The sequence below is a fragment of the Macrosteles quadrilineatus genome, unplaced genomic scaffold, assembly GCF_028750875.1.
Source record: "Macrosteles quadrilineatus isolate MER2022 unplaced genomic scaffold, UCM_ALF_1.0 Scaffold_16__1_contigs__length_3527350, whole genome shotgun sequence".
Taxonomy (NCBI): domain Eukaryota; kingdom Metazoa; phylum Arthropoda; class Insecta; order Hemiptera; family Cicadellidae; genus Macrosteles; species Macrosteles quadrilineatus.
In genome coordinates, this window is record NW_026542609.1 from 2,323,765 (window position 1) to 2,588,724 (window position 264,960).

Sequence of the window (264,960 nt, forward strand, 5' to 3'; positions counted from 1 at the left end):
CTTGCTCCTGCCCAGATAATAATTCAGCACTTCAATCAGAAGTCAACAAACTCTTGCACTGCACTATCTGCACCTGCTCTGTTATCATTTTAGGGGGGGGAGAGGGGGGGGAGGACTAAACATAACCACCCACTTGTAACACACATGCCTCTTACTATAATACGGTATGTATTTAAGACGAATTTCGACATTTTAAAACTACATCCTGTCCATTTTTTTGTATATTAAAAATTTATTAATAAAAAAACTTTTAAAATATAAGTTACCACGTTTGTAAAACTACTACTAAAAAGAAGGAAATAGTTTATAAGTTTATGGAGAGAATAAATACTTGTAAGATATAAAACGAAAAACGCAGGGGGCAAGCAATAGATAATTGACAATTTTCTTCACCTATTGAATTACTATAGTTATTTTTAACCCCAATTAGGAAATATGGAAGTAAATCATACAAACAGGATGTACTTTGTGAATTTGTTTGTTTTCTATGACAACTATTATCTATTGCATGTGTCCCACGTTTTTGGTTTTAAATCATACAAGTATTCTCGTATTCTCTCTACATAATATTTATACATTTTTTCTACTTTTTTGAGCGTTTAAAAACGTGGTATTCTTTATTTATTAATTATTTAAGCACCGTATTTATTTATTAATTATTTTCTACTTGTTAGTCTTTAATGAGTAAATATGTTAAATCTATTATATGTGGTCTGTTAATGCATATCATACAAAACCTTTTTATCTGTAATCAAAAAAATTTTAATTTTCACCGTCATCTTTACCATTTTAAAGTACAGTCTGTTTTTTTTTAGAATCTCTCGGGAGCAGTACCTGTGCCTCTTAACCTCTGCTCTTTGAACAAACTGTCAAATTACAGCTAACTTCAATTTATATATTTGACTATTTACATTCTTCCAAAACATTGAAACTTTGGAAGCTCATGGGGCGTAGCCAAGGGAAATGTGAAAATAGAATGATTTAAATTGCATTGTCATCCATTTGTGAGATATATTTCAAGTTTCAAGTCATCAATGCAGTTTGCTAATCGGGAAGTTAGTTTAAAATCGATTGCAAAATTTGCAGCGAACAGACAAGAAAGCGAGCTAATAAAAACTTGTTAATAATAAGATAGTTTTCAATAAAGTTTTTGTAAAGAAATATTGCTTCCACTTATTTAAAAAAAGTAATGCTAGTGTTTTTTAACACAACCCAATTTAAAAGTACCACAAGATGCTGTTAAACAAAAACAAAAAAAAAAAACAAGCTTTTATTTTGGTATCTGTGTTTACTTTATTTCTGAGGTTTAGTGTTATTGAGGATAGATAAAAAATAGATTTGACTTAAATGTGGCGAAAATTTTGGTAATTGGGATGGACATAAATAAAACATAGATTGTGGCACTTATATTTAATGCATAAATGTTAAATAGCAACACAACTTAAACATCAATAACAAACTAATAATAAAGAAACTAAAATTCAACAATATTAATATTGACTAGAGAAAATATCATGAGTCTTAGCTCATACTGTATTTGGCAATAGTAAGAATAATATAAAGAATTATCCCAAGATTATATACCATAAAATAAATACATTTTACCGGGCAACATAGTCATAAATAATAATAATAATAATATTACTTAATACCAAAATCTAATTGCTTATCAAATATTTCGTAATATTTGCATGAGTAAATTTTAAGAACTGGTTATTTCCATTTTGTAGAAGATGAAATGGTGTATTGAATATATTATATTACTTATTAATCAAAATATCTCATAAAATCAATTCTCTTGAAAATTCTACTCATTTTTTATTTTTGTAGATTACAGTGATTGCTTTTACAATATTTGTGAACTTTAAATCCTTATATAAAATACAATACATTGGATACAATTTTAAATACATACTGTAAGTCTGGTGCAGCGTTTCGCATTTCTTTCAACGCTTCGATTTAACCTAACCTAAAAACGTTTTGTATAGTGTATGAAAGACTAATTATTTATATGCTTTATAGTAACCGTAGGAAAAATATAATGTGTAACGCAAGTGCAAAGTGCCTTTGCTGCACTCGAGAAACTTTCAACATTGCCTGCGGCTTGTTTGTGAATATTTCTCTCATGTGTAGTAAAGTGCCACTTCGCACACTAGTTACACAAAATAATAACTACTGTTACTTCAAGTCAAACTATAAATAAGCTTGGGAATATGACTTTGATGTTTTAGCTTATATAATATATTTTTTCTGTTCTAGGATGCTAGGCCCAAGCCCAGTATTGTTTTTCACATTACTTCAGGCTAGGCCTAGGGGCATTATCACTTTTAAAAATCACTGGAATAAAATCCAATTGATTTGGCGGGATTTGAACCTGTGACTTCAGGGACCAAAGTCCTGCACTCTACAACTAGACCAATCACTCCCCTGTATCAATCACATTAATGTTAACAGAAGCGATTTAAAACTTTGCAATCTGTTTGACCAACTTCACGTCGTCTTAATCGGTTTGATTCCCAGCTGTACTAACCGTAGAATTTGTAGCGACTTGAATAAACTTGATCACTTGAACTAGTGAGCAACTTTGAAACTAAAATTATTCCAAGCTAATGGAGGAAAAGCCACCATAATCGCTGCTAATGAGCTGATGCCACTTAAGTCCCTAGCACATTTGTATAGTAATTCATGATATAAAACAATACAGTACTTTCAATTGCCAGCATGGTCTTTGAATATTTTGATAGTTTGTACATCACTGGTATAAAATAAAAGCAAAAAATCCAAAATGTGTCAATAATCAAGTTTGAATAGAAACTGCTTCTAGGCTTACTATGGACGTTAATTAACCCTTTAAACCAAGAGGGTAATTTGATTAAGCCTATTTTAATGTTTCCAGCATCTTATGAATGCAATGATCGAACCTAACATTATTACTTCAAACCTAACATTCAACCTTATTGGTTCCAAATTGCCTCGTCAAGCACAGTTGTTGACCATTTTTTTAAACTATACTGCCATAAATGGATTAGTCGTGTTGTTTATGGTTTCTAATGACTATGAGGCTTAAAGGGTTGAAATATTAAAATTAATTCACCATCAAGGAAGTTATTCACAGTAAAACTTGTCTGATTTCTAAGTACAAATTTCACAAAATATCAAAAATAGGAAGTTCCTGAGAAACATGGGCACGCTCAATTGCACCCTGGACTACAGTAGACTCCCTCTTATCCGGACTACTCGGGACCAAGGGCAAGTCCGGATAATGGGTTTTCCGGCTAAACCGACATCCCTAAAAATTTGGAATAACACGAGAACTAATCAAAATATTTTACTTACAAGAACATTACATTTAGAAACGTGATCACTGGTCTGAAATCTTTCCCACAAGAACAGTTGTTTAAATATTTTCCACTTCTTGTCCAGTGTAGTCCGGTTAAAAGGTGTTCGGATAAGAGGGAATCTACTCTATTAATGGAACATCAGTATCCAAAAGTCAATGATTGCGGTCACAGAATTTGTTTTTGCAAAATCAGGAATTATATGCCTGAGTTTAGTTTTTAGTTTACTGACTCTAACTAGGCTCGATAGAAATACAAAAATTGAAATGATAAAAACTCTTTGACTGTCATTATTCATTGTGAACAAAAGTTATATTACTAAAATACAATAATCAGTATTCATTCCACAAAAATATTTTTTGACAATATACATAAGATATATTACAACAATAAATTCCCTTACTGTTAGTACATTAACTACAAACACTAAATTTATATATAGTATATACATTGGTATAGAGTAATTTATCAGTCATTAGTTTTACACAACGAATAGTTGCTTTGACTAGAATCTTTTACCTTACTCTCTTACTGTTGTTCTTCTGTATAAAACTAAAATATCAGTATTAGTAGCTCTAAATAAATAATCAACTAAATATAACTTTGAAGCTATGGACCTACATAAATTAAATGGTAAGCTAGCTTATGGAACAAAAAGAAAAAAAACAAGCTGATCCCAAATTATAAAAAAAGAAAGATAGCACACACTACTTTTCCTGTATAAAGTACATCTTCACTTAAGCCATTTACTTACTTTTGACACTCCAGCAAGCATTTAAACTACAATGAGAACCCTATGTTTCCATTTAGCTTATCAATATTATTTCATTCTGCGGCAACTTTCCTCTCAGGATTGATTTTCACCCGGAAGCATTCAACAACTGGTTTCTCTTCAACCATACTCTCTCTGACTTTGAAGCATTGCACCGATGGAACTATTTCTGTCTCGGGATTCATTCTGAGGTAATCTGGGATTCCGAGGTCTTGCATTGGCTTCATCCTAAAAATATCTTGTAACCTGATTTCTTCTGCATTGGTTCTCATTCTGAAAGAAAAAGAAATAGATTATTTCAATAGAAATGAAGGTTTTGGCCATACTTTCACCATATGCTTTACATTGAAGTCAAACAAAAAAAAAAACTTAACCCTTCCAGGGCTATGGACGGATATATCCGTCAATCTTTATTTACTTTCCGGGCTGAAAACTGATATATCTGCCCCGAGAAATTTCTTTTCTGGGATAAAGAATAAAGATGGATATATCCGTCCAAAAAACGAATTGATATACTATGTTTATAATAGGGTAAAAACATTGCATTATAAATGGGTTATTTTGTTTTTGTTGTTGGCAATAATAATTGCTGCAGCTGTTTCGGCTATTTTGCACCATAGAGTGTGCGTAAGTAAATATTGCTGTCACTTCACACATGGTTGTTAGTGAGTGATGTTTACATTTTGTGTTTTCTACTTTATTTTTATGTTATTGAGCTAAAGTTACTAATGCAAACGATCTGAAATTTGAAGATGTTATCGAGATGCTTAATAAAAGTATGTCTGAAGGGGGTTTTATACTTGACAGTGAAAATAATAGTATGTAATGTGATAGATATGATGTACCTGAAGAACGGTCTTTACGTAGTGGAAGTCTTGGCGGGGAAAGGGATTGAGGACATGGGAGCGGAACTGAATGGTTTAGATTTACTTCAGAATGATAGGTACATTTTTATGAAAAAAATGAAGGGAAGGAATAGCCTAAGGTTGACGGATATATCCGTCTGCCGCCCACAAGAATACTCAAGATTATTGGCAGTGTTCATATTTTGTAATTATCACTGAGGGCTGCAGACGGATATATCCGTCCACCTTATGTTTTTTGTGGGCCAAAGACGGATATATCCGTCAAATCAAATTTTATTTTCTTCATAACTTTAGTACAAAAATTAGTTCAGCCCTAAGGAAAATCCTTTTATGATCCATGAATTATTTCAAGTGAAATAAGTACAAAACACAACCACTTTAGCTTTTAATTTTTGGCAAAAAATAATTAAGCTCCAGCCCTCCATTTAATTTAGCCCTGGAAGGGTTTTAGAAGGTACCAGCAACCAGAGCATAACTTATAGGTTTTTATCAGATAAATCATAACAAATGCAATAACTTTTGAACTGTACTTTTTACAGCATTAGGGGTTGTGCCAATTTGTTCAAGGTTAAATGGACTATAACCCCCTAAATTTCAGTCAAAATCGTTCAAAAAGTTATGTCAAAATCATAAGTTTTCCATTATTTTTAAAACCACAATTTACATAAAGGGAAAAATTCCAGGGCTGACTATAGCGTTACAGAGACGTTCCCTATTAATTTGATTACCTCTCTCGTTTTTTGAACACTTTTTCTACATCCTAACACTTTACTCCACTCATATCAGTATACTGGTGATGGACATCAATAGCGGTTGATGTCTGAGACCACAGAACTCTCTTCACATTAAATACTTTGTGTGCGTGTTGATTTTTTTCACAAAATTTTTTTTTACTATGAAGAGAATAACCGTCCCAATTGGGTGGTAACCAACTAGAATTTTAGTGGATAAATTAAGGAAATAGAAATTGTTCTTAGTTTTGAACTAGCTTGACTGCCATGATAGCTTGATGGAGAACTTATCTTGCAGACAACCCTCATAGATATAAAGTGTAGCAATGTCGTACCTCATATCAAACCCGGCCATGTTGAGTTCCGCAGGTACAGCCATGGGTACGGCTCCGTCGCCGCGGTGCACCCTGTTGTGGTGACGGATGAGGTAGCTGTCCTTGGCGAAGGTGCGGCCGCAGACATTACAGCCGAACATGTGTCTGGCTGCGTGAGTCCGCATGTGTTCCGTGTAGTGAACCTGCACAGTACATCCAGATCATTGGTTAAAATACCAGCAGTAATGTCAAGTTATTCTGTTGTATGTTGAAAAATGGTTTTTACTTTCTAATTTAATTATCTTTGCAATGGTCTAATTTAATTTCCATAACTTGTTTCATCAACCAAATTGATAATATACACTGCTTTAGCCAACATACCAAAATGAATTTTGACTGAACATTTTAAATAAAAATTTTTTAATGACTTTAAATCGCCAAAAAATGATCAGACACTCTAGTAAATTTTCTCACCATTCATGACTTAAGGCTAATTGTCTCACCAACCACCTCGGGTCTGATTTGGACTTGATTTGAAGGGGTAGAGTGTTACACAATTTGATTGGATTGCAAGCAAGAAGTTTTTGAATGGGATGGTGTTCTCAAATGGGAGTTATTACGAATTAGTAAGTGGCTAATTTGTGAAAATGAGAAACACTTTACTTTACGAGAGTGCGTGCCTAGGGAATATGTACAAGGAAATGCAAGAATCATTGATGTTCAACACACATCCCTACATTTATATCTGTAAAATCAAATAAAATAATTTAAGTTTTTATTTTGTCAAATAGTACAACAACATTACAATATGTAACTGAAAAAATATCACATGCGTTCACAGCTCACAGGTTGTCTGTGAGTGATACGAGTTCTCGCTGGCTGTGTGATTGGTAGTTGCTATTTCCCAGCTGTGTGATTGGTAGTTGCTATTTTCCATTTTTTATTTGATGTTTTGTTTTCTTTATCCAACCTAATTTTAGACAGGACAAGGGGGCTACGGATAGTAGGGCTATAGATTAAGTAAGTAATCTAATAGACTCAGTTTCTATTGCCGACTGTTTGAGATATTTAAATATAGGCCTACTAGGCTATAGATGACTGTAAAATACGTGAATTTTTGAATTAACTAAAAAACCATAACATACTCCCTTAGCTTATTCATAAAATGCCCCTGCTTATTCATAATTTTGAAGCTTTTTTCTAACAAGCTTCAAAATTTACAATGCGATGAGGAATCTACTTGTGTTGCTTAGTCTATGCTATAACTGTGAGTGGGGAAAATTGTGCATTAATACTCTTTTCTTGCCCCTGCTATGTTTTTTTTTCTAACTTATTTTAAACACACTGCATTTATTGTATACACATTGCACCTGTTTTCATGTTTGCTCTAGTCTTTGCATACCTATGTTTTTTATAAACTTCAGTATTTTATTTTTAAGATGACTGTGATACTTTTTGCATGTACTCTGCACTTGTTTATATTTTATTGTCTATATTTATTTAGCCTTATTGCCTGTAAACTTTAGGCTACTATTATGACGTTCATCCATTGCATGTGTTGTACATAGCATTTATCGATGAATAAAAATTCTTGATTCTTGATTCTTGATTCTAGCAGATTTGTCATCCTTATGGAACAGCTGAAGCCAATTTTATTGTTAGTTCTGTACGTCCAACTGTAGAGATTGTGTTTTGTTTACAATTTGTTTCTTTTTATTTCAGTAATTTAAAACCTCATTTAACCAAATAAAATGATATAGGCCTAATCATAAACAATAACTGGTCTCCTAGTTATATATCCAAACAGTAAAGCACAAATCATGAAAATAACCCTAAAATAATAGAAACAAAATTTTGTCTACCCCAGCGATTAGTGAGTACGTACATGAACTAGACACAAAAAACAAGCTTCAAAATTTACAATGCGATGAGGAATCTACTTGTGTTGCTTAGTCTATGCTATAACTGTGAGTGGGGAAAATTGTGCATTAATCTAACAGCCTTTTACTGAATATGTGAAGGTAAGTTTACCTTAGAGGTGAAGACAACGCTACACCGGTCACACGCCAAAGGACGATCCCCCACATGGCTGAGGCGATGGGTGTTGACATAACTCTTCACAGCGAATCTGAGAAACAGTATGTTGTAGCATTGGATTACATTGTATTTATACAACATCGACTCACTAGAGTCTGTATTTTAACCCTTTGAATGCAGTTGGGGGGTGGGGGGGGATATAAATGGTATTATTAACTGTAGCTTTTTTGTTATTCTGTTTGTCGGACATTAGGCTGGGAGACGCAAGCTCTAGTAAAGGGTGATTTTTTTATTAATGCGTTTTTTAAAACTAAATAAAAAATGAAAAACAACCTGCATTGACATAAAAATGCATTAATTTGAACTACAGTGCCATGACATTAACGTTTAAAAATGATTTCTGGCATATGGGCTCCATTCCGTTCGCGTAGAAAGCCCAATCGAGAAGTCCAATTTTCGAATACTCTTTCCAGCAGCTGTGGTTGAATTCCGCCAATAACTCGACGAATGTTAGCTTCCAAGTCATTTAAAGTTTCAACACTATCGGGCAATGTTACGGGACTTTTTCGTTCCTCAGCTAAACGAACTTTAAGTGGATTTAGAAAATGTCTGGTTCCAACAAGACGGCGCGACGTGCCACACGGCAAACGACACAATTGGCCTCTTGGCAGAAACATTTGGTGAACGTATCATCTCATTTAGAGGTAGTGTCAACTGGCCCCCACGGTCGTTTGATATCACGCCAACAAGACTTCTTTCTGTGGGGATATGTTAAGTCTCAAGTATACGCTGACAAGCCACAAATTTTAAATGACTTGGAAGCTAACATTCGTCGAGTTATTGGCGGAATTCAACCACAGCTGCTGGAAAGAGTATTCGAAAATTGGACATCTCGATTGGGTTTCTACGCGAACGGAATGGAGCCCATATGCCAGAAATCATTTTTAAACGTTAATGTCATGACACTGTAGTTCAAATAAATGCATTTTTATGTCAATGCAGGTTGTTTTTCATTTTTTTATTTAGTTTTAAAAACCGCACCAATAAAAAAATCACCCTATATATCCAAGGCTTATAAAGTGTAAATTATACATCTCCCAAAAATAACACCTTAGCCTACATCATATTTACAAATCTGTTTATATTACCTTTTATTGCAAATATCGCAAGAGTATGGACGTTCACCAGTGTGTACACGTTTGTGCGTGTTGAGACTGCTCTTCTGGGTGAAGCGTTTCTGGCAGATCTCACATTGGTAAGGTCTCTCTCCTGTGTGCGTGCGCATGTGCACCTCCAAGTACGGCTTACGGCAGAAACTAGCCTCGCACATCTGAGGGGATGGAAATAAGTTTAGTTAAACAAGTAAAAAATGTTACAGTCTTGACTTACCTGATACAAATTGATGTGTCCATTCCAAATGTACTGGCTTATACTATATTTGTTAATTTACATATGTTCTGTTCAGTTGTTTTTGTTTATATGATGATTCAGTTATTGTGATTAAATAAAGTAAATTTGAGCTACTGCATTAAAATGTTACATTACTAAAATATCTATCAATGGCGACGAGAATAATGGAAGATTTAGAAAAAATAGCAGAAGATGTAAATAAAGTTAAGAAATTGAAATCATTGCGAAGAACAGTCAAGTTTCAGCTTGGAAATGTAAAGAAGTATGTGGACAAAGGATCATATTCTATCAATGAAATCCAAACTAGACTTGATTTGTTAGCTGAGATTAAATCAAAGTATGACCTAATTCAAGACAAGATCGACTTCTATACAGAAGAAGAAGATTTAGAAAACGAGCTAACTTACAGGGAAAGTATTGAAAACATGCTGATTGATACAAAAGCAAGATTATTGGATGCCCAATTACTTCATATGCCAAGTATTCAACATATTCCCAATCAAAATAGTTGCACCACTGAAAATCTACAAGCTAATACACCGATTCCAGTTCTTCCTACTTCAAATTTGAGCTTTACTCCTTACGATGAAAGGGAAAACTTTTCTAATTTTGCCAGAAGACTGGAGGTTTTTATGACTTTAAAAGGTATAAATGATCCTAAGTTAAAACTTTTACACTTTTACATGCCTTGACACCTCTTCTACATCAGAAACTATACGACCTGTGTACACCAGACAATCCTATAAATAAAGAGTATGGGGAGCTTGTGACCTTGCTTGACAACTTTCTAGATCCTAAAAAAAGTATTTTGGCTTTACAACACACATTTATTGGTCGAATACAGGAAGAAGGAGAATCTATTTCAAACTTTGCTACAGAACTAAAAAGGTTGTCAACTAATTGTAAATTCAATTGCGAAGCTTGTGGAAAATCTGTATTAGACATGCTTTTACGACTACAACTCATACGTGGACTTAATGACAAAGACATTAAAACTCAGCTTTTACAGAAATGTGACCACAAACGATTTGTAGAAATTCTTAACACAGCTACTACGATGGAACTTTCAAAATTTGAAAGTACTTTGATATGTCAAAAGAGTGGAAACGTAGACATAAATCAAGTAAAGTTTAAAGCTAAAAATAATATTACATCCAATGAAAAAATTCACAGACCTAGAACAAAATCATACAACACAGGATCTTATAAATCTTATAAATCGTACAGGTAATAAATTTCGTGTAACAGATTTTGAGACACTAAAAGGAAAATGCTACCGATGTGGGAATATATACCATAGAGCGAATGTTTGTCCAATGATTGATGAAACCTGTAACACCTGTGGAAAGATCGGACACATTTCAAGAGTATGCCTTAGTAAACATAAAAACAGTAAAGGGCAAGTTCATTACACTGAAAATAATGACATTTCTGAAGACAATATCCATGAAATTAATTTACTGTCTGACAAAAAGAGAGATGACAAATTTCACATTGATATAAAATTGGAAGGTAAAAACGTTACTTTTGAGTTGGATACTGGAGCATCACTTACATCGATTTCTTATGAAGACTACAAAAGACTAATTCCTTCCAAAAGACTTTACAAGACTGGTGTAGAGCTGCGCACCTACACAGGGGAGATCATAAAACCTAAGGGGGTAACATACGTAAAATGTGACTATAAGGGACAGTGTTTCATGGGAAAAATCTTTGTCATTAATCAACATGTCGATAGGATTTTTGGGCGTGAATGGATGAGAGAAATAAAACTAGACTGGGGAGAAATAAAATCTATACAAATCTATACACATGAATGAAACAAGGAAGCCGGAGCTGGATTCATTACTTGCAAAATATGAATGTTTATTTGACTAAAACATAGGGTGTATTCCAAACTTTGAAGCAAAACTTAACTTGAAGGACAACTCAAGACCTATATACATAAGGGCCAGACAGGTTCCATATGCCATAAGGACAAAAGTTGAAAATGAACTCAGCCGTCTGGAAACCCAAAAGATTATCACCAAGGTAGACAACTCGGAATGGGGAACGCCTATTGTACCTGTCATAAAACCCAATGGTGACATTCGTATCTGCGCTGATTTTAAAGTTACTTTGAACAAAGTCGTGAAAGACGAGAAATACCCAATTCCGAGGATTGAAGACATTTTTTCTACAATGAGTGGAGGCAAATACTTCTGTTCTCTTGATATAAGCAATGCTTATTTACATATGAAAATGGATGAAGAGAGTAGCAAAATGCAAACACTAAGTACTCATAAAGGGTTGTTCAAAGTAAATAGACTGATGTTTGGGGTTAAGGTTGCTCCTTCCCTGTGGCAAAAATTCATGGATTCCTTACTACAAGGTATGGATGGCGTACAATGTTTTTTCCACGACATTTTAGTCCAGGGGTCAACTTACGAAGAAACTCTTCTGAGATTAGAGAAGGTATTAGAAGTTCTACAGAAGCACAACTTACATTTGAATGGAGACAAATGTAAGTTTTTTGAAAAAAGTATCAAATACCTCGGGCACATTATTGATGAAAAAGGTCTACATTTACATTTACATTTGTTGTCATGAGAGCCGAAGCCCCCTGACTGCTTACCCGGTACCTATCCTTCAGGACATACCCGGGCCCCCTGATGTAGGCCGAAGCTTACGCATCAACCTTTAGCACATCATGGGCGGATGGCTTAAGGTCATCAGGCTCGCCGGCTGCCGAAGCAGACCCTTCGGAAAGAGGGTTGCCCCTCAATCCTAACCAGGGATTCCGGCTGCTTGTTTAAGCGTCACTCCACCTGGGTTCCACTAGGTCGGAACCTAGAGGTCCATAGTAGAGCGCCCCGACGCATTTAGTGCAAGCAACACTCGGGACCTATCTAATCCCTGACAGGCAGAACCCGCCATCAATAGCCAGGAGGAAGGGGACCATCAGCACGCTGACGGGGGGAACCCCAACCTCCCATTTACACCGCTGCCCGATCGAGGCCTGACCCATTGCTGGGAACCAGAGATATCCAGAGCGATAGATCCCCAGATACCCCTGGCGGGCTCGGACCCAGCACCCGATCTACTTCGTTTGCCCGTCAGACCCAACATCACTGCCAGGCCATCAGGGTTTCCCAAAAGGAGGCAGGTATAGAAGTGAGACCCACCCGGATGAACCTATCCACCAGAGGTGGCGACACCCTTGACTCAATTGAGGTTCCGGGAAGAACCCCCCACACTCAAGATAACCATACCGTCCGTGCTCAGAGACAGGGATAGGTTTGCATAAGTACCTACAAACCGTTGCCCTCACACTGCGGAAAGTTACGTTGCCCTTGAGTGTCCCCGTGAGCTGCGGGTACTTGCCCGTTTTCACCTCCAGGAAAGGTTACTTCCAAAGTCGAGGATTTGCCCACTGAATGCTGGTCGCACACAACAAGCAGGCCAAAGCCCAAAGAACCACAGACACAGGTAGGTTAGAGATTATGATGTACTTCCATCTCTCCTAGAGCTAAACACCCCTCCATCCTGGATAAAGGAATGTCACTGGGACCCGATGCCCAGTCGACCATGTCTGTGGCCAACTTGAAAATGCCGATACCAACACGGAGCATTTACCTCCCCTCTGGGGGCTAGGTATTTCACCTCCCAGGACGAGGCTACTTCCAAAGTCGAGGATATGCCTCACAAAATGTCAGTCGAACACAACAGGTAGGACTCAGTCACAACCACAGTTACAGGTAGATGAGGAGAGGCGGAATTAACGGCGTCACTGAGAGCTAAACACCCCCCACACCCTGAATGGAGGGAATGTCACTGGAGGCTCCCCCTAAGGGGCTGGCGCTTACCAGTCGTCCATAACTGTGGTCTACCTGAAGTGCCGGGTCTGACACCGGGCAGTTACCTCCCCTCTGGGAGAGCTAGGGTCCGCGTGGTCGCCCAGGCCACGAACCCACGCAAGCGTGAGCCCCCTGCGGTTCATGAAAAAGGTCTACACAAAAGTCCTGAGAAAACTGTAGGGATTCAAAATGCTAGAAGACCTACAAATGTAAGTGAATTGAAGACATTTTTAGGCTTGGCCACGTACTACAGCAAATTTATACAAAACTACTCAACTAAAGTATATCCTTTGACAAGATTACTTACAAAGAATGCTAAGTTCATCTGGAGCTCTGATTGTGAAAATAGCTTTCAAAAAGTCAAAGAAGAAATAACAAGTGAACAAATTTTAACTCATTTTGACCCCAATCTGACGGTTACTCTTGCAACAGATGCATCACCTGTAGGACTCGGAGCAGTTCTTTCTCACAGACTAGGAAATGGTACAGAAAAACCTATTGCATTTGCATCACGCACTCTGACAAAAAGTGAAGTAAAATACAGTCAGATTGATAAAGAAGCTGCAGCTATTTATTTTGGAATAAAAAAATTCTTTCCATACATATATGGACGAAAGTTTGTCTTGATAACCGATCATAAACCCCTTGTGTCCATATTCGATCCTCAAAAGACATTACCTACTATGGCAGCAACTAGAATCTTCAATTACGCTCATTTTCTTTCAGGGTTTGACTATACAGTTGAATTTAGAGGAACAGAAAAACACGGCAATGCAGACTTTTTGTCGAGATTTCCACATGAAAAGTCGCTACCAAACTCAATTGATGATTATTCTGTCTTTCAAATCAACCAATTAGAAACACTCCCAGTTACAAAACAACAGATTGCAGATGAATCACTGAAGGAAGAACACCTTAAAACCATCATTCAACATTTAGAAGAAGGAAAGAGCCTTGAGAATCTTGGATACAATGATTATGAATTTACATTACAAGACGGATGTTTATTTAAAGGTAATAGAGTTGTCGTTCCAAAAAATTTGAAATCAAAAGTACTTACAGAAATTCATTTTGGTCACTTGTGAATAGTTAAAATGAAGGCTTTAGCGAGAAGCTACTGCTATTGGCAAGGCATCGATCATGATATTGAAAATCTGGCTAAGACTTGTAAACAATGTTGTTTAAAACAAAACAAACCACCTCAAACGACTCCTCATCCATGGCAAACCCCTGATGGTCCCTGGCAAAGAATACATATAGATTTTGCTGGGCCTTGTTTTGGAAACAATTATTTTTTTATTGTCGTTGACGCTTACACAAAATGGGTCGAGGTATTTCAAACAAAAAATACTTCTTCTGATTGGTGTGTCACAAAATTAAGACGATTATTTTCTACATTTGGAATTCCACTTACTTTAGTGTCAGATAATGGCAGACAATTTTGTGGACATACTTTTGAAACATTTTTGAAAAACTACGGTGTGTTACACAAGACAAGTGCTCCATTCCACCCTTCTTCCAACGGTCAAGCGGAGAGATTTGTCCAAACTATAAAGAAAGGTCTACAAGCCATGAAAGATGAAGGAGGGAATATGGAAATTAAGTTACAGAGATTCTTGATGCAAATGAGACAATCAAGAAACTCCACTGGATCAAATTCTTACTTCCTAATGTTTCAGAGAAATGTGAGAACCAGACTAGATTTGATGATAACAAATAACACACCATCAAACAGTGACTTTAAATGCGCAAAGGGAATAAGAGACTTTAAAAAGGGGGAAAGAGTTCAAGCTTATGATTTCAGAGACAAGAAAAACAAGTGGATGTTTGGTAAAGTAAAGAGCAAGGATGGACAGTTAATTTACGTTCTTGAAATGGATGATGGATCTATATGGAGGCGGCATATCAACCACATGTTACCTTCTAAATTTAAGGGGGAGGATTGATGTGTCCATTCCAAATGTACTGGCTTCTACTATATTTGTTAATTTACATATGTTCTGTTCAGTTGTTTTTGTTTATATGATGATTCAGTTATTGTGATTAAATAAAGTAAATTTGAGCTACTGCATTAAAATGTTACATTACTAAAATATCTATCACAAATATTAGTATTGTTTTAAAAATAAAGTCTTATACAATAGGCCTATAGCTGGTTATAATACTAGGTCGGTGATTTGGTGGTTCATATGATAGCACAACAGGCAATGAATCAAAGGCAGCAATGTTGTGGGCTTGTATCCAGGAGACGCCACTATTTATCAGTAAAGTTCATCCTTGTATTGTATCAGCTAACTCTTTGCTTTCTTTGATAAGTTCTATGCACAGGCCGGAGGCCAATATAAACAGACATATGCAAGGATAAAATAGAACATCAACTTCTTTAACACACAAGAAACACACTGTGGGAGACTGCCTTTGTGACTGTAGTTTTGGAATAAATTTAGTTGGGCCAATTAAAAGACCCTACTTCCTAGTCAGACAGGCACTCCACTCCAACTGTTACAAAGCTTCCCAAAGATCAAGAAAATTTGGGTTTAGTAAAAATTAGCCACTTTGTATGTCACATTCATGAGTTGATACTTGCTTAAAACTTGCAGTATGAATTTACCAGACAAATTTTCTCCCATACGTTTTGTTTGTATTAATGGGTATGATAATCTTCTGAGATTAATAGTGTAATCAAGAATTTCTACCAAAGGCCTATGTAGGCCTATTAAAAAGTTTATCGAAATTTATAACATGAAATAAAATATTTGAACATGGAAAATAGTTCTTGGTTAGGCCTACTTACGGTGCAGGCAAACGGCTTGTTCTCTGAGTGCATTTTCATGTGGACATAATAGGACGATGGGGAAGACAGGATCTTGCCACACACGTTGCATATTTGTGTTTTCTTTGTACTGTTGGTATCAATGGAGGGCGGTTGTTCGTCGATTGTCAAGGCAGTGGGAGAGTTGCGGTCGGATTTGTCACTACTGCTTTCATCTTCACTCTCCTCGTTTTGGCAGTTGTAAAAACTCATCTGGAAATTTTGGGAATTGAATAAAATACATAGCCTAGGTGGAAAAAGCCCAGCTGTAATTGGAAAATTGTCTTATAATTAGTAGAAAAGTAACTAAGGACCTAAGAGTATTTTTTTTTGCTTTGGCTTAAATGTTTCAGTAGTGCCACAGAGAAGTAAGGTAAACAGGAAACATTCAACAGTACACATAAGTGGTGCATAACACTAGTCACTGAGTGTCTAGGGCAAAATCCAACACTGCCCTCCTTACCCTCATGTACTAAAACGCTCATGGTGGGGGAAGACCCACTATCTACACTATCTAAACTATCTTCACTGCTTCTAATTTTTATTGTTATTGTTATTCTTTGTCGCTTTTGTTATTTTTGTTATTGTTATTGTTATTTAAGATTGTTAATTATATAGCATCTATTTACTTATTACTTGTTAATTGTTATTTAGTATAGTACCTATGTTCTTGCTGTTACCACTCACTGTGCTACTTCATTGTACTGTATACCACTTCACTGCATGATTTTTGCCATCCACAACATTGTATCCATTCTTGTAAACTGGTGTAAACCGTGGGAAATAAATAAATAAATAAATAAGACCCTGTACAGTGCTCGCTGCTCGGGCTCTTCCTAGCTTATCACAAGTATAGCCATAAAATGTTCTATTAACATTTTAAGAAACCACCTTTACAACAATAATCATAATTAGGTTTAACAAGTTCGCTACTGAGCATCACATATATGCGACGCCGCAGTCATTGCCACAGACTGAGGTATACATTTGAATCTTACACATAGACCAGCTGTCACTTGGTTAACAGTACACACAGACCACGGGCGAAAACCTGTAAAACAGTGATCATTTACATTGTAATACGCTGCAATAGTGTTTGTAAATAATTTATTCTTGTTTTTTTGTATTTTTTATAACCTTTTGTAATGTCGCATATTTGCGACGCACGGTCTACAGGGAAGACAATAGTGAAAATTATCATAGTTTTCTTGAAATAGCCTAAACGCCGCATATATGCGACAGTTAATTTTTTTTGTGTTTTGAGGTGAAAGTAAGTAAAAAAAACAGATTATTCAAGAACAGTTTATAACTGAACAAATATAAAAGCAACATCTATGTAAGGATAATGCCAAGATAGACCAAGTGACGCAGTTGTACGTCAGAAATAGAAAAAAATTGTACTATTGCAGTAGCAAACGTGTTAAACAAACTTGTAAAATCTTTATGCCATATTATTCTTTGTTCTGCAGCAGACTAGAATGTGTAGTTTTTAAGATGACAATTTAAAAAAAATTTGAATTTATATATATCCGGCACAACATATTTAGAGCTGAAAGTGCAAGGTTGTACCAAACAAGTTTCCTCTGTACCTCACTTCTCTGGTGTCACCTAAGGTTACATTGGCAACAATATACTGTCCCCACCAGATTTTCCTGTAATACTTTAGCAACAATATTGGTTTCAAAGGGTTGCAATAGTTTTGTAGATAATTATCTCAAAAACTGAAAGATATTCTATTTCAAATACACTATAACAATAACTTAGAACATATACCTATGTGGTCGAACATTTTTTTTTTGTCCTAGGACGCTAGGCACGAGCCTGGGATCTTATCTTATCTTATCTAACAGGGGCAGGTCGAGACCTTAAAGCACTTCATCCTAAATCAAATTATTGCGCACCCCAGACAATTGCTTTCTTGTTGACCTACAAGTTAAGGCGCCCAATGAATGCCTGTAGCTTCCCAATTAGTTCATCCTCAGGAAGGTATCTACCTCTAGCCATATTTCCAAGAGTTATCAAACTAGCGTCAGAGAGCTCGTTACAATCAAAGAGTAAGTGATCAGCTGTCTCTTCTGACCTATCACAGTACCTACAGATCGGTTCACCATCATATAAGCCCATCCGTTGTAAATGTTTCCTGAATCTTCCATGACCAGTTATCACTGTTATCAGTTCAACAGTTAATTTAATTCTTCGTCTGTCTAGTCTCAAGAGGTCAGAGGCGACCTTTTTAGAAGGCCTAAACAGAGTAAGCTTGCTGACCCTAAGAAGGGGAACATCGACCCAGCGTTTGCGATGCTTTTCCTTGGCCCATGACGCAATCGAAGAACATGCACTGTTTCGTGAGATGCCACAGAAGGGTTGTGGGCCTATCATTGATGTCGCAGAGGCAGTATTTGCCAATCTGTCTGCAGCTTCATTACCTTTAATGCCTGAATGTCCTGGCACCCAGCAAAGCGTAAGGTCATTTCTCCTACTCAACTCAGACACAGAAGCAGGACAGTCCCACATGAGCCTGGAGTTGAATTCGTAAGAGTTTAATGCTTTTAAGGTCGCTTGACTATCAGTATAGATATTGATTGTTTTGTCTCTGATATCTTTGTTAAGATGTTCTCGAGCACAAACCAGAATGGCAGTGACCTCTGCTTGAAAAACAGTTGGGTACACCCCCATTGGAAGACAAATGCCAGTGCCTCCATTTGTCCAATGCACACCTGCTCCAGTGCCCCCATTATTGATCTTAGAACCATCAGTATAGCATTCTAAATCACCTGTGGGTATGGGTCCTTTTCCGCCAGACCAATCCTTCCTATCTGGTATTAGTACTTTGAAAGGCTTTCCAAAGGAGTATTTTTTGGACATGTGATCTGAAGGCAAGTCCAATTCATCATTATGTACCACCTGAACAATTTTGGAGTGCCCTTTATTGTTTCCTGAGGTTATCCATAAGTTTTCGCATCTAAGGCGTTGGGCTGTTTTACTTGCTACCACCTTGATGTAAATGTCGATAGGTAGCATATCAAGCAGACAGTCTAGAGCCGCTCCAGGACAGCTGCTTACTGCCCCAGTTATCATTATAAGAGCAAGCCTTTGAACTCCTGCTAAAGCTTTGACGTCTATAGTAGATTCCATCTTTGGCCACCACACAAGTGAACCATAAGTAAGGGCGGGTCGAACAACAGATACATACAGCCAGTGCAAAAGTTTAGGCTGTAACCCCCATGTGCCACTTTCACTTACCATCCGCCTGCATGCCATAAGGGACCATTTGCCACGCTCAGTGACTTTTTGAAGATGTGGTCCCCAGTGAAGTGATCTGTCCAAAATTACACCAAGATACTTCACCTGATTCTGCAGGTCTATTACAGTGCCCTGCAGTCTTAGTGGGCCGATCCCATCCAGTTTCCTCCTTCTTGTGAAGGGTACCATTACAACTTTCCTGGGATTTATAGAGAGCCCAACTTCCTGGCACCAACGGTCCACTACCCTTAAAGCTCTATTCATAAGGTCAGTTATGGTTTCGTGGAACTTTCCAACCACAAGGATTGCAACATCATCAGCGTAACCTAAGGCGAAAACCCCACTTTCATTGAGGGTCCTTATAAGGTCATCTGCTACCAGATTCCAAAGGAGGGGAGAGAGAACCCCCCCCTGAGGGCATCCTCGAGTAGTTCTTGCCTCGATAGTGTCATTATGGAGTGAGAGCCTAACCTTCCTACTGTGAAGCAAGGATTCAATCCATCTACATATTATACCGTGAAAACCTCTTGCTCTCACCGCATTAAGAATCGCTGGAGTACCAGTATTATCAAAAGCACCTTGAATATCGAGAAAGGCACCCAGGGCCACTTCATTGTTTTTCACATTACTTCAGGCTAGACCTAGGGGTTGCGGCATTATCACTTAGATAAAATCCATTGGTGACTTGGCGGGGATCGAACCCGGGACCTTAGCGACTGAAGTCCCGCGCTCTAACCACTACGCCAGCTCGCTCCCCATGTGGTCGAACATTGGCCTATCTAAGGAGAAGGGGTCAAAGAACTTTTTCTAGGGGCTTCTTATTTTGGGCTAGTTGTATACAATCATAGACAAATAGAATAGGTTAAGACTGACAGCAGTGCTGCAGTTAGAATATGTTCTGGCATCCACCGCTAGGTGTGCCGTGTAGTTACGGCGTACACCGCTGCAGCATCAAGCAGAATTGAATAGCGAGGAGCCGATGACGGCAGTGAATGATAGATGTGTCAGCTACGACAAAACCATGTCAACGGCCAAACACAACATCTAGGCTAGGTCTTTTAGTCACGATAACACTAATCTTTCTCCTCTCTATGACATTATATAGCCTACCATAGCACTACTGTGTTTTTTACCTCTGGCTCCACTTTAATCTGGTACTGTTTTTGCTGTTGAAGGAACTCCATGGCCCGGTACTGGTTCATGGCTAAATTGAAAGTGGCTTGGTTGAAAAACTGGTTCTCCGGCATCATACGAGGTGGAGGTACACATCTTACCTCTGCTTCTGCAACAAATAAAAAGCTCAGTTTAACTATTTAAACCTATTTGGCATTCATTCCAAATCTTTTTTTCTACACAAAAGTGGCATTTTTAATTGAAGTCAAAGTTAGTTACTGATAATTTAAACAATTTTATATGAAAAGCAGTTTGAACTTATTGAAGTTTCTGTTCTGATCTTTTCTACGTTAGGCCTACGGTATATTGACTTTTGGATTAGTGTCAGTTATAGACACAGGCTTCTAACTGAATTTCAAAAGCTCATGTACGAACTAAGAATCATAAGAGCGAGGCCAAACTAGTTAGCGTATTTTTATGTTTAAGGACGCAAAATAACAAAAAATGTAAAAAAGCACGAGAAAAGGCAGAAGGGAAGCAAATTTAATTAAGCTAAGTAATTATGTTATCATTTTACTTTTCACTCGCATTCATATATCACTTTACGTTCATCTATATTTTCAATCTTTCAACATTGTATCATAATGTCAGCATGTCAATCCTGTTTAAATGGTGTAACCATAGATAAATAAATAAGGTGTTTTTAAGTAGCCTGTGTAGTTAGTCTAAACTACGGAACATTTGAGCTAGCTTATATGACACCCTTATCTTTTGTTAGGCTAAGTTTTATTAAAAGTCAAGTCTACAGAAGAATCTCAAATAAAGGGGTTCTTAGCAGGGCAACGTCAAGGACTTGAGGGACGTCGGATCTTGATGAACTTAAACAAGGCAAAATAATTAATGTTAAAACAAACAGAAAATGAAATACTTAAACAGATGTTTGGCTCAGCAAAGAGGTAAATTAAAAGAGAAGTGTGGTCGACAACTACAATAAGATTAAGAAGCTCCTGTCAATACATCTTCCGGTAATGTATAGACAGAGTCCTAACTTACTGTAAGTTACCTAATAAAAAAATACCATAGCAATCAGGTGTGGTACTTTACTTATAGGACTAGGCTATATATATATTTATCATGATACTCACTAACTGTACCGTAAGCTTACTCACTGCAAAACACTGTCATTTATCCATATAACTGTCGGTAGCCAGAAATTAAAAGTAAGAGGGCATTTAAGATGAGTAGTGATGTGACTTAAGAAAATTATAATTAAACCTAGGGGTCATAAAATAAGGAAACCTCGACATTGCAAATCTAAGACCGGCAAGTAATTTGGTTGTTTCCAAACAAAAATGATACATAATAATTAATAAGTTATCCATCTAAGTTAACTTATACAGTATTATAAAATGATTTAGGTGTTAACCCGCACCATATTAAATAAACCTAAGCCCCACTTCATACTACAGTACCGGTACAGACAAATGGAGACACTCAAGTAACTCAAAGGCCTTAAAATTGCAGATAGGCCTAACCTACACAATTTAAAATAAAAAAATCCTTACAAATAAAAAAAAAAACTCGCAGCGAAGAGAATTACTCCAATTTTGATAAGCTAGGCCTGAGTAAGTCTAACTATGTAGGAAGACCTGCTATATAACTTTTGCTACCTATATAACATTTTTATATAACTTTTACTATATAACATTGCTATATAACTTTTGCTATAGGGTACAAAAAAGTTACAGACAATTTTAGTGATTCCGGTGCTCGTGCTATATGCTATATGTAGCACAACCTCATTCGTATTGCGTATTGAAATGCCGAAGAGACCTACTGCTCTATAGTAGCTATAGTAGCTATCACGGTGATCTTAGGATTTATTTAGGAAGTCAGAGGCGGAAGCGAAGGTTTTAGGTTTGACCCCTTCTTGCTTCAAGAAATAAAGTACAGTTTATCATATTTATTACGGGACCTTAATGATGACGATCATGCTGACGATCCATAATTAAAACGCAAAATAAGGCAATGGTAGCTTCAAAAACGTTTTACATTTGACAACAACGCCGGTTTTCCACGGAACAGTTCAATTAAAGTTTGTAATAGAATCCCGATCCCACGCACTGACACTTTTCATTACTTCCATTGTAAACAAAGATCGCTGAGCAAAACCGTCCACACCCAGGAGGCTACAACTGTGAACTGATGACACTAAATATGCTACATATAGCAGATGCTAGACGAAAAATATTTGTATAACATTGCTACATAAAGCAATGTTAGATGTAAGTTAGCACATTCTTTTGATCTTTACCGACTCCTGATGGATAGCAAAATTTTTTGATATATATAGCAGGATCTGCTACATAGGCCCTATAGCAGTGTTAACTTATATAGCACTTTTGAAAAGTAACATTTTCTACTTCTAGCAAATGTTATATAACAGGGTGTCCACAAAAAATTTGTCATTAATTTCCATGACTTTCCATGACTATCCATGACCATTTACCATTGATTTCCATGACTCACGAGCTTTACACGCAAATTATATAACATACACACACAAATATAACTGCCTGAACATGTTAGTTTGCAGAAAATACTGAAATATGTAATAACAGATAACAATGGAGTTCAATAGGTACAACAATGAACTAAAACAAACTGAAAACTCATAAAATAATACAACCGTAATAAATTGAATTGTCGAGCATTTGTGAAAAATCCTGAAAAATGCTACAACAGTCCGGGTTACAGCTGACTAGAGCATTGAATGGTCCCCTCAAATCCATCCATAATTGGAAATTTCCATGACTTTCCATGACTTCTTGCCTATTTCCCTGACTTTCAATGACCAAAATTTTTTTCCATGACTTTCCATGACTATCCCTGACTTTCCAGAATGTGGACACCCTGTATAACAATATATTGTTACATATTGTTATATATATATTGTTATATATACATATTGTTATATATTGTTACATATGTAACAAGTTTTCTTGCAGACAATGATATACACAACTGCGAATGTGTCGAACTGAATCCTACAAATCGTTCAAGTTGGGAATAGCAGAACTGTGTGTTGAAAGGGTGTTACGCTCTGATTTTTGGCCAAACAAAAATCTCCTTCCTTGTTAGAGAATTCCTTCCATCTCGACGTCCTTCGCCGATATCTTTTTTAGGCAGGACAGTCCAGCACTCAGGATTGCCAGACCACCAGAACGTGTCATGAGAAGACTTGAGGACCCAGAAAATTGCTCTCCTGTTGTAATTAGTGTTTTAAATGTACAAAGTATTCGAGGTAAGGAGAGCCTATTAACTGTGTTCATTGAGGAAGAAGGTATAAACATTCTTGGCGTTTGCGAACATTAGTTAGTACCAGAAGAGACTGAATTCTACAGTACAGTGGCAAATTTATCCCTTGCAAGTATTTACTGCAGAAAAAATTCCAAGTGTGGTGGAGCATCATTGTTCATTGACCCAAGCCTTGATTTTAGTGTCTTAAATGTGGAGCAATTCTGCTCAGACCTCGATTGTGAACTGGTAGCGATTTACATACCAAGCCTGAACGTGACGGCAATCTGTGTTTACCACTCACCTAGTGGGAATTTCAAAGTGTTTTGTAATCAATTGGAGAGCTGTCTGGCTTCCCTTGAGAGAAATTTCTCCAACTTGGTCTTGATGGGGGATTTCAACGTAAATTTCATTGGAGAAGGCACCGAGAGATCTGCCCTGCTCAATCTCCTGAAGTCCTTCGGACTTTTCATCACGACAACACAACCAACGAGGGGCCACTCCTGCATCGACAACATAGCTGTAAACCTGAACACCTGGGATTATGAGGCCAGTGTCGTCGAACACTTTGTCGCAGATCACTCCGCAGTGGTGATGAGATGGATGACTTCTTCAAATGTGGTGAGTCCTCCTTTGATTTCTTGGCATAATAGTTATCTTTTTAACATTAGAAAACTTGACCTAAGCATGATAGACCTATTTTTAGTAGCTCTAGGTCAGATTAAATGGTTTGACATCCTGATTGACGATGCCAATGACTTTGATGTGTTTTTTTCTGAAATAAGGAAGTTATTTGATGTTTTCTTCCCATATAAGTCTAAGGTATATAGGCCCAACAACAAAACTCGTGTGGCGAGGTCAAAATCCTTCCTCAAATGGTATACTCCTGAGTTGTTTAGGCTAAAGCAGGACATGCTCGCACTGAAGGACAGGTTTAGGGAGAACAACCAAGAGGTGGACAAAGCAGCCTACTTAGCCTCTAAAAATGCATACAAACAAAAGATTGTTGAGGCCAAGAAAGAGGCAAATGTAAATATGATTGTTTCTGCTAAAAATCAGTGCAAAGCAGCTTGGGATGTGGTCAAAACGGCCACAAGAAGCAGTCGGGTGACCCAATCATCACCACACAGCCCTGACCAATTTAATAGGTTCTTCATCGACTCCGTAGACAACATTGTAACCGGTCTGAAATCTTTAGACTCCAGTAAGATTTCTTTGAATGTTGATGTACACACCAACCTTTTTTCGTGGCAGCCTACTACTTCAACCGAGATAGAGAAAATTGTGGCTGGTTTCAAAAACTCAAACAGCCCTGACTTTTACAGAATGTCCACAACCTGGTTAAAACGTGTCATAGGACAAATCTCTCAACCGCTATCGCTAGTCCTGAACAACATTTTGAAGAGAGGGGTTTTTCCCCCAGCATGAAAATTGCCAGAACCGTCCCCATCTACAAGAAGGGTGAGCGAGATAGATTGAACAGCTATAGGCCCGTATCTATTCTACCAATCTTCGGTAAAGTCTTGGAGGCTCTAATGACCAGGCAGCTTTGTGAACACCTAGAGTCTAACAACCTACTGACGGAAGGTCAATTCGGATTCCGTAAAGGCCGGTCTACAACAGGAGCGGTCATGAGGCTTGCAGGTTTGGTTGGTGAGGCATTTGAGGCTTGCCACACAGTCACCCTCACATTGTGCGACCTAAGTCGTGCATTTGATTGCGTCGATCATGCCATACTGGTCAGGAAGTTGGAGAGTTATGGAGTGGGTGGCACTGTTCTCGGAACAATTGGATCATATCTCGCAGGTAGGCAACAGGTGGTCTCTATCGAGGGGGCAACTTCAGCACCTCTAGAAGTAGCATATGGAGTTCCACAAGGATCGGTAATTGGGCCGATTCTTTTCCTAGTTATGATAAACGACCTCGACAAGTCAGGAAATGTTGTATTATTTGCTGACGACACCACCCTTGTGTCACGAGGACTGCGGGTTGAACAATCTGTAGCGGGAGCTGAACAGCACTTAATTGAAGCTTCAAACTGGTTTGAGGCCAATGGCTTCCAGCTTAACCAATCCAAGACACAATCTCTTGTCTGCAGTCTGGCTAAACATGCTCCTCACAATGATCCGGTGAAGCTGCTAGGTTTTACCCTGGACCAGAAGCTAAACCTGGAATGACCATGCAAATCAGGTCTGCAATAAGCTGTCAAGGGTATGCTGCCTGCTCCTGAAACTTAGGTATCTGGTCACGGAGAAATACCTGATGAATGTCTATCACTCTATGTTTCATTGCCACGTGAGCTATGGTGTGCTGTTGTGGGGACACGCACCCACGACCGAAGACATCCTGGTCCAAAAGAGAGCTCTACGAATAATCACCTTCTCAGCGATCGTCTGGCTCACTGCAAGCCTATCTTTGCCAGGCTGGGAATTCTAACAGTGTTTGGTCACTACATCCTCGCCTGTATAAAGTATGTGATAGATAATATTGAGGAGTTTCCTTCCAGAGCTGCAAAACATCACCACCTTACTAGGCATCGCAACCAACTAGATAGATGTTCCTAGAGTTAGACTATCAAGGACTCAGAAGGCCTTTAGTAATGGAGCCCTAACAATATATAATAAGTTGCCAAACTCCATCGTACTTCTCGACAAAAGGGAACTCCTTAAGGTACTCACTACGTACTTTAAAGGAAAAGCCTACTACTCGCTGAAGGAGTATTTTGATGACCCTCTGTTAGGCCTGGGTTGACTTACGCCTGTCCACAGCCTCAGTGTTAAAAATATGTTTTTAAATTTGTAAATAATGTATATTTTAGTACAGTGTTTTCATGTTATTTAATGACGCCATCAATCCCCCATGGGGTAAAAGATGAAGAACCGGTAATAAGGTAATTGCTAGATGTTACACAAATCTGCTATATAGTTGCTACATAGTGCTACAAATCTGCACTATGCAGTTTTGCTACATAGTGTAAACCCGGCTTTAAGTTACCAAATAAGGGCGGGTAATAGGGATTAAGATCTAGGTTTTACAGTGGTCATGTTGGCTATTTCTTGTGTTTGAAATAAATAAATATTGCTAGCCTATAGGCTGCTAGGCCGATTCTTATAATTCACTAAAATGTTTCTTCAAGAGTTGAAAAAAGCTAAGATAAGTTAGTTTACCTTGTAGCTACCTAGCCTAGGCCTATTTATTTGAACAGACTAGCTAATTACCAATTGGATCTGATAGGCCTACTTTGTAAATACTTTAGAAATAACTAGGTTTATTCTCTTTTTTTTATTAATGACATAAGTTAGTTATCTTCAGTACTAGGCCATAGGTCTCCACTAACAATAACTTGTATAAAATTGAACCCTTAAACCCTAAGTGATAACTTATGTAGGCTAATTAGAATTCATTAAAATATTTGTAGTAAGAAAACATAATCATAACCTATAAATTGTTCCACCTGGAATTTTTTATTTAGAGAATCGAAATATAATTGAATCAATTTTTATCTTTTTAGGCGTTATAGCTTAAATAAAACAAAATGGCCAGGGATGCTAATTAGCATCGTTAATTGCCGGGTCAATACAAGGTGGCTTGCTCTAATTATCACTATACACACAGAAAAAATCACAGATAAACGTTACCTCTATCAGAACAAACAGAATCTGCCATCGAAACGATTATATATATATACGCTAATATTACAATTAGAGAGTAAAAATTATAAATACATCGAGAGAATTTTACATTTTAGTCTGAAAAAATTAGACACAAAGTGAGAACGATTCTTTTGTTTACTTTTTTCGGAGCAGACAGCTTTAAAAAAACATGACAGCCGCAAATTTCCCACTTTTAAAAATAAAATCACCGCTTTGTAAAAATGTAAAGTAATTGATATAGTCATGTAATTTTTAAGGAAAAATATTTGACGAATATTCGTTTACATTTTATCGTAATATGTCTTACTAAACTTGTAAATTAACTTCTATCAGTATTTAAACTCACTGAACTTCAGTGATAAGTGAAAATAAGGATTTATTTTAGTAGTTATACGAACCGATGAATTCTACAGAAATAGAACAAACAACTAATAGAAACAAACAATTAAGTACAGTACCTAGTACGCTAGTAGCATTCGAATTAGGAAAATTTAATGCATTGTTGAACATTCCAAAAAAGTTGTCTGGCTACAGAACAGTACCAACAATATCTTCGTTGTCATGACCATGATGCGGCGATGCGCGTGACTATCCTATACCTGCTGCCATAGATAAAACCATTGACTATATAACACTACTGTAGTGTTATATAGTCAATGATAAAACATACTCCCCTGCTGCTATCATTAGCTTTGAATAGTGCAAATAAACTAACCTTGCTACTAGGACATGTGGAGTTTGTAATTTCTCGCCCTATATTGTAACATCTGAAGCCTGCTTTCATTTTCATTTGTGTTACATATAGGCGATATATATTTGAGCCCGCCATCATCTCGATGTTGGGTTGTTTAAAAATAGCAATAAACAAATTAATAGCATGTATAAACATTCCCTAATTACCCGTGTTTTAGCATTACAACGAATTTCATCTGTGGCTACATGTGTTTGAATATAAATAGATATCATGACGTGTTTTTATCTATTCATAGCGTACATCTTTTCAGGAACAACTGGATAGCTGAGTGGGTAAGCTCACCGGTCCAATCCATTGTAAAGCCAGTAGCTTTTTGACATTTTAAAGTAAGGTTTTGCTCTGCAAAATTAAAAACACTAAAACACATAAGTTCTAACTCGGTTTGTTAGAGAATTGGCCGTACAAATGTAATGGCTGTTACAATGCTGTCGGGTTGATCTTGAGCAAAAGCAGCCTAATGCTGTCTTAGGATGATTCGAATCTCGACCTATAGCTGTCTCCTAACAACATTTGAGCTAAAAAATAACATCAGCACTGGTTGTAGTTGTAACGAAACTGCACAAGACATCACCATAGATAAAACAAACATACTTAGTAGCTCTTAGTAGATTTCTCATCCTTATGGTACCTGAAGCCATTTTTGTTGTCTGGTGCACTCATCGAAGAAAATAAATAATTATTGCACTGTTAAAATTTTTCACTCATAGTTTATTATATTTACTGTCATTGTTTTTTTAAGTCTTGTCTTGTCTTGTGTATTAATATATTTTGTTTTTTATTGTTATTATATTTTAATATTTATCAATTGTTATCTAGTTTTGGTAATCGTTATTTTTCTCTCAAAATTTGTGTGCATGTTATCTAAGTACCGGTACTTGAAATACGTAGTATCCAATGGTCAATGGTATGATCTAATCCTCACTAATCTTTTTCAATGCATTTTGGTACATTCCTGTATGGATGTCATTTTTCATGTTTAGCAATCTTTTTATCGTCCAGCAAGATGAATCTTTTTTTTACTTCATTTTATTTTACAATCTGTTCAGTATTGTGAACAATTAGTAAAAGGGATAATATAAATAAGTGTCTTGACCAAGAATCTCCCCAGTGAAAGCTCTTGCAAAATTAAATAGTCATGTCATAACTAAAACTATACAAAATCGGGGAGTTGGGAGTATACAAAGTATGGGAGTTCAAGAACTTTCACAATTTTCAGTCTGTTGGGAAAATCACTAATGAAATGAAATACTATTTTATTTCCCAACTGCTACAATGTGTGGTATTTACATAATTATCATACAATCCTTAACTTAAAAAAAATAATTACAAAAGTATACTATATCTAAATGGCACAAAGAGAGAAAAAAATACCTTATCAAATTATAAGGAAAAAAAAGGTCTACATAGGCAGGGGCCTGTGCTAGACATGAGTTGCGGGTTGTCCAGCAAATTAACGGCTATATTGTTCGGGTGGGTTTCGAGTTTTTCTTGATAGTTCTTGCTAATTCTTGTTATTTCTTCAATTACTGTAGGTATTCTGAAATCTTCATGGATTGTTCGATTCGAAACAAACCACGGGGCATCAACTATTCTTCGTAGCGCCTTTGACTGAAATCTTTGAATAATTGCTAAGTTGGATTTACTTGCCGTTCCCCAAAGCTGTATCCCGTACGTCCAAATAGGTTTGATCATAACTTTGTAAAGTGTGAGTTTATTGGTCAACGAAAGCTTTGATTTTTTGTCTAGAAGCCAGTTGAGTTTACGAACCTTCAAGTCCATTTGTTGTCTTTTACACCAAATATGTGTTTTCCAGGTTAATCTTTTATCCATGTGGAATCCTAAATACTTAACGCTGTCCACTTCTGTCAACGCTATGTTATTCAAAGTAACTGGAGGGCAGTTTTCTTGTCTCAGCGTGAATGTAATATGTAAAGATTTTGTTTCATTATTTAGTTCTCCATTTTTTTTAGCCACAGTTCGAAATCATTTAATGTAACTTGCAATTGATTTGAAGCATCTTGAGGATTTTCGGGAATGGAGAGAAATGCAGTATCATCCGCAAACGTAGCAACCGTAATATTTTGGCCCACGGGGATGTCGGAGGTATATAGTAAATATAAAACAGGTCCAAGAACACTGCCTTGGGGTACTCCGGATTGAATAGGCTAAGATGAATCTGAATCTGATTTAGTTATGTTTGTACTCGAACAGCTGAAAAGTGTTTTTTGTCGGTTTGTTCTATCCAAATATTTATCTTGTAACTTTCCACTCATGTATTTTTATTGGATGTTATTTTTATTTTTTTACAACATTTATTTCTGGTTCAATGATGACATTATTCATAGTAGTGTTAACAAAATAAACAAGAAATTAACAATAATAACATCGTGGGTTCGCCCAGACCTGAGACACCTTGTAACATAATTAATTTAGATAAATATATTAAACTTCTTTAGGCTTCATTCATCCAATAGATCTTGAGGGAGCCTTCGACGTAGCCTCCTGTACTCAGTTGCTTCACCAAGATGAAAAGTTAATGCACCAGGAACATAGTAAAAAGATTTCAGAAATTTTGAAGTGGTTTTTTCAATAAAGGCTGAGATGAACTCCACTCCTAGCTCTTCATGTGTATGCCTGTTTATAACAAACCAGGGAGCATTCACCGCTATTCTTAGAATTTTGTTTTGAATCACTTAAATTTTGAAGAGTTTTTTTTTTTATATAGCTAATCCCCAGATAGGAGATGCATAAAAAATTGTGTTTACCGTATGAATAAATAAATAAATAGGCCTAAATACAACAATAGTATTTAGTTGTATTTATGGATACTTCGATGGGTGCACTGCAGTGCAGATGTGTTTGCAATTAGTTGTTTTTGTTTTTTTTTTATTTAAAAAAACCTTGTTTTACCAGATAAAACGATCTAATCATAAACAATGTACTGACTTGTCCTACTTATAAAACCAAATGGTAAAGTATATATCATTAAATTAACCCTAAACTACTGTAATAGAAACAAAATTTCGTCGACAATAGCAATCCGTGCCAGCGGACATGAACTAGACAGGAAAAACGAGCTTCAAAGTTTGCAATGGGACGAGAGATCTACTTGTTTTGGTTACTATTAAAGTGTTGTTATTATATGATGACATCACACTCCGCCCTACTAATAACCCTTTCATACATATCGTTCCAATCTTTATGTACCTACAAAAAAAGAGTACTCACCTATATGTTTTTAAAATAATAAATGAATAAATTATTAACCGGCTGTACGGTTTCATTTATGGTGGTTTGGTGTATGGATTTGTGTATTTCAACTGTAGTATTACGACACAAATGTTCTAAAATTACCTCAAATTTTCTTTTGCCCTTCCTCTTTCAACGGTTGTCCCCATTAATTGAAATGTCCAAAGGAATTCTTTTACAGAATTTTTATCACATATTCTTGATGTTCATGGGAGGAAGTCTCACAATCCTTCATTGACTATAAAAATCTACAACTAAAAATGCTAGTGCAGTGTTACCAGTGTATGAAAATACTGTTTAGCATAAGATGAGGACCGATGAGGACAACCTAAACTATACTTACAAATCACAGAAGCGATGAAAAGGTAACGCCTGGTTAATTTTTAATTACCAATAAATCAGCTATCAGTTTTTTTAGGCAGTGATGCACAATTTTGGGCGTATTTGAAGTTGAATAAAGGCCAGGGCTTGAGGGCAAGATAAGTGAGTAGCACGATAACAGAAAACAGAAACGGTAAAAATGATAAACATAAAAAAATGGTGCCACTGGTCCGAATTTAAACATTATTTAACTTTACTGTACTTTAATGGAACTGTAAGAAATGTACAAACCAGATGCCATGGTTCGCAGTTATTAGTAGGATTCGGTCAAGAGACGTAATTTGTTTATGTTTATGATCCTTGTTATCCTGTTGTGTTCTAATATCTGTGGCGTGTAACATGGAGTGAGATGATCTGGTCAGCTTGTTAAGTCTTGGTTGTTGTGAAGATCTTTGCTCGTGTCCGGCGACGGGTCAAGAAGTTCACCGCATCCTGCACTTAGTGCGACCTTACCTTGGTACGAACCACTTAATATCTACATTTACGCAAAGAATAAAGAGGAGAGACTTTATTCCGCGGTTTTCCCAAAAAAAGAGTGTTTGTCAATAAGGTATACAGCTTGTTCATATAGAAAACGTTATAAATAACCTAAAATTGAATGTTTTTAAGGACGCATTTTAAATTATTTAGAACTTATGTTATTAGGACGACTGGCTATCAATCATATCCTAAACACTATATTTAAAAGACTTTAAAAAAGACATTTTGGCAAACGAGTAAACTCTGTAGTGGTTGTGTACTAAAATACATGGCACATCTAATATGTAAGGACACTCACGCAAAACATAAAATAGGTCTCTATGCGTACTACCTATATGAAATGATGATGGAATTCAGGGATTTTCTGAAAAAAAGAATTACTCGTTATACTTTACCAAATACATTAATCTCTGGGTTAACTGAAAACAATTTCAAAATAATAACATTAACAAAAAACTCTCCTTAAGCTAACGATTCCATGTTACAGTATTACCTTTATGTTATGTATATTATGTCCCTTACCTTTATTTCGGCTTAAAAAATACTTAGCGTAGCAATAAATTCAAAAGTAAACACAGCGTACTAATCTCACATTTAGGCTAATTAGATAGTTAAACTGCGTCTATGAAAGCACTTCCGACCCGCCAAGGCCTCTTAGATCTCGCGGATGTTCACAACAATGCCTCTGTAATCGTGGTGACTTTGGCCATCTTCATTAGTGCTCGGTGTAGGTTGAAGTTTGTAGGTTGCACCGAGCTATCAAAACCGAAAGAGCTCAGCGGGAGGTGATTAATTAAACTATCTGGAGGTGAATTTGGGACGTTGGTTACACACACGTGGCGGGGTCATTGATAGTTAAGAAGAAAGTGACGTTTTGAGGATGTGAGATGAAGAAGCTTGGGTAAGTTGATAACTTAGTTAGAATATCGTTATTACTTGTACCAATGTATATATTGTTTGTATTTGTATACGTCTCTGTTATGTTTTTAGAATTTGTTTGCAGTTTGGTGAATAATAATATATTTTCCAATTGAAATTTTCTGTAGTGTGTTCTTGGAATGTTGAGCTAAATTTTAAAGTTCAACAAAAGAATTATTTCGTCTGAAAACTTATTAAGAAGAGAATTGGCTGAGATTACCTTTGAGTGCTATTTGAGGAATACAATTTTTTGGGTCCAATACATTGAAATCTTAGGACGCTGGGCTCTAGTTCGGACCCGTTACATTATTTTAAGGCCTATAGACGAGGTCGGCTGTACCATGTATCATTGGTAATTGGCGGGATTTCAACCCCAGATCTCAGAGACCGAAGCCCCACACTCTACTATTATAGGTTCCTAAAAAGAATACCCTATAGATTGCTTAGATAATGTTCATTTATTAACCATATTAACCATTGGATTGCAAGGATTCAAATATGTTGTAAATCTATTTTGTTGTTAAGATTAAAATCGAAACTATTATTTTGGTGGATTTTCCAATAGGCAAGCATGAAAGCTATAATATAAGTAGTGGTCGTATCAAGACTTAAGTTTGTGAAAAATTAAGTTTTTTTCCAATTTAGTGTCTCCTAAAACGGAAAACACCCAGTTAAATGAAACGTGCCTTATAAACAATGTCAAATTGTTGCTCAAATAATGTAAATGTCTTGGCAAATCGACAAACATACAAATGTTTAACTATCTAAAACACGTTAAACAACGAACTGCTAACGAATGCCGTTATACTGTACAGTTAATTTTTTTTATATTCATTAAGTAGCATCATTTAAATCATTCACTAAATAATTCAAATAGTCATAACTTAAATATATTGGACAATATGATTTATATGACTAGAACAACGGATAGTTTTGCAAACAAAGATAAATTTGATGTTTTATGTTCTAATAAGGTGTAGATAGTTCAGAACTACAATGTATTGGTAAAGTTAGCCACGTTAGCACATATTAGCAAGCTCTAAACTCTAAACCCTATCGGGTAAAAAAAAACCAGTTTAAAGTCGTAACCTCAAACTGCCTAACAAATCAAAACAACACTTTCTTATCGGATGAGAAATCAGCTGTTACACACGTGATCAGGATCAGTGGGCCAGTCAGCTGTTTTAATGACAGAGCCTGCAAAGAGGAAAGTGAGAACGAAAGTGTCAGCAAGGTTGAGGTTAGGTTCGGGCGCAGGAGTCAGTGGAACATCTGCCGCCATGTAAGTACCAACCACGGCACCGGCCGGCTACTTATTATCTTACGGTCTACTATATGAAATGCACATAAAAAATATATAACACCAAATGGATGTATTTCCTTGTATAGGAATATAAATCTAATGGATCAGCTGAAAACAACTTTATGGCTATTTTCGTACAGTTTTATGTAGAGTTGTGTTGTTTACTACTTGTTAATTTTTTTATAGCTTTGTACTTTATTTAAACAAAATGAAAGATTCAACTATAAAACATATCTTGTATCTACAATAGTAAAATCTACCCTAAAAAGATAAAAATTCAGTCAATATTAGTGTGCTCCAAACCTCACCAACATTTAACACATAAACACTTTCAATTTCACAATATTGTTAGAAATTTACTTGCACTAGTCAAAGCCAATGATAACACAGTAATTGCAAAGAAAAAATTAAAAAAAGTTACCGTAATCTAAATTCAAGGGGAGTCTAACTAAAAAAAAATATTTTTTTAAATTTTATTTTTGTTGTTTTTGTAAATTTGGAATTTTCTGAACATTTTGATACCAAAATTATAAAGGTTTGTCATGTTTAAACATAATTATTAATGTTTAATCTTCAGACACATTTTTGCAGTTGCCCATCAAATAACAGGACTCCTGGTGCCCTGCGATTTCTGACAATAACAGGTTTTCTGCGATTTCTGAAAAGCCATGTTTTTTCACTTAGGTACGCATATTTCTAAAACCGTTTGAGATTTCATCATGGAATTTTCAAAGCCTCTTTGTCATTACATAATACAGCTTTGGACCTAAAATTATTAAGAATAGGCAAAATTTGTGTTAAAAATAACAAATAAATCAATAAATCTGAAAGAGAAAAAATGTTGTTTACATTTTTTTTTTTATTATTGTCTGTACGAGTATAATTATAGTTTTACCTTCAGTTGTTAAATATACCATTATAAACAAGCATGTAAAGTTTCATTGTGATAAGTCAAGTATTCTGAGTTATAGGTACCTAACGGACTACGTTGAACTCCCATAAACGGTTATAATGTATTAAAAATATTTTTAAATAAGAACTATTTATAGAATGAGGTATAATATTTGGCTACATACTTAACTAGAAACACAGACTTGTACAATAAATAATTACAAAATACAATTGGCTATCACAAAAAGTAAAAAAATCTACAAACTGTAAGATTGTACTGGTTCAAATGTAAGGGAAGGGTCGAGTTGAGTAGTAGCTCCCATTTTTATTCATAAGATTAAATAAGATTAAAATTTTTATATATTTTTTAAGTTATCATTGTAATGCAAATATTTTCCATCAAATTATTCGCAATAATTTTCAAAAAAATATATCTCACCATTAAAAGTTCTACGTCGACGGATATTTTTCTTCTTTATTTTTTGTTAGAACACGGTAAAATTGCAAAATGCAAATTTATGAATTGGTTAGGGGTTCTACCGTAATTACAAAGTTTCTTAATAGAATAACATCTGAATTCGATTGACATTATCCCGCTGCCATAAAGTTTATTTTAGAAGCAATACATTTGTGTGGGATAAAAATAGGAACATTTTTTAAGATATACATTACCAACACTATAGAAATGTATTGCAACTAAGCACAAATAGGGAGAACAATTCATATCTTTATATTTGCTTATTATTATTATTGACGTGAAATGTAAAAGGTTTGAAACATGTCGGACGATAAGTGCATTAGATACATACGAAATAAAACCAATATCTAAACATCATCGTAATGATAAATATTATGATTCTGGGGAAGGACAAGCTGTTAAGAATAAAATTTAATTAATGTAGCTATGTGAAGTTGTATAAAGCATATAAGTCAGTAGTAACCTTCCTTGTTCACAAAATGTATTGATGTACTTAGGTCCTAGTAGGCTTAACAGATTAAAGAGGGAACCTTCGTTAAATTAAACCTTTATTAGTAGTCTAGTCTCCATACAAGTATACAAGTCTAGATTAAAATACTTTTCTAATTTATTAAACTTTTAGATCAGTTGAAAACATCTTTATATTTATGTAAGGTATTGATTGACTCCTCCGTCGATGTCTTCTCTTTATTTATAGGTACTTCAATACTCGTATTATTACGACCAAATAAAACGATATACAGAATTAATATTAAAATTAACTTTTTAATTTATGTAACTGGGTAGCAAACACTTTGATTGCTGGCAATATTAACACACACAGCTGAAAACACACACACACACACACACACACACACATACAACAGAACAACTTAAGAAAACTATGCACCTGTACCGAATATATCTGTAAGGTAAGTTCGAATTTGAAAATTGCAGTATGTTTTGTGATGTAGCTTTTTAGCATTTAAACATTTGGACCAGCCGTAAAAAAGGCATAAAAAGGTGACATGGCCTGCTTTGGCCTGCATATTTCACACACACGTGACATAAAGTTACTGTACATCACATTCTTCACTCAACTCCGGATTCTAACAATCACACAACCGCAAGCGCATTTCCGGTCCGTGGCCGCGACCTTCAGGTGTTACTCAACAACAATCATTCCTCCCTCACTTCCGCCTCAGCAAGTCTCTGCCTTCTTGATCGCATCAGCTGATCGCCTGGCTGCGGATGGAACATGTTTATTAGTGTAACATGATGTGTCATGATATCAGTAAAGTAGCATACACTGTAACAGCTGGGGTTCAACATTACTTTGACACGCATTAATTTGAGTTTCTGAGTCTTTGAGTAGTGAGTTCATGAATTTCTTCACTGTCTTTAATCACTTTACTGGGACGTTTATTTACCTTACCGATAGTAAACATGTTTGTATAATTATAACGGGAGTGTTTAAAAACGTTGTTATGGACCAACTGTCGCAAATTCTTCATACAACATAGGACATATTTGTGTGAGCCAGTCACAGAATGCGCTAGTGCCTAAAATTCTATCTTCTACATTACCTTTTGTTGATGTCCGAGTTGATGAGTCATAACAGTTGCTATAGTTCACAATTAGTCATTCCATTAGTTAGTTTGAATTCATAAAAAAGTTAATGTATTCGACAGATATCATTAATATACATAAACACAATCTGTCGTACGCTCACACCAACTAAGACAATTTTGATTTAAAAACTGGCAATAATTTTAACATGGTGATGGAATGTCTAGTTGTATCAATAGTCAATGGTATGATATTCGGGCCAGTGACGTAATGTTTTATGTTTATGATCCACTCATTTATGTTCTAATATCCGTGCTATGACGTACTTAGTGCATTCTGAATATGAATGCGGGTAAGAAAGTAATGGAGTGAGATGATTTGGCCTTGGTACTGACGAAGCTGAGCTGATTCTTTAGTCACATATTAAAAGCTAATAAGGGTAGGTCTACGTATGAACACTCAACACGGTTTCAGGAGGAGCACAAGTGTTTAGTCTCAAATTGAACCTGACCTTATTGCATAATAAGTACGATACGCCAACAAATTCCCAACAGAAAAATCAAAACGAATGTATACCGTGTATTCCAAAAAGAATGGATAAAAATTAAACTGGCATAAACACTTTTCATTTAAGATAAAACTGTAAATATCCATTATCTTACTTTACTTCCTAAGTTTTTTCTACATGGTTTTACCACCTAACCTCTCCATGTTCTCCGTTATTTTATTGAAGAAATTCAAGTCGGTGTTCCAGCTCTGACCACACATTGTGGCGAATGTCATTAGCTTTTTTCCCAAAGGCTTAAAATTATCGCTTATCATTGCTTTAAGTTTATCTTTGTTTAAGATTGGCGTGGGATGGAAAAACTTGATCTTTCACAAACCCCAGAAAAAAAAAAACACACCACAAATTTCGTCTCTATAAACCATCAAATAAAGTGTCCTTTAAACTGCACTTCCAAATTGAAACTGTTTGTTTTGAAAATTCAAACGCGCTAACAACAATGGAACAGCTGATTACTGTTGAAGAGTCCTAAACAAAACTTAATGATGCAAGCTTTAAAATTAGTCATAGTTAACTTACGATCCTTGGTAACTCGTATATTAAGCTGTAGGTTTTATCGATTATTTTTTGGCCAAGGTGTATAAAAAAAAACACTTCCAATATTATCATTTAGACATTTTGCATGTTTTCCTTGTGAATTGAGTGATATAAACGGTAGAATGAAAGTGATCAGTGTTAAATGTATAATTTGACAGCTTTCTCCTCGTGATGTGGGCCCGACCTAGGGTCATCTAAGTGAACGTGTCCCCCATCTGACATAAGGGTATCATCAAGTAGTCAGGGACGTCAGGGTACGGGCCAGGGAAAGTGTAACGTCCAGATACAGTTCGGATTTTAAAATTTATTTTAGTACTAGCTGTTACCCGTGGGCTTCGTCCCGTTTGACTTCATGAGTATTAACATAGACTAAGGAGATTCTCCTTAGTCTATGGTATTAAAGCTATTGATTTCCGTAGTGCCGGTTTGGGTGGAATTTCGAAAGGCATTTCATGGTTACTTTGAAAAACAACATTGGTTTTAATAAGCTGTCAGGGCGGAGCGCTAGTAGAGTATTAAAATAAAAGATGACTATGTCCTTTAAGCCTGTGGTTATATTGGCTCTACTAATGGAAACGATCAGCTCAATTAATTGGACAAGTAGTTTTCATGCTATAGACATACTCCAAACATATCTATAATATTTTAATAGTTTCTTCCATCCAAGGCATTGACTTGATCAGTAATACACTAAAACTAATAACACGCTAATCCGTTCCCAGAAATTTCGTTGAGAGAAAACAAATACAATACTTTTTATTAAAACTGTGGAAAAATAAATGCACTTAAAACTTAAAACCATTCTATTCGCACAATACCACAAATAATTTATCAAATTAAAAACATATAACTTAAACAATCTTAATTTGATAGTTTTCATTGTGTTTCTCATTTCTTTCAACGCTTTGATTTAACCTAACCTAACAACGTGTTGTATAGTGTTTGAAAGACTAATTATTTCTATGTTTTATAGTAACTGTAGGAAAAATATACAGTAATGAGTAACACGAGCGCAAACTGTCTTTGCACTCGAAAAACTGTCTACACTGTACTGCGGCTCGTGCGTAAACTTTTCTCTAATGTGCAACAAAGTGCCACCAACCACACACCAGTTACACACAATCGTGTGCAGTGGTGCACACCAGTTACACAAATAACTATTTTGCTACTTTCAAGAATATTCTTTATTTCTTGAGATACTTTCTTACGCAATGCCTACGTGTGAGACGCTTTTTGACTTCAAAACCATTGGTTCAATTCTTCAGTCAATCCATAAAACTATCTATGTACTCTATACAAAGAGAGTTTCTTTGTAAGATCGCCGTCATACTTAAACTTATTTTTAGGTTTTATGTGTCGTTTTAAGGCTAGTGATCTAGTGGAGGGACGAATGGTAAATAAAAAGGGTAATTTCATTTAGGACCCTCAAGTTTGATTTATTTCTTAGTATGATCTTTGACTATTAATTCAATGGTATGATTCAATGATGCTTATCAACTTTCTTCATGGCGGTTTGAAACGTGAGTTGTAATTAACAGCTGATCCTTCAGATGAATGTTTAACTACAGTCAGAATGTAAATAAGTGACTAAACAGTTTATGGAAATGTATTTTCAATAGGCTACTCTTTTATGATTACAACCTAATTGAGGTAGGTAAACAATTATTTATGGCGTAGATCTACAAATTATATCAAAACATTTAATTTATTGTATTCGAGTTTAATTTATTGCAGTAGTTTTTCACCTAATAACTGTCTTAAAACATAATCTTTTAAAGACAACAGGACATTACTATGGATTCGTTTTAGCCATGGAAAAAGTGTTGAAACCTAATAAAATGCACAGTTTCGCACGGGTCTACTCGTAAATATTTATTTTTCCGATGTTAGCCCTAAAGTTGATTACCAATCAACTATATATACAGTGTGTAAATTAAGTATGGAAACAAATCTGTATTTTTAAAACCGAAATAGATAGAAATATTCTATTTGTGGCAATAATAGTTAACAAAGATTCCGCAATTTTTCACATGAAAAATATTTTTTTACCCCCCTAACAGGGTAGGTGGTAGGGGGTGACTTATTTTTTTCAAATAGCAACCCCTATGGAGTGACCCCTCATTTTGAAGGGTTTGTCAAAAGAAACACAATGACGCAAATCCGAGGTGAATATCTCACTCCTAGCTAACATGGCGGATATTCCAAAATGGGCTTTTTTTTACAAAAATTAAATTTTTCATTACCCACCATTTAGGCTAGGGGTGAAATATCTACCTCGGGTTTGCGTCATTCTTTTTCTTTTAACAAACCCTTCAAAATGAGGGGTCACTCAATAGGGATTGTTGTTGAAAAAAATAAGTCACTCCCACCCCCTAGGTACCCTGTTAAAGGGGTTGAAAAAATATTGTTGATTAAAAAAATTGCGGAACCTATGTCAACAATCAATTCCACAAACAGAATATTTCTATCTATTTCGGTTTTAAAAATACAGATTTCTTTCCATTATTTGTGAAATTGGTGCTTTTCACGTACAATAAATCAAATTTTGGAATATCCGCCATTTGGGCTAGGAGTGAGATATTCACCTCGGATTTGCGTCATTGTGTTTCTTTTGACAAACTCTTCAAAATGAGGGGTCACTCAATAGGGGTTGCTATTTGAAAAAAATAAGTCACCCCCTACCACCTACCCTGTTAGGGGGGTAAAAAAATATTTTTCATGTGAAAAATTGCGGAATCTTTGTTAACTATTATTGCCACAAATAGAATATTTCTATATATTTCGGTTTTAAAAATACAGATTTGTTTCCATACTTATTTACACACTGTATTTGTAACGCTAGCTATTGTTGTCTAGCTGTATGTTTTCATTGGCCTTTTGACAAATAACTATCTCAGTAACAAAAATAAGGCAGATAATAGAATTTTAGACACTACCACACTCACAGAACTGTTCAAATAGCCTATAGTACAGAACAGACAGTATACAGTAACAAACAACAGATGTTCCTTATAGATGGATTGGATGTCTACATCGGTACACGAATAATGGACCATAAACATAAACAAATTACGTCACTGGCCCGATTCCTACCCTATACTAATACCATTTATATGATTTCAGCAATTCCATTTAAGCAATGTTAAATAATGTTTATTTTTGTGCCAGCAACGTCATTTGTTTATGTTTATGGTCAATACTGGTTCTGTTCCAGTATTCGTGCTTCGGAATCACAAAGTCAATGCTCATACCAAAAGGTAAAGGCGACCTTAGAAATATTACAATATCGCATTCTGCAAGTAACTCAACCAACTATCTTCTTGAATAAAGTCTTGCTAAAGCTGGCCCATACAGATGAGATGTCAACTTCAGTATCCTAAAATTCATTTTTTTCACTAGGATGTAGGCACGAGCCAAGATTTTTTTCACATTACTTCAGGCTAGACCTACAGTATGCGTTGCGGCATTATCACTTTGATAAAATCCCTTGGTGATTTGGCGAGATTTGGACCGGGGACCTCAGGGACCGAAGTCCCGCGCTCTACCAGCTCGCTCCCCTCAATGGTAAACATTCAATGCTATAAGGTTCTGATTCACGGCGAGACATCAGTTACCTTGATCCTGACAGAGACTACGGTGGTTCATTAAACCATTTAACAATAACAGGGAACCTTCCCGCCATTGGGAACAATAGGCTTATCACTGCAACCACAAGATGTATTGCTCAAGGATCGCTCACAAGAAACTGTGGACATTACGTACGTTGATAAGAGAATAGTTTATTACAAATGTAGTACGCTGTAAAACCCAGTGTACTTTGCTATATGATATTTTGAGGTGACGTGAGATTTTTATCCTTGAATACTCTAGTTACATTTGAAATAACTTGGGTGAATTTGTTTCTTACTTTGCCTACGAGTATGTGTTTGTTGAGTCAAAAAAGATTTCTTTCATGTATAGTGTAGGACCACATAAATGGAGAGATGTTTAAATTTTTTTAAGTTTTCGTTCGCAAAGTTATGCATTTCAAGTAGGCCCTACTGTACTTTTAGTTTTCAATAAGGAAATGTATAATAATTTTTACAAAATACAGAGTGTTTTTCTTAAACGCAACCCAAATAATTACAAGTATACTTGTACATGGTATATCATGAGACACTTTCGACAAAACTAGCTTATTTTATGTTGGTATTCCTGGTTTCTTAACTTTTACCGATCAGCTTATATGCATTGTTTAGGTTGCATTGTTTGCAAGGTTTGGTGTTATTAGCTGATTGGCAATGGAGTAAAGATAACAGGGATACAAACGTATAAGCTTAAAACGTGTCTTACGGTACTTGTAATTTGGGTTGCGTTAATAAAACTCATTGTTTCCGTTGAGATTAGAATTACAGAAGTGTTATGTCGAAGAGAAGACAAGAATTTTCCATATACAGTATTTAGATACATCCATAAGATTAGGGATATTGATCTACGGTAAACAGCTGACTATGGTAAAATGTGCTACTAGAGAAAAGTCTCATAATCATCATCAACGACTGAAATGGAACATGCTAATTCGCCCATAGACTTTACTGATGAAATGAGCATACTTGTATTTCTGAAATATCCCTAATTATATAAAATTATCACCGTTGTTACTGTTTAGGTGGTGTTTGGGTGTGTTGAGCCTGTTGTTCTGTTGGGACCGAGTGGTCAGCCAGAATTCTGAGTGTGCCGTCACGCTTGAAGCCACGGGCCGCATAGAGTAAGTATCTGATGCATAGAGTATTTTATACAGTATTGAATTCGGTTTATTGGTTCTCAGACTTCCGAATGTGTGGACAGAATTGAAACGCCAAGAGTAAGTATAGAGTAGTATCTAATGTTAGGGTTAGGATAGTGTACCTTTTACATTATTAAATACTCGTCTAAATTCCAAATGTGTCGTCAGAAACTAAGCCATGGGCCGCATAAAGTAAGTACTGAGAATTCAACTTAGCATAGAGTATTTTGTCTTATATGACATTCTGTTCTATTGAAGCCATGTGAACTTGTAAAGTCAATCAAAAATAAATCACATTGCTAATTTATAAAATGTTGTATCCAGTCACACCTTAATCGCAGCATACTACACTTTAAGGAGTACCATACTAGTATGGACGTCCATGGAACTATTTGGGAAAACATTAGTTAAAACAGTTTTACCTAACCCGCCATGTTAAACTTCCCTATCCCAAGCGTGATGTATATAACTTCGTTACTTCTCGAGTGATGTAAAGTTGGAAAAAACTCACTCGGTGATGTAATGAAACCCATTTAAATAACATTGAGTGCTTAACTTAAAAAATATACCTCTATGGAGCCAACGACGTTCAACGCTAGAAATCAGCTGCGCGCTTGAATTTTATTGTTATGTTTTGAAGAATTATCCTAACCTAGCTTTTGTTTGTAAATGAACGTTACTGTTAGAAGATGAGTGAAATGGATAATGAAAAATATTGTTCGTAACCTCCTGTATATTGTCGGGTCAGGTAAAATCTTGTACGTTACACGTTACGCAAGAGCGTGTTTACATCACTTCGGTAAATTATGCAACTCGCTTCCGCTCGTTGCACAACATTCGCCTGCGTGATGTAAAAACTCTCTTACTACACTTGTAAGGTAAATAGCTATTACTACATTTACAACTATAACGATAGAACATATGTAGGAAAGCGTCCTTATGTGGTGTATTTCTTTTAAGATACCGTTCTAACATTTATAGAAAAAAATAATGTGACAGTATTTAGTTAAATTCATAATCGTGCATATTCCCTCCTTGACCATAAATCGTAACATAATAAATGTATTTCAAAAGCCAAAAACGTCACAACTCAATTTTCTTACACTTTTAGTTATTGACTTACGATTTTAAAATTCTAAATTTAAATTCAATACCGATCTAATTACCAAAGCTATAAGCCTGAAAGTTTGGTAATTAGATTGAAATACGATGTAAACACGACGGCGGAAAGACACTCGCCCCGGGCTTACTGAACTATGCAAGACGGCAACTTGGCAAGTTCTGAGTCAAGTTCCGACGGAACAATTCGCAGCGAATGAATTAATGATCTGAAAGTTGCAAACATTGAAAGGAGTGAGTTCGGTGCTATGTCAACAATGAGGCGGCGAACTGGAAGAAACCGGAGTAGGTTCTTGATTTACGAATCTGGCTGTATTTTGCTCATGGATGTATGGTTTGGACAATTTTGAAATATATGTAACGATATAAAAGATGAAGTTCCAATTTTTGTTCTAGTGTAGGATTTTGGACCCTATAAGATCCTCGGGTTTAACTACCAAATAACCAATGGATTTCATCTGATTTTAAGTGATTATATCGCAACCTATAAGTCATGACTAAATTAATGTGAAATACTATCTCGTGCTAAAGCATAGCGTCTAGGCGTCTAGGACAAACAATAATTATTGTATTTCTATTACGCGAAACCAATGAATCATTTTAACCATACATTTCATACTCATACTAAGGAGGATTTGAAGGACCTGTGAATGAGGGTGCACAATAAGCTGTTTCAGCTGCGATGCAATTCCATGGTCTACTTAAAAGCCCCTCTTTTAAAAATCCCAGATTTCCCTACTACTGAAAATACTACTTGATAAGGTTAGGAACTTCTCTACGTACATAAGAAGCTATCAGTAGCTTAGGTCTATAATCATAGACGAGTAGAGGAGATAGAATACGAAATTTTAAATGGTTAAGTGCCACCTTCCATATTATGATGCATTTTAATTTTAGTTTATGATTATGATTGTTACTTGTTGTTGAACTCCACCCACTCAACCAACATAAATCTCAACCTTTAGATTATCAATACAGTAGGCCTAAATTATACTAGGGACTAAAATACATAATACGTGACAGACTATTGGGACAGAATATTAAATCAAGAGAAAATATGTATGTAATTCTCATGTATACACTATAAGGATGAGCTTTACTCTGAATACGGTCTTGAGGACATACTTACGTGATCTTCAAGTTGCGCATGCACAGATTGTGTCAGTCCATTGTTGTAGACCGGATGTACAACCCTATGAGATCATACACCCTATGAGATACCCTTGGCCTTCTGCACGGCCTGGCTTAAGTATCCTTGCCCCTTGGCCTCTGTTAGGGCCAAAATATGGCCTCCCAGCTTCCTCGGATCTTATCAGGAGGAACCGCTGTCGGAACTGAGTGATTTGTTTTAATTTTGGCTACTGTGTTATTGTCTAACATAAGATTTGCTGTTTGGAGATTTCATCTGTGTTTAATAAGTGGTTGTACCTGTGAACAAAATGGAAGTTCCTTGAGGATGTTTATTTATCTTGCATTAGCAAGATTGCATTCTTACTTTTGTTCAACTCAATGTTGTAATTTGGCGTTAAAACGATGTTTCACATTCATTATCATTATCATTACAGTACTTTTCTGACAACATTTTTACCTAGCGCATTTTGTGCTGAAAAATTCAAGATGAGTGTAGAATTAAGTGAGATGACCTGTGTAGCTTTGTCCTGACTAAGATCAGCTGTTTCTTTAGTCAGGTTAAAAGCCAAACGATCAAGGACTATCAAAAAGCTACTGACTTTTCTCAGGACAAAACCGGGCATTTAGGCAAACACTTTAACTTATCAGTTCCCAATTAATGACTGTTAAACGAAATAAAAACAATTATACGTTATAACATAGTGTTTGAATGGTTTAAATTTGTAAAATGTCATCATTATTAACTCAATTAGCATTTCTGTTTATGGTGTTAAATCAATAAATTCCTGCTAATTTACATGTATAATATTAAAAAAAGTGGTTAAATGGTTGGTTTTGGCAAATTTTAACATTTTGAAGAAATTATTCAATGTTTAGTAAATCAGTCAATTCTTTTGTTGTATATTAAGATTTATATATATATTTACTCGATGATACCGACCTGTTACTTAACTGTGGTTTTAAAATATTTATAAATATTCTAAATGCAAATACTGTTAAACAGGTAATAAGTTATAGAAAACCAGATTTTGCAAGGAATAAACCAATTTAATTTCAAAGTTGACACATAACTAAAGATAACTTTGGGCTTTGTTCGTTTTTCATAATTGAAGAATGCTTTCCACCTCCAACCCTCTTCCGATCGAAAAATTACTTTGCACTCATAAAACTGCTACTGGTTTAATTAGCAAAATGAATTCCAACTGTCCGACGGTGATTAATAAAACAAAGGCGCTGATAAATCAAAGAGCTACTAATACAAGGGAAAAATGTTCTCAGCACTTTCTCGGGAAATATGGCAGCCAACGGTGGAAATGTTTGATTAAATTCGGTTTAAATAATGTCCCCCATTGTAATTGTTACAAGATAGTTCTACTGTTAACGTGTATTTACAGAAGTCAAAACCCTTTAAAGATAAGTGTGGTTAATTTAAAATTCAAATAGCACATAGTTGATTGAACCACTTTCGGAGTTTCCTACTGTTTAAATGAATTATACTTCATTCATTCATAAGTAGCTATAGTTATATATGGCATACAAGTTGCTATACTTTAACAATAAAGTGTCCTTGTAGGTAAGCCTAAGTCATGTTTTAAAGCCCGTGCATAAGTCATAACAGCATAATGACCATAGCACACTATATCGGTGGCAGAACTACGTTATATTCATTATAAAGCCGGTATAACCACTTAATCTATACTACTGTAAAACTATAATATACAATGGGATAATTCTGCACTTTGAAGAGTTGTTTCTACACTATTCTGTGCTACTATCCGTGTTATAGCCCAGTCACTTTAGGTAAGAACCTAGACATGAAAGATGTAAAGCTGATTTTTTGCATGGTGATAGTATATAATAGGAAAGGTGTTTTCTGAAAGTTCCCTGAATTTCCCCCCCTTGCTTCCCCTTAAAACCCCCCCTCCCCCGAAACACCAGGTTGAAAGTGTAGTGTTTAACTAAATCACCTATATCTTTTGATGTAAACGAGCTATCAGCATAATTATTTTTTCTTTGAACTCCCCGTAAAATTTACTTTAATAAAATAACCTTACATGTAGCATTATCTCTATTGGGTGGGTTTATATCTGTGATATAACAAAAAATATTAATTTTTTTTACATAAAATTGTAGATTAGGTCAAACCCTGGTTTTTACAGTAAGTCGTACGTCAATGTGTTTGAAACAAAACTTTTTACCTATTTTATGAGCTTTCCAAAAATGTATAACAATATATATTTTAATTTAAGTTGTTACCGAATGAAGCTATTTAAATCCATGCTTCACTTAGCACATCATTCCAAATTGTTCAGTAGTGCCCAGTTCATTTTTTCTAGTATGGGCCGTTAAAAAAATAACAGGGGGTCTCCACACTTTTTACTAACCCTGTATAATTCAGTTTTAAAAATATTTGTACAACTAAATCTAGAGTTCTACTGGACCGATTTTATACAGGGTGTCCATAAAAAACGTTTCAGGACTTTGGGAAATGGATCCCCATACTAGAAGGAAGAAAAAAGTTTATGGGAAGGTATGTCCGAAAATGCATATTTACCCAGATATCCGCCATTTTGTTTTTTATACAAAAATATTTTTATCTGTGAAGTTTTTTATTTGATGATTATGAAACTTGGTAAACATGTTACCATACACAAGACCTATTATAGAAAAAATAATAAAGTTGTTCCGATTGTAAATTTCAAAATGGCGGCAGTTTGAATTTTTCTAACTTTATTAACTCGAAAACGGTTAATTCTACGAAAAAATGTCAAGAATTTTTTTTTAGCATTTTTAATGCCTATCAAACAATACCAAGATCTAAAAGATCGGACAAAAGATAACTGAAATATTACGTTTTTTCTGTAAAAATAAGGCAAAAATTAGGGGTTCCCCGACTAACTTTGCCTTATTTTTACAGAAAAAACTTAATATTTCAGTTATCTTTTGTCCGATCTTTTTGATCTTGGTATTGTTTGACAGGGAATTAAAAATTCTAAAAAGAAGTATTCATGACATTTTTTCATAGAATTAACCGTTTTCGAGTTAATAAAGTTAGAAAAATTCAAACGGCCGCCATTTTGAAATTTACAATCGGAACAACTTTATTATTTTTTCTATAATAGGTCTTGTGTATGGTAACATGTTTACCAAGTTTCATAATCATCGAATAAAAAACTTCACAGATAAAAATATTTTTGTATAAAAAACAAAATGGCGGATATCTGGGTAAATATGCATTTTCGGACATACCTTCCCATAAACTTTTTTCTTCCTTCTAGTACGGGGATCCATTTCCCAAAGTCCTGAAACGTTTTTTATGGACACCCTGTATATATTGTGTCGTTGGAAAGCTTAATTCATGTAAATTTGCAAATAATTATGAAAGTTTGTTTTTGTTATGATTTATGTTGAAAAAAAAAAATGTTTTCCAAAAGAAATACATTGAAAACTGTGTTTTTCACACGTTTTATTTGGGTGCGACTTTTGGCTACTTATTTTGAGTATTTCCAAAAAGTGCATGGTACCAATTTGTAGGAAATGTTATTCTCTTTCAGAATATCACCTTCCACTCTGGTGGATTTCCTCACCATTTAAAAGTTATTTGCTAAAAGGCTGAGCAACCTCTGAATTTATAGTAATGATAAAATACTGAGTAAGGGATATTTTCGTTAAACTTTGTACAACTAAATCTAGACTTCTACTAGACTGATTTTGTTAATTAATGGGTCATTGGAAAGCCTAATTCATGTAGATTTGCAAATAATTATGAAAGTGTGAGTTTATCAAATATTTGTGGTGAAAGTTTCTTTTTTCAAGTTTCTGTTTTCAAGTTTCTATTTGTAGCCAGCTTTTGCCTGCCTTTATTAAGAATTTTCAAAAAATGCATGGTAGTTATTTGTAGTAAATTGTATTCTCTTTCAGAATATCACATCCACTTTGGTAGATTTTCCCTCCATTTAAAAGTTATTGGTAATAAGCTAAGTGATCTACAAATTTTAAGTGGCGAGAAAATACTAAATTGTTTTTTTTTTAAACTTTGTACAACTAAATTGATTGTATAAATGATTGTATAAAGCATTGATTGTATAAATTCACTCCCACCCTTCATTGACGAAGGAACTGACGATGATGAGGGAAAAGAAAGTTGATATGTACTGTATTGTTTATGCCTTACTTAAGTGCTTTTTAACTGTAGGCTAATTAAACCTGTTGAGCATATATTTGCCTTTTCTTATAACTACCGATTACTTAATTTTTAATCCTTGTGAGTACTTATTTTCTTACTATTTTTGTAATTCAGTGTTCTTATTTTGCTTGTTAAACATTCACACAGGGTGTGTAAACAATAAATAAATAAAAAGTAATCATTTAGTAATATTTACTGAACAATTTGGAATGATGTGCTAAGTGAAGCATGGATTTAAATAGCTTCATTCGGTAACAACTTAAATTAAAATATATATTGTTATACATTTTTGGAAAGCTCATAAAATAGGTAAAAAGTTTTGTTTCAAACACATTGACGTACGACTTACTGTAAAAACCAGGGTTTGACCTAATCTACAATTTTATGTAAAAAAAATTAATATTTTTTGTTATATCACAGATATAAACCCACCCAATAGAGATAATGCTACATGTAAGGTTATTTTATTAAAGTAAATTTTACGGGGAGTTCAAAGAAAAAATAATTATGCTGATAGCTCGTTTACATCAAAAGATATAGGTGATTTAGTAAAACACTACACTTTCAACCTGGTGTTTTGGGGGAGGGGGGGTTTTAAGGGGAAGCAAGGGGGGGAAATTCGGGGAACTTTCAGAAAACACCCTTCCTATCATACACTATCACCATGCAAAAAATCAGCCTTACATCTTTCATGTCTTTGTTGGCCTTGATTTTTAACTTAAGTTACTGGGCTATTAATAAATAATACAATTTACTATTGGATACTGAAGTAGACATCCCATCTATACGGACCAGCTGTCATACATTTTTGACTAAAAGAACATAGTTGTGTGAGCCAGTCACAGATTTCGCTACATATTGTAATCTTTAACCATGGTAATGGATTATATGTTTTCCCTTTTCACTTCTGTATTTAATACTTGTTGTGGTGTCTAGGGGCCGAGCTCTATGTTTGAGATACGCCGACATCAACAACGCCTTCGCCAAGGCGCGGGCAAGGGTAGGTCTCGCCGCCCCAGCCAGGGAACCTATATCAGACCCGGCCCTGGGACAGCTTGGGACAGCCCTGCAGGAGACTACCAGGATACTGGCTAGCAGGTCGGTCATGTAAACTATAGTCTGTATGATGGGACCTGTCTCTGGACTGGCCAATGGTTTAAGGGGGATAGCGGGCTGGTCTTATAGTAGAGCGCGGGGCTTCGGTGCCCGAGGTCCCGGGTTCAAATCTCTCTATCAACAATGGATTTTATCTATGTGATAAAACTAGCGCTGGGCTAGAGCTAGCGTCCAAAGATGAGGTGGAGGGGCATAAAAAATGGTTTAAGTCCCAGGTAGAGAGATTATCAGGAGATAGATTCCATCATACAGACCATAACACATACTGGCTAGCAGGTTGGTCAAGTAAACTATACTTTGTACGATGGAATCTGTCTCCTGCCCAACCGTCTACCTGGGGATCGGGTGATGGGTAAAGGTCCGGACCAGTCACAGGTACACAACGGGTCAGGAGACATGTTCTGTCATACAGACTATAACAGATTTTGGACTAGAATTTTGTTCAAGTAAATTTTACTTTGCATGGTGGAACCTGTCTCCTGGCCCTTCGTCTACCTAGGGATCGGGTGATGGGTAAAGGTCCGGACCAGTCACAGGTAGACAACGGGTCAGGAGACATGTTCTGTAATACAGACTATAACAGATTTTTGACTAGAATTTTGTTCAAGTAAATTTTACTTTGCATGGTGGAACCTGACTCCTGGCCCTTCGTCTACCTGGGGACTGGTCAATGATTTAATACCGAGACTAGTCCAGGTAGACATAGGGTCAGGAGATAGATTCCATCATACAGACCGTAACACATACTGGCTAGCAGAGCGGTCAAGCAAACTAACAAATTACAAGTCTAGAATATAAGAGTATTTGTAGAGCATAATTAATTTTCTAGGTAGCCAAAAAAGTTATTGTGATTCATATCTGAACATTTTTGTCGATTCTTGAATCTTGAGTGGTATTAGTTCTGATCCTAGAAGTACTTTAATTGGTATATTAGTTTATGCGTTCTGACAAAAGTTTGACGTTATATTGCAACCACACCAGACCATGTTTGGAGCGTTCTCTTACAAGAAAGAAACACCTAGAATTTGACTAATGGCATAGAAAACACAAACCTCATGAAATAGTAATCAAGTGAAATATTTTAAATGAAAACTGTGAAAATGAGGATTTACTGGTTAAAGATAATATTTAAGGGTCGTGAAAACATCTACGGTTAAAAAAAATGTATACTGAGGTGTAAATGTTTTTTTTTAACAACACTACGAATTTTATGAGTTTGGGGACATATAATCTTGGAATAATATAGGCCTAGTTAATTATTTAAGGAAATATGTGTTAAATTTATTGTAATGATGTGGTTAAATTAACAAACTCAATAACACCAATTTCCCTTATTGCATCCTTGTGCAAAACTATCTTGGAAAATTCAGATATTTACCCAGTCCTATACCTAACTTTGACGGAGTTGTCGTTGTGTTAAACATAACAATAAACTCAGTTACATAACGATAAACATAACATTTATCGTTATCTATTTATGAACACCGGTTTGTTGGCACTGTAAATAGTTTCCGATCACAGTTTATTTAATAAAGGCATTTTCAGGAAAAAGGTTTTTTAAGTGTAGATTTTTGTTAAGTTTCGCCTAAAAATTGTCATCCTAAGTCAAATTACAACTACTTACAAAGCAAAGTAAACTAATTAGAAAACTAAAAATATTTCGTAGCCATTTCCGTTCAAAAACACGATGTCTGCATTCGCATTTTGGAATGTTCATACAGGCGTATTCTTAAAATGTAATACTGTCTGCAATAAGACTATTAACATTCATAGCGTCCCGAAAATAATTTGATTTAAAAACCAGTGTTAAGCTGCTTCTCACGAACGGTGCGTCCGGTCGCGGATTTGCATTTCTTGGTTTTAATGAGATTTGAGTATCGACTGTAATCAGCATCTGCACCTTAGGGGGAAGTTCTCTGTTGAAAATCTCCAAGTAGAATCTTGTCACAAAGTACTTTTGTTCTTGTTATGTTTTAACATTTGCCATAATTGGTTACAGAAAACAAAATGGACAGTCGTTAAGGATATTGAAGCTGATTCGCTTGGTTTTATCTCTGAGTTTTGTATACTATAGCAGATAGTCTATCAAAATAGACTAGTTGTCGTTAATTATTATTTTAATAGAACCTTTGACTAATATCTAACAGTAAATGATAGAACTTACTTTTTATGAATCGGTTTTTAATCAATTAAAAAGTTCATACATTTTGACATTTCAACTTAGCACACGTCTAAATTGCACAAAATCATTGGCCAATGATGGTCTACTTGGTTGGACTGTACAAATGTATTTATCTATGCGTTAAGTTATAAGGATCACGAACTTTTGAGAAAGCCGCACACATGTCAACCACATTCTTGAATAAAATGTCTTGAGGAGAAACTTACCCAAAATTTTAGCTTTAAACGTTTAAATAACCCTCTTCCCAAGTAAACCTCAATTAAAGGGTTGTATTTAATTACATTGAAGATGAGTCATCATTTACATTTGTTTGTTTACTTTTTCTGAGTGAAAAATTTAGATTCTAATTACAGATTTCCCGTGTTTAAATTAAGATAAAGTTATTAGTTTTGATTCTGCCACAGTTTGTTGCAAGTACATAAGTGATTTTCATTAGAATAATCAATGAGTACGATTCAGCTTTGCCTCTATAATCCATGGTAAGTTGATAATATTTTGTACACAGTCCATTCAAAGACCCATATTATTCTCTTCTGTATTCGCATCTTCTTTGCGAAACACGGGCATCCCAACTTGAAATAAATAATAATTAATTTTTAACTAAGTCTCCTTTTACAATTGTTTATATTCTTTAAAATGGGCTTGGTATCTTTAGTTCTTGGTGGAGTATCAATTTAAAGATGGTAACAGAAAAACTGCGTCGTTATTTTATTTTTAAATTTAATCGAAACAATAAGTGTAATGAAATAGTTTCTCAAATTACACGTCCTGTAGTTTGTTCATAGCTTAGGATCTTAGAGATATCATAGAAAAGAAATTAACTAAAAGCATATACAAGTTAACAGTTTCATAGCTAATAGATTTCATTGATAAACAAATTTAACTTACGTTAAAATATATATATCAGAGAGATGTCTATCTTAATGAAACTTGACATGTGTTTTTTCGAAAAATTTATGATCTCAGTCATAAATTAGTTTGGTATATTTAGATAACCTTTTTATAGAATTGACACATTTTTCTCAGTAGTAAAAATTTTTTGATAGTGCATTTCAATATGATGAGCTAGATAAGAACTTATTAGAGAGAAAATTTAATGTCATTTTCGCGAAAATTCATCTTTGTAAACATTTTTATTAGGTTCAAAAACATTTTTTTACCAAAATTAACCGCGTTATTACTGGCGATAATTTAGACCCAAACTAAACTAAAACACATCTACAGTATACAGTAGCAATTATTTCTAACCTCTACTTCCAAATAAAATTTCTATAAGAGAATTTGATCACAAACAAGATTACGAAAGTAACAATCTGTCGACGTTTTATCTCGATTTGTGCCGTAAAGGCCGGCAAGTCGCCGGACCCTGTTATCGTAGCTGACGGGGCCCATTACCTCCCAAACCTCACATTTTTCATTCGTTTTTCAAGGGGACGAGGTGCTGACGCGAGGGAAACTGTTTTATTAAAAACATTTGCCAATTCAATATGTGACGGACAAATGGTAAATGGCGCGGTGATCTGGTGCATACGGTGCCAGTGGACCTTTACACCTAACGGGTGTTTTATGTTAGAAGATATTGAGAGTTTAAAGGTGTCTATTGAGTATTTATTGAATTTTTAGTAGGAAAGAAGTACGGTTGTATATACTCTGGTAAGTCCCTACGCGGACTGAAGAGGCTTAAGGGGATAGGACATCATAATTATTATCTACAAAACCATACTATAAGTCTTACAAACGCTTGCCTAACCAACATTTATAGCTGTTGCCGTTGGTTTGCAGCAATGTATGTTTTTCAGGGTCTATCCAATTGTTGTATAATTTAATAGGTCAAATCCTTTTATATTACACTTTTTATTATTAATAATATTACTTTGCAACAAAATTTCACTAAGAAATTAAATATCTTATCAAAGTGTAACTTATATTATCAAGTATACTTATATGCTGGTTTGATGGCCATAACGAGTTTAACACGAATTAAACAGTCCTTATCGCAATGTTATGACAAGGAATATTGTTTCACTCGAGAAGAGAGGTATAATAAAGTGAAGCAGCAAGTCCCGCCTCTTGCACCGCCCCCGCCGCCTCCGTGCCACCCCCACTCATGTACCATGTTGCAGGTCCAATCTTAACGGCATCGAGGTGGAAGCGGCACTGCCTAGGATAGACAACAGCTAAACCAGCGAGCAAGGAATACCAGCTAAACCGACATATGGGACTACTGCCCCCGGTATCTCCGCCGCCTCCGTGCCACCCACGCTCATGTTTCGTTTTGCAGGTTCAATCTTAACGGCATCGAGGTGGAAGCGGCGTTGCCTAGGATAGACACCAGCTACACCGACATCTGGGACTACTGCCCCCGGTACCTACGCCGCCCCCAGGCCTGCCGCCCCCAGAGATACAGACGTCACGACGCCCTCTGCAACAACCTAGAGAACCCGACCTGGGGTGCCGCCCGCACACCGTTCCGACGTATTGTGCCTCCGGAGTATGGGGATGGTGAGTGTCAGAGTTACAGAATAGAGTCACCATAGGTTATACAGTCATAGCTTTCTCAAATGAAAGGCACCAAAAAATGTGGCAAGGCCGCAATCCGCTCCACTATAATATATAATAACGACCGTAACAACAAACTAGTAAACATTCGCAGTACTCATACGCTCTATGTGTAGACCGGGACTGCGGCGTTGCCACATTTCCCCAATCGCGTTGTTGTATTACCTAGTTCTCCACTAGTCCGACACTATCCTACACGACACCTTCCTACAAGTCTCCGACACATTCCGATGCCTTCCGTACTTTTTAAGGCAATAATCCATTGGTGCGATGGGCTCCGTCAGTAACCGACGAGATATTCGATATTTTAAGCTTTTTCGTAATTTTTTTTGGCTGCTAGAGCAGTAAAAGAGGTCTTTATTTGTCCATCCGATGTTTCTTTGTTCGTATAATCTTTTTTTATAATAGTTGGTCCACCATTTAAGAACCAATCACCACTCAAATCCATAGAACTTGCATCATTGAAAGCATCAGAATATGTACAGGCAGCTTTTATAACGTACTGTATAACGAAAGGGATGTTCCCAAAACAGTTTCGATCAAACGTTCGTCAATACTCATGTCAATGTCAGATCCGACATCCGACAACAATGCCCCAGAGAGCAATTTTGTCGGAACGTGTCGGATCGGAAAGTGTCATGTCGGACTAGTGGGTCCATTTAAAGTCATGCAAAATAATTTTGTCGGAAGTTGTTGGAGACTTGTCGGAAGGTGTCGGACCAGTTGGTTTCCTGATTTAGAAGACCCTATACTAGTAGTATAGATCGTCTTAATTAGGATGGCGTGTGGGGAGGGATGATGTAGAGGCTCCTAAAAACCTTGAAAGTTCCTATTTTACAAACCACTTGTGATATTAAATCAATCTGATTAAAAGTAGGCCTAACTGTTAAGAAAACTGTATGAAATAACAAATGCGACGGTATAGGGGGAGAGTTGTACGCAAGCGCATCCCACTCACCACTTCAATTGACACAATCTGTTTAAAATAATGGATTAAATCTCAACGGCGCATTTCAGTAGGAAAATGCATTTTAAAACTACTTTCAAAAATATAATATGTTAGGATTCCTGAAGTAGTGAATGATTTTAGATATGCAGAAAAATTGCAAAAATAAACACTACCCTAACAACATTTTTATTTTTTTCTACACCATACCAATGATCTTTGGATATGGATTAGTAAATCTATAATCCATTTTTTGTTTATTTCACCTCATTTCACCTTTTCATTTATCATATATTTTTGTCATTCTTAATTTTGTGGTAACTACAAGTTTTTGTTTAACGCTTACCTTACCTACAGTACAAGTCTTAGAAATGCTTTAATGTATATTTTACATTCTGATCCAAACAATGTCCGCAATGACAAAAATGCAACAATGTAAACAGCTGATCTTTTATTTAGCCGTTTATCTCTGGTTATTAGAATACAACTACCTTTTCATACAGAGTGTTTAGAGTATGATTTTGATGTTTGATTATCATTCAACATTTAAACACCTTTTAATCGGAAAATTCAAATCATTAAATGTTGTCACAATAGCTTGTTTATGCGACAGTACAACAAATAGTACTACAATATCATGTGAAGCGAGTGGGAGGAGGCATCCGATCTCACAATTATTCACGTTTTAGTATTTTACTAATTTAGACCATTCACAAGTACTATTTTCAGCTATTGCACCCTGTAGTTGAAAAATTGTTAGTTCAAAAGCCCTAAATCACCCTCCTTGACTTTAAGATAATGCTTTAAAAATACAAAAGTGTGTAAATCTGTAATAACTAATTTGCGCAGCGGTTGTTCTAAACACAATGCAGCGCTCATAACACATTCAGGCTCACCGACTGACGCCGTTCAACTTTTAAAAGAAGAATCCGCGGGAGAAAACGCGTTTTAATAACACGGAACAATAGCTGATTGTAAAACCGAGGGTTGAAAGTTACAAAATATTTACGAAGACCGTCAAGACCGGGTCTCGACTTTAGGATTTAAAAGTTACAAAATATTTGTCACTCTGCGTTATAGGCCTAGTAATTTAATTTTAATTTGTGTTTTGTAAATTAACATTAAATTATTTGGCCTACCATGATTAATTCGTCTTTGTACAATAGAGGGGATTTTTGAAACTAACTTTTCGAAAGTTCCGGGATCATCAGAACTTTTTTTACAAAGAAAAATTATTGTGTAATTTTGGTTAAGTCATAACACTTACATTTTTTGAATATTTTGTATGCTTAACGAACCATTATAAATATTTACTTTAGAGGTAAATGTTGCCTGAAACTTGGCTTCCTTCTGCGTGCGACTGTAAATCTGGAGCATTAAAGTAGACTTTTGATTACCAAATTTAAGTTAGGCCTAGTAGAAATAAAATTAGAAATAAAAAATTTAAAAAATCGTAGCTAATTGGTGCCTCCAAAAAGTGCATATCTGCCAAAATTGCATTCCAATGTAATTCTGTAACGTAACGTAATGTAATGTAATATATTCTGGAAAGTTCTTACATTCACTGGGTCACTTGCTTGTAAAACGTATATTGAACATTTTTTCAATAGACAGAATCAATTTACAAAAATTCCAGAGTCACAAAATCCCGAATAGGACTGTGATAAATTGTAAACCAGTTGTTAAGACAGTTTTACAGACGACAGTTTATATTTTTTATTTCAATTCTAGTAAAAATGTCGAAAACTGTGTAAGATTCATAAGAATTATCCTCACGTGCTATACCAATGTTAACATACATTACCTATATTGGCTGAAAACTGAATGCTGTGGGGACCCCCTAGAGGGAACGCTACACCCTTAAAAACTGGAACTGTTACTGTTATGGGAAAATAGGGGAGGGACAGATGTCTTGATACAAATTGATATTTTGACACTTGACAGACTACTTACAAACTATTTACTATGTTCTTTGGTGAATTTTAGTAGAAAATGAAGTATTCGTTTGCCTCTCAGTATATTGTTTCCGATTTATCACCTCAGAGAATGATAGAAAGAGATATTGAATATCCATATCAAACCTTGTAAATTTATTAGATTTTTATTGTATACCCAAAAGATTTATTACGGTTAATTAGTTTATGTATTTCTCTCCCATGGTTTTATCTATTGATAATCTCTTAAATTAGTACAAAGTGTACGGCTCATATAAGAATTAGCAGGACTATTCTGATAATGTTCATCAGTACTAGTGAACAAACTGCAGGCAATTGAGTTGCGATGAGAAAAAAATGTTATTTTTCCCCATTGTGGTAACATGTACAGTATACGAATATTTTGAACACAATTACATGAATTGCAGCGGTCTATGGCTATCTAGACGTTAAAATATTTTATTCACAGAAATGGTTCATAAGAAAGCAGTATTCTTATAGGGAAAGTAAGCTTAAACCCCCTAATAGTATGAAACATTATATTATAAATCTAAAATAAAAATTTAAAATTATAGAGGACCGATGTTTAACTATCTTGGCCCAATTACCCTTAATCATAAAATTAACTGACTTGCTTACTTAATTAAAATGCTTACTGACTAGTAGTGTTCCGAAATTTTTCGCAACAAAGGAGCATCTTATATCTTATTATTCGCAACAGAGGTAATTCTCTCATTAACAAAAGTTCAAGGAGTTTTAGCAGTTATAAACCCGCCACTTAAAGGCAATACCATTACGAAGGGTTGCGGTTATAATACAACGAACAGCCGTGTAATGGGCATTAAACATCAACTAAGGGCAGTTAGCGCCCTTGAGCATCTGGGCATACTTTGTGCAAGGCAGAAGTTCTTTAAAAATGAGATTACTTTAGTAATTTTTCTAAACATTGATAGTCTCAGAATTTTCTGTGTCTTACCTCTTTTAGTAACGAAATCATCGTTATACTTTTACCAGGCATGTAGAACCACTCAGGTACAATATTAGTCATTGATAAACCCACTGACAAAGTGACAGAGCGGAGAAAAAATTATGAAAGTAGGAAGAGAATCAAAACGTCAGACAAATGAGAGGGGCGCGCATCATCGCCCTAATGTCCTGTCAAATGGGCCGTGGCAATATTTTTCGAACTTGATTTATTTTGAAATCTTCTTTGTAATCTCAAGAAGATTCCTGCAATCAAAGTGTTAAGTATCAAATAATGGAAGGTTTGGTATAACTTTTTTCGTTGAAGTTAAATTTAGTTAAAAAAACATAAGGACTAAACAAACTTTGTATAGACAGTCTTCTTATTTATCTAGTTTGGAAAAATTAATCTATGGTGATATCTAAGTTAGCTTTTTACATGAAAAACAGGAGTTACAATATAACAGCAACGCTGTAAAAGTAAAATCAACATAATAAAAAACATTCGGACACTTGGTTGATCAAACTTAGGTGATTTGGCTTTCAGATGGGTTTCAGCGGCTTGATTTAGTTTACAACAGAACAAACCTTTGAGCGGATGGAAACAAATTGATTTATATACGTATTTTCACTTAAAATTAAAAATTGTAACGGAATTAAAAACATAAATGTGAATCAATTGTTTTTAGAACCACCATTGACAATGAACAATTGGTTAACTTGAACACACATTATTAATTAACAAATTTACAGCAACTAATAGTGTTAAGTAGGTTTAACTGAATCAATCTTTAAGTTAATTTAGCAAAGATATTCTCCCTCACCGACGTCGTATAACTTGTAGTGTGCCAAGACAAGCCTCAAATTAGGGCTGTTACGTTTGGTTTAATCAAGAGGGTTAAGTCACAATTTACAGTATGGGGACTGATGTCCTTTGAGTCCTTATGTTGACATAAACTGACTTCGTTCTTTAACGTGTTTTGTTTACATCTTTACCGTACGCATCAACCAAGGTGAGAATATGTAGACAATGTTAACAATTTAATCGACATTGAACCACCTAATAACTATTAGATTTAATTAGTTAATAATAAAACATACTTTCACCATACACTCACTATTCACCACTACTTCAAAGTTTTTTAGTAATCTCTCTAATATCCTACATATTACATTTTTCCGAGGATCTGGAAAATAAGATTTAAAAGTGAAAATCAAATAAAAATATAGCTGTTTTATCATTTAGCCTATTTTTACAACATTATTTAAAAACAATAAATTCTCTTCCGATTCAGATTTAATATTCTGAAAATACAACTGGTTAACTACATAGCTCTTTATTCTTCAACATTCTGTTAAAATATTAATTTATCTTTTAAACTTCATTCAACACTATGATTAATCTTTCTAAGGGATAAATTAAGGATAAATTAATATGCTCTACCATTTTTCTTTATGGGACACAATGTTGTAACATGAATTTAAGACATCATATCTTTATGTCTAGTGTATTTCAAGGTAACTAGACTTTTTTAAAAGCTTTTTTTTATAACCAAGCAATAAATATTCCCATTTATTTATTTGTGATCTGAACTATGGTGTTTTTTAGATTGTTGGATGATTTTAATACACGCATACCTCTGACATAATGGGACCCGAAATGAAATTTAAATTCGTTACTTTATTGACGCAATTAATCAGAGAATCAGTCGTTTAGCTTAAGACAGACATGAGCTCAGTTTAACGACACCAACAGCTGTCACAGAACACATCTTAGACGAGCAGTCTCCTGGTTGGAGGGGTGGAGAATGGAGAAACTCACATAAGAATCGCTACATTTGCAAAGACACAAAGATCATTTCACCACTTTTTGCAGTTTAAAATTGCTAGCTCACTACCTCGTTTGTGAAAGGCTGAAGTTGTGTGAAACCTTGGTCTTGTGTGTTTTGTTAGCCAGTTTTGGGGCACGTGTTCAATTCCCACCATACGATCCACAAAATGTAAAGGGTTTGGACTAAAAGCGTTTGGGTTACATTCGTACACGACTCAAAAACACTTTGCTATTTGAACTGTGCATAGAAGAGGGATGAACAATTCTTCCAACATTAACTGTTTGGAGTAACAAAAAAAAAACTTTATCAAACAACATAGAAAATATGTTTTGCAGGGATATTATAACGCTATGTATAAAAAACAATATTTATGGAAGTAATATACAGTATATGTACTAAAAGAATATATTATGAATGAAGTTTGAAGTGTATGCTATAACATAATATGTACAATATAACGTTAATATTTGGGTATTTTCTACGAAAGCGAAGTTTGTTTTCAACGATTAAGTTAATTTGTTGGTTACCTTTTACTTTGTACAAAAAATGGTTCTTTCAAAATAGCTATTTGAAACCAACTAAGAAGTGATAAAGGTAAATAATATAAACATACTCTATGTATGTAGTCTTATGAAATATAACTCTCCTTCCATAATAGATGACGCTTGAACATCATTTGAATCCGTTTTGTATTGCATTGAAAGATAAATGTAAATTAAATGCTTAGTCATTTATAGCATATCTTCAATTTGAAGCAGTGTTGCCAGTTAATTGTCTAAAAACAAGGTGTATAATCAGCAGGAACCGTTGCCAACCTAACGGTGCTAAAACGTGACGTCGGGTATCGGGCCCCTGGGTGCTGTTAACCCCTTGACAATATTGCCGCCAAATCTGCCACACCCTCCCGCCAATTCCCTCCCCTCAAGTCTCTACTTGTCTAATTATACCTTGTCTTGAGATGTTTGTACGATTATTTGACTACAAGTGCAGACCGCTTCTTATTTACTTCAATCCAATCAAATAAATCGATTAATTATTAATTATTAAACCCCCAAATGTTTTAAAATGTTAATACCATTCGTATACATAAGGTAGCGAATTGCTAATAGGTAAAAATGTAATTTGCTTGCAAATTAATTTTAGACGAGAGACTTAGTTTCACATTTATGTAAGTAAACACAGTTCTGGCATATTTGTCTAATACTGTCTCAAATAGAAAAATCATGCCTACTTTTAACTGTATCTTAAAGGATTATATACAGGGTGTTGAAAATGTCTGGAACCAACATTATATCTGGTGAGTGGTTAAAGAAAAACAACTGATATTTTGTGTACGGATATACTATGGTTTTACCTATCTTTTGGTGCCTTATGAAATTTTTTACCACTTAAAGGGAACGTCCTGTGGAGGATGCAGTAAAAAGTTTTAATGGAAGCATATGGTAAATGATGCATCATTTGAAAGGCCATTTTTTTCTGAGTAAGGAGCCACAAGTTTCATCTCAAAAGGACCACCCTAGCAAAAATGGCGACTGTTTGAAATTTAAAAACATTGCTATTTAAATGGTCCGTATTTGTTTCCTTTAAATGCTATTACAAGCCAGTTACGAAGTACAGTAGTTTATAACGTGGTGAACTGAAAAGTGTCTAAAAAAAACATTTAACTAAATTATTTGTGTTGTTTTACTAAACTTATTTTTAACATAAATACCAATTAAGCTTTCAATTATTTTCAAAAACTTCAAACAGTCGCCATTTTCGCTAGGGTGGTTCTTTTGAGATGAAACTTGTGGCTCCTTACTTAGAAAACAATTACCTTTAAAATGATGTATCATTTACCATAGGCTTCCATTAAAACCTTTTACTGCATCCTCCACAGGACGTTCCCTATGAGTGGGTTTTTAAATTTCAAACAGTCGCCATTTTTGCTAGGGTGGTCCTTTTGAGATGAAACTTGCGGCTCCTTACTCAGAAAAAAATGGCCTTTAAAATTATGTATCATTTACCATAGGCTTCCGTTAAAACTTTTTACTGCATCCTCCACAGGACGTTCCCCATAAGTGGTAAAAAATTTCATAAGGCACCAAAAGATAGGTAAAACCATAGTATATCCGTACACAAAATATCAGTTGTTTTTCTTTAACCACTCACCAGATATAATGTTGGTTCCAGACATTTTCAACACCCTGTATAATGCCACTTTTCATACTCCTTTCAACTTTGGTTATAGGAGTACATGTACAAGCAGAAATATGTGTTCAGAATCCCGTCAGGATCATTTTATTCTTTGGGAGAGCGTAGATCCTTTCATCTCTATCATCTACTTAATCATTGAATCTTTTAATCATTGAATCTTTGGGGTCTTTTACGCTTGTAAACAGTAACCCATAACTTTTCAGCTAAAATCACACAGATTTTGAAACTTGTCATGACATCTTTTTTAACAAGCACTGACAACATTTGTAACAATTACATCAACCTATTCAACTAACTCTCTTTTAACCTAAAGTCATAGTTATACTTAGGAAATAAAAAAAACTGCTAAAATATTTAATCAGTCATTTGAATTGTTAAGACATCCATACATTATAAAATAAAATTGACAAAAGTTAAACTAGGATTTAAAGTTCAATACAACACATACATCGTTAGTGAAAACATTGTTGCAAATTTACAATGCTTAAAATCCGGATACGGACAAATCTCCTCAGACTCAGTGACTCCCCTGTAAGGATTTGCAAAGCCAGTACATTTTTGACACAAGGTCTACCCTTCCTTCTGTTGACCGATGGGGTAGAATCGCGGAACATTTTTAAACTTGCTGAAGGCATTAATCAAGCGTAATTCATTAAGAGAGAAAAATCAGGGGAACATTTTGTTCCTGCAGTAATGAATAAAAGGGGATTTTTTCATTAGCACATTTGTTTGAAGATAAACGTTTGCAGAATGAATGCGGACGAGAAATCTGGAGTCAAATATCCTAGGGTATTAATCTTCATGAAAGTTTAAGTGATGGATTTGCTCTGGTAGTTTGTTATAAATATTGTGGGATAGTTCAAATTAAAATGAAGGTTTAAATAAAATATGTGCACATAACCGAATGACCTCTCTCATTACTAGTGTAAAACATTCATGTCATTTAAGTGTACTTCACATACAAATTATAGAAAATAAGATATTTGGAAATCAAGTAAAACTAAAAGAAGTTTTTAAAGTTTGGAAATATACATTTCATACCAACTATGCATGTTCGATTGCGATTTTAATGCTGACTTAATTATTAGTAGATATATTCTGATAGTAACATTTTAATAATAACATATTGTAAAACTCTTACCTAACACGCTAGTGAACTATTCACTAAACAATTCAATAAATCCAGATCAATTCAGTATATTTAACAACAGAAAAATAATACTAATTTTACTACTTAAGAAAACATTTCAAATATCTTAAAAAAACAACACAATTGTATAAATGACAATTACAAACAATCATTTGCTAATTATTATCAACATCAAAATAATTTTTAAACCACTTATTAAATAAAATAGCACCTACGATATTTCGTGAAAATTGTCTCATTCATAAAAACCTAGGAAAGCGTTAAACGGCCATTACCGGTGCCAATTTAAAAGCAATCATATTATGCAGAGTGGGGTTGTTATAACATGACATACAGCCCCAAAGGGCCCATTTAAGTCGTGAAATAAAGACCCCAAAACACCTTTGGCGTCTGATGATGCCTTTCGTTCACAAGTTATTCTTTGAGTTTCGAAGTATTTATTAGCTATGAGGTATGTAGGCTTTTCAGGTATGACAAAATTTGAAACAGTGGGCTTTGATGAAGATTACCCAAATCAGGAATATGTTTACTTTGTAATAAAATGTATTTAATAATAATACTTTGAAAATCCAGATTCCGTTTTTGATACAAGTTGTTATTTGGGTGGAATTTGTAAGGTATATAAGGAATAGTGTACTAAGGTGAACTTACTGATAGTTTTCATTGGAGCTAGCATAGTAGCATTTTTTGGTAAAATCACGAATATTTGAATATAGAAAATAATTGGCCACTCGCACAGTGTGTTACAACTAGAACTCGTTGTCTTAGTTTTTGTCACCGTGATAGCTGGTTAAGAAATGACCCGCTACCATTTATTAACAACTGCGTTGTGCACACGACGAAATATGCTATAGATTACAATAAGCCGTCCCATCAGTTTACCTCGGAAAAAAAGTCCACACATTCGACAGAAATCATTCGTTTCAGCGCGGCATGTCAGTGGTGTAATTTAACGTCGTGCATTTTGATAACATGTATGTATGTATTCCCACTTCGAATTCCCTATCTTCAAACCTATCAATTTTCAATATTCAATATTCTATCAATATTCAAAGGTTACATTCAATTAATTTTAATAGATTTTCTTATACTCCAGAGTTATTCCCTCCTCTGTCTGCCCCCAGGCATCAGTTCTCCAAGGGTCGGCTCCGACGACTTCCCACTGCCGCCTCCTCGCCGTGTGTCTGCCAGAGTACACAAGGACGTCTCCCAACGTCACGAGCACGGAGTGTCCTTCATGTTCGTCGCCTGGGGACAGCTGGTGGACCATGATCTCACACTTACCGCGGAGACTAAAGGTGAAGTATTTGGCTGAGCAATGTTAGACGAATTAACAATGCAAAAAGATTCAAAAACTTAAAGATAAAAATGTATAATTACTTTACTAAGACAGTTGTATACAATGTGTACTTCAAGCTGAATTTGAATACAGGGTAAGTGCGAAATGGAGTCAGTGATATGTGTAGGTTTGTTACGGAATAAGATCATATGTTCATTTACGCATTTCCTATAAGCTTCGGTTGACGCCACTCATATAAGATCATACGTTCCCTTTGACTTTTACTAGGCTAATTTGTTCTTAATAACGAAGAAGATCCGGATAAAGCTTTGGACAATCAAAAAGTTACCGACTTGTGAGGTATAACGTATAAAAGCACCAACCGGCTGTATACATTTTTCATTTAAAAAGGACATAGTTGAACAGGCCTTTTACACTGCTCTACGTCTACAACTCTATTTCTCCATAATTATGTAAGTGTGAGAAATAATTAAATATTTTTTTGTGCTCAAATAAAAAATAAAATAAAAATGCGATATCAATATTTTTTGTGAATTTTTGGAAACAATATGATTTGGGCAGATATTTTTTGAAAATCGTACATGAAACATTAGAGGTTCATTTACTATAATGAGATATCATTTATATGGCAAACATTAAAATTAATTAGTCTTATAGCTGTTATAATAATTCCATATTTTAAGTGTATGTTTTTCTGTGTCATTGGCAACCTTATTGTTTAAGGCAATCGTTTTTATTTTTACAAATGAATTCTTTTTTCTCTAAAGTAACTAAAAAGATGCTATAGTGCAGTAAGTTTTCCTTTTAGTTTTGATTGACTAAACTCTTCGTATTTGACATAAATCAGTAATAACTCAATGGCTCAATTCAACCTATGTTGCTTTCTTATAAAAATGACAGAGAATCTAATGTCTACTCGTAGGAACAGACAAACGAACAATATTGTGAAGATGTGGCTAAGATTCATTATTGTAGACCTTTTTCTCACTACTCCCTGTAAGTTTACTCATATGTTCTATTTTCATTAATCATGTTCCTCCTTCTCACTCTAAACAGCTGATAGCACGACAGGTAACAATTTCTAGACTAGAATTGTTTATTATTTCGGGCAATATAAAAATTCCGTCACGCCAAACATAACATTCAGGATTTAAGTGTAGGATCAAACAGTTTCTGAAGTTGCAGAAAAGCTGTAAAAATCAGACTCCTTATCACCTTAACGATCGCGGATTTACATGATCAGGATTCAAATGTAAATAAGAGACGCGCTGAATTGAAACGACTGTTTTGGGGATTCAAGTCTACCTTGTGCTGCAAACTTTAAAATTTATGTCACCTTGGCATTCGGTTAGACATTTTCGTCCTGAGCCCGGAGTCAAGAGGGGAACAACTTTAACTTTCTGATTTATGCATCTTAATGTGAGTTTATCGAATGAACACGTTTTAAATATTTAAACTCGAAGCGTGATCGAACATTTCTCGCTAGAGTGGGAATTCGGGCGGCTTTTGATTGTTGATTAATAGTAGTAGCAAAATAAATGGTGTCAACAATCTGACCCGTACTTTCTCCCATTTGCGTGGTGACAACATTTATCATGGATAATCGGTGGGAGTTACTATTATGTTTATGGGAAAATAGAAAAAGTTTCAAAAGCTTTTGAACCATATTTTGTACACCAATGGGGGTCGTTCAGTTTTGTTTATAATCATAGAGACCATAACAAATTGAATTTGAATCAAAATTGGTCTGGCAGTTTTTCCTTAAATCCGAATTTTCCGTTATTTTATGGGAAAACCCCATACGTTACAATGCCTTTTGAACCTCAACGTACATCAATAAGGATTGTACCATTTTGTCAAGATTTATAATGAAAACATAATAAATTTTAATGGAATTCGTCCCGAACGTTATCCAGAAAATTCTTATTTTCCGTTGGTTATAGGGTGTTTTAAGCTGACGTTAAAAAATAATAAATTACGCTGGAGGTGCGATAACTACATAAAAAATTTAATACAAATCTACCATAGTTGTGGTCTGTAATTTGATCACACGCACACGCAGATATCACTTTAAAAACCACTTTTTGGGGAGCTGAGGAAACACGGATATTTAAAACGGATATATCCACGCAAAACTTATACTAAAAATGGCAAACGAAAACAATACCTTCTCCATATTATAACCTTTACACCACACATTTAATCGTAGTGCACCTTCACACTAAGTAGCACTAGGCTTGTGCACAATTTCCCCAAAAATAACATTCAGATCCCTCGTGAACCTGGTGACAAAACGTGCCGTAAAACAAATTAGACATTCCAATAAGAAAGGCTATTCTGGATATGAAACCAAATCCGGAAATCCATTGGATCAGCTTGGTTCGCATCCATTTCGCTTAATCGAATCCTGTCACCTTCTATCTGCCAGGTTGGCACTATCGATTCAACATGGCTTTGTTCAATATTAGGGTGGCATCCCTGCAAATAAATCAGCTGGTCGAGAAGACGTTTCAAATTATTACCTTCGGCCCGTCTGTAGGGCGGGCTAAGCCGCCGGTCGCGCACATTTATTGTCTCTTAAACCAGCCAAATGACGTCATCTTTCATGTTCTCACCCCACGTATCAGTTTTTTACCTTTTTGTAAAAAGTCAGAAAGCTGATATTGATAAGCAGCTTTACAGGTGAAGGGGGTTCATACATGAGTAAAGTAAATCTTATGTAAATTAAATAGGTAACGGAAATATTGATTGCTATTTAAATAAATTTTCATATAAATACTTTTGAATTGATAAGTTTGATCCCATGTATCTAAAAAATAACTTTTAAATATGCAAATTCCTGAACAAAATATGCAATTTGAGAAGTTATTGTTAAAATCAATGAAAAAATAATTTACCCAAAATACCGACAGTAAATATTTTTACATGAAACGAGTATGGATCTAATAGCATTTTATGCTCTGATTGTTAAAATTGTCTTAAAACAATTTTCAAAATCTAATTAAATATTTTGGTCGTCAAAACTGATTTTTAGAAAGTGTATCCGATTTGAAAAACCCTTAAAAGTTCACAATGAAAATATAAAATATAAAAAAAACATTCATGTATAATTTAAAAGTAGTTAGTAAATTGGTTGAGTAATATGGGTAACTGATTTGGTAAAATAAACAAGAATACACCATGAAACAACAAAATAACATGTTTAAATGATTAAAATGATTATAACCTTTTTGCGTTTATTGCTAAATCCTACCAACATTTATCGATATATTTGCACACAATACTGTAAACATTTATAAAACGATAATCTACTACAGTGGGAATTCAATCAGTCACTCTGTCCATACCCAATCGGACTTAGTAGCGCCAAACACGTGTGAAGTGCTACTAAAGAAGTAATATACTAAATCATAATCCAACTTTTATTTTTTACTATAAACTTTTGGAACTTACTTTTGCATTGACCAAATGCAGTTTCACCATACATGTATGTAAAAGAATCACACGCAAATCTCCCGCCAAATGTCAGCGAAGACAGCTGACGACGTCCACATTCACAGTTAATGGCGACGTTCGAGGGAGTAAAAGAACTCAATTAAGCCAAGTGGTGATCCGCTGACTGGGCAGTGGTCGCCCCTGCACCCTTCCCGCCAAAACCTTCCCTCCAAAAACCCAACCTTCAGCCAATCTGCCGCCCTAACCTTATCTTGATACACACTTACAAATCGACCGCCATATATTCTTGCCTGCGAAAGACAAGGCTTAGCGACTGGATCTGGGGTTTCTTGCTAAAGGTTTAAACGGTTTTATCAACACGTGAGGATAATTATGGAGGCTTTTATTTGTCGATTGTGGTAAAAACTAAATGTTTATTTGAAGTATATTATAGTTGCGTTTAAAATTTAGAACTGATAAAGATATTGCGTTATAGCCTATAATGGATTTATCTGTTTATTTTACAGTATGGGTAAAAATAATTACAGTATTCTGAAAACTTGGACTTAGGTATGGGTGAACATTTTAATTTTATATATGAATAAAAATTATAATTCATGCTAAAAGTTGTGTGATTTTTCGGTTGACGATCTAATATGAACTATACGATTTGATGTCTTATGGTAGAAATACACTGGTGAATCACTATCAGGGTATTTTCATTTGGCTTTGGTCTATGAAGCATCAAAGTTAAAATCGTAAGGTTTTCTTTGAAAGTTCAATCCAGACAGAAGGGTAATAATTATTACAAATAATCAGTAAGTAATTAGTAAGAAGATATGTGTTTAAATCCAAAATATACTTTTGATAGGTTAACAAACTATGCGAATCAAATAGGATTACTAGTAAAGTTGCTAGATTGCAGCTTCGACTTTTTCCCTCTAGGTTCTACCTCGAAATAGTGTAGCACAATAATTCAGACTAGGTCTTAACACATTGGCGATTAAAGGGATTTGAACCCAGGACCCACAGCTCTGACTTAACCGAAGGCTAACGATCACCTCACATCCAGGACATAAGCAGAAGGCGAAGACAAATTTATTCAATTAAACATTCGCTGTATCAAACGTGAAGGGAGGATACGGTCCATTAAACCTGAGAAATGTGGAGCTTATCCCGCAATATATGTGTGGTTAGAGAAACCTCCCGGTCGCAGCAATATCTCAACAAATGGCTGGGTAATCATTTGATACGTCTTGCCGAATCAGCTGATTTAGAACAGGTGATCTTTTTGTCACATTGTTGTGGTGATGGATCTTATTTAGTTCTTTAGTTTTGGTTGCATAATCCTGTAAAATTACTGTGTATTTTAAATTGTTGTGGATATGTATGACTGTTTCCTAGATTACGCTTTCTGGACGAGTTATAGGAGAAAGTGCGCTAAAGTTATTTATACCTAGGAATTCATGTGTGTCTTTCAAAAGCTAGATTTAAAAAATCTTGAATGTAAATCCAATGAATTTTATCTTTCACACGTTGTATTTCTCATATATATATATATTATACGATAATACACGACTAAAATACTCTTTACAGGAATTCTTTGTTACTGGAACGAGTATTTTGAACCTAATGTTACGAAGTAAGTTGGAAATTGAGTGCAACGGTAACGTTTTTGAAAGTAAAATAAAAAAAAAATACTTATGCGTATGTCCAAAAGGAAAATCTACGAAGGATTAAAAATATTCTTTTCGTTTAAAGCAAAACAATCTAAAATCCTTGGATATAGGGATAAAATAAATGGTCCTGTCTTTAGTCACAGCTGGCGTTAGTCTGTAACAAAGCTACACAAGGCATCTCACTGTAAATTGCACTAATGCCCAATAATGCATATTTGGGTTGAAACCTCAATTGGGGTTTCACTAGTAATAATAATTAACTGAATGCCATACTGTTGTTGAATGCTCTCTTTTTGCGTTAATAGAATACACTCTTTGTTACTTTTAAACTGTACTACATAGTAAACTAGTATATTCACTGAGCAAGAAAATTCAACTGAAGGTAGTACTGGCTTGATAATTTTGTTAGCAAATCGAGACGCTGTAAAATTTTGGTATGTTGGTACCAAATAAAGGAATCAACCAGCTCATCGGCTCGTGGCATTCTCACAATCATACAATCCCTAATTCCCTTGGTTCCGGGGAGCAAGCTGGTCTAGTGGTAGTGCGCGGGACTTCGTTTCCTGAGGTCCCAGGTTCAAATCCCGCCAAATTACCAATAATCTTTATCCATGTGATGATGCCACAACCCTAGGTCTAGCCTGAAGTAATGGGAAACTCTATTTCTACCTAGAGCCTAGTGTCAAAGGACAAAGAATTCTCTAGTTCTAATGCACTAAGAATTACAGTGCAACTTGGTATATTAGGATGGTAGCCAACGTCTCGCAATTCTCTCATTCAGTGCTGCCTCCAGTTGTATCTCTAGCTCAGTGAGTTTGTTAACACACTATTACCAACATTACTGCATATTTATCCACCCTCTTCTGACCGTATCTTTCTCCAGACCCGGTGACCCGGCGGGACCCTGACTGCTGCCACGGGGGTGACGTTGACCCCAACTGTATGCCTCTGGAGGTTCCTCCCCACGACCCCTTCTACAGCCATTACCATCAGAGGTGTCTCAACATGCTGAGGTCCGTGGCGGGGGTGCGGCCCGGCTGTCGTCTTGGTAAGTCAAATTGTAGTATTTTGTTGTAAGTTTAACGTTTTATACAGATTTTTGTGGAATGAGGTTGTCTAGAGGAGCGTGGAGACTTGGTCCATCAGAATCCGGGTTCGGACCCTACTAATCAATGGATTTAGCTGTTTATTTGTAAGCAAATTCAACATTTTAGAGCTAAAAGTACAGGTTTCGTGTTTGACAACTAACTAGTAGAGTATACTAGTGGTACAAAACTATAGAACACAACAAGAGTAACAAGAACAATACATGAGAAAGTAGCTCAAAATAACGAATTACACTCACCTCCATTAATACTTGGCTTAAAATACCTTCGTATGGTCGCCATTTCAAATCAAATTATTAACCAACAGGATATTAGCAATAAAATATGCTCTAAGCCACAAGAAAAAATAACAACAGGATAACTCAAGTAAACAGGAATAATATGAATAAATGCAGTAAAAACAATGTTGAGGACATACCAATACAACTGATAAACTAATTAACATGTTTTATGTGGAAAAACGGGACCCCCTAGGCCTGGCAAGAAGTGAGGTGTAAAACAGCCTAGTGACCTGGAAAAAATGTTTTTTACAACAGATAAAAAAAAATTCAAGTCAAGACACTTCTGCACGTTCTTATTTGTCTCCAGCGTTCAAAATATGTTCTTAGAGATTATCAGTAACTAAGGAACATAGTTCTGACATTTATCTGGTTTTATTGTCTTGGTTTGAGTGAAAGAAACCCCTATAATGGTCATTACATGTAATATCATTTATGGTGATTTCATAAAGAGTTGTCAATTTAGTATAATAAATAACCCGAGTGAAATCATATTAATACATTTAAAAACATTAAATTATAAGGCACTTTGGGCCACCCCAGAGATATTTTTGAACACCTTTGAAAGCTACAAAGCCGTTGTTCGAAAACTAAATAGCTAAGGGGTTCTTTATTTCTAAAACAAACCAAGCCACAAAGAGTACAAATTAATTTCTCCCTCTGTTTCTCATCGCTTCATGTTTTCTTAGCGCGAACCACTCTCAATCGCCGCCCATTCTACTGAAATGAGAACGTTTAGTACTTGTGTTGTCATGTTAAATTAAACTCTTCACCTATAGTTTATGTAGATATTTAAATATATTTTCAATGTATTCCTAATGGTCATTTGGTCAATAGATTTAAATTAGTACGCATAAGAATAGAAAGGAACACATTTTAGTGCAACGTTGACAGGAAAAATGAACATTATATCAGGATTTTTCATATTTTTCAGATTTTTCATATTTCCACAATGTCAAAGAGCTTACGTCAAAGTATTTCTTTCGAGTGGAATTTGCAACAAATTTGTAAAACGAATATACGTCAAAGATGGGTCTGCTGTGTTGCATAACAATAGAAAAACGACGGTAGCATTAGTAAAATACATTAGTTTTACGAATATTTTTCATACTGTTGATGAGTTTAAAAGAAACTCATACTATAAAGTATACATCCCCCATACACTGACATACCCCACAAGTCATTGTTATTTTGCGATCTTAATGCTATCTAACATCATGAGTATTATTAAACTTAGTTTGGTATTATACAAGTCCAGGTAGGAAAGAATTGAAGAAATACTGGCCAGCTATTCTGTATTTACTAATAATACAGGATTATAAAAGAACATTGGAGCTATATCCATTATACTACTATATACAGCAACTTACTCCCACAATTCGTGTTATCTGCGAAATAAGTAACTTTTTTTACCTACAATCAAAGCTATCTTTCTGTCCTTTCAATTTCCATAGTTCGCCTTTTCACCCGTAATGACTTATTTATAACCTCCCCTCTTTAGCAGCCCTCCAAGTCGAAGTTTATCGACTGGAATATTAAGTTTCTTTTTCCACACTCGACTGATTTTTTTCATTTCCCCGCCGTCGCGAAGGTTTTATCCTGTAATTAAGAATGGTAATAAGTCGGATCAGGCGCGGGCACAATCTTATCTGACTGCAGTCTTCGCGACATGAAACAATTCGATCAGGAGTATTGGATTATTATTCTATCATTGAACTTCTTCGAGACTACTGTGTTTGGATTGGTTTGGTTAGAACTTTGCCCTAAAATAGCACAACATAATTAATAAAAAACGCGTATGAAAGTTTCTTAATATTCTGTAAATTTGTATTAGTAAGTTTTAGGATTAAAACATTGACGAATGTTACTAAAATGCCAGGTTACTTTTTAATTCGGCAATAACTGGTTAGCATTGACAAATGAGGATATTCTAAATTATTGTCTATAACCAGCATAGGCAATTCTAGAAGGCTAGAAACACCAACATCCTTTATTTAAACTATTTAACACGTCATTATTTTGCTTAGATGAATTATATCTATATCTTTGACAATGCCTAGCTGTCATTGATTTGTAAGCTTTTAATAAATACTAGTGTACATGTTGCTCGAATTCGAGCAATTGCAAAGTATTACAGGAGTTATTTCAAAACGAATAACAGTCATATTTACAATGAGTTTAAAAGAGACAACTCAAAGAATACTGGTGTGTAACTCAGACCATATTTATCTTCGTTATTGATAAACCTAAAGCATTTCGGCCGGTTTTCTCCTTCTCAAAATGCCTCGCTGTACAGGCAACACAGGTCATTGATAGAGGGCCAATTGTGAACGAAAAGTCGTTTTGGAGTAGTGTTAAGGCGCATTTGTAACCTAATAGTTGAGATTGTCCAGGGTCAGGTGCTGACTTGATGAGTTAAGCCTATTACGCGCCACTGTTCTGTAGCTGCGGTCGTTATCACGATTACGCCTCCTGTCTATGTTTCGTTGTCGTCGCGTCGGAGGCATTTAAAAGAAAGAAACAAAAAATACACAAATTATCGCTACACAAAACAACGGTAAAAATGCACAAATTTAAGTTACAATCATGCTAACACGATCCGTCATAGCAACACAAAACGACGATAAATACACAAATTTAAGATACAACCATACTAACACGATCCGTCTTGGGGGTTATGTTTACACAACCTCAAATAGTAAATAAATGTATTTAATGCGTTTCATTGAATTTAAAAATAAATAACAGCAATTTAATTATACAGCTGATCAAAATGTAAACAACTAAGTTCTCCATAAGGATAACATGGGAACTTTCAAAGCCACTGGGGCAGAGCCCAAGTTACTATTTCAAAAATGTAAGGCCAGTTTGCAAATCTACGCGACACGCTCTTTCCAATGAGACGTCAATGGATAAAATCGGTTAAGAAATGGCGGAGGAGTTCAACCGACAAAGTTTCATGTAGCGTATTAATTATATAGATTCCTAGTTAAAAATATCTGGCCTACATATTTGTAAAAATGTCCCCTTCCCGCACTCGATCCCATCATAAACTTACTTATCCTTCATTAGTATGGTCGTCATTTCATAAACACCTTCTTATGAAAGTACTAAAGTATCATAATATTTGAGTTGAAATACTCATACTGCAGTTATTAGGCTACCTTAATAATTAAATATTTACTCTATACGAGCGTTGAAATAGTTAACATAAAAAATAAACGAATAAAACTCAAGCAGTAAAATTAATTGCTTAATATTGTTTCGTTGCTCCAAAAATACTTCAAACTTAACTTGGGTAGGGACAACTTCTTAAATTCGAAGTCAAACACTATATTTTCCTGAGCGACAGAAATGTATTTACAGTGCAATACTTTTTTCCCTGGGGTAATTAATTACTCTAAAGAGAGCGAGCTGTGGCAGTGGTGGTGTCTATAGTGGTAGAGCACGGGGCTTCCTAGCCCGAGGTGCCGGGTTCAAATCCTGCCGATCACCAATGGATTTTATCCAAATTGTGATAATTCCGCGGAAGTAAGGTGGTAACAGTTCGGGGTTAGAACCTAACATCCTAGTTTGTGAAGGTGGGGCATAAAATTAAAGTAAACATCTTATACACCTAAGGGGGTCAAGTTCTCCAACATTATATAGAAGAGAATAAACACCAAATTTTCTCAAGGATAAATTAAATCCAACTGGCTTACCTCTTGAAGCTTCTAATATAGGCCTACAGGTTTATCAGAGGTTTGCGAATATCAAAAGTAACGGCAAGACATCCATCGCGAGGCTTCACTAACCCTTCCCTCTCGTAATGAATACTTAAGCTGTTAATTGGACTGCTTCAATGAGACTCTTGCAACAATACCCTAGACACCCCTTTGTAAAACGGCGGCAAATGTTGTATGTTCATGTTCTTGGTAGCTGCTTGAATGCACGATTTATTCCACCACAGACAATCTGTTTAGATTTTTTATATGAAGTGCAATAAGGGTGAAAAACTGTCAATTTGTATAGCCTCAGGACAGTGTGTTATGAAAAATAGCTCAAATATACCTCATCAGACAACCATCAATGTCAAAATACATGTATACATGGAATGACACTTATCTTTTAGTGGTTCTAGCATTGTCTTTTGAGGTGTGCTTTCCATTATTCGTAAACATTTCTATATCAAACATAAAATAAACATTGCAGTTCATTTATTTGAAACAAAAAAATCACGAATGTTTCATGTATTACAATATTCTTTCTATGGTAACAAGAGATACAAGCCTGATTAGAGATATATAAATATAACTATGAACACAATATTATATATTAAAAAACTTTTGGTAAACTTATGACAGCTAGCCTGACCATACTACTGGCCCGAATTACATGCAGGTTGTACTAAAACAAAGGTTATCGGTCGTGTATGTGCAGGTTTTATTTTTATTTTGAAAATATTTATGTTAATTGGGTCAAAAATGCAAATTCAACTTTTCTTGTGGAGATTAAACATGGGGCTAACTCTATATATTTATAGACAAGCATGTTTATTGAAACCTTTTTTTCTCAGCTGATGTGCTTCGCATGAAAAATCCACACATACTGTTAGAACGATATTTGTCTGTAGATATGCAGAATACTTTTATAAATTAAAATAGGGTAAAAAATAAGCACAACAAATTAATTTAAAATATAAAAAAAAAACATGGGCCTTATAGGTTGCCATGTTGGTGACGAAATAACAACAAAAATCAAAACAAATGGAAGAAATTCCAATCACATGTTTTATTTACAGCGTGGGGTGAAAATAGAGAAGTTTGCACAGTACATACTTTTGGTCTAGTTTTCGACCACGGGGCGAGCTCTAGTTTATGGTATAAAAGTAGCCCAAAGTTGTTTGATAGGCAGCATGATAAATTGTTACAAGTGGCTTATAACTTTTTTGTTGGCTGAACGAAAGGGGAATGTATACAGTAACGTAGGCTCAGCTGGTGTGATTTTTTACTTAAATAGAATACTAGGATCACATGCATACTATATGTATCAGAAACATCACTTACCAGTCACCTAACAATGTATTTATAAATATTTAGTGAACTAACCATTAAGAAAATGATCGTATGATAGAAGAACAAGATAACCTTACAATATAATACTTCTTAGACCATGACACACACAAATTCGCTTCAAACTGAGTGTTTGTTTTATTAATGAAGAGCCTTAGCTCATCAATGGTGCTTGTATTGAGCTTGTCTTGTTAACATTGCTGTTATTATTCTCACCAGCCTCATCTTGAAAGTAAAAACTGCAAAAAAAACTTTTGTTTTAAAGCCTTTTGAAGTAACATTTGACGGGAAAAAGTGTTGAATATGGCAATTTTTATAATTAACCTAATTTTATTTCAAGTTACTGCGGTACTTTATAAAATAGTACAATACGTCATAGACGTTGATTCAAGGACACTATAATGACTATTGTGGGTTCTTTTAAAACTTAATTTGTTTATACTGTACTGATATCCTAGCAAATAAATATCATAGTTTTTACCCTAATAAGTCTTCAAAACTCTTAACTGAGTGATCTACATAGGCAGAAAATGTTTAGGTAGATAAGTATAATTTCGTAATATGAATATTAAGGTGTTATGTTGTTATATAGAATTTTAGAATAATGGAATTTTAGACACCAGCCCATTCTGAGACTGATGCACTCAATTACTGTATGTTCTTTTTAAATAAAACAAATTGGTGACAGCTGGTCCATATAAATGTGATGCTTACTTCAGTATCCAATAGTCAACGATTTTACCCGATCGATCTCTATTATTACTATAGAGATCGATGTTTTACCCTCACCCTTCACTAATATTTGTGTTAAACTACGCACTTAGATGGTCCCCATTTCAATTAATTGGCAATAATAAAGTTGTTTTGTAATCCCTGTAAAAAATTCACAGAGTTATTTGAACACCTTCATATCCTTTCTTGAGTTGGCCATTTTGCTCGCAATTCATGTCTCAAAGACAATATAACAAAGATAACTGCATACTCGCCCAGTAGGTAAGTGGACTATTATTATTCAAGACGGTTGTAGACACTGGATGGCAGTTTTGTGCCTGTGGAATAAAAATCCACGTTTAACACGACGATGAAGACCGTTTGACGTGTCTGTATATTTGGCCCCTCACTTGCTTCAGTTAGCTTTAATAGTATATTTCGTACCTAGGGCCGAAAATTAGGTTTTGCCGGCTCGAGATAGTTTTTAAGTTCGAGACGAAGTCGAGAACTTAAATCGATCGAGAGCTGCAAAACCATTTCGGTCCGTGGTACGAACGCTATTTTTCACCACACTATACCCTATTACCACTATTCACGACTATAATATAGTCAACACAACTACAACTTTAAGGTTATGTGAAGAAATAATTTGAGGAATCAGCAAAAATAAAAATAAATAGTTGCTAGGCAACGGTGATTATAACACAATTCTATTGCAATGCTATGGATTTTGATTGTGTATTTAAAATGCATTTATGTGTTAAGTAAGTAAGCGGACAGCTGATTTTGCGGCCCCGGCCTGTAAAAACCTGCTCGGTCCCCAAATTACGATGACAGCTGGCATGGCCAGCAAAACGTAACTTTCAGCCACCAATTAACATATGTAATACAGCCAAAAACATCATAGTGTGGTGAAAAATACATAAAATTGTTATGCATGATGATGATCGGGTAGCTTCAAATTCTTATAAACAATTGCAAGGTGATTTTGTGATTTCATATTGATATCTTATATTTTAAACAACTACCGTTCAAAATCTAAGTTTTTCAAAAATATAAAATATCCCAAGATGATACAATGGTTTAGTACCCACGTACCAAACGCCATCAAAATCAGACCACAAATGTAGTCTGTACACATGCAAAGAATGAGAAAGAAAACTTACATTGGTTTAGGTTTTATGGTTTTTATTTTCGATAAAACATTGGTAATTTTACGGCGTCATAACTTTTGTTTAAATACAGTATGTGCAGACACGACAAAATTTACATTACTATATTGAGATTCAAAAATCAACTTATACATTGGTATAAAATTCTGTTGTTCAGTATTGCTTTCAATAAAATCTTTTCACCACACTATGATGTTTTTGGCTGTATACGTTAATTGGTGGCTGAAAGTTGCGTTTTGCTGGCCATGCCAGCTGTCATCGTAATTTGGGGGACCGAGCAGGTTTTTACGGCCCGGGGCCGCAAAATCAGCTGTCCGATTACTTACTTAAAACATGAACGCGTTTTAAATACACAATCAAAATCTATAGCATTGCAATAGAATTGTGTTATTGTGACCGTTGCCTAGCAACTATTTAGTTTTATTTTTGTTATTTTAGACCAATAGGACCAATTGGTCTTTAGTGCTCGCTGTTCGTACCACGGGCCGAAATGGTTTTGCAGCTCTTGATCTGCTCTCGACTTCGTCTCGAACTTAAAAAAAAAAAAACTATCTCGAGCCGGCAAAACCTCATTTTCGGCCCTAGGTGCGAAATATACTATTACAATGCATTAGTAACTTTACAGATTCTGATCTTTTTAAAAGGTTTCAAATATGACAACAATTAAGGAACAACATATAAGAGACAAAAACTTCACAGCCTGACGATTTAGCCTGGCGTTGGTATACTTACTGAAAAACCTTAAAACGTTTTTCGTTGAAATACAGGTACGTTGGGAGTGAAATTCAACTTAGGATACTTAAAAAAATGTGTTTATTAATATCCCCATACAACTCCCAATAAATGGATAAACGACTCCCAAGTCAAGTTTGCAGTCGAACGCTCACAGTCTCAATAAACACGGCTTAGGTGCGATATCTGGGATCTCTCCTTAGACTCCGCTCGGGATCCTTGAATACCAATATAAAGTTCAAATCCACATACTGCACCTAACACTCGACATATTGCTTTAAAGTTTAATATAAAATATTAAAAACTTTATTGTTAATAGAAAAAGGATAACAATTTATTTTATTTATAATTCAGGATGGGCTGAGTGGTTATAGTGCTCACCTAACAATCTAATGGTTACCGGATCGATCCTGGGAAAAGTTAGTCGTTTTTTTTATGGTTCGAAACTGGACCCAGCTGTTCCTGATAATGGGGTTTAAATGATCGTGGTTAAAACAGCTGATCTTAGTCAGTTACAAAGCTACATATCATCTCACTCCATTCTAAATCAATTCCGTTTCTATCTTTCTCTCATATTTTGGTTAAAGTACGCACATACTTCCCAATTCAATGACTGTTAATTGATATTATCCTTTATAATGTATTACATATCATTTGTGGTAATTCGGTTCAACTTTGCACACCCTCAAACAAAAGTTGGTCCACTAAATTAATGGCCACTTTAAGTTTATTATTTTAGTTACTTTGAACCTTAAGAAGCAAAAGAATTGACAACAACGTGACGTTAATTAAAATTAATCTTGAATTTTAATTCAAGCGTTGTAGTTTGTTAGAACATTTAATATTTAATGAAACACATGCTACATCACTCTAAAAATTGTTCTTACCTATAAATATAAAAAAAAAACATGAAGGTGTAGTCAAGTTACAAGCTTTGTAGAAAATGGTGGATGAACCTGATTAATTTCACCTTCAAACCCAGCGTTAAATTAGTATCATTATTTTTTATTACTTGTCTCAACGATCAATAATAGTTGCCAAAATGAAGAATAAAAAAACATTATTGTACACAAAATATACGAGTACTTCATAAAACTAAATATTAGAAGGGGTTTTGAAGTTTTAGAATATTATTTTTAAGTCGGAACAACTATTGTGCACACTACATTCCATCGACCTAAATTACATACTAATCCCAATCTGAGGGCCTTATGTAACCAAAATGATAAACCGGGCTGGCCGGATCCCCCTCAAACAATTATGAAACAAATACTTCAAAATCAATAATTATTTGTTCAATATTGTTATTTAGCTCTTAGATACCTGTTGAAATGTTTAACGACAAAAAAATTCAGAAAAAAACAACATCAACGTTTGAACAGCTCAACAAACACAATGAAGTTCTTTATGATTTCTGTACCCCAAATCACACACAAAAATTCAGACAAATGCAAATATAAAGATAAGTTTGATATATAACTGAGTAACAACTTTCTGAAAGAATCTCCCAGTAACAGTTCTGCAGATGATTGCAGACTACGATAAAAAGCCCTGATTTCCATACTGAGTGCCGATACTGGTAATCGAATATTTATAGCTGTTAAGTTTTACCCCCAAGCCTTTTATATCCTTAGCGAATTGATCGTCTTGAATTTTAAACTTGGCTGTTCTTTCTTTGACTTCTTTGTCTGTGTTTTATCTCCTGTAAAACATTTCGTGCATTTGAAACTAGTTTGAATAAAGTTAAATTCTTTAATAGAAAAAATGTACTTGATGGGGTTTATTACAAAGTTCATACACCATTGTTGTATTTGTACAGTTTACAACAGTTGGTTTTTGTAACTGTATGGAAATTAAGTAAATAGCACAAATTGTCTACGAGAAGTTTATCAACGCCTCGTGTTTTGATATGCAATGTCCAGTATCCACCACTCGTGCTACATGATTTGTCATTGAATAAAATATCTTGTGAAATCAACTGTGAAAAACAACTAATAAATGTGATTCTATCAAGAAATTGAATTAGAAATACCAAATTCCACATCAATGTTTGATTATTCTGTACGAGCTGAGCACTGAGCAGTGCTGTAAGGGTGTCTTGTACAAACAGAATCAAACGGCGGTTTTGGTGCAGAGCCCGAACCCTTCGATTGGCCTATCAGAAACATTTACCATCACAACTTCCTTTAATGTTAAGAACAAATTTAACAAGCCAGATGGATTCAATTTAAATTATAATCACATTCTACAAGAGAAACAATAACAAAGTAAGGATCATTTACAGAGTACCAACTTAAGTTTTGTTAAGATTGACCATACGAGGATATTTTACAGTATAATTCTAGTGCAGGAAAATTGTCTATGTAAAATTTTAAAACATTATAAACCAATGAAAGCTAACAACTTTTCATAAGAGTTTTCAGTACATTTTCATAACAACACTATTTACGCGATTTGTGTACACTACTTTACCTACGACAGTGTTTTAATTACTAAAAATCACTACTCATAACTTCTAAAAAAGGTTAGGTTTTAGTTTATAACGTCTCATTGCCACTGACAGTGATGCAACGAAACTTTGTACCAAACACTAATTACACCACTCAACAATTAAATTGGCCTGAACAGCTGATAAGTTCAAGTTCGAATCATTACAATATTACTTCTTCTCTCTCAATCCTTGAACCTCATTGGTCCGTTACTCGTGTCGTTTTGAAAAAAGCTATGCTGTTATGAGAAACTTTTTAATTCTAAGAACTAAACTAAAACGGTCGTAGGTTATTGTTAATGTAAATATTTTTATTTATTAACGTTTCTATTAGGTCGTATGCCCCTCCACGTTGCTCTTGCACATGGGACTGACTTGATGAAGCCGGTACATTACAATATTGAACTACATTGTGCATACAGCTGGATACTAAAGTAGACATCCATATATATGGACCAGCTGTCACAAATGTTTAATCAGGAAAAAAGATAATTCTGTTTGTCAACCACAGTAAGTGCTAGTGTCTCTACCTTATTTATGGTTGCCGACATAGTTGACGGGTCATAATAGTTGCTATGGCTCGCCATAAGTTGTTCCATTATTTTGACGTGGTAAAATGATCATGTTGACAGAAACCAGTTATTTGAATCAGCCCAATCTGTTAGCTGCTCACATAAACTACGGCAATTTTGATTAAAGAACTGGCGATAAATTTAACATGGGGATGCTGCCTTGGATTTGTAGTCCGTATAGCTACTAACTTACTGACATCACTGTTTTTTCCCATTTTTCCAAACATGACAAGACAAAACAATCGATAATTACTCTATAGCTCTATATTTCAGCCATATTGAATTCACCTAGGTACCTGCCTTTTTGGCGCTAAGTATCAAACTATTTAACGACATACCTCCTAATATTGTTAAAAGTGACATACTATCTCACGGAGACAGTTATATGAACCATGCACCTCGGTTATATGATAATGTTATACTTCGCATCACCTCTAGAATGGCGGGAACCGTGTGATTTATTCCCGCGTTATTTCTACCCTGTTAAAAACTCGCGTAGGGCGCCATTGCTATAACGAATGTCTTGGAAAATGTATTTATAGGGGGCAGTTTGGAGTAATGTTCCGCAATAGAAATATTCTTGGCACTTTAATAGCATTAATAACATGAAGAATAAACTTCGGATGAACAAAATAGTATATAAATTATGTAGATTTATTTTTATAGCGCGTATTTATTTAGTTTAGTGTTGTTGTTGAAGGAAACATTTTTTGTTTGTGGAACAATTATCTTTACAGTTGGTTACGCACAAGTTGCGAACACTTCTTTACCTACGACAGTTTTTTAATGAATAACAATCACTACTCAGAACGTCAAAGAGAGGTTGTTTTCGTTTATAATTTATAACCTCTCATTGCCACTGATTGTGATGCAACGACTCATTGTCCCAACCACTCACTCATTGTATAATCAATTAAATTGTCCTTAACAGCTGATAAGTTGACTTTCGAAGTATTACAATTTTACTTATTTTCTCTCAATACTTGAACCTCTTTGGTCCAAACTTGTACTGTAAAGTAACAAAACAATGCTGTTAAGAATGTAAACAAAGTGTTAAATGAATCTTTTCAATTTTATGAACTGAATTGAAAAGGTTAGTTTAAAAAACGGTCGTAGATAAAAAATATTATCCTTACTCAAGTTAACATTTTCGGCTTTCAAATTTTTAAATATAATTACAGAAAATCTCTTTAAATATGACATTTGTATTACAAAATATCTTACACTAAAATTCCTTATACTTTTCTAATAAAATGTCATTTGACAAGATGAAAAGGTCATAAAACAATCAATTTATTATTATAAGTGAAAAAAATAAAAACAGATTCTCATTGAAACTATCCAACATCTCCATGCCACCTTGAAACACATTCTATATCTCTCTATTCTGACGGAGAGCTAGCTATTTCAGAAGCCTTTTCATAGTTAGTTCTCTGTATAGTATTACGTGCCTTGAACCCCCGCGTTCTATCGCGTGGTTTCTTCTTGTATCAAGTGCTATTACAATTACATTTCGATAATGATTGCTATAAAATATACTACATTTACCATATTCAAATGAAATTACGTCAGCGGCCTTAACTTATAAAGAAAAACTAGCCCAGTGGAAAAACTTTGATTATATTGCAAAATGGGTAAATACTACGATAAGTAACGACCAAAAGTTTCATAGGTTAGCTTCAATGAAACAGAGAGTAAGAATCACGTTTAGAGGCTGTAAATTTAGATTATTTACCTAATAATGGTTGTTACATGTATTTATTGGTTTATTTTTTTGAATAAATCCTAAAGGTTATCCAACTAACAGAAATAACATCAAATCAACATTGCGTTGTTTAGAACACAAAAATAGGTAGATTTCATGTTATTTTATATTTCTATATACAGGGTGTTGAAAATGTCTGGAACCAACATTATATCTGGTGAGTGGTTAAAGAAAAACAACTCATATTTTGTGTACGGATATACTATGGTTTTACCTATCTTTTGGTGCCTTATGAAAATTTTTACCACTTATAGGGAACGTCCTGTGGAGGATGCAGTAAAAAGTTTTAATTGAAGTCTATAGTAAATGATACATCATTTTAAAGGCCATTTTTTTCTGAGTAAGGAGCCACAAGTTTCATCTCAAAAGGACCACCCTAGCAAAAATGGCGACTGTTTGAAACTTAAAAAAAAAACACTTATAGGGAACGTCCTGTGGAGGATGCAGTAAAAAGTTTTAATGGAAGTCTATGGTAAATGATACATCATTTTAAAGGCCATTTTTTTCTGAGTAAGGAGCCACAAGTTTCATCTCAAAAGGACCACCCTAGCAAAAATGGCGACTGTTTGAAATTAAAAAAAACACTTATAGGGAACGTCCAGTGGAGGATGCGGTAAAAAGTTTTAATGGAAGGAAGCCTATGGTAAATGATACATCATTTTTAAAGGCCACTTTTTTCTGAGTAAGGAGCCACAAGTTTCATCTCAAAAGGACTACCCTAGCAAAAATGGCGACTGTTTGAAATTTAAAAAACCACTTACAGGGAACGGAATTTTTAAATTTCAAACAGTCGCCATTTTCGCTAGGGTGGTCCTTTTGAGATGAAACTTGTGGCTCCTTACTCATAAAAAAATGGCCTTTAAAATGATGTATCATTTACTATAGGCTTCTATTAAAACTTTTTACTGCATCCTCCACAGGACGTTCCCTATAAGTGGTAAAAATTTTCATAAGGCACCAAAAGATAGGTAAACCCATAGTATATCCGTACACAAAATATCAGTTGTTTTTCTTTAACCACTCACGAGATATAATGTTGGTTCCAGACATTTTCAACACCCTGTATACTATAAAAATAAAAATAAACTATAAATTAGGGAGATGGTTGGTCTAGCAGTAGAGAGCGGCTTTTCTGTCCCAACGGTCCCGTAATCCCTGTAACAACAAAATTTGTTTTATTTTGTATCACGAAATTTTGTTTAGATAATGTTAACTAACCGATCATATAGCCTACCTTGAATTAATTAAATTGAATTAAGTAAAACGAATCTTTGCTACAGCATAGAATCCTTGTTAAAGTATTTCAACACTTATCTAAGCTAAAAGCACTAGTAAAGTTGAATTAAAAATTTGGCCGACAAGTAATTTGATCAATTTGTCAAACGCAAAACAGAAGATTTGCAAGTGACAAATCAATAGGTGGATTGTGCTCATTATCCCCTCATCAGCTCGGACTGTCAGTGCCGCCACCCTCCCGGCGCAAACTTACCCTTCTTTGTCCCTCTGATTAGATTTTTAGATTTATAACAAGTAATAATTAATTGTTGAAGAAAGCTATTTCTGATAAAACTAGAGGAGCTTCGAGTTTTTAGGTAGTTTCGGTAACTTAATTTGAAACTCTATACATTTTAGCGAATTTCCCTATAGGGAAGTAGCTATTACCGTAGGTCTCATGGTAAGACCTAAGCCCGGGACCGATTTGTTATTTCATTTTGATGTCCCCAGAGGCCAAAAACACCATTCGTTCAAATTTTTATATATCTATATATATATATATATATATATATATATATATATATGTCCATCCGCACGATAACTTGAGTAATTTTTGTCCGATTTTGATCAAATTTGGTTTGAAGGTGTAAGGCGGGATTAACTTGAATGAGTTCGCGAACCAGCATGATCGGACTATGGGAACGGGGGTTTATGGGGGGTTTTATGGGGTAAAAATAGGTTTTTCCCATTTTTGACCCTAAAAACACAAAATTTCACAATTTCTTTTTAAACCATTTTGTAGAGCTTAAAAAACAAATAATTTAGTATATTGAAGCGTTATTATGCGCCTAATTGTTACGGAGAAAATTCCAAAAAATTGTAATTTTAAAATTCCCATGTTATTCTTATGAAGAATAAGTCAACTGTTGTTGTTTGCTTGTTTGTGAACATATTTTGATCAAATTTGGAAAATTCATTAATTTCTTACTAAACCACAGTACCTTTTAATATTTTACATAAAAAAAAAACTTTTTACCCCCCCCCTGTTGCAGCAAACCTAAGTACTCATTAAACTAATTCTGTTTAAATTGGGAATAAATGTGATATTTTTAAGGAGACATTTTAGTTTAAATCCAATCAGGCAAATGGAAATTCGCTAAGTCTGCAGGTCTGCTGCGGCGGGGGTATTTACACTTAAAGTCATACTATTGTTTAGCTATTGTAACCCTTATTGTATACCAATTTTAAAAAAATATTTCCTTTTCAAACTTAATACTGCTACTTTGCTGTAAACACGAATAAATTAATCCATGGATAGTGATGTTTTTCCATAGAATGTTGGTTCAAATCAATCAAATTAAATCAAATATTTTTATTGCCACCAACATTAAATAGGACTGTTGTCAACAATTACGAAAATTTATTGATGAACTTCACAATAAAATTAAAACATGTACAATTTTTTAACTCGAGCTATTAAAGTTACATATGGGTGACCCGGGGGGGAGATGAGCTGTTCTAGTGGTTCGAGTGCGGGACTACGGTCCCCGAGGTACCGGGTTAAAATCACGCTAAATCACCAATGGATTCTATCCAAGTAATAATGCCACAACCCTAGCCTAAAGTAATGTGAAAACTATCCCGGACTCTCGCCTAGCGTCATAGGAGAAAAAAGTTAAAAAGTTAAAAAAGTGGAGTAAGCAATCAATGCTTATTTTAAGCGTTCTTTCTCATATCATTTGCCGGAGATAGTCAATCTAAACATCATCGAACGTCCGCAATCACACTGTTAAGTTACATAAATTATTTTGTGTGTGTTTACACGAGAGTAACGTTTACGTTTTATAAGGGGACGGCTCAATGCTCAAACCCTGTCATGTATCTATTCAATTTATTTGAACTCAATCCGTACAAGACGCTCTTTAATCCAACATGGTATCTAATATCGTAGATCTTTAATAAACAGACATAATTAAATGATAGCCCTATGTTGACATCTGGGTCCAGCACTGAGCTCATTTATGGTTGAACCAACCACATCCACATTTGAAGTGGAACATTATAACCACATGGACACCTGGTCAGTTATGAACACTTCTTTGCTGTACCCGTGCTTCGTTCTCTCTACTGTAAAACTTTTGAAATACACCCCTCATTGATTATAGGAAGCATATCTCCACTGTACCATACTGCTATTTTTTATGATTCATTCCATGCTGTAAATAAAAAATGTGATTGGAATTTTATCCATATGTTTCGTTGTTATTTCGTCACCAGCATGGGAACCCATTTTAATTATTTTTTTTAGTTTTAAATTAATTTTTGGTGTTTATTTTTGAGTTTTTTTGATTTATTAAGGGATTCTGCACATCTATAGGCAAATATATTTCTAACAGTATGCGTAGATTTTCCCTGTGATGCACAAAAAATGAGAAAAAAGGTTTTCAAGAAACATGCTTGCCTATTAATATATAGGATTAATCCTAAAATGCAGTAAATGTAGCAACTAGATCTATACGCTTCGAAACATTAAATAATCCTGTAACGTTTGGGCAGTTTAAAAGGTGAATGCACATAAGAGACTTGTGCGATCTCAAGTGATAATCTCATGGTCCAGTTAATTGAACTGCAGACAATAGGGCGAAGGAATCTGAGGTCCCTGGCTTGTTTGAACACAGACTACTGTTTAATTCAGACACACGCCCTGAGATTAAACGGGTCCATTGTCGTAACATTACAAGATCAGCGAATGGTTCTGTCGTCTTGTTAGAGGGGTACACTTGATTGTGGGTGTGGCGGTGGTTGAAACTGTTTAACATTGTTAAAAAGGTGTGGAGACTATTTTGTAAATACTTGTGGTAAATATTTGCTGGTCTATGACATAGAGCTAAGGAAGACCACCCAATCCTAAATAACAAGAGAATACCCATGCGCTAATTGCACATTTTACTTGAGTTCAAAACTTTTTCAGCGCAAAACGAATAATGCAATACACTTTTACATGTCAAAGATTATGTTTGTGTAAGACAGTTATTAGTTGACAGCTAGTAATTTATACTAAATCAAATTTGATTATTGTTTATGCCATATGTTTATACCATTAAAAGTAATTTACCCACCTAACACAGGTTAATTTTATCACTAAAACTATCTTAGGCTATTTAAAATTAACTTTTTTCATTAACTATTTTATCTCGTGGTTAATCTTCGATTGTGGTTAGAACATTCATCTGAAGGATCAGCTATAGTTAAATTGCAACTGTCATTTAAAACCGATATAAATAAATGGTCAGGATCACTGGAAAACTAGGGAGGCGAATCCCTAAATGGTTTTACCACCTTACCACCTTTTTACCTAGTATTTGTCCACATACTGGATCATTAGTTTTCAAATCATAAATACGTCGTAAAAGTCGCCTAAGTAGGATGGTTGACAAAGGAATGTTACAGAGAAAACACTTTAAGTATTTAGCATATAGCTATAAGATATTATGAATATGTGCAGTAAATTATGTTATGATGCGTAAATATTTAAAATGCATCCTAAAATATACATGCTTATTGGAAACGATTCCAACGAAAATTATTCGTTAACAAAACAGCAAGAGCGAAACAGTAAAAAAATTCATTTTTCACTACAGGACAAAAATATTATTAAAAATATTCATATTCATGTTAACATAATAAACAATGAATAAACAATGATTATATGAAATGATGAATAAACAAAATTGGATTCAGTATATACCTTCCAATTCTACACTTAAGAACTACTTCTAATTTCCATTTTACCTTTCATGACTGCTCATCTACTGGTCCCCATACACATTTCACCTTTATTACTTTTGATAGTATTTGACTCCAGTAAATCAACAATATTCCCTCTACAGCCCCGAAATGCAGTTAAGTGCGTGTAGCTTCACCACTCCTGAATAACAACTACCTGCTTTGCATCGTAAAGCCAATACTTCATAAAGAATATTCGCTTTATTCGCCGTCGCAAACTATCCTCACGTACTCGCCTTCGATGTCATAATAAATGTTTAATCTTCTGTTAACATTGTTGTGTGGCGTTCAACGAGGGGATTTGAGTTTGTGACTAGCTGGCCTGGTTGGTCAAAATGGTTGAAAGAATAAACATAATTGGTGTTAGTTTTAAAGTCAGCATTTAGAATTATATAGACTTAGTATTCCGTTAATCACAGAGAAGCCATCTAGAGGTAAAGCACGGGACTTCGTACCTCAAGGTCCCGGGTTCAAATAGCGCCAATCACCAATGGATCACAAGTGTCAATGCCGTGATTCTATAGGATAGGATCACATTTAGCTTAAAGTTAAATGTATAAAACAGTTCCCAGCTGGAGCCTAGTGTCCCTGGACGTGAAGGTGGGGCATAAAAAGCATTCGGTAAGTATAGTAGTCATTTCATTAATATAAAACTAGTTAACCGCCCGTGCTCCGCCACGGGAATATTGTCAGCAATAAAAGAAATAATAATTACAAATACTGTTTATCTTTGTATTTTATTTAGGGGTTGTTTAATTTTTTACATGAAATAGAACTGATAGTTTGCCTGTATAAACTATTTTATGTTAATCAAACCCATATATTATTTTAACCAAATGAATGTTTAATATTAATTCGAGTTTCATTTGAAAAATAAATAGTATACGAACTGGGCAATGCTGATAACCTAATAAGCAGCTATTTATGATATTTAGATAATTTGCTCAAAGTATATTCCTATATTCGTCGTTTTTTTTCATTACATTTGTTGTATGGAATAAAGATAGTCACTTAGCCTACATGTAAATCACGCATCAGCAGTTGGTCGCATTTCACGAATCTTTGACCCATACTGTGAGTAAAAGCTGTGTTTACGTCGTATAGTTGGGCATACTTTGTTCAATGTTAGAGGGTATTAACGGTTCAATTTGATGGAAAAGGAGTCGTGGATTTTAAAACTATGTAGACTACCCCTACCAGAAAGATGTTGATTCAAGTGAGACTTAGAACTGGCCATTTCAAATGCTGATTTGTATTATATTTTACTCAAATAGTTTTTTGTCTCTTTTGACCATTAATACTTTTTTTATAGTCGCTGTTGATAAGATTTGCCATTAACTCAAAATGTTGATAAGGAGTTCATTTTACCTTCCCCTTGTGACAACATAAGGAAAAAATATGTGTGTCCCAGTTAGTCTGTTCTGACTCAAAATTCATAGATTTGCAGTAGCCTACTGACAAATCCAATCTAACGACCCCAATTCAAAAAAATTGGTATTTTTTAGAAGGGACTTCCAGAGCACATTTAACACCATCACTGCTCTTTACCTTTTTAGTTCGATGGTTCTCTACATGTTTTTTCGTTCTGTATGTCTCTTTACGCCCGGTTAATGATTACCTTTTCTTTTTCTTTTTGTACTTTTCACATCATGGGGTTAATGATAAAGTTTTGTAACGCTATAATGACCCGAGTCAACATTGCCATTAAACATCAAGTCAGATACTCTTCGCCAGAACCGAAATCTTAAGTCACAGTTTCTCAAGCAACTTCCCTGTGTAGGCCTACTCGAACAAATATAGTTAGGGTATAGTTCACTGATAAATTGTAGTTCCAAATATCCCAGCGTACTCGCCATCTCGAGAAGGTAAAATTTGCACGTTGAACACTGATCTTGAGTAAGATTAATCACTTACGATACAATGTTTGTATGTTTACCAATCATTAGCAATTATCTGTACAACTTGCAAGCGGATTTCCTATGATTGTTCTGGTGGCTATAGAGAATAAATTATATTGATCAAAACAATAAGTTTCACATTCCATGGTCAAACTTAAACTCACTTACCACATTCCTTCAGATCACTTTGCAGGAAAACTAAAACATTTCTGTGTCCCAGTTAGTCTGTTCTGACTCGAAATTCATAGATTTGAAGTAGTGACAGATCCAATCTAACGACCCCAATTCAAAAGAGTTGGTATTTTTTTGTAGGGACTTCCAGAGCACATTTAACACCAACACTGCTCTTTACCTTTTTAGTTCGATGGTTCTCTACATTTTTTTTCGTTCGGTATGTCTCTTTACGCCCGGTTAATGATTACCTTTTCTTTTTCTTTTTGTACTTTTCACACCCTGGGGTTATTTACAGTATAAAGTTTTATAACGCTATAATGACCCGAGTCAACATTGCCATTAAACATCAAGTCACATACTTCTTCGCCAGAACCGAATGGTAAGTCACAGTTTCTCAAGCAACTTCCCTGTGTACTTGAAAAAAAATTCACTGATATATTGTAGTTCCACGTATCCCAGCGTACTCGCCATCTCGAGAAGGTAAAGTTTGGTACCACTGAACGTCTAACACTGATCTTGAGTAAGATTCGTCACCAACTATAAAATGTTTGTATGTTTCCCACTCATTAGCAATTATATGTACAACTTGCAAGCGGATTTCCCCATGATTATTCTGGTGGCCGTAGAGAATAAATTATATCGATCAAAACAATAAGTTTCCGTTCCCTATTACGGGTATTATTTCACATTCCATACTCAAACTTAAACTCAATTACCACTTTCCTTCAGATACTTTGCAGGAAAACTAAAACATTTAAAAAATAAGTTAACAAATACGCTTTCCTTGATCAAAATTGTGTGTTTATAAACAGAAACTCCAAGTTTAATAATTGCATACTGAAAGTGAGGTTATAAAAATAATTACAAATGTCTGACAAACATTAAACAGCTGACGAATAATTTATAAACTGTGTATTATATTCTTCAATAAGAATTGTATTGACTCGAACTTTAAAGGGCTGTAGGTCGTAGCCCTTAGAAAAAACGTAAATTCCAAGGAAGTTCGGCAAATCTACACACTATCCCCTTTAATTTGAGACATAAATCTTGTAGATCGGTCCAGTAATTACTGAGAAAACAGTGTTACAACTGTGTATTAAATATATAGATAAATCTAATTGCCCAAAGAACTGATCGATATTAGTGTAAATTTAATAAATCAGTCATGTCGTTTAAGTTTTAAGTTATGTCACATGCAAACAAAATCAGAAATCAAATATTTGTTAGTCTATATTTAATTCCGTAAGCGAATCGGTCCCCACGAAATATCTCGAGCTAGGAAAGAGGACATTGCTGGTTGAGGATTCAGGTCCAAGGACGGTGGAAAAATCAGAAGTGTCAAAAATTACCCCTGTTCTGCCCCACAGGCCGTCAAAGATCCAGTCATTTTCTAATGGAAGTACTGCTACAGTGTTTCTAGAAGCTGTTTTACATAGCCTATTTGCTTGCTTATTATTTTTAGGTTGGGATGCTAATGTAGATTTGAAATGTATCGTATTAGGGGAAGACCGCGACTACAAAGGATCTAGTAGTTATGAATGGTGCACAGCATATGGAATGATGGTTAAGGACAAATTACAACGGAGGGGTAGGACAGCAATTGCTGGTATGGTCCCCTAGTATTATTTAAAAAAGGTCTATTAAGGTTCTATATACTTTTAAAACAGTTCAGTGTTTTGATATGTAAATGTTTTTGTTTTGGGCCCTGAAAAAGTGGCTTATTGTCTAAAAAAAAACAAAAACTATTATATACAGGAAAATCTAATCCTTCTTGTCTTAAGAAAAGGGCCAATAAGGAATGTGCTAATAAGGAGAAAATCTGTTATCCCTACAACACAAGCAATATTCAATTTTGCTACTCGTCCATTTATATTTTAATCCTACAATCAGTCTTTACTTCTGATGTGGTGTTGGATTTAACAAGCTCCAATCAGCTTTTAGCCACCTCAGCGTCAGCACATGGACAGCTGATTATCTCTTTGAGATTAATTTACCCCTTTTATTCCTATTTAAGTCCATACAGATAGAAAAACTGTAAAACGTTTTGTTCAACTCATAAACATTTGTAAAGTTGTAGAAGCTCAGTATTAAAAGTATGTTAAAGAGAATCTCTTTGTAAAAGGGTTGAGATTTCTTTCGATGATAAACATTAAGTTACGTTGACGTTTTTAACTTATTTTATTCATTGGAACTTTCTTATTTATTCACATTTCTTTATAAAATCGTAAAATTAATAATGTTTATATGATATGGGTGATTTTTTACAAAAGTAAAGTGAAACACTTTAAACAATGAATCGCTAAGATTTCATGAGAAGTATTTGTTTTTCAGTATTGAAATTCACATTATGTTTCACATTTTGTTTTTGTTACATTGATAAAAATTGCGCCAAACCTTTAGTTAGGTACCGGTACATATTTAGTGGCCAAAAATATTATAATACAACTTTGCATTATAATGGTGCATTATTGTAGTAAGTTACAATTAAAAATATACGATGGCTTAAACACATTTTTGTTCGACATTTAAAATACAGGTGTTGTTTGTCTAACAATACAACGGCGCTAGGACGTCATTTAGCTACACCAGTGTACTGCGGTGTTTGCCTAACAATACAACGGCGCTAGAACGCCATTTAGCTACACCAGTGTACTGCGGTGTTTGTCTAACAATACAACGGCGCTAGAACGTCATTTAGCTACACCAGTGTACTGCGGTGATTGCCTAACAATACAACGGTGCTAGAACGTCATTTAGCTACACCAGTGTACTGCGGTGATTGCCTAACAATACAACGGCGCTAGAACGTCATTTAGCTACACCAGTGAACTGCGATGTTTGCCTAACAATACAACGGCGCTAGAACGTCATTTAGCTACACCAGTGTACTGCGGTGTTTGCCTAACAATACAACGGTGCTAGAACACCATTTAGCTACACCAGTGTACTGCGTTGTTTGCCTAACAATACAACGGTGCTAGAACACCATTTAGCTACACCAGTGTACTGCGGTGTTTGCTAACAATACAATGGCGCTAGAACGTCATTTAACTACACCAGTGTACTGCGGTGTTTGCCTAACAATACAACGGCGCTAGAACGTCATTTAGCTACACCAGTGTACTGCGGTGTTTGCCTAACAATACAACGGCGCTAGAACGTCATTTAGCTACTCCAGTGTACTGTGGTGTTTGTCTAACAATACAATGGCGCTAGAACGTCATTTAACTACACCAGTGTACTGCGATGTTTGCCTAACAATACAACGGCGCTAGAACGTCATTTAGCTACTCCAGTGTACTGTGGTGTTTGTCTAACAATACAACGGCGCTAGAACGTCATTTAGCGACTCCAGTGTACTGCGGTGTTTGCCTATACGCAGGCACACGCCGCTTCATTATATATTTCATGTACAGTATATGTTTTCATATACCAGAAAACTTTGCTTCTTAACTGTATCGATATTAAGAAACAATTTGTCACAGTGTTTCAAGAATTATTCCATAGACTAAGTACAAGTAGACTTCCTATTGTAAATTTTGAAGCTGTTTTTTGAGTTGTTTTATCTATGGTTATTCTAACCGATAATACTCAAAGTATTTTTAATACCTCGGACTTTTAGTACTGATTCTTAATACCTTCAAGACAGTTGTTATCAGAACTGTCCACCAACTTCAATAGTTTCTAGCTTAAAACTTTACGACTTCCAAAATAAATAATAAGCTTTGAAAGAACGTTAAAATGAGTCTGGAGTTATGGTGGACCCAAACTGAATAAGAATGGTCTACTTTGCATCAACACTAACGTGGCAAAGAATCACCTTCGCTGATTTATATCACCATTATTTCCACGGGGTGAGACTGTAGAGAGAGTTCCATAACACCCCGGTATCACTGTGGGAATTGGAATCATACATGTCAGTGAACTGAAGAAAAATAATGCTATATGTCATCTTTTATGATTTTCAGAGATAAAGCTTTGTGTGGTTAGTCCTGGATGAGTCGTAAATGAGGTTCTGTAATGATAAGTTGAGGTTTTTTTTTAGTTTAGACTTTAAATTAATAGTGTTCAAGTCTTGGTATGTTGTCATATAAAATATCAAGTTAGTTTGAGTAAATCAAACAACATAGTAAAACTGTTATTTAAAACTTCTTATTCGATTACTAAAATCAAATATATTTTACAATAATGCGTATAATACTGATACCAAAATATCTACAGCTAAAATAGTTTTATCATATTGTTTTAGCATGATTAGATGGTTACAAATATTGTGAGTAATATTTAAAAAGGTGACATTTTTTTATCGTGACAAATATTACAAAAATGTCATTGGCAAGTGAAATACTATTTCATAGAAAAGGGGATATTAATATTTAAATGATCAATGGGCGGAAACTTTGATAAAAGAAAAAGAAAAAAATCAGTTTAATATTAGTTGGAGTTTAGTTGACATTAGACAACCTACCCACAAAACACCTGGTAGGCCTATTTTAGATAGTCCCCACCCTAGCAATTTTTTAACATTCAACGATTCACAATTGTTGGTAAAAATGTATTATCCCTTTCTGTGAACATTACAACAATGTTCAATGCAAAGACCGACTGTTTAAACAGGGACTCAAGTAATTGGACCGGCTGCCGCTAAGAAAACATTAGAGAAACAGAAAACTGGAGAAATTAATTTGCTATTTGTTTGCTTTAGAAAATTAACTGTTTCGCGTCCCCGCTTTGCGCCTTTGTAGTCCTCGTCTTTGTCGTATTGAGGAAACCATTGTTAGTCCTGTTATTGAGTAATCTCCATTCATATTTCTCTGCCGGAAGGCTAGACATCGGTGCAATAATCAATGGTGTATTGAAATATTTATTTTTAATTTTTTCCTAAAGTTGTATCGTGTACCGTACACAACTTGATAGAAAACCCACCCGACAAAAGTTGAATCAACCTACATGCTAAATAATCATAATAGGCCAACTAAAATTGCAAATTATATTTGTCATCGACAAAATTATTGTATACTATTGTCAAAAATTGCATCACATATCCATTGTTATAAACATTATTCCTTTGCCAGTTAATTCAGTTGACTTTCTTGATCTTCGTCTTATACTTATTTTTTTAATCCACAAAGATATTAGCCTAAAAGACAGTATATTATACTTTTACATTTTCTATTAATTTAATTTAGTATCATCAAAGATACAATTTACGGTTAACTATATTCCAGTCTTGAATCACTTAACATATAGAAAAGAGGTTAATTTACCTTAACTTCGTCTTGTAACTCATAGCCTCTAAGAGTGGATGACGGCGGATTCGGAGGCTAAGTCGCCTTTTTCTGATCCTTGCCAAGAACATCAGATTTCACTCATATTGAGGTCGTTAAAAAATTATATACACAGACACAAACATTTAGACACAACATAAATATGTAATATTCTACTACTACTGTGGCCGCTGGTCCACAATGCACGGTTGACATGTCCGAACTTTTTTGAACTGATTTTACAAATTTTGCATTATAATAGTGCTTTATGGGATTGAGTTACAATTTAAAAATATACAACAACCTAAAATATGTTGTTGAAATAAGAAAAACGAGTTCTTTTACTCCAAGCTTACAACAATTAACAATACAACGGCGTCGCACGTGATTTAGCTACAGTAGTGTACTGCAGAGTTTGCCTACCCACAGGCGCACACTCACGCCGAACTACAGTAATTTTACTATCCTTTATACGGGATTTGAACACTAAAAAACTGATAATTTTATAAGAAACTAGCTGCTGTACCCGTGCTTCGCAATGGGATGAAAATACAGTTACGATGAACGGTTGTCCCCTTAATATGACCCCCTCCCCTTAATATGAAGTTAATACTATATCATAAAATGTCATCCTTTCAATGATTACATTTAATTCAATCTTAGATTATATAATGAAGAAAAATAAACATTTAACATGAAATTCCAGGAAAATCTACCAATAACATTATTTTCATAACTTAGACACATAAAAATCTAAAGCAGAGCCTTGATACAGCACCGATTATAGAATCCTTTTTGTTCATTTCCATAACCAACCACATAGCTTTAGGATAAATACATTTGTATGCATAACGTTTAAAAGAAATAGCAAAGTTAAACTTTCAAACCGTAAAACAAGGGATGACACGTACATCAGGATATAAATTTGAAACCATTTTTATGGAACAATAATATCCCGATTGCAGAGTTTATTCACTAAGTCATTAGAAAGTCTTATTCTTCAATCGCGACGGAAGACAAAGACCGAAGAATAAATCAAAAGTTGAAAGGCGCGACTATTGAAGCCGAATGTTTGCGCAAGGAACCGCTCCCAAAACTCAGCGTCTGCTGTTTTCATAAGACTGTGTATTTTCTCCTTGGGTAAACGTATGAGAATCTGAAATATACGCGGGTCTTACTTACTTTTGCGAGGTTTCCACATTTGAGAGTCGATATTGAAATGTTCTCAAATTGAACTGGTGAAGTAAAATGTTTATAAGCCATCAGTCTGTAAAATTGTTGGATATTTTTTGGCGTAGGGAGTTCAAAATGAGTTTAGTTTTGTCTTCTAGCTGTACATGAAGACAAGGATCTATTTGTATTTGTGTACAACCAATGACTATTGTATACTGAATTTGTATCAATAGACGACTACAAATTAAGAAGTATTCATACTTTCAAGAAAATAAATGTTCAACCCTCGATGAGCTTGTTTACATAACCATCATTGTGTTATTAGGTGACCACATTTAGTAATAAACTTAAGTAATAATTCAAAAAATTTAATCAAAATATTAATAGTGTTATTTTTTCGAATACAGGATTAGTATCAGCACTTTCTAGCTTAAAATATTAAGTGGAAACTGTCCTATAAAAGTGTTTTGGAGTACATTGATGCCAATTGAAGTACACTTACACACATTCATGCTAGTTCTGAAAATTTAAGCACACCTTTTTACACCCCAATTGCCTTTATTATCCATAAATAAATAAAGTCAACAAGTGGCAATAATATTTTGTAAACTTAAAACGAATCGGTAACAAAAATAAACTTTAGAGTCGCTTTTACTCTAAAAGGTTTCCTAATTAACCTAGCATAACCTAATTTTCCTGGCTTTTAACTGGGTAAATCCCGACTCAAAATACAATATAATCATAACATGTTGTCTTACCAATCTCCTCTATAAAAATTGTTCCAAACTTTCATATAAATTTACAAAAGATGCATACATTGTTTTACCTAGGCCTATGGTTTTCTACATTAAGCAGCAGAACTGCAGAATCTAAAATTTTAACAGTTTTTGTACAGTCAAATTGTATTATTGTTTTACCCATTGAAACGTAGCCCTACGTAAATGAGAAGTTCCTATTTAATCCTCATTACTCTTTGAGACTATCTTTGACCCTTCAAGTAGAGGAGACCGCAGTGAATGGCCCTTAGGTCTGAATTGATCCTCAACATTCACATTTACTGATGTCCAATCACAATTACACCTTGAATCACCCTTCTAGCATAGCGTCAGCTGTTTAAGTCATTACAAATCTGGTCATTAAAAATAATGATGAAGTAATGAAGAGTTGAGTAAATTTACAGTATTAGAAATTTGAGACGGAATAGTTTTTCTGGCTAAAATATTTGATTAGGGTTTGTAAATATACTTGAAGATGATTGCTATATTTTGTGATGTTTTTAACTGAAGTTCCTTTTGGACTTTTCAAGATTAGGCATTTAATTTACTATTTTCATCTATCTATACTATTATAAAAAAGAGGTGGTTGCTGTATGTGTGTATGTGTGTATGGGAAAAGTAAACTCGAAAAATACTGGTCGGATTGGGCTGAAATTTGGCATGATGATAGCTCACATTCCCGATTAACATATAGGGATATTCTTATTTCAAAAATCCTTTCGGGCTCCGCCCCAGTGGCTCTGGAGTTTCCCATGTTAACCTTATGAGAAATGGAATTATTGAATCTTAACAGCTGTTTCAATTAAACAAGTTGGTTCTGTTCTATGATGTTCAATAGCATTAAAGTTACAAGGATTACCAACAGGGTGCAGCACTATTATTTCTTTTACATTTATGACAACAGCTAATTTGCAACCAAAAGGTGAGTGAGCGTAGCGAACGAACTTCAACCTGGAGGCTAGTTAGCGTAGCGAACGAGCTAACCTGAAGGCAAGTGAGCGCAGCGAACGAGCTCCAACCTAAAGGTGAGTGAGCGTAGCGAACAAACTTCAACCAGGACGTGATTGAGCCATGCGAACGAGATAATCTTGAAAATTAAGAAGTTAAACGGGGCAAAGCCCGCGGGTTACAGCTAGTATCTTATAAATATTCATCGAAAATGTATAATACGATTAAAATGTGATCAATGGAAAAGCAATATAATCGAAGTACAAAATTAGAATGGATTTGCACGAAGTTGTTAAATGGTATGTTTAATGAGATGATTTTTATTAAGTTTTAGAATAAATAATTTAAATAGTCATATTCAGGGTTAGTACTGGATGATTTTTGTTTCAATTTAAGGAAGTCTCCATGAAGACCTCCAAAAGAAACGGCAAGATATCCAGTAAACCACATTGAAACTAACTCATCAGGAAAATAAAGATGAATATTTTTTAAAATCAAAACTATTGCTAAAGAAACTAATCAAACCAGCAAAAAACTTGTAATTCTCAGATTACATGGTGGCTTCTTTTATTAATGGCTTTTACATATTTGAGCTTCTGAATCTGATTGTAAAATTTTTTCTATTAGTAATCTAACATTTTATAAGAAACTCAATATGCTATATTTTAAAACCTAATAATTTCAAACAGCATGTATACTTTAGTGCTTATTGGATATCTCTAAATATTAAAAACTAAATGAAATTATCTGAAGTACTGCACTGCACTCCCTCAAGCGAATTTGATGACACTGAAGTACATTAAATGGTATTTGTAATACTTTCATCTCAGAATGTATTGAATTTATAAATATTAGATTAGTAATACATTTATCGTTTGAAAGGATGTCCTTAACATTTCAACGATTGAGAGCCCAATAGGTTCAATTACATATTTCAGGTTTAAAATTTACTCTGTCGGCTTTAGTGTCAAGTTTTAAAAGTAGAAAACTCCAACGAAACATTTCATTTATATGAAAATCACAATGTGCATGATCTAGCATCTTTTTACAGCAGGCTTGCAAAAGGTGCTTTTACGAGAAAGTACAGTTTTTAATTCAACTGTTTTTAATCAATTCTGTAAGTTTTAATATCTTTGAAGCAAGGACACCGAACCAGTTACTTTAAAAATCCAATCTAACATTTTATAACCTTAGTGGTACATTGCAACTCCTGAGCCGACGCTAAACAACACAAATACAACTGAAGGGTTTAGGTTATTATTATTTCCAGGGACTACAAGAAAGACTTTATTGGGAAGGCTGGTTAATTTTCCAAAGCAAACAAGTCCCAAATTAATATCTCCAGTTTTCGGTTTCTCCATTGTTTCCTTAGCGGCTACAGAGACCAATTACTTGAGCCACTGTGCAAACAGTTTGTTGGTTGGTGAACCTTTTTTTCCAATTCTTACAATATTCGGATGAATGGAGGCAAACAGAGGTAAATCTGTTCCAAAACCATAAATAATTATGTGGGGAAACAGGCTTGGCTTATGCCAGTAACAAATCAACTATTCTGAACAAAAACTGTAGAAATGTATATATATATATATATAGGCCTTTATTTTATACTAGCTGTAACCCGCGGGCTTTGCCCCGTTTAACTTCTTAATGTTCAAGATGATCTCGTTCGCATGGCTCAATCACGTCCTGGTTGAAGTTCGTTCGCTACGCTCACTCACCTTTAGGTTGGAGCTCGTATTGATTTAAAATTACCTTATGATCTACTCTGTTTGATTTCGAGATTCTTCTTATTACAGGTGCTTTGAACGATTTTCAACTTCAAACTGTTATCTTCTGGCATTATGCTAAAATAACATAACAATCGTATTCTGAGTGTATTCTACGGACTTCAGGAAAAATATTAAAGCCATTCGATGTATTAAAACAAATATTGAAATAAATGCATACGAAACAAATACTAGACGAGATTCGTATATTGATTGGCTTTGTACTAGAACACTAATCTATAAACCAAAATTCATGCGTCACTCACTAACACATTTTAAAATGTAATTTTGTTGAGTCCTAAATTATAAAACTACAGGTAAGAAACAAACAGGCAAGGGCGATTTCTCCTTTTTGGTTTTACTTTGTCTAATCATAATAAGTAAAGATTAGTCCCACTCCAAAATTAGTTTTAATGACGAGGGTTTTTGAGGATCAGCCAACGCCGTCCTTCGTAAACAACCCTTCATGTTTGTTATCATCCCTTACACTCAGGGTCCATCCCTTGATTACGACCCTGGCAAAGGCAAGGATGCGGGCGTTGTTTAAATATTCTTTCTGAATCGCAAGGTTTTTAGTAAGTAATTGATTTCGTCTGTAATTTCATTGAAGTGGATTTTGGTTGAACATGTTGAAAACAGTCTACATTTATTTAAATCAGTATTGTAGTATTTCATATAGTTCTATAGTATTTTAAATAGTTTCATTAGGTAAATGCACTGCAGGAAGTGAGTATTCCGTTAGTCTTCAAGTCAATACCAAGGTTCAGTATCACTGTAGGTACTTATTCGTTTTATGTTTTCTAGAAGATAAAATCATTGTCCGTTCAAATAGTTTTGTTTCTATAAGTTTTATCTTCACATTATGTTTGCATTCGTCGGTACCGATGAATATATACCATATTTTGCTAGAAAAAAAGGCTTTTGTACTAGAAAATTGGGATTTTGAATTGTTTTGAAATGAAATGAAAAATCCTTTATTTTTTCAGGCAAAGTTTTGGTAAAAAATAAAAATATACATGTTACAGTTCCTTACCTGAATCTCCCAAACATGCAAATTGTTAAAGAAAAGGTAAAATGTGAATGATCTCTCTATTTTTTACGTTCACAAATTTGTTGTTATAACATGAAGACAATTGCACTGGTACGATATACTAGTAAACCATTGAATACAAATCCAACAATGATTAATTATTTTATCATTTGATCTAGTTTAGTTTCACGTGTGTATGACAAAGAATAACAAAAAACGTAAACAGTAAGTTATACTACTAAAACAAATTATCCATACTTTATAAAGGATTAACTGTGTGATGAAAATCTGTTACTCAACAATAACAAATAGACAGAAACGTCTGGCATTCCAGAGTAACAATCGGCAGAATATTAAAAAGAGCAACTCCGCGTCCAAATTAAAGAACAACCCTCTTTTAAAAGTCCCAAATGTAAACACCTCTGGCAAACTTAATTTATCCGTCGCAAATCATCGATTGTATTCGCCCAAGTATCAACGCCCGCTTTTATTTCTCCCTTCTTCGACTTTGTTTTGTCGGTCTGAAAACTCACTGTGGTAGCGGGCTTTTTAGAATGCGAAGCACAGGCGTCAAACAAGATGTGGGGGTTTTAGAAAATCTCGCTGTTATAGTGGAAGACTAGTGGTTTCCTTGGAGAGAACCCCCTAATTTAATTATAATATTTAGGGTTTTAAGGGTAAGGGCTCAAACACCCTTCTATTAATATTCTTTATATTATTAGTATTCTTGTTAATAAATATTGTTTTCTAAACATTAAATTGCCTTCATTTTAGAGATGAAGGTAGAGTCTATATCTACACTCTGAACCCGCAGCCGCGCCGTGGTCATTAGTTAGGCCATACAGAACTATTTCTTGGTAAACATTGTTGTTTGTGTTCGTGTCTCGTTTCGTGTTACTGTATGTACACTTTCTGAACACCTCCTAAGATCTACACCACGTCTTAGGCCTGACAATGACGCCTTAGGTACGTGTCGAAACCGTTCCCCATTAAGACGACCAAAGTTTACGTTGGCAACGAGGTATTTAACCTCTAGAATCTGTATATTAATATAGGCAAGCATGTTTCTTTAAAACCTTTTTTCTCAGCTCGTGTGCATCGAAGGGAAAATCTACGCATACTGTTGGAAAGATATTTTTCTGTATATGTGCAGAACCCCTTTATAAATTAAAATAGACTCAAAAATAAACACCAAAAATTAACTTTAAATTTTGAAAACAAATTTACATGGTCCTTATGGGTTGCCATGCTAGTGACGAAATGACAACGAAATATAATCGGAAAATAAGAACAAATGAAAAATCCAATCACATGTTTTATTTACAGTTTAGGGTGAAAATAGAGAAGTCTGTACATTAAATATTTTTGGTCAAGTTTTCGACCACTGGACGACCTCTAGTAATAATTAAAATGCCTCTGTGCTGGTACTTTAAATCCTGGTTTTCTCATGCAATAGCATAAGTAGTCATTCACCTTACCTCACACTGTGAAGACTATATTATCCTAAAAGTGTAAATGGATTTATAACAACATTTATAATTATTGTAAAATATAGATTATTTTTGGTAACTGAAGTTGTTTTGAATCTAAATTATTATATCTAGTAAGATTATTGGTGTAAGAGTAGTTAAGTGGAAAATTCTATATTAAGAGCTATATTACAGCTTTCTCATACATTTCTTGCCACTCATTTGATTATCGTTTATTTATAGTTCGCTGTTATTTGAAAACAATGTTTTTACACGAAGCTAGCAAATAGTTTGCTTTGCCTGCGAATTTGCGCACATTAGTAGAGTTTGCATTACACTTCAGTAGGGTCATTAAAAGGAATTCCCTCGCTAGCTTCCAATCATACATTGCTTATCAGGCCACATAGAAATTCTTTTGATAATTTAACTTTAGCAACTATGAAACTAATTTACTAAACGTCACCTTTCACCGGACAACTATCCAGGTTACTATGGACAAATACATTCAGAACACACAAACTCTACCAACGCCATGAAAATAAATTGAGAACTCACAATATCAAACGATAAATTATATTCCACCTTCATACACTTAAGCTGTGAAAGCTGTTTAATATCATGGAGCTATTCAATAAGACACTGAGACAATCCAATAAGCCATTCTGCCCCGGCCCCTAATTTGAATCTATAAGCCACAGACAATAGGTGGCCCTCCGATATCTCCTTGAGTCAGCTGAACCTTCGCTTAATTCCGACCCGCACTTGGAACGTGTTCATGACACTGCTTGAGAGTGATCTTATCTCTTTGTCAACATCAGATGTAATGTGAAGCCGTAAAAGATAGGAACTACATGAATTTCTTGTATTTTATGTGTGTTCATGTGACTACTTGAGAATGATCTTATCTCTTTGTCAACATAATATGTAATGTGAGGTCGTAAAAGATAAGAACTACATGAATTACTTGTATGTTACGCGTGTTCATGACACTGCTTGAGAGTGATCTTATCTCTTTGTCAACATAATATGTAATGTGAAGTCGTAAAAGATAAGAACTACATGAATTACTTGTATGTTACTCGTGTTCATGACACTGTTTGAGAGTGATCTTATCTCTTTGTCAACATAATATGTAATGTGAAGTCGTAAAAGATAAGAACTACATGAATTACTTGTATGTTACGCGTGTTCATGACACTGCTTGAGAGTGATCTTATCTCTTTGTCAATATCATGTAATGTGAAGTCGTAAAAGATAAGAACTACATGAATTACTTGTATGTTACGGGTGTTCATGACACTGCTTGAGAGTGATCTTATCTCTTTGTCAACATAATATGTAATGTGAAGTCGTAAAAGATAAGAACTACATGAATTACTTGTATGTTACGCGTGTTCATGACACTGCTTGAGAGTGATCTTATCTCTTTGTCAATATCATGTAATGTGAAGTCGTAAAAGATAAGAACTACATGAATTTCTTGTATTTTCCGCGTGTTCATGACACTACATGAGAGTGATCTTATCTCTTTGTCAACATCATATGTAATGTGAAGTCGTAAAAGATAAGAACCACATGAATTTCTTGTATGTTACGCGTGTTCATGACACTACTTGAGAGTGATCTTATCTCGTTGTCAACATCATATTAATGTGAGGTCGTAAAAGATAAGAACTACATGAATTTCTTGTATTTTACGGGTGTTCATGACACTGCTTGAGAGTGATCTTATCTCTTTGTCAACATCATATGTAATGTGAAGTCGTAAAAGATAAGAACTACTTGAATTTCTTGTATTTTACGCGGGTTCATGACACTACTTGAGAGTGATCTTATCTCTTTGTCAACATCATTTGTAATGTGAAGTCGTAAAAGATAAGAACTACATGAATTTCTTGTATTATACACGTGTTCTTGACACTACTTGAGAGTGGTCTTTGCCTAGATCAAATGTAATGTGAAGTTAGATAATATAAGAACTACATACATTACTTAGAAAGTGTTAATGACACTGTCTATTTGGGAGTAATGTAATCTCTACGCTAACATCTACTACTTATTATACATAATTAAGTTTTTTTTTAATCTTTGTGCAACTAAATCTAGAGTTCTACTGGACCGATTTAATGAATTAATGGGTCGTTGGGAAGCTTAATTCATACAGATTTGCAAATAATTATGAAAGTTTTTTCTGGTTTTTGGTGAAAATTAAAAGAAAACATGATTTCCATTAGAAATACATTGAAAACGGGGGTTTTAAACGTTTTATTTGCATACAACCTTTGACTTTCTTTCAGAATATCACCTTCCACTTTGTTCAATTTCCTCACTATTAAAAAGTTCTTTGCATAAAAGCTAAGCAACATCCAAATTTATAGTAGTGAGAAAATACTGAGTTGGTGATATTTTTGTTAAACTTTGTACAACTAAATGTAGACATCTACTGGACCGATTTTGTTAATTAATGGGTCATTGGAAAATCTTAACTCATATAGATTTGAAAATAATTATAAATGTGTGATTTTATTTTCGGGAGAAAGCTTTATTTTTGCCATAGAATAGTTTTTTTTTTATTAGTTTAGTTACTAATATTTGTGGTTAAAAAGTAAAAATAACATAAATACATTTAATGACTGCTTTCCAGGTTTCTGTTTTCAAGATTTAATTTGTAGCAAACTTTGGTCTGCCTTTATTAAGTATTTCCAAAAAATACATAGTATTAATTTGTAGCAAATTTTTTTCTCTTTAAAAATGTTACATGCACTTTGGTCGATTTTCCGACAATTTAAAAGTTATTGGCAAATAAGCCAAGCAATTCCAAATTTATAGCTGTTAGAAAATATTGAATTAGAGATATTTTTGTCAAACTTGTACAACTAGATCTAGACTTCTGCTCAACCGATTTGGTTGATCAATGGGGCTTTGGAAAGCCCAATTTGTGTAGATTTGCAAATAGTTATGAAAGTTTTATTTTATTTTATATTTGAGGTAGAATATACAAAAAGACCGAGAAAACAATAAATATTGTTTTTAAGTTAATATTTCCAAGTTTCTATTTGTAGACAACTTAAGGCTGCCTTTATTAATTATTTTCAAGAAATGTATGATAGTAATTCGTAGGAAATGTTATTGCCTTTCAGAATATCACCTTCCACTTTGGTCCATTTCCTCACCGTTTAAAAGTTATTTGCAAATAAAAGCTAATTAACCTCCAAATTTATAGTAGGTAGTGAGAAAATACTGAATTAGAGATATTGTTGTTAAACTTTGTGCAACTAAATCTGCAGTTTACTGGACCTATTTTATTCATTATTGGGTGGTTGGAAAGTTTATTTCATGTCGATTTGCAAATAATTGTGAACAGGTGATAATCTAATCTTGAAACGTGTTGACAGCTGATATTGTATTGTTGTATTGTTTTTCATAAGTTTTTCGTTGCTTGCATGTTGTTGTTAACAATTTGCATTTGTGGTTAAAGTGTAATTCTTATGTTATGTGTGTGTTTCTAAAGTTATATGCTTAATCTGTACCATTAATATTAATAAGTAAAGTGGTACAGTATATCGATTTCATAACTGTTATTTTTCTAGAGACTGTTGTATTTAACCACAACGGACTCTGTTGCTAGTCAGATATAATGTGAATTCGACTAAGATAGTAAGTTAATACATTGCTCGAACTTTTAACGTGTTTACGGTAATGCATATTTGACAGCTTATCCATCTATTAGCATAGTTTATGATGTTATGTTAGATCAAACAAGTCCAGCATATATCACTCATTATTGTAATCACCATGCAAAACAAGTCAGATAAGAAAAGGAATACATATAATACTCAAACCGGAAGAGTAATATAAAATTGTATTAGGCTTGCACTAGAGAAAATATCAGTTTATATACAAAAGGAGAGTCTTGAACGCAATTTCAAACATATTCCTGACATGTCCGTCTTAAAAATAAAATGTTATGAGTCATATCTAATATATGTCCTCTTATATATGTTATGAGCAGTCGAATGCTAGAAATACGAACTCTAAAGACAAGATCAATTTTCAAGGAAGTTTTATGGGACTCATGAAACAATTCTATAATATAATCTTACTAATATTATAAATTTGAAAGTTTGTGTGTTTGTTTGTTTGTTTGTTTGTTTGTTTGTTTGTGTGTTTGAAGTTCAATCACGCATAAACCACTGGACGGGTTGGGCTGAAATTGGCATGATGATAGCTTTCATTCCCGATTAACATACAGGCATATTCTTATCTCAAAAGTCCTTTAGGGCTCCGCCCCAGTGGCTCTGTAATTCCCCATGTTAACCTTATGAGTATTCATATTTAAAGGGAATTAAAGAATTTAGTCAGCTGTTTCATCTAAAACAATTGGTTCTATGATTATGGAAAAGCATTAAAAAGTTATAAGATTTACCAACAGGGTGCAGCACTATATTTTTTGCATTTATGAAAACAGCTAATTTGAACTAAGCAGCAACAAAAAACTGTGATTCACAATGAGAACTGTCAAAGTAGGATTGTTTACAGTTATGTTTATGTTTTTCATTTCATAAATAATTTGGGATATTTTGCGAATTGTTGATAATTTATTTTTCTCTATTGTTTAGGTGAAGTGGTAGAACATTATGGCTATGGTAGATGTTACGATAGAATACTGTAAATTTAAAAAAGCAAATTTTATCAAACTGTGTCCTCCCTTATTGCAAACGCAAAGCTTGAGTATAACTGCAATAAGCATTTTATACTTATATTCCAACCCCGTACGAAGGACGGGTACTCTGCTAGTAATGTTATATGCAGAACCGCTTTATATAAAAGCTTTATAAAAATAAAACTAATAGTTCCACATAGCAATCTGAATAATGAGAATCTCTGAATTATTTTTTATCAAATGACAAAGTATCAGACAGAATCAATGGTAAATTATGGAAATTCTCCAACATCTTTTCTCCAGTCTCCACGCTGATGCCCGCCCCCGATGGTCACCTGGTCACCGCCCCCGGGGGTGGGGCAGGTTGAAGGCGGCACATTGGGGGCGGCGCTATGCTGATACGTCGCTCTGCCGCTTAGTTCTTCGTCAGCATCCGTCGCTGCTGCACGCCGATGACGTCATCAGCTCTCGATATGCGGACGATCACCTGGCTGGAAATTAGGTATGAGTTGGTCGATTAAAATTAAATATAAGTAAAATTACAGGTCTAAATGCAATAAAAATAATTTCGAAAATGTTGAGTGAACGAAATTGGTTTATACAATGTTTTAGAAAAGTTTTGAATAAAAAGATATGTTTTTATGTGCATTGATATTTTTATTTATAAGTTATAAAAATTCTTGTGGGACACTTTTAAAATCATTTGTAGCTGACACATTTATTGAAATAATCGTTTTAACTGTTTTAAAACTCGTATTAACAAAATAAATATTTTGAAAATTTTAGTAACTGTACTATTTTTATTTTTATTAATTGGTTTAAGTTAGTTCATAATTTTCATTTTAATATTAAGTAGAAACAATTTTTATGTGAAATATTTATTTGGGAGTTGGAACTGTTAAAAAGATACGCGTTTATTCCTTGCAAAATATTCCAATAAATTAATTGGTTCATAACACCAATTCCTAAAACTCTACTTAGAGTTTATCAACTAATTATTGGTGAATATAATAACAATTTTGAATATAATTTAAATGTGTAATTTTTTAAGCCTCAAATACTTGCTTTTAAAGCTCATACATTATGCTTTAACTTTGTAATAATACCTTAAAAATATTAAGTACTTGTTTTAATCTCAATACGAATCAAATTATAGAGTGAAATACAATTTTGTGAAAACTATAAAACTAAAATGTTGTTTATACATTCACTAGATTGTACACAATACTTCCAGTATTTCAGTAGTTTTTATTGATCAAAGCTTTAATTGGTTGATTTAAGATATGAAAGTAAGTTAATGGCTATAAAAATAATATAACAAGTGTCTAAATAATACGACTTTTGAAAAATATTGTGACAATTCAATGTTACCAAGGGCCATTTTTTTATTCTTGTGTTGGTAGATTTGGATTCATGCAACTATCCATAGTGGGTATTTTGCAATTATCTATAATTTCTTTTCACATGTTATAGCATTTCTTCACATGCTGAGATGTTTGAGGTTTACAACCAATCTGTTTTATAATATTTTCCATTTTATTATTATGTATAAACTGTCCGCCTATTTTTTAGGATACGAACTGCAGTAATTATTATTATATTATGTTATTATTGGCATAGTTAAGTTTAATATCATATAATGTTTATCTATAGTTAAGATGATAAATTTTGCTTATAAGATCAACTAATACAGTACAAGTCCAAAAATTATATCATAAAACAATTTATGAATAACATTAATCGTGGCTTTTTACAGATTGATGGTGACGTAAGTTTTTTTTCTTGACATAAACCGTAAAAAACCGTATAATAGTTACTGAAAATGGGTGTTTTATTTTACTGGTTTATTTTTATAACAGGTGTAATGAAGATCCATTAAATGTCGATTAAGGTAGAGCACTACTTTATTTATAAATCATCCTTTTATATATAAAAATAAATAGTAATTATTATATTATTAGTATTCAGATCGCCGTTAAGAGCCTTTAACCATTCTCAAGCTTAAAGATTTTCCTAAGGAAATTGTTTATACGGTACTTAATACCTATCAAATTCCTAACATCATATTTTATACTTCCATTTTATTGTCATTGTTTTTCTATGAGAAACGCGTGGTTATTTTTATTTCAATTTTGTGAAGAGAAGAGCTTTTTCTAATAATAAAATTCAAGTCTTCGTCAAAATATATTCGACAAAAATCCTCATAATATAAAGTGGATATAAAACAGGTATTTACAATCATTTATTTGATTAAATTGTTATTCACCATGCAATATTAATAAATTTGAACCCTTTGGTATCCAAACTGTGAACCAAACTTGCAATAATTTGTTTAGGATTCAATTTGTAGTCAAACTATAAACAAATAGTCTTAGAAAGATATTGTTTTGTATTTAACTATTTCATTTCTACAACATTAAATTTATCAAACGTATTTAATTTAAATTTGTTCTCTTAGATATTATGCCATTTTACAATAATGTACAAAGCGTACCTAATAATAATAATAAAATCCTTGAGTTAATATACTATAGGTTTTCAATTAAAAAATTTACATGCATTTATCAAGTATCGTACTATGTTTAGACTTACTACAGAAACTGTTTCGATTGGCTAATTACATATTATTGCAGAGACCAAACCAAACCTAACCTAACCAAATAAAATCCAGACTAACTCTGTATACGAAACATGTTTCATCTTACCAAAAAATATTTTACCAAGCTTGTATTAGGATATTTAATGTCTTGAAAATATAAACACATTAAAGCCTTGAATGTCCCTACAATCAAACCTGAAAGCTCAACGAGAATATCATGATTCAGAAATGAACATTAACACAAAAGCTAAGACTAATATTATGACAGCATCTGCTTATGACACACTCATGAAGTTGAAGGGTGAAATGAACACACAAACGAAAGGCATAATCAAATACTTTAACCTCACTTCCACATTCACATCTCTTGAAGCACTTTGTAAAGGAATATCGACCAGTATCACAAAGGGTTTGTAGCCCCTAGGCTCCGCGAGCTTGTGTATGTATATTTGTGTGTGTGTGTGTGTGTGTGAATGACCATCTGTACGTGTGTAAATATTGTCACAGGCAAAGTCGCGAGTCTTGTCCAAACAAAGTTGTTTACCCTCTACGCGCACCAGACGCTCACTGTTGTATTGTGTTGTTGTTGTGTACTTGGACTTGCGCAGTCCGGACCCCCTGATCGATCTACCACTCGTTGTGTCGCCTGGAGCATCATGAGCTCCCAATACCCAGTAAACAAGACCGTCGGATTTTTCATCTAGATGGATTCTAGTAATGAGCATAGAACAAACAAAATCCGCTGTGCGCTCATGTTTGCCTAGGACCGGGTAAACACGCTGGGCGGTGCTGGGGATAATTGTAAACAAGAGGAGCAAACAACAATTCTGACAAGGTTCTGACAAGTTCTGCGCGCCTAATCGCCTGTAAACAGCCAGGGCCACCGACAAGGCCGTGGCGAACACAACAAACAAAAAACAGGTTGCGGGACTCAATGGTTGCTGACGCCTTCTGCGCTCCTAGTCGCCCGTAAACAGCTACTGAAGCTGGTAGTAAACAGGGTTGTTGTGGACAACAAACATCCACCACTCCACCCACTGCAAAACCTCCTCCTCGCTTATGGTGGCCGTGGATAAGATAAACAACTCGAGGCCGTCTGAACAAAACAAGTTGTTGTGTCTCCCGCCACCCCCACAGCTTATCAAATAAACATGTCGCGTCCAGCGGGACAAGATGGCTGATTTAGTAATTAAGACATTAAGTCCTCCAGAGACGTACAAAGTGAAGCCGCAACTTTATGCGCCTTTGTCTCTCATTTTCAAAGTTCCATTGTTTCTCGAGTGTCATTATTTACAAAGTTCAAAGATTGTTTGGATTAAGTTTTTCTACCCGGGGGATTTTTAGGATTTTTCATTGTTTGAGCGTACACAGTCTATTTTTACTTTAAAATGTTAACGCTATGAATAATTATGAATTTGAACGGATGGTGTTTTTGGCCTCTAAGGACCTCAAAACGAAAAAGTAAATCGGTCCCGGGTCCAGGTCTTACCATTAGTAATACGGTAATAGCTTATTCCCCATATGGGAAAAACATTTCAAGTTGATCGCGGGGCCGAGATCCGATTTTTTATTAACTTTATTAAGGATTGACGTATTCCATTTCAAGTGTCGATTATCAATATTTAATCTTAAAGTTATTATGAAGCAATAAATTTCAATAACTAACGTTGAGTAGAGTTAAATAGATTAGGGCGACAAATTGCTTAACCACTATACCATTTTCTTAACCATTACTCCTAGTTCTGTATCATTTATATTTTTATAGAAACAATTTTACATCTATTAGCATAAACCCCTATTACGGGCAAATACAGCCAGGAAATCATCTAAGTTGCAGTACAGTACCGCCAAAATTAACAGCACTGAAAAACATTCAACTGATTTAGTTCTAGTAGGGTTAATTTTGGCGGATACTGTACTTGACATAATATGCTCTCATAACCGTGCATATTGTATCAAGCGTTTTGATAATACATATACAGTAACGACCAATTAATATATTTAATTTTATAATTTCGCTTCCACTACACAAAGTTATTTTCTATTTTTTAACATTCAATTTCAGTTTTTGGTTTTACAATCTAGATCGGTTGGTAATTAATTTTTAAAATATTTTTTTATACTTTATTGTTATTAAAACGTTTTTATTAGCTCGCTTTCTTGTCTGGTACAAATTTTGAAATCAATTGTATACTAACTTCCTGACGAGCTAGAGACTTGAAACTTGAAACATGGCTCACAAATGAAAGACAATGCAATATTATATCATTTAATTTTCATATTTCCCTTGGGCTACGCCCCATGGGCTTGTTTTTATTAAATCGCTTTCTTGCAAATTTGATACTTCCCGATGAGCTAGAGACTTGAAATTTGAAACATAGCTCATAAATTGATGACAATACAATATTATATAATTTAATTTTCATATTTCCCTAGGACTACGCCCCAAGGGCTTGTTTTTATTAGCTCGCTTTCCTACAAATCTTGATATCAATTTTAAACGAAGTTTCCGATGAGCTAGAGACTTGAAACTTGAAACATAGCTCACAAATGGACGACAATGCAATATTATATAATTTAATTTTCATATTTCCCTTGGGCTACGCCCCTTTGGCTTCCCATTTTTTTATGTTTACATTTTAAAAGAATGTAAACATATAAATTAATTAAGTCAGCTGTAAATACTTAAATTTGACAGTTAGAAGAGCAGAGGTTAAGAGGTACAGGTTCTGCTCCCGAGATATTCTAAAAATATAAAACAATCATTTCAAAGTAAAGATAAAACATCTGATTACAGATAATAAGGTTTTGGGTTTTGGTTATGCATTAAGAGGCTATATAAAATAGATTTAACATATTTACACATTAAAGACTAAAAACTAGATAATAATTTATAAATAAAAATACTTTTTAAAAATAACACGTTTTTAAACGCACTAAAAAGTATAAAATAATTTATAAAATGTTGAGAGAATAAATATACTTGTAAGATTTAAAACGAAAAACGTGGGGCGCATGCAATAGATCACAATAGTTCAATAGGTGAAGTTAATTGTAAATCAGCATGCGCCCCACGTTTTTCGTTTTAAATCTTACAAGTATTTATTCTCTCAACATTTTATAAATTATTTTATACTTTTTAGTGCGTTCAAAAACGTGTTATTTTTAAAAAGTATTTTTATTTATAAATTATTTTATAATGAAGCGTCTTAATTATTCAGACACAGCTGTCGAGAAACCTTTACAAAATACACTAAAGACATTTTTGTTTTTATTAATATGTTCGCAATTTGTTATATGATGCTAAGCAGTGTAAGGAGCTTTGCACAGTTTTACATTCCTACAACATGCATAAACAATTAATTACATAACCAAGGAACAACTTCTTTTAGAACTTAAGCTAAGTTTGAAGAAATCCTAATGGCCAATTAAGTACCAGGTTTCTCAGACCACCTTATATTTAAACAATATAAGCATTAGTTTCCCCTTGATTCCTTGGAGATTTGTTTACGGTAAAAATATTTTTTTAATAATAGAGTTTAATATTGAAAAATCAGAAGCGAACTAAAAATTACAGTATCATGAGATCTATGTCGACTCACGTGTTGTTAGACTGCTTTTAATTATTAAGAGTTGACTTGGTTTTAATATCAAAAAAGTATTTACTTAGTTGTTATAGAATGGTTCTATAACATGTATTATTGTCTTTTTCACTCTTCGTCGGTTGTACAAAAAATAATATACGTAATTACAGCTGATTCAATGTTGAAACACTTAATAAATAGCTAATAAAATTTTATTAATAAAGATAACTACTAATAGTTAAAGCCTGGACCAATAAAGGTTTATGAAATGAAAAATTTGCTCCGTTTCTAGCTTTTTCCCGCCTCAAACAAACCAAGTATTAAGCATTGTGATAAAAACACTCTTATCATAACTCAATTAATGCGTTTCAAAAACAAAAACAATTAAATTTTGCAACAAACAAGGCTATTTCATTAACTAAAGTAAACATGTTTGTTTTCAGCGGAGGATTCCAATCAGAAAATCACCACAGTCCCGAGGAGGAATTAACGGGAAGGAAGCTTATTTGGAGTGTTGTTTATTCAGGCTTGTTTACTTAGGACGGAACAAGAGGGTAAACAAGAGGCGTCGGTCGGTAAACAATGTTGTTTGTTTGTCTGATGATCGCCGCCGCAACATTTGTTTACCTTCCATTGTGTTTATTCCCATTCATCATCTTTGTTGGACACCACAATGGCGTCTCCGTTCTTCTTGGTAAACTGTAATATGTAAATTTTCTTTGTACGTTTCAGCGAAAATCCGTTTTTAGTTTATTTGCGAATTCTACGTAAATACATGTTTTCGGTAAACCTTTCGCAGGTGATTATTTTCTACAAATCTTATTGTATTTTATTTGTATTGTATTTGAATATTTCTAGTGGTCGTACATTGTTTATATTTTCAAAGTCCCGCCAGCGCCTGTCGGGTGGCGGGGGGTGGTAAAGCCACAACAAAACACAACAAGCGGCGCCTAAAGCCTGCTGGCAGCCGGATAAACAATAAACAGATATTTCGGTATTTCGTAAACAACTTGTTTACGGGTTGCTGTTTCGCAACAACAATATCTCACACGATTGCTACCCTAAAATAGTAAATAAACACATTTGTCTCAACTCTTCCATCATCGTCATCATCATGGTTGTGTGCTGTATTGATCTGTTTATCCGGAGAATACACAACAACTGCCAGGGTTGCTGAGCTGTTCTGGCGTCCTGATAAAACATAAACATCCAGACCACCGCCACGTAAACAACTTGTTTACCTAAACAGGTTTTAATCGTTTATTAACTCAGTTTGTTGCGAGTTTTAACAAATGCGATACAGTTGCAGGCACCACCCCCCGGTGTTCGCCCGCTCACTACTACCGCCCTCTGGCACCCTGATACCTCGTAAACAGCTGGGATGCCATGCGGTAAACAATTTGTTGTCTCGGTTGCATTCCGCCCACCACCTACTCCCCTGGCACATTGGGGTGTAGTTTGCCGGTAGTTTGCGCCGCCGTAGGTCGATTACATGGGAAAATAGCGTATAATAATAAAGAATGGCTCAAAAACATAAATAAAGTACGTAACTAACCCGAAATAAATATGCTTTTTACTAATATTTAAATGAAACTGTAAAAAAAACGTCTGAAATGAACCAACTGTTGAAGATAGTATAGTCATCCAGGCCGGTGACGTCACTAGATTATGTATGTGATCAAGGCAACACTAAACAAACTTTGGCTTCATGTGATCCATACCGTTTCTGTTCATTCGTGAATAATCTGTATATTAATAGGCAAGCATGTTTCTTTAAAACCTTTTTTCTCAGCTCGTGTGCATCGCAGGGAAAATCTACGCATACTTTTAGAAAGATATTTTCCTCTAGATGTGCAGAATCCCTTTAAATTAAAATACTGTAGACTAAAAAATAAGTACAAAAAATGAATTTGACTAAATAACAACTAAATATAAACAGAAAATCTAAACAAATGTAAGAAATTACTATCACATGTTGTATTTACAGCGTGGGGTGAAAATATAGAAGCCTGTACATTACAACTAGACATTCCATCCTCATGTTAAAGTTTTCGCCAGTTTTTAAAATTAAATTCGTTGTAGTTGATGTGAGCCACCAACAGATTGCTCTGCTCTAAATTAATAATTTCTGTCGAATACACGATGCGTTTTACCAAGTAAAACTTTTGGAATGACTTATTATGAGCTATAGCATCTGTTATGTCCCATTTTCTTTGTCAGCAGCAAAAAATAAGATTAGAAAATAGAGTTTTAGACAGACATTCTGTGACTATAGTTCGGCCGCTTAGAAAGCGACCTGCTCCAGCATTGGTTTAGCATTAGCGCGCAGGTCGTTTTCTAAGCGGCCGAACTATAGCTCACACAACTACAGGTTTTTAATAAAAAGGAAAAAAATGTGACAGCTGGTCCATATAGATGGGATGTCTACTTCAGTATCCAATAGTCAATGCGTGTACATTACACATTTTTGGTCGAGTTTTCGACCACTGGACGACCACTAGTCTCTATATATTAACACGTTGGGTGCTGATGACGGGAATTCCCGCAATTGCTTAACATTGAAATAAATGCAACTTTTATGTTCAAACATGTCGACAGCACAAATAGTGTTAATAGGCAAGCTAGAAAGATATTTTCCTGTAGATGTGCAGAATCCCTTTATAAATTAAAATAGGCTAAAAAATAAGCTCAAAAAATGAATTTAAAAATTAAGAAAATTTTGATTTCATAGTTTTATTTACCTTGGTCAAAAGGTGTTTCTCTTTATGTTTGGTCTGTGTATTCATTTAATATGAAAAGGCTAAAAAAACAAGGACATAACATATTATGGGAAGCAGTTAGCCCAAAACTTGTAAAGCCAATCTAAAATTGTTAAACTGGCATTTTAATACTGGTAAAACTTATCATTATAAACACGTTATTTCGTCGTTACCAGTATGGATCAGCTACGTTCATAGTAGACATTTTCTCGATTTATAATCACATATTCCTAATTATTCTATGCTAAGATAGCTCGTCGACGATCACGCATAATTAATTGGAAGAAAACTGCAGCTGATGTAAGGGTTAGACCAGGTTAGACGGACATTTTAAATAATATCCATATATTATCATATGCAGCCAACGAGTTTTCTGTTTCACTGTTTTGCTTCTGATCTACTCTGCTCAACACATACGTTATAACATTGACTGTTTTGTGAATAGTCAATGGTTATAATCTATATTATTAAAAGAATTTGTTGTATTTTCGTGTGCAGCACATCAACCCCTAAATATTTATTTGTATAGGCATATTGGTATCAATTTTAAGCTCTTATCCTCTAGATGTGCCTTTGTTAACAATTATTGTCACAAACAGAATAATACTATCTATTTCGGTTTAAAAAAATACGGATTTGTTTCAATATTTAATTTACACACTGTATACCTAACAAAGCTAGGATTTCATTTAACTTCAGATCCTTTATCATGATGAATTAAGAATATAGTAATAATAGCAATAATAATAATAGTAATATAGCATTCTTTAGGTGATATATCCTATACAGGCCACATTGACCACAACCTCTTACTATATATAAAGTAAACTATGCGTTTTGCAATTTCCTCGAATTTTCAAGATAAAAAAGATTCCCTAAAGCCAGCAAATTTAAGAGCATTTTAAATAACGAAAACCAAATTGAATTCAAGTTTTCACTATAGTTCCACACAATACTTTCTAAATTGACACAGCCTCTGTACTAAGGAAACAGGGGTGAGGTTCATAATGTCCAAATTTCACAAACTCCAACGTCTAAAATATTAAATAAACAGTGCGTTTCATAACCTCCAAACTTCATAAACTCCAAAACTATAACTTCCAAATAAGCACAGTTTCACAATGTCCAAATTTCACAAACTCCAACGATAATATATTAAATAAACAGTGCGTTTCATAACCTCCAAATTTCATAAAATCCAAAACTATAATTTTCAAATAATCACCGATTCACAATGTCCAAATTTCACAAACTCCAACTTTTAAATATCAAATAAACAGAGCGGTTCATAACCTCCAAGTTTCATAAGCTCCAACGGTACAGTCTCTGCCATAAGTCAATCGGGATACCGAGGCGGACGGGCCGAATGAACCTCTCTGTTTTACACAAACATACATTCACTCAACCTGCTCTGCTGCACTTATTTGTTAACATAAAAATTTCAAATTGATATATTATTTTTCTGGAAAAACCAGTGCTCATTACTATGTAGCTAGTTTTTACCTTAACATAATTGTTATAATTTATTTAGGCAAATTAAAACAGATGATTGTTTTTTAACACCATAAAAAACATGAAAAATGTAGTAAGCGAGGAACTTTTTTATTTTTTGGTCAGGAAAAAAAATCCTGCTGCAAAGTTTTAGATCAAAGAATGAATTTTATTTTTTATTTGAAGCTTTTTTTGATACGGAGCCTGCTTGTATCATTTTTAAGCGATTAAAAATAGGCCTAAAATCGCTTGGCGCGGCATTGGCGCTAGGAGTTTGGCCGGCTCAGCATCAGTTTGCGGGATATAGAAACTGAGTTTCTAGCATTTAATCATCATTATATTACATCAAATATGTCATTACATTACGAAGAATGGTAACTTAATTTACAGGCGTATGTTTGTGCATTTTAATGCTTACCGGTAGTCTATAGTTAACAAAATTTTTTGATATAAATGCTTTCCCGATTGTAATTTCGGAAATTGTCTTCGTGAAATGTGGAGATAATTTAAGTTCTTGGTAAAACCCACTGAATTAGCGACCTGGCCCAGTTATTATTTCTACTTTTATTCTCCTTTCGTTAAGGTAAACTAAATTAGTGTAAATGCATCCCTTTGACTAAACTTTACCCTAGATTTGGTTCTGGTCCAAATAATAGAAACAAAAATAGAAACTACTCTTATTCTAAGTTTATGTGGTGGAATTCCTGCTAAAAGTGCGATTGACTTTACATTCTATCGAAATAGGCCTATTTAAAACGTTCAGCGGGTTCATAGTTGAGACCATGGTTGAGACCACATTACAATACCTATTTATTTGTTTCTTCATCCTCTTTAGCCATTTAGTTGTTAGATAGTATTACATGTTATATTCAATTGATATATTATAATTTTATTTTAAAACATTTAACGAGTTTATATTCATTTATATTTGAAAAAGCTAATCAACGGCTCACGACTAACATTTTTGCCACTGCAGTGCATGGTTAGGGTTTGATTACCCATTTGTCGAAACCAATCACGAAATTACGTTTCTCCAGCATTGACATGCATATAAAGAAAAGGAAACTACCTCAAAATATTATTGTTATAGGTTTTGCCCTGTACTTTATTCATACTATGCATGCTAGTCTATATGATCTTAACCCCTTTTCCTTTTTGAAACAGAATGTACCTAGTTAAAACCTTCTCCAAACAAAATTAATAAATCCCGCTCACTGGAACTTGTCATAGTAATTGCTTTAGAGAAAAAATATATTGTCTCTACGAACTTTTTTAGTTTAATTCTCAGGTTAGTTCCAGAGTAGCCGTTGAGGTCATTCCACTTTAAACAAAATATTGATTAAACACTAAAGTAAGCGTCAAATGTTCATGTCTATGCTTCAACTGTATTTTGTATTTTAACTGTATTTTAACTGTATTTTGTGTAACAGAAACGTTTAGAATATATCATCTCATTATAATGTTTTTGAAATAAAAACAAAGCAGGAGTTTTCCATTTAATATTGAATCCATAATTAATTAGTGAAAGTGGCTATTGATTGTTAAACATTCCTTCAACACAATAATACGCTTGAAATATGAAGACATGTAAACAAAGTAAAATAATTTTGTAGACTTCGTAAACATATGTTTTAAAATGAAAATACCCCCGCCGCAGCAAACCTGCAGTTGCGTTACATACATTACATACACTCCAGCCAGCTGTTATCTTATTCTTAATGTATTGTTATTGCCTATTCGTGGTTCAGGAAATAAAACATGACATTTGTAGTTTATTTTATTTATCGATATTACTTTTATATAATCAGGTATATTGACAGTATGACCTATCACCTAACTGTCCTGTTCACCTGTTTGGTCCTGTTAGGAATCAAAGAAGTCTGGAGTTAACAAAATACTGTACTAAGGCAGAATTTTGTGGAGTGAATTAAAATATCAGTAACTAGTCAAGCGGATGTACTATAAATCCGTTATGGACGGGCGTGAGAAAAAAATAATGAAGGTCAACAAGGCACATTCTGGCGCCAAATATGAAGCACCCGAAAAGTCGCAAATGTACACAACATACTTAAAACAGTGCGCGCGCGTGAGCTTTTTACTATTCTCTTGGATACAGGTTCTTTTCCTGATTATCGTATGATATTATATCAAAACTTAAATATAATTTTTCAAGTCCTCTGCTCATAGATACTACGCACTATGTTCAAGTTGAGATAATCTTCGTCCTCTACTGTTAGACTCACACAATCAACAACAATTTTATCATGAATTATTTCGCTTATTTTTTTTTATAAATAAAATCGATATTCAATCCTTTAACTCGTATTTCAGTAGATCAAGACCAGAGATAATGTTCTCCATCTCTAAGTAGTTGTTTTTTCAATTGGTAAATTTAATTTAAGAATTACTAGCTCTTATGTTTGCTGTTGTTTTACTAAATGCGATGCATTTTTTCATTGTAAATTAGGCACAGTTTATCTGAAATCACCAAACACAATACAGGAATCCCACCAAAGATTGATATCTCAAACTCTTGGTGTCTTAATAATTAAACCTGTCAATGTTCAACAGTTCAATAATACACCAGCTACTCATTCACTAGGATGGACTTTCATTAAACTGTGTGACACTTCACAATAAAAAACACGGAAGTAAAATAATTCGGGAAAAAACTCCTTTGCAATGTGTATCCTTAAATTCGTGATATTACTGTTTAACCTAGCAAAATAAATGGAATAAAATACAAATAAAAATGAAATAAATGTTGATTTACGTATCATTGATTGCAGATAAGTATTAAAACGATTATAATTATTGTTGAATCGTGAGTCAGCAGTGTGCTTTAGGTAAATAATGAATAGCTCAAACGAAAGCTGGTATTTCACTAAAGGTTTTTAGTCCAAAACATATAGGTTAATGTAATTAGAACTGCTGTAATACATCTTTAACTGAAAACATAGTGTTCGCAATGTACAAATTCATTGATAGAGCATTGAAGTTTTGTTATTAATTGTTGTAAGCAATTTAAGCTGGTTGGTATTACTAAAATATGTTTTATAAATAATAAAAACTAGCGAACCTGGCACACGTAACCGTGCACCAATTTACACAGTTTACAAATTTAAATATAACGGTCTCAACCCCTACGTCAAATAATGCTGATTCACAGTGGTTATTACAAATATGATCAATAATGTAGCTATAAGGTAAATAAAAATTAGTACGTTGAGCGCGATATTATAGTCGAGAACACTATTTTTAGAGATAGCATGGTAATGAAAACTCAGACAAATCCCGTCGATAGACTTAACTTATGAAACTCACTAATCAGAGGGGAGCCAATCCATCACCCGATGTCTTCTAACGAACAAGAATGGTCAATTCAGCTTGGATGCTTATTAAAAGGGAATCGTGTGGTGATTCCCAAACAACTTCGTGCAAGAATTAATTTTTGAAAGAACTTCATGAGGCTCATGTGGGTATAGTTCGCATGAAGGGACTAGCTCGTTCGTATGTTTGGTGGCCTAAAATTGATGCAGACATTGAGAATATGACTTTAAATTGTTTGGGATGTCAACGAGTACAGCATGAATCACCCAAAGCACCAGTTCACCATTGGGAATATCCTTCAAGGCCTATGCAAAGAATTCATGTTGATTTTGCTGGACCAAATGGTTAAAATTATGGCCATTTACTGTAGGCATCCACAATTAGTAGAAAATAATGGCCATAAAATGGTCCAGCAAAATCAACATGAATTCTTTGCATAGGCCTTGAAGGATATTCCCAATGGTGAACTGGTGCTTTGGGTGATTCATGCTGTACTCGATAACTCACTCCATATAGGAGTAAAGAGCCAGTTTGCGAATTTTGAATAACGAAATATTTGCCAAATATACATGTTTTGTACGATACATACCAGCTTTTAACAAGATTTTTGTGACAACTTTCAACGATAGCCAACGGTACAAATCTTAATATATGTTTCCCTTATTTGTATACAGTAGTACAAATTACAGTTGACTAAGTATAATCATGCATACATCTTAAATGCTTCCAAACACGTTTTTGTTTATCGTTTTTTTAATTTGCCCAAGATTTCTGTACGTTAATCATACTATTTCCCTCCCTTCCCATAGCACATTAGGATTGCAGATACATAAATCTAACTGCCACAAACGGTTCCCTCATTCTGCTCTGCCACATTAACTACTTCCTTCACTACTTTCTACGTCGTGGTCCTGTTTAACCCTATCTTCCCCTATCTTCCCCTATCTTCCCATAGCATTTTAGGATTGCAGATACATTAATCTAATTGTCACAACAGTTCCCACACTCCGCACTGCTAGCTTGGTTGGGCGAGTCATCAGTCCCAACCCTAGTCCATCGGGAGAACGCGTCTCGTTGTACCGCCGTCTACTTGTACCTCGATACCTAGGGACAACTAGTCGTAGGTACAACCAACGCAACTAGACGTAGGTACAACTAGACATGTATGCCCTCTCGTTGTACCGCCGTCTACTTGTACCTCGATTCCTAGGGACAACAACCTAGTTGTACCTACGCGTATTTGGCGTCCTTATACTGTAGTATAGTTGTACCTATCCTTCAATTCGTTACCCTGTTTATTTGATTACTGTACGAGTAATTTTTAACTATACCCTTAATATAAAATTAGAAACTGCAGTGGTTCGAACGTTTTTATTTTAACGTTGCTTTCTCAGACACTATTAGATTTAGAGAAAACATTTAGGAAGCATGAACTATTTTCTTTTAACAAATACAAATCCGCTGTTTTAAATATCCCCAATATTTTCCCTTATTAAAATTAACTTTAGTATTTTCTATCTGACAACTTGTATTTTATTGTGATTTCAGCATGTAATTGCAAATTAAAACTTTTTTTAAGTTGATTTTTTTTATAAAGCTACTTCCTTGTTTATGAGTAACAGTGTGTTACATTTGGAAAATATTGGATTTTTGTGAACATTTCACATGATGTAGTTCATATAAGAATATATTGTGAAATTCGTATTCTCTTTAACATGAATCTTTATATACGGGCTTTCTATCATTGAAAATCAATACTTCTAGTATTGTTTATGTTTTTTTTTTCTATGTTTTAAACTCAAAATAATCAGTAAATTATAGGCTTTAATTTGAGCCATTGAACGTTTGAAGCCTTAAGTCAAGATAATGGATTACTCAATCAATATCATGGATTTGAACATTTCTTGGATATTATAATTATTTTAACGCTGCAAGAGTAGTATGGTTCCTCTCAGGGCATACAATAACATGTTAACTGGGCGACACAAGTGTCACCCAGTCCTGAGATTTTGTCGCCCAGTGACTATGGGTGGTGCCGGCATATTTTTTTAATGGTCCACATTTTAAATTTATCGGAATTTAAAAAGTAACATTAGGTAAATATTTTAGAGTAGGGTATTTAGAGTAGGAAACTTATCAGCATTTAATTATTGCAATTGTTCTACGCATCATCGACTGTTTTTACTTATCCTACATTCATTTGAAATTAATCACTAAACGGAGTTAATAACGGCAATGTTAAAAACTAAGAGTAGTTTTGTCTGGTAGATGACGTGGATTTTATCATTTGCACTTTGGAATTTTATATATCATTTAACCAGTTGCATTATGAGAATTTTAAATTAAAACAATTGAAACGATTGGTTAATAATACAGTAGTAAGTTTTGGGAAATTGTATGTTATATCATTCACTATTGGATACAGAAGAACTATTGTATTAATAGTCAAAGGTCATATGCGTGTTATAATAACGAGACAAAGTCCGTACATAATGGAAATTGTATAAATGAACGTAAAACTTCACAAAACGTGTGGCGTGACGAAGTGGCGCGGAGGGGGGACGGCAGGTAGTGATATCACTGAATCTAAATATCAAGTAGCATTATCCATCCGTACATCGTTATTTATATACATATATAAAAATTTTAACGAATGGTGTTTTTGGCCTCTGGGGACATCAATAAATGAAAAAGTAAATCGGTCCCGGGTCTAGGTCTTACCATGCCACCTACGGTAATAGCTTACTTCGCTATAGGGAAATTCGCTAAAATTGACACCAAAAATGATTGAAGCAAGAATTATCAGTGGTAAGTTTAAAGGAGAAATAGTTTTAATCACATGAATACTGATGATTTCATCCGAATTACCCTCTGAATTTAAGAAACTAAAATTTCCTTTGTGTCTTGCTTTCGCAATAACCATTTTAAGACACCAGGGCAATCCCTGACTGTCGTCGGTTTAAATTTAGAATATGCATGCTTTCACACGGACAGCTGTATGTTGCGTGCTGACGTGGTGGTAGGTACGCCTGAAAACTTATATATTTATACACCTAATGAAAAAACAAAAAACATTGTTCATCCACTAGCAATTAAGTAAAATATGTTTTTTTTGTATACACTTTTATTATTCGTCTTAATGAACTAATTGCCATTTAAAATAATATTTGTTAAGTGCAGCAAAGCGCGCCGGGTAACTGCTAGTATATATATATATATATATATATATATATATATAAATCTATCTATCTATCTTACTAATAACCTAATTATAAATCTGAAAGTTTGTGAGTTTGTGTGTGTGTTTGTGTGTGTGTTGCTCAATCACGCATAAACTACTGGACGGATTGGGCTGAAATTTGGCATGATGATAGCTCACATTCCCGATTAACATTAAAGCATATTCTTATCTCAAAAATCCTTTCGGGCTCCGCCCCAGTGGCTCTTTAGTTAACTTTTATGTTAACTTTATAATTTTTCATATTTAAAAGGAATTAATGAATCTTAACAGCTGTTTCAATTAAACAAGTTGGTTCTGTCGTTATGTTCTATGATGTTCAATAGCATAAAAGTTACAAGGATTACCAACAGGGTGCAGCACTATTCTTTTTTTTAAATTTATGACAACAGCTAATTTCCAACTAAAAGGCGAGTTAGCGTAGCGAACGAGCTAACCTGAAGGCAAGTGAGCGCAGCGAACGAGCTCGAACCCGAAGGCAAGTGAGCGCAGCGAACGAGCTCGAACCTGAAGGCAAGTGAGCGCAGCGAACGAGCTCCAACCTAAAGGTGAGTGAGCGTAGCGAACGAACTTCAACCAGGACGTGAATGAGCCATGCGAATACTTATGAAGTTAAACGGGGCAAAGCCCGCGGGTACAGCTAGTATATACATATATAACAATTTTAACGAATGGTGTTTTTGGCCTCTGGGGACATCAAAATCAAAAAGTAAATCGGTCCCGGGCGTAGGTCTTACCATGCCATCTACGGTAATAGCTACTGTACTTCCTTATAGGGAAATTTGCTAAATAGAAACTAAAAACTATAAAAGGTACCTATCTAATAACTTGTTGAATTATTTACATTGAACATTATTTTTAAATAGAATATGCAATAATCGTTACAACAACAACTTCATACCTTAATATTTTATACGACAGTCAAAGACTCCACTGTTTGTGATTACGCATTTTTTTGGTAAATAAAAGGTATACAATGCCTAACTCTCCACTGAAAAGGCAAATCCAAATATAAATTATCACCTTGTCAAAACTTTAACATTATTGAACTACCCACATTAAGTTGCAAGGAGAAAACGAGACTGCTGTCGAGTAAAAAAGTGTAAATACTCGAGTATGAACTTTTATTGAAACTTGACCAGTATACCTACAATATGATGAATAAGTTAAATCCTATTTATAAAAATGTATTTCTGCGTTTATGTATTTTAGTTTCTACCTTTTTATGTTGTTTTAACTCTCGTCCTTTTAGTGGGTAGAATAAATAAAGTACAAGGTTTTCGGCACTTTTCTAACAAAGGGCTATTTTTACACATAACAAAAAAAAACTACTGATGTAATCATCATGAAATTTTAACAGCTAATAGAAAATATACTTATAAAACAAATTTATATGTTTTAAAATTTTTCATCGGTAAAAAAAATCTCTTACTATATTTGTAATGGCTTTTAATTGAGAGACGGAACAGTTAAGAAACTCAGCTGAAAGCTTGAATTAAAGCTATTAAAAATATAAATATGTAATTTGATTTGCAAATTATGTGCTAACACATATTTGAGTCACACAGCTGAGTGTGACTCGTAATCCGTGTTTTTCTAATTAGTTTAGTAACTTTCCTGTATAGCTCCAAATTTGAGTATCTAAACTGTATTACAAGTGACGTTGTAGGCAGAATCTGCCCGCATGACGCCACGCGGCGCGGCGGGTAGCCCCTATATTACAATTTAAATTACAACCAAACTACGCCAGCTAAAAATTTTAAAAAATATGATCCAAAAGGTTCAACTCTTTAGCTACAAAATCCACCGTTTTTTAACTTACCTGACCAAAAAATAAAAAAATTAGCAGCCGACGAACTTTTTCATGTCATATTTTAAAACTCATTTAAAAGTACCGACTTTATTTGAAGATTTAAAATAGAAAATACTAACTTTTAAGCTTTTAATTAAAACCAATAGTGTCATAGACTTATTGACTTCACTCATACGAAGTTTCAACCATATAACTTAAGTCTAAGTAGGCTAAATGTCGAGTTATTTTGAAGCGGAACATTGAGTTTTGGGGCCGTTTAATAAGCTGTGGCAACCACTGTAGAGACTTCTGGCTCAGACTGTACCGTTGGAGGTTATGAAATTTGGACATTATGAACCGCACTGTTTATTTGGTATCTTCACGTTGGAGTTTGTGAAATTTGGACATTGTGAAACAGTGATTATTTGAATGTTATAGATTTGGAGCTTATGAAATTTGGAGGTTATGAACCGCTCTGTTTATTTAATATTTAAACGTTGGAGTTTGTGAAACTTGGACATTGTGAACCAGTGATTATTTGAATGTTATAGATTTGGAGCTTATGAAATTTGGAGGTTATGAACCGCTCTGTTCATTTAATATTTTAAGCGTTGGAGTTTGTGAAATTTGGAGTTTATGAAACGCTCCCGGAAACAGCCTTCACCGGATTGTTTAAGAAAACAAGTAAACTCGATAAACAAACAAATGCTAATGCAGGAGCGCCGGAGGGTTTAATTGGCTTATGTTGTTTGTTGTGTACGGTAAACATTTGTTTAGTGCTGTATCGACCATGGAGGGGATGTGGGGGAGGTCAGTACCATGGGGGGTGGGGAAATGGGGGAAAATGGAGGGAAAGTGGGTGGTAAGTGGGTGGTGTGTCGCTGACTTCTTCTGACCTCCTGATATCTGAGCTGCCAGTCGAAGCTGACGTAGGAATTTGTCACCCGCACCACCCCCGACGCCACCCCTACTGCTGATGCAGCGGGGCCAGTGCGTCAGGATACCCGCCAAAATTTACCCGCCAATTTGGTCACCAAAAGTTACCCTTATCGGTTCTGACTCTTAAGACTGCTTGGATTTCCTTTTCAAAAACTCTAAACATGATGATAATGACTAAACCTTAGTGTGGTCTTTCTTACTAATGGTTACCAATGGTACAAAAGTTACTCCTCTGATTTCTGGCTCCAAAAATATTATCAGGCTGAATTTAGAGATAGATGAATGTACATTTTCTTTGCATAAACACTGTTATATATATAATTATTATACTGTAAAACCTAATTTTCTATATAGTAAATGAATGTTTTGTTGTGGCAGTAGTATGTAGTTAATAGTAACTTACATTCAACTTCATAACATGTCCGATTGAATTACTAACTGTTCATTTCATTTCACATATGTTTTCGACGGTCTTGTATTGAGATTGTGAAATCTGAAACTTATTTTAATGTAAATATAACATTAAAATGTTTTAAAAACTATGATACTGTATGTTTGATTTTGTCTGAAATTTTAATTAACCTAATTGCATATTGGGAATTGTGTTTCGAGGACGCCACTCATTACAGTCACTAATCACTGTTTCACTAACACCATTCTGCTGATGTATAATAATGTATATTAATGATATACATTCATATATATAAATATAATCATCTTTTAAATACTGTAAAATCATGTAGTAGTGTAGTATGATTTCACGTTAAACAATGTATGATACATGTCCACACATTTCAGAAGAAAGAAAGGGAAATTATAGTATAATCAACAACAGTTACGATTACTATTGTATTAACCAGACGAAACATCCGACAAAAACAATAGTAAGCCTAAAAATTAGAAATGTTACAAATTAAAAAATGAACTACGTTGAACCCTTGCATGACTCCTAGCATATAAATATAATAATATGCAACTATAAAGTTATGTACTTAAACATTATTTAATACTATCTTGAAGCCTTTGGTTTTATTTTTAATTTTCACCTTCTTAAAACATTTAAATTAAATGTTTTATATATATCACCACTCACACAAAGCAAGCTATTTGTTTATTCTTGACCAACAAAAGAATTACGCCAGGTGAATATGAACAAAAGAAGTTTGAATCAAGCAGGCAATGGTTGCAAGGGGCGGCAGCATTTCAGCGACGGATATCCGGAAGGCAGTGGAGAGCAGGAGTTTTGTTGTTTGTTGTAGGTAAATACAACAGGCAGTGGTTGGGAGCTGTGTTGTTTACGCCGTACCAGGGGGGCAGAGGGGTTAGGGAGTGTTGGTTTTGTTGTGGCAATCGTGTTAGGGGGTGGCTGGGATGCAAACATAACCTAACTGTTTCTTACTTACTTTCGCTTCAATTAAGTCTACTTTAATCACTATAATACGGACTAAACATATGTTTTGTTTCATAAGTATTTTCAGAGTAAAATATCAAAGTTGAAATTTTTCCGTATTTTGGTGCTTTAAAGATGTGATAAGTCTTAAAAAAGCTGATTTTAAAGTTAAGTTACACCAGATATATTACAATAAAACTTTTTTTAAATTGAAAAGAATCAATAATTGAAAGAATATCTAAATATAAATTGAGGAACCCTTTGTCCGTGTTATTGTTTCATATTATGGTAGTATTTCATGGCGTCTAACCATTTAAAGAGAATAAACTTTGATATACCACTCATTTCTTATCACTCTCCAAAGTGAAAAGAGGCAATTAAAAATATTTTTACCCAAACTTTGGAAGTAGGTTTGATTGGTTAATTCGGTATTTAGGTTCTCATTGCTAATTACCAATATTGTGAAGAAGACGTACATGATTAAAATTATTTAAATTTTATTGTTGTAACTTATTTTACACAAAATATATTCAAATTAACGAAAACGTCTGTAAATAAAAAATGGCCTTTTTAAAAAGGTACTTTAAAAATGGCCTTATTTAAAAAGGCACTTTAAAAATGGCCTTATTTTAGAAGGTACTTTAAAAATGGCCACCATTTGGTAACGGCGCAAGGAAAAATTAATTTTCTTAAACACCGTTATGAACTTTTCATTTATTAAAAATTAAAACGATAACAGATAAAGGTCCAACAACAAATTTACATTTCATTGGACCAGTTTAGATGGATTGACTCAAATCTGTTAATGGTTGTTAAAAAAACCCCGCAGTGTTTGTAGATGTATAAAAGATGTAAATGTATATAAAATCACAACAGAAATCATAAATACTATTATGAGTTAGTTCATGACCAGAAACGTGAACAGAATTCAGACCTAATTACCTACTACCTACAGAAAAAAATATTAGGTCAAGTAATACAACAAATATAACCCCTAGATGTATTGTAATTTCTATACCAACGTCTTACATGACAAAGATATAAATTCACTAATTCTACCAATAATGAGTATACATAAATTGTTACACAAGCTGTAATAATTTTCTCAAATAAAATATCCAAAGATCATTGTCAGTGAAATAATTCAAATAATAATTTTCAAATAAGTGAACACAATTTAAATTCACAGTTTCAAAGGTGAGATAGAATTTAGACAGTATATTTACTGCAAACCAAAAAAGGCAAGGCGTTCTGCCGTGATTTGGCTACTCGCCTGTGATGCGGGTATTGCCTAGTTGTAGGCGCGGTCTACCCATAGATCTCTATATTCAGAGATCTATGGCTCTACTGCGAAAAAAGTATTTACAGTCCAATTAATTAATTACACTACTAAAACTAGTCGTGTATCACCTTATTTAGGTTTGTAAAAGCTTTTTCAAACAGAAATACGTTTACTACCTGTGCTTCGATTCAAGCGGAAAATTTGCCACAAAGGTTAACAAGTTAGGCCAAGTTGTAAAACAGAAGAAGTTTAAAATGTTTAGTTGAAGTAAGTTACATTTACTCTTCTACTTATTCAAAATTTATATGCACGACAAAAACTAAGAATTCAAATGTACTTACATGATAAAACACGAACTTGGTGACACGTTGGATAAGCTACACACGTAAAGACATGTAGTAAAAACTCTGTTAAAGATTTTTACTTTTTATAAAATAAATAATAATGCATCAAAATATGACATTTATAAGGTAAACCTGTCAAGACACATAGGGTAAAATATGAACAATGTCATCCCGCTGAGAGTTGCTTACCTTATAGGCCCTACACGGAATAGACAGACATACTTAGTCACTTGCAAAAACATATTAATATTGTATTTTTTTAAATAAACCGTCCATCTAAACACATCTATTAAATCAAACAACTTAAGAATTCAAGACGAACAATAAATTGGTTGATATATCTTTGTATGCAAAACACTATTTTTGATCGAGAACACATAAAAAACAGAAAAAAAAAAGAATAAACATAAAAACTTTGCGATTCCAAACGAGCTTCGCAAATCCTCGGGATCGTCGGATCCCTCCGGCAGAAGTTTAGTTGTTTACAACATCAAGTAAACAAAACAGTCTTGTTGTGAGCGGAGTTGTTTACCCTACAGGATAGCGGGTGGGGGGGGGGGGTTAAGGGTTGTTGTTTGCTCCGAGTGTACACAACAAACAATCCCCCCCTCCAGTCCGGCGAGCTTCTTCAATCTAACGGTCAAGACCATCGCTTGCCCGAATACAAATACTGTACTAAACTTTGTTTTTATACTCGCGTATTTACCGATAATGTGGCCTTACTTCATTTATATGCTGTGCGTTTCGTAACTTTTACTATCAATATTTACAAATGTAATAATAAATATAATTGGAAAAAAGTCTGAATACCGTTGGTAGACGAGAAGTTGAAGTCCTCGCCTTCAAATCTGAAGGTTGATGGTTTGATGCGAGGTAGGTTTAGACCTAGAGCTGTTTGTAATTGTAAAAAACCAACTTAAGATGTTGACCAGACAAACGTTTATACCGTTTCTGAATTCTTGTGAAAAATGCCATCGACGGAGGAAAACACAAATAACAAATGTAAACGAAACATAATTTTGTTGACAATTTTGTTTCTGTTTGTTTCTGTAGGCTATAAAAACATCTACAACATCTAGTTCGCTTTGATGGAGCTGATATTGCGATACAATACAACCTTCTAGGGCTGTTTCAACTTTGTAAGTTAGTGATAAAAATACACTCTAACGAGTCATGTAAAACATGATCCATCTTGACCAGAGACGGACTGAGCCTCTGACCGAGTAGAACTTCTTAAGATTATATGTGACGCCTTCGGGTATTATTATTGAGAATTGGGTAAATATTGTTTTGTTTTTTTAATACAAACCCTTAAAAATGTTTGTACAATTTAAACGTGAGTTCATTTTTAAATTCCCAACCAAAACGTGCCAAGTTTTTGAATAGGTTAAAATAAGTTCTGCACTAGTGTTCCATATACTGGTATCTTGATAAGGAAGTGACCGGTGAATCAATGCTCCGAAATGCAATACTCCGGATGGTACCACTCCAGAATACTGTGAAAGATACTGCTCCGAAATATAAACACTGCAAACGACACTGTTTTAAAATACAATACAGTGAAAAGCACTGCTCCGAAATTAAATGCTGTGAAAGGTACTGGTCCAAAATAAAATACTGTGAAATGAATTGCTCCATAATACAATACTGCGAAATCACGCTCCAAAAAATGAAAGGGTTAGGCACTGCTTCGAAAGGCCCTTCTCCGAAAATATGTTTTGGAGCAATGCATCTCGAACTACCAACACACGAACCCACGCTGCCTCGAGTTTCGAAGTCTTTTTTGCCACCGAATGAGTCACCGACTCAACCAAAAGCACAATTTTGTTAGCTCACCAATCGATTGTTTCCAGGCAGCAGAGTTCAGGTCAACTCCCTCACCTCCTTCATAGACGCCAACTTCGTGTACGGCTCGAGCTACAAGGTCGCCGACTCCTTAAGGTCTCTCCAGGGCGGCCTCCTTAGGACCGTCCCTGTCTTCGACGACCTTGGACTCCAGCCTCTGCTGCCTCCCAAGACCCATCAGCCTGATGACGGGTGCATCCGCCCCACACCGGACGACTATTGCTTCTTGGCTGGTAAGTGTGGGTTGTTGGATCTCTTTAAGACATTTGCCTGGTGATTTGTCTTTAGCATGCGTTTCCTAGAGCCAATATTCTTGATGTGTTTAAGTATATTCCTAAGTCCAAATTACCTTGTCAGTACTTTACTGACAAGTTCATATTCCAAGTTTGTTTTTTTAACTTCTGCATGTTTACAAAAGAGATCCTCAGTTGATTACCTGTAGTTGACATTTTATGTAGTTTTTCAAGGAAACGCATCAGGGTTGGATTTTGATTTGTAGAATGAAGGGATAGCAGCTAGCTTACCTTATAAGAAGTAAAGGTAGGCCATAGAATAGATTATAGAACATAGTGGGCCTAAGTAGATTACAGTACATAGGAAGTATAGAAAAACTATCCTAGATGTAACTAATATAGATGTAATAAGTATGTTCTACTGCCTACTTTTACTTCTTCTGAGGTAACTGTTACCTTGTCTATGAAGTAGTTCACGTATGTATAAATTATTCTGCTTGTCGTCTATCGTAAAAACTGTAAATAGTTTTGTCTCTGTGAACAAATAAAATACTCTTATCACAGTATTTGAGAAACATCTTTACTCTTCTGTGACCTAGAGGTTCTAGAAGCCCACACGTGTAATCTCTATTTTTATAACGTCCGAACCCCTAATAAAAACGTGTTTCAGGCGATAAAGAAGGTGCGGGGAAATTATAATTGTTTATAGAAACGGCCCAACCGAGTGAGATATCAGCTCGGGGCTAAACCTCCCCTCCCTCTCTTATCATACCACGTGACTTATACCAGCCAACAGGCCAGCAACTTTCGTGAAATAAGGGGCTCAGAAATAAAGGATAAATTATCGCTTGTTAAACGGACCTTTTTACCTCGCCGTTTATCCGGTGGAAGAAATCTCTTTATGGTTTAATCCTCTCAAGTGTGCGTTACAATGGAGAGGTTACTGAGTATTTAATTAAACCCAATTGAATTTAGATAGTGAGCTTTGTTTAAGATGTTTTACGTATTGCAGTGTTTTAAAGCTTGAATTAACTATATTTTACAAGCTTTTAGGGTTGACTGAAGGATACTGATGTTCAATTCATGGTCTCAACATTCTGGAACTAAACATTTTTAATTATTTGCATAACAATAACAATTTTAGAAGACCCATATACACAGAATTGAAATATTTGATCACTAAAAGTAAATACCCTCTCACATCAATCACATCAAAAGACTAACATTATATTGAAATTTTATTGTAACAATCCAAAGTTCCAAACTCAGGAAAAAAGTTAACAAACAATTAAAAAATGTATCATCTGTATTCAATACTTCAATCGTTATTAAATACATCCCTTTAATTATAAGCTGTTCCCTTGAGATAGAGTTTATGGAAAAATTTGGGAAGTTTCTAATCAACACAATTCATTCAAGTATGCAGTTGATTGGTGTAGCTTACGGTTTTTTATGTATTGAGAGGAGCGAAGCAAAGCTCTTTGGGATCGAATTCTCTAACACATCAACTCAATAACGGCTAAACATATTTTAGCCAAACTTACCAAGGTTGTTATGTCAAATGTTGAAAGGTTTAGACGAAACCAATTTAAATTTTTGATATAATTTAAAAGTAACTCAAAGTTTTTTTTTATTTCAACGTTGATTTTACGGGTTACCTTTAAGGTTACAGAATAACGACGTAAATGTAAACAATCATAGCATTAAAATCAAGCCACAACCAAAACACAGTACAAAGGATAAAACGGATGATGACCACTGATCATACAGAGAGAGTCTTAAGTTTACATTTTTGTCACAAATTGGAAACGACCACAAAAAAGGCTATTATGAACATGCTGTATTATTAATTACTTTGAAATATTTTTAATGATATCAGCGTGTTGGCAACACACTTGTTGTGTTGGCAATGACTTGAGGTATATTATTGCCCAAGAGAGTATTTTTTGCGTTTTCGTTTTCAAAGAAAATACAGTACAGTACCTAATTCGCCTGATATTTGTAGAAAATGAAGACGAGCAATAAACGCCCGAACAACTACTTTTGGCAATGTTTTGAGATAGTTGAATGTAGAACACTTGCTTGAAAACAATGCTTTTCATAATCATGTTAAATGCACAAAATTTAATAAAACAAACCTCATAAGGTATGGTGACAACTATTTGTGCAGTTCTCTCAAAGCAGGCGAGTCTTTAAAAAAATTACATCTGCTAATCGTATGGATCCATGCACGATTATTTCTACCTGAATTGCAAAATCTGGCCAAGATAGAGAAAATGTCGATTGGTTTAGGTTCAAGGTCGGGTTCAACAAGAACTGTGGGTTCACCAGATGACATTAGCAAGCAAACACAGGAAAAATACCGATACAAAGGATAAGTATGTAATGTCCACATATTTACTTATGCAACTTGTTATAGATGTTGATAGTTCTGAGCGAATCTGATAAGTTAGAATAAATTTATTTTGCATTATATCTATAATTTTTGTATGTATTGCTTTATTAAAAACTATGAAACGTGATCGCTCCGCTCAACTGGCTTTCACTGCTATGAAATCCATCCTAGTAAATTTATTCATCGGAACCTCCCCTTATGACTCTTCAGGTGACAACAGAGTAAACGAACAGCTGGCCTTGGGTGTGCTACACACAATGTTTGTGAGGGAACACAACCGCATTGCCAAGCAACTGTCAAAGATCAACCCCCACTGGGACGACGAGACTTTGTACCAGGTAAGACGTTCTCATAGCATCGAATCTCATAGTACCGAACTGTATTTTACTGTCATAGCTTTGAAAAATATGTTTGGGTCACAGCAACAAAAAAAGGTTTAAAACCTTCCCCGGACTGTAGGCGGATATATCCGCTAGCATTTTGTGCATAGCGGACGGAAGGCGGATATATCCGCCGATTGTTACGATGGTTATGTTTATAGTTGATTGTCTATAGCATTATTAATCAACGTACAAATGCCCTATTATTCAATTATATCACACATTAAAAAATAATAATAAAACAAAATATTTAAAAAATAATTTTGGACAGAATTGCTTTATCGATTCGTAGGCGAGGCGATTGTCGCCCGGAAATCTGTAACGTACAGGTTGTTATCAGTCCGCGCACACGGTCGACTAAAAAATCGGCCAGTCGCTTGTTGTTCTCCACAGGAGTCTGTGAACTTTAGTGTGAGTTGTGTTGTTATCTTTGCTAAAAAAAAGGCCCCAGCTGTTATAATAAAAAAATGAAACTTTCAACAGACATACAGAACTTTTTACTGTCAATGTGTAAAGTGTTTAGTTTATAAAACTGTTGATTTAAAAGTCTCTGACTTACTATCGAATGAACCCAATATTTAAGTTGTCTTTTTTTTATGTAATTAGAAGAGCACAATTCAACGAAATCCATTTAAGGATAGCTTAAACGCACTCGAAAAAATTCATTTCTCGACTAAAAAATCGCCACGTGTGCGCCTAGACATAAATCAAGGGCAATTTATTTTTGGCCGATTTTTTTATCGGCCGATCGAAAAATCGACCGTGTGCGCCAGGCCTTAGGGTACAAACACACAGTACGCGGCACGGTGCAAAAACAAATACATACTTTGTAATGCGAAGGAACACACAGAGGGCTTCAAGTGTGTTTGTACTCGATAGTTTTGGTTATACGGGTGTCACATGTATAAACTTAAATAATTCAGAAACTTTAAGCTACAAAAACATAGATTTATGATGAAAATCCTAAATTAGGTTTTTGTGTTTTGGATTTCAAAAACTCGATGGTGATTAAATATAATTTACTTAGGCCACCAATAGACTCCCTATTTTACTTACATCACCAAATAAAATTATATACAGTAGTTCAATATGTTTACAACAGGATACTTTTTCAAATGGATTCAGTAAAAACAACTGTTTATCGGCTAGGGCTCTTTGTGTGGGAGAAATATGAAAAATTCATATTTTAATTCATCAATAAGGAATTGGAAATAAAAATCTAGTTTTAAATATTCAAATGTTGCGATTTCCTCAGAATGTTTTCGAAATCTCGAGCCGGAAAGGTGCAAACATTTATCAGGAACATATTTCCTTGGCTCGTCGCCTGAGGCATGTGGATTCAAGAAATTACCCCCTCCCCCCAGAAGCGGCTATTGAGAGCAGGGAGACGTATTAATTGCCAAGGGGGGAAGGGTTATTGTTCCTTACTAATAACAGCCGATCGCGCTCTCAGAATATGTTCTGTTCTCATCAGTGGAAACTTGGCCGATTTTCTTCGCCAACACAATTAGTTTTTACTGCTGTTCCGCGGCGGGTAATTGCTGTTCGCTCTCTCTGTCGCACTTTAATAGTCTTTCATTTGCGGATCGCCTGAAGGCTGTTTAACAATGCGTCCGCCATCTTGAAACAGCTTGACAAGAAATGATCGGTTACTTTAAAACCAACTTGGTTAATGCTACTCTTGCTCCTCTTAATTTCCCTTGTGCTCTTTCCGCAAACTAATTAATGACATTTTCGAAAAGGGTATAAAAGGGGTACGCTATTGAGTTTTCGTAATAGTTCCTGTCTTAAAATATGGTCTTAAGTTTGGAAGTACAAAATAATCTTTCTGATTCGTAGCGTCTTGTCAATTTTATTCACATTACATGGAAGCTATATTCGACCTCTAATTCTTCATCGTTCTGTTATTCAAATGCCATTCATTTTGTTTTGTATGCACTTATACAGTTTTCCTTTCAACCAAACATTGTTATCATTTTCAGGTCAACTGTTAGCAAAACTCACACAACGAAACGTGGTACAAGATACCTACGTACAATTACTATAAATATAATATGTATTACTGATAATACGGCTAATACTGTTCAATGAAATGGCGACCATACATAGTAGGTATTTTAAGCCAAGTATGAATGAAGATGAGTGTAGGATGAGTCTTGTAGTCTTGTTAGTGACTAAGGCCGACATTCGTTAGACACAGCTGTTGATTAATAGCCCATTACAGCTAATGGCAACTAAGGGACCTACAGTTTATAGTGGAATCCGAACCACATTTTTCCTTGGTATATACGAATTGGTCTAATTATCAGGATAGTACTGTGGATATTGTTATTTGTATTGGTGGTTTTAGTGGTTTGGTTTCAGTCCAGTTTGTGATTGATCGTAATTTTGTTCCAATAGCGTGTTTTACTAAAGTAACTTTGCTCTGGTCATGTAGAACTTAAACAATAATATTTAAAGAACGCTAATAATCAATCAACATCTTTAGTAACTTGTATATTAAAAAATGTTTATGTCGTTGGTATTAGCGTTAGCATAGTTTGTTTCATTATTCATGTCAACACTACTGAAGTTGGCCTTGTTGATTAAAATTGATATTGTTGGTGTTGATGTTCTTGAGGCCATGGCAGTCACTATTGAGTCCAACAATTCACTTTCTCCTGTGTCTTCGCTGCAGATTCCATTACACGAATATTTACCATATTATTGGTCAGTATTAACTTTATTAACGTTGATATCCAGGAGGCCAGACATATTGTTGCCGCTATGGTGCAACACATCACCTTCTCAGAGTTCCTACCCTTGCTGCTGGGGGAGTCCACCATTAGGAGGTACGGCCTGACACTTAGACAACAGGTGAGAAATATACTGTAGTTGATAAAAATATTTGAATGCTATCAGCAATCTGACACATACTTTCTCCCATTAGATTGTCAACAACTTTTATCAAGGGGTAAGCGATGAGAGTAACTAAAATATTTTAGGGGAAATCAGAGAAGTAGCAATAACTTTTGAACCGTAATTTTTACAGCAATGAGGGATTGTACTATTTTTTAGAATGAATCATGAAGACAACACTAATTTAATCAAAACCGGGTTTTTTTCTAAAATCAGACTTTTTGTTATTTTATGGTGTTTTTAATAGGAAAATAAGATAAGTTACATTAATTTTGAATCGTAATTTTTACATAAATGGGATTTGTACTATTTTGCTCAGAATGTAAAGGTCCATAAAATACTAAATGTTTGCCAAAATGGCTCGGGCCTTTTTCGAGAAGATACAATTTTCCCGTTATTTTATGGGTTTTATGAGAAAATGACCATTAAAAATCAAAACTTCAAAAAAAAATTAAAAGATCGCTTGGAGATACCACGGATGGCTTGGCCTACACACCAAATTTCATCTGTATGTGTACACATCCACACACAGACAGACACACGAACGGACAGACACCACATCGAAACCACTTGTTTGGGTTCAGGGGGGCCCAAAACGCATATATCCATTCAAAACTCAAACTCGAAAATGTTGACGAAAACAATACTTTCTCAAAATACTATGTATAGGGGTAGAAAGTATAAATCCAGCTTGTTGATAGATAATGAAAGCGTAACCAAGAGGCAAACTGTTATCAAATCAAACTAAGAATTAACCAACATTTAAAAATATTGTTGTCTCCATGTGAAATGAACCGCGATAATTGGAATGAAATAAAGAGGTCCAACCAAATATAATTTTGGACATTTAAGTTTCGTTCAAATATGACGGTTAATAATCATCTAGAGAGTAAAAAAAATAACATTGGAAATTAAATTTTAAACTGTTTACTCAAGTACTTAACTCTGAGAGGTTACTCTAAGAAATAATCTCAAAAACATAGTGATTGATACAGTTTCATATAATATTCAAAATTGGGTGATTTTAGTTGATGATTTTTAACTCAGGACTGAACTTAATGGGTCATCCTCGTTCCCTCGTGTAGTAACATAGTATAAGAGACTATGCCTAGTAGTACTATTCGAACAGTTTAAAACGCAATACAAAACTAAAACTCGACAAATTCAGCTCATAATGAAAATGCACACCAATATGACTGCAAAATGAATACTCAGACTCAGTTTCTAAGGATTATCTGTGTTACAGATGAAAGCAATAAAAACTAATTCAAATGACATTCGACCAATTTTGATTTTAATTGAATTTTAAACCCTTACCCGTTGCTCAATAATACCCAGCAATTATGTAGAAGAGACAATAATTTGGATCAGGTCAACCCAAAATTTCAAAAATGACACGTTTCATAACCTAACCCGTTTATCACACGACTCTCACTTTTCTACAATTCAAATATTGTTTCTCCACAAACAAAGACAATTACACGACTGAAAAGCGATCCAAGGAAACTTCATAAGCTTGTGTTTAATCTAGACTAAGCACTCAAAGAGATGAAAAATCCAAGATGGCGGCCGGTTATGTTTGTTTTACAGGGCGCGCACACTTCGTTGTTTGCGCTGTCCTTGATTCCTTGGCGCCTGAATAAACAGACGTTGGTGGAATATCTCAATATCACAGTTGTCGCCAGCTGTCTTGGCAATGACGTGGTATATTTTATGACTGTAATTCATATTGGTGGAAGTTGTAATGGTGCATTGTCCAATTTGAATGTCCTCGTTTCTGTAACTGTAGTAAAACGTGTAGGCTTATTGCTTATTGTATGATATGCGTAAGGATACTTTAAGATAGTATCCTTTGGGAATCTAGTAGTTCTTCAGAAATCAATATTGAATTATTTTTAAATAACTAAGATTTATTTCGTACTAGCTGTTACCCACGGGCTTCACCCCGTTTGGCTTCATAAGTATTAATAAAACTATTGATTGGTTAAGTTAAGATAATAATAATAAAAAAACAGAATTCTCGTCATGACGATCATTTTAAGTATATGGTTTATGGGGGTGTGAGTTGTAGTTTTCTCAAAAGTGCATGGGTACTTTGGAATTTATACAGGTGTCCCACGTAAGGTGTCTCAAATTGATTACGGAAGAACGTCTTAACGTACAGCGATGAAATAAAATTGTTTCCCGCTAAATCGACTCCAAAGAATAACGTAAAAATATTTTCAACTTTTTTACGATACAGGGTGTGCCAATAACTAAAGGTTACTAGTTCGAATCTCGGAATTTTCAAATGTAAATATATGTCATGTTATACATAATTTTAAAGGTATCTAAAATACAAACATTTTGGCAAAAACAGAAATGAATGATCTTTTTCCGTTTCCAAATGGCGGCTGCTTATTTTGGAAAAATCAATATGTTTTTAATACTCTGTGTTTCCTATACCAATGCACTTAGCCCTTCTCCGGTTGAATTTTCTTACTCGTTATGAAATTAGCTTTACTGTGATATGCTACAAGTAACGGTTTTTTTATAATAAAAATAATAAAAAAATGATTTTTGAACATTTGCAAATAAATATTGTTCAACATTTTCAAATAGCAACAACATATGTCAAGTGGCACATCATTTTATAGGTTTTTTTTTATTTCTTAACAACTTTGTAAACTACACTTACTTTGTATCTCTTTTAGTTTTTGTTTAATAGACAAAAAACCTAATTTTCCTATCCATGTTATTTGGATTTAACCACGTTTAACACTAAAGGCCCCATTTAATTTAGGGTGACAGTTTTTCTTTTAAATAGTTTAATTAAGAATTGCAATTCTTGTGATTCTTATAAACTTAATCCTCCTGTTCCTCATTGTTAGAGTAATAGATCGTTTCGTTTAGAGAGGCGAGCAGGATGTGTAGCATTAGAATCCTTCCCCCACAACCATCGCTTTTAGCGAATTTCCCATATAGGGAATAAGCTATTACCGTAGGTCTCATGGTAACACCTAGACCCGGGACCGATTTACTTTTTCGTTTTGAGGTCCCCAGAGACCAAAAACACCATCCGTTCAAATTCATATATATATATATATATTTATATATATTTATATATATATATATTTATATATATATATATTTATATATGTGTCCGTTTAGCGCGATAACTTGAGCAAAAATGATCCGATTTCGATGAAATTTGGTACAAACGTGTAAACCTACGTTTATTCGAACGAGTTCGCGAACCAGCATAATCGCACCATGGGAACAGTGGTTTATGGGGGGTTTTATGAGGTAAAAATGGGTTTTTCCCATTTTTTACCCTAAAAACAAAAAATTTTGCAATTTCTTTCCTAACCATTTTGTAGAGCTTAAAAAAATAAATAATTTAGTATACTGAAGCGCTGTTGTATGCCTAACAGTTACAGAGAAAATTAAAAAAAAGTGTAATTTAAAATTCCTATGTTATTCTTATGGAGAAAATGAAAACTGTTGTAGTTTACTTGTTTATGGATATATATTGATAAAATTTGGCAAATTTATTTATTTCATCCTAAACTATTGACATCTGATAAAAAAACACTTTTTACCTTCCCCGTAGCAGCAAACCTAAGCACTTGTTGAATCTAATGTCATTTAAATTGGGAATAAATAATATATCTTATTTATAGAAATATTTTAGTAAAAATGTAATCAGACAAGTTGAAATTCGCTTAGTCTGCAGGTTTGCTGCGGCGAGGGTATTATCATCCTTCACAGTCATTTTAAAAATTAGTTCACAAGCTAGGGGCACTATCTCAGTGTTCTTGGAGCCTTTGCGTCTTCCTTACCACACGCCAAGCTAATTGACACAATCTTTACCACTTTTCAGGGCTACTCGGACGACTACAGTCCCCAGGTAGATGCCTCAGTTCCTGCAGCGTTTGCAACGGCCGCCTTCCGCTTCGGTCACTCCCTGCTGCCCCGTGCCCTGGAGCGGTGGAGCCCCTCGCACCAGTATGTCGGTCAGTAATGCTACCTTTGAAGGACACCATAGTTACTTTTGGAGACATATTAATGGAATTAAGTTCAGAACTCTCGTAGAAATAAGCATTCCTGTCACTGAGGTTAACACATATGTTATAACATATGTTCACTAAGAATAACTAAATGTAAATATATATGGGACTAAATGTAATATATGTTAAGATAGCTTATAATCTCCCTCCCATGAAAAATACTAAACGGATCTCTTGAGTTCTTTGTCATCTCATTGTAGTATATTTTACTGACTCAAGCAATTGTTTCTGTTGTTTGAAAATGAAAAAATGAAAGCATGTACGAGACATAATTAGAAAACTGTAAAAAAGACTTTGGTTACTTTCTTCAAACTTATAATAGAGTGTCCCATGAGTAAACAGCCAAACTTTGGGAAGTGGTTTTATGGGTCAAAGCAAAATGAAAATCAAGCGTTTTATCATATCCATTCACTCACTCATCCTTTACTAATATTTGCACCGTGTATTACGCTATGTGTAGAAAAATTCTAATCTAATTTTTAGTGTATTGGTTTTCTTGCAGGAGCCCGTCGCCTCAGTGCCATGTTACAGCAACCCTGGGATCTCTACAAGCCGGGAGCGTACGACCAATACATCCTTGGTATGACCAATCAACTAGCGCAGGCCATGGACGACTCTATCACTGAAGAGGTGATAATCCTTTGACTTTGAATGCAGGCATACCATTCTTTGAAATATGCTTTCAAGTTTCAAGGCCAATTCCTAAAGTTGATGAATCCTGGTCTTTGGGTGTTGGCCGCATGGATCCACATGACAATGAAGTATTTGCTGACATTCTGGAGCAGTCCATTCTTAAGGCACTAAAGGAAGAAGAGACTGTGAAACTTCAATGAAACGTCAAGAGCTACTTCTTTGTCATCTGCATCCACACAGTTGTTACCCAAAGACAAAGACTCATCCCATTCGCCCACAAAGGTCGATAGTACTTTGTAGTTTGAGGCACTAACTTGTAGAACAAATACGAGTAACATCTAATGTTGGAATACAGCGTGTCCCAAACTATACACTTTTGGGTATATTTCCTGAACTGTTGACTTTGGAGAAACTCTGTATCTCCTAAACACTGATTAGATTTAGTCCTACCAACTTCACTTTACAGGTGACAAACCACTTGTTCCAAGAGCCAGCCCAGGGTTGGGGCCGTGACCTGGCAGCTATCAACGTGGCGCGAGCCAGAGAGCACGGCGTCCCAGGGTTTAACCGGTTCCGGCGTCTTTGTCGTCTGCCAGACATGTTCTCATGGTCGGATATGATACATCATATGTCCAACGTTACCGTCACTCACTACCACGAGATGTTCAGGTAGGCTTATGTCTTTGAATTTTGATACTATTATCTTTTGCAAAAATATTGTAATAAGAAACAATTGATTATACTCTCGAAAACCTATTTAACCAAATTTTAAGTACCTTTAAGCTTCAACTTAACCAGGAAAAATATGACTCCAAAACCAATGTTGGGTCGGTATTGTATAAAGAACGCCTTCAAATCTGAAGGTTTTATTCCAAGCAAGATTGATACTAAGCAACAGCTGAGCGAGTAAAAGATATTGTCTACTGTCTAAATGATTTGTGAGTATGAACACATTTCTCTGTTATTGTTGCAGCCATCCAGATGACGTAGATCTGTGGTCGGCCGGTGTCGCAGAGAAGCCGCAGCGAGGCAGCATGGTTGGACCAACGTTCAACTGTCTGATTGCTATGACATTCCGAGATCTCAAACGAGGTGATCGCTTTTGGTACGAGAATGGGGGAGGCCCAAGCTCTTTTACCCTGGGTAAGTTGGGTTAGAGTAGCTGTGTTGGTAGGAATGGTAGCACATGTGTTTAAGCTCACTAAGAAATTGAATATTTTTGCAGAAAGCTAAGTGGCTAATTTGGAAGTTTTTATAAAGGAGTTAAAATAGCTTACAGTACTGTAAAAAAATTCCAAGAGCTAAACAAAAACTAGAATATTGCATTATGATAAATAGTCCTATTACAGTATGTGACTTCTTAGAGAGAACGTTGAAAAGAATTTTTTCCACGAGGGGAGGATCAGCTGAAGTCATTTCATTTCATTTCATTCATGTATACTATACTCCTTTCAAACTAAAAAGTTATTTGTCTTTATAGAACAACTGGACGAGATCAGGAGAGTGAGTTTGTCCCGTTTGGTTTGTGACAACAGCGACACTGTAGAAACTATCCAGCTGAAGGCCATGGAGATCCCAGACTTTGACAGGTAAGCTACCCTTACTTGAAAATAGATGAAAATGCATAAATAAACATATATAAACACATACAATTTTGTAGTGTCTTTGTAAGCCAACTATTAACCTTACCCATTACAAAATCCTCAAAAACCCTGGCCTCAAGACATCTTTACAAAAAAATGTTATCTCAGAGTATCTTTTCAGAAATCCCAGAGTGCCATGCAACAGCAAAGCTTTACCTCGCATCAACTTGTGGCTGTGGAGGGATCCCCAACTTGAGGAAGACTTTGAGCCCTCAAACAACAAGGTATTGTTAAGTTCATTTTTAACTTGAATCATTGACTTTTATATACCGTACTGAAGTAGACATCTCATAATTACATTGACTAGCTTTAGCCAATTTTGTATTTAAAAATAACGTAGACCAACTTGTATGACTTCTCCATAACAAACAGTATGATATAGGAATAATGAATAAAGATGATTTGATTGAAGTAAACATTTGTCTTTGGGTAATTTACTTCCACCATAGACTAACCAACACAAGTAGACTTCTCATCGGATAAATTTTGAAGCTTGTTTTTTGTGTCTAGTTCATGTCCGGTGACTCAGGTTGCTATTGCTAGTGTCGATAACATTTTGTATCTATTATAGTGTTAATTTCATGATTTGTGCTTTACTGTTTGGTTATATAACTAGGGTATGAATTATCTATCTATATATTAATAGGCAAGCATGTTTCTTTAAAACCTTTTTTCTCAGCTCGTGTGCATCGTAGGTGAAATCTACGCATACCGTTAGAAAGCTATTTTCCTCTAGGTGTGCAGAATCCCTTTATAAATTTAAATAGGCTCAAAGATAAGCACGAAAAATGAGTTTAAAAATTTGAAAAAAATTAACATGGATCTTATGCGTTGCCATGGTGACGAAATAACAACGAAATATAAACAGAAAATCAAAACAAATGGAGGAAACTCCAATCACATGTTTTATTTACAGTGTGGGGTGAAAATAGTTAAGTGAGTACATTACATATTTTTGGTCGAGTTTCGACCACTGGACGACCTCTCGTTGTTTATGATTAGATAGTTTTATTTTGTTTTATAGGAGGTTTTAAATGGCTGAAATAACAAGAAACAAATTGTAAACAAAACACGACCTCTATAGTGCACCAGACAGAACCAACAATAAGATTGGCATAAGTCGTTCCACAGGGATGAGAAATCTACAAAGGGAGTATATGTTTTATATATGCTTCCACTTAGTCCATTAACTTTGTTCTATTATTCTAGGAGACTGTTATAATAGAAGAGACCCACAATTTAGAATCTCCTGAAGACAATGAAGAAGAGTCAAATAGATTAACAACAACGACAGAGAAACTTCCAGAAGAAGAGGAGGAAATTAAAGTAGACTATCACGTAATAAAAGTTGACAACAAACCTGTCCTGCTAGAAAGTATTGATAAACTTATCCACAATCTTAAAAATACTAATAAATCCAGTCAGCTAACTCCCCCACTACAAGAGGAAGAAACAATATTGAACATAAGCTAGTTTCTCGAATTTCTTTGTTTAGGAGACAAATTTTGTGATTATTAATGTACCAAAAATGTTAAATTTACAGGATATATTTATTTATTTTAGCTGTATATATTGTTGAATATCTTAAGATCTTGTTTAGGATTAAATAATGCAACAACGATGGAAGTATTATTTATATTACCTTTGACTCTTCAAAACTTTTAGTAAACTACTTGATAGTGAACTGTCAATAATATTACAATCCTAATAGATCAAACTAATATGTAGTATGGATGTTATTTTAAATCACTAGAGTGTTTTACTTCTCCCTAACAAATCTTTTTGATTACAGAATCGGATTCTACGTTGAAAAATACATAACTTTTACCAGTTACCTAACAATGTACATGTTCTCTCACTGATTTGAGAAAGCAAAGTGGCCAATTCGCTCATCAGTGAGACAATGTTAACATTGTCTCACTCTAATTACTTTGTCTCACTCCAGATTTGCAACGTGAAGGCACGAAATAGTGAGCATGCACGCGAAATACGTTGGCAGCACTGGCTGTAAATCAGCTGGTCAGCTGTTGTACTGTTGTATTTGTCACTTCACATTAAATGTTATATTAAAAGTTCACTTCTGTGTAAAAATAGGTTATGTTTCTTCACCAATTTATTTGTTTTATGGTAACTGTAGGAAAAGTATAATGTGCAACTCGAGTTCAAAGTACAATTGCCTCACTCGAGAAACCATTCCTCACTCGCCTACGGCTCGTGAGTAAGGATTTCTCTCGAGTGAGTCAATTGCTCACTTTTCTCACTAGTTGCACAAATAACTATTGTCTAAAACATTTTTTGAAAAACTTGTTTTCTACCTCTAATCTCCCATTAAAGTCAATAACTTTTGGTCATTGTGTCAAAGTTACTTGAAACAATAATAGAGAAAAACAAATAACAAAGATTACATAAAGACATATGATGAATAGAATCAGCTGTTTATTTTAAACACCTTAGCAATTGAGTAACAGCTGGGGCCCATTTCATAATAAAGTACAAACTAATATTACTAGTAAATCAGCTGATCGCACAATGCAAATCTTATGGAAATTACAAGTTACAAGTTGTAACTTGTAACTTGTAGTTTATTATGAAATGGGCCCCTGGTCTACACATTGCTAAGTTTAATTTTTTTTTATAATTTATTTTTACATTTGACCCCTTAATGTAAAAACAAATGATTTATTTTTAAAATAAAATGAAATTAAGCAATGTGTAGACCAGATTACTTTGCTATGGTGTTCACAATGAACAGCTGATTCTATTTATCACATGTCTTTATGTAATCTTTGTTATTTGTTTTTCTCTATTATTGTTTCGAGTAACTTTGACAGATGAATGACCAAAAATTATTGACTTTAATGGGGCATTAGAGGTAGAAAACAAGTTTTTTCAAAAAATGTTTTAGACAAAAGTTATGTATTTTTCAACGTAGAATCCGATTCTGTAATCAAAGTTGGTAGCTTACATTTAAAAAAGTCAACTTCCGGTCTGAAAAAGCCACTTCCGGTGTGATTTTGGATTTGAAATTATCACCATTTGGTAGACCGTGCCCAATTTAGCTAGTTCTGTATTATTTTTTATTTGTAAGAAATGGTTTCCATCGTTTTGAAAGGGGTGTACGGGTGGTTTAGGACACCCGGTATAAATTGGTCTATTTATCAGTATAGTACTGCGGATAGTTAAAGTACTCACTCCTGCAGACGTTAATCCACACCAGGGAGCATCGCATCCACAGTGCATGCCTATAAATATCCACAATTCGTGACCTCCTAGTAGCTGGATTACAGGACGACACCACCCGTCCCAGTCATTGATTCAATCATACATTCAAATTACGTGATTGATCCGTCTCCTTGTAGTCCTGAGGATGGTTCATGAACTGAAACTAGTTGCCACTACACCAACCAAGGATTACTGTATGCAGGTATCTAAATCAAGCACCAAAGAGCCTGAAAAACAAATATGACCTTTTCCAAGGACAATTTCAATATTTTAATGTCATTTTACTCAACTTAAATTTTGATAATAAAATTGGTACCTGAATTAAGGTTATGTTGCTTGACTGTATAAATTTCTTTCTACTTCCCTTTCATCAATTATTTTTAAATAAATATTGATATGTAGAATGTAGGCGGCAGTTCTTTTTTAATAAAAGGTGGATTTTGGATGGTTTGTATATAAGGCTAATCAATTTTTTATTAACTAGGAAATACTTTCCTTTTTTTACTTAAAATTTTAAAATGGCGACCATACAAAGGTAGGTATTTTAAGCCAAGTATGAATGGAAATCAGTGTAGGATGTGTGGCGCGATCTTGTAGTCTTGTTAGTGAATAAGGCAGACTTGTTCCTCAGACAAGACTGTTAATTAATAGCCCATACAGCCAATGGCAACTAAGGGACCTACAGTTTATAGTGGAATCTGAACCACTTTAGCCTTTTAATTTACAAATTGATCTAGTTGTCAGGATACTGCAGATTTTTGTAGTGCTGACTAGTTTGGACATTAATCCACACCAGGGAGTATCGCATCCACAGATCAATACAACGATCCAATAAGATAACAGTAAGAATCCAAATCTGTTAGTACGTTTGATTCTTAGTTTATGTAAAAGCTCGAGAAATATCCAAATGTCCTTTAGGAGCCTGATGAATTATAAAAATGCTCTTTGTGGTTTTTTTGTTGTTTTGTATCAAGCTGTAGTTTAAGTTAATTGGCCTTTAAAGTTAGTCACGAATACTAGAAAAGACCCGGTATGGATCATTAACATAAACAAATGACGTTTTTGGCCTGAAAGTAAACAAAGCCCCTATATACTAATAGCATTAATTAACATGGTTTTGTTTACTTTCCGGCCAAAAACGTCATTTGTTTATGTGTATGATCCATACCGGGTTTTTTCTACTATTCTTGGTTAAAGTTGATTGTAACGCAAAATGCAAATTTTATTTTTGTACAAATTAAATATTAATAAAAAAAAGTTATTGACTAAACAGTATATACAACTATAATTGCTCTACAAAAGCTTATTTCTGCTTATATACTTGTGGAAGCTTACTTTTGTGTTATTTTTTTGTTATAAATAACTAGGAGTGAGCAATAATAAATCAAAACAATCCTCTATTAATTCAATTGAAAGGAGTTCCTAAAAAAATCTTTCATAAAGAAACACAATTGGAGTACCGGTACACAAATAATTTATTTTATAACAAATACAAATTCATTGGCTACCCTTTTCTTTGACTGCATATTTTTCCTTGGTCCCTGTAACAATTCACATTTGAACTAATAATATTTAAAAAAAAAAAAAAACATTAAATTATTTTTTAATTATATTTCTAAAACTTAGGCCTAGTTAGTTGTGCTAAGTTGCAATTTTATAGAATAACTCACTTAAAACAGTGTGTAAGTTTTTAATATGAACTCTTATTAGTTAAATTTGTATGAATGTAAATGTTTATATACATATTATTCAAATTTGAACTTATTTAACCAACACATTGTTTAGTGCTGGTAAGAAACAAATTAAAAAAGAAACAAATCAGGCACTGGGAAAAGCCAAAACAAAGTTCAATAATGTTAGATAAAACAATTGTTACCTATTGACATTCAAATCTCATAAATATATGTTTAAAAATCAAATATTATAGTCCTGTATTCAAGGGAACTTATCCCTTTCTTACCTACCATGTTTTGGCAATCACTAAATTGATACTTAAGTAAAATTTGTTTAATCACTAACAAAATTGATAATTTATTATTTACCCCCCCCCTCCCCTCCCAAAATGTAAATTTTAGACCCTGATAAACATATCATGTTCTTCAGAAAAAATTTAATTAATTATACAAAATAGTAGTGACTAGGGCTAGAGTTATGTGATTTGACAGATTATACACGAGTCCAGTGGGGGTTTCAAGTGGGGGGGGGGGTTTCAAGTGGGGGGGGGGGTTTCAAGCCTTCCCCCTATTGAACCCTGGAAATTGAATACTAAACTAAATTTTAAAATTAAAAATTTTTGGATACAGTTCTAGATGTTGAAAATGGCTTTTTAGAGTCAAGAAACAGGTTTGAAATGCCAAATCTTTCGGGAAGAACCCCAGACCCCTTTCCTTTCTTTCAAATGCCCGGTAGCCCCCCCCCCCACCCTAACAAGGTCCTAGAACCACCACTGCATTAGTCTAAAAGAGTTGACATCTATCTACACACATTTGACTTATGGATATTAAAACAGAAACAGCATGGATCATAAACATAAACAAATAACCTAACTTACCCGAATCCTTTACAAATAAATAAGGTTTGGAATTTGTTTCACTGTTCCTGTTAAGAAAGAATACAAACATGTTATTAAAATCATTGTGTCAGTTCTGAAATGTTAATATTATTATTTGTTTGGACTTTTACAACAATCTTAACATATTCTTGGAAAAGTCCAGACAAATAATAATAGTAACACAAACATGTTTACGTTTGGGCCAGTGATAGCATTTATTTCTTACTCCAGTGGCATTTTAAATTTAAGTCGAAGTTAGTTCTTAAACGCTGTCAAGGGAAAGTGGTCCAAACCCGTTTGTATATGTTTACGGTCCATACCGTTTCTGTTTCTAATATTTATTTGTGATTTGACCAATATCTTACACCAGATTGAAGCCGGTTACTTACGTTTAACAAAGCTGTTAAGTCCTCGGCTGATTGTGAGAAAGACAATAGTCAAGGGGTAGCTGATAGTGAGTAGGAACATTCTTTGTGAGGGGTTGAGATTGTTGAACAGAAGATAAACCCAGTTACCCTTCAGAACCGATGCACCAAAACTTCCAACAGAACATATTAATCTTCAATATCTAAATATGGAGTATTTAGTAAAATATGATGACAGACTGTCTAAGTGGTATTCCCAGGGAGGGGATGGGAAGGATATATCCCCACAAAATATATTTTTTTATCTAACTAACGTATACTATTAGCTTGAGCATATTTTAGAGCTCAAATAAGTATGAAAATATGTTTTTAGGCTTTAAATTCCACATTTTTCCAGGGGGGACCCCTAAATTTCCTTTTTTCACAACCCCCCGTTGGTCATCCCCCCTGAAATGAAATCCTGGGACCGCCACTTTACTGTCAGGAAATACTGATAATATTAATGTAATTTTGTAATCTTTACTTTTACAGAACCATAGGCTATGTGTGTTACTTCAGATTATGCAAAATGATTCCCTCTTTGATATTTGTCATATAAAAGGTTCCCATAACACCACTGGCATGACCCAAAAAATAGAAAATAAATCTTTGGTAGATTTGTCATCCTTATGGATAAGATGAAGATAATTTTAATATTAGTTCAGTCTGTCTCTAGGGACTTTTATACAATTTGTTTCTTGTTATTTTATTAGGCCTACTATTTAGTTTTAATCAAATAGAATAATCTAATTATAAACAATAGTCCGTCCTCTGATTTTATAACCAAAAAGTAAAGTACAAGTCATGAAATCAACTCTAAAATAGATAAACATTTCTAACGCTCAGTGTTACAAACATCAAACATGCTTCAGATTTTACAACGATAAGAAGTCTACACTTCTGTTATACTTTGTTCACAAAATTTAGGCAGTTTGAGGGAAAACTATTCAATCCCATCCACCTCTCCATAACTTTGAAACAACAGCCAACAGCTGATATATACATTAAGGTAGAAAAAGTGGTGCTGGGACCCAGGAAACCTTCCACTTAAACCACCTTTATCTTTGTGACAGGACTATAGTTGGTCCATGCCCGAACTCAAGACTCAAAACTGTTTCCACAGATATCAAATAACATCAAAGCACTCTAATCCAATACACATTTAAAATTATGGCGATTCACTATTCAGTTAGTTAACCATTTATGGGCCTACTCATAATCACAATAAGGAAATAGATACGGTATTAGAGAAATCATCAGTTCTGATGTAGTTTTGATATCAGGGAATAAATCTTGAAGAAAAAAATATATAATGTTGAGATAAATTTCAAAGATGATTGAAATAGTTATTTGTGTAACTAGTGGGCAAAGTGGCACTTTGGCGGCTCGTGCGGAATGATCTCGAGTGCAGCAAAGGCACTCGTGTTACACATTATATTTTTCCTAGAGACACTATAAAGCATACAAATAATTAGTCTTTCAAACACTATACAACACGTTTTTAGGTTCAGCTGGCAACACAAATGGTGCCCTAGAGAAAGTAGTACCCGGTCCGTATCACTCCGCTATTTTTCCTCGGCAAGAAATGTGCTCCGCGACTTGAGAATATAGTTCCGTTTATGTTTTTGTAATTTGAAGTGGTTTCCGCGCCTAAAAAAAAGCTTTAAAGGTATTTTCTTGTTTATTAAGATCGTAGGAATGTTTTAAAAACGTTTAAAAGAAAAGTCCAGAAAGTTCAGAAATATCGAAATTATAAACACGAAATGACAGGTTAAATCGTAGTTATAATAGTCGATCAGCTGCTCATAGTATTATTATCTTTAAGTGTTGCCAACCTATTTCCAAGCGTACACGGATTACGTGCATAATAGAACCACGCTGTTTTGTTTTGTTTCGTTGGAATCCTAATGTGCGCCAAAGTATAAACCGTACGACAAAGTATAAACCGTACGACAAAGTATAAACTGTACGACAAAGTATAAACCGTTCGACAAAGTATAAATATGCAGCAATTAGCTGCTTTCTGTACTATAAACCGTACAAGGAAGCCAACTTTGTCGGGTGACTGTAGGAAAACTAATTTTTACTTACACAACTCCATAAACCACAAACAGCAGCGACAGTCCCACGAGGGCGGATGTCCTAGAAGGGTTGTGATTGGGTCCGAGGATCAGATGAACCAACAGAATGGGGACGGGAAGAGAATGCATCGCATGATTCAACCAAGGAGGAATAAACCGATCAAATAGCTCTGGGTAGATCACCTCCCGATCGTACAAGTAGAACGTCCAGAACACAGTGAATATGTACTGGAACATGAAAACATTTGTTCATAAGACAGCAGGGTTTAAGGTTTTTCAACGTAACAAGAAACATTCCAGTTAAACGTTTTACGTCAATTTACTAATTCAAAGGTTGTAACTGGTTTGATGCAATTTCTTCCAATTATCAATTACTTTTAGGTATTATACTGCACCATGATGGTTTGAATAGTCATAATCTGTACATCTACCTATTTGGAAAACAAATACCCCCGCCGCAGCAAACCTGCTGTCTTAGCGAATTTCCATTTGGCTGAATTGATTTTCAATTGATCTATTTAAATAACATTAGGTTTAACGAGTACCTAGGTTTGCTGCTACAAGGAAACTAATAAAGTGTGTGTTTTAAGTAAAATAATTATTGCTTAGTATAAAATTAATATATTTGCCAAGTTTGATCAAAAGATATCCATAAACAAGCAAACTACAACATTTTACAATATTCTCCATAAGAATAACATGGACATTTTAAATTGACCATTTTTTTAGTTTTCTCCGTAACCAATAACCGAACAAAAACACTTTGATATACTGAATTGTTTGTTTTTTAAGCTCTATAAGAAGGTTTAGAGGAAAATTGGGAAATTTTGTGTTTTGAGGGTCAAAAGTGAGAAAAACCAATTTGTACCCCATAAAACCCTGTTCCCATGGTCCGATCATGCTGGATCACGAACTCATTCAAGTTTATCCCGCCTTACACCTTTAAACCAAATTTCATCAAAATCGGATAAAAATTACTCAAGTTATCGTGTTCACGGACACATATATATTTAAAGGGTACTTAGTTTTAATAATGCATTTACATATATATATATATAAGTTATATATATATATATATATATATATACATATATAAAAATTTGAACGAATGGTGTTTTTGGCCTCTGGGGACATCAAAATGAAAAAGTAAATCGGTCCCGGGCCTAAGTGTTACCATGAGACCTACGGTAATAGCTACTTCCCTATAGGGAAATTCGCTAAAAAGGATTAGTTCCACTGGCGAGGAAATATTTTTGGTATTCCCCACCAATCTCTCTCCACCCACGGATAATTAACATACTAAGGAAATGTTGAACAGTAAACTTAAGTGGTGTCTAGCACTAGTCGCTGGTGTCTAGCGCAAAATCCAACACCGCCCCCTCACCTTCATGTTCTACAGTGAAGGAAGGCCCTGTGCCCTGTGCAATAGGAATTATGGCACAGTACACTCTGCAAGGGCTTTCCTTGCTTGTCACAAGTATGTTTCCTGCACATCATACTAGAGCTTAAAGTGCATTGATGTCCTATAAGCAAGTTTCCTCTGAGCTTTACTTTTCTGTGCTCCACCAACAACCATACAGTTTTAAATGTACTAGTCTTGGTGCAGGTACCAAGTTGACATACCGTGGTATGAAGCTCAACATAAGAAGTTGCAGTTGGCTAAGCCCTGACATATGTATCTTTTGTGCTCAAACCAGAGCTGTCTAAAAAGGTACCCGCTGCAGTTAAATCAAGCCACACAGCAAAAACACATAACTTATTGGTATTCTATTGCAAACAGGGAGAGTTGAATAACACAGAAGTATGGTAGTACATCTCTGTTTACTAAAATGTAAAACTAGAAATAGTCTACATGCACAGTTCAAGTAGGGCGACTTACCAGCGTTAGAGGCAGAACAAGGGAAGTGAGCAGATAATGTCTTGCATTGGTAGAGTACTGGGACCATCGAGGACAGACAAACACGGAGGGCAAGCAGTTGACAATGTCGGAAAACGAAACAATAACAAAGTATAGTGTTTGTAGAAACTGAAACAATTATAAATTACTGAAGAACTCTGCTTGTCTGAGTTCCCATCATCCACATCCCCAATTATCCAGATCACCCCAAGAAGAAATAAGGAGTAAAAGGCTGTAATTATTTTTTTACCACACTCCGAGAGTAAGCAGAGGTGTTCAGGTTTTCTTGTCCTTGAAGACAGTGATGTAGGCCTAGTTTTAAAATATCCAGTATGGGAACACTTACTATTGTTGTATTAATAGTCAAAGCTATTGTCTAAGAACTGACTAACATTTAGGATTAATATACTATGTACTATGTAGGACTATTGGAATAAACACTGTGGGAACACCGTTCCCGCTCCACTACACTACTGTTTGTAGACTAGAAAGTTGTTTACAGTAAGAGCTCGTTAAAATCAGCTGAATGAGGTAAGTCAGCTGGAGCGTGGTAAATAGTTTACTGCATTCGTTCAAAACTGTGTATGAGTTTCCTCAGTAAGCTCTACACCTAAACAAAGCCGTGAAGCAAATATTAGGCTTAGACATGTTTGGACCGTAAATTTACACTTTTATAATAAACTAGCTGTGTACCCGTTCTACGCACGGGGATCTTATAATATTCAGTTGAAACCTTCTTATATAAAGAACAGCAGTTGGTTTGCATATTTTAAGATATGCTGGCCAAACTATTATACATAGCTTCATTTTATGTTGTTTTTTGTTGTTCCGGATCGGTATGACAATCAATAAAAGGTTAAATTACCTCTGTGTCTGCCGGTCGATCCTATAACGGTAGGCTTACTTTTATTTTTACTATCTGATCTCGTTTGCATGGCTCAATCACGTCCTGGTTGAAGTTCGTTCGCTACGCTCACTCACCTGTATGTTGGAGCTCGTTCGCTGCGCTCACTTTCCTTCAGGTTAGCTCGTTCGCTACGCTCACTTGCCTTCAGGTTAGCTCGTTCGCTACGCTCACTCGCCTCCAGGTTGCAAATTAGCTGTTGTCATAAATGTAAAAGAAATAATAGTGCTAGTGCTGCACCCTGTTGGTAATCCTTGTAACTTTAATGCTATTGAACATCACAGAACAGAACCAACTTGTTTAATTGAAACAGCTGTTAAGATTCAATAATTTCATTTCTCATAAGGTTAACATGGGCTTCCAGAAATTCCACGTCAAAAATCGACAAAAACTTGATTTTCAAGGGTTTACTGTTAAATATCTAACTGTCTCATATTCGATGAAATACGTCTAAAACCATCTCATATATGTATAGTATTTGGAAAATAAGTTTCAGGCGGGACAGTGCTATAGTTATTGAGGAGTAGTTGTAATAAAGTGCGTATTTTAGCGTTACCAAGAGAATGACAGATAGACAGACAGACAGACAGACAGACAGACAGACAGAAATTGAGATAAGGTTTGATTCGGTTTCTCTGACCTATGAAATGTAAAAATAACCAAAAAGTTCATTATTCTAAGCAATGTACAGACAAAACTCTAATTTTATTTATATAGATATTAATTTTGCCAAAAGGCTTGAAAACTTAACTTACCTTTTAACTTTTAAAATATCACACTAGGGTGGCTATTGCCATGATAATAACAAGAATAACAAACTTGTAAATATAAACATTGCACACATGCTTATAAACTAGCATGTTCCATTATCGTGCAACAGCTGTTTATGTTTGCGGAACTGCGGTGTTGTCCTTTTCATCTCACTGTATCGCCTTGTATTAGAGGAGGCTATGTCAATACTATAATTCATTTAATAATTTTCACAACTGAAATGGTGAAACAATATTTTTAATGAATAGTCATCTCAAACATTTATCGTCTTAAATATCTAAAAATAGCTTATTTCCTATATAGAAAAATGCTAAAACTTAATATAATAATCTTCTGTTCTTATAAACATAGGTATTCCACGCAAAGTTCCTCTACAACTTTATATACTGCATACATAATTGTTAAAAGTAAACAAACACTTATAAATACTTACTGATACCCAAATGCTCAAATATTTGTGCTTATTCTCTAACCCATACTGATAAATTATACTTTTGTACTTGTGTTCATCACATTCTAAAAATATCAGACTGATTCCTCGGTAAGTTAGGTAGAAATAGAATATTGTAGTGAGCCAGTTGAAAACCTTAGAAACCATCTTGACAACTGAATGTCTCAAGATGAGTAGGGCTTCATGTAATCCTTTTTGACACTCAAGACAGCAAGGTTTCATTACTTCGCTTAATTGCTTAGCATTACTTCTAAAATTTATTTATGCATGTGTAAATTTGCTATTTAACATCAATTTTTTGTTAGATATGATCAATAGTGATAGCCCAATGACAATAATTTGTACCTCGGTCCAGAATCGAATTTTGTTTCAATCAAACAAGTTACTTTCAGATTTAAAGGCGAGACTCAGCTACAGTTTTCATATGTAGCTATACTGGTTAGTTGGTATGGAATATAAGTGATATTTTATTTAAGGGAATCATATACAATACAGCCGGTATAGTTGTGAAGAAAGTTTATGCAGAGTATAAAAATATATGCACATATAACAATTACCATAACAATACAATCAATACAATAAAATATGGTACATTAATGATTTAACAAAAACTGTAACAATTCTTTAAATTAATGAGGTAAAAATAATAACGGGGTTACATGTGAGCAAGTGTTCATCACATATTTAAAATCACAGATATGATTATGGTTTAGTAACAAAAACTATGCACTTATTAATTCTTGTCTCCCTGACATATAAATACTGGTGTTGGAAATATATAATTTTTGTTCTAACTTTATTAATACATATTCATAAACAAATGAGCTAATAACCTGTAGGCCTAATGTATTTAGTCAGGTCATTAAATGCCTTAAAAAATTAAAAAAAAATCTTTTAGTCCCAGAAATTGCTTTAAAATGTCCTCCTAGGTGTCTATCTTAACACACCAAAAAGCCTGGAGGGTGGGGGGTCAGGAAATGGCCACCATCTTGGATTTAAGGTGTCATTTTTATGGGTTGTGTATACTATATTGAATTAGGAAATTAATAAAGAAGATTAAATTTCCTAGAAGAAAAGTATGTAACTATTTCGGTTCAACCATTTACAAGATATAATAAATTAGTAGGATATCTTATCAATTAACTCCCTCAATTAGGAATATATGTAAATTATTTTGTATGTAAAATAAATGCTAAACAAAGCAAAGCGTATTCACATAAGGTCAATATAACGGATATTCATAAAATCTTGACCAAATTTCCAGCAATTTGATTTGACACTTCGATCATCAAAATTCGGCCAAAATTAAGGCGTTGCCGAGCTCACAATAACCGCATTATTTGTAAATAGTTTCTTAAGGGCGCGCTTTACCCCTGACGTGCAACCGAATGCAAGGGTTTGCAAGATTTCTGCTTCACCTGCTACATTGAAGGTAGAATCAAAGTTAAGGTCTCATATTAAAGAGGATGAAATTTTCTATAGTTCTTTGTTTCTATATTTCAATTATTTTAAATACACACCTTATAAACTTGAGTTGTAGTACAAGAAAAAAGGGTCTTTTCGACTAGCCTTAACTTAAAACAGAAAAACGTTTTTTTAACATTTGAAAAACGCAGAACTATGGATTGGTCTTTGTACTACTATAAGCTGTTTAGAGTGCGTAGCTATCATTATTAGTTAATTCTAAAACAGTAATCTTGGAAACGTCTGCAAGTGCTTCTCGCAGCGCTGTCCAATGGTGAAACATAGCTACTGAAGCCCGAGCTCAGATTTCCGAGCTGAGGTAAAGCGCACCCTTAAATTACAACTTTTTTGTGTGTTCACCCTTGCCTTAATCTTGGAAAAAATTTTATGATTATTAAATTAAATTATTGATTATTAAATTTTATGTCAAATTACTGGAAATGTTTTCAAAATTTCATGAATATTGGTTATTTGACCTTAGGCTCTTATTAGACGAGGCAGCCAAGTTGCGCAACCAGCCGGGCAGCCAGTCGCCTGTCTGGCTGCCTAGCGTAGCAACCAGTAGAGCAGCCAGTAGAGCAGCCACAGGGCAGCCACAAAATTACCAACTAGGCCAGTCTCTTGTTGACACTGGAACAGTGTTGGTGGAACAGTTTTGTTGGGGAGAGACGCTGTCAGAATGCGAGATGAATATTTGCTTCTTCTGCTACTCATGAAAAAGAGAAGACGAAGGAAGAGAAGAATGCATATACATCATATTCTTTCATCAAGAACAGAAAAAGGATTATATTACACCAATTACACAATTATATTACAAGAATACTGAGGAAAACAACACATAATGATGTGACCGGCAGATATAAACGCACTTCCACGAGTGATTATCTACTACTGATGTGTGTGGCAGAGGGCGACTGGCTGCCCAGTGTAATAAGATCCGTAAGCCACACAGGAGCGCGACCAGACCGAGCAGCCAGTGGTTGCCTGTGCGGTCGCCGGGCTCGGCAACCAGCCGGCAGCCAAACAGTGGCTGCGCAACTGGCTGCCCTCGTGTAATAAGCTCCATAAGAACCAATGCCCAGTGACTAGCTGGCCGACTGGCTGCCCGGCTGGCTGCGCAACTTGGCTGCCTCGTCTAATAAGGGCCTTAGGTGGATAGGCTTTGCCACGTTTAGCATTTATTTTACATACAAATTTACATGTATTCCTAATTGAAGGAGTAAATGAATAAGATATCCTACAAATTTATTATATCTTGTAAATGAATGAAACAAAATAGTTACATCATAAACTTTTCTTGTAGGGAATTTAATCTTCTTTAATTCCCTAATTTTAAATGGCATAAAAAAGTTGATAGTTTTCGAGATATTTAGGAAAACCCTAAAAATGACACCTAAATCTAAAATCCAAGATGGCGGTCACTTCCCAACCCCCCACCTTCGGGGCTTTTTGGTGTGTTAATAGATACCTAGGAGGACATATTAAAGAAATTTCTGGAACTATAATATTTTTTTCATTTTTCAAGCATATTTTAAATATAAAATGACTGGGCTAATTGCCCTTAAGACTCAAAGTAACTTTTAAATTGTGTTTAATGTACCGGTAGTACATTTGTTTTATATATTGTATATTTTCATTAGAAAACATAGGTATTACAATATACAAGAATTGTCAGTATTTTTCTGAAACAAATTATTTTATCTAAATGTATTTTATTTATTTAAATTTATCTAAATATATACATTTTACTATCTAAATTTATCTATTTGATTTAAATATTTGTAATCTCAACAAAATAAATGTATTAAATTTTGTATTTATTAAAAAAATTATGTGAGTAGGCTATAAACTATAAAGTTATAATACTGAACATAATTGAAATTCAAATTTTTTTTACCAGTATACTGGTATAACAAAAGTTAGATTACTTAATTTCATTTACAGTATCACTTTGCTTACACCACAAATAAATATGATTCTTTATTTTGTAAACATTTCAAATGATCTGTAAGTAAGTATTAACACAGAGGATACGCGTCCGGTAACCAGACGTGGATTAGGCGTCCGGTAACCAGACGTGGATTAGGCGTCCGGTAGGGGGTCCCGGAACGCCATTACCACAATGATACGATGTTCAGTCATCAGTGTTCGTGGTGTAGTGGATAGAGTGCTTGACTGATATGCCAGAGGTCACCGGTTCGAAACCTAATGGTAACTTTGACTTTTTGTCACAGATTTTGCTTTGAATGTAATTTCTTCTTAACTGTACATCTTTTGTTAGAATTTTGGGCATTTATAATTTTATGTTATGAAGAGAATTGAACCTTCATTTGATTTTTTTCACTATCAGCAAGTTTGGTTGGTTAGGTTAGGTTATGACAGTAACTGCCGGACGCCTAATCCACGTCCGGTTACCGGACGCGTATCTGCGAAGTATTAAATGTAAGTACAAATATTCTTTCAATCTAGACTATTTTTATACAAGTTATAGCTCAATTAACTATTTTTAAATTTAGGTAACTAATTAGCATGGAATGAGAATGTAATGGAATGACTGTGTCTTGTAGTTAAAACAAATAGGTATCAATCAATTAGTGTTTTTTGTGTTTCTTCTTGGGTGCTTTCTTAGTGGCAGCTTTCTCATCTGAAACATTTTAAAACGACTCTTTAGTCCTTAAACTTAAGAACAACACTTTAGTTTCAGTGTACAAGTTGTTTAGCAAACTGTTGGTGACTTATACATCATTGCTCATTTTCAAAACAATAAGTGCATTTGAATTAACCCTTCCCGGACGGGTGACTTTAATGGCCTGGGAAGGGCAAAAATTATATAAATACAAAAAATTATTTTCATTATTTCTGTGTTTTTTTATACCTGTATACATCAAATAACATAATGGAACATTTCGTACTATCTAAATAATCTTTTACTTGTTTTATGAATTTAAAAAATAGTGCGGATATATCCGCCGCCCGTCTATATCCGCTGGTCTTTGAAAATATGGCTGTGACAAGGATAGGCAATGAATAAAGAACAATATGTTATCCCTATTTCATGCTGCTAGACAGACAACCACTGTAGCTTTTAGCACCAACAGAGTCAAACTCGTTGGTAAAGGTGAGGTTCGAGTCAGAAATATTTTTACAGCATCAGGAAAAAGAAATGTTTAAGAATTTAAGAAAGAATCATGATGTAAAACTGTATGTTAATTATGTACTATTTTACTAAGAATTAAGTGAATGCACTGTTTTATGTCATAACTCAAACTCAACTAACTTTATTTACCTTTTTTCAAACATAGAATAACAAATAAACATATGATAATAATTAATAGAAATTAACAGGTGTTATGAAATAAACTGTTCTCACAACATCCTCCCTTTTAAGTTTGAAAGTTCTTCAACCAGCTTGGTTTGTGTATATTTCTCTTTGGACGGTTGTATGGTTCTGTTTGATGTGTATTTGCTGACAAATTTTGTTCACTGTTTTCCTCTCTTAAATAAGGGGCAAGTTTGAGGTGGAATCGATTTCTTCTCACATTCCTCTTATCAGTTTCAACAATATATGAACGAGGGCTGTCCAGGATTTTCACAATTTTGCCATGTCTTCTAAGGTCCACAATCCAAACTGGGTCTCCTATATGAAGAGGATTGAGAGTTTGCACTTTGTGCCTTCTATCATAGTTGTGTTTGTACTTCTCACGATATGTTTCTTCTCTCCCTTTTAGATCCTTTAGATCTGGTTTTCCACTAAGCAAATGTTCTGTCTGAGGCAATGTGCTCCGTAATCGCCTGTTCATAAGAAGCTGAGAGGGACTAAACCCATTCCAGAGGGGTGTCGTTCGATAGGCTAGAAGCGCTAAATAAGGGTCTTCCACATTTTTCTTTAGAATCATTTTGGCGATTTTCACTGCCGCTTCAGCCTCTCCATTGCTTTGGGAAAATTTTGGGCTACTTGTTACATGCTTGAAGCCATAAACTTTGGAAAATGTCTTGAAATCTGAATGTTCAAGGACTTGAAATTGAGACCCACAGTCAGACCTAATTTCTTCTGGAATGCCGTGTCGACAGAAAAAGGCTTTGCATCTCATTATTACTTCTCGTGATGTTAATGACTCTAATTCAGCTATCTCAAAATATCTGGAGTAATAATCTGTCACAGTCAAAAACCAAACGCCTTCAAGTTTGAACAAATCCATCGCAAGTGTTTTCCATGGCCTGTCAGGGAACTGTGTGGGAAGCAATGGTTCATGACTGTTCCTTGAATGTTTAATACAAGTAGGACATGATTTCACCATACTTTCAATGGCTGAAGAAATTCCTGGCCACCAGACTGACTCTTTTGCACGTAAACGACACTTAGTGATTCCAAAATGACCTTCATGTACTCTTTGAAGTGCCCAAGACTGCAGAGCTGGCGGAATTACAAGTCTTGAACCTCGTAGTATCATCTCATTATCAACACTTAGCTCATCCTTAACTGAATTATACGGTTTTAGGTCATCTCGTAATGATGTCTTAGAAGGCCAACCTTGGATGATTATTTTTTTCAGTTCACGTAAAGTCGGATCTTTATTTTGTTCCTCCAATACTTTAGCAACTATGCAGTCGTTTATATCAATGGACGACAAAACCATTTGAACAAACGCTTGAGTTTCTTCTTCTAACTCACGGTCATCAGTACCTGAAAATGGGAGAGGTGCTCTTGAAAGAGCATCAGGAACTAGAAGCTGCTTTCCAGGAATATAAGTAATTGAAAAATCATATCTCATGAGACGCAATCGAATTCTTTGAATTCTTGGAGACAATTCATCAAGATGTTTGGATTTCAAAATTTGAAGTAGTGGTTTGTGATCTGTTTGTATTGTTATTCTCTTGCCAATAATAAATTCTTGAAACTTTTCACATGCCCAGGCAACAGCTGTAGCCTCCCTCTCGATGTTTGCATAGTTTTTTTCAGAAGGAAGAAGGCTTCGGGATGCAAATGATACTGGTCGTATAGAACCATCATCTTGAACTTGAGAAAGAGTTGATCCTAGTCCTTGAAGCGAGGCATCACAGGAGATAATTGTTTCCCGATTTACATCGTAAATGGCTAGGCAAGGAGAGTTAGTCAAAATGAGTTTTATTTCATCAAATGCCTTCGCCTGCTCTGGACCCCATATCCATGGAACGTTGGCTTGAAGTAGTGAATTCATTGGGGCCAAAATCTTAGCTTTGTCAGGAATAAACTTACCAAGAAAGTTTACCATCCCATTGAACCTTTGAAGTTCTTTTACGTTTTTTGGGCAGTCCATTTTGAGAATGGCGGAAACCTTTTCCTTATCAACAGAAATTCCATCGGATGAGAGGAAATGCCCGAGGAATTTAATACTTGACTTCCCAAACTCAGTTTTGTCTTTGTTAAGTGTCATTCCTACATTTTTAAGCTTTTCAAGTACTTGCCGAACAACTGTATCATGTTCTTCTTTCGTTTTGCCCCAAATCAGAATATCGTCCATATGGACTGCGACATTTGACTGGTTGTCTAAGATTTTGTTCATGCATTTCTGAAAATGTTCAGGTGCTGATGTGATTCCAAATGGAAGTTTGAGAAATTTAAAACGTCCAAAAGGGGTAAGGAAAGTAGTTAGATCCTGGGAATTTACATTTAAGGGGACTTGCCAAAAACCACTGTTTGCATCAAGTTTTGAAAACCATTTTGCTCCTGAGATTGAGCTGAGAGACGTTTCAATTTTGGGAATCGGATGATAAGACCGCTGGATGGATTCATTCAACTTTGTTAAGTCAACACATATGCGGACATCTCCATTAGATTTAGGCACTACTACCATTGCTGAGCACCATTCAGTAGCATGCTCAACTGGTGTGATTACATTATTTTGTACCATACTTTCTAGTTCTTTTTTCACTTGACACATTAGGGGTAAAGGTACTGTCCTAGGAGTGGTTATTGCGTATGGCTTTGCGCCATCCTTAAGTGCTATTGTGTAGGGATCAGGAATGATGCCTAGACCACTAAACATTTCATGGTATTCGGTAAAAAAGTCACTGTCTACCTCTGCAACTGAATTAACAAAAGTTAAAATTTTCAAGTCCTGTATTGCTGGACGACCAAGCAAGGGTGTTATGAGTCCCTTCACTACGTATACCATGTGATTTATTTTAACATCTCTGTATTGAATATTAGCTTTAACACAACCTACAGTTTCTAATTTTGTTCTACCAGCCCCAAACAACTCAACTAGAGTCGGCTGGATCCTACTTGGATCAACTATGCCAGGGGGAATTACTGTTACATCTGCCCCTGAATCAATTTTAAATGTTTGTGGTTTTCCCTCAAATACTAATTCTAGTTTCCAGGGCTTACATTTTGACCCATCCCCAAGTGTACCTATGAATACTTTATTATTTGAAGGTTCAAGTTCACTTACTTCATTTTCGTCAGTTACTTCCTGTGCTTTAGATCTGCAGACCTTCGAAAAGTGACCAATCTTTTTGCATAAGTTACATGTTGCGCTTTTTGCTGGACACGTGCTTCTTGGATGGGACGGTTTATAACCACACCAGATACATTGCGCTGGGTATTCTTGTTTCTTTTGACGAAACCTATATCCTTGATTTTGGTTTGAACTCGATGACGTAGTTGCTTCAATTTGAACTCTTTTCTCATCACATAAATCTGCCTTCTCTTTCTTTACGTTATCTGCATGTCTTATTACTGTAATGGCCTTGTCTAAATTCATCTCGGGATCTAGCAACAAGCGATCACTAAGTTTCTCATCATTTAAACCCAGTATTAGCACCATCAACACCATTTCATCATTAAGTGAACCCCAGTCACAGGTTCTAGCCAAGGAATGGAGACTAACTATAAACTCTTCAACTGTTTCATTAATTTTTTGTTGTCTCTTCAAAAACTTTGCTCTTTCAAAAATTAAGTTCCTCCGTGGAATAAAATGTTTGTCAAATAAATCTAAGACTTCTTCAAATGTTAGCGTTGATTCCGTTGCTAAATTAAAAGATGCAAAAATCTCATCAGCTTTCTCACCTAATGTGTATATAAGAGTGTTGATTTGTTTTTTTAGACTCTTCAGATAGCCCAGATGCTGACCGATATCTTTGAAATCGTGTTTTCCATCTTGGCCAATCTGCTGGTACAAAGGAGAAACTAGCTGGAGGTTGAATAACTGAATGAGTGTTTGATACAATGATTGACTTCTTAGTTGAATTGTTGTATTCATTTTCTCTGCTTCTTTCATTTTCATTATCTTCATAGTCAGATTGTTTCGTTCTTGGATTTCTCTTCTGAGGCATAGCTCTAAACCGCTGCCACCATGTACTATTTTACTAAGAATTAAGTGAATGCACTGTTTTATGTCATAACTCAAACTCAACTAACTTTATTTACCTTTTTTCAAACATAGAATAACAAATAAACATATGATAATAATTAATAGAAATTAACAGGTGTTATGAAATAAACTGTTCTCACAACAAATTATGTAGACAACATTCTCGTTATCTTCAGACAAGCCCAGGAGCAAGAGCACGAAACGATGATGCAGACACTAAACAGCCACCACTCGAACCTCACCTTTACCAACGAGTTTGAAGAAAACAAAAAGATCAACTTCCTGGACCTCACATTAGAGAGAAAAGACAGCAAGATAGAGTTTGACATCTACAGGAAACCTACGCAAACGGACACTACAATCAACAGCAAGTCTATCCATCCAACAATCCACAAGACCGCAGCCTTTAGATCTATGCTGTACCGAGCCTATAAGATCCCACTTAGCCAAGCCAATAGGAAGAAAGAACTGGACACCATTAAGAAGATCACTCAAGTTAATGGATTTCGAACCAAGACGATAGAGGACATCGCAAGGAAGACGAGGAGGAAAATCGATAGGCAGAATACACTACACAGCAGAACAACATTAGAAGAAATAACAGAGGAAAACACCAGATATATCACATTTAGCTACACGGGGACTACAACACAAAGGACTGCTAACAAATTCAAGAAATACGGAGTTTCAATAGCCTACAGGACTCAGAACACCATGAGTAAAATACTGCATCCGAAAATAGAAGATTTCAACAAATTCGACGCTTCGGGCATGTATAAAATCAATTGTAACGATTGTGATAGCTTCTACATTGGACAGACTGTGAACTTCGTTAACCGCTTCAAAAACCACATATCTGCGTGGAGGAACAACAAACCGGAAAGATCAAATGTCGCACAACACCTGTTACAAAATGGCCACTCACTAGGAAAAATGGAGGATAGTCTAGATATTTTAAAGAATTGTAAGAAAGGATATGTAATGAATGCTTGGGAAGAATTGTATATTTATAAGGAAAAATGTAAAATAAGTTGATTAATGAACAAATACATTTTGATTCCAGTTGCACTTATAAATACCCCCGCCGCAGCAAACCTGCAGACTAAGCAAATTTCCATTTGCTTGATTGGATTTACACAAAAATGTCTCCTTAAAAATATCACATTTATTCCCTATTTAAATAACATTAATTTAACGAGTACTTAGGTTTGCTGCAACAGGGAGGGTAAAATGTGTTTTTTTTTGTAAAATGTTAATAGTTTAGAATGAAATGAATGCATTTTCCAAATTTGATCAAAATATGTTCATAAACAAGCAAACTACAACAGTTTACTTATTCTCCATAAGAATAACATGGTAATTTTAAATTTACAGTTTTTTGGAATTTTCTCCGTAACCATTAGGCGCATAACAACGCTTCAATATACTAAATTATTTGTTTTTTTAAGCTCTACAAAATGGTTTGGAAAGAAAGTGTTAAATTTTAAGTTTTTAGGGTTAAAAATGGGAAAAAACAATTTTTACCCCATAAAACCCCCCATAAACACCTGTTCCCATAGTCCGATCATGCTGGTTCGCGAACTCGTTCGAATAAACGTGGGTTTACATGTTTGTACCAAATTTCATCAAAATCGGATGAGTTTTGCTCGAGTTATCGCGCTAACGGACACATATATAAATATATGTGTCTACGGAAATATAAATATAAATATATGTGTTTGAACGGATGGTGTTTTTGGCCTCTAGGGACCTCAAAACGAAAAAGTAAATCGGTCCCGGGTCCAGGTCTTACCATGAGTACTACGGTAATAGCTTATTCCCTATATGGGAAATTCGCTAAAAAATGTACTGGCCGGTGCTTCCGGTAGCCAATAGGGTATAAGTAGGGACGCCATTAAGATTCTTGTCATTCACCTATTGGGTCTGATGATGATTGGAGTGTCCAATCGAAATCGATACATTCAAAAGTCAACAGCTGATCATATGCCTTTGTTTATGTGTCAAATACTGCTTCTATAAGGATTCCATTGAAACTTTGAGGCCCTGTGGGGCAGATTCATGAGAGACTTTTTAAACACCATATAACTTAGATGTTGGCACTCACCGATATAGTCTTTATCACCATGCAAAATTTGAAAACGATTGATTCAGCCGTCTAGGAGGAGTTTGCGTATTACGAAATGCATACGAGTCGACATATAAGAGCTTCACTCCCTCCGCTCAATTATACTAGAGATTTTAAAACATGAGCATGCTAGACCCTTTTAGCTCTAATGAAGTTTTTTTTTTTTTTTTTTTTTATTGCTACACACAGGAAAGCTTTCCATATGTCTATTTATTATTGTTGGCTGGCTTTTTAAGAGATTTACAAATTTCCTTTGGCTGTTAGCCCACATCTAATTCTATATATCTAATTCCGTAAGCCCAAAATTTTACAATGAAATTGTGAGCGAACGGGAGGCCGTAGAAAGCTGGTAGAGGTCTCATTTTAAAGGTCTGGGCATGAAATTTTGGGGAAAATTATTAATTTTTCTTAATTATGCACCAAAATGTAGTTATCGAATAAAATAATTCACATTTAAATAGCATGGGAATCTATATCATGTCTGCTTTCCTGATCAACCCCTTAGGGGGGCGCTCTTTTGCTGAAGTCTTGGGTCGACTCAAGTCTAAGGCCAAGCCAGAGGAGACGGATACGATTGTTAAGTCAATCAGGTGTACCCAGAATGGGAAAGTTCTCCTCGAGCTGGGGAAATCTGGTGACCGAGTGGCTTTTGCTGCAAAGGTCAGAGAGGCTCTGGGGGACCACGGTACTGTTCGGGAACTCGAGCCTAGGACCTCGGTGGAGATCCGGGACCTTGACGGTCTTTCGACTGAGGCTGAAGTCAGGGAGGCTATCAACAAGGCCATCCCTGATATCCGAAATGCCGACTCCCTTAAAGTATGGCTTACGCGGCCCAACCGCAGCGAGCAACGCATAGCTATCGCTGAAATGCGAAACCAAGATGCCAGCAAGCTGCTTAATCTCACACACCTGAGAATTGGATGGGTCAATTGCAGGCTCAGACGGAGGGTGGTTGTACCGCGATGCTTTCGCTGCCTCGGGTTTGGTCACTCTTCCCGAAACTGTAAAGGACCCGACCTATCCAAGAATTGTTTCAGGTGTGGCGGCTCGGGCCACAACAGGAAGAACTGTACCGCAGCAGAGCGTTGTTTTCTCTGCGCAGAGAAAGGCCAAAAGGACGCCTCATTAGGTCACATTCCAGGGGCTGGGCGATGCAGTGTTTTCAAGGCTGCACTCGACCTTGAGAAGGCTAGGTCTGGGAAGTGAGGATTCTCCAGGGTAACCTTGAGAGGTCCAGAACGGCTGACTCCCTCTTAGATCAGCTGGCCCAAGAGATCGGTGCGGACACCCTTCTGATCAGCGAGCAGTACCGTGACAGGGACCCACACTTCTGGTTCCCAGATTCTCTTGGTACTGCCGCTTGTTGGGTTCGAAACAGCACGGAAGCACCAGTGCGAGATCACGGACGCGGCCGAGGCTTCGTTTGGGTCAGGTGTAGGGACGTCACGTTTTTTAGTGTCTACCTTACCCCCAACGAGCCAATTCGGGAATTCCGTCTGAAGATTGACCGCTTAGAAGACAGTGTACGGGGTACCGTTGGGCATGTCGTTGTTGCTGGTGATTTTAATGCGAGGGCTGTGGAGTGGGGTATGACCTCTACAAACTCCCGGGGGAAATACATCCTGGACTTTGCCGCCAGGGCCGGACTTGTCGTCTTAAACGAGGGCGACACGCCTACTTTCCGGCGCCCCGGCATGAGAGGTACGATCCCCGATATCTCCTTCTCGTCGGAATCACTACTAGCACGGATCTCCAACTGGAGAGTCATCGAAGACCTCACGGCAAGTGATCATCAGTACATCGTTTTTGATATACTGGATGAACATCATAATCAGGCGCCTGTATCACGATCTGGACCACGCCGATGGAATACGGACAAGCTGGATGTTGAGAAGTTCACTGACGTAATCTCACGGGGAGCGCTGGTGAATTCTGCTGCACCTGTTGACGCCGAGGCATTGGTAACGTCCACGATGGAACTGATTGTCTCGGCTTGTGACCAGGCCATGCCACGCAGGGGACGCCGTCGCCCGTTGGAGTCCCACACTACAGGCTAGCAACCTGTGTGCATAAATGCATTTTCCCACCTCTCCCTAAAAAAAAAAAAAAAAAAAAAAAAAAATATCATGTCTGCTTTGTTTACTTTAAAACAAGTGGTTTAACTTTATTTAAAGCATATGGTTAATGGTAATATGTAATATATACTAATATAAAGCTGAAATAGACTTTTTCCCATTTTTAAGGGTCTGGATTAGTTAATGGAGTACGATTGGTTGTGTTAGGTATGTCTGAAAAAGGGTAAAGTTTGAAGTAATTACTGGAGTAGGCAAAGGGCATATTATTCATGCCAAGAATTAAACTAATATCTACAGATCCTAATATTTTGTTTAAATTTACAAGGATTCAATTCCCATTGCGATTAGCTTTTGCTATTACTATAAATAAAGCGCAAGGCCAAACCTTCACAAAAGTTGGCATTTATTTGGCGGAAAAAAAACAGTGTTTACCCATGGTTAACTTTATGTTGCTTTTAGCCGGGTTAAAGCGGCCAGATGATGTTAAAATAGTAATAGAGCCAAATAAAGACCAAGGAATTGACCAAAATGGATACTATACAACAAATGTTGTTTTCAGAGAGATTTTGTTATAGAATTAGCAATTTACAATTTGGATGATGACATTATCTCTATGTGTTTTATCTAAAGTCGGGACCACGTAAGTTTGCAGTTGGTGGCAGCCAATCACAAGGCAAGGCTAGTGCGACGTTGCCACATCGCCCATTGACAACACTAATTAAAATATACTAAACAATATTTTCAAATCAGCTGGTATTATTCAATTTGGCACCAACGCACAGTTCTCATTGGTTCATTCAAAACCATATGGTAAATAGGCTCCTCCCTCAACTGCAAACTTACGTGGTCCCGACAATAAGTGAATTTATATATATTTAAAGAAATTTATATACAGTAGAGTCCCGCAAACTCGGCCCTCGATAACCCGGCAGTCTGGATAACTCCGGCCATCACCTGGCTCAGAAAATTAGTAATATTTTGAGTCCGAGTTAAGCATGGACTCAAGCCAGCTCAAGTAAAAATCATTTACAACTCGTACCAAGGATTTTTTGTACTATATATGATGACTTAATGCTGACTTGTAATATAAAAAAGGAGGTTAAAAAGCTTTGAAATGATATTGTCCTTATTTTTAACCCTAGTTCCTGATAACCTGGCATTTCACAAACTCGGCACCCTTCCAGTCCACATTACCGTTTGAATGGTATATTAGGCTTTAACTTAAAAATACAGATAATTTAATTGTTGCTCTGAAATAGGCTAAGTTTATTATGATTAATATGTAAATGTCCAAAGAAAGATGCCAAATGATTTCACTGAATTTAATGTAATAAAATAAGATTTGAGGATTAAATTTAGAATAACGGTTCAATTTGAAGTACCGTAGATCTTGATGAACTTAAGTTATATTTAGGCCTATTAGGCTACGCTGATTTAAAATGTCCAATGAATATTTGTCCTTAGTTATAACAAAATGGATGGTGGTTACCAATTTGGAGTCTCTGTCTTCACCTTTGTACAAAAGCAATAAAATAAAATAGGGTTTAGTTTAACTTTGGTATTTTTCTAGGCAATTGTCCCTAATTCTTTTGGTACTAAGCAATTTAAAACTTAGACAGCACTTTGGAATTAATTTAATTTAGGCACAAATTTCCTATAAAGTGATGTTAACAGTAACACTGTAAAGAGCTGGCAGGATCTGGGGAGAGGCAATGGTTGAAGCTCTGGAAGTCACATGTCCATTGTTGAAAGATACAGCTGGTGAATTCACGTAAATAACACTTACCAAAGTAACTTTGATTTTCTCTGGACTAATTTTGAAAAATAATACTACAGGGTGGGGCAGGAAAGTATCCTTAATTTTGAAGGTACTTTAAAAGACAACCAAAAATGTTATAACCAAACTTTATATTGGTATTTAAAGGGGAAATCTGGGAGTTTATTGTAATATAACTTAACTTGGTTTTAAACAGCATATCCTGCGAGTGGTGTACCTAATCGTAAATGCTGTATTCTGGTTCTGGAGTTCATCATATCACTGTAAAGCATTTGTTGTGGAATGTGGCCAACTTCAAGGAGAATTGCATACTTCAAGGCATCTAGGGTCCTCTCGTGAACTACCCTAGGCTTAGCATCATTCCAATAGAGCATATTCTGATTAATTACTGCGCCAGAAAATGGAAGTGTGCCTCGCCACTAAACAAAACCCGAGCAACATTAGGCAGTCCCGCAATTAAGATTTCACATGCCTACATTCGTTGTTGCCAGCCTCGTTGTGTGAGATCATGAGCAACTACCATCTTGTATAGATGGAGGTGTAGGTCCTCATGGAAAATACGAGGCACAGTACGATTATACAACGCCAGCGCGGATGCATGCTTACAAGCAGAACGTTGAGGAGACTGCCAAATCGATCTTCTGACAAGGTCAATGTTTTCAGGAGTTCGGACGGTCTTTGAGCTTCAAATATCCTTCGCAATACACCACTACTTGCACGGAAGTCCTTTGCCCACACTAAAATGTAACAGATTTGCTGCAGGCCATCCGATAACAAGTTTGCAGCGCACACTAGCTGCACAGCAACAATAGACTTAAAAAAAAAATACATCCCGAGTGCAAAAGCATCACTCACTCGAACAAACCATGTCTGCAACTGAGGTATTCTTAAAAAAATCCCAAAGCAACAGCCTCATTTGAGCCTACCCCATTCCTCCAACACACTCCCACTACTCACAGTGCAATCTTAAAAGTAGGGATATTTCCCTGCCCCACACTATATATTTAAGATTTTATTAGATTGCAATTTTCTTACAAGGATATACTATTTTATAAGTAGGAATTGACATAGAAATTTTATATTGTAACTAGCGGTTTGCCCGTTCTACGTACGGGAATCTTATAAGTTGAATCCTTATATTCAGAACCGGAGTTGGTTTGCATATTTAGTGTGCATTTTTTCCAGATATGCTGGAAAAACTATTACTGTATATGAATACATATAAACCTTCGAAAATACAATATCTGACAGTTTCAAAGCCAAAACGAATGCTTCGCAATTAAAAGTCACCCGATCGTGTTAGTCCATATTTTATATCTAATGATAAAAGGAATTGCTTTATGGATATATGAGACATAGCCTTAAGGTAGGCCTGTAATTGAAAGTTACTTTTCACATTGGTTAAAAGTACTTAAAATACTACCTCAACCGCACTACTGCACACTTTATTCGGGTTGAAATTTTCATTAACAAAGGTGCTCTTGTCTTTTCCACATGACACTGAGAAATTAGGAGATTAATTTGTTACCAACAGACATACACACACAAATACAGAATTGAATTAGGGGATTTGCTACCTTTAACCAAAGCAAATTACAAACAAAATAATTATTTGAAAATTTTGATAGTGTCATCAAATTTTATGAAAATCGTTTTTAGGCCTAATCAAACTGAAAATTTTCTGTAAATCTGTTGGCAAATATATAAATAAGTAAATAAATACACAGTCCACAAAACATTTATACGTTAACAACGCCAAGCTTTAAAAATTCATGATGGTTTCCTAAAAAAAATCTTTCACTAATGTTTTATCATTTTCATAGCACAAACTAACATTTTGGAGTCCAGACAGAAAACGCAAAAATTATACAATAAGACATCAATTAAATTTAATAAGAAATAAGGTGCAGCACTAACCATAACTATAGTTGTAAATAGTAATGTGTTTGTACGTAAAAATGGTTCTTACTGCTATCAACGGTTCTAAGGAAAAGTAGCAGTACCAAAAACCAACGTTTACATTTAAGAAAATAACTATAGTACTTACGACCAATTCTAACTGTCCCTCTAATCAAACTGCATTATGGGTGTTAATCCGTTGGAAAATATATAAATTAATAAACACACAGGCCACAAAACATGTAACATGTAACGTTAACAACGTAAAGCTTTAAAAAACTCACTATGGTTTGCTCAAAAAAAACTTTCACTTGATGTGGTGCAGTACCGAAGTTATTAATCTCCCTTGGTTTTAATTTTTTTTAAGTTTTTGAAAATCAAAGTTATTTCCCATTAATAGCAATATTTGTAAGCAACTTTTAATGTTAACATATCAATGACAGTTTGAAGAAACCACCTTTATACAAACAAAGGTTTCTTATTTAAAATATTACGTAATCTCTAAACGATACATATATCTAGCAAACATTCGGAGGAAATGTGACAAAAACGCACAAATCTGGGGTTTTGGATGTTTGTAGTTTTACTCACAGAGCATAGAATACATAGATGGCGACAGTGACGTAGCCAGAGGGGGGGTCCTGGGGGTCCGGACCCTCCCTGCCGGTCTTAAATATAATATTTTTTTGTTAAATTAAATGTCAAATTATATAATCATTCTGTATTGTCATGGGGGTTGATTATTTCAATGCCAAGAGAAATAAAAAAAGACCGTTTAAGGGCCTATATTTTTAAAATTTTCCCCAAAACCCACTTTTAACTGGGGGTATGGAATACCCCCCAGACACCCCGGTCGGTCGACCCCCCCCCCCATTTTGAAATCCTGGCTACGTCACTGATGGCGAAAATTGGCTTCACTACTGGTATAGCTGTAGGTATAGGATTGGCGACTCTATATTTATTCTATGCTCTGTTTTACTTCCTAAGTAGTAAAAGAACCGATATCATTGTCGAAATAACGAACTAAGTAACAAAGTAAAAAAAGAAATAAAAAAAAAGAAATAAAAAAAGAAATAAAAAAGAAATAAAAAAAGTAAAAAAAGAAAAAAGTAAAAAGTAGTAAAAGAAATAAAAAAGAAATAACGAAGTAAGTAGAAACCAAAAGTGACACATTGGAAAAGCGAGCTACATCTGTAAGTTAAACCTCTGTTACGATCACAGCGAAATCAGAAAGATCTTCCAAGATCGCAGCAACATCCACGATCACAGTTGTGATTTTTTACTTTGTTTGCACTTTACACAAATGTCCTTGAAGCGCCGTCAATGAGAACTTTTTGTAAGCTATTGGTGGCGATGGTAAAAAAAAATATAAGTTTCCCAGCACTAATACAACACTGATTCACGTTATTTTCCCCGGTTATCAAAACTCAAGAACAATAGTTGCACTTGCGACTAATTAAACCGGTTAAGTAAGGCACAACGTTTTTAATCTCACTTGGTTTGGATGTGCTAACAAAACTTGATCGGAAATGGTTGCGGTATTTGTAAACAACTTTTAATGTAAACATATCAGTGACAGCTAGAAGTGAGAACTAATCCAAACAGCTGATAGTTATTTCATAAAATGTAATAGTAAACATTGAAAGAAAATTTGACAAAAATAAAACAAAAATGGGTATTTGATCGTTCGTTATTTTGTTTTCAATGAAGCGAGGCAATGTTTTTATAGCCAAAGACACTCTCACTAATTCAGTAAATACAGAAAAATGATTTGAACCTTGATCGGTACTCTAGTTTTCTAGGAGTAGGCCGCGTAAAGTGACATTTTGGCGTCACAGACGAAACCACAGAATGGACAAACAGACAGAAATTGAGATAAGACTCGTTTCGGCTTTCTTAGACTATGAAACGTAAAAATAACCAAAAACTGCATGATTCTAAGCAATGTACAGACAAAACTGTAATTTTATTTATCTATAAGTATAAAAGAGGATTTTTGTATATATATATATTTGGCAGTGATAAACTCAGACACCGCTGAACCGATTGCCACGAAACTTGGTACATACATGTAGAATTTCATGGAATAGGTTTATATACACCATCAATTTCGTGATCCGTCCAATCGGCTCCGCCCCAGTGGCTCTGGAGTTTCCCATGTTAACCTTATGAGAAATGGAATTACCAACAGGGTGTAGCACTATTATTTCTTTTACATTTATGACAACAGCTAATTTGCAACCAATAGGTGAGTGAGCGTAGCGAACGAACTTCAACCTGGAGGCGAGTTAGCGTAGTGAACGAGCTAACCTGAAGGCAAGTGAGTGTAGCGAACGAGCTAACCTGAAGGCAAGTGAGCGCAGCGAATGAGCTCCAACCTAAAGGTGAGTGAGCGTAGCGAACAAGCTCCAACCTAAAGGTGAGTGAGCGTAGCGAACGAACTTCAACCAGGACGTTATTGAGTCATGCGAACGAGATCATCTTGAAAATTAAGAAGTTAAACGGGGCAAAGCCCGCGGGTTACAGCTAGTATAGATATAAAATATAATGATATTTCTGTGGGGTGATGGGATATTATATACCGGTAGCATTGAACAAATGGATGAAATAATATACATTAACAAGGAGAAACATTTTAAATAACTGATAGCACATAACACATTATTAGGCGCATTAACAAACATTGTTGGATAAAACACACAAAATAATGGAGAAATCAGAATTAATGATGAATTAATGACATGTAATATTGCAAAATGTAGATTTAGATCGCATAAACACTGTTTAAGCATTCAGATGTGTTATATCACAAAATTAAATTAGTATACAGTATTTCTCATGCTGATGAATTGTATCTCCTTCAGGAGCCAATTAAATCTACCTTCGTCAAGTCCAGTGCTTAAATATACCCTCCCTGTTAATCATCACAACATATTTAGTCAATGACAAAACCACTGTTTTGAAACAAAGCACAGCATTCAATTGAGTTTTTGGACATAAATACCTCAGAAGAATACCATCTGGCATTAAGAGCTTGTCATCATTTCCTAGAGTATAAATTTTTGTCAGTAACAATAAAATACGTAATTCGTTCAGGCTATTTAGAATATTTGGGGTGATTTAGACCAAATTAGGTCAGGTTAAATTTGTTTAGGATGAGTTTCACTGTTTTCTGTCATTTATTTCATAGACCAACCATTCTTATATATAATACGTGAAGGCGATTTCTACAAAACACTACTCCTCCGTTAATAATGGACAGATTTTTACAAACAATGTGCAAAAATTAAGTATTTTATGTGTAGACACCCCCTTTCACCAATTCCTGTAATAAAAGGCCTCGGGCATTGCTCCACATGCCATCAAAATCCCAGTGTATTTCTTATGAAGAAAATATTTTGTTTACTTAAGCAGACAAATAATTTGTAATAATTGTATACTAAAACAGCTGTTCATAGTAAACACATGATACACACAAGAGCGTTCGTTTTCAGTGTCAATAACTGGAGTGGAGTGATTGGTTACATTATCTTTGAGTTAAAACTTTTAAGTCGTCGGAAATTATGACTGTTATTCGTTTTGAAATAACGCCTATAATACTTTGCAATTGCTCGAATTCGAGCAACAGGTGCAACAGTAATTTATATTAGCCTAAGTGCAAGCTTTGACAATTCCAAAGTACAATGGCGTAAGTCAGAGGAAATGAATGGTGTTGGTGTTTAAAGTACATTATAAAGGTTTTCTGTAAATATGTGCACAATGGAGACGTTAATTTACAAACAAACCTCATATTATAATTTTCTTTACCTTTTTTATAAATTCAACCAGTTGAGTGTTAAAACTTGATAGAATATATATTATATTTGTTAACATTTTCAGATACTAATTCAACAAATCTATCTAAGAACCCCCAGATCAAATTAGAAACTTTATAGTGCTATGTTTTAAGAGTAAATAGTACATTATTTTTAAACTTAAAAAACAAAATAGATAGTTGTTTTTTATTAGCTCCAGGTGGATGGTAAATATACATATTGAGAATTGTGCCTCAGATATGTGAACTACAATTTACTAACCAAAACTAACAATAAAGCCAATCTTGAACTCTTCAGGTTCTATTCGCTGGTTGGGAAAACTTTAAATTTTATAAATCTGCAGGACTACAGAGAAGTAAGGTACAGAGGAAACAGGCTTATGGGACAACCGTGTGCTTTCAACTCTGGTATGTTGTGTGGGAAATATACTTGTGACAAGCAAGGAAGAGCCCAAGCGGAGAGCACTTAGCGGAAATTCCTATCGCACAGGGCACAGGGTCTTCCTCAACCATGAGCGTTGTAGTACATGAGGGCGTGTGAGAACGGTGTTGGACTTAACCCTAGACACCAGCACTGGTGCTAGACAACATTTAAGTGTACCATGGACTGTATCCTCTGTTCCTTATACTTCTCTATGACAGGACCTAAAAAGACTTTGCATAACACTCAAGGACAGGTTTGGACTTCATTGAGCAACAAAACGTGTATAAGTTTGCTTGTTCAATTGGTTGATTATGGTGATTAATAGTTTGGTCATGATTAGTTAATTAGGCCTATTGGTTAACTAAGTATCACATCAAAATATACAGTACACTCACCCCAAAAAACTTTGTTGAGGAAGTATTGAGCTCCGTAGAGAGCGATTGCTAGAACGTATGTTGCTAAACAGAATGTTATCCTTAGGGTCCAGTTAAGGGTTTTAAACACAGGGTAGAGCCAAGCACCGCTCTGGTAATAGGTCAGCATCAGACTGAAAAATTACAAAAAAGTGTTTACAATTGAAATAAATAGTCAATCTGACATATACAAGGTGAGTTTTAAATGAGTTCCCCCCCTACTTTTTTCTACATTTCTTAAGATATCAACCCCGGACCACGTCAGATCATTGTAGAGTAGTAAGTACTTCATTTTAACTGGGTATACATCTTTGGCCGCCATCTTGGATCCGCCATCTTGGATCCGCCATATTGGATACAAAGTTTTTTTTTAAGTTACCAGGGTTGTGACCCATCATTTCAAATTAGAATTTAACGCTGAGTACAATGCCGTAATTAGTTTTTAAAATCTGGATCCATTCTAAAGTTATGATGACTTTTTATAACTTTATTTTTAGCCCATTTTAACATTATGCATTTACAAACTAAGACCATAATCTCAAAATAAAGCTAGATAAAGATAAGTATACACCACTATTCATTGTCAAACTATTTTCATTTGGTTATGATGGATGTATTTTTTTCAGGCGCCAACTTGGATCCGCCATTTTGAAATGTGACAAATTAATTTAAATACAAGGGTGGTGTTGTGACCCATAATTTTAAACTACTTTATTATGCTGAACTCAATGCCGCAATGCGTTTTTGGTTATCAAGGTTTCTTGGTGAAATATTAAAATTATCTTATTTAAAATGTCAATATTTCAAAAACCAAATATGAAAATGAAAAACTGATTGCGGCATTGAGTTCAGCATAAAAAGGTAGTTCAAAATTATGGGTACTATTTTGAGATTATGGTCTTAGTTTGTAAATGTACAATGTTAATAGGGCTAAAAATAAAATAAAGTTATAAAAAGTACTTTAGAACGGATCTAGATTCTTAAAAACTAATTGCGGCATTGTACTCAGCGTTAATTTTAATTTGAAATGATGGGTCACAACCCTACCTTTACATTTGAAAAAAAAAACTTTGTATCCAATATGGCGGATCCAAGATGGCGGCCAAAAATGTATAGGCTACCCAGTTAAAATGAAGTACTTACTACTCTACATTGATCTGATGTGGTCCGGAGCTGATATCCTAAGAAATGTAGAAAAAAGTAGGGGGGGGGGAACTCATTTAAAACTCACCCTGTATACTTTCTCCCATTAGCTTATCAACAACCCCAATAACGGACAAGCGGTGGCAGTATCTATGATATTTTATGGGGGAAATCGCAAAATTATTACAAAAGTTGCATTAACTTTTGAATTGTAATTGTTACAGCATTGGGGGTTGTAACAATATGTAGGTTAACGTGTTCGCGGCATACCTTCAAACAGGTGCTCGCCAATGGCAGCGAGGCCCAGGCAAAGCCCCAGCGTGCGACCGAATCGGCGAACGCAATTGGCATTCAAATATTTCAGTCTGACGAATGAAAAAAGAGCAGTGGTGATTGTGCTGCGTTACCCGAGAGTGGACGTAGTTCACTGAAACACCCAAAGGTAGCAGCACTGCTAGGATCCGTAGCCAGTGTCTTTGTATAGTGGCTCAAAGAGAGAAAATCCTCGGAACCGGGAAAAAAGCATTGCCAGACAGGATTTTACTGGAAGTTTTAGTACCAACCTACACCAGAATAAAGCTCGCATTTTAAGCTACAGTCTGGCAATGAATATAGAGTGAAAATTTAAAAACGTACGTTTTCATGTCCCTGGCCTTTTACTTCGTAGCTACTGGATTTGTAGTTTATTATTATGTGTTTTAATATTTTTTGGGATGGGGGCAACATGTTACACACATTTTTGGTTTTAAATAGGATCTAGGTATTTTTTCCGTATTTTTAAAGTCTCGAAATTCACGACCATGACGTGTCCCTAGGGTACATTTTCCAACTTTCACGCTGTTTTTAGACTAATTATTCATGCCGAAATATATAAAGCCATATTTTTATGTCATCAATGGTTATTAAACTTACAAAAAAGGAGCATATTATAATTTTATTGTCATTGCAAACTGACTACCATGACATAATAAGTCTGTCCCTCGATTTGGCGTCACGACCATTTGGGAAAATTTTTCAACTTTGGAGCACGACAGTGGCAAGCCTGGCGTTGATGGAGTCAGTTGGTTTTAGAGACTAGTTCGGGGTGTACGTCAGTATTGTAGTGCCGGTCGTTTTGAGTTGAAAGGAGGAATTACAAGATTAATACAGGAAAGGTTGTGTTATTTGTAATTTTGGTGTGTCCATGACCGTACATAGTCATTCGATGAAGTAGACATGGTGTTAATTTTTGTTTATAAGATATTTCAATTGCTAGATTAACCTAGAAGTCCACTTTGTATCCTCGAACATGAGGTGCAGAGCTACCGCCAGAACAGAGCCAAATAACACGTAATTTCACGACCAAAGTTTCACGACCATCGCGGGTTTTTTCACGACCTATCCAGCCTTATGGATTATAGTGTGTTTGGTCGTGACAATAACTTTAATATAATTGTAATTTGAACAGTTTAGTTCAATTGAAACACATATTTTTATTATAACTAACAGTATAATTAAAGGATTGTTTAGAAAGATTTAGATTTTTTTATAAAATTCACGACCGTACCGCTTGTCCCTGACCATCACGTTTATGATTTCTGTCATAAAAATTTCAAAAATTAAAATATCGTCATATTTCAATGTTTTATACACAAAAGAAGCACGCCTCTATGCAAACATAACGATTTTTCGGGTCTCAGGTAAGTTTTTTCGGAGTTATACAAACTTAAAAAGATATTATTGGCTTTTTTCAATTTTTTTGAGTTTTTTATTTTTTTCTAGAAAGACCAAATATACTAAAAGCTCAGTGACCTTTTTAATGTATAATGGTCATAAAAGTAAATTAGGTAGTTTATAGCAAAACATAGTTATAAAAATAATATTAACTATTTTTAATATTCATTTAAACGTCTGTTATGGTCGTGACAGGATATTGTGTTTTTCCACTAAAGATGCTCTTTTAAAAAAAAACTACCAAAGATATTGCGTTACCATGGACATTTTATGAAACTTCAAATGTTAATGAAATCAAAAAAATAATAAAAGTTTTGAAAAAAGGGGAAAAAAATTTGCAAAGTGTGTTTCCTGAAAGCGTACGTTTTTAAATTTTCACTCTATAACGTTCCCCGGCAATGGCTGAGCTCACATTGAAGCAAGGTTGTTGGCATTGGTGAAGGACGACATTTCCCGCACAGCACCAGTGGTGCCGGTACCACAGGGCGAGAATTCCCGCCCCTCGCACTGAATGTGTTAAAGGACCATAACAACATTTTAAATCAAAATCAATCGAGCCGTTTTTGTGGAAACCCAATTTTCCTGTTGTTTTATGGGTTTTTTTTTAGATAAATCACCACTAAAAATAAAAATTTCTTCCTAAATAACCAAAAGACACCTAGGATTAGTACCCACAAACCAAATTTCATCAAAATCCATAGGTGTAGTCTGTAGCTCAGTACACATCCACAAACTCACACACAAACACACAGTGATCACTACAAAAACCACTTTTTGGTTTTCAGGGGGACCCAAAACAAATATTCCCACCTAAAACTCGAAACTAAAAAATTGAAATTGTTGACAAAAACAATACCGTACTTTCTCCATATCCTATGTAGAGGGGGAGAAAGTAAAAGGGTCATTAGACGTATAGCCAATTAAGATACACACTACAAATAGTATTTTTATATTCTCCCTTTAGACAGTGTTTATTAATATATAAACCTTCTACAATGGTTAAAAGTGATTTGGATACATGAGGAGAGCTAATCCTCTAACAATCCGCATACAAAACACTGGAATTTAATAAAACCAATAAGCAGTGCCGGATTTAGGGTACTTGCGGCCCTAGGCCAAATTACTTGAGCGGCCCTCCCCCTGTGGTGGAAATTCCTTGCGATCGCGGAAGTAATCGTGAATACCTCCTATGCATCAAGAGGACATCATCATCAACCCCCGTGATCGTGGATGAAATCGTCATCATAACCCTAGTGAGCTAGTGAGTGTGTGTGTGGTGTGGTGAGCTGTGACCTTGAGGACATCATCACCGTCACCCACGACCGCAGTAAAATCGTGAACATCCCGCGGGCCGCAATCACGGGGACATCATCATCGACGTAAACATCTCCTGCGAAGCAACAATCACGGGGAAATTTACATAGACACTTGCGATCGCATAGTTGAATTTATTTTATTAAACTGTGGACTGCGATCATGAGGACATCATCATTGTCACCTGCGTCCGTGCCGAAATCGTCAACACCCCCCTCGGGAAGCCATCACGGGGACTTCCTCATTGACACCTTTAGCCGCGGCTTGAACATCTCCCGTGAGCCGCAATCACGGGAACGCCATCATCAACACTTGCAGCCGCGTTGAAATCATGAATATCTGCCGCAGTCCACAATTACGGGGACATCATCATCGACACTTTGTGACCGCGGCGAAATCGTGAACATCTCCCACGGGCCGCAATCATGGGGACATCATCATCGACACTTGTGATAGCGGCTAATTCTTGAACGTCTCCCGCGGGCTTCGATCATGAAGATACATCACTGTCACCTGCGGCCGCGGCAAAATCGTGAATATCTCCCTCGGTCCGCGGGGACATCATTATAGTCACCTGTGATTGTAGCAAACTGGTGGCTTAATATATTTTTTTTTATCTTAAAAAAAGTTTTTCTCAATCCTCTGCCCCCCTTTGTTTGCAGCCCTAGGCCGCGGCCTAATCGGCCTAGTGGTAAATCCGACACTGCCAGTAAGTAGTGCAACACAGATTTAAACTAGTTCATTTATCATCACAATTCGTGGGATATAGCATTTATAATCAACTGCTCCCAACAATGAAGGACATTTCAAATTTAATAAATAAACATTTTTGTCAAAAATACATAGTAAAATCTCTTACCAGAGTGAGTAGCAGAGCAAGTACAGTGTAATTCCAAGCAGCGCAGGTTTGAATGAAGGATATTTATGAAAACAGAGATACATCTCCAGCAAGACTACAACTGAGGTGGTAGTGTGGAGAGAATGGTTGATCCAAGGAGGCAGGTACTTGTCCAATACTGTGGGGAATATGAGGTTGCGGTCTACGGACCAAATACCCCAGAAAACTATTGAGACCAACTGCAAAAAGATTAAATAATTAGACAAAGTGAAATATTAAGTTATACATCAAATATGGGTAAAACTATACATTTCAATACCGTGTTGTCGGAGTTTGTTGCAAAAATAAAACAATTAGAATTGAGACACCGACAATAGGCGTAGTGAAGCTCAAATACAGTGTATGCTTTGTACTGTAGGTTTAAGTTTTTTTTTGTTTACTACAGATTCAATTTCCTTAAATTTGTACATGTCAATACTTGATTTATTAGGTACTGCAATCACACCTTGAAGCTTGATTAGAACCATTCTTGGCATAAAAACCATGATTTACTTTTAACTTATTCTTTTAACCTTTCGAGCTTGGGAAAACACCCTCTGTTGAGTCTTATTTACATTTACAATAAATTCCCAATTACACTAAGCCTCATAGAAATCTATGCAACATGTATATCAGCTGATCGGAAACTAAGTAAGGAAAACAGGGATACCAACAGGTAAGCTGGTTTTTTTTTCATTAAAATCTGTCCCAGAGTACTTTTTATTTGGGTTGCTTCGAAAAAAAAACCTGGTTTTCAGCTACGCTGCGTAGCCTACGCATGAAATTTGTACTATATAACGCTAAAAAAGTTTGATCTAAAATAATTTATAAAACAAACATAGGCTATTTACAAAAAATTTGACAGTCACACTATCTGAGGGTTTATTTATGTCAGAAATTGTCTGAATGAACTAGATTCCATTTTATCAGCATTAATCTTTGACCAATTTCCTCGGTTTATCATGAGTTTTCGTTAATTAATTTTCAATTCAACTTCAGATAATAAATCATAGTAAACAAATAAATATTCTTTAGAGTTCACAATCTTTTTATATCGAGTGTAGGCCTACATGTTGCTCTTATGTATTGCTTTGCAGGTAATTTGATTTCATGGACCAAAAAGGTACAGAAGGTTTACTTGTTACAAAGGAGAAGTTTGTTCTTAATTCAGCCATTTGCACTGCCAAAAATACTAAGTCAACTATTTTAAAACCTTATAGTTGGATATTAGTTTATAGAAAAACTGTAATTACCATGGGTACCCTTATAACTTTTCGAGAAGGGGGGATAGGATACGGAATAAGCCCCAGTAAAAAGGGGGGGTTCAGGGATCCTCGCCCAGAATATGTTTAGAATTTGGGTACAAATGTTTAATGATATTCTTACCAAAGCCATTGGTGCCACCAGTACTGTGAAGAAGTAGTTCTTAAACTTATTTACTTTATCCTTTAATCTTTCTTGTCCTTTGAAAACACTCAACACATCTTCTACGAGAGCCACGAGAAAGTATATAGTTTGCAGAGTCTGGAAACATTAGCAGTAAATATAGCAATGATCATAAAATATTTATTCTTATTATTCATTTAAAATTAATAATAAGACTTAACCTTATTCTTGATCAGCAGAATAGGTGTTATTAAATTTGCGGAAAGTAAATAAAATTATGTCTATAATAACACTTGAAACATATTTACACCTTTGACTCACAAAACAGTAAGAGTAAATACATATAAGAATGGTAAGTGGTGATCCCTAATTATTGTATATTCATAAGGAAGGACAAAGTAAAAATAAAATAAGCTAATAAATGAACAAGTAAATTTTATACTACAGTTGTACTTAGAAACGTCTTGCCCTGAACTTCCGGTAGCCAATAGGATATAAGTAGGGATGCCATCGAGGTTCTTGTCACTCACCTATTGGTCTGATGATGATTTGACTGTCCAATCAAAATCGATCACCATTTACCATTTTTAAATATATATATTTATATATATATATGCAAAGGGTGATACAAACATGTTAGGTACCTAATCAAGAACAAAAGGCTACAAAAACAAGGATAATATTATGTAAATTAAATATATAGCCTATATGTTTCAAAATTTAATAGACATATTTTTATTTACTTTCAGTAAATCTCATTGCATCATGTTATAGGGCCTACATATACTGTGTTAACAAGATTGTGAATAATAATATTTTACCATGTAACATTGAATAGCATTGATTGAGAAAGGTTGTATTACCTTGGCACAGAAGTGGGTTTATGAGCCAAGGATGAATCAGACAGATCATAGACTGTGTTACTATTTTTTTTGTCCTAGGACACTAAGCTCTAGAACAGGACCGTTTTTCACTTCAGGTTAGACCAGGGGTTGCGGTATAATCACATTAATAAAATCCATTGGTGATTTTCCGGGATTTGAACCTGTGACCTCAAAGATCAAAATCCTGCACTCTACCACTGGATCAGCTCATTCCCCCTGTTTTACAGATCAGCCAAAATTTCTGTGTGCACGATCAGAACTGGTAGAATCTTGGCAAGGGTTTTTTTCCTAGGATGCTAGGCAAGAGCCCGGGGTATTTTCACAGTACTTCAGACTAGAACTAGGGGTTGTTGCACTATCACTTAGATAAAATCCATTGGCGGGATTTGAACCCGGGACCTCAGGGACCAAAGTCCTGCACTCAGCACTCTAACCATTAGAACAGCTCGCTCCCCTGGCAAGGGGGTTGGCAGAGGTTCTTTGGTAAAAACATCTGTGTCTTGCTACTCAGTGTGACTCACTCACCCCTATCGCCAGCACTGCCAATAACCGGCACACATGTTTTTAGTGTAGCTAGAAGCTAAAACAGACATTTTGGCCGATCTGTAATGATTAAGATGAGCCGGTTCTTAAGTGATAAAATATGTATAAGCTTAAAAATCTTGTACTGTATCATATTTTGTGAGGAAGTTTCCTCCAGAGCACTAGGCCTTATCAAGGGTGGTAAGGGTCGATAAGTGAAAGACTCTTGGTATCTCAACCTTCCATTTTTATTCCCTAAAATCCTTATCCTAACACATATGTTTATATATACAATATTATATACAGTCTTGATCCTGGGTCCGTAGTCCTCCTACCAGGCAGTGTCTCCGGGCTCGTATTCAGGGGTTGGGCAGAGGTTGGATCAAGTCTTGCTTGTTCCCTTACTGGCCCGGTGGTCTACGACACTCCTAAAAGATATCCGTGTGGGTCCGCGGTCTAGATCCTTGGCACCTTCACCCCGGAATCCTCGGTCCCCTAGCTGCTGCTCTCCACTGGAGACGGTTCTGGCTTTCCAAGCACAGAAGTCAAGCTGGGCCGGTTTAATGTGCTACTGCTCTCCACTGGAGACGGTTCTGGCGTCACTTGCTCAGAAGTTAGCACTCTCTAGGCAGTCTACTCGGTCTGCAGTCCGACGTAAACTCCTTCAACACTTAGCGTATACCTATGTATATGCTTTAAAGGTGGTGGGCGACCCCAAAGTCCACCCCTCCACCTACGACTACGGACACGCGGGCTCAACACGCCCATGCGAAGGTGTCGGTGGCTCAACACGCCCGTCCGACAGTGCTGGTGGCTCAACACGCCCGTCCAGCGGTACCCGTGGCTCAACACGCCCATCAGGTGTCCCGCGGGCTCAACACGCCCATGCGGGGTGTCGGGCGCTCAACACGCCCATCCGACGGTGCTGGTGGCTCAACACGCCCATCCAGCAGTACCCGTGGCTCAACACGCCCATCAGGTAACTCGCGGGCTCAACACGCCCATGCGAGGGTGCCGGGGGCTCAACACGCCCGTCCGACAGGCCGGGGGCTCAACACGCCCGTTCAGCGTACCCGTGGCTCAACACGCCCATCAGGTAACTCGCAGGCTCAACACGCCCATGCGAGGGTGCCGGGAGCTCAACACGCCCGTCCGACGGTGCCGGGGGCTCAACACGCCCGCCCAGCGTACCCGTGGCTCAACACGCCCATCAGGTAACTCGCGGGCTCAACACGCCCATGCGAGGGTGCCGGGGGCTCAACACGCCCGTCCGACGGTGCCGGGGGCTCAACACGCCCGTCCAGCGTACCCGTGGCTCAACACGCCCATCAGGTAACTCGCGGGCTCAACACGCCCATGCGAGGGTGCCGGGGGCTCAACACGCCCGTCTGACGGTGCCGGGGGCTCAACACGCCCGTCCAGCGTACCCGGGGCTCAACACGCCCGTCCAGCGTACCCGTGGCTCAACACGCCCATCAGGTAACTCGCAGGCTCAACACGCCCATGCGAGGGTGCCGGGGGCTCAACACGCCCGTCCAACGGTGCCGGGGGCTCAACACGCCCGCCCAGCGTACCCGTGGCTCAACACGCCCATCAGGTAACTCGCTGGCTCAACACGCCCATCAGGTAACTCGCGGGCTCAACACGCCCATGCGAGGGTGCCGGGGGCTCAACACGCCCGTCCGACGGTGCCGGGGGCTCAACACGCCCGTCCAGCGTACCCGTGGCTCAACACGCCCATCAGGTAACTCGCGGGCTCAACACGCCCATGCGAGGGTGCTGGGGGCTCAACACGCCCGTCTGACGGTGCCGGGGGCTCAACACGCCCGTCCAGCGTACCCGGGGCTCAGCACGCCCATCAGGTAACTCGCGGGCTCAACACGCCCATGCGAGGGTGCCGGGGGCTCAACACGCCCGTCCAGCGTACCCGGGGCTCAGCACGCCCATCAGGTAACTCGCGGGCTCAACACGCCCATGCGAGGGTGCCGGGGGCTCAACACGCCCGTCCAGCGTACCTGTGGCTCAGCACGCCCATCAGGTGTCTCGCGGGCTCAACACGCCCATGCGAGGGTGCCGGGGGCTCAACACGCCCGTCCGACGGTGCCAGGGGCTCAACACGCCCATCCGGCGGGGTCGGGCCCGGAGGCCCAACTGACTTCTCGGTGCCAAACAACCTGGTTAAGTACCCGCCGAATGGTACCCAAGTGGTGGGGGGTGAGTACCTTACCTCCCCTTCGGAGCATCTTTCCCCTCCTTAGGAGTCATTTTCATGTCTCCGAGTACTTTTGTACCTTTAACCTCAAAATTCTCTAGGGAGTCAAAAACACTTCTTTACAATTTCATCGGTATGCCTTTTTCTGGCTTTTGGGAGTCTTTGAATGAACGGAAAATCATCCAATATACTGCCTTCTATATATAATTTTAACTTTTTTCTACTAAATAGTGAATTCACTGTATGATTACTGTATGTACTCTGGATGACTGAAGTTTGAGTACGTGAAACTGTTATGTAACAAACTGAAACTGTAAATACAAACTTTGATGAGACATTTTCCATCACAGTTATTAAATATTATTCACAACATTTTGGTATTATCATCACTATCAACTGAAATAGGGACACCACCTAGATGCGTATTTTAATCCAAATATGAGTAAAGGATAAGTGTAGAATGGAATGAGATGATCTGTGTAGCTTTCTTACTGAATAAGATCAGCTTTTTAATCAGTCAGGACCATTTGATTTACAGCCCAATGATCAGGAACAGCTATGGGTACTGTTTCAACCTATCAAAAAGCAAGTGACTTTTCTCAGGATTGATCAGGCAAAACCTCTAGGCATAGCCCCTGGGATCCTACAATGATAATGTAAAGTTAGGACTCAAGCGATCAGAGAGTTGATTTGGTACTTACAAAAGTCCAGTTGGTAAGATATCGCAGCGAAAACCTTTTGACATGACGTACCACTGGATCATTTATCTCCTCAGGTTTGAACTCCAGCATGTTCTCTTTCATCCAGTGAGTGACCACCATGAAGTAGCCGACAACAGTTACATGATAAAGTAGACTTGTGACTGCCATCTGAGGAAACAAACATGCAAGGATAAACATGAAGGCACATCTCATTACAGTCGGGACCACGTAAGTTTGCAGTTGAGGGAGGAGCCTATTTACCACATGGTTTTGAATGAACCAATGAGAACCGTGCGGTGATGCCAAATCTAATAAATACCAGCTGATTTGAAAATATTGCTTAGTATATTTTAATTAGTGTTGTCAACGGGTGATGTGGCAACGTCGCACTAGCCTTGTCTTGTGATTGGCTGCCACCAACTGCAAACTTACAAGGTCGAGACTCTAGTTATTTACTGACCATGAAATATTGTGAAGGGCGGAATAGAGAATCTATCTGCCCCTTCTACTTTTTTTTAGTAGCACAGAGAAGTAAGATACAGAGGAAACTTGCTTATGGGTACGACCGTACGCTTTCAGCTCTAGTTTGTTGTACAGGAAAATATACTTATTAGCAAGCAAGAGCGTAAGCGACGAGCATTGTGTGAAAATTCCTATCGCACAGGGTTTTCGTCCCACAACCCACCATGAGCGTTGTGGTAGCCTACATGAGGGCGAAGGGGCAGTGTTAGACTTTGCACTAGACACTAGTAACAGTGATTCCTGGACACCAGCACTTATATGTTACATATGGTTAATGGTTATATGTTATATGGCCAGGCATACCTCCAAAGGGTTATGAAAGCATTTTTTCTTGTTATTTATCATAAGGTAAAATGAATTCATGTTAAAATCAATACCAAAGAACAAACAAATCAATAAATTGATTCAGACTAACATTTTCTCATGATAAGTCATGTGATAATGTTTTACAGAGTTGTAATTGGTTGAAGTCTGTGTGGTCTATTATTGGACTAAAAACAAAAAGTTATTTGTACATGGCATAAGTGACATGATTATGAAGTTGAAGTGGACAACTAAAAGAAACTGTGAAGTGGACTTAACCACATAGGAAGTGTGTCTAATATTTTTTATAAATTACAAGAAACAAAGTTTGGTTTAGAGTCAGTTTATACATAATTTTATGTAGGCCCACATTTTAAAATTTACTTTAAAACTTAAATGATTTTTCATCATAATAATAATTATATTCTCTCCATTAAAAGAATAAATCCAGCCAATTAAAATATATACTGCATTTCCATTTTGCAAAATTTATTTTTATATATGCCTCAGTATGGTATTTAAGTTTATTTTATCAATTGAGAATTTTTTACTGTTTGTATTAAACTCTTTATTTGAATTAGGTGCGTGTCTTAAAATAAACCAGTAACTTTGACTGTGTAAAAATTAGAAAACAAAAATCAATGTCCCCAATATATGTACTTATAACACCTTTGTTTTAAAATGTCATATGTACAAAAACTAATAAACAAAGACATATTGAAGGAATATTGGCCTAATTAAAATCAACAAAGGTTCTTTTATAACAGTAGTACATCTATTGGTCACAACTCATTATTGATGTGGTTGAATTAGAACAATAATGAAGTAAATTTTACCATTTGAAAAGACTTGTTCCAATCAAGATCTAAAACACTGCTAAATATATTTACCTGACTACGTTTGTAGATTTGCTCAGAAATTAACAGCACAGGTACTAGTTTATTGTAATTTTCCTTATCCTCCTACTAACCTTCGCCTGGAACTAACCTCGAAGCGACAGCAGTTCTGTTTCCGTGGTCAGGTTATGGTGTGGCTGGCTGGTCTTGGTCGTGGCAAAGTAGGTTATTGACGTGCCACTGCACTGCACTATCTGCTAATACTGTAGTGTAGTATAGTGTATAGTAGGCGAGTCTGAGTAGGCCAGTAGGCCTATCGATCGATCTACAAACTGCTTCTCTTCCTCCCCTCCACCCTCTCAACACGTTCCATCGTTCCATGGCCTGGGGGGGGGGGTAATTGTTATCAGGGGGGATAATGATAAGGTGACTCGCAAACCGGAAACTAGTCACGTGACTCGATTACTCAACCATTGTTTTTGTGGAATTCCGCTTACACTGATGGAAGTAATTTCTTTTCGTGTATTTAAATTGTCACGTCGAAGAAGTAGTTAACCCGAGTTGTTGTTTTCAAAAAGTTCTTTAAACTGGAGAATTTGTCTGATTGATTAACTCAATGCCAATTGCATTTAAGACTTTTGAGGGTAAAAAAGGGGAAAACTAATTTTCACCCCATAAAAGCCATTTTCAATAGTCTGATCATGATTGCAAAACTTGTTTAAATGTATGTGATGTAAGTTTACAAGTCTTGTACAAAAGTATAAAATCTTCAAAATCGTATGATTTATTTTACTCGAGTTATCGTGTATATTATGAACCTTACATTAAACAACCATTTTCCCCCTTTTTCATTCAACCTCCGTTTAAATATCCATATCAACAAATTATGGTCATTAAAAGAAAGCAGACCAGAAGACACACACAGGCAGAGTTTATCCATGTCTGCTGATTCCATAAATCAATTAAAAATTATTACTATCTACAAAATTAAAAATTTACTCTTGATTACTTTATGTTTGTAAAACTAGTTATTTTAAACAAACATGTGTACTACTGTATATCAATTTTAGTGGTATAATTAAAATTTTGTTACATCATTCATTCGCTTTTAAAACTGATGTTTGTTGAGGTCTCTGGAGGACGTACAAACGAAAAAGTAAGTCAGTCCCGGGAAAAGGTCTCACCATTAGACCTTCAGTAAAGCTTATTCCCTATGATAAATTCGCTAAAATTAACTTAATCCGTATAGAAATTATTAAGCTAGCGAGTATTCTATTCTATTTTTGTGGACGATTTAAGGGGAGTTTACATAACTGGTTAAGCGAGTGAGGGCAAAAGTTATATTTATACAGAGAAACGGGAGCGAGTGAAAGTAAACACAGATATCTCTGATTCTCTGGACAAAACTTTCCCTGAACTCGGGGAAAACCTCCAATCCTCATTCTTGTTGTCAACCAACGAGTAGTCAAGCTCGACTTGATCCTATACCCTTACCCTTACTATAATGAGCAATGTATATGCTTGTATGTGAGCTATGTATGTTATGCTTCTCGTTGGTATGCTTGCACAAAGATCTCGTTTATTTCGTATTTTATTACATCATAATATTATATCTAACTAGCTGTTAACCTGTCCAACGTACGGGAATGAAGTAGTCTATTAAAAATGAAACAATGCAGAACTGCTAGTTTATACACGCATATAGAAAAATTCTGGCAGTTTTAATAGGTAAAATCACCTAGAAAATAGTTACTTTCGTTACGGAGTGATGAAAAAGTATATTCAATAAGAAAACTGTCCTTAAATTGTCATTTTTTAAGTAAAAAAGATCAGTATATCTAACAGTCCACTCCTTAACGACTTTATTATTGTTATTGTGTTGTATTTATTATTATTGTTATTTCGGTAAATCGGTCTACACGGGGTTATTGAGCGTAATTAATAATTTTGTAATTAATGGTTGAATATGGGTAACTCATATGTTTACCCTAGGGACAGTCAGATATTGAAAATGAATGGGAACTACAAACTCATGAAAGACGTGATGGCAATTAAAGAGGAAGACAAAAAATATGCTGAAACTGACATCACAAAAGGGGCTATTACGTTTGACCTAGAGGCAATTCTAAATATCCCCTCGGGCGGAGATTCTTAAATTTATTATAATTTACAATTTATGATACAAACAGAGATTGTCATAGTATCTTGTTTGACGAAATAAATGGCAGGAAAAGTTCAGCTGAAGCACATAATTTTTTATATGGGATGACACATTATTACGGGTCGCCGGAATTTTATCCCCGTGGAATTTTACCCCCTAGGCAAAGTTGACGTCACTATGACGTAGTAACCTGAGTGGCCAAAAGTTTGTTCGCGGCCGGAATTTTACCCCCGCGGATTTGGAAGTCTGATGAAAATAGCCAGAGCGTGATTAATTAGATTAGCGATAAAACCCAGAATTTTACTCCCTGTCCATTTAACTAGCGTCGAAGATTTGGTCAGTTTTTCTCATATCAGCCTACACAAGATTTAAAATTAATAAAAACCAAAATGGTGGTATCCACTTCTTACCAGATTTAAAAGTCATAACTTCAAACGTTTCTATTAAGGCTAAAAAAGTTTAATTTTGTTTCTAAAAGCGTTGGCGGATGTGTAACTATTATATGCAAGAGATAAATATTAAAATGTTTCTATTTTGTGTCCTCTTCCCGTTGCAAAGCACGGGTACAACAGCTAGTCTCAACTAAGTAAACAGAATTAGCTTTTTAATTTTGATGTTCGGGATTTAAGTTTGGGGCCAACTATTGGTTAATAAGTATGTAAAATAAACTGAGTAGCTCATTTAAATGATAATTGGGTGAACATTTCTGAACGTATTAAAGAAACAATAAAGCATATTTTGTTATTGTTACAATACAAACGAAAAACATTGTTTTACCACGGTTGTATAATAAATCGTTAAAGAAATCTAAAAATAAATACCCCCGCCGCAGCAAACCTGCAGACTTAGCAAATTTCCATTTGCCTGATTGGATTTAAACTAAAATGTCTCCTTAAAAATATCACATTTATTCCCTATTTAAACAGAATTAGTTTAATGAGTACCTACTTAGGTTTGCTGCAACAGGGAGGGTAAAAAAGTTTTTTTTATGTAAAATATTAAAAGGTACTGCGGTTTAGTAAGAAATTCATGTATTTTCCAAATTTGATCAAAATATGTTCATAAACAAGCAAACTACAACAGTTGACTCCATAAGACTAACATGGGAATTTTAAAATTACAATTTTTTGGAATTTTCTCCGTAACAATTAGGCGCATAATAACGCTTCAATATACTAAATTATTTGTTTTTTTAAGCTCTACAAAATGGTTTAAAAAGAAATTGTGAAATTTTGTGTTTTTAGGGTCAAAAATGGGAAAAACCTATTTTTACCCCATAAAACCCCCCATAAACCCCCGTTCCCATAGTCCGATCATGCTGGTTCGCGAACTCATTCAAGTTTATCCCGCCTTACACCTTCAAACCAAATTTTACCAAAATCGGACAAAAATTACTCAAGTTATCGTGCGGATGGACACATATATATATAAAAATTTGAACGAATGGTGTTTTTGGCCTCTGGGGACATCAAAATGAAAAAGTAAATCGGTCCCGGGCTTAGGTCTTACCATGAGACCTACGGTAATAGCTACTTCCCTATAGGGAAATTCGCTAAAATCCACCGGGCCGTACACTTTAGGTTTTTATAATTTGATATGTGTTCTGATTAAATTCACAACCGTGAAAATATATGTTTAATTCCGCATATAATCCATCGAGCTGATGTGGCGAAACTCAAAAGTTCGCGGCCGGAATTTTACCCCTGGTTTGTGACGTCACGTTTGCCCAGGGGGTAAAATTCCAGGGGGATAAAAATCCGCTACCCCATTATTACATCATATGTTAGGTTGATGAGTAATAATTTTTTGAGGTACTTGTTTGTATAAGTACCTCAAATAAGTGCTATAAATGTAAAATACGTCTACTAATCCTTTTTGGATACTCGTGGCGAGCAAAAAAATAACAAATTCATCAAAACAGCAAGGAAAAAGTATAGATCTTATAACACTAATGTATTATCCCACATGGATATCCTAGACCTACAACATTTGGCTGATCAGAATCATGTTAAACACCACTTTGAGCACTGAAGTGACAACTGTTAGAGTGGATGAAAATAAATAGTTAATGTTTCAGAAAGAAACACCACACACTGTCAAATTCAAATACAAAATCTTAACTGAATTTCAAGAGATTGATGTTCGGGGGCAAGTAGTTATCGAAAAAAGGAGAAGAAAATAAACAAACTACAAGATCGTGGAGCAGATAAAAAACTGTCTAGGAGTTCCAAACATACTAGACATGCTAAGTATTCTTAATTTATGGATAATACCTCAAGAGCATAACACTTTCACCAAATCCCTTCCGAGTGATAAACATTCTAAGGCCATTGTTCCGTAGTAAGGAAGTGATTCACATGCTACATAAAAGACATGCCAAAATTACATAATAATTATAGCTTATGTCTTTATGCTGATGACGCCAATCTTCAAATAAATGGGCTCTCTATTGAGGAGGTTGAGTTGTCATCATTTTCAAACCTGGCTCTTTTAAATCAGTTTTTCCAAAATAATAGTTTAGTACTAAACTCTGCTAAAATAAATTTCATTGAATTCAAAACTTATCAAAATAATAAAAATATGCTGTCACCTACCATCATTATAAATGAAACTGAATTAGAGAAGGTGTATGAATCTAAATTTTTAGGATTAACTATAGACAGCAACTTGTCTTGGAACAGCCATGTCAATAATCTAGTTTCTAAATTAAACTCTGGGGTATATGCACTAAGGAGGCTCTCAAAAATTTGTTCAACAGAGACTCTGAAAATAGTGTATTTCGCCTATATTCATTCAAATATCGCCTTTGGTCTTTCATTATATGGGGCAACTTCCATTCAAAATTTGAACAAAATACTAAAAATTCAGGAACAATCAATTCAGATTATATTAAAATTAAATTATAATGAATCGGTAAAACTCTTTTTTTCTAAAATTGGTATCATGACTGTATATGCAATGTACATTTATGAAACTATAATTTCTGTGAAAAACCGTCAGGACCAACTTCATTTTGTTGGAGATACTCATAATTATAATACAAGATTCAGGAATAGAATTGGCATTGACAAACATAAACTTGGATTTTATGAAAAAAAGCCAATGTATATGGGGTCAAAATTTTATAATATGTTACCAAAAGCCATTAAATCTGAGAAAAATATTAATAAATTCAAAAATCAACTAAAAAAATATCTTATTGATTTAACATTATATTCTTTCTCCGAATTCCCATGTAAAAATGATGTGTAAAGAAAGTTTTTAGTTCTGTTTTTCTTTTCATGCATATAACTATATATTTTGTTTTGACAGCCTTAGTATTAACCAATCTTAGTTATAATGTATCTTAGTATTCATTAATATTGACACCATTCTATGTACAGAGTACTAATATTGAATAAAGATTTTATTGATTGATTGATTGATTGATAACGAATAAGATATCGCTTAAGATGTAGCTTAACCTACGGAATAAAACCGTAACAACTCATTTAAATTTGTTTTGTGATTTTTAACATGTAATTGTAAATTTATCCATTAACCATTAAATAAAAAAAGCTTAGTTTTGTTCTTTTTTAATGTATTTAGATGTTTACTATGTCCATCTCATCTGAAATTATTAGTGCCTTAACAGTATGTCCGTACATCTGGTATTAAAAGTATCTATATATTAATTTGAAACTGTTTTTCTTTGTGACAGCTATTTTGAGAGAACGGCTGGGCGTAGAAACTCGGTAGAGGTGTCTAAAGAAAGGTCCTGGTCTGTAGATGAGCCATCAAAAGAATAACATGGAGAATTCCCTCGGGGCTCTGCCCCAGTGGCCTTTAAATTCCCATACCATGTTATTCTTATGGAGGAAAACGAGGTTTTTGTCACAGCTAATTTGAGAGAACGGATGGGCGTAGACACTTGGTAGGGGTGTCTAAAGAAAGGTATTGGTCTGTAGGTGAGCTCTCAAAAGAGAAACGAGGTAAATTTTCTTAGGCCTCTGCCCCAGAGGCCTTTAAAGTTCACTGTGATCTATATGTGATCTATATGGCCAAGGCAAAACTACCCCATAAGTTAATGAATTATCAAGTAAGAACAGGATGATTAAATACATGGGTCGATGTGGCAAGAGAAGGAATTAAAATTGCTGAGATCGAAGTAAGAATGTTGTTATTAATTACTGTTTTTAGTAATCAGCTGAAGTATTTATTTACTTGTTGTTTGTATTAGAGATTTGTTTACCTTGACAACTATGTAACAATTTAAGTTTATTAAAGCCTTATTTTCTAAAAGGTTCAGTTATTCACAACAAATTTAATAAACTTAAATTTATTAAGATAATTAAATAATCAAAATCAAAATGGAAAAACTTTTAAAACCAGACAGGTTTGATATTAATCCTGAAAATCCTTCTGCAAGTAGAGCATTCAAACACTGGTTCAGGACACTTGAAAATTTCATATCTGACCCAGCAGTTACTGAAGAGAGGAAACTTAACGTGTTGATTAATTTTCTTTCTTACAATGTCTACGAGTATATTTCTGAATGTTCCACGTTTAAGTCAGCAGTTGAAATTTTGCAAACTATTTATAATCCTAAGAAGAATGAAATTTATGCTCGACACATGCTAGCAAACCGCAAGCAGAAGAAAGAAGAAAACATAGACAAGTATCTACAAGAACTTAAACTTCTAAGTAAGGATTGCAATTTTCGTGCCATAGATGGAAATACTTATCGAGATGAAGCCGTTAGAGATGCCTTTATAAGTGGAATTATGAACCCCCATATTCGACAAAGATTACTAGAAAAACCGTCCTTGACATTAAAAGAAGCTGAGGACATTTCACGTTCACTTCGAGTCTGCACAGAGGAGCTGTGAAGCATATGGATCTTCAAACCAAATTGAAGTCACATATTGCAACACTTCATCAACACTACCCGATCAACTGGATGAAAATATAGATCCTGAAGAGTCTCCTACTTCAGCTTGTAGCAAAAAACTTTAAACAGAAGTGTTTCTACTGCGGTGGCCGGCGTCATTTTACTCGAAACGACTGTCCTGCCAAAGATGCTACTTGCTCTGGTTGTAAGAAAAGGGGACATTTTGTGAAGGTATGCAGGTTGATGAAAACTCAAGGTAAGACCTTTAATGCCTCTTCTTTGGTAGTAACCACGTTTTCATGTGCAGCTGCCTCCAATGGACTGTCAAAAGCTGTTGTGCGGGGTTATTCAAATAAAATACCTGTTGAAGTTTTGGTTGTTACTGGTTGTACCGATAGTTTTATAAACCGAGCTGTGGTAATTGAAAATGGTTTTCATGTAATTCCAGAACGGAAACCTATGGCTTCCACAAACCTAGTCACCCATCAAAGGTTATGTTAATGTGAACTTAGAGTTCTCTGACCATAACTATGAGAGAGTACAACTGTTTGTTATTGACAATCTGTGCACTGACATATTGGTTGGTCATGATATCATGAAACTGCATTCTTCAGTGAACCTAGATTTTGGAGGAGATAAGTTACCTCTGTCCATTTGTAATGTTGCCTGTGCTTCTGTGGAACCACCACGCCTTTTTCATAATATATCACCTGACTGCAAGCCCATTGCAACTAAGTCTCGTAGGTATTCTAATGATGATGAAAAGTTCATCAACTCTGAAGTGCAAAAACTCCTTCAAAGTGGTATAATTGAAGAAAGTTCATCTCCCTGGCGTGCACAAGTGCTTATTACCAAAAGTTCATCTCATAAAAAGCGATTAGTAATAGATTATAGTCAAACTATAAATAAGTTTACCCTATTAGATGCCTACCCCTTGCCTAATATTGAAAACATAGCTAGTAAAATAGCAGAAAATAAAGTATTCAGTACTATAGATTTAAAGGAGGCTTACCATCAAATACCAATATCGGAACATGCTTTATCAGTTCTGTAGGGTTCCATTTGGTGTGATAAATGGTGTGTCTGCTTTTCAGCGCACGATTGATAAGATCATTTCCACTGAAGAACTAGAAGGGGTGTGGGCTTTCATTGATGACATAACCGTAGCCGGAAAAACTCAGTCAGAACATGATGAAAGGCTGAATAAATTCTTAAAGGTAGCTAAGAAATATAATATTACTCTAAACAATGAGAAGAGCAAATTTTCTCAAGACATAATATCAATCCTAGGATATCAAATTCGCTACCAGTCTATGCAAGCAGATCCAGAGCGTCTGAAACCCTTGTTAGATTTGCCATTGCCAGTTAATGCATCTCAATTAAAACGTGCATTAGGAATATTTTCTCACTACTCAAAGGGGGTTCCCAAGTTCTCAAACAAGATTCGGCCTCTGATTGATTGCAAATCTTTTCCTATATTGCCCTCATCTTTGCCAGCTTTGGCTTTTCAGGAAATTAAACAAGACATAGGAAAATCAATACTTACCGTGATTGATGATCTTTCTCCATTAGTTGTGGAAACAGATGCATCTGACTTTGCTATCGCTGCCACCTTAAGTCAAAAGGGTAGACCTGTCGCTTTCTTTTCAAAAACATTGACCGATTGTGAAAAACGTCATTTCTCTATTGAGAAGGAAGCCCTAGCCATAGTCGAATCTCTAAAGAAGTGGAGACATTTCCTCATTGGGCGACATTTTCTATTAATCACCGATCAACAGGCTTTGTCGTTTGTGTTCAACAGTCGGCTTACTAGTAAAATAAAGGATGAGAAAATCACTAGATGGCGTCTTGAGTTGTCACCTTATTCTTTTGACATACAGTACAGACCAGGCAAAGAAAACGTCACCGCAGATGCATTTTCACGCATTTGTGGAGCTGTCACAAACATAAATTATGATGACAAGCTTTTTACACTTCACCAGTCACTCTGCCACCCTGGTATCACTAGGATGTACCACTGGGTACTGTAAAAAGTAAAAACCTCCCTTACTCAGTTGAGGATGTGAAAACAATGACAAACAAATGCCCAATGTGTGCAGAGATTAAACCTCGTTTCTACAAAACTACAAATGCTCACCTTATCAAGGCCACAAAACCTTTTGAGCGACTAAATGTAGATTTTAAGGGTCCTTTGCCATCTTGCACACGTAATCGATATCTATTGACTATAATCGATGAATATTCACGCTTCCCTTTCGCATATCCCTGCAGTGATATGTCCTCAAACACAGTAGTTCGCTGTTTAGAAAATCTATTTTCAATATTTGGAATGCCAAACTACATTCATTCAGACAGAGGGACATCTTTTCTTTCAAAAGAACTCAGAGACTACCTTCATGAAAGAGGGATAGCCACCAGTCAAACGACTCCATATAATCCGGCAGGGAATGGCCAAGTTGAAAAGTTCAATGGAACATTGTGGAAAGCAATCTTGTTAGCTCTGAAGTCCAGGTCACTAAAGGTAGAACAATGGGAAGTTGTACTCAATGATGCATTGCACTCCATAAGATCTCTTTTGTGCACTTCGACTAACAGTACGCCACATGAAAGGTTTTTCATTCATCCTCGGCGATCCCTCAATGGCACCTCACTGCCAGCTTGGCTCATGAAACCAGGACCGATATTCTTAAAAAGAAATGTTCGGCCATCAAAATGTGATCCTTTAGTTGAGGAAATAGAGCTGATGGATGCTAACCCTCATTATGCCTTGGTTAAACACAATGATGGAAGAAAGTCAACTGTATTCCTCAAGCACCTTTCTCCAAGGGGGGATGTAAGTCTACTAGAAGACCAAGTCCTTCCAACGCTAAAAGAAAATCCTCAACTGGTGACAGATGAATCACAACCACATGTCATTCCAGAGCCGAGCATTAATCCAGATCCAAATGTCAATCCAGAACAGAATGTCACTCCATTTGATATCCAAGACCATGAATATCAACCAAATGATGATTATCAACCGAACTTCATTCCTGAACAAGACTCTGAAGAAAACCAACCTCTAGAAAGGCCGAAAAGATCAAGAAAACCACCAAGTTACCTCGCTGATTACATTGTTTAAATTTTGAGGGGGTGAATGTTATGAATTACTGTTTTTAGTAATCAGCTGAAGTATTTATTTACTTGTTGTTTGTATTAGAGATTTGTTTACCTTGACAACTATGTAACAATCCTTATATATAATTCTGTAAGACATTTTTTTTACCAGAAAATTGTGGACGTCTGGTAGGTCGCAGAAAAGTGGGAGGGGTCTTAAATTAAAGGTCTTGACCCCAGGGACTCGGGAAAAATAGCAGAATTCCCATAAAGTTACCAGAAATCGATATATAACGTAAAATGTTCTCCATAAGAATAGCATTAGAAGCCATTTACTGCTGATTTTGTTTACTTCAATACAGCTGATCGTGATTTATCATCAAGCCAGTACGCTATGTTGACATTTGGATTACTTATTTGCCAGCCAATTCTGCAATGTACTATATAAAATCAAGGATAACGTTACCTATAATAATTAAGACTTTTTAGTTAGGTACGTTATAGAATGTGGAAATAAATTATTTTACTGAGAAACATCTCAAATTTGTGTATTATTAACATTTAACATGAAATAGCCACATTGACTAAATAGTTAACGATCCAAGATTAGTACAACTTCTGATTTGTTTCTATTTAAAAACATATGTTTTGTAGAGTTTAATCAATATTTTGTATGAGGTGTAATAACCTCCAACGGCTACCGAAACGGCACACGGAAGATTTCTCAGGTGCCGTTTGACGTCACTAACTGCTGACGTCACTTTGAGGGAACACCAATACCGCAACGATACGATTTAGAGCCGTCGGCCTCGGTGGTGAAGTGGACTGATAATCCGAATGTACCGGGTTCGAATCCCGCTGGAAGCTCTAACTTTTTGTCAACAATTTTTTTCATATCAGCAAGTTTGGTTGGTTTGGTTAGGTTATGACAGTATTTTATAATTTAAAAATTATAAAATTGAATTTTAGGCATTTATAATTTTATTTTATGAACAAAACTATTTTTAGATTAGTAAACCTTCATTCGATTTTTCCATTATCAGCACGTTTGGTTAGTTTGGTTAGGTTATGACAGTTTAATTTAATAATAGAAAAATTATAAAATTGTCTGTTTCTTGAGACGTAGCAGTTAGTGACGTCAAACGGCACCTGAGAAATCTTCCGTGTGCCCCACCGCAACGGCTACTCTTAGAAAATAACCTGGGAATAAAGATGGAATAGGTTCGTACAAGAAATAAGTATTTGTTAATTAAGAAAGTACTATGACAAGTTCCAATGGGAGGAAAAATAATATTGTTTGGAGATTTTAAACAGGTACCGTCTGTTGTTCGAAAAGAGTTAAGAATCAGCCGATGATTAGGCCTAATTTGATAGAATCGTAACGTCAATCGCACCTGTAAGAGGAATACCACCACATAAACCAACTACTAATTGCAGTTTTTTTTATGTTGATCAGAAAATTTCCAAAATTACGGGAACCTTTTGTCATCACCATAAACCATAAGACCAAAGCGACTTTAGTAAACCATAATTTATTCACAAACAATTAAATGTTTGCTGCCTTGAGCAGAGTTAAACCCATGTTGTGATTCGAATGATTTATTGAAAATAACATCAACAAAGGCAAACAAAGACAAAAAGCAAACTGTTTTTACACAAAAGATATGACGTACAGGGATATCTATTCTGACGCATAGGATAATATAGTTCTTAGTTTGTTTAGATATTAGAATAATTTGTTTTATATTATTGAGCTTTTTAGGGACTTATGTCCCTACAAGCCACTAGTTTAAGTTTATTAAAGCCTTATTTTCTAAAAAGGTTCAGTTATTCACAACAAATGTTACTGCTTTCTGGAGAATCAGATATTTTTATCAAACAAAAAAAAAACTGATTTAATATGCTGATAGAATTCTGTATTTTTATGACCAAAGATGAAGATAATTTAAATCCGGATACAATCTGAATGATTTTCCTAAAGCAGATTGAATTAGTGGTTAGTAATAAATATTGACTCTTTCCGTAACATTATAGAATAATTATATGAACTCATTCTCCCATATAGTGAAAGTGGCTTTGGTATGAAACAAACTCATGAACAAACAATTATAAGACTCCTAAAAACCTTTTGGACAAGGAATAGGATAATGTTAAAATCTTTGAATTCTGATCCAATTAATTGTTTAATTTTATTAGTTCAGTATTACATAAATTAAAAACACATCAGTTGATTTTTCAGACAAAAGTTGTATGTGTGATTAAATGAAACAAGAACCATAGAGTTAGGACGGAGAATTGTGTACCAAATGGGGAAAAACTCACTGTAGAGTATATTTCCTTGTGAAATGGACATTGATGAAATTAATTTCCATCATCAACAACAAGAGCTTAGTCAACCAGCAGTTTGCATTAGACAAAGAAGTGAAGAATCTCCATAATCTTCAGTGCATTTCCTTCCCATAGCGAGGCTCGGGCAGAAAAATTCGTTTTTATTGATAGAAAGTGCTTGTAAAGTAGCAAAGTATATTTGTTGGAGTTAGTTCTGTGACCACATTAACATTTAAATAAAATAAAATCAAATCAAAATATTCTTTATTTGTAGTTTCATTAAGAAAATACAATGGTGGCATACAATAATATAACTTAAAACTAGTACAAGAATTTTTATGGCTTAGTAAATAGATGGACTGTGAAGTTGCGAGAAACAGTGTTTAAGAGGAGACTATGAAAAATTGTTATTTTAATGTAAGTGCTTAACAATTCATTTACTTTACAATTGAAAAAAAAAAAAACAATAAGTTTTAGTAAGCTATGTTTGACTGAAACTTTTAAAACAATATATTTCGTGGTTTTGAGCAAAAGCACACTTTGCATTTCCTGCAATAGCATTTAGTTGTGAAGGATTTGTTTCAGAAAATGCACATATAAAATCGCTCTTCGGTATGAGCCAATATTATGTTCCATCATATTGCTTTTGGTTTTGAAGATTTCCCTCGTGCTGTGCACTTATAAGGTCACTCTTTAGTATGAACCAATGTATGTCTCTTCATTATACTATTCCTATTGAAGCATTTTCCGCATGTATCACACTTATAAGGCCGCTCTCCAGTATGAACCACAGTATGATTCTTCAAATCGGTTTTGAATGTAAAGAATTTTCCGCATGTATTACACTTATAAGGCTCTCTAGAATGAACCAATAATGCATGTTTATTCAAAACGGATTTGTCTGTAAAAGATTTTCCGCATTTTATTCACATATAAGGTCGCTCTCCAGTGTGAACCAATGTATGTTTCTTTAAACCAGTTTTGTTTTTAAAGAACTTTCCGCATGTGTCACACTTATAAGGTCTATCTCCAGAATGGGCAAAGGTATGTTCCTTCATATTGCTCTCGTATGCGAAGCTTTTTCCACATATGTTGCACTTATAAGGTCGCACTCCTGTATGAACCAATGTATGTACCTTTAAATAGTAATTGGTTGTAAATGATTTTCCACATATTGTGCACTTATAACCTTGCCTTCCAGTGTGAATCAATCTATGATTCTTCAAATAGCTCTCGAATTTAAAGGATTTTTCACATGTATTGCACTTATAAGGTCGCACTTCTGTGTGACTCAATGTATGCCTATTCAAAACAGTTTTGGTTTTGAAAGATTTCCCACATTTATCACACATATAAGGTCTCTCTCCAGTATGACTCAATTTATGTTTCTTCATAGAATTATAGGCTTTGAAAGATTTTCCACATATAGTGCACTTATAAGGTCGCTCTTCAGTATGAACCATTGCATGTTCCTTTAAAGCCCTATTGGCTTTAAAGGATTTTCCACATTTATTGCACTCATAAGGTCTCTCTCCAGTATGAACCAATGTATGGTTCTTCAAAATTCTCTTAAATTTGAAGGATTTTCCACATGTAGTACACTTATAAGGTCGCTCTCCAGTATGGACCAATTTATGTATCCTCAAAGTGTGATTGGATGTGACAGATTTTCCACATATAGTGCACTTTGCACTATGTCGCTTTCCAGTATGGAACAATTTAATATGATTCTTTAAAACAGTTTTTGCTTTAAATGATTTTCCACATGAAGTGCACTCAAAAGGTCTCTCTTCAGTATGAGCCAATGCATGTTTCTTCAAATAGGCATTGGATGTAAATGATTTTCCACATATTGTGCACTTATAAGGTTGCTCTCCAGTATGAACCAATGTATGTTCCTTCATACTGTTCTTGAATTTGAAAGATTTTCCACATGTGGTGCACTTATAAGGCTGCTTTCCAGTATGAACCAATCTATGTACATTCATATAGCTATTGGTTTTGAAAGACTTTCCACATATGGTGCACTTATAAGGTCGCTCTCCAGAATGCATCTTCAAATGAATTTTTACTGATTGTAGATGGAGAAATGTTTTCTCACAAACCAAACATTTAAAGGGGTGCTCACCTGTATGCTCCAAAATATGATTCCTCATTTTCCACTGTCGTGAAAGTATTATCCTGCATAATGGACACTGATAAGAAAGCTTTTTAGTAGTTTTTAACATCTTTTACTTTTTACTATCTAACTTTACCCTAGTAATTAAATTAAATGACTCAACTAGTCAGTATGTTTTTTTGTCCATTAAATTTCCCTTGTATGAAGGATTTGTTAAATGTTAGGACCTTCATTCTATTTGAAGACATATCTTGCTCTAATCTTGTTACCGATGTGTATACGCCATATAGTACAATATGTATGGAGAATTTTTCATCTTTTACATGTCTTTTAAGTTCAGTTACATTACATTACTAATTATATCAAATAATTAGCTTTTATGTTGCTTTTAAAAATTTATCAAATCCTACTAAGCCTCCATAAACTTTGATTATAATTTAGGCTAAATTATAGTTTTACAAAGCAACTTATTGACTTTCATTTGTTCTTTCTTCTTCTTTCTTTCTTTTTTCTTGTAGCGTCTAATAGAAAGTAAACACCTTTTTTAGCTATTGTTTAAAGTCAGAGATGATATGCAGCTTCACCGCAACAAACTTAAGTTTCTGTTCCTTATGTCTGGGATTGTCTATTGTCATTTCTGAAACAAACCATACATTATTAGACATATATATTTTATTTATTTGTTTGTTCATTTAGGATTAACTAATCGGCCAATTTATAAAATTATAATAATCGATATTAGCTCATGAATATCATGATAAAAAATCAGGATTGTTGCTTCAACCCATCTTTGCGAAGTGTGGCATCATTAAAAATGGTCTTAATGTTCTATTGAATGTAAATATACAGTGTGAGCATAAAGTGTTTTATATTGAAATGGTTTTTGGGTAAGGGTACATTCCCGAAATCAGTGCAGGTGCTCTTGAATTAGGTATTTTAGTTTTATGTCACACCAGGGACCAACGTAAATGTATTTAAAATGTAAAATGAACACACAAGTCAAATTAGGGTCACATAGTCATTTCTTACACTTGATTTTTACAAAATTGTAAATAATTTTGAAGAATTCCTCTGTTAGGATCTAATAAAAAGCTGCACTTGATGGTTTATGTAAAGGCCACTGAAAAAGGATGTTTACATAGAAAATATGTTTTTAAAAACTCCATTAAGAATAAAAGTTTGATATTTAAAGCAAAGAAGAAAGAATCTCAGGAAACCCAAGATAGACGTACTGTATTTATTGGGAAACAGACAGACAGCCATAAAACTGTCAACTCTTCATCCAAAGAATTCGTCAGGGTAGGACCGAGATGTCGAGGTAAGCCTTAGCCATCTGAGTGGCTGTGTAAAGTAGTAATAGAAAATTAAACAAAGCCAATGTAAACAACACTGCTTTTCAAAGTAAATTTAGGCCCAGGCACACTGAAATCTAGCAACGGTCACGAACAGCAATGGACTTGCCCACCTAAGCCGGAAACGCACAACATGTTGCTCTTAGGATTTAGTTTCAAGAACACCATGCGTTGCTCTGAAAAAATTAAAACGTCTAGTTGAATTGAGTCCTTAAATATCATAAGTCCACCAAGTTGAGGAAATTACAGGTGTTAATGCAAGAAGAAGGTTGAATCAAGGGGCGAAGGATCGTGGATAGCTTTATAATGCAAAAACTGTGCATAGCGTTCTTGAAAATAACACTTAGTTTGGTATTATAATGTAATTTTGTATTAAGTTACACTGGGAAAATATGCACCTTGGTATGAACATAATCATTTTTAAGATAACTACAAATACATCATTCAGTAACCAATCATTCTTTCATTTTGATTACCAAATCTATATCTACTAGTGCACCTTTTGCTCGAGTTTGAGCAATTTCAAAGTATTGCAGGCGTTATTTCAAAACGAATAACAGTCATAATTTCTGATGACTTAAAAGAGTCATCTCAAAGATGATGTAAACAATCACACTCCAGTTATCAAAACTGAAAACAAACTCACTCTGAAAACAAACGCTCTTGTGTGTATATGATGTGTTTACCATGAACAGCTGTAATTAATAAGAATTATTTGTCTGTATAGGTTAACAAAATATTTTCTTCATAAGAAATACATTGGGATTTTGATGGCCTGTGGGACGAAACCCGAGGACTAATTTTACCGGAATTTTGTCTACACAAAAAATACTTAATTTTGACACGTCGTTTGTAAAAATCTGTGCATTATTAACGGAGGAGTAGCGTTTTGTAAAATTCACCTTCACGTATTATATATAGTACCTGGGGACCGAGCTTTGCTCGGGGAAAATTGTTAGTTTACTCTGAAAAGTATTGCAGATACATTAATCCACTCCCAATCTCCACACTGCTCACCTTCACTACTTACTTTACCACTCCCTACATCGTGGACCTGTTTGCCCTCCTTCCCTATACCATTTTAGAATTGCAGATACATAAATGCCACAGACAGTTCCCACACTCTGCACTGCTAGCATTACTACTTCCTACACCATTTCCTACGTCATGGACCTGTTTTCCTCCCTTCTCGTAGCATTTTAGGATTGTAGATACCTTAATCTAATCGTCATAAACATTTCCCACACTCCAGACTGCTCACCTTTACTACTTCCTATGTCGCAGACCTCTTTCCATCCCTTCCCATAGGATTTTAGGATTGTAGATTCCTTAATCTAATCGTCATAAACAGTTTCCACACTCCAGACTGCTCGCCTTTACTACTTACTTCACCACTTCCTACGTCGCGGACCTGATTCCCTCCCTTCCCATAGCATTTTAGGATTGTAGATAACTTGATCTAATCGTTATTAACAGTTCCCACACTCCGGACTGTTCACCTTTACCACTTCCTTCACCACTTCCTACGTCGCGGACCTGTTTCCCTCCATTCCCATAGCATTTTAGGATTGTAGATTCCTTAATATAATCGTCATAAACAGTTTTCACACTCCAGATTGCTCGCCTTTACTACTTCCTTCACCACTTCCTACGTCGCGGACCTGTTTCCCTCCCTTCCCATAGCATTTTAGGATTGCAGATTCCTTAATCTAATCGTCATAAACAATTTTCACACTCCAGACTGCTCGCCTTTACTACTTCCTTCACCACTTCCTACGTCGCGGACCTGTTTCCCTCCATTCCCATAGCATTTTAGGATTGCAGATTCCTTAATCTAATCGTCATAAACAATTTTCACACTCCAGACTGCTCGCCTTTACTACTTCCTTCACCACTTCCTACGTCGCGGACCTGTTTCCCTCCATTCCCATAGCATTTTAGGATTGTAGATTGCTTAATATAATCGTCATAAAACAGTTTCACACTCCAGATTGCTCGCCTTTACTACTTCCTTCACCACTTCCTACGTCGCGGACCTGTTTCCCTCCCTTCCCATAGCATTTTAGGATTGCAGATTCCTTAATCTAATCGTCATAAACAGTTTTCACACTCCAGACTGCTCGCCTTTACTACTTCCTTAACCACTTCCTACGTCGCGGACCTGTTTCCCTCCATTTCCATAGCATTTTAGGATTGTAGATTCCTTAATCTAATCGTCATAAACAGGTTTCACACTCCAGATTGCTCGCCTTTACTACTTCCTTCACCACTTCCTACGTCGCGGACCTCTTTCCATCCCTTCCCGTAGGATTTTAGGATTGCAGATTCCTTAATCTAATCGTTATAAAAAGTTTCCACACTCCAGACTGCTCACCTTTACTACTTCCTTCACCACTTCCTACGTCACGGACCTGATTCCCTCCCTTCCCATAGCATTTTAGGATTGTAGATAACTTGATCTAATCGTTATTAACAGTTCCCACACTCCAGATTGCTCGCCTTTAATACTTCCTTCACCACTTCCTACGTCGTGAACCTGTTTCCCTCCCTTCCCATAGCATTTTAGGATTGCAGATTCCTTAATCTAATCGTCATAAACAGTTTTCACACTCCAGACTGCTCGCCTTTACTACTTCCTTAACCACTTCCTACGTCGCGGACCTGTTTCCCTCCATTTCCATAGCATTTTAGGATTGTAGATTCCTTAATCTAATCGTCATAAACAGGTTTCACACTCCAGATTGCTCGCCTTTACTACTTCCTTCACCACTTCCTACGTCGCGGACCTCTTTCCATCCCTTCCCGTAGGATTTTAGGATTGCAGATTCCTTAATCTAATCGTTATAAAAAGTTTCCACACTCCAGACTGCTCACCTTTACTACTTCCTTCACCACTTCCTACGTCACGGACCTGATTCCCTCCCTTCCCATAGCATTTTAGGATTGCAGATTCCTTAATCTAATCGTCATAAACAATTTTCACACTCCAGACTGCTCGCCTTTACTACTTCCTTCACCACTTCCTACGTCGCGGACCTGTTTCCCTCCATTCCCATAGCATTTTAGGATTGTAGATTGCTTAATATAATCGTCATAAAACAGTTTCACACTCCAGATTGCTCGCCTTTACTACTTCCTTCACCACTTCCTACGTCGCGGACCTCTTTCCATCCCTTCCCATAGCATTTTAGGATTGTAGATAACTTGATCTAATCGTTATTAACAGTTCCCACATTCCAGATTGCTCACCTTTAATACTTCCTTCACCACTTCCTACGTCGCGGACCTGTTTCCCTCTCTTCCCATAGCATTTTAGTGTGATCTAATCGTCATAAACAGTTTTCACACTCCAGACTGCTCGCCTTTACTACTTCCTTCACCACTTCCTACGTCGCGGACCTGTTTCCCTCCATTTCCATAGCATTTTAGGATTGTAGATTCCTTAATCTAATCGTCATAAACAGGTTTCACACTCCAGATTGCTCGCCTTTACTACTTCCTTCACCACTTCCTACGTCGCGGACCTCTTTCCATCCCTTCCCATAGCATTTTAGGATTGTAGATAACTTGATCTAAACGTTATTAACAGTTCCCACACTCCAGATTGCTCGCCTTTAATACTTCCTTCACCACTTCCTACGTCGCGGACCTCTTTCCATCCCTTCCCGTAGGATTTTAGGATTGCAGATTCCTTAATCTAATCGTCATAAACAGTTTCCACACTCCAGACTGCTCGCCTTTACTACTTCCTTTACCACTTCCTACGTCGCGGACCTGTTTCCCTCCCTTCCCATGGCATTTTAGGATTGCAGATTCCTTAATCCAATTGTCATAAACAGTTTCCACACTCCAGACTGCTCGCCTTTACTACTTCCTTTACCACTTCCTACGTCGCGGACCTGATTCCCTCCCTTCCCATAGCATTTTAGGATTGTAGATTCCTTAATCTAATCGTCATAAACAGTTTCCACACTCTAGACTGCTCGCCTTTACTACTTCCTTCACCACTTCCTACGTCGCGGACCTTTTTCCATCCCTTCCCATAGCATTTTAGGATTGTAGATAACTTGATCTAATCGTTATTAACAGTTCCCACACTCCGGACTGCTCACCTTTACTACTTCCTTCACCACTTCCTACGTCGTGAACCTGTTTCCCTCCCTTCCCATAGCATTTTAGGATTGCAGATTCCTTAATCTAATCGTCATAAACAGTTTCCACACTCTAGACTGCTCGCCTTTACTACTTCCTTCACCACTTCCTACGTCGCAGACCTGATTCCCTCCCTTCCCATAGCATTTTATAATTTTAGATAACTTGATCTAATCATTATTAACAATTCCTACACTCCGGACTGCTCACCCTTACTACTTCCCTCACCACTCCATATGTCGTAGTACCTATAGACCTGTTTGCCCTCCTTCCTTATACTATTTTAGAATTGCAGATACATATAAATGCCACAGATGGTTCCCACACTCTGCACTGCTAGCCTTACAACTTCCTTCCCCATTTCCTACATCATGGACCTGTTTTCCTCCCTTCCCATTACATTTTAGGATTGCAGATACCTTAATTTAATCGTCATAAACAGTTCCCTCACTCCAGACTGCTCGCCTTTACTACTTCCTTCACCACTTCCTATATTGTGGACCTGTTTTCCTCCCTTTCCATAGCATTTAAGGATTGCAGATACCGTAATCTAATCGTCATATAAACAGATCCCACATTCCACACTGCTACCCTTGACTATAGAATCGAGTTATCTTCAGTATAATCTTTGCTCAATAGTAACAACTGATGTTTTTTCCTTTTGTACTGTATTTTGTTTTGCTAGTATACTGTGGATAGACAAATTATTACAAGTCTTTTGTTTACTTTTTCCTTGTTATTTAATTCAGCCAACATGGTTACCTAGCAACCCATAAGACTAATGTTAAAAAAATGTGATTTTCAGTTACATTTTTCTACGTAATTAGATGTTTGTTGGCAGTTCTAATTACAGAAAACTCGTTTTTAGGCCAGAAATAAACTATATGCAACATTTGAAGAAAATCGTCGGAGCCGTTTTCGAGATCTTGGTGCAAGCATACATACAAGCAAACTTTGCTCGTATTAGAGTATAGGATAAGGATTTTTTTTCAAGAATTGCTAGAAAACTCTTTATTTATGAACCAGACTTAGTTAACAGATGTTAAAATAAAAATACAATTTCCGGCTTTGCTCTTCAAGTAACAAGTCCTGCAGTCTATGGTTAAAATTTAAAACTACGTCTATAGTTGTAAACAAAGGGAATTGAGTTTTATCTTTGACTATTAATACAACAACCAAATAGTCAATGGTCTTATCTAATGTAAACAGATAGCGCTGCCGTTCCCCAACTTTAGCCCTTGGCCTTAACTGTACTTAAGTGATGCCCTTTCTTAATATTCTGAGACATATTTGCACATTTACATTTAAAAAAAAAATTGTTTTTAATAGTGGTGGTATTAACGAATATACAAATTTTGATTCAATCGGTCTAAATATGGCACCGTAGAGCGTAAAAAAAGAATTAGGTACTAGATGTAGTATGTGTTCTATTTTCAGTTGAAAGTGTTTTTTTATGTCTATTGAATTTAATTGCTCGTAAACAACAAATTTGCACTGAATCAAAAAGATATTTACCTGAGTCCTGTCTAAAGTTAGGAGTGAGAGGGGGGGGGGGGTTGTGCTACTTCTGCTCCAGGGCGCAAAAAACCTGGCTACGCCACATTCTGCACTGATCGCTGAAACAATCCAAACTAGAAAATTTTGCAGATTCAAAATATATTATACACTAGCTGTACCCGCGGGCTTTGCCCCGTTTAACTTTATAAGTGAGCTCGTTCGCATGGCTCAATCACGTCCTGGTTGAAGTTCGTTCGCTACGCTCATTCACTTTTAGGTTGGAACTCGTTCGCTGCGCTCACTTGCCTTCAGATTAGCTCGTTCGCTACGCTAACTCGCCTCCAGGTTGAAGTTCGTTCGCTAAGCTCGCTCACCTTTTGGTTGCAGATTAGCTGTTGTCATAAATGTAAAAGAAATAATATAGTGCTGCACCCTGTTGGTAATCCTTGTAACTTTAATGCTATTGAACATCATAGAACAGAACCAACTTGTTTAATTGAAACAGCTGTTAAGATTCATTAATTCCATTTAAATATGAGTACTCATAAGGTTAACATGGGAATCTCCAGAGCAACTGGGGCGGAGTCCGAGAGTCCGATCAGAATAAAAACAGCTTAGTTTTCCTATTTAATGTCTAAAGAATCAGTGTACCAAATTTCAGCCTCCTAGGTAAATGGGAAGTAAGAGAATTAGTGATGAGTGAGTGAGTGAGTGAGTGAGTCAGTGAGGGCTTTGCCTTTTATATATATAGATTATTATTAGAATTTTAAAATAAACTATATCCAACAAATACCCATTACAGTATAACTTTAACTTATATATTACTTATTTTGTTATACTAACTAGTAACTATGTCGCAAAGCTAAAGGTATAACTGCAATTAGTAAGCATTTTATACTTGATGCCAACCCCGTACGACGGGTACTCTGCTAGTATATATATATATATATATATATATATATATATGTATGTGTGTGTGTGTGTGTTTCCGTTAACAACTTGAGTTATGTTTGTTCAATTTTGGCTTTAAGGTGTAAGGCCGGATAAACTTGAATGAGATCTTGAACCAGCATGATCGGACTATGAGAACAGGGTTTTACAGGGGGGTTTTTATGGGGTAAAAAATTGTTTTTCTCATTTTTGACCCTCAAAACATAAAATTTCCTAATTTATCTCTAGACCTTTTTAAAGAGCTTAAAAATAAAATAATTTAATATATCATGTTTTTGTACGGTCATTGGTAGAAAATTCAAAAGATTGTAAATTTAAAATTCCCATGTTATTCATGTGGAGAATATTGTAAAATGTTGTAGTTTGCTTGTTTGTGGATACATTTTGATCAAACTTGACAAACTGGTAACACAGTTTTTTTATTCAAAATGGTAAGTAATTAAATCAAAGTTAATATAAAAAACAACAAAAATAGGGCTCTATGAAACATTGATTAGGCCAGTTGTGACGAATGCTTCAGAGTCATGGACGTTAACAGCAGACTATATAAAATCTCTCCGTATTTTCAAAAGAATAATATGTAGAAGGATATGTGGCCCAGTGAAAGATAGAGAGTTAGGCATAATAACAAAATTAATGAAATAATCGGGAGAAAAATATTGTTATGTTCATAATAAAAGCCTCAAGATTACGATGGATTGGCCACGTCGAGAGGATGAAAGAAGATAGGCTCCAAAGGAGAGTTTTATAAAGCAATATAATTGGAGTAAGGAAGACCTAGAAAAAGATGGCAGGAGGATGTGGAGGAGGATTTGAGAAAATTGAATGTAAGGTGATGGAAAGAAAAAGCAAAAGAAAGAAATGATTGGAGGCACGAGGCCAAGGTCCACATCTGGCTGTAGTGCCAAGGGGTAAGGTAGGTAAGTACTCCCTAATCCTACCCACAACAAAATTCTTAAGCGCTTTGAGCAAGCGCTGAAAACATGTTACTTGTAACCAGCTTTCTGTGTGAACGCACCCGTATCCAGTAGTGTACGTGTAGATCAACACCATAGAATCTTCCGAAGGCCAAGAAGTAGTAGCGAACAACGGAGGAAGATTAGCCAGCGGATCCTGGACGTCTCAAGCTGTCTGAGGGAACGGAGACTAGGTAAACATAACCCGACCAAACAACTCACAAAGCGCAAAACCACCGTGTTTACATTTGTTTATTTACATTTCTAGCTTGATATTCAGAAAGCCCAACTATTTGATTTGCATTTTAGCGAATTTCTCTATAGGGAAGTAGCTATTACCGTAGGTCTCATGGTACGACTTAGGCCCGGGACCGATTTACTTTTTCATTTTGATGTCCCCAGAGGCCAAAAACACCATTCGTTCAAATTTGTATATATGTATATATATATATATATATATATATATATATTAATAAATGAAATAAATAATTAAACATTTAGTACCCTTTTTTTAAGTTATTAATTTATTGATATATATATCTATATATATATATATATATAGATTTATATATATATGTGTCCGTGAACACGATAACTTGAGTAATTTTTATCCGATTTGGATAAAATTTGGTTTGGAGGTGTAAGGCGGGATAAACTTGAATGAGTTCGCGATCCAGCATGATCGGACCATGGGAACAGGGTTTTATGGGGGGTTTTATGGGGTAAAAATTGGTTTTTCTCACTTTTGACCCTCAAAGCACAAAATTTCCCAATTTTTCTCTAGACCTTCTCAAAGAGCTTAACAAAACAAACAATTCAGTATATCAAAGTGTTTTTGTACGGTTATTGGTTACGGAGAAAACTACAAAAATTGTAAATTTAAAATTCCCATGTTATTCTTATGGAGAATATTGTAAAATGTTGTAGTTTGCTTGTTTATGGATATCTTTTGATCAAACTTGGCAAACATATTCATTTTATACTAAGCAATAATTATTTTACTTAAAACACACACTTTATTAGTTTCCTTGTAGCAGCAAACCTAGGTACTCGTTAAACCTAATGTTATTTAAATAGATCGATTGAAAATCAATTCAGCCAAATGGAAATTCGCTTAGACGGCAGGTTTGCTGCGGCGGGGGTATTTACTAAAACCAGATATGGCGGTTTTTAAAATGTGAATTGCAACTGGGTGAATTGCTGTGGTCATTCGAGATAGCTACGATGGTACCATGATCGCATAAGATGACCCTGACGTTGCCGTAGTGAGTGACGGGAGATGGTCTAACACAGATGATTTGATGGGTACTAAAAAATAAATTGATAGGTAATAAAAGAGAAATTTACCATACTTTTGTTAAGAGTAGGCAATGACACAATGCCATCCAAGAAGTTGCCAATAATCTGCATCTGTGTTAATGTTTATGATTTTTTTTTCAAGCATTTAAGTAAAACTTTAAACAATAATAAAAGTTAAATCTGCAAAAGCACTATTCGAGTTCTCTAAAAAGATATTGTTTCGACAAAGCGGTAGGTACTCTTAACTTGGCAACATAGTAATGCTAACGCAAGATAAGAAAACACATAGCCAACGAAACTGGAAATGAAAGTTGAAATACTGTATAAAAATATAGCAATGAGTGCAAATGTTAAATAAGGCTGAGGTCATCTAACCAACAATGTTTTTAAAGAGAAGGGGTAAGCAATGAATGCCAGCTTAATACTATACAGTAGTGTTTTTCTCTTGTCTACAAATATGAGTATACATGTTTTATTACTTAAACGAAAGTTTCAAAATTATCATAGTTCATATCATATAGTTTTTTTAAAAAAAATATCATAAAGAACCCGTTTCAGCATTTGTTTGTTTGTAGCTACACAATATTTTGTAATTTTTAACATAATTGTTTTTTTAGCGAATTTCCCTATAGGGAAGTAGCTATTACCGTAGGTCTCATGGACTTAGGCCCGGGACCGATTTACTTTTTCATTTTGATGTCCCCAGAGGCCAAAAACACCATTAGTTCAAATTTTTATATATGTATATATATATATATTTATATATATATATATGTGTCCGTGAACACGATAACTTGAGTAATTTTTATCCGATTTTGATTAAATTAGGTTTGAAGGTGTAAGGCGGGATAAACTTGAATGAGTTAGCGATCCAGCATGATCGGACCATGGGAACAGGGTTTTATGGGGGGTTTTATGGGGTAAAAATTGGTTTTTCTCACTTTTGACCCTCAAAACACAAAATTTCCCAATTTTTCTCTAAACTTTCTTAAAGAGCTTAAAAAAACAAACAATTCAGTATATCAAAGTGTTTTTGTACGGTTATTGGTTACGGAGAAAAATAAAAAAATTGTTAATTTAAAATTCCCATGTTATTCTTATGGAGAATATTGTAAAATGTTGTAGTTTGCTTGTTTATAGATATCTTTTGATCAAACTTGGCAAATATATTCATTTTATACTAAGCAATAATAATTTTACTCAAAACACACACTTTATTAGTTTCTTTAGTTTTTTTTAAAAGCCTAAGCAAGCGCCAGCTGTTTTATTCAAAAACTATTCAAAATTTCACAACTTTAACCATTATTATCTTTGAAACAGTTAGGTGTATGAAAAAAAACACAAGAGTAAAATTGTCTTAAAATTAATTTTATACTGGAATACATCATAAATTACATGGTGCTTTGTAAGAAAAAACAAAGTTGGCGGCCATATTGGAAAAATACTTTTTTTTTGACTCGACTACATTTTTTAAAATAGAAAATCCAAGGCACTTACCTTTTAACTTTTTTTTATATCTCTTATAGTTTTTGAATAAAACAGCTGGCACACTTATATCAATCACCCTGTATAGTTCTCTAAACTAAATTAGGGTTGAAATTTCCTTTCCAAGTGTAATTCCCAGGAGAGGGAAGTGCGTGATGCAGAAGACTGAAGTGACCTCAAGGATGGTTCTGATCCCTTGACTTCCTCTTGCCGTAGATCAAATCGGCAGCTTTTTTCCGGACTGTTGCTGGCATCTGCAACGTAAGCAGTTTCGACAACCGTCATGTGACTATTGACTATATACTTTGTAGTAACAAGCAGATGAAGCCAGGAACTAGCGGATGTGGCTGGAATGCTGAAAGAATGTTATCGCTCACGCTCGCACTCATGTTGTGGTCCTGGCCATAGAACGGTGGTGGCCAATGCGGGAACTAACTACCAACAGCTAACAATGCTTGTCATCAGAGCAAGCAAGGTCCAGTTTATAACGTTGACTTTACTGCTCCACTACTGGGGCAAGGCATGCTGAAAGATACTCATGCTTTACAAATTTAGTTGTGTCTGTTTTTCTTTATTATTTTTATTAATTTGGATTGTCATGACTATTTTTAATAGTACCAAAATCGAATTGAAATTATAATTTTAAAGCCCTTTTATTTTATAAACAGAGTTAAAAATTGGTATTCTGCATTAAACTTAAAAAATATTTTCAACAATTCATACTTTATACTATTAAATCCCACTGTCACGACACTAATTAATTGAGCTATTTTTGAAATAGTCTGTGATAAAATTAACTTTCTGATTGTAAAAAGATTTAAATTTTATTTTTATCCAATAAAATTTAAATCTAAATTACCGATATTGGCTGACAGCCATGGCTGTGGTCTTAGCAATCTTCTACAATATTAAACTGATCTAATATGTCTGAAAATGTAAAGCTGACATTGTTAGCTGACGTTACAAAGGACTTTAAAGATTAAAAAAATGATTGTATTCTGGTGACAGGTGGGACCGATGATGTCGAGAACCAAAGTATCGGGAGTTTGATTGGCAACTTTGATAACTTACTGGCAAATACTTAAAAAAAAAACCTTGTTGTTGCACTGCCTATGCGCAACGACAAACCAATATTAGATGGTAAAACTAAAGGAAACTAATGATAGGCTAGTAGGAAAAATTAATCGCTCAGGAATAAACAAAAGACTGCTAGAACTTACTCTCTTGCCACGCCATTTGCACACAAACCATGGACAAAAGAAAGATTGCAGAGGAAATTGTCAAAACCTTTCAGGACTGCTGCTTCAACTCCTCCACAACCAAAAACTAGAAGATGAGACTACCCTCTGATGTACCTGTCATTATTGTTGAAGCAGACATGAACACCGCTATACACAAGCTAAGAGATCAAGAGGACGTTGCTTTTGTCCACTGTATCTCTGCTGACATTGACAGTGACAGACACTTGAGTGCAGGTGTAGCAACAGCATTTAGAAAACACTTTGAGAAACCTTCAACAACAAATTTGCTAAATAAACACTTAATTTGTCAAAACCTCCATACATCTTAAGTGTTGGGTAACTAAATCTAAGTGGGTATGAAACCACTCATCAGTGATTACGATGCAGATTTTGAATCTCTAACACAGGACATAAAACAGATAGGCCAAAAGCTGATAGTTCGTTTGCCAGCCGGTTGTGTAAGAGATAATGTTCCTGTTGAGCACATGGTGACCAAAGTATACCAGCTGCAGCATAGGACAAACGCCAAAGTGATGATGGTGGTGAATAATGATTACCCTTCCAGAACTCTCCGAAGCAGGCTTCCTTGTAATGACTTTATAAACAAGGTGAAATTTAACATCATTGATTAAGAAAGCTGATGATTTGGGAAGAGGATAATCAACAGACGTGCCAATTAACAACACAAGTGAAGGTGTGACAACAACCCCTACTTAGATAAGGTCTTCTGACAAAAGTTGTGAAGTAATGAGTGTACAAGTGATGTTGCCCAACCTGTAACCGCCCCCTCCCTGACACCCTCATTAAACACTCAACCTCAAACTTATTGACCCAACGATCTAGATGACAGAGATGAGTTAAAAAATCTAAATTTAAAAGCCATAGTGAATTTTAATATACAGACCCCGCTGACACACAAACCATCTCATTTTTATACATTAGTATGGATATGTAAGTCTTACAAACTTTCCATGCAATGTATTGAGTATATTGATTACTTATTTATGCAACAAAAGTATGTGTGGGTCTTATGATAAAAACAACTGTTAAATAATACTAAAATATATTTCATAATTTTGGTAATATAAACATTGCACAGTTTATACTAGTACCTGGGAATCAAGCTTTGCTCGGGGAACTTTAATAGTATAATCAGAGAGCATTCTTTGGTCAATGTCATCAATCCAAAAATATTGTTTTGCAGTCTGTTTAACCTGCAGTTGTTTTTGTTCTGTTAAAATAATAATATCGTAGTTGACTTTGTTTTGTAAGCCTAATTTATAATTCTTGTGTAAAACTGTATGCAATTGTTTTATTTATTTTTTTTAAACAAACCGCCCAAAAACATTAAAGTAAAAAAAGAAGGATCGCATGTTTTTTATAACCTACACAAAATAAGCAGTTGGAGTAACTTTTGTCAGGCAACTTTTTCACTTAACACGTTCGCTGCGGGTGGGTCAGTACTGACCCACGGCGATCGCATCGTTCATGCGGCCGGGTCAGTACTGACCCACACTGCAGTGCATCAATCTGTTGCTCAGTGCAAGCCCAGCGTCGGTCGAGGTGGACTTATACCACGTTATAGTGTAGTGTAGTGTTTGACTTGCTTTGTTCACTGTTGAGTTGGTACCCGCGTCTCGCTCCCGACGAGGCGGCTGGGTCGGTACTGACCCACGTTACTGTGAACGCCCCTCGATGTGCTACTTTTGTGTGTTTTATGACGTCATATTCAATTTCAATTAACTTTTAAACTATTTTATTTCAATTGTATTAAAATTTCAAATCTTTTATATCTTTCATCTTTGTTAAATATTTCAATTTTTTTTTACTCCGGTTCTTGATGGGTCAGCACTGACCCATGTATATGACGTCACATTATGAAGTCATAATAAATTCCAATCAATTGATATACTATTTTATGTTGGTTATTTTATGATAATGACTACATATATCTTTAGAACATATATTTTTAGTGACATATATAATGTATTCAGTGAAATTTAAATTTTTTTCTGACTCTGGCTCCTGATGGGTCAGTACTGACCTAATAGTATGACATCACTTTTTGACGTCATATTTACTTCCGATTGTATTATATAATATTGTATTTCAATAAGGGCACAAAAAGGAATGTTATACAACAATAAAGTTTTTTAGCAATACGATTCAATTTTATATTTTCCTTTAGCAGTGAACAAGTTAATTGCTAAAACATATATTTTTTAACAAACCAAAAAATATAGTGGGTTGTTTTCTTTTCCTAAAATTATTCCGAAGATTTTTTGGTAGATAACTACATTTTATCTTTTCTACACAACATACAGGCTTAAACTTAATTGGTTATTAATTGACCAACTGTACACAGCAATTAATATTAAAAATCATTTACCACTTAAGCATATTCAAATGCTCAGAAATAAGCTCCTAAATCATCAAAGCCAAGCTACTGGAAAAACTATAAAAATATGTAGACGTACATAATTTTATTAATTTTTATAAATTGCCTGTAAATCAAGCACATTATAATTTCAATTTTTTTAAATAATTTTGAAGTGTCTTTGACAGACAAACAAACTCGTTCTTCATATTAGATTCTGTGAGGAATGTCCATAAACGTTCTTCATAATCCGTTCAAATTCCTTCAAAATGTAGGAATATAGGTTATATACATGAAATGAAATGAAAAAGTTCTTTATTAATACAAAAAATAAACTGTATAAATGGTACAGTATCTTATGAAAAAGCTTAATCTTCAGCATAACAAGAACAAAATAAACTAAAAATAGCACATTACAATAATGGTTGACAAAATTTTCAGACAAACGTTCTTTTAATAAACTAAAACTCTGACCCTTTATAATGACTTATAATATTTAAAAAATATTTAAATATATATATATATAAATATACACATACATATATATTATATATTATACTAGCTGTTGTACCCGTGCTTCACAACGGAAAGGACACTTAAGCGAAAAAATGTTATCTTGAATTCTGTTGTATAAAATAGTTACGCATTCCCCTTAGGTTTCAGGAACATAACTCAATTGAAACGCTTAGTTTGACAAATATCTTTCCTTAAGGCTAGGCTAACTTATAAGGCTACCTAGTATGAGTTATATGAGGCGCTGATGCATTTATGGAAATAATGAACCCATACGATTAAATTTTCAAATGATAAGCTTTCTTAAACATTTATTTAGTTCATAAACGTACATATAAAGTAAATAAGGAAAAATAATCGCACAACATAAAGCACTGTAGTAAAGAGAAAAAACAGTTTATATTGATTTAACATAATTGATATGTTTTACCATAGCTAATGAGCTTTTTTCAAAGTTAAATCTTTACCTGCAGATCAGTGTGTATATATTACAATAATAAGCAAAAATAAACTAATGGAAAACTTGTATTACCTTTTGTTAGAAAGCCTACCACTATTATTGTTAATCAGGGCACAAATTTCACCATAAATATAAATCAACAATGAAATACATAACCGTAATTATTTTAACTCGTTCCATAGTTCAAAACGTGCATGTATTTGCATTAAATTACTTCATTATTTAATACATTAAGTAAAGAAACATAGTTACCGTACGTTACAGATTTTAGATGCAAAATTGAATTGCTCGCAGCTTAGTTTTGTGATATTCTCCATAGTAAAAAAAAATCAGTGTTGTAAATATACAACTACTAAGGATTTTTCTGTAAATTTAAAAAAGGGAATGTGAAGTAGATGATAGAAGAAAATATAATTAGTAGCAACCTCTGGACAGAATAAAACTAGGTGGTATAGTTGAAATTTAGTTTGTAAATTTAATTAAAACACAAATAAAAGTGTATTGTAAACATTGTGTCAGTTAAATTTTCAAAACTGCACCAGAACATATTTCTTAGTTTTTAAAATCTATTAAAATCCCGATCCAAACATTGTTTATCAGTTCAAATTTGTAAACATAAAGCTACCATATCAAAATTATTCGAAAATATTATACATCGTAATGATCCTTCTGTTTCCATAAATATAAGTATATTTTCATAAAAATATTAATCAAACTATTCTCATAATCATAAAACTTTAGAATCTGGGGAGCAGGAGCCGTACCTCTTAACCGTACCGAGGAGCCGTGTCTCTCTGCTGTTTGAACTGTCAAATTATAGTATTTACAGCTGACTTCAATTAATACTTTTTACTATTTTACATTCTTCCAAAATGTAAACATTGAAACTTTGGAAGCCCATGGGGCGTAGCCCAAGGGAAATATAAAAACAGGAATAGGCCTATATGTTAAACAGGTATATAAGCTACCTTCATTCAAAATTTTATTTCAATCGGTTCAGTGGTTCTTGCGTTATTAGGTAACAGACAGAGACAGACACACACACACACACCCACACAAAAACACACACCATCTCATTTTTATATATTAGTATAGAATCTATATCTATAAAAGAGGATGTTTGTATATATATTTGTTTGTTTGTTTGGGGGTGATAAACTCGGACACCGCTGAACCGATTGCCACGAAACTTGGTACATACGTGTAGAATGTCATGGAATAGGTTTATACACCATCAATTTCGTGATCCGTCCAATAGGCTCCGCCCCAGTGGCTCTGGAGTTTCCCATGTTAACCTTATGAGAAATGGAATTAATGAATCTTAACAGCTGTTTCAATTAAACAAGTTGGTTCTGTTCTATGATGTTCAATAGCATTAAAGTTACAAGGATTACCAACAGGGTGCAGCACTATTATTTCTTTTACATTTATGACAACAGCTAATTTGCAACCAAAAAGGTGAGTGAGCGTAGCGAACGAGCTAACCCGAAGGCAAGTGAGCGTAGCGAACGAGCTAACCTGAAGGCAAGTGAGCGCAGCGAACGAGCTCCAACCTAAAGGTGAGTGAGCGTAGCGAACGAGCTCCAACCTAAAGGTGAGTGAGCGTAGCGAACGAACTTCAACCAGGACGTGATTGAGCCATGCGAACGAGATCATCTTGAAAATTAAGAAGTTAAACGGCGCAAAGCCCGCGGGTTACAGCTAGTAGATATATATACTAGCTAAAACTTTGTACTCAAAATTCTGCCTATTTCGAAAACACAAAATGACGCTGACTACTACTATACTTTATTTTGTTTCTATAAGTGTACTGTACAGTGTGGTTGAAAGGTCCCAGAACAGTGTAATATATTTTTCACCAATGGAGATAAAGTAATGAGACTTGGTATATAAATAATAGCCATAAATGTCTACTCTTTTAAGCTATTATCACTTTTTTAGTCCACGAGGAGTCAGACAATAGCAGCATAGTTCTAGTTTGGTTTCCAATTAAAATACACATCTTATTTAGTAAAATACACTGCTGCAAAGCTAAACTCAAAACAGATAACCAAGTCAAAAATGGAAGCCAAACAAATATTTCTCGAATCTGCTATTTTTTTTCTTTGAAAGACTGTATTTTTTTACCCAGTTGTTATTTTGAGCTCAAATTTGCGGCATTGTATTTTACTAATAAAGACCTTTTATCTGATGTGCATATCGACCTATGATTACGGTTTTTATGATTTTCTTCCTACTTTTAGCGGATGACAGTAAAATAAAGATTGCAAATTTAAGGAAGGAGACCTGAAATTTTTTACTCCACGTGCTCGGGTTTGTGGCATGGTGTTTTACTAACGGAGACCTTCAATTTCATACCAATCTCCATCAACAGTGTTAGTTAGGAACATTACGAAAGTCATAAAATTTTTTAGGTTATGCCTTCAATTTAAAGTTAATTGTATTAACATTACTTGTACAGTTTTTGTCGTTTCAAATTTGAATGGTTGACAAAACAATAACAAATCTTTGTTTGTTTACGGCGGCAAATTCCATAAAATATTCTAAACATTACTTTTGCATAATAAACTTTATTATATATATAAAACAATAACAGATAAATCTATAAGATTTGGTATATCAACATGACACCCTGTAAATACACAGTACACTTAAAGAAACATAATGAAGCCAGTGTCACTTCGTGTTTTCAAAAGCCATAGAACTTTTAGTTCAAAGTTTGAGCTAATCTGAGCTAACAACATTTTAAACAAATAACAAAATATTTTACAATCTTTAATTCAACGATAACCCCATTTTCTATGGGTGTAAAAAAATTAATTCTATCATAGTCATCTGCTTTGATGTAAATAAATGTAAACTTGAAAAAGTTCAGACGATTGACTAAAGAATTCAGCACAAATTCTGAAATTTTATTAACAGCCTATAGGACGAAGGGTTTTACGGGCAAATAGGTTGCTAGCTGGTAATAAAATTGTGTATTTTGAAAAGGAATTTACAACTGTGAAAAGATACTGATTGCCATTTCTTGGCCTCGGCAATTTCCTCCTGTAATCAATACAAATCTTTTCAAATTGTTTGGTGATCATTTCTGATGCTAAATTACCTACTCTTGTATTTTGTGCGGGTTTTGCAGCTGGCAATGAATGCTCGACTTGATTCTGTCTCTTATTGTTTATCTAAGATTGGTGTATCAAAATGCTTTGGTTTACTGTGTATCCTTGATTAGGTTTTGGATTCTTAATTATTTTTGAAAGCTCCGGGTCCTCTTGATGGTGTTCAGCAATGTCTTTAAAAACTTCTGGAATTCACACCAATTGGGACAAGGTTAGTTTTAATCTGGTCCTATGCATTGGCACTTCTGTCGGCTCGTTTTCTTTGTACATTCGAGATATTAGATCTGGAATATGATTGGTATCTCCATAATGAGTTCCATTGTTAATTGAAATGAGTTAATAAAGGTTATCCATCCACCTAGCAATTTTACCAACTTGTCGTAAATGATTTAAAACCCACTTTAGCGAAGAGCTGTCAGTTTGCAACCTGAATGGACGACACTCCAGATATTGCTGTAACTTTGGAGACGAAAATCTACTGTGCTACATTGTAACTCAGTGTTGATTTGTTTGCTCGTGCTTATTCGGTTAGTTAGTCATACAAAAACACTTCAAAACACATTTTTTTCTTTTTTTAAGCTCTACAAAATAGTTTGGAAATGAATTGCACAGTTTTATGTTTTTTAGGGGGGGAAATGGGGGACAAAAATTTTTACCTCATTCAATGAACCATCTTTAAATCCATCTTTAAGTTAGTCTGATCATGCTGGTTCGCCAACTCGTTTGAATAAATGTAGGTCTAAATGTTTGACTTAAATTTAATCAAAGTCAGGGGTCATTTTTGCTGGAGTTATCGCATTGGACACACATATTTGAACAGAGGGTATTTTTGGCCTCTTGAGACCTCAACACGAAAAGGTAAATTGGTCCCGGATCTAGGTCTTACCATGAGACATACGGCAATATCTTATTACCTATATAAGAAATTTGCTAAAAAGTTTGGTAATGTTTTCATTGCAAATTCAAAAAAAATATCCTGCATAGTTTTCTTCAATTTAAAAAAATATCAATATGGTCTAAAATAAAATTACATTAGTTGGACAAACGGTATTACTTCACAATTGTACTCACTCAGGTATGAGCTTATGTGATTTATAAGACTAGGTACTTCAAATGGAAGGATAGCAAACCTATACATTATAAGGACATTCAATGATATGAATAATAATACAAGTCTGTTATATTGATGTTTAAATGTAAAACATAATTTTTAATGTCCTGAACAGTGGCACATTAGGTATCAAATTAAAGCTCTTATCCTCCGGGTGTACCTTTTTGCAGATTTGGATGATATCCTGTGAAAGCCCTTTCTCCTATAGGCTTTTAAAATTTCAGAGATAGTGATGAATTCCGTTGTCAATCATCTGAACTTTTTCATGTTTACATTTGTTTACATCAAAACAGAGGGTCGTGATAATGAGATTATTGTTACAAATGGTGATGTTTCATGTGAAATATTTTAATATTATTTGTTTAACCCTTCCCGGATGGGCAAAATCGTGACATAGAACAAGAAAAAATTAAAATTAATTTTCCTTATTTCTGTTTTGTTATACAAGTATACATAAAATAAACACAATGGAACAACACTTCATTTTGTCAAAATAACTTTTTACTACTTTTTAACTATGCGGATATATCCGCTACCCGTCCGAGGATGAGTAGAAAAGCAGCGGATATATCCGCCACCCGTCTTTGAAGATATGACCATGACAACGTTAGGCAATAAACAAAGAACAATATGTAAACAATAAATAAAGAGAACATGTGTTGAGCGCGAAACGTCGAGGGGGGGTCGTAGGAGAGACGGGTGGTGCGCAGGAGAGGGGGTGGCACGGGAGAGGGGTAGGCGCGGGAAAGAGGGGGGAGTGCAGGAGAGAGCGCAGCCATGGAGAGAGCAGGAAAGTGGAGCCTTGGTACCGCCAAACATCTGGTTACTGTTTAAGCACCTTCCAGTCTGCCTGAAGAGAAGGCGGATATATCCGCTTCCCGTCCGGAACATCAAAAACCATGAGCTGATATATCCGCGTTGGTAATAAGTATATGGAGAAAGTGTTGTTTTCGTCAAATTTTCGAGTTTGAGTAGATATATCCATTTTGGGTCCCCCTGAACCCTGAATGTGGTTTTTGAAGTGAAGTCAGTGTGTCTGTGTGTGAGGATGTGTACAGAGCTACAGACCACCTCTGTTGTCCGATTTTGATGAAATTTGGTATGTAGGTACTAATCCATGGTATCTCCAGGGTATTTTTTTCATTTTCTTGAAATTTAGATTTTTAATGGGGATTTTGCCATAAAAACCCATAAAATAATGAAAAATCTAATTTTCTCAAAAACTGTCGGAATCATTTTGATAAAAATTTAGCACCTTAAAAATTTTAGTATAAAAATTTTTAGTGCAGACAAACCATTTGTGGTTTTTGCACTTTTGTATCCTATGTATTGGTAATTATTGTGTTAATAAATTTCTTGATTGATTGAGTACCCATGTTATAGTGCTTAAGATTCTGAAGAAAATAAAATGGTGTAAATCCCATTTCTATAGAAATTACGGTACAAAATTTATTGTAATTTTATGTTAATATTCCATAAAAAATCCCATAAAATTACAAACAAAATTAATTTCAGAAAAAACCCCATTTTTAGCGAATTTCCCATATAGGGAATAAGCTAATACCGTAGTACTCTTGGTAAGACCTGGACGCAGGACCGATTTACTTTTCTGTTTTGAGGTCCCTAGAGACAAAAAACACCATCCAATTAAATTCATATATATATATATATTGATAATTCTGTTCACTTTTTAGGACTACTTTTTCAATTAATAAGCAAAATAATAAAAACCAGAGTACCCTGAAATTCATTTTTTATTTAAACTGATACGTATTTCGGCACTAAGGCCATGATCACAGTATGAGTGTTATGAAAGTATGTAAACAATTAAAATAAATAAAATACTTTATAAAATACTCTTCAATATAATGCAAAAACAAAAACAAAATCCAATTCATAAAAAAACCAGACAAATCAGAGAAGAATCTTACACATCTACATGTTAAAAAATACACCTAACCATTTAATCAAAATTTTACTATGAATTCAAAACATGTCATTAACTATTTATTTATTTTAATTGTTTACATACTTTCATATCACTCATACTGTGATCATGGCCTTAGTGCCGAAATACGTATCAGTTTAAATAAAAAATGAATTTCAGGGTACTCTGGTTTTTATTATTTTGCTTATTAATATATATATATATATATAAATATACATATATATTTATATTATGAAAACTGTAGTGATTAGGGCTACTATTTTGATATAAAATACATTATTTGAAACTAAGTATCCTTTTAAAAACTCATTTTATTACAAATCAATAAAATCAATAAAATGATTTTTTTAAAGGGTACCTACCTACTTAGTTTCAAATAATGTATTTTTATACATTTACTAGCTAGCCCGACAGACTTCGTCCTGTCCTAATGTGGTTTTATGTCAAATGGTCGTTCATTTTTAAGATGAGCTCGTTCGCATGGCTCAATCACGTCCTGGTTGAAGTTCGTTCGCTACGCTCACTCACCTTTTGGTTGCAAATTAGCTGTTGTCATAAATTTAAAAAAAATAATAGTGCTGCACTCTGTTGGTAAACCTATTAATTTTTAGCGAATTTCCCTATAGGGAAGTAGCTGTTACCGTAGGTGGCATGGTAAGACCTAGGCCCGGGACCGATTTACTTTTTCATTTTGATGTCCCCAGAGGCCAAAAACACCATTCGTTCAAATTTTTATATATGCATATATATATATATAGAGAAAGATTTATATATATATATATGTGTCCGTGAACGCGATAAGTTGAGTAATTTTTGTCCGATTTTGATGAAATTTGGTTTAAAGGTGTAAAGCGGGTTAAACTTGAATGAGTTCGCGAACCAGCATGATCGGACCATGGGAACACGGTTTTACAGGGGGTTTTATGGGGTAAAAATTGGTTTTTCTCACTTTTGACCCTCAAAACACAAAATTTCCAAATTTCTCTTTAGACCTTTTTAAAGAGCTTAAAAAAAACAAATAATTTAGTATATCAAAGTATTTTTGTTAAATTATTGGCAACGGAGAAAATTAAAAAAAATTGTAAATTTAAAATTCCCATGTTATTCTTATAAAGAATATTGTAAAATGTTGTAGTTTGCTTGTTTATGGATATATTTTGATCAAACTTGGCAAATTTATTTATTTTAAACTAAGCTATTAATATTTGACTAAAAAACACACTTTACCAGTTTCATTGTAGCAGCAAACCTAGATACTCGTTAAACCTTTTGTTATTTAAATATAATTAATGAAAATCAATTCAGAAAAAAGGAAATTCGCTTAGTCGGCAGGTTTGCTGCGGCGGGGGTATTAATGCTATTGAACATCACAGAATCAAACTGTTTAGTTGAACCAGCTGTAAAGATTCTTTAATTCCATTTAAATATGAGTACTCATAAGGTTAACATGGAAAACTCCAGAGCCACTGGGGCGGCGCCCTTTTGACGGATCTGCACCAAACTTCACACAAACTATCCTTGAATAATGCTTAATAATGCCTGAAAGTTCCATTACAATCTGTCGAGCGGTTTCGGAGTCCATAAAGCACAAACGCACAAACAAACAAACAAACATACATTGGATTTTATATATATAGATATGTGTGTCCGTTAGCGCGATAACTCAAGCAAAAGTCATCAGATTTTTATGAAATTTGGTACAAACGTGTAAACCTACGTTTATTTGGTTGAGTTCGCGAACCAGCATCGGACTATGGGTAGAGGGGTTTATGGGGGGTTTTATGGGGTAAAAATTGGTTTTTCCCATTTTTGACCCTAAAAACATAAAATTTAGCAACTTTTTTCCAAACCATTTTGTAGAGCTTAAAAAACAAATAATTTAGTATATTGAAGAATTATTATGTGCCTAATGGCTACGGAGAAAATAAAAAAAAAGTAAATTTAAAATTCTCCTGTGATTCTTATGGAGAAAATTTTAAACTGTTGTAGTTTGCTTGCTTAAGAGCACATTTTGATCAAATTCGGAAAATGCATTCATTTCATACTAAACTATTAAAATTTTACAAAAAAACACTTTTTTACCACCCTCCCTGTCGCAGCAAACCTAAGTAGGTACTTGTTAAACAAATGCTATTTAAATAGGGAATAAATGTAATATTTTTAAGGAGACATTTTAGTGTAAATCCAATCAGGCAAATGGAAATTCGCTTAGTCTGCAGGTTTGCTGCGGCGGGGGTATTTTATTAAAATTAATGTGTTATGGTCCTTATAATTCTAAACAAAATAATGCAACCCCCATTACTGTAACAATTACTGTTCAAAAGTTATAACAACTTTTGTGATTATTTCCTACAAAATTATCATAGCTCACATGATCTAAAAACCTTTAGAGGTTGTTGAGGTTAAAGGTTGTTGACAAGCTTATGGGAGAAAGTATACGTCAGATTTCTGATACCATTTATTTATGCGTGATTTTATATTGTATTGGAAAAAACTAATAATAACAATGTTATGTTCAGGGTTTGCTTAAAAATAAGTCAGTGATAAGTTAATGATTATCACGTATAAAATAGATAATTAACTTAGCTCAGAGCATTAATTGTACATTAATGAAAAAATGTCATGGATTCTGAAATTACAAAGTGACGCTTGCTACTAGTGTTCCTTTAAATAGCATTTAGGTGTAAGATTTTTTCCTATGTAATGAACGTATGTGAGTCATTTTCCGGTTTGAACAGATTTTTGTTACATCAAAGGTTTTATAATTCTTAAGAAGTTTGCAATTGTGGTGCATTCATCGCTCTCCGGTATATGCTAATGCATGTTCATTCATATTACTTTCGGCTCTGAAGGATTTTTATGAAGTGAACTTATACGGTCAAACTCCTGCATGAACCATTGTATGTTTCTTCATTACACTATTGGTTGAGAAGGATTTTCCGCAAATAGTGCACTTATAAGGTCGTTCTCCAGTATGAACCAATGAATGTGTCTGCATTATACTTTTGGTTGAGAAGGATTTTCCGCAAGTAGTGCACTTATAAGGTCGCTCTCCAGTATGAATCAATGTATGTTTCTTCATTGCACAATTAGTTGAGAAGGATTTTCCGCAAATAGTGCACTTATAAGGTCGTTCTCCAGTATGAATCAATGAATGTGTCTGCATTATACTTTTGGTTGTGAAGGATTTTCCGCAAGTAGTGCACTTATAAGGTCGCTCTCCAGTATGAATCAATGTATGTGTCTTCATTATACTATTGGTTGAGAAAAATTTTCCGCAAATAGTGCACTTATAAGGTCGCTCTCCAGTATGAACCAATGTATGATTCTTCAAGTTAGTTTTTTCGGTAAAGGATTTTCCACATGTATGACACGTATACGGTTTTTCTTCAGTATGAATCAATTTATGTCTCTTCAAGTGGCCACTGGTTATAAAGGACTTTTTGCAGGTATTGCATTTATAAGGTCTGTCTCCAGTGTGAACAAATGCATGTCGTTTCATGAAACTATTGGTTGTGAAGGATTTTCCGCAAGTAGTACACTTATAAGGTCGCTCTCCAGTATGAACCAATGTATGTTTCTTCAAGTCGGGTTTGAATGTAAAGGATTTTCCGCATGTATTGCACTTATAAGGCCGCTCTCCAGTATGAACCAATGTATGTCTCTTCAGTTGGCCAATGGTTATAAAAGTCTTTCTGCATGTAGTACATTTATAAGGTCGGACTCTAGTATGAACAAATGTATGTTTCCTCAAATTATTTTTAGCTTTAAAGGATTTTCCACACGTAGTACACTTATAAGGTCGCTCTCCAGTATGTTCAAATATATGTTCCTTCAAACTACTTTTGCTTCTAAAAGATTTTCCACATGTAGTGCACTCAAAAGGTCTCTCTCCTGCATGAACCAATGTATGTTTCTTCATTTTTGAATTGGATATGAAGGATTTTCCACATATATTGCACTTATAAGCTCCATCCCCAGTATGAATCAATTTATGTTCCTTCATATAGCTTTTGCTTGTGAATGATTTTCCACATGTAATGCACTTATAAGGCAGCTCTCCAGTATGGGAAAATTTATGTTTCGTAATACCATTTTTGTATCTAAAGGATTTTCCACATGTAGTGCACTTGTAAGGTAGCTCTCCAGTATGAACCAATGTATGTATCTTCAAATATTTTTTGGCTGTAAAGGATTTTCCACATGTATCACACTTATGAGGTCTTTCTACAGTATGAACCAATGTATGGTTCTTCAAAATTCTCTTAAATTTGAAGGATTTTCCACATGTATTACACTTATAAGGTCGCTCTACAGTAGTATGAACCAATGTATGTAATTTCATATTGCTCTGGTATTTGAAGGATTTTCCACATGAAGTGCACTTATAAGGTCGCTGTCCCGTATGAAGCAATGTATGTACCTTCAAATTGCTTTTCAATTTGAAGGATTTTCCACATGCAGTGCAGGTATAAGGTCTCTCTTCCGTATGAACTAATTTATGACTGTCCATACCTCTTTTGGTTGTGAAGGTTTTTTCACAAGTATTGCACTTAAAAGGCCGCTCTCCAGAATGCATCATTAAATGACTCGTTACTTGATCTAGTCGGATAAATGTTTTCTCACATTTCAAACATTTAAAGGGACGCTCACCTGTATGCTTCAATATATGATTCCTCATTTTTGTCTGACATGAAAAGACCTTTCTACATAATGGACACTGATTAGAAAGCTTTTTAGGGATTTTTAACATTTTTAACTTTTTACTATCTTGCTTTATGGAACTTATCAGATAACCTAGTCGCTAATTAATTACTCATTAAGATAGAATACTTTGTAAGTCCATTAAAATATTTCCCTTGTTTGAAGATATTGTTAAATGTTCAAAAGTTATATTTATGGGTCTCATTTAATTTTTAGACATATCTTGCTCTAAAGTCATAACTGATTTGTATAACTTATTGTACGATATAGATGTAGAATGTTACCGTACTTCTTTTACTTGTCTTTTACGTTCAATTGTATTATATTACTTGGCCTATTTAAATAAATTATCAGTTTTTTTTTTACTTTTAAACATTTATCAAATCTTATATTAAATATTAATTATAATATAGAGGCTTAGTTATAGTTTTACAAAGTAGTTATTGACTTTATTGATTCTTTATAGTGTTCAATAGAAACTTATACCTTTTTTAGCTATTGTTTTAAGTATTACATCAAGATGATATGCAGCTTCACGGCAACAAACTAAAGTTTCTGTTCCTAATGTCTGGGATTGTCTATTGCCACTTCTGAAACAAACCATATACATATTTATTGTTTGTTCATTTATGAGTAAAAGGCATTAAAAAAATAATAATAATAGTAATAATAATTTATACTAGCTTATGAATATAAAAATGATTAAAATCAGGGTTGTAGCCTTCACACTATCTAAAATTGAGTATTGTGAATTTGTATGTGTTAAATTTTTACTCTTTGTAAAGTTTCTTGAACCTTGCTCCTTCAAGCAAATCTTTTTCCTACTTCAACCCAATATTTTGGCATAGTTAGAAAAGGTCATTACATCCTATTTAATATAAACTAGAGGTCGTCCAGTGGTCGAAAACTCAACCAATAATATATAATGGGGCGATAATTTGCCGATTCCGCTGTATCACTTAATATTCTTGTGATTTCTGGCCATTTCGGATTGCAAGTCATTGTGATGAATTAAGTAGGTTTGCCGTGAACTTGAACTATAGCCATTGCATCTAAATAGTTCTGGAACATATATTCAGTGTGAGCATAAAGTGTTTAATACTTAAATGATTTTTTGGGTTAGGGTCCCTTCCCAGAATCAATGCAGGCCCCCTTGAATTAGCTTAGTTTTATGTTATCCCAGGGACCACATATATGTACGGTAGTCAAAATCATGAATGAACACACAGGTAAAGTTAGGGCTACGTGGCCCTTTGTTACACTTAATCGACTAACCAACACAAGTGGACTTCTCATCCCATTTTAAATTTTAAAGCTCATTTTTCGTGTCTATCTCATGTCAGACATTGATCAAGCGTCCACGAAATTTTGTTTCTATTATTTTAGGGATATTTCAAGATTTGTGCTTTTCTATTTGGTTGTATTACTAGGGGACAAGTTATTGTTTAAGATTAGATTGTTTATTTGGTTGAATGAGGTTTTAAATGACTGAAATACAGTAGAACCTCTTTAATCCAAACTAATTGGGACCGGGGGTTCTTCGGACTAGTGAATAGTTCGGATTACAGAACATATTATTGTTTTTACATAACAATAGCTAAAATGGATTGTAATTTTTTTGGGAAAAGTGAAAAATGCTTTATAAAGTAAAATACAGTGATTATTTAATACAGTAGTAAACATAGTGAATAAACAGTACTGTACATTACAATAGAAACAATTGCGATGCGTATATAAAAAAAATACAGTATACAATAAAGAACTAGGTACTGTACTGTGAATAGAGTACAGCAATGAGGCGTTCGGATTAGTGGATGTTCGGACTACGGGGGTTTGGATTAAAGATGTTCTACTGTAACAAGAAACAAATTGTAAACAAAACACAGCCTCTACAGTGCACTGACGGAACCAACAATAAAATTGACTTCTGGCTAAGGATGAGAAATCTACTAGGGGAGTATGGTTTATCATTGACTATAGGTATAAATAGTCAATGGCTTTATCTATTTCTTTATTTTACAAAATTGTAAATGATTTTGAAGAATTTGTCTAATAGGATCTAATACAAAGCTGCACTTAAAAGGTTTATGTAAATGTTAATGACAAAAGATGTTTAGGCCTAATACTAAATATGTTTTTAAAAACTCCATTAGGAATGCATGTTTGATATTTCAGGCCAAAGAATCTCAGGAAACCCCAAACTGATTCATAGAGATACTGATTTGGGAAACAGACAGAGGCTAATTCATGAAATAGCAAAGCGCTGATGTATGCAGGAATGCAAAAACTGTGCGCATAGCGTTCTTGAAACTAATGCTTTGTTCGGTATTGTCATTTAGACATACCGTACGTATATAATTCAGTATCAGTAGCCTAACTTACTTTCACTTTAATTAACAAATTCTGTATATTTTCAAAATAGCTCGTTACATTTCCACTAGTCGTGTATTCCTTTGGACCTAAGGGGATTTGCTCGCATGGACTAGCCAGTCATTATCCTAGTTTACCCTATGTCTGTTGGTTTGAATATGGTACCATAGAGTGTATAAAACAGAATTAGCTACTAGATCAATGTTGGGGAAGCTACTTTTAAATCCCAACATTTTACTTCCTTTATGTTGTGCTTAAAAGTTATTTTACCTACGACCGTTTTTTAAAGTAGCCGTTTCAGTTCAGTTCTTAGAATTGAAAAGTTTCACATAACAGCATTGTTTACTTTCATAACAGCATAGTTTTACTCATAACAACACAGGTAACGGACCAATGAGGTTCAAGGATTGATAGAGAATTAAATTGTAATGATTTGAACTTCAACTAATCAGCTGTACTTAGCAAGTATCAAAAGCGCTTTGACATACAGGGCTCTTAAAACAACTGACTGGGTGGGATACAGGGAATCCCTCAGGGATGAAGTTGAAGATAAGGTGACCCAACTCATGACCATTGACGGCCTTGACATGAAGGCAGAACTGATAAGCAGGTCAATGCTAAAAGCCTACGAGGAATACTGTACTCTCAAAACCAAAAGGACAACCAGAAACGTGCCCTGGTGGAACGAGAGGCTAAGCAAGATGAGATGTAAACTCCGGAAACTCTTTAACACCACAAAAAGAACGAGGGATTGGGCTAACTACTCAAGAGCCCTAATGGAGTACAACTCAGAGACAAGGAAAAGTAAAAGGAAGACCTGGATGCAGTTCTGTGAGGGGATTCAAAACCTACCAGAATCAGCCAGACTGCAAAAAGCCCTTCAGAGAGATGTGCCTAATCCTCTTGGTACATTAATACGGGAGGATGGGAGTCACACAACAGGCATGGAGGAGACTCTTGAAGTCCTCATGAACACCCACTTCCGAGGGAACACCCCATTAGGCAATTCAACAGGACAACACTTGATATCCTGGAATAGGAAATCGCCTAGGGAAATTGCAATGGCGAGAAGATTCTCAAGTAAGCTGTTCAAGCCGGAGGTCGTTAAGTGGGCTGTCGAATCTTTTAGCCCTTTCAAGTCCCCAGGCGGGGACGGAATATTCCCAGCTCTCATCCAAGAAGGACTAGAGGTCCTTATAAATCATATGATAGCTTTGTTCAGAGGCAGCTTTGCCCTAGGATACATCCAAATCTGTTGGAGGAATTCAAGGGTGGGTTTTCTCCTGAAAAAGGTAGAGACCAGGCCCAGCCTAAGTCCTACAGGCCAATCTGCCTGTCGTCTTTCATGTTAAAGACCATGGAAAAAGTGATAAACCGCCACATTAGGGACACATATTTAGATATCAACCCCCTTAGTGCAAGCAAACACGCGTTCATGAAGAGTAAATCAACAACAACGGCCCTAAGCACCCTAGAGGCAAAGATCGAGGAAACTCTGGAACACCAGGAATTCCTGGCAGGGGTCTTCATGAACATACAAGGTGCCTTTGACAATGTGAGTTACAACTCCATAGATGCTGCAGTCAGAAGCAGGGGCATCTCCCCCGACTTAGCAGCTTGGATTAACGCTCTGCTCAAGAGCAGGGAGGTGACAGCAGAATTGGGCGGCTACTCTACAGCTATCATAGCTTGACAGGGGTACCCTCAAGGAGGAGTTATCTCGCCCTTGTTGTGAGCTCTTGTTGTGGACGATCTATTGAGAGAGGCAGACAGGAGAGACATGGACCTCCAAGCTGTTGGCAATATTTAAATATGTACGTTGAACTGTAACCGTTTGTATTTCCCACTACCAGTTAATAATATTTGAATAAACGAATGCTATTGGACGATCGGGTCACGCCACTTCCCCAACCCATGAGTCCATGTTAACCGACACCTCTACACCTCAGTTATAGCCAGCTTCCATCCTGAGTAACTCCGGCCCGTTCGGTCGTTAGCAGTTTTACAGTGTTAAACCGTAGTGCTTATTAACTTCCCGATTCCCGTAGTGTAAGACGTCAGGGTGACGTAGTGACTTAGTTACAGTGTATAAGAATAGCACCGTGTCAACGAAGGTACGTCAGGGTGACGACACTTCAGTGGCGACGAGGACAATTGGAGCAGTTTTTAACGTTCGGGAGTGAAGCGTCGGTCTACGTCCGGTACTGTACGCGTGATGTAAATGGCTTGTTTTAGCGCCATAAAAAGATTTTTGTTAGTTTGTGTGGGGAAGGAATGAACATAGAGAAGTTATTTAGTGAAGGATTTAAGTTCGGACATAAAATGGCGGGAATTATAGGAAGCGTCGGGGAGTTCGACCAACACGAGGAAACGTGGGACTCGTATATTGAACGTTTCGAGCTATTTTTAAGTTGTAATGAGGTCAGTGAAACGAAAAAGGTTAGTACGTTACTCACAGTAGTTGGTGTAAAGACGTTTAAGCTTTTGCGAGATTTGTGTACACCGGACAAACCGTCTACTAAATCGTACGCTGAATTAGTGAAATTAATTAAAGACCATTTGTACCCGACCCCATCTTTCATTGCGGAACGATATAGATTCAGCTTGAGAAATCAGTTAGAAAACGAGAGTGTTTCCCAGTATATCGCGCAATTAAAGCATTTGTCGACACATTGTGAATTTGGCGCGAATTTAAATGACTATCTACGAGATCGCCTGGTTAGCGGCATCAGAAGTGATTCAATGAAGCAGAGACTTTTATCGGAATCAAATTTAACATTCGAGAAGGCAGTGCAGATGACGTCACAGTTCGAGATGGCGGAGAAGAGCGCGGCGTCACTTTCGGCGGGAAGCAGCGATGGTCACGGCGGGAGGATCCAACGCATGGCGGCGGCATCAGCTTCAGCTTCACCACGCCCATCAGGTCAGCAGCCCCGCCCACGAGGTTCAGCGCATCACAACACCGGAAGAGGTAGACAACAGCAACAGCCAACATCGTCTGCAGCGGCGTCGGCGTCAACGTCAAATGATAGAGTGCAGTGGCAGTGTTTTTGTTGTGGTGACTTCGGTCACATCGGCAGGAATTGCCGTTTTAAAGGTTCGACATGTCACAAGTGCGGTAAGAAAAATCATTTAGCAAAAGTGTGTCGATCTCAGCAAAACAGTAAGTCACAGTTTCAGTTCCGTAGTAATAAGAGTGATTTTAGATATAATAGAAATAAGCAGCATAACTATGTAGATGAGGTATCTGATGATGTAAGCGTAAATGATGATATTGAGGAGAGTATAGGTAATCTGTTTGAAATTAGTGAAGGGTCCAGTAAAATAACTAAGGTTGATCCTTTTAAAACAGAGGTTATTCTTGAGAACAAGTCAGTAACTTTTGAAGTTGACACGGGTGCTTCGGTAACTGTAGTAAGCGAGGCTTATTACAAAGATAATTTGAGTGCTTTGAAATTGTTTCCTACTGACATAAGGTTAAGCTCGTACACTAATGTGCCAATTTACCCTGTGGGTAAGCTAGAGGTAAATGTTCAGTTCAGAGATAAAAGAAGGACCTTAGACTTGTACGTAATTAAGGACGGAGCTCACCCCCTTATGGGGCGAGACTGGATAAGGGAGTTAGGAGTAGAAATTTCTTTCAAAAATGTTGAGGAATTATTTGTCGCTACAAGTAGTTGTGAATCAAAGAGTAAACATGAAAGTTTAGTTAAAGAACTAGTAAAAGAGTTTCCTGAAGTTTTTTCAGATCAATTAGGACAATGTAACTGTAAGCCCGTAAGGCTGGTTGTAAAAGAAAATGCCATTGCCAAATATCATCGACCCAGATCACTACCTTACACCCTTAAGGCAAAGGTAGAAAAAGAACTAGAACGTTTGGTGGAGTCTGATATTTTAGTCCCAGTTTGCAGTTCAGAGTATGGATCGCCTATTGTGCCAGTTCCTAAAAAGGATGGTAGCATTAGGATTTGTGGGGATTTTAGGCATGTTAACGCACAATTAGAAATTGATATGTACCCCATTCCTAGGGTCGAAGATTTGTTTACAGAACTACAAAAAGGGGAATTTTTCAGTAAGATCGATCTAAGTCAAGCCTATATGCAGTTAAGATTAGATGAGTCATCACAAAAGCTGTGTACAATCAGTACACACAAGGGGTTGTTTGCGTACAAAAGATTGCCTTATGGCATAGCATCAGCAGTAGGTATCTTTCAAAGAGTCATCGAACAAGCTTTGCAAGGGTTGCAAGGTGTGAAATGTTTTTTGGAAGATATAATTGTATCAGGACCTAATGACGAAGTACATTTAAGTAGACTAAGGGAAGTTTGTTCACGTCTCAAGGCTGTAGGTTTCACAGTGAAACAAGATAAGTGTAAATTTTTTGCATCAAAATTGGAGTTTTTGGGGTTTACTATAGACAAACATGGGCTTCACACCTCGCAAGCCAAGATAAAAGCAATTGTCGATGCCCCTGTACCGAGAAATGTGACAGAAGTAAAATCATTTGTGGGTCTAGTCAACTATTACTCTAAGTTTGTCCCTAATATTGCGGGTGTTTTGAGACCTTTGTATGACCTTTTGAAGAAAGATGTAGAATTTTGTTTTGATGACGAGTGTATGAAATCGTTTAAAAAAGTTAAAGAGCTATTGTGTACGGCTCCTGTGCTAGCACACTATGACCCCCAAGCACCAGTAATACTAACAGTAGATGCAAGTAATTATGGTCTAGGTTGTATTCTTAGTATAATAGACAAAGATGGTGCTGAAAAGCCAGTAAGTTTTGCATCACGTACATTGAACCAAGCAGAGCAAAACTATTCACAAATTGATAAGGAGGCATTAGCTGTAGTTTATGGTGTTAAGAAATTCCACCAGTATTTGTACGGGAAGCATTTTACCCTTAAGAGTGACCACAAACCCCTTATTAGTATTTTTGGACCTAAGAAAGGCTTGCCTGTGTTCGCAGCCAGTAGATTACAGAGATACGCCCTGTTCCTGTCAGGGTATGATTTTGACATAAAATATGTTAGGTCAGACAACAATAGCGCCGATGCGTTGTCTAGGTTACTGCTTAAAGTGTCCCCAGCAGACGAGGAACCCGAATTGTTGTGGTTAGGTACTTATTTACACTTTGTTAAAGAGAGCTCAGTACCAGTGACATGTGATCAATTTAGAGTAGAAACACAAAAAGACCCGTTATTACGGAGAGTGTTAGGCTATGTCATGTTTGGGTGGCCAATTTTTGTCCCTAAAGAGGAATTTGAATTGTTCCCATTTTATCAGAGGAGGGAGGAACTAGCTGTCGAGCAAGGTGTTTTGATGTGGGGGTACAAGGTAATTGTTCCTAGTAGTTTGAGAAGTTATGTTTTGAATGAACTTCATGCGTCTCATCTGGGCATAACTAAAATGAAGTCTGTTGCGCGTTCTTATTTTTGGTATCCAAGTCTAGACAAAGACATAGAGAACCTTGCTAACAGCTGTTCGTCCTGTCTTCTTGAAAGACCAAATCCTAGTAAAGCCGAATTGCATCATTGGCATTACCCGAGTAGACCATGGGCTAGGTTACATGTAGATCACTTAGGCCCATTCAAGGGAAAGTTGTATCTGATAGTAGTTGACGCACATTCAAAGTGGCTGGAAGTTTTTGAAACTAGTTCGACTTCAGCCAATCACACTATAAATCACCTTCGTGATTTGTTTGCACAGTTTGGTTTGCCAGAGTCAATCCATAGTGACAACGGTCCTCCATTTAGTTCAATGGAGTTTGCCTCATTCTTGAAACATAACGGTATCAAGCACACAACATCGGCTCCGTACCATGCTCAAAGTAACGGACAGGCCGAGAACTCGGTTAAGTATGCTAAGTCAAAGTTAAAATGTGCATTTAGGGAAAATGTAAATACTTCTGTAGCCTTAAGTAGAATCCTTTATGACTATCGCAATTCTGTGCACATGACCACTAATGAGACACCTGCTATGTTAATGTTTAACAGACCTTTGAGAACCCGATTAGACCTACTCAGACCTAATTTGTCTGAGACTTTAATTAGACAACAACAAGCTCAAAAGATCTATGCTAGGGGTAGTAAGACTCGATATCTGTTTGGAAACCAAAATGTATTGATTAGAGATTATAGATCTAAGGATAAGTGGATTGAAGGATGTGTGGTTAGACAGATAAGTCCAACTATGTATATAGTTAAGTTAAGTTCGGGGGTTACGTGGAAAAGACACATTGATCAGCTGATAGCTATCGACAGTGGCCCAGTGTTGACATCAGATGCAGACAACAGGCCCACGGCAACTACAGTCATCGCGCGCCCAGCTGTTCAGAGTACACCAGCTGAGCGTGACGTCAGTCCTATGACGCGCGAGCTTCCGGGACATAGTACGCGCTCGTCCCTCTCTCCCACCACTCCGCGGCGCTCTATGGTTCCACAAACAGCTGATCGCAACTCACCACCAGCTGTACACCGTACACCTGTACAACACCGTTCCTCCACTACACCACAGAGACGTTATCCCATGAGAGCTAGGAAACCAGTCGAGAGAATAGATTTATAATTAGTTTGTTTTGTTCTCATATAACGGTTGTTGTGTTTGTGTGTTGTTAGGTTGTTTTGTTTTATTTATGTATTTGTTTGTCAGCGTCTATATTCTATCTGTTTACTGATACTGAAATTGAAAAATAATTATTGGTCACATTTTTATCTGTTTACTGATACTGAAATTGAAAAATAATTATTGGTCACATTTTATGGTCAGATTTAAAGGGGAGGAATGTAGTATATTTATATAAGTAATGTACCGTAACAGGTTTTACTATTTAATAATTTACAAGGCTATGTTGGCAATATTTAAATATGTACGTTGAACTGTAACCGTTTGTATTTCCCACTACCAGTTAATAATATTTGAATAAACGAATGCTATTGGACGATCGGGTCACGCCACTTCCCCAACCCATGAGTCCATGTTAACCGACACCTCTACACCTCAGTTATAGCCAGCTTCCATCCTGAGTAACTCCGGCCCGTTCGGTCGTTAGCAGTTTTACAGTGTTAAACCGTAGTGCTTATTAACTTCCCGATTCCCGTAGTGTAAGACGTCAGGGTGACGTAGTGACTTAGTTACAGTGTATAAGAATAGCACCGTGTCAACGAAGGTACGTCAGGGTGACGACACTTCACAAGCCTTTGCAGACGACCTAGTGCTGACTGTCAGAGGAAAACATGCAGCCACAGTGAACAACCTCACCCAGATAGACGTGAGCTTCATTGAGGGGTGGTGCTCCAAAGAGGGCCTCACAATTAACCCTGACAAAACTGAGATAACCTTTACAAGAAGGAGAACAAATCTAACACCCCCCGAAATTCAAGGGAAAAGAGTGAAAATTGTGAAGGAAACAAAATACCTTTGAGTTTACCTGGACCAGAAACTTACCTGGAGTAGGCATTTTGACTTTGTACTTGCAAAAGGCACAGGAGCATTTGGAGCCTGCAGAAGAACCTTTGGCAAGAAATGAGTCCCAATCTTATACATTGGACTTATGCTATAGTCAAACCAATGGTTTCATACGCAGCCTTAGTGCGGTGGCCTAAGGCTGAGCAGATAGTAGCTGGCAGGAAACTGCAGTAGCTGCAAAGGCTAGTGTGTTCGGGGATCTGCGGACCATGAAATCCTGCCCCACAGCTGCAATGGAGGCAATACCCGACATGCTCCCACTAGAGCTGGAAGTCAAGAAATGTGCAGCCATATCTGCCCTTAAAACATGAAGCAGAGGCGAGCTGAATCTACAGAGGCAGTCTGGTCACCTGTCCATCCTAAGGGACTTCCCAAGTATGGACATGGAACTAAGCATACCAGACCTCATGACAAAGAATGTGACAATTTCGAGATTCCTTACCAAGTGGCTATAGGAGGAAGAGATAACTGGCAACAGTGTAACTTCAACTTTGATAGAGCATGCTTGGTTTATTACACCGATGGAAGTCAAAAGGATGAGAGATCAGGGTTGGGAGTGTATGGCAACAAAACCAACATATCCCTGGCCTTGGGCAGAACAACAACAGTATTTCAATCAGAGGTCCTGGTGATTGAGTATTGTGCTTATAATATTACAAGAATCTGAGCAAGGGGAAAATCCTTATTCTCTCTGACAGCCAGGCAGCATTGAAGGCGCTGGGTCATGTGTGACAGAGTCACGAACAGTTAAAGGGTGTAAAAACACCCTCAAAATGCTAGCAGAGCGGAACCAAGTCAAATTGTCATGGGTCCCTGGACATTCGGGGCATGAAAGAGCCGATGCATTAGCTGGAAGGGTGCGGAAGACCAACTGTCAGGACCCGAACCCTACTGTGGTACCCCCATAAGCTTAGGAGTAGCCAAAGTCCGAGACTGGGTCAAGGCTCAAAAGGCTTTGGCCTGGAGGAACTACCTAGGAATGAGGACATCTAAAACACTAATTGACCCCACTGTGAAGGGCTGGAAAGGCGTGCTGAGCCTTAAGAAGGGGGACATTAGTCTACTAGTAGGAGTGTTAACAGGGCACGGTCCTTTCAGGAAACATCTCAGGACTATAGGTAGGTCACAGACAGACCAATGCAGGTTCTGCGAGAACGAGGTAGAAACCTCAGAACACTTATGGCTGGACTGTCCAGCGTTGGCCCAAAGAAGGCTTACATCCCTGAGGAGGTCGTTTTTGGAACCAAAAGAGATGAGGAAGCTGGGTGTCTTTCAGCTCCTGGGCTACTTGAGAAGCCTAGAGCTGTCAGAATGATTCAAGGGGTGCTACAATAGGCCTCCAGGCCAAAGTAGCCAGGGGTAGGCCATTACCCCAACCCCACAAGGAAAAAAATCAGCTGTGCACGCCAATTTAATTGTTGTGTGTTGCAATTATTAGCATTTGGTACAATGTTTCATTGCATCACTGTCAGTGGCAACAAGAGGTTAACCTCTCTTGGAAGTTATGAGCAGCAATATTTAGACTAGTAATTAAAACACTGTTGTAGGTAAAGTAGTGTACACTACTCACGTAAATAGTGTTAACGACACTCGTAGAAGTTTTTAAGGCACTCGCCAAGGCTCATTCATACCTTAAATTTTCTACTCGTGTCGTTAACACCAACTTTAGGCAATCGTTGCGTAAACTAGGCCTACTAAAATAATCATTTACGAAGAAATTCAAAAGGATAGAATAGTTAGTGTGTTGAAAGAAAATACTGCCTTCTTGTTGATGTTGTTAATTAACTAACACACTTTAACAACAAAATGTCAGTAGTAGCTAAACTAATTTTGAAAATTACATTTTTAGATTGTATTTCATTTGTTGGATTGTATAACATTATAACAAAACGACCAAAATAGTAGAGTATCCCAACCTAACATTTTAGTACCCTAATTATTTTTAAATATTGCTTTATTTTAAGTTTGTTCTTATAGGCTACTGTATCTTTCTTTGAATAAACTAAAGTAAAATACCCCCGCCGCAGCAAACCTGCAGACTAAGCGAATTTCCATTTCCCTGAATGGATTTACACTAAAATGTCTCCTTAAAAATATCACATTTATTCCCTATTTAAAAAGAATCAGTTTAAAACATACTTAGGTTTGCTGCAACAGGGAGGGTAGAAGTGTTTTCTATGTAAAACGTTAATAGTTGGTAAGAAATAAAAACATTTTCCAAATTTGGGCAAAATATGTTAATAAACAAGCAAACTACAACAGTTTACTTATTCTCCATAAGAATAACATGGAAATTTTAAATTTTCAATTTTTTGGAATTTTCTCCGTAACTATTAGGCGCATTATAACGCTTCAATATACTAAATTATTTGTTTTTTTAAGCTCTACAAAATAGTATAGAAAGAAATTGCAAAATTTTATGTTTTTTGGGTCAAAAATGGGAAAAACCCATTTTTACCCCATAAAAGCCCCCATAAACCCCCGTTCCCATGGTCCGATCATGCTGGTTCGCGAACTTGTTCGAATAAACGTAGGTTTACACGTTTGTACCAAATTTCATCAAAATCGGATCATTTTTGCTCGAGTTATCGCGCTAACGGACACATATATAAATATATATATATATATATATATAAATATATATATATAAATATATATATATATATATATATGAATTTGAACGGATGGTGTTTTTGGCCTCTAGGGACCTCAAAACGAAAAAAAAAATCGGTCCCGGGTCCAGGTCTTGCCATGAGTACTACGGTAATAGCTTATTCCCTATATGGGAAATTCGCTAAAAGGACATACTTTTAGCGGTACTTGTTCAATGGATAATACTATTCAATGTCAAGAAATCGTCTTTTGTCATTATACAACAAATTGTACTTCAACCAACGTTGTTGTACAAGACAGTATTCAGTAATTCATCCTGAAATGATAAATTTTAATTTATGCAAACAAAAATAATATGTAGCCCTTCTTAGCTATGAAACAAGTTGGCATAAGTATGGCTTATTCTTAATAAAAGCACTCAACAGATATATTCTTATAAATTGAACTTGGTATACTTTTACTCAAATAGCATAGCCAAGGAACAGTCCGAGACTAGAACTGTTAGCGCCAAGCACACTTAGCTATTTTTTACCAACCTAAATTTTAAGTTTCATGTTATACAGAGAGTTTTTAGTTACAGTTAATATGTAGGTAAGGCATATCTTGAATTTCATCTAGTTATTTTCCTTTTTGTTTACAGTAGGTACTTAAATAAACTTTTAAGAAATCTTCGTAAGCCGGTCAAGGAAGGACTCGGGGTGAATCGCATTTACAATCAACAGCTGAAGCAGAAGTTGATAGATCAGCATTCTCATAATTTAAATGTTCTGTGTTAGTTTCCATTAAAACCCAAGTTTAAACTTTCAATAAATAAAGAAACAAAATTAATTATTAATCTTCAATGTCAATCACTTGCATTCAACAGCTTCTTTTACTTTGACTTGTAACTGGCACCAGTGAAGTTTAAACGTCGTCTGCGTTTAGCGATTTGTTTTTGTTTTTATCTGACCAGTGAAAAAAGAGTAGCAACAGAAGCATCCTACACTGACAAAAGAAGTATTTTTCACTCATATTTGGGTTAAAATACGCACATAGTGGCGTCCCTTTCTTAAATAATTGATAACTTAATTGATAATTGATAAGGATGAGAGCCCATGTAATGCTTCCAACACCAAGATAGGCTAATCATTATCCTATGGAGTCCATGCAATGCTGTCTGTAAAGCCATGGTTCCACAGAATGCGTAACTTCTGACGTGCGGTACAACATTTTTCGTTGCGGCAATTACGCCGCGTAAAATCCGGAAGGGTGGTTCATCTGACTGCGGAAATAACATTGCAAAAATTAAGTTCTGTCGAAACTAGCGACGAGTATGGATAGGAACAGGAAAGCCGTTGTGGCTTAGATGCTGTATGATGATGATATTGATGTCGATCTTTTATCTTTATTCCTTATTGGTGTCAAGTCATAGTGATCGGAGTGATATAGCCTATTTAAGAATCGGGACAGTGAAGAAGCTTCCAACATACTCGTTTGTAAACATTTACTAGACAATGAAACAAAGTTTAAGCGGAACTTCCGTGTGTCAAAAGACCAATTTTTCTTTTTGGTTGGTAAATATGGTAAATGGTAAATACAGATTACCTGTTTTCCCAAGTTTTTCCCAAATTATACTCCAAATTACGTATTTTTTTGCGTTTTGTTTATACTCTGGGTCACTCAACTTCCACAGCACATCATGTTGAGACACCAACTCGACAAGTTCTTCCTCTTCGGTTGAAGAAAAACGTCCATCTACACCTCTCTATATTGTACAAGACATAATGAAACTGCAATAACTGCACGGTCATAATAATTTATGGCTCCTCCGAATAATTTACGGATTCCGCACTGCAACTGCTCTCAAAAAAGTATGATTTGTCCGCTATGAGGAACCAAAAATTCCGGACACGTAAACGCACGTCAGTGGAACCGCACACAGGGGAGCTCCACTAAATCAGCGTCGTTGTAATTCCGCAGCAGAAAATTTCGCACCGCACGGCGGAGACTCCGCAGTCTGTGGAACCATAGCTTAAAAAGCTAATAAAACAGCTGCGACTAGCTGTATGAAGCTAAAACATATTTCAGTAATAAAAGTGATTCTTTAAATGTTAGAACTAAACTGTATTTTTATTATCATAGAAAAATGTAAACATAAACATTTTACAGATGTTTCAGATAATTGTTAATATTATAAATTATAAGCCAGGTAAAATTGAAATATATTACAGTCTTCCCCTCTAAAAAGAGAACAAAAGGTTGAAGTCTTGGTGTGGAAAACTCATAACTGATACTTGTGTGGTGTAGGCAATTGGCTTTAGTTGGTTTTTTTTTTTTCACTGGAGCAGGTGTACAGTTAATAGCTTACTGGTTGAATAGTAGTAGGTTTTGTCTGGAACTGGAGTAGAGTATTCAAAATGGCCAGGAGCGGGAGTTAAATACTGAACAGGAGGGAAATCAACTAGGGGTTTTAGAATTGACGTGGTCGATTTGTAACCGTTCGAAACTGCAGTTGGAGCTGAAATGGAATACTAGTAGCTCACTGTCGGGAGTTCTAAGACACATTGGAAGTATAGCCTGTTGTTGAACAAACGTTGATAAAATTGTTGAAAGGTCTTCAGTCATGATAGTATGTTAATTTCAATGTTTATCCTGTAGAAAAGTGTATGAGTCATTAAAAATCCCGGCCTCGTCGCCACTAACACATATTTCAGTAATAAAAGTGATTCTTTAAATGTTAAAAAAAACTGTATTTTTATTATCATAGAAAAATGCAAACATAAACATTTTACAGATGTTTCAGATAATTGTTAATATTATAAATTATAAGCCAGGTAAAATTGAAATATCTTACAGAAGCTAACCAAGTAGTAGGCCTACTTTCCTTAGAGATTTCAGTTTGAAAGAGGCTATTTAAAGTAAAGTAAGATTGTGATTAAAATCCTTATCTCAATCAATATTTAAGTAGCAAGAAAAGTAGCTTGAAATTCCGCTACAACTACTTAATCCTTTGAGTGCTGTCGAGTCTTGCTCTGACACGCATCATTGTTTTAGCTTGTGTGCCGAGCGTCTACTGTTTGTGCGAAATATTGTTTATTAACAGCAAGTAGAACACAAAAATGAGCAGAAAATAATCAACAGAAACCTCATTATGGCTGCCACCTTCTTCCTCTAAACTGTACTAATGGACAGTGCTGCTGTCCAGTGAGCATTTTTAGAGCTTTTATATATGGTCTATCGAGGTTACATCCAACGATCCAACCCTGTGGATCTAGGGATCCCAGAAGTCTTCATTTCCCAGGACACATCTCCTTTTTGGGTACATAAGTCCGGGGGGATTTTTGGCAAAACCTTAAAATGTCTGGGATTTAGACAAAAAAATTAATAAATAAAATTATTCCTGAACGCATAGTAGGCCTAGTATTTAGTAATTGGCTCAAGTCATCAATTGCCCAGGATGTGACTGAAATTAATTGGAAATAACTTAAAATATTGTGTCACTGTAATGATATCTTGTATTTAGAAGTCTTGTTTCCTTTTAGGATCAAATTTTATGTTTAAAGCTTTTAAGTTAAGACTGTTGTCAAAATTACCTCAGCTGTTTCTGTACATCTACTCACCACCACCCAGACCAGCGACTATCTAACTACAGCTAGACCTAGAGCTCCTCGTCTGCTTTCTGCTTACGTTTACACTCCTACACGCTTACATCAAAATAATTTTCTTACTTCTTGTTTTGTCATTTTTGAACGTACGTAGTACCTACTAATGCCGAAAAGAAATTTGTACTCTCAGTCAAGTTGAAAAAGGGATTTGTTGCGAAAAACGTGTAGCCTACTTCTCCAACCTTTAGGCCGGCCGCACACTGATGCGACAAAACGTTTTGTCGAAAGACGTCGGAAGGGAGTGGCCTACCATGCAGTTAAATGGAGGCATCACACACTGATGGGACAGAGGCTTCAGACGTGTTGTTTTGTCTGAAGACATTTTGGGTGTTTTTGTGATAGCCTCCAATATTTCGTCAAAGCCAAAACGCGATCAGACAAACAGTTCTGCGCATGCGCGGAGGGCGGATACAGTACAACTTATCTATATATTGTAATAATTTTTCTTACAGTTAGTAGTAGTTCATTTTCGATTCATGCAGAAAATAATAAAACAATATTTTAATTTCAAATATTTTAACTTATCTATATTTTGTAATAATTTTTCTTACAGTTAGTAGTAGTTAATTTTCAATTTATGCAGAAAATAATATAATGTTATTTCAATTTCAAATATTTCAGCTTATTCCATATTTTGTAATAATTTTCTTAACAGTTAGTAGTCGTTCATTTTAGATCTATGCAGAAAATACAGAAAATTTATGCTGCCTTCCTTCGTTTAGTCCTGCAAGTTGTATTAAGTTCCACAACATAATTCTCATAAATTTTATTAACACCATACAATCTCTGGCTTTTCTCAACAATGGTCTACGGCTGACTGAATTTTGTTTTGTTTTCTGACAAGACGTCTTACAAAAAAACGTTTTGTCAAAAGAAGTCGGAAGCGAGTGGCCTAGCATGCAGTTAAATGGAGGCATCACACACTGATGAGACAGAGGCTTCAGTCACATTGTTTTGTCTGAAGACGTTTTTGGGTGTTTTTGTGATCGCCTCCAATATTTCGACAGAAGCCAAAACGCGATCAGACAAACAGTTCTGCGCATGCGCGGAGGGCGGATACAGTACAACTTATCTAGCCTATTGTAATAATTTTTCTTTAACTAATATTTTAATTTAAAATATTTCAACTTATCGGTACTATAGGTATTGTAACAATTTTTCTTACTACAGTTAGTAGTTGTTCATTTTCGATTTATGCAGAAAATAATCAAAATTTTATTTCAATTTCAAATATTTCGGCTTTTTCCTTATTTTGTAATAATTTTCTTCACAGTTAGTAGTCGTTAATTTTAGATTTATGCAGAAAATACAAAAAATGTATGCTACCTTCCCCCGTTTAGTTCTGCAAGTTGTATAAAGTTCCACAACATAATTGCTACGTCCACTTCCTCATCAATTTTATTAACACCACGCAATCTCTGGCTTTTCCAACACTGGTCTACGGGTGACTGGGGAGACTGAATTTAGTTTTCCCTCCTGTTTTTGTCTTTTGTCTAAAAACATCACACACCAATGTGAAATTTTTTTCCCCCGACAAGACGTCTTCCAACAAAACGTTTTGTCAAAAGATGTTTTGTCTGACCAATGTGCGGCCGGCCTTAAGCAGTTGCATCATCCTCCGAAATAGACCGATTTGTTCTTTGAACATGACTCTAAATTCAATCATTTTGCTCATGTTTCTGAAGAAACTGCATTTCACACTGTAGTAAAAACCACCATGGAGTTGAGTAGTAGTTGAGATGTATATCTAGTTTGGAGTCCACATGGATTGTACCACTAAACTACAAAGTGTGTTGTTTAAAGACTCCTAGTCTTGCAAAACATATTTCTAATCCAGTAATTTGATATTAACTGAGTGGGGATCCAGTAATTCAGACAAAAGTTTTGGAGTTAAAAGCCTAAGTTGCCAATTTTTTTCAATAGCATTGTTAACATAAGCATGCCTGAATGAAAATTAAAAGCAAATATTTTAGAGATAGTAAATTCTTTGCAAGAAAACAAAAATTCTAGTTTAAAACTTCTAAAACTTACAATATAGGCTGTTTTTATGAATTGTCAGAGAATATTTAGTTTAAAATGTTTAAGGTACCAAAAAGTGTGAAGGACCTGAAGCCCTACCACCAACGTTGAGGGTCGAAGAATAACACTCCTACGTTTGATGTTTCAGAAGAAGTTTTTTTTTTCTTTGTTTAACGTTTTCCTTTTCCCGATTTATCGAGAGGTGTTTTATACCAGTTGGTTTTTATTTTCGTTTAAGAAGTCCTTTTTATTTTGTTTTCGAGAATATTTTATTTTTTCATTTACTTTTCCCTCTCGTACACGACCTCTCCCGATCTAACGCCGTTTCTTCAGCTACCCCTTCTACGAGACCTATGGTCCATCCCCCCTATGTTTGAAATAGTTTTTTTCTCTTTTTTTTCTCTAAGTTGGTAAGGAGTGTGAGGTACTAAATATTAAGGGGGGTAAAAACGTACTGCTATTCAACAAACACCTTAACTTACCAGTTTTAAACGACAATAGCCTACTCCTAGGTCTATGTGTTGGCCATAGCTTGGGCTATGGGCCAAAGAACGTAGGCCTACTTTTAATAACAGTGAAGTACACAAACACACCCACAACTACATATTTATTTATAATAGCACTCCATTTCGCCAAATAAAGCTAAACTGACCGATTTTACGAATATTTATCGCCAATTACAACATGACATAACCTCGAAATGGTGTCTGTTGACCAACGACAGATGACAACTAGACCGGCTCAACAGGTGAATTTCCGATTAGCTGTTGGCTAGTTCTTGGTCTCACCACCAGAGCGCTTAAGCCGCGGCAATTGGGATTTGAGCCGAGACAAGATTAATCGCTGTTTGACCGCCGACTAGCTCGCTAGAAGCCTCTTGCACTATATTAATACGACTACGACGACGACGCTACGATTTTATTACGGAGGTTAGCTACCATACTAGTTAGGCTCTTTTCACGTTTTACGGTATTTTCATTTCACGCATTGTTAATGTATCATACATTTTCGCTTCCTTTAAGTCCCGATTTGAATTATCTAAATTTAATAACTTATTTTTTGCCGACTTGCATAATACCCGCCAGTTCCTGCCTGCCAGTGACTAGCGGTGGATATCTTACGTTTGGTTTTAAATCAATTGGCTACGAAATTACGTTTATTCCATTTGTTTTAACGATTAATTATTATTTAGATTATTTTAGTTAATTCGACGTTTTAATACCCCGAGGCTTGTCTTCTGAGTTCTAAACCCTGTCTTTGGCGGGTGAAAGAATCAAGTCGGGAGTAGGCAGACTCGACAATCAGCTACGAATATTAGTATTAAATTTATTTAAAACAATCTCACGATAAATTCTCCGTTCAATTGTGTTAATTAGGCCCTGACGACTCTGTAGGGATTTGTATTCTAGATTTTGTTCATCCGATCGTCACACTTATATTTATTTTACTAGTGGCTTTAGTTTATTATTTTAAAGCTTAATACTCTAGTATTTATATCACATTGGCTAAGATTGGATACTCGTCGGTCCTATAAAAGTTAAAAGTTAGGAAAAATTTATCAAAACACGTTGGTTTAAGGTGAGGATGAAATAGGTAGCTCCTACTGAGCGTCTGCATGATTTCCTGAGCGCTTCTAGAGCTCTGAGCCTTCATGTTGTATGTTGTTTTTCTGAATCACTGATGAAAACATATATATAAGGTTACATTACCTTGATCGCCAAGTGATCCATGTGATCCAAGTCACATGGATCACTTGGCGATCAAGGTAATGTAACCTTATATATATGTTATCTGAGCCTTCGATTAAATTTTAATAAAATTATCAGTCAAAGCCGTGACAACTTCGTATTGACCCCTGGATTTTTCTAGGTCCTTCTGAGCACTCCAGGGAAGAAATTTGAGTGCGGCCGGTTCTAGGGGTAGGCCTAGCCTGACTTTGATGAATACTAGTTTATTCCCCCCCTAGAATTTTGCGTCACAAAAAAATTCCGAAATGCTGAAAGTTCTAGTACCTACTTAAAATAGTCTAGAAACACTTTTTTAAAGCCTTTAAAGCACATAAAAGTAAATCTAAATTTAAAAAAAAAATCCTCTTAATTACAGAATGTCCTTTATGTTATTTTAACTCTTGAAAACTTAAAATATTAGAATAAATTGTAACATATTTCCGTCTTGTCTATGAATATATTTTAGGCCCTTTCTTAACTCATGAAACCCCAACTAAAATTAGTATTTTACAATGCACGATCTAATAATCTACAAAACATAACAAATTTAGGCCAAAAATGTTGATTAAAAAGTAGCCTATTTTATGACCATTTTCCTACACACCGACATTTATGTGGAGAAATGGCCAGCATTCCTAAAAGCAATACCACAAGTAGGCCTGGAAAACCTCAAATAAAAAATTGTTTCACCCGCTCGAGGCACTCAAAGGGTTAAAAAATAGCTACCAGCTTAATGCAAAAAAATCTGAAAAGTAGCGTAGCTGCTGCTAACACTACAATAAAAGTAGCACGCTTAATTCTCAACACTGTAAACTAACTAGATGCAGTTTGTATTTTATTGTTGGTTGAAAGTGTTTTTTGATGTCCATTGAATTTATAATAGCTCGTTTACAACTAATGTGTAGTGAGAATCAAGTAGATATTTACCTGAGTCCTGTCTGAAGTTAGGAGTGGTGGTGGGGGGACGTTTGAACTACTTCTGTTCCTGGGCGCACAAAAACCTGGCTATACTTATGCCACTAATGCCAGTGTCTCCAACACATTCTGCCCTGATCACTGAGCCAATCCAAACTAGAAAATATGATGGAATTGAATACCTAGATTTCAATGGTTAAATTCACTAATGTTTCGCCTATATCATAGGATTTGGAGGGATAACTTTACAATGCCTATGTATAGGCGAAACCTGTAGTAAGATTGACCATAGCCTACTCTATTGAACTGTGGATGTAAGGTGTGTATACCTACCTTAAATAGGGTTGCCAGTACCTGGGGACCGAGTTTTGCTCGGAGAAAATCATTAGTTCACTCTGAAAGCAGTCTTAGTATCGGAGATACATAAATCTGTTCCCAAACTCCACACGGCTCGCCTTTACAACGTCCTACACCATTTCCTACGTCATGGACCTGTTTCCCTCCATTCCCATAGCACTTTAAGATTGTAGATACCTTAATCTAATCGTTATTAACAGTTCCCACACTCCGGACAGCTCGCATTGACTACTTCCTTCACCACTTCCAACGTAGCGGACCTGTTTTTCTCCCTTCCCATAGCATTTCAGGATTGCAGATACGTTAATCTAATCGTCATAAACAGTTCCCACACTCCGGACAACTCGCCTTGACTACTTCCTTCACCACATCCTACGTCGCGGACCTGTTTCCCTCCCTTCCCATTGCATTTAAAGATTGCAGATACTTTAATCTAATCGTCATAAACAGTTCCCACACTCCGGACAACTCGCCTTGACTACTTCCGTCACCACTTCCTACGTCGCGGACCTGTTTCCCTCCCTTCCCATAGCATTTTAGGATAGCCCATACCCTTATATAATCGTCATAAACAGTTCCCACACTCCGGACAGCTCGCCTTGACTACTTCCTTCACCACTTCCTACGTCACGGACCTGTTTCCCTCCCTTCCCATAGCATTTTAGGATTGCAGATACCCTAATCTTATCGTCATAAACAGTCCCCACACTCCGGACTGCTCGCATTTACTACTTCCTTCATCACTTCCTACGTCACGGACCTGTTTCCCTCTATTCCCATAGCATTTTATGATTGCCTTTACTACTTCCTTCACTACTTCCTACGTCACGGACCTGTTTCCTTCCCTTCCCATAGCATTTTAGGATTGCAGATACCTTAATGTATTCGTCATAAACAGATCCTAGACTTCGCACTGCTACCCTTGACTACAATGTCTCGAGTAATCTTAAGTATAATCAATCTTTGGTATAATCTTTGCTCAATATTAACAAGTGATGTTTTTCCTTTTGTACTGTATTTGTAATTTGCTAGTATACTGTGGGTAGTTGGTTTATTATGAACACGTGCTACAACTTCAAGTCTTTTGTTTACCTTTTCCTTGTTATTTAATTCAACCAACATGGTTACTTAGCAACCCATAAGACTAATGTTAAAAAAAAGTGACTTTCAGTTTCGTTTTTCTACGTAATTAGATTTTTTTTGGCAGTTCTAACTGCATGAAACTTGTTTTTAGGCCAAAAATAAACTATTTACAAGATTTGAAGAAAATCGTCGGAGCCGTTTTCGAGATCTTTCTGCAAGCAAGCAAGCATACATACAAGCAAACATTGCTCGTATTAGAGTATTTAACAAGTGATGTTTTTCCTTTTGTACTGTATTTGTAATTTGCTAGTATACTGTGGGTAGTTGGTTTATTATGAACACGTGCTACAACTTCAAGTCTTTTGTTTACCTTTTCCTTGTTATTTAATTCAACCAACATGGTTACTTAGCAACCCATAAGACTAATGTTAAAAAAAAGTGACTTTCAGTTTCGTTTTTCTACGTAATTAGATTTTTTTTGGCAGTTCTAACTGCATGAAACTTGTTTTTAGGCCAAAAATAAACTATTTACAAGATTTGAAGAAAATCGTCGGAGCCGTTTTCGAGATCTTTCTGCAAGCAAGCAAGCAAGCAAGCATACATACAAGCAAACATTGCTCGTATTAGAGTATTTAACAAGTGATGTTTTTCCTTTTGTACTGTATTTGTAATTTGCTAGTATACTGTGGGTAGTTGGTTTATCATGAACACGTGCTACAACTTCAAGTCTTTTGTTTACCTTTTCCTTGTTATTTAATTCAACCAACATGGTTACTTAGCAACCCATAAGACTAATGTTAAAAAAAAGTGACTTTCAGTTTCGTTTTTCTACGTAATTAGATTTTTTTTGGCAGTTCTAACTGCATGAAACTTGTTTTTAGGCCAAAAATAAACTATTTACAAGATTTGAAGAAAATCGTCGGAGCCGTTTTCGAGATCTTTCTGCAAGCAAGCAAGCATACATACAAGCAAACATTGCTCGTATTAGAGTATAGGATATCCCCGGAGATTACCGGATTTTTACGTTCAAAATTTAGCTCCGGGGGAATTTCTGCAAAAAGTGAGAAATCTCCTCTTTTTTACTCTCTATTAAAATACATTATAAAACGGCACTTTTGGAATAAAATAAATGTTTGCCTTTGCTGATATTGTTATGCAATAACTGAAAAATGCAACTCTCATACTCTACTAACGTTTTTTTATTCCTTGGTTTCACTTTCGCTAGCAACACCCTTAGTTCATCTTTATCGTCTGTTTCATTGCTCCCAGTCCTTCAATTTGCGTCTGCCGGCCAGTCCGAAGGTATCCGTGCTCACTACCAAAGCCTAGCAGACAGAGAGCGTTTTGTTGCCTTAATTCGGTTTATTTGTTATTTATAAGTGAGATGTGACAAGCGATTCAACATTTTATATTTTGGTGTACCGTTTGAATATTGACATTGCGTAAACTTAGCATGAATATTGGGTATTTATTCCGTATAGGTGCCTCCAACGAATTTTTAATTTTTATATCTTACTTTACAGTTTTTTACCTTCTGAATCCAAATTTACCATTATTTTTCACTGCTGATGAATATTTCTCAAGATATCGCCGTAAAAACATACTTAACATTACAATAAACAAGATAGGATGGATAACATTTCAAGTGATTCTGTAGTCATATAACTTAATGTTCTCTATAATAGGAATTTCGTCACATTATTGAGATATAGATGGACTGGTGGACTAATAACATGTAGTTGTTATTTAGGCATGTCAGGGTGGTAGGTCGTGCTGAGAAAAACACTTCAAATTTGAAGTGTTTTTTTCTGGATTTTAATTTTACAAAAACAGTCTGCAGGCGACATAAACTAACAATTTGATACATTATAACCTAAACTTTAACTTAGGTACCTAATCTAACCTACCTTCAAAGGACTTAATGCAGTCACCAATTCACATACAGCACAACCTATCACCCTGACATGCCTTTTCTTACATCAAAAGGAGTTTGCTTAAACACATTCTAGAGGTTTGGTTAGGTTAGGTTATGTTAGAATAGCACCATTTTATTAGGTAATTTCTAAACGGCGAAATATAAATCAATAAATCATTAATAAGGATAAAATACTGGTAACAATAATACATTATTAACTAATTGATCTTAGAAAGTGAAAAGTGTAACTTAATCAGGTGATTTTCATATTGCAGAATCAGAGTTAGCTAATTAAAGTTGTCACTACCATTTGCGTGACTGTGACTGATTGAAAACAATCAGCTGTTGGTTTACTTAACCCATAGTTCATTCCACTTGTAAATGTCATGCACCCTACCTTGTTTATTATAATGTTGTATATTATTACGGCGATATCTTGAGAAATATTCATCAGCTGTGAAAAATAATGGTATATTTGGATTCAGGAGGTAAAAAACTAAGAAAGTAAGATATCAAAATTAAAAATTCATTTGGAGGCACCTATACGGAATAATTACCGAATATTGGACAGAAACGGTATTAGGCCTAACTAATAAATATAAACAAATTACGTCACTGGCCCAAATGTCTATAGGCTAATAGTGGTAACAACTGGATGTTTTTTGACAGTTCCATTTAAATAAAAACAAAAACGTGTTTACTTTCGGGCTAGTGACATCATATTGTTTAACTTAAGTTCATGACCCATAGTTTATGTCGTAATATTATTGCTACTAGGTACGGTATACAATTTTGCTAGCCCGATAAATTTTATCCACTATTAAAGTGGGGGCCGCCAGCTAAAATCTCCTATTTTTGTACAATACCATATGGCAACCCTAACCTTAAATAATAATTTAATTTTACATCCAATTGCTTTAATTGTTCTAGAGTGAAATTAACTTATAGATACCTAGGCCTATTTGCTTTTTGTGACACCAGTAGGTAACTTAAGTTACTTTGGTATTATTCGGAGGCCACCCTTATACAGCGAGCTGCGGCGGTTTTGTTAGGTTGGGTTAGGCCTATCATAATAACCTATATATTTGCAGGATTTTTCTCATATTCGTTATGAATCAATGATACCAGATGAGCCATACTTTCGCCCGCCAAATCCCCTCCAAGTAGGCCAAGGTCAGGTCGTTGTCCAGAGCGTGCGCATCACCTGTCACCGCCTGTATATCTGGGTCAATGTCATAAATGATGACTCATCTGGTATTGTTAAATTCATAACAAAAACGAGGAAAGTCCTTCAAACATATTTATGATAACCCAACCTCACATAACTGCCGCAGCGCACTGTATACCTACTTGGGATGTGGCAGCTACTTAGCGGCGGCAACGCATTCAACTCAATCCTCGCCGATATCGCTGCCTTGTAGGAGGCAAAACTAAAAGGTCGCTTATCGTAATGATGTCAAATTTAATAGGTACGGTATGTTCTTTCCAATTAAGTAGTTAAGTTATTTTTGATCTCCAATAGAAAAATCCCTCTAAAATAAGTGGCCTCAGGATAATACCAAAGGTTGCACTTTAGTTTTCATCCTAAATTTACTATTACACAATATACATTAACTACCAGAGCTGATTATAAAATGAAACTGTTCTAAACTAAGTTAAACCATAAACCTAACCTTAACTTAAGTTAACCAAACTGCAGTAGGCTTATGTGAGTAAATGTAGGATGTAAACTAAGTGCAACCATACCTTTGTCTGATTTTTGTAATTAAAATCGTTGAAATTTATTTTACTAAGTTTTAAGTTTCTACCACATCACTATAAACATGACTACATAACCTATTGCCGTGAGTTAAGTATGGAGAATATTTTCACACCTTAAACTATTGATGTAAGCTTAATTTAATTTTAGTTTTAAAATAAACTTTATGAGTCATTCAGATTGTTTGGTATTAGTATTCGAAGTATTGTGTTGTGTTTTAAGATAAAATTACCTGTAATTTATTTCAAATATTTTGAACTTGAAGACAAAGAAAGGAAGGAATCTTACGTTTAGTCAGTACTGCCAACAGTGCCATGTGCCAAGCAGTGTTTCCATTTCCACACGACCAAAAAAATAATCCCGCTTACAGGGTCGAAAGATCCCGTTTTATCCCGCTTTTAAATCGGTGAAAAATCCCGTTTTATCCCGCATGATTTTTTTGGTACAATTCATAGTATTAAACTTTACGTATCATTTTTATAAGTTGTTTAAACATCACTATTATATTTTGCTACAGTATTTAAACAATTTGAGTTAGTTTTTCTCTAAAATTGAGTAGAAAAAAAATAAAAATAGTCGTCACAGCTGAAAATCCCGTTTTATCCCGCATCCCGTTTTAATCCCGCTCAAGGTCTAAAAATCCCGTTTTCGGGATAATAATCCCGCGAATGGAAACACTGGTGCCAAGCCAGCCAACTGCCACTGGGCCCGACAGCCCGACTGCCGTCTGCCTCTGCCACTAAACTAGAGTCTAAACCTTCGCTAAATCATCACGATGTTGTCCCCTGGCACTGCGGAGTGGGGGAAGCAAAGCATTCTATTGGCTGAAGGAACACCATTACCGCAACGATACGGTTTGTAGCCACCGGCCTCGGTGGTCTAATGGATAACGTGCCGGGCTGAGGATCTGAAGGCACCAGGTTCGATTCCTCTCGGTAGCACTAACTTTTTGTCTAAGAGCCTTATTATGCGCGGCCACTCCAGTGGCGCGCGACCGCGACTGCTCAAAGGCCACTTTTAGCGGGCCATGTTATCATATGGAGCTTATTAAGCGACGCGACTGCGGTGGCGAGGCACGCGACAGTCGCCGCGACTGGCCACTCCAGTCGCGCACCCTCGCTAACTAGTCGCGAGCCCACGCGACTGTCGCACCACCAGCGGGCCATGTTATCATATGCTGTATATTACGCGCAGCCACAGTCGCGGGCCACAGCGGACCCTACTCTCTGCCCTCGCCTCAGTCCTGATTTTTGTTTCAACATTTTATTATATTAATTATTTATTAATAAATATTGGTTTTCTTTTCCGAGTCGGTTCGGCTCTTCTACCTGACCGATTTTCATAATTTTGGTCTTAAATTAAAGGAATTCACGAACAGATATCTACTGTATTACTCGACCAAAAAAATAAAGCCGTATTTTGCCAGTTCTGATTACATTATCCTATATGTTTTGGTCTAAGAACATTCAGTAAAATGCCAGCTTTGAATTTTCAGCTATTAATTACTAAGATCGGACGTACGTGAAGCACGCTACTGAATCACGAATCAACAATAATAGTTATTATTTGAACACTTACCTGCAATCAATTATTCGTAACTCCACTTTGAGTTATTCTACATGTCTTAGTCTTAAAATAGGACTACCCCTTAAAACAAAGGCTTTCATTTGAGATTTTGACCATTTGAATCAGTTAAGTTCAAGATACTGTCTGTAGCATATTACTCAATTATTACTATTATTGTGAATATGATTATGACCCGGGCAACGCTGAGTTTTGCTGCTAATATTGTATTACTATTATGATTAAATCAATTAAAAACCATTAAAATATTTAATTCAAGGTAAGTGCTTGCCTCTCCTTAGCTGAAATTAAATTTATTTATTTTCTTATGCGATACGGATAAGTCACCTTAAATTCTTCCTAAAAGGTTATAAAAAGAACGTCTCGTCTCCCGAAAAAAACCAAAATACATCTTCTCGTCATCTCTGAAATCATAAAAAAAATTGAAAATACCCCTGAAGGTCTTATTTTTAGTAACGGATTGCCTCCAAATACTTTTGTTTCGTCTACTTTTACGACGCTTAAGTAAAAGTCAAATAAATAGTTCAGCTTCTTTACTTATTCACCCTGAGAAACTACATGTATGTCTGTTAAAAATTCGGTCAGACGCGTGGCCTCGCCACACCTGTCGCGCGTCCTCGCCACAACAGTGGCTACCCCAAGCGACTGGCAGTCGCGGTCGCGCGCGACTCGAGTGGCCGCGCATAATAAGGCTCTAAGATTTTTGCATTATCAGCAAGTTTGGTTAGTTTGGTTAGGTTATGATAGTTTAATTTGTTAATTAAAACATTATAAAATTCAATTTGAGCTATTATAATTTTATAACTTTTTTTCTATTAGTAAACCTTCGTTCGATTTTTTCATTATCAGCAAGTTTGGTTGGTTTGGTTAGGTTATGACAGTTTAATTTTATAATTAATAAATTCTAAAATTGAACTCAAGGCATTTATAATTTTATTTTATGAACAGAACTATTTTTTCGATTAGTAAACCTTCTTTCGATTATTATTTTATAAATTGTTTATATAATCAGCATGTTTGGTTGGTTAGGTTAGTTTATGACAGTTTAATTTTATAAATATTCATTTTTTAAGTTATTGAAAAACTGCAGCATAGGTATATGCATGTAAAACAACGCGGGCTTGTTTGGACGCCGTCTAGAGGGGAGGTGGAGGGAGAATCATTTCCCCCACTCCGCAGCGCCAGGGGACAACATCGCGATGATCCAGCGAAGGTTTAGACTCCAGTCCCAGACTGCCACTAACCACTCCTCTACGACTAGCATCTCCCTTTCCTCGTCACTAGTGGAGTGAACCTCTTGTGCGAAGGGGTGGGGGGTTTGTGGGCTGTGGCTATTGGGAGGGTGAACCCCTCGTTTTATGAGAACTTGAGTTGAAGTTTGAAGTTAATTGAGGTTATGTTTATTGTTATTATCTGATGTTGCGGAATTACAATAACGTTAAAGTCGTTTACTCAGTAAAATAAAAAAACTTACTAACTTAGGTTACTTGTAATACTTCCCACTAATAGTAATACTAAGTACTACCATTACTTCCCGATTTGTATAACTAATTTTTACTTACGCCATGAATTTCAAAATGTGTTTGTCAGATCAATCGATGGATAAATTTCTAGAAACCAATTAGGCTAATGATATAGGCCTTGCTTAACTTAATATTAATATTGGTCTTTATAAAACAATTTTCTATGTTGTACAAATATATGCTGAAGGGTTTTATTTAACTTACCTTTAAAATCCAACCGTGTTATTGTTGATAATAGTATTATTATGATGTATTTTATTTAAATATGTCATTATGCGCAATTATGAGTCAGGTAAAAGAATTTAACTGTTGTCAATTGTAAGAAGTAAGATAGGCTACCCTAAATAAATTTTGTGGTGCTGAGCCTAATTAAAACATTTAAGTTCCTCTTTGCATCTTATAGAAAATCTTATGACCTATTACTTATACCTTACTTTAGTAATAATAATAAAAAAAACATAATTAGGATAACATTAACTTGATTTTTGATATTTTAATAAACTTAGGCCTAAGTTAGGTCATGATTTTGTATATAAATAGCCTAAGTTATATCATCTTTATTATTTGTTATAGTTTCTTTAGAACATTTCTTTTTAAGAGGCCTTGAGGTGAGATAGCATTTAACTTATCCTACTTAAGTTACTGTTCGCCTCTTATAAGTTAAGTTAGCCTAAGCTTAATATAATATGGCATATTCTATAGGCTACTTTATATTAAAACATAAGTTAGGGCCTAACTAAACTTTAAACAATTTATTCTTTACTGAGTTAAGTGACCAGTAAGTTAACTTAGGGGAAAGTTTAATTTAAATAGCCTAAACTTAGGTAGGCCTAGATTAGGAGTTTGAACATAAATATATAATCTCATTCAACAACTTTGTTTGTATTGATTTAAGTTTGTCTCATTATTAATTGTTTAAGTTAGTTGAAGAAATAAAGCCGCGATTTTAGTTACAAACGGCTGACTTTCATTCTTACAATTCCTTTCTTAATGTCTGCCTCTAAAAAGGTTAGGGTAATTTGTTTGGAGGCGTACACATTAACTTAATAAGTAACTTATACATAGCCTAAAATAACACAGAATTTCTGATTCTGACTATACTTAGTTAACGTGCCTAATTACCTACTTAATGTACTGAAAATCCAATTTGGTAATTCTTAACCATGTTTTAGTAACTTAGGCCTAAAAGATTATGTTTCAATCCGAAAAACGTAGTAGTAACTTAGTATAGTAACCAACATCTTGCCATAACTGGGCCATCATGAACCAGAACCAGACTACTAACTTACTGTAAGTTTACTGGGCAGTGCTTTGGTGGAACTGGAAAGCCTTAAAAACAGCTTTATAAGGCAACAAATTATAAAGTGATTTCAGAAGCTCATTAAAATTATAAATGAGGCTGAACTTTGGCAGAAAGATTCTATCAGCCAGAGTCTTTATCTCCCTGCCAGATGGCCACATAAGTTAAGGTGGAATACAATTACTAAGTTACTCACTTAGGCGATACAAATTTCAATTTTATCGATAGCATATTAACTTAGCTTTGATCATTGATATAACTAGTTATTCTATCGTCATGTTAAAGCTGTCAGCAGTTTTTTAATCAAGTTAGTGAGCCACCGTCAGATTGCGCTGATATAAGTAACTTAAATTACTGATTTCCGTCAAATATATGCATAGGCCTACTTTCTTACCAAGTCAAATTGATAGCCAATTTATTTTGTTAGCTTATCTCTTTGTTACTTAACTATCTGAGTAACAAAATAAAAGGATGAAAATAGAATTCCATACACCAGCCTATTAAGCTGCATTGCAAAAAACAATTGGTGAATGCTGGTCCGTATAGATGGGAGGATGTCTCGCTTCAGTCAATGGCATTTGTTAAAAATATAAACAATAATTTGTTCTTACCCTTACAATAAGAATACTACTTACTTTGTTATCGGGGTGGGGACCGTGTTCTGTTGGACAGCAGAACCCTGCATTACAGCCCAAAAGCAATTTTATTTGGTAAACGATGATAGTAACTTAGATATTTGTTTACTTAATAGGACAAGTAACAGTAAGATAATAAAAATAATAGATTAATATAATAGATAATCAGTTCTATTTTTAAATTACTTTGTTGAATTGAGTTTCAATTTTCAAAAACAATGAACGTAAAAATAAGGCTTTCAATAATACTTAAGAGTGCTTTTGGGCTCCCCTCTGCATTTTTGCTTTAATGAGGTAAATATCTCTTACATAAATACCATTGGTCTGGCAAAATAATCCTTCACAAGACTGTGGTAGGCCAAATTCTCAAATCTGTCACATGACTCGTACAAG

The 264,960-nt window shown here is 35.4% G+C and overlaps 8 protein-coding genes across 14 annotated transcripts; 3 read left to right on the forward strand and 5 right to left on the reverse strand.

The window, feature by feature from the left end:
- Nucleotides 1–1,424: 1,424 nt before the first annotated feature.
- LOC129005132 (zinc finger protein OZF-like) lies at nucleotides 1,425–27,549 on the reverse strand. Of its 2 annotated transcripts, none has more exons than XM_054433949.1 (7): nucleotides 27,408–27,549; nucleotides 20,493–20,635; nucleotides 16,099–16,329; nucleotides 9,207–9,388; nucleotides 8,053–8,149; nucleotides 6,043–6,224; nucleotides 1,425–4,383 (listed from the first exon to the last, which is right to left on the reverse strand). In XM_054433949.1, exons 1-7 carry the CDS (start codon nucleotides 27,433–27,435, stop codon nucleotides 4,164–4,166), a joined length of 1,083 nt encoding a protein of 360 aa, XP_054289924.1. In that variant the 5' UTR covers nucleotides 27,436–27,549; the 3' UTR covers nucleotides 1,425–4,163. The 2 variants fall into 2 exon arrangements, with proteins under 2 accessions (XP_054289924.1, XP_054289923.1); XM_054433948.1 differs by having other exon boundaries at nucleotides 20,493–20,641.
- A 23,803-nt stretch (nucleotides 27,550–51,352) lies between these two features.
- On the forward strand, nucleotides 51,353–147,502 carry LOC129005141 (lactoperoxidase-like). The gene is made up of 14 exons (XM_054433958.1): nucleotides 51,353–51,450; nucleotides 55,307–55,527; nucleotides 65,730–65,903; nucleotides 71,903–72,067; nucleotides 133,661–133,885; nucleotides 136,491–136,618; nucleotides 139,403–139,516; nucleotides 143,421–143,553; nucleotides 144,110–144,237; nucleotides 144,707–144,909; nucleotides 145,214–145,383; nucleotides 145,721–145,829; nucleotides 146,005–146,107; nucleotides 147,093–147,502. The coding sequence occupies exons 1-14, from the start codon at nucleotides 51,353–51,355 to the stop codon at nucleotides 147,354–147,356; spliced, it is 2,235 nt and encodes a 744-aa protein (XP_054289933.1). The 3' UTR covers nucleotides 147,357–147,502.
- A 3,100-nt stretch (nucleotides 147,503–150,602) lies between these two features.
- Nucleotides 150,603–160,016, reverse strand: LOC129005142 (androgen-dependent TFPI-regulating protein-like). Its single transcript, XM_054433960.1, has 5 exons — nucleotides 158,147–160,016; nucleotides 156,021–156,167; nucleotides 154,152–154,369; nucleotides 152,046–152,194; nucleotides 150,603–150,646 (listed from the first exon to the last, which is right to left on the reverse strand). The coding sequence occupies exons 1-5, from the start codon at nucleotides 158,384–158,386 to the stop codon at nucleotides 150,603–150,605; spliced, it is 798 nt and encodes a 265-aa protein (XP_054289935.1). The 5' UTR covers nucleotides 158,387–160,016.
- A 1,519-nt stretch (nucleotides 160,017–161,535) lies between these two features.
- LOC129005115 (androgen-dependent TFPI-regulating protein-like) lies at nucleotides 161,536–192,182 on the reverse strand. 3 transcript variants are annotated; one of them, XM_054433925.1, is made up of 6 exons: nucleotides 192,075–192,182; nucleotides 190,263–190,430; nucleotides 185,944–186,081; nucleotides 184,540–184,757; nucleotides 179,493–179,644; nucleotides 161,536–162,272 (listed from the first exon to the last, which is right to left on the reverse strand). In XM_054433925.1, exons 2-6 carry the CDS (start codon nucleotides 190,428–190,430, stop codon nucleotides 162,220–162,222), a joined length of 729 nt encoding a protein of 242 aa, XP_054289900.1. In that variant the 5' UTR covers nucleotides 192,075–192,182; the 3' UTR covers nucleotides 161,536–162,219. The 3 variants fall into 3 exon arrangements, with proteins under 3 accessions (XP_054289900.1, XP_054289898.1, XP_054289899.1); XM_054433923.1 differs by having other exon boundaries at nucleotides 192,058–192,137; XM_054433924.1 differs by having other exon boundaries at nucleotides 191,978–192,078.
- A 12,683-nt stretch (nucleotides 192,183–204,865) lies between these two features.
- Nucleotides 204,866–259,841, reverse strand: LOC129005110 (zinc finger protein 708-like). Of its 4 annotated transcripts, none has more exons than XM_054433916.1 (5): nucleotides 259,758–259,841; nucleotides 254,424–254,567; nucleotides 234,146–234,249; nucleotides 213,517–213,617; nucleotides 204,866–207,134 (listed from the first exon to the last, which is right to left on the reverse strand). In XM_054433916.1, the coding sequence occupies exon 5, from the start codon at nucleotides 206,604–206,606 to the stop codon at nucleotides 205,305–205,307; it is 1,302 nt and encodes a 433-aa protein (XP_054289891.1). In that variant the 5' UTR covers nucleotides 206,607–207,134; nucleotides 213,517–213,617; nucleotides 234,146–234,249; nucleotides 254,424–254,567; nucleotides 259,758–259,841; the 3' UTR covers nucleotides 204,866–205,304. The 4 variants fall into 4 exon arrangements, with proteins under 4 accessions (XP_054289891.1, XP_054289892.1, XP_054289893.1 ...); XM_054433917.1 differs by lacking the exon at nucleotides 259,758–259,841 and adding an exon at nucleotides 259,641–259,727; XM_054433918.1 differs by lacking the exons at nucleotides 213,517–213,617; nucleotides 259,758–259,841 and adding an exon at nucleotides 259,641–259,727.
- Nucleotides 231,090–233,977, reverse strand: LOC129005109 (zinc finger protein 729-like). The gene has a single exon (XM_054433915.1). The coding sequence runs from the start codon at nucleotides 233,706–233,708 to the stop codon at nucleotides 231,834–231,836; it is 1,875 nt and encodes a 624-aa protein (XP_054289890.1). The 5' UTR covers nucleotides 233,709–233,977; the 3' UTR covers nucleotides 231,090–231,833.
- On the forward strand, nucleotides 235,504–237,381 carry LOC129005143 (uncharacterized). Its single transcript, XM_054433961.1, has 2 exons — nucleotides 235,504–235,616; nucleotides 236,520–237,381. The coding sequence occupies exons 1-2, from the start codon at nucleotides 235,504–235,506 to the stop codon at nucleotides 237,379–237,381; spliced, it is 975 nt and encodes a 324-aa protein (XP_054289936.1).
- Nucleotides 237,387–237,722, forward strand: LOC129005144 (uncharacterized). Its single transcript, XM_054433962.1, has one exon. It carries the CDS (start codon nucleotides 237,387–237,389, stop codon nucleotides 237,720–237,722), a length of 336 nt encoding a protein of 111 aa, XP_054289937.1.
- Nucleotides 259,842–264,960: the final 5,119 nt, after the last annotated feature.

Coding starts and splice junctions, on each gene's coding strand:
- LOC129005142 (XM_054433960.1), bottom strand. CDS start 158,386: ATGAAACCTTGCTGTCTTGAGTGTCAAAAAGGATTACATGAAGCCCTA. Junction 156,168..158,146: donor ATTTGAGCATTTGGGTATCA/GTAAGTATTTAT, acceptor TAATTGTTTCAG/TTTCTACAAACACTATACTT. Junction 154,370..156,020: donor TTGTTCTGCCTCTAACGCTG/GTAAGTCGCCCT, acceptor TTCATGTTCCAG/TACATATTCACTGTGTTCTG.
- LOC129005132 (XM_054433948.1), bottom strand. CDS start 27,435: ATGGCAGATTCTGTTTGTTCTGATAGAG. Junction 16,330..20,492: donor AGATTAAAGTGGAGCCAGAG/GTAAAAAACACA, acceptor CAAAATTTCCAG/ATGAGTTTTTACAACTGCCA. Junction 4,384..6,042: donor ATGGCCGGGTTTGATATGAG/GTACGACATTGC, acceptor TTTTTCTTTCAG/AATGAGAACCAATGCAGAAG.
- LOC129005109 (XM_054433915.1), bottom strand. CDS start 233,708: ATGTTAAAAATCCCTAAAAAGCTTTCTAATCAGTGTCCATTATGTAGA.
- LOC129005110 (XM_054433916.1), bottom strand. CDS start 206,606: ATGTTAAAAACTACTAAAAAGCTTTCTTATCAGTGTCCATTATGCAGG.
- LOC129005144 (XM_054433962.1), top strand. CDS start 237,387: ATGGAAAAAGTGATAAACCGCCACATTAGGGACACATATTTAGATATC.
- LOC129005143 (XM_054433961.1), top strand. CDS start 235,504: ATGTTCTACTGTAACAAGAAACAAATTGTAAACAAAACACAGCCTCTA. Junction 235,617..236,519: donor ATGAGAAATCTACTAGGGGA/GTATGGTTTATC, acceptor TTTGACATACAG/GGCTCTTAAAACAACTGACT.
- LOC129005141 (XM_054433958.1), top strand. CDS start 51,353: ATGGGTAAAGGTCCGGACCAGTCACAGGTAGACAACGGGTCAGGAGAC. Junction 136,619..139,402: donor ACGACGAGACTTTGTACCAG/GTAAGACGTTCT, acceptor GTTGATATCCAG/GAGGCCAGACATATTGTTGC. Junction 139,517..143,420: donor GCCTGACACTTAGACAACAG/GTGAGAAATATA, acceptor ACCACTTTTCAG/GGCTACTCGGACGACTACAG.
- LOC129005115 (XM_054433925.1), bottom strand. CDS start 190,430: ATGGCAGTCACAAGTCTACTTTATCATGTAACTGTTGTCGGCTACTTC. Junction 179,645..184,539: donor TTGCTCTGCTACTCACTCTG/GTAAGAGATTTT, acceptor GTAATTTTTCAG/TCTGATGCTGACCTATTACC. Junction 162,273..179,492: donor CCTCAACAAAGTTTTTTGGG/GTGAGTGTACTG, acceptor AAAATGTTTCAG/ATGAGAAAGCTGCCACTAAG.